Source organism: Anguilla rostrata, chromosome 5, assembly GCF_018555375.3.
Source record: "Anguilla rostrata isolate EN2019 chromosome 5, ASM1855537v3, whole genome shotgun sequence".
Lineage (NCBI taxonomy): Eukaryota > Metazoa > Chordata > Actinopteri > Anguilliformes > Anguillidae > Anguilla > Anguilla rostrata.
The window spans coordinates 30,762,860-31,004,997 of NC_057937.1; the positions used below are offsets into that span (position 1 = coordinate 30,762,860).

At 38.9% G+C, this 242,138-nt stretch overlaps 1 protein-coding gene, 1 long non-coding RNA gene and 1 pseudogene across 4 annotated transcripts; 2 read left to right on the plus strand and 1 right to left on the minus strand.

The window, feature by feature from the left end:
* Positions 1-8,713: 8,713 nt before the first annotated feature.
* On the minus strand, positions 8,714-240,622 carry mettl15 (methyltransferase 15, mitochondrial 12S rRNA N4-cytidine). Of its 3 annotated transcripts, none has more exons than XM_064335779.1 (6): positions 240,604-240,622; positions 235,347-235,632; positions 131,537-131,673; positions 63,590-63,781; positions 47,692-47,870; positions 8,714-9,341 (listed from the first exon to the last, which is right to left on the minus strand). In XM_064335779.1, exons 2-6 carry the CDS (start codon positions 235,611-235,613, stop codon positions 8,908-8,910), a joined length of 1,209 nt encoding a protein of 402 aa, XP_064191849.1. In that variant the 5' UTR covers positions 235,614-235,632; positions 240,604-240,622; the 3' UTR covers positions 8,714-8,907. The 3 variants fall into 3 exon arrangements, with proteins under 3 accessions (XP_064191849.1, XP_064191848.1, XP_064191847.1); XM_064335778.1 differs by lacking the exon at positions 240,604-240,622 and adding an exon at positions 240,095-240,203; XM_064335777.1 differs by lacking the exon at positions 240,604-240,622 and adding an exon at positions 239,588-239,805.
* On the plus strand, positions 40,652-43,662 carry LOC135256015 (uncharacterized; annotated as a pseudogene).
* On the plus strand, positions 120,946-129,805 carry LOC135255054 (uncharacterized). Its single transcript, XR_010330057.1, has 3 exons — positions 120,946-121,034; positions 129,309-129,361; positions 129,674-129,805. It is a non-coding gene; the product is annotated as an uncharacterized LOC135255054 (long non-coding RNA).
* Positions 240,623-242,138: the final 1,516 nt, after the last annotated feature.

Consider the following 242,138-nt stretch of genomic DNA (forward strand, 5'->3'; position numbering starts at 1 on the left):
TCCTCCGTCCTCATATCTCTTCCTCACATCCTTTCCTTGTGTACTTCATTGGGTGGAGCCAAGGAGCAAGGAAAGGACATGAGGAAGAGATGCAAGGATTGAAAATAAATGATTGGAATGAGCCCAGTGTATGGTGCTGGTTTTCTCTCACATCAGTTCTTCCTATGATTTCTACCAACTAAATATGACCATTCCCTGATATCTTTCTAAAATAGATTTACCTACTGTGGCTTTAAGCCCATATTGAATGTTAATTAACCACAATATTGGTTGAAAAAACACTAGCAAGACCAGAACTCTAGACGATCACTCAGCAATGATTTCATCAAGGAATCATGGTACATACTATGACATTTCACATCCATGATTGATTACATTCATACAGTGCCTTTGGAAAGTATTCGGACCCCTTAACCTTTTTCACACTTTGATACGTTACAGCTTTATTCTAAAATTGATTAAATTAATTTTTATTCTCATCAATCTACAGCCAATACCCCATAATGCCAAAGTGAAAACAGGTTTTTAGAAAATTTAAAAAAATAAAAAATGAGTATTTAGACCCTTTGCTATGACACTCAAAATTAAGCTCAGGTGTATCTGTTTCCACTGATCATACTTGAGATGTTTCTACAACTTGATTGGAGTCCACCTGTGGTAAATTCAATTGATTGGACATGATTTGGAAAGGCACACACCTGTTTATGTAAGGTCCCACAGTTGACACTGCATGTCAGAGCAAAAACCAAGCCATGAAGTCAAAGAAATTGTCCGTACACCTCCGAGACAGGATTGTGTGGAGGTACAGATCTGGGGAAGGGTACAACAAACATTTCTGCAGCATTGAAGGTCCCAAAGAACACATTCTTAAATAGAAGAAGTTAGGAACCACCAGGACTATTCCTAGAGCCGGCCATCCAGCCAAACTGAACAATTGGGAGAGAAGGGCCTTGGTTAGGGAGGTGACTACATTACATTACATTACAGGCATTTGGCAGACGCTCTTATCCAGAGCGACGTACAACATAGTGTATAACCATAACCAGGAACAAGTATGACGAAACCCCTAGAGAGAAGTACCGGTCCAAGTGCAGGGAACAACCGCATAGTTCAACTTGGACCCTGAGGTTAAACTGATTAACACTAACAACGAGAACGGCAACAACGCAATCTATGGAAAAAAAATACAAGTAGTCGTTAAGACAGTTAATGCACCTAAGTCACCTACGAAACAGCTGCCTAGTTACAACCCTAAGTTTAATCATTTACGGGGGGAAGGGAAGGATGGGGAGAGGTGCAGCCTGAAGAGGTGAGTCTTCAGTCGTCGTTTGAAATGGGTCAGAGTCTCAGCTGTTCTGACCTCCACAGGGAGGTCATTCCACCATTGTGGGGCCAGAACAGACAGGAGACGTGTTCTGGAAGTGCAGGTGCGAAGAGGGGGCGGTGCTAGGCGTCCTGAGGTAGCAGAACGGAGGGATCTGGCTGGCATGTAGGGTTTGAATATCTTGTGGAGGTATGCTGGGGCTGATCCCTTGACTGCCTGGTATGCTAGGACCAATGTTTTAAATTTGATGCGAGCTATAACAGGCAGCCAGTGGAGGGTAGTGAGCAGGGGAGTTACGTGGGAGTGTCTGGGGAGGTTGAAGACCAGACGAGCCGCAGCATTCTGAATGAGCTGCAGGGGTCTGGTGGCGGATGCCGGTAGTGACTAAGAACCTGATAGCCACTCTGACAGAGCTCCAGATTTCCTCTGTGGAGATGGGAGAATCTTTCAGAAGGACAACCATCTCTGCAGCACTCCACCAATCAGGCAGAGTGGCCAGACGGAAACCATTCCTCAGTAAAAGGCACATGACAGCCCGCTTGGAGTTTGCCAAAAGGTACCTAAAGGACTCTCAGACCATGAGAAACAAAATTCCCTGGTCAGATGAAACCAAGATTGAACTCTTGGGCCACAATGCCAAGCGTCATATCTGGAGGAAATCAGGCAACGCTCATCACCTGGCCAATACCATCCCTATGGTGAAGCATGGTGGTGGCAGCATCATGCTGTGAGGATGTTTTTCATTAATATAAAAACATAATGTCATGGTTCTGTGTTTCTGTCTCTGTTTTTCCTTGTTGGGCCGCCAGATGGCGGCACTTCTGTTTTGTGTCCTGCCCGTTCCCCTGTTAATTGTATTATTGCTTTCAATTATTTTATTATAGTTTCTGATTGTGTCTCGTTGTTCCCACCCTGTCCTGGTTTGATTAATTGTGCCCTCCTGTGTCTTGTTGGTTTTGAGTCTATTTAGGGTAAACGTCCCTATTAAGCCCACCAAATCCGCTTTTCAGACATTTTTCATGTATACTGCCCCAATTTAAGTGAGAACATTTGAGTTATAATGAAAGTCTAATCTCTCATTTGAAGTGTCAATAATTCATTTGTTTAATTTGTCAAAATATGTCAAAAGTCTGGCATGGGCTTAATGGGTACCTAACATACCCTTTAAGCCCATGGGTGTTCCAAATAAGCCCACTTCATGATTTGTTTTTTAAATAAATATATATTTAAAAAATCCTAACAATACAAACTTGTTCTATTCAAATCTGTAATCTCTTAGCTCTCAATAGCTATTTTCATTTTGTCTCCACTCCTATCCTATGGCCTGTAAATGGCATTTGAAATAGGCATGACCAGCCTTTTTGCTGTGTTGTCAACACAGAAAAAGTTAAACTTACAACATGTCTTCTTTGGAATGTAGCCAAAAAAACATTTACGAACAAAATCAAAACTATAGTGGAAATTACTCTTCAATACTTCATCTTTCAATATGTGTTGTCATTTTGTCTGTATCTCTATCCTATGGTGTGCTGTTGGCATTTGAAATTGGCCAAAATTTCTGGTTCAGTCAGCTGGTTGAAAGTGCAGGTGTTTTTATGAAGATTTCTGAAGACCGACTGACTGAATGAAAAACAATTTCAAGTTCAGTACTAATGTTCTAAGGATAGTAAATGAGCCAATTTCAGGATTTACAATTAAACAATACATTTTTAAATGTTAAACAGATTTAGGATAGTAGTTTGAAAACATTGTAAAAACACATTTTAAAACCATTCAGTTCATTGTGGAGTAACATTAAAACATACAGTTCATTATGAGGAGACATCAGTCATAACATATTGAAGCTCATGTATCATTAGCCTATAACTTAAACAAAATAAACAAGAAAGATGTCAACATTTCTGCAATTTCTACTTTCTCCTAGACTAAACGTAGGCCTATGCTCTTTGAGGTGATTGTATCGTTTTAGTAAGGCTATCATTTTCTCCATGCTCCATCTTAGTAGTGTAACATAACAGGTTATAGGGTGGTCTAAGCTTTATTTTATTTGTTTGCTTCAATCTTTAGCCCGCGTTGTGGTTGTCTTTGTCTTACGCTAGCAAGTCGTTCATGGCTTTCATCTTATTTTTGTAGATTTTCAATGACCTCATGATTGCGCAAATAGAATGGTCCAGGCCCCTACAGCCCTGCTTTGCGGAGGATGAACTTGCGCTTCTATCATGCGTCGGCATGAAACTGTAGTTATTTCGTGTTTTAGTCATCTTAAACTAAAATTCATCTGAAAAGTAAAGATTAAAAAATTATTGCTAATGTTAAGATAGAACACAGGCCTATCCAGAATGAATTGACCTATGCAATATCACTGATATTTAAATATGGGTATTAATTATCTGAATTATGGAGCTGATTCATCAGGTGAGGTCAAAATTAGGGAGGAAAATGGTTCAGAGGTCAAAAGGGAGAAAATCCCCATTGAAACACAGTAAAGTGGGCTTAATGGGAACAGGTGGGCTTAAAGGGAACATCAGTGAATTTATGGTTAAAGACAGAATATTTTATTCTACTCACATGACATTAAAAAAACAACTGTATGAAATAAATCTATATATGGTGCACTAACATAATATGAAAAGTATAAATTGATCGTGTAGAGAAGTAATTAGCTATACTCATTTACATCCACCTATATTTAATGACAGTGTGATTTTTTTGCTAGAGTCCCCTTTAAGCCCACCAGGTAAAAATGTTAATTAAAAAATAAATAAAGATAAATATACACATTTATTGTCTATTTAACAGTATAATAATATAAACTGCATACAAAAATATAAACTATACATGCTTATCATGCTTTATGTCATTGCAATGAACCATACTATGTAGCTACTGTATTGATGCAGCATGTGGTCTGTTTGCTAGTGTGCTAAAACTCATATTTTGATTTCAAAAGACACAATATTTCTAATTCAGGTAATATTCTAACATATGTCTCATTCAAAACACTAATCACTTAAATTTTAATAACAAGTGAGTACTTTCCAAAAACAGGAGTAGAAATATACAAAAAATGTTATTTTCTGAGGGTACCAAAATCACCTAAGTTTTTTTGCAACTTCTTCTGGGATCAGCAGGCACATGCCACACATATGCTTCGATAACTCAATATCGACAAATGTGATTGACTTACGATAAAAAGTGTCATTTACGTAACAAGCAGCTTCATTCGAAAAAACATCACACAGCAAAAAATGATGATGTAGTTTTTTTTGATTTGACTCAGAAGTTGCAAGTGGGCTTATATGGTACGTGGGCTTAATAGGGACGTTTACTAAATCCTTTGTCTCCCTGACTCGGGTGCTGGTTCCTTGTGTTTCTGTGTTTGTTTCTGACATCTAAATAAACTATTTAGAGTTGTTTCTGATCATTGTTTCAGATATTTTATGAAACTACAGTAGCAGTAGAAGTGGAATATCATATCTCAAAATTAACCTATCCTGCCAAAATCACCCTTTTGACCTGTGGTGCCTCCATTTAATTTTAAGACTTAATTTCAAATGAGACTGACTGTTTTAATGCTAACACCCTCATTTTTTAAAGTTTTTAAACATGTTTTTACTTTATTGGCTACAGTGTTCATAATTGTTCATAATGTAATTTTAAATGGTCTTTAATCATTTTAAAATCTTTTCTTCTTTTTAGCTTTTCACTGTTATCATAAACAGATATTTAACACCTGGTTTGTCTGTCCGCTGTAAATAACTTTGTGCTGCAATCCATGTATGAAAAGGAGCAAGATGCAAATATTTATTATTATTATTATTATTATTATTATTATTATTTTGATTGCATACATCTCTTGATGCTCCTGAACACATCATCAGTGATGGAACCTGGGGTCATTGGGTGTTTCGGGTCTTTCAACATCAGGCACCTCTGTGCAAGAGACCCAACCATAGTTGATCAGACCACGACTTGTATTCCATTGATCTCCTCTCCTGATCCAGAGCTATCTCAAGCCCTTGTCCACTGCCTCTGTGATGTTCTTTAAGGCTCTTCTCCTTCTTATTCAAGTGATGCCCAGTGCACTCAAGTCTTTGTAGAGTGATTGCCCCGCAAAATCTTATCGTAGCACTTAGCCCTCCAGCCCTGCTTATGGCGCTCGATGACAAGGTCTTCATACATGCCCTCTTCCTCTCATGGGCCTCCTCCAGGCGGTCCTCCCACGGCACTGTCAGCTCCAAAAGGACAATGTTTCTGGTCGCTTCTGAAACCAAGAGGATGTCTGGCCTCAGGGTGACTGATTCCCATGCCGATGGCTTCCGCAATAGTTTTCTGCAACAGCATCTAGTCGTGATGCCAGGTGTACTGGCCCTGCCCGAGAGCCTTTGGACAGCAGCTCAAGATGTGCTCCAAGGTCCCTCAGCCTGGGCACAGCCTGGAGACTCCATTTGCCCCAGCTGAAGAGGTTTGATTGGCTAGGCAGGACGTCGTACACTCCCTGGATCAGGAACATAATGCACTGTCGTTCTGCCTGCCAGAGATCTGTCCATGTAACTTTACGGTCCATGGCATGCTCCCACCTTGTCCAGGCCCCCTGCTGTCTCATGTCAACAGCGCTGCTGGACCTCTCCTCCTCCACCACTGCCCTCACTTCCTCCTAGACCAGCCTGCGCCTCTCTTTCTCCTTGGCCTTGTCGTACTCGGGAGTTGAGAATATTCCCAGACCAGCCCATCCCTGGGTCACTGCTCCCACCAGGACACCGTGGCAAAGCCACGACGCCGCTTGCAGCACAGCCTCCTCCGCTCTCCATTTCCTCCCGGTCTTGACCACCACCCCTGCCTGGGCCACCTTCGGATCGCTGGATTCCTGATTATTATTGTTGTTATTATTATTTAATGTTTGACACTGAATACTGAACACAAGGATATCAATAGTTAAATCTTAAAGCATATCAATAGTTAAAACAGACTTATTCAACATATAAAATATACATATTTGAATTAATTGATAGTTAATATATTTGACAATAATTACCAAATTAAATCAAATAAATATATTATTTAATCCTCACTGCCCCAACAACACATACATTTCAAGTAAGAATAAGTCAGAATTAAATGGCATATAAACCCATTTCCAGTGATACCCTGCCCAACTCTGTATCTGTCATATTGGTTGCTAAGAATCAAAAGTTAACAAAAGTGCAGAGATGTAAGTGCACTTTAGGCAAGAATTTGAGAGCAGAACTCTTGTCAGAACATCCCCCAAAGAGAAGAACATACATGAGCCTTTTGAGGTTTTAAAGAAAAAAAAAATACAGCATCCATTTTGCTGTCCATCACACGTTAAGATGTGATTCATAATCCATCTGACTTGGGGTATCTTTACAGAGTTGGCAAAACAGCAAGTGATTGTTCATGTCATGGACTATTGATGTGAATATAGAATGATTCGTATTTTCTACGAAGATATAAATGATTCAGTCACCACGTCATTGGTAACTGTTTCATTCAAAGTACTCTAACAAGGAAGCTTTGTCTGCCATTGCTGTTTGTCACCCACACTCATCTTACATATGCATTATTCACAAAAAGCAAGCATAGATCACACAAAAACCAAGCATCCATTCTGGCAATGCGCACTGAATAAAATTCTCTTCACAAATTTTTTCTATCTCATCCTCCCTTAAAATGAAACAAAAATACGTGGAATATATGAGGATTCTTTTGGCCATTTCATGAGAATGGTCGTGAATATAAGCTTTTCTTCTGTTTCAATTCAGGACTGGCAATCCAAGCCCTTAAAACTGCTGGGAACAAGTAACGTTTGTACTTGAAATTTTACTTCAGACATTCACATAAATTGCCAGATCAAACAAGTCCAAAACCTTGACATTTCAAAACTTGGATTTCATTCATAATTTATTATCAATTTGCATGTACAGTTTCTTCATTTTCTGCCATTTTTGAGGTAAGTTTCCTGCAATCTGATTAATTCAAACATGTTTTGGTCCATGTAATGGTATAAGTCAATTACTGATGATTTTGAGGTTTTTAATTGCTCAATGATCTGTGGATTACATAAACACAAATTTCATACCATTTAATCCTCTTGTGCCTCAAGTTTTATGAAGGTCCTTTGCCTAGTTTTTAGTTACATACTGTATACTGACAAATTACTTGTTTGCTCAATACTGCTAGCTATACTAGCTTATAAATCAATATATGTTTTGCTCTGTATTTATCAACAGCAGAATCAATAAGGCCTATTTATATTTTCACTGACTGGAAGTAGTAATATTCACACCACACTAAGTTTTAATGGGATGGAGGTTTACTCAGTAATAAAGTTTACCATCAATAATTTATTTAGCTGTATAATTTTATTGTATTTCCAAACAGTTCTGTATAGTTTGTAGACTTGTATAACCCCTGTACAACCTTGCCTTGTGTGGATGAAACATACAAGACCCTCCTGCTGATTTCATAATGTGCATTTCAGGACTCATAAAAATAGAAGTATTGAAAGTAGCACTAACTAGGCAAACTGAAAACAGCAGATTTGTAAGGCTTAAGAATCTGATTGACAGTGATTTAAAATCATTTAGCTAGGTCATTACTTTACACTGGATAATTAAAGAAATTGTACTGTGTTCTGATATCGTGAAAATGTGAGGTCCCTTGGTGTACTGTAATACATTACCAGAAAAGTAACCAACCAAAGCATATGATGCTCTCATTTAACATTACTCTCAATATAAACTTTAGATTCTGGCAAAGTGCCAACATTAACAGTGTTTTGCATGGTCATATTTTGTAATTGTGTCAGCTGTCATGCTTATTTTATTTTTTACCGGTTTATTGACCTTTCATGTATCCACCTCCCCTCTGGTTCCATCAAGATTGATTATGTGGGAGGGTCCTATACCATAATGAAATACTACACTGTAATGTGCTGTTGATTGCACTTCATAAATTACACCGCGCTTCCATTTGGAATACAGCATCTGTAAGTAACGGTAGATACATATAGATACAGGTTGGTACCAGTACTTCAACAACATTATCTGCATTACAGTTTTCTCAGTGACCCTGTCTGAAACCAATCAAGTATTTATGGGATACTCTAGGTTGATAGCTGAGAAAGCAATTTCTGCTTCCATGAACTAAGCTTGAGGAGTTGATTGACTTTCTTGTGGAAGAATCATGTCACATTTCTCATAATTCAGAATCCCAGGCAGTAGACTCTGGTAGTAGACTCTATGCCACCCGGGCATATAGGCTGCATTGGTCACACGTGATAGCCCAAAATCAAGTGACTTTACATTGGAGCTAACATGTTTATATTCACTACCTCCTGTATATCTTTACAATTCAATTTCACAACAATTGAAAGCATTTCCATTTATTTCACTGCTTGTGTGATCACAAGTCTAAGTCATTACACTTGTTCTGCAGACAAGAATAAAACATTTCAAAGAACAATAATTACTTGAGTCTTCATATATCTCCAGCTACACAGATCTATCCCGGTCGCTGAAATAAAAAAAGGGAAGCTAAATAAAAAAGTAAGGCTATCGTCTCTATAATTTACAGGCTGCCCTGAGTTTAGCTGATCGTCCTCGTGGGTTTTCCTGTACTTCCTCCATGTGGGGCGTGATCACCCCCTTGTGCAGATAAACCCAGTGAGCGCTGGCGGCCGCCTCCTCCTCTTCCTCCTCCAGTTCTGACGCCCTGCCCTGATGGACTCTCTTGCGGACATTGCGGCTGGGCGGGTTGAATGGGTCAGTCCCTTGCAGGAAGCGCTTGACAACGCGGTCCTCCAGAGAGTGGAAGGTAAGGACACACAGCCGCCCGCCCGGCTTGAGTAAGGTCCTGGCAGCCTGCAGGCCTGTGTACAGCTCGTTCAGCTCGTCATTAACGAAGATGCGCAGAGCCTGGAAGGTCTTGGTCGCCACGTGAGCCGGGCGCTGGAGCAGGTCTTTACGGGCATACAGGGCAGAGGCGGAAAACGCTCCTATAGAGATGGGGACAGAATCAAATCCTGCCCAAGATACCAATTGCTGTTTTTAACATTTAACAGGTTTTAATGAGGAACAAAACGTAAACACAAGCATCACATAGACTGCTATTTGTCATTTAATATAAACTGTCTCAAAGTCTAGTGAACTACAGTATAATTTGATAAAGTACATCACTAAACCTAGTATATGAGCCGATTCATGGATTTTTTTAAAGAATAAAAATCTTTTTTTGGGTTTAACATTAATGTTTTTAAAACCTTGATAAGACTTCATATCAAAGTTTTTGTAAATGCACAAAAAGACACAAAACAACAACCACTAAAGACTGACGTAGAAGGGAAATATCTTAAATTGTACAGAAAATAGGTACGACACAGATATGCAGTTGTACCCTCAGAACTTATGATTATGTTTAAATTAAATGCAATTTGTGAATGCATTGTTATTAGACTAATGGAGATGTAGGACATTAAACAAAGCAGCAAAAATAACCCAAAATGAGCCCCTTAGCGCACATGCCAAATCTGGTCAATCCTTGCCCATTTAGGGGGTACCACATTCAAAACTCCAGATGTGAGCATCACAGAGACTTGAAAATGGCTTAAACGAATTTACAATACTAATTTAGATAATTTATTTCTAAATTATGAATACAAACTAAAGTGCGTAAAATCTAAGCTTGGATACGCAGAACTACTATAGATCTATGAATCAAAAAATAAGCAGTGTATCCAGTGTCTCCAAATCCATCCAAAATGTCTAAATTATGCATTGCTGTAAATCACAACATAATCATGTGTTTCACTACAAATCAACTGTTTGACTGAAGAAACTCACTGTTGCATCATTTTCAAATGGGAATTACAAGTTTTCCGTCAGTACAGAGGTTTAAAATAACTAGGGGTCCAGAAACATATCCAAAATCTCTGCAAAACTGAATAAAATTTTTTTTTTCCATTATAAAGTATACATGTGCCCCTTATGAAGGTTTAAGGTGAAACATAATAATGGAAAAACATTATCACACTGTGGTACAGTACCTAAATGTGTAATCATTAACTCTCGTATGTTTTTCTGTACTCTACAGTATGTGATGTTTTCTTGTATGTGGATGCGATGACATCAAACCAATATTCAACCGTCCACCACGTTTTGGCAATGTTCCAGTTGAGGTCATATCCGGTATATACGTTAAACACAAACTACAAGAAAACCAACGTACGCTTATGTTACAGTGTGAAATATCCTCATTCTAAAATATCACTAACCTATTTAAAGGCACTCAATTTAAAAAAATAACCAAAATATTTTCAATAGTTACACTTTCATTTGGACAATGAAATCTTATCTGTGTTCAGTTGATAAGACAGAGACAGAATGAATCCTGTCGTTCCCCAGTTCTGACTTAGCCCAGAAAACAATATATCAGCTAGGTCTATCAGCAAACATATGCCAGAATTTCTAAAGAATAATAGTATTTTCCAAGAAATAACGAAAGTCATCGATAAAATTTTGCCCTGTGCAGTGTCTTTTACTGATACCACAGACTGAATGCGTAATACAGCTATAATGAGAAAAAACTTCTGGTTACGCTTAGCTATGAAATACCATTTCAAAAGTAAAATTAGACATATTAACATCGTTAGAAAGCTTATTTTGTCACCTATTGGATTGATTAACTGTTGATCACACCAGATTGTATTACAAAAGATGACAACTCCGAAAACAACGTGCGGTATTACGCACAGCTATTTTGGAAGGTACCCAGGCATCACAAATGAGCGTATATTTCACAAACGGACGGTCCAAGACAATATATGACCACTCCGTCCGGAAAGGGACATCTCTACGCGTAAAACCAATGATAAGGTTGTATGTTTATTCCATATTTAGTCGCAGATATTGTCAGTAGAATGACATGGTATAATTTTTGAATTCATCTTATTTATTTCAGTGTTCAGCGTTTTTCACAGCTGTACTGGCATACCTTCGGCTATTGTTGGCTTTATCTTGTTGCTATGACGGAATATGGATTTTTGGTGGAAAAAGAATGTTTTCATGTATGCCCAGATCGACACTACTGTCCAGTGTGTCATGCGTGGGGGGTGTAGTTACAGATGAGACTGCAGGGAGGGGGTGCTTGGTAAATGAATGACCAGCGTGACAATGGTAGGCTACTAAACTACTAACTACACTACTAACAAAGCTAGAACACAGAGTTGTTGTGTTTTCAACTCATAATTTGATTGCAGGAGCACATAATGTCTGAATTGAGCAATCTAGGCACGCCGGGGCTTTATGCTAAGAGGTTAATTATTCATCATTGTTAGTGCAATTTATAGCATAACACATTTCACTGGAACCAAACCATAAGAATGAATATACATGTCATGGCTACGGACAAATCAACTCAACAATGTTAACTTAGTTTCCTCTGACTTTTAAAGACACAGGAAAAAAATCATTTAACTGCCAAAGTGTTTAAGAGCCATTTTCTTTCTTCAGTCCGATTTACATAATAGTGTACAACTATCCAAACATGACCCTGAATCGATAAAGGCAAATGCAAACACATTAATTCTAATCTGCAACCATGAACACTACAACACTACATACAAAGAACATGCAACAACCACCTTCTGAAAATAAGACATTGGACCCAGAGAGGCGCCAGTATCTCAAAAAGCATTGCTCTGCCATATCTGATAACAAAGGCTTGTTAACTGTCCTGTCATGTCCTGACGGGCAGGTGCCCTCATTAAGTGTAGCTAGAGAAATAGCTAGGCAGATAGCTAATTGTCTTCTAAGAAGCATCCAGGGGTTGACGGTAAATTTTACATGTTTACTGATGATCACAGTAAACTGCATGTAAACTTCAAATACAACACAATATGAGCGATATTCCTCTCAGGAATGAAACACAGAAATACAGACAGCAAGTAAGTGCAATGATTTACACTCCTCAAAGTTGCAAATATGTACCAAAGAAATGTAAAGTTAAAGAAATAACAACTATGTTTATTGCACTAGCTAGAGATGAGGGAGAGGAGCATGCCGCCAGACCAATCAAATCAAATTTTACATTGTATCGCGCCCACTGAATGCTGGGTAGCAATGTAACATAATCAGCAGAGATTTTAGTTTAGTTATATATTTTACACAACATATCTTTCCTTATTTCTTTTATTTATAGAGATTTTTTGTTATGTCTCAGTACACTCCCATTGGGTTGTATAGATGTATTCCTCTTTGATTTCCCCTAAAAGGGGGCATGAACTGTCAAGTACCCAGATTCAAAAATTATCGATGAGGTATATCGCCCAGCTCTACTTGCATGTAAAATGTATACCTTATAAATCCTCCAAATTGATCCAAATGGTAATCTCTAAATGCAAGTTTATGAACTTCATACAAAACTATTTGTTTTTCCATTCATTGAAAGTAGTGATGTAGTCTGATTGCAAGTATATACCATATGCTCACAAGGTTTTGCTGTATATCCATCAGAATTTCCTGTACACCCACCAGGATTTGCCATAGGCTACCCACTAAGATTTCGTTTCTGTTGTTTGCATAACATTCTCAACAGTATGTCCAGCTGTCAAATAAGAAAAAAAAAAGAATCACAAGGTATCATGAAAAAAGTCAGGGGAAAATCCAATGTCATGTAGGGAAGGAGTATGGACATCACATGTGTCAACTGAAAAGATGCGTTTGGCTATGATTAATGTTTCCTCTTGGCTGGCTAGCCGGATCTGTGCGAACAATGAAGAACATACAAAAAACTATTTTTGAGTGTAAACATTATGGTTAGACACCAATGATGTCCCCACATCAGTGGGAGAACAGGTACAGGTAGTGGTAGAATCTGATAATGATGCCATGGAGGATGATCTGTTGAAACAGTGAGAGGGCATACTGAAACCAAAAAAATGTTGGCGTAGTCAGCGGTGAAGAAGGAGCCCACATCTGGTGGAGTCTCTTAAATTCTAAATTAAGCAGATGCATATTGAAATAGCATGTACTGCTACGTTTAGAGATTTCAGCTATTTAGTTAGTCTCAAATAGCTATGGTTCCCTCAGTCTAGCCCATAGTTCTAGAGTAGCTCCATTCCATCACTAGTATTGATTGCATGCCCAATGTGAGTTACAGGGTCGGAAATTGTGGTCGCACATTCAAACACCATGATAGAGAACCACCAGAATTAAAGAATGTCAAGTAAATATATGTCCACTCTGCCTGCCATAGAACCCGCAAGATACATCGAAAAGATTAATTTGATCCATCTTCAGTCATGTCCCTTCAGTCTCCCCACATCAAGCTGGTGCAATAACTCCACTCAATGATCAGAGGTGTCCTACCTGAACATCTATTTTTATCTTATTGAGTCTCCACGTAAGCAAATTACCAGTGAAATATTTTACTTTTTAAACCCTGTTTTACAAATAGTATGCTACCTAGCAATAGCACTGTGCTCTGACAACTGGACCTAGCTATAGCCTATACGTTAGCCTGGTCGGTCTAGCCTGAGCCCCAACCAGTAATTGTTAGTAGCCTACTAAAGAACCCGGGCCCCACTACAACCTATTCTTTATATAATGTAGGTTACAGGAGGCTATGCATTTTTATACAATTAGCTACCTTGATTCTGCAAAGCGGATGATCGCTCAGTGTATACAGGCTCGCTGCCACTGCAATATATGCTGTGGCTCACAAACGGAGGTTCCTCCATCCTCATTGGATTTCTTGCGGAGTTTCGTACTCTTTTTGGTTGTTGGCACTACATGTGATGCTCGCTTTCTGGCACTGTGAAAACGGCTGAGTTTTCTTGAAACAGAAAACTGTACTCTGTAGTCTGTCTTCAGTGGGGGGAAACGGAGGGAAAGTAATCAGGATGAAGTCATTTCTTTTACTTTGGAACCCTGAAATCATGATACATCAAAGTTAGCTAAGGTTAGCATTAACGTTCTAGCCTAACGTAGCGATGGCCTTTCAGTAATCTAAACACAGGGATAGTATTTATAGATAGCTATCTGGCCATAGCATATAATTGTTAATCAGATATAGCGTTAGCTAAGTTAGCTATAAGTGTGTGGAGATGCAGGGTCCCATAGCTTCCCATTGTCTTCCCTTCGTATAGCTTGGAGCCATAAAGCCCTTCTATCAGGATCTTTTTTAGGACAGGACATGGCAGGGGAACAAATCGGAGATCAGCGTTTTTGGATTTATTGTTGGTGCAACCAACTACACAGCAACTCTTCGGCATAGCGTTATTAATTTAACCCCATTTGTTTAAAGTAGAATTTTGGAGACGTTTCATTGCCGTCTGCGCGGGACGCAGTATTGCCGTCTACGCGGGACGCAGTATTGTTTTCCCCCAAAAGGGGTGTGGTAATGAGAGAGCCTACTCTGGATGACGTATTGCCAGTCTGATGTATTCCTGGCCTTTCCAGTTTATGTGGGTACTTAATAAACGAAGGCAAAGCACGACAAACTGTTTGCCGCCACGACCCGGGTAACCCTTGATCTCCTGTTAACAGGATATTTGCGCTTTTTGCACATTGCTGTTCAGCCGCTGTTCTTTGTAGTTTTAATTTCTATGCTGCTATTTCGTTTTTATATATATTGTGATACTGACGTATTTTGCTAACCAGCTGTGTGTTTTTAACAGAACCCTTTCCCTGTGGCTACCAAGGTTTCTATTGAGCTGGTTAGCCAAGTCTTTTTTTCTCCATTGTTTTTACTGTGTATTTACCCTTTTTCTGTGGATGTCCAAATACTCTGCACCAACCTATACCTTTGAGAACTGGGGTAATAGCACACTGGAGCTTTAGACTAAGATTTCATATATTTGCTGTGTTTCCACTACTTGTGTGTGTATATGGCTTGGATCTGCAGTGATCTTTAATATTTGGTGTGTAAGGCTTTCGCCCTTGTTTATCCATTCACAGTGATCTTATTCCCTTTCGGGCAGGCTCCATGTGTATTTTCCCCTAGTGGCCAGTCACGGTTACAGTTATGCATGAGGATTGGGATAGCCAGTAGGAGGTTGTTGTTTTTTTGCTATTTTTTAAAACAAATAAATGCTATGTATTGTTCTCCACTGACTGTAATAAAATACCCTTTATTTTGAAACCTCTGCTTGTTCATTCAACTGAACACTTACCCTTTGGAATGTTATTTAAAGACTCTTGATATTCCCTAACTCTTTCGAGGGTCTCCCACCGATACTTAGGGGGTGGTGTAGTCACACTATCAGGTAACCAGAGCCCTAGCGCCTCCCGGTGGTCACACTTAGTTTGCTGAACTCACAGTCTAGTGCATGTACCACTCACATATGCATTTTGTATGATTTCAACTTACAGTTTGTAATGTTTTTGTTTTGGAGAGTTTATGCTACGTGTTTACCTTAAGCATCACAGTCAATTGTAAACCAAGTCAACATAAGCAAAGTATGTGAATTAGGTGAACAATAAATATTAGACAATGGGGCATGTCAGATCTTCAAGTGTTTATATCTTTTATATTTTCTGCTCTTACAATTATGTTTCTATGCTGCCAGCATTGCAGACAACAGTAATGTAATGTATTGAAGCAGCATGTAGTAACTTGCTAATACAATATCAGAAATGTGAGCTATGGATTAGGGGTGTGCAACTCCAATCTTGGAGGGCTGGGGTGTGCTGCGTTTAGCTCCAAACAATTATTCTGGCTTCATTTTCAAAATATTTCACCATGGATGCAAATTCTGCTGTATCTCATAACAAAAATATGAGATACATTTGTGCTTATATTTCTTTAACAAAACATAAGCACAAATAAGATTTTGGCATAATTCAATAATCCAGGATAGAAGTTAGCATGATGTCCCAAAATGGATTAATAATCATGCTGCAATCCATCTGTTTAGATGCACATAAATGTAGATAGATGACAATGAGATGTTACAGATGAACAGCAATAGTATGTACAATAGCCTGTTCCTAAAGTGCAGAGCTAGCATGACAGGTTACCATGGCAACGGAGAGCTCCTAAAACTAAAAGATAGTAGAATAAGGACGGTTTTCCTTGTGATGGTTGCCTGATGTTTAGATAGGCAGTGAGGAAAACCCCAGGGATATGATTCACATGAAAGAGTCATCAGGCAAATTACCTTACTACAGTAGGGTTACCATGAATATTTTCATAGCTGGGCCTCTTATGATCCAATCAGCATGATAAACTTAAACTACCCTTTCACTAGTAAAATACAGAATTACCTTTGCAGCAACAAGGACTAAACTTCACTCTGTGTTTCAGTAACTATATGCATATTGTGATCTCAGCTCTTGCAGTAAGTAGAATACAAAACCGTAAACAAATGACACAGCTCAGCATGCTCAGATCTGTTCTCAGTTCCTAACAATGTCCAATGCAACAGAGCTGGAGTGGCATAAGGGACGTGTCTGTCTGTGATAAAGTCACAAAGACAGCCTATGACATCTATGACAACAGTGTCTGAGTATCCACAAAACCAAGGTCATTAATTTTTTTCCACATTAGCACTTCAAGAATAATCTTTTCCACTAATCTCATTTCCTGTACTTTTCAACATTAAATCCCTCAAGTTTGGATCTGCATATAAATTCATAACTGAAATGCTTAGAATTAAACCACAGTTTAAAAAATCACAAAATCACTGTCTACATATCACTTGAAAGCACCACTTCTAATTATTAGTAAAACACCTTTCTGAATCTGCTAGAGTCTGCAATATCAGATGTTTTAGACCATATATAAAATACTGCCTTTCCTTTAAGAACTGTGTGTAGCGTGATGACACTTTGAGGCCTTTATAGAATTTAAAGCAAAAAAAGTTCTACAAAGTAGTCCCATTTACAATACAATTAATAATAGGATTTAAATTTTATTATTAACTTATTACAAATAAAGCAGACCATTCATTGTATAACAATTAAATTCAGAATACACTTTCACCAAGAGCCTGTTAAAGCTACGATACAGTAGTGCACTGTATTAGGAGGAGAGTAGAGGGAGAGTGGCAGAAAGAATTCAGAACACACATGCACACACACACAAAACACAAAAACTTGTAAACGGGTATTCCAACTGTCCAGTGCGTGGTCTCACCATGAACTAATTACACAATGAAACTCGGTCCAGTTACACCTTGTGTCATGTGTGAAATTTGTTAAATTGTTAAAACACCAATACTGATTTGATACGAGCACTTGCCAACTGAATTTGTATCTTTACAACAGGATTCCAAACCACAACTCACACAGTAGTAAAACAACAACCAAACTACAAACTTAAAGTAAAGGATCAATTGTATAGATCCAGATACCAGGAATAGCTTACAACATTTCAATCTATTTGAATGCACTGACTGTATCATACCACTGTAATTTACCATTTGGTTGTTCTCAGCCATTGAATGTGAATGTGTGTGTCAGAAGGGGTGGTCTGGGAAACCACATGCTGGAACTCCTCATACTCATCAGATTCTGTACATCAAAAATTGGTTAATATTCCTACAGGCACTATGTCAGACATTCTGGGTGGGCCATACCAAAATAGAGTGGATGTCAGTGTCACTGCTGACATTGTAACTTGGTTTAATTATTGCTTGATCTAGTAGCTCACAAACATTCCCATAATAACCAAAGCTGTTCCTACAAAAAAGATTTGAAAATCCTTAACATGTAATGTAACCATAATGTTCACTAGAAGAGAGGGTTAATTTACCTATAACCTTACAAATATGTGTTGTATTGTAAATTGACCTGAACCAATAACTATATGAGGGAAGAAATCAGTATGCCTTGGATCCTGCTTGGTCATTAATCAAGTATGCATAGGCCAGAAGTCGTAAGAAGTCCGTTTTTAACAGTTAGGAGGTGGGCATGGACGTGAGTCCTGAATATATGTCTGGCGTTCTACATTTCATCTCTGGTCTTTTGGAACACCCTGCTGCTTTTTGGTTTTTGAATTTCTGTCTTGGCACATGCTTGAATTAACATGCTGTGGTTTGGCAAACTCCTTTCTTGTTTGACTGTGAACTTGTCGATAATTTGGTTGTGAGTGGTACATTTTGATAAATTCTAAACTGAGCAGCTGGGAGGGCAAGGAATAAGAAGCCAACAATGGCGAAACTTTTCCGTCGGGGATTGGAAGTGTTCATTCATTAATATCCCTTTTCCCTTAAGAAAACTGGGCTGTATGGGAAAGTTGCTAGAAGGAAGCTATCGAGTAAGATTCAGACTAACACTTGACTAAGAGTGAAAAGCATGCCTGTTTAAAAATGAAAATAAACTGCTGCAGTGAAAGTTTTTCAAATGTTCATTCTGAGAAAGTGCAGTAAACCCTCCTATTAGTTTTAAAAAGTATGACTGCAAATTTATTTTTTAGGTAAGTTGTAATCACTCCCTCCTAAAACGGCTAGTGTTTATATCAACACCTGTTCATGTCTTTGACTTACAATGAAAAGCAAATATTTTCTTTTTTTCTCAGAAACCTGGATTCAATTTTGAGTCAAAGTTTAGGGAAAATGGTGACTAAATCCTGCAGTCATTTAATTCAGTTGTCAAATCTCGCTCCTTTTTCCTGACAAAGCAGTTGCCATCCATTTTGCTTTGTTCAGAAGACTGAATGGAAACAGTGTCTGTGAGAGACAAATTTGTTTACATAAACTGTGATATTCTTTCAGAAGCAAAATGTTATCAATAAATCACTGTTGCAAAAGACGTAAGTTGATAGAAAAGGCTAAACAATGTCAAAGCAACACTTAAAAAAAAAAAAAAGAATAAAACTTTGTAAGGGCAACAATTTTCAATAGTTGTCGCAAACACTAATTACCGCTTATGGAGTACTAAAAAAATACAAATAACAGAAAATGCTGGGACTGTGGCTCCAGAGCATGCTACACATTTGGATCCTCATCTCCTTCATAGTCAACAACAGCAGGCTAGTTTATGTGCTGACTCATGTTTGATGCATAAATAAAAGCTTACATCTTTCAGTTCAAAGACTGCTCCTTTTTTTGGTATCAGGCATGAACACATAAACCTAACATGGCATAACATAAACACCTTTATGCTGCAGAGATACTAATTATACTTTAAAAACTGAAGGAACGAAGCAAGCTACAGAAGAAATGAAAGATGGAAGTGACGCAGCTGGGGAGGTACAGGGAAGAATAAATAATAGCAGGTGTCAGAACTCAACTAAAATAGAAATGCATGCTCAAGAATGTGAAAATAAATGTGAGTAAAAATATATTAAAAATCCAGTAAAATCACAGAAGTGTGATGCTTGTATAAACCATGATAATAACGAAGTCATTACACATAATATCAGCTAATAAACAGTGAATGCATTGTTTAAATTAATTAACAGTTGCATAACTTTATTTAACTTAACTTTATTTTATTAAAGTTGTGCAAGTTATAAAGTGTGCACCAAAATTGCACAGTGACCATCATGCCATTTTACTTCATAAATTATGATATTATGCAATCTTTGATGAGAAACTGCATGTACCTGTCGTTTAACCAATCAAAAGTAAGGACTAATGAACAACTGAAAAAAGAGTTCCCCTACTTCTCATAAGCTTTAAGTACACAGTGTTTTTATCGTGATCGTGAGATTACCTTTTTTCTCATTCCCACAACAGTCACTCAGAGGTTTAAGCCTCTGGTGTATTGAGCAAGCCCATGATATTTTTATACTTGGAAGTTAAAAAAAAAAAAAAAAAAATTTTTATACTGATCTTCTTTTGAGTGGGCAATGTGCAGGTTCTCTTCCCAGAACATGTTTACCAAACGCAATGAAACAGAGATACTACACTTGGTGTCCAGCAGCTATTTATGAGGGATTATGGGTGTCGTCACATTTAGGCTGATGCAAAGAGCAAAATGCGCAGCGGCCTCAGGAAGAGAGCTGGAACATCAGTCTCACTTTCCCGAGTACGCATCACACCAGCTACCGCTCTGTAGCTTCGTCTCGGCAGGACAGGTGAGTCATATTTGACATGGTGAGACAGGAATATGGTGGGAAAATCAATTATTCAAATGTACATTTTTTATTTTCTGTGGGTGCCTGTGTATGTGTGTGTGTGTAGATATATAGATATACGGTATAGATATTTATATATTAAGAAATAGAGAAAGAGAATGCAATAGATAAACAAAAGTAATTTATTACTGACCTGATATTATGACTGGCTTAACATAGAAGTGTGCATTGTATTATTTGGACTTTCATTGTTTAATCAGTCTATTCACTGTACTGAAACAAGTGTCTGCATTTTTCTGCACATAGTAACCAAAATGCATTTATTTTTTAGAATACTTAATTCAGACAGGGTATAGTGCTGACTAAGGGGGCAGAGTTTAATTGAGTTGGCCGCAACAAAACCTGCACAGTCCCAGCCCTTTTCCTTGTCTCCGTCCTCGCCACCACGTACAGTATCCCTAGCCACACCACCTTTAATGTTTGGCTCTGTCTATGAGCCGTGTGACATTTCTCATCCAGTGCACTGCGGCATTTGGCATGACTCACCGGATCAATAGTAACCTGGGCCATCCTCCTGAAGATGCACAGAACTAACTCTGTGCTCTCTCATTCATCTTTAAAAGGTTCTGAAAATAAGAAAATCTTCTTTTTCCAGGTGGTAACATTGAGCACACCCCCCCCCCCCCCACACACACGAGGGTTCATATCCCGTATTTCACTGAACGGTTATTACACAAAACAAAACAGTGCTTGTTATATATAAAGTGCACACACGCACATGCACACACACACACACGCACACACACATATACATACATACATATGTATATAAAGACACACACACACACACACACACACACACACATATATACAGTGGGGTCCAAAAGTCTGAGACCACTAGTCAAGATATTTCTATTTTGTATTTGTTTTGAATGTAATACTAATTCTTTCATTACAAATGATAATATCAGCTTAAAAATTTGAGTGAAAAGTTGAATTTTTGAAAAATGTACATGAACTTCAGAATATCTTCGTATTTGCTATGTACCCCTTTTGCTTTAATGACAGCATGCACTCAAGCTGGCATGGACTCCACACGTTTGTGCATAACCTGATGACCCATGTTATCCCAACATGATTTGACAATGTTCCAAAGAGCTTCTTGTGATGTCACAGAATGCGTGGCTTTCTCAGTCTTCAAGTGCCCCCATAAATGTTCAATGGGGTTGAGGTCAGGTGTCTGTGGAGGAAAGTCCATGACAGTCAGGACTCCTTGGACTTCTTTGGTCTTCAAGTAGTTCTTGCAAAGCTTTGAGGTGTGTTTGGGGTCATTATCCTGCTGCAGTATGAATCCTTCTCCACAAAGATGCAAACCAGAGGGTATAGCATGTCTCTGAAGAATGGAGTGGTACTTCTCCTTGGTCAGGGTGTAGTCAATTCGGTGCAGGTGTCCAACTCCAGAGTAGGCAAAACACCCCCAGACTTGAATATTCCCACCACCATGTTTCACTGTGAGTTTGATACACTGCGGTATCATTCTCTCTCCTGTTCGTCTCCTTACATACACCCTTCTGTTACTGCCATAAATCTCAAAACTTGGATTCATCAGTAAATAGGACTTTTTTCCAGTCATCCACTGTGAAATGCTGGTATTTATTAGCCCACCCCAAGCGTTTGGCCCTGTTTCCCCTCCTGAGAAGTGATTTAGAAACTGCTACTCGTCCTCTGAGACCACTACAAGACAGCCTTCTTTTGACAGTACTTTTGCTGATTGGAGTCTTGCGTTCTTTATTTAGGACGGAGTGTAGCACAGTGGGTAAGGAACTGGGCTTGTAACCGAAAGGTCGCAGGTGCGATTCCCGGGTAAGGACACTGCCGTTGTACCCTTGAGCAAGGTACTTTACCTGCATTGCTTCAGTATAAATGGATACAATGTAAAATGCTATGTAAAAAGTTGTGTAAGTCGCTCTGGATAAGAGCGTCTGCTAAATGCCTCTAATGTAATGTAATGTAATGTAATTTTGTATCTGTGATGAAGTTGCTTTTCTATCTCTCAGGGAACTAAGCTTGATGTATTGATCTTCTGATGGTGTGGTCATTTTTGGTCTTCCTGATCGTTTTTTGGATACAACTGATACAAGTTCTGCAAAGCGTTTTAGAGTTCCATGCACTGCCCTCTTAGAAACCTTTAGTCTAGCCATGATTTGACGCTGAGAAAGCCCCTCTTTGCTTAGAATAACAATTTGACTTCTGACACTTTCACTTAGTTCTGATGCCATGTTTCCCACTATCACAATGCTACTTAGTAAGCAATGATTTGCTGGAAACTTGAGGCACAGCCATATTTATAACAGGTGAACACTGGCTGCAAGTTGAGTTACTTGAACGAGCCTCTGATGAGTAGATCAAATCCACCTGTCATCTGAACGCATGCTTCAATGGAAGGGATACAACTCAAGGAAATCTGACCTTTTGTACAAAGTATAGTATAATAGTATAAGTATAAATTTGCTTAAATTTGATTGCTGACCTAGAAATAGTGCATAATTTTAAATATTTCTTCTTAATTTTACATGTAATAACTTCTTGTGTTTTTAAATGTTTCTGAATCCTCAAACTTTCTGATTATTTCCAGGTTTACGTGAAAATATTATAGATTTTCAATGTGGTCTCAGACTTTTGGACCCCACTGTATATTATAGATGGGTCACAATTTAAAGGAAAAACCACATATAAAGTGTCTTATTAAGGTGTTGGGCCACCACGAGCCACCAGAACAGCTTCAATGCGCCTTGGCATAGACTCTACTCGTCTCTGGAACTCTACTGGAGGGATGGAACACCATTCTTCCGAACAATATTCTCTCATTTGATGTTTTGATGATGGTGGACAGCGCTGTCTAACACGTCAGTCCAAAATCTCCTGTAGATGTTCAATTGGGTTGAGATCTGGTGACTGGGAAGGCCATAGCATATGATTCACATTATTTTCATACTCATCAAACCATTCAATGACCCCTCGTGCCCTGTGGATGTGGCCATTGTCATCCTGGAGAAGACCACTCCCATCAAGATAGAAATGTGTCATCATACCATGAAGGCAATCACTCAGAATAACTTTGTATTGATTTGCAGTGACCCTTTCCTCTAAGGGGACAAGTGGACCCATGCCAGGAAAATATCCCCCACAGCATAACAGATTCACTGGACCCCCTCGTTGTAGGGGTCAAGCATGCAGGCCTGTACCATTATCTTGGTGTGTTACACATGCGCTCTCCCAATTGTTGAGAATATGGTGAAGGATTACTCATCTGAACATATCACTTTTTTTTCCAGATTTCTATAGACCAGTGCCTTTGGGTTTTGCACCACTGAACTCTCAAATGTGCATTAATCTTTGCAATGAGGGGTTCATGCAGTGCAACCCTACTATAATATCCCTCTCTATGTAGTTGTCGACAGGCTGTTCTTGCTGACAGTCTGATTACATCCTGCATTGAAATTTGCTTATTTGTTTTTCCTTACATATCGCAGTATGTACAAGCATCATGGTCACTGAATGTGCAACCACAATTTCCGACCCTGCTCACAGATGTATTTCCCATAGATCTAAATGCATATGTCACTTTAGTCACTGTTCCTATTGAAACATTAGCCAGTTCAGCAGTCTTTGTGACTGAAGCTCCTGCTATCCATGTCCCAATAATGAACCCTCTTTCAAAGTCACTTAGATCTTGTCATCTTGATCCAAAATTGAGGCATTTTAATACATGCCACAGAGCATGATAGAATGTTAATTGCTTAATTGCATACAGTACACCTGTATGGAAGCATCTGCATTTGTTATTTTTCTCCACTAATTTATTCAAAGTGTATATGTATATGTATATGTATATGTATATGTATATATATATATATGTGTGTGTGTGTGTGTGTGTGTGTGTGTGTGTGTGTGTGTAACAATGTAACTATACACACAAACTTTCAGGCCTTTAGCTCCCTGACCACGGGACTGATCCTTTGCTGAGTCACGTTTCCCATTAACTTTTTCTGGTTAACCCAGGCATAATTAAGTACCTGTCCCATTCCTCTTGTGACCCTGCAATAAACTCACTGCTCGATCAATTGAAGCACCAGCTTGGGACAAGAAACGCCCCCTTTTAGGAGGAATGGGGAGCCCAATTTAGCAGGCTTAAACATTAAAGAAGTAATCAATGGTTTATCTATCCATGTTTTATTGACCTCTCCAATACCACAAGCCAATCAAATGTTTGTGCCCCAAAAATAAAGTCAAGGAAGCCATTATGAGGATTTGAAATAAAAGGGAAACAGTCTAAGACATTGGCCAAACCTTAGGCTTACCAAAAATCAACTGTTTAAAATATTTTTAAGAAGAAAGAGCGCACTTGTGGGCTCAGTAATCACAAATGCCCTAGTAGGTAAAGGAAGACCTTGTCACAAGTTCCTCCTGAAGATCACCAGACGACACTGTGTTCCCCGTGTTTCATATCTTGTCTGAATTCATTGTGAGTGATAACTGAATGAATGATTGATTCTTGTTAAGTTTCTCATGTGCGCATGCTCTGGTGAATGCCTTCAGGTGTGCTCCTGTGCCTTTACTTCCCTGTTCCCCCTGTGTTCTCTGAGTCTTTGCATGATTTTCCAGTTTCGTGTCAGCCCTTCATGCCTCAAGTTTCTTGTGCTTTTGCCAGTGTTTTGTTTCCAGTGTTTATAGTGTTTGCCTATCGTACTCTCCTGTATATATTTGTGCCTACCATGTCAAGTAAAGACCTTTTTGAATTTTGACCTCTGAGTCTCTGAGCTTCTCTGCACTTGGGTCCAAGCCACGACACCCATTGTGACTGACCTCAGCAGTTGATGACAGAAGAATTCTCACCATAATGAAGAAAAATGCGTAAACACCTGTCCAACAGATCAGAAACAGGATCTTCAGGAGGCTGGCGTGGATGTGTCAGTGACTACTGTCTGAAGAAGACTTTACAAACATAACTACAGAGGCTATACTGCAAGATAAAAAGCACTAGTTAGACACAAAAGCATGGCCAGGTTACAGTTTGCTAAACAAAAAAATCTAAAAGAGCCTGTAGATTTCTGGAAAAGATGAGTCCAAGACGCAGTTGTATCAGAGTGATGACAAAAGCAAAGTGTGGAGGCTAAATGGAACTGTCCACAGTACACCCCCCCCCCCCATGAAACATGGTGGTGGGGGTGTTATGCCTTTGGCATGTATGGCTGCCAAAGGTACTGGTTCAGCTGTCTTCATTGATGATATAACTGCTGATGGCAGCAGCATAATTAATTATGAAATGCACAGAAACAGCAAATGCCTCCAAACTCATTTGACTGCACTTCAACCTACAGCAAAACAATGACCAAAACATAGTGATAAAGAACAAATTAGCTTTTCTAAGCCAAAAACTCTTTGGAAAATTCTTGACTGGCTAAGTCATTCACCCGGTCTGAATTTAGTTGAACATATGTTTTATATTCGGAAGAGAACCTAAAGCAACTAGCCCTTTTCTGTCCCAATTCTCAACAAATAGCATTTAGACAAACTGTAAAAATGCAGAGGCACAGAAGTGCTGAATACAGCACACTTTGAATGATGCCCCAGTCTTAATCAAGGCCAAGCATATTTTGAGCAAAGACACCTGAAAGACACCGTTAGACCACTGGCAGTAGCAGCACGAGTCTGTATTGCGAAACTCAATTTATGTGCCTGTGAAGCTATTTGTCAAAAAGTAGGCTGGAAGCTCTCCAACATATTTACCACATGGCACTTTGTACAAAATAGATAGTAGCACCCTAAAATACTTTGATATAAAAAAGCTAATAAACTAAGCAGTGCAACTAAGCTAATAAACTAAGCAGTCAGATCATTCTTGCCCAGTTAATGCCAAATCTACTGCTTACATATGCAGCAAATTCACTGGGCAGGAATGATCTGTGGCAGGCAAAATTGAAATGAAATTGTGGCAGGAAAAAATTAATGGCGTGAAAATATATTAGTGATTAATACTTAGTGCAAATCAGCTTCTGAAATGCCTTGCCAATAGTTCTGATAACGGCTCACAAAACTGCCCACAAAAAAACCACTGAGGATGAATACAGGAACCACAAGTTGCTTCCTCATTCAGCATTACATTACTATGCTATGCAACCAAAATTAAATGCATGCACTAATTTATACAGTAAGCACCATAATGTTTGGGACAAACATTAACCTCTTAGTGCAAAGCCCCCAGTGGTCGGCACGCTGGCGTGCCGAGATTGCTGAACTCAGACATTCAGTGCTACTGCAACCAAAGTATGAATTAAAAACAGAAACGCGTTCTTTTAGTGTCATTAGTAGATGATACACGACAACTATGCCGAACACGAAGTTTTGCAGCGCCACCATTGTCACTCTGGTCGTTCATTTAATACTCTGTCCCTGCAGTCTCATCTGCAACTACACCCCCCACCCATGACATAATGGACAATATTGTTTATCTGGACATTCATAAAAATTTGTATTCCGTCATAGCAACAAGATAAACCTGACAATAGCCCTAAGATATGGCAATACAGCAGTGAAAATGCTGCTCACTGAATAATGAAATAAATGAGACAAAGTTTTCAAAAATGATACCATGTCATTCTACAGTCAATATCTGGGACTAAATATTGAATAAATACACAACCTTACCATTGGTTGTATGCGTAGACATGTCCCTTTTGAAACTGAGCGGTCATATATTGTCTTGGACAATTTTGTGAAATATATGCGCATTTGTGACGCCTGGGTATCTTCCAAAATAGCTATGCGTAATGCCACACGTGTTGTTTACGGCGTTGTCGCCGTTTTTAGTCCAGTCTGGCTTGATTGACAATTCATTTATTCAGTAGGTGAGAGTATAAGCTTTCTAATGATGTATAACATGTCTAATTTTGCTTTTGGAATAGTGTTTTATAGGTCAGCGTAACCAAAACTTTTCTTATCATTGCATTCACTTACACATTCACTCTGTGGTAGCAGTAAAAGCCACTGCACCTGACGAAACGTTGTCAATGACTTTTCGTAATTTCTTGGAAAATATTATTATTGAGGACTTCTGGGCATAGCTAAGCCATATGTTTGCTGATAGACCTATCTGACATCGTTTTCTGGAGTAAAACAGAAGCGGATAGAACTGTATCATTGATTTACTGTCTCTGTCTGTATCTACTGAACACTGAAAATTTCATCATTGCTATGTAATTATTACTGCTCAAAATATTTTGGTTATTTACGTTATATTTGAAATTGAGTGTCTTTAAATAGGTTAGTGGTATTTTATAAGGAGGATATTTCACACTGTCATTGGTAGTTTAGTAGTTTTTGTGATGCATGCAACAATGATGACATAAGAGTTGGAATATTGCCAAAAACGTGGTGGATGGTTGAAAATTGTTTTCATGTCGTCCCATCCCCACATAAGAAAACATACTAGAGTACTTTGAGAAATTGAGTGTCTTTAAATAGGTTAGTGGTATTTTATAAGGAGGATATTTCACACTGTCATTGGTAGTTTAGTAGTTTTTGTGATGCATGCAACAATGATGACATAAGAGTTGGAATATTGCCAAAAACGTGGTGGATGGTTGAAAATTGGGGTTGTCCCATCCCCATACAAGAAAACATACTAGAGTACAGAGTATACAGATACATACAAGAGTTAATTATTACACATTTAGGTACTGAACCACGTTGTGTGACAATATTTTTACATTATTTTTTAATCTGATATCAATATCATTTATATGCTTTATAATGGACAAAAAGCATTTTATTCATTTTTGGAGAGATTTTGGATATGTTTCTGGACCCCTAGCTATTTTAGACCACTGTACTGACGGAAAACGTGTAATTCCCACTTGAAAATGAGCCAAAACAGTTGATCTGTAGTGAAATACATGAATATGTTGTATTCATAATGCATTTGATAAGGTACCACATGAGACACTCATTATCAAACAGAAGACAATACGAGTAGTAGTAAGAGAGATCTTATCTGAGCAGGGTACTGTAGGAAATGAAGTCCCACAAGGATTGGTACAGGGACCACCGCACCTCAACAGAGACATTAAAAGTACATTTGCAGACAATACAAAACTGTGAGTTTCAGCTAACAGTTTGTAATCTACTAAAGTAATCCAAAAAGAGTTGAACAGAATCCAGAGGTGGGCGGAAACCTGGCAAATAAAATTTGATATAGAAAAATTACCTACATGTGGGAAATAAAAACATAAGGCAGGACTACTTTATGGGAGGAACAAAATTGCAATGTGCTCCTTTTGAAAAATTCTTGGGAGTAATAGTTGATCAAAGCCTTTCAGGTTCTAGGCACTGTGCTGTAGCAGTAAAACAGGCTAACAGGATGATTTTATACATAGCCAAATGTATTGAGTATGAATCCAAGGAAGTTATACTTTTCTTATACAATACCTTTGTCAGACCACACTTAGAGTATTGTGTGTAGTTCTGGGGACCGTACTACAAGTAATATATAGAGGTTCTGGAAAGGGTTCAAAGATGGGAAAACAAATTGGTTCCTGGTATGAATGATAAAAGTGAATCATGAAAGAATCATGAATTCTCAGATTACCTTAAGTTCTTTGATTGTTTTGGAAGTTGTTTCAATTTTAAATATTGCTACTTAGGCCTATAGTAAAAGGTGAATTTATATTCATAATGAAACAATACTACAATAAATAGGTCCTACAATACACAGCTTTTAAATAAAACAAATAGTTTTGGGAACTAGTTTGAAACTATTTTGAAAAGGCTTTTTTTGAGACTACCTTTATGTAGTCATATGTCTGTTATTTAAAACCTTTACCCTTGCTTTTAGCTCAATGTTAATTTGTCATGGCTTTCTTCCATAGTGGGTAACCACAAGAATAAAAGCAACCTAATGTTTTGTTTATGAAATTACAGTTTGTACAGACAATGTAGCTTATGATTTCAAATATATTTTGAGAATCAGATACTGTACATGAGTCACTGGAGGGGTGCATTTATAGTCACACTTATCCTTGTTCTAACATTCCAACAAGTACAACTGAAATGATATCACCTTCCTTCTGTTCAATTGTTTTTTTCTGTATTTATTTCATACATTACTTTAGTTTCAGGCCACTACAGCATCATATTATGTGACTGTTACATGTGTTATTGTGACTCTGATGTGACAGTTCATGATCTATGCTGCTTTACTTGAAAGACAAATAGTTGCATTTTAGCAAGAGCCCTTTGTGAAGCTCAGTAAAGTTGTGATATCAAGGCATTGGGAGCAATGTTGTCAGTTAGTATAGATGACCCTGATTACTTAAAGATGCAGTATGTAAGTTTGTTGTAACAACACTGTTGTCCATATTTGGTTAAATTTCCTTCACATCCCATTATTAATAAATCAAACGGTCTGAGAAAAAAATCCAGCCACACTGAATGGCCCAGAATGAAATCAGCCACTCCAAATTTCACCACGCTTAAATCTCTCTGCCCTGGCTGCCTGTCAATCATGTTGCATGTTCACCGCACATTCACAGAGCAAACAGAGTGGGCGGGGATACATAAGGAGAGGATACAAAAATCTGGCAACACTGCAAAGGACGCAAAACTCTGGTACGCCATTTTAATCTTACGTTTAAGACCTTTAAAAAAAACTATATTTTCACTCTGAATGTTGTATTAAGACATACAGATAATGAAAGCAAAAACTTTTATAGAGTTAAATCAGATGAAACCCAAAACATTAGCTTGTGGCCGCGAAAGCAGTTGAAGTGATGTGACTGGTGACAAGCTGGTGAGCCTCAAAACAACGTGAAACTCTAGTGCAACCTTGTCATCTCACATTTAAAAGCTTCAAAACTATACCTTACACTGAATTTGACATTGAAACATTCAGATCATGACTGCAAAAACATAAAGTAGTTGGTATGTGTGACTGGTGACAAACAGAAGTATCTATGGTCTCAGTAGTGTAATGATGTTTAACTATACACAGGAACTTTGGGGGCTCTGGCTCACAGACCACGGGGCTGACCCTCCCCTAAGTCATGTTCATTATTAACCTTTTTGGTAAACCAAGGTATAATGTGTCTGTCCCCTTCCTCTTGTGACCCTGCAATAAACTCTTTGCTTGATCAATTAAGCATCAGCTTGGGGCAAGGAACACCCCCTTTTTGGAGGAATGGGGAGCCCAATTTATCATGCTTAAACATTATCCATGTTTCATTGACCACTCCAATACCACAAGCCAATCAAATGTTTGTGCGGCCAAAATAATAAACCAATCACATTACAGAGATCACATGTGGGGTTCTGTCGTGTCAGTGACTTGTGAGCATAAAACTGATCAAAAACCTGACAGCTTTTCTCTGAGGTAAGGCATTGCCTAACCCACCAGAAGCAGCGCCTTAAGGACATTGACGGATTTTGCTGCACTTCCCAACTCGCACTTAGCTGGAGACCTGCCGGAGTTGGCGTGACATAATCCTTGGTAAATTGGACATCCGTTGGTAGGCTATATGTAGGATGAAACACTGGTATATATTCATCTATAAGGCCATTCTTGGAAAGTTACCTATATATATAAGTTCAAAGTTTTTACCCACACAAAATACACATAATTTAAGATCTAATATTGGACTGCGTTTCAAGGTACCTAAGTGCGGACAGAAGCTGGCAAGAGGAGTCTGTTTTATTATGGCCCCTGGTCTTGGAATGAGCTACAGGTTAAGCTCAAGCTTGCCACACTCATTTCCTTGGCTGCTTATAAAAAAAGATCTCAGAAATCTTAACTGTTAATTGCACCTGTTTTAATACTTAATCCGTCATGTCATGCTGGTTACATGTATGTATCTCTGTCATTCTGTTTGTGTATGTATCTTTGCATTACTCCTAATAGTCGGGTCTGCTTTGTACTGTATTGTATTTTATTTTAATGTGCTGTTTCTCCTTGTAATATCTTTTAACTGAGCCAGGTCTCCCTTGTAAAAGAGATTCTGTCTCAATGGGACTATCCTGGTAAAATAAAGGTTAAATAATAAATGAATAAATAAATAAATAATCCACAAAATAAACCAAGCTTGTTTGTTTCCCATCAACAGCTGTTTTGGGGAAAAGTATCTTTGGATTTTCCTTCATATCTCACTAGCGGCCGGACCCAAGTGGAAGATTTGTGAACATCCCCAGTCATCTTGACTGGAACCTGTCACAAGAAGAAGTTTCCCAAGTCTCTGTGCACCTGCCACAGACCCTGGGACCAGCTGACCAGCTGACACATCACCTAACAGATTTAAGGACTGCCCTCCCTTATTATCACCGTTAAGTATTGAAACACATTTTATTTAACACTGGCATCAAACTATAGAATAGCAAATTCTCTGATCATGTAGTTTTATATTGTTAAAACTTTATTTTATGAGACTGATTAGGCAAATTAACCACATAACAGAGTAGCCTGTCACTAACCCATAACACAAATTAACCTTTGTTAAATGGTCGTCCTGCAAACCTCTATTTTTAGCCGTCGCATTTCCTCTTATATGAATCATATAATATTATTCTTCATATTAGGCAAATTATTTGTTTTCAATTAGCCTATCCACATTATTCATTATTGTTACATCCCAGTCTTTTTTGGTCTTTGTGTTTTGTTGCTGCCGCATTGTTTCTGGCTCCCCTACAGACGGACATAATGTTGTCCTGTCGCAGAGCTGCGGGTCCAAGGATGCGCCTGAGAGACAACGCACGCCATCGCTTGACAACCAACGAAAAGGATGCCTGTTGTGAGAATGCTGGGGCCATCACGGAGCAGCGATATTAGAAAGATGCAGGACTATATATTTATGATGTGCATCTTTCTAAGTTAGTCTTGGTTTTAGTCTTGGTTAGCCTAATGCCTACAGTCCGCGTTGTCTGTTCTCTATAAGACATCCACTATAACGTGTTAAATTGATAATAGTAGCCTTTGTGTTACTTCTTAGTTATAGAAAGTGCATATTGTAGCGATAGTCAACGATACCCCAGTGTATAACTCAAAACATCTGTAAAGAACTGGAGTATGGACATTTAGGCCAGAGGACCATCGTGCTGGGTTACATCTACCGGCCTGGTGAGATCCCACTTATAACTAATTTAGGACAAATAGCTCTTAACTCCCTGCTCTTCTGTAAATAAACGCCGTCTTGCATTTTTACATAGCACTTTATACTTAACTGGGTTTTCTTTCAGGTTGTGGTTAATACTGAGGTGTCTTAGTGTTACGTCTGTTAGAGTACAACTAGTTATTCAACACGTGAGTCACGGGAAGTAACAATTATCATGACCAGTAAATGTATACCCTTTATTTCGGAACCATTGTCGTGTCTGTGTTATTTCAATAAGATGGGCTCTACTAATGTACCGAATTCTGATTGGTTGTTGAACTCCATTGTTATGAATAAATCTGACTAAACCTCACTACAATACTATTGACGAATCTCCAGTGATAGCTTTTCATCTTATGTTTAAAACCTTAAAAATACATTTCACACTCAATTGGACATGAAGACATACAGATCATAAAAGCCAAGACATTTGTTTGTTATTATGAAACCCATTTGCTTGTACCAGCGAAAGTAGCTGAGGTGATTGCGTGACTGGTGATAATAAGCTGGCTAATGTTAGCTTCAAAGCGATGCAAAACTCCAATGCTGTAATCTTAAAAATTTAAAAGCTTCAAAACAATATTGTTCTGCTAAAATAATATGAAACCCTAAAACAGCCAATTTTTGGCATAAACACATAAATTTATATTAAACTGGCCGTATTAACTACCAACTAATTATGATAGAATGGGTTACGTATGTCCCCCCCTCTCCGGTACTCAGATGACAGGCAGAGTGCATGCATGTATTTAGAGGGAGGGGCTTTGGAGGGAGAGCTTAGGGGAGAGGGTGGAAAGTTTTTTAAAAGTTACTGTATACACAATATGCAAACCATTCAAAAAGCATTGTTGTCATTAGAGCATTGAAAAACAATACTTTAGGTTCAACACATCTAAAAGTGCTTAACTGCATTTAACTCAAAGCCAAAGAGGTCTTGTACAGGGGTTGGACAAAATAACAGGAACACCACATGATGAAGAACTTTGCAGCAACTAAATCATAATTACAAAGGCTAATGTACACGTGAGTGACATTAAGTAGAATTACAAGTAGCAGCACTTTGATATGTTAGTTTCCAAACTAATAGCTCCAAAGAGGCTCCAAATTGTTCACACAGAGTGCAAAATTATTTACTGTGGTAAGGGAAACATTGTTGAAAATGATGATAACAAATGCCAAACATGAACAAACTGCACTGGAACAAGACCAGGTCAAAACCTATATGGCTGGACCGGCTGACCAATGGTGTAACTTCATCACTCAGTCACAGACATTCACGTTTGTAGGGCTGGCCCCGCTGTTGCAGTCCAACCAAAAAAGGAACATGAGTTGCAAGTTGAAAACACCAACATGGACAGACAGACACCGAACAGGATAGTAGCAAAACGTCACAAAAATACAACAAATCATCACAGAATCGAATACACACCTCTGGGACTCTTATTAATAAAATGCATTTAAAAATAACCTGACATCATGAATTTCACAACGCTGGTATTTATGGCAGAGTTGACAATTGGAAACCTTTTGTATCCAAGGCTAAGGTTTAATGAGCGCAAAACCTAGATTAATGAAAAAGCCATTGTCTTAGGTGCCTCTGTGCCTGGGTAGTGCAGGTGGAGGTAGTTGCTTATTTACCTAATTGCCTGATTGCCTCCACCTGCCTGTGAGCCAACATAAGCCCAGCACTATGAGGCAGGGGAGATCTTCTTTTGGGTTTCTTTTGTGTGTGGTTTGTGGTTTGATTTGTGGTTTTGGGTTTGTAGTTTTTGTGAATATCGTTTTGTTTGAACTTAATGGGTTTTCCTTTGTTTTAGTTTGTGATTAGTTTGTTATTTATTCTGATAAATGTCTGGGATTTTGTTTTTAAATCAGTTTTTGTGTTTTTGGGTACATTGGACTTGTTGTTGCGGCTTTTCGAGCCAGGCCGTAACATAGGGAACACAATTATTTATTAAAAATAGATATTAAAACAACCTAATGTAGCAGATTTGAACAAAGTGCAAAGAACAATAGGCTATAAATTAAATTGTTAAACAAGATAAACCTTCGCCGGTACCTCGGAAAACAATCGTTAATTTTAACGTTGTTAGCTAAAGTTAGCTAGCTAGCTAAGCTAACGGTATTGGTGCTGTTGTGGTTTACACAGTTTATCACGCAGTGCATTACAAATAAACGTAATACAAACAAACAAACATGCAACGCAATCCTCACCTCCTTATCCCAGATTTATTTCAGAACAGGTGGCTAATGTTAGCCACCCCCAGCTAAGATTGACAAGCTAGCTAGCTACATGTAGGGACGGGTCAATTGACCTGTCAACTTTCACCGACACCTCGGAAAACATTAGCTAGGTAGCTAGCCAGCTAGCTAAAGTTCGTAGATAACGTATTGGTGCTGTTGTCGTTTAAAAACATATAACGTTATACAACGGCTTGGCTGAATACTCGATTCTGATTGGTCCAAGGTTGGGCATTATTTCTCAGTAAAGGGACACCTCGGCCTTTTAACAGTTATACAATCTATGCGCTACAAAATCCAGCATTCTAAAGCAGTTTAAACAGCAACATTATTCTTTCGCTTTTGAATTGTTGTTACATCCCCTCCCCTTTTCAATGTCCAATTTCACAATTGATGGCAACGTTGAATCACATTTCTAGTTACTGTTGCTAGCTTTATTTACGGTTGCCAACCATCCCACAAATCAGAATCGTCCTTTATTTGGACAGTAGAATAGGCGTTCCAAAAAGCTTCGGGACGCATTTTCATCCATATGTTTGTGAATGATTGCGTTTATAGTAACCACTGTTTTGAATACAATTCAATAGTTAGCTAGCTAGCTAGCTAGCCGGGATAACAAGCATGCCGTGAGACCATTCTGACCTAAAACCAAGAATTTTAATATTGGCTTGGTGACAAGTGACAGCGAACCTATCATAAAGCTAGCTGGCATTCAAACCCCATTTCAGAGGGTCTTAGAAAGACGTTATGTCTACACTGCGCGACCACACCATTTAAAAAGCAAGACAGTGCTAGGGAGATGAATTTGATTGACTTATGGTTTCATGCAGTTTTATTAAATAATGTAATGACAAAAATGACCAAAATTGGTGCTAATTGTATGGTATAAAACAATCAACAATTTTTTCTTGATAGAATCATTGTTTTCATAGAATTAAGAACTACCAACCAGAGTTTTGCTTGACAACGGTAAAATAATATGCCCAAACGCCCGCAGAAGAATATTTCACTTTCAGCTGATTAAGTTGATAAAAATCAATAAATATAAAAGTAACCATATATAGTCATTGTTGGTAACCCATTGTATAAGTGGAATAAACCCCTCCGGGCTGTCCCGTTATTGGAAAATAATGTAGGCTACTTCGGGGGTGGTGATGCGGCCAAGGCGAAGACTTTAATACAAGTTTAATACACACTATTTCCAATAACGGGACAGCCCGTCGTGGTATATTCCTTACTTAAAGTGACAATCTCAAAGATTTCAGTTTCGTTCTCTATGGCGGTGCCAATGGCGAGGAGCGGTAATTGCAGTAATTGCATTGTTTTTGGACCTCACTTCCCATAGATCCAACCGGATCCAACCAGTGTCGCCTGTGTGACGTCAGTCAGTTGGCACGCCAACTATAACACTTACTATTTACTGAATAAAAAACGGTTGTTATAAAAGTAACGTTATGTACATACTCATTCGTTGTCTAACATTAGGCTAACTCAAGATGTCTTTACACTGCCGAGCCGGGTTAAAATGCCGTAGCAAACCTGGGGTAGAATTAGTGACAATCAATTTCTGCAAACGTTCTTTATCCACCTTTTGCCCGGTATGAACATCTTTACACTGCAGAGAAGAATTTGCGGGATTCGCTGTGGATCGTGCAATTATGTATCTCGTGCACAATAAGCAGTCTTTTTCGTGAATGATTGTTGTGTGGTATTTTTGAAACAGCTGCCTTGCAAAATGTTACCCCTGGTGTTTCTGGTTTTGCTAGCTAAACTGTTCGAGAATAAAGCTGAGCTGGGTGTTAAATTAGCAATCAGAACAAGAAGAATAAAACAAAAACAAAGGAGATTTCATCAAAAGGGGCATAAAGGCTGAAGGAACATATGAAGAAGCGTAATAAAATAATAACAATGCTAATCCATACTGCCGTATTCTTTTATTTCGTTTTCTCCTGCATGACGTCTTCAGAAATCAGACCCGGCTCTGCTCCACATACCCCGGCTCTGCTCCACATACCATACAATGGCAACGTAAATAACGGTAACGTTAAGGCCAGTTCAGATCAATGATTCACAACGAGGCGAAACGGTTTTAGAATGTTGCAGAGAAAATTGCAGCGGTGTGAACTGGCTAGTAGCAGGGCCGTTGCCTGCCCTGAGGTTTTAAAAGACCGTCCTTGTCAAATCACCAAGTGCAGTTTTAGAACGTTTACAATCAGACGTCTTGGAATTTTGCAAGTTGCACCCAGTCTCGTTGCGAATCATTGATCTGAACTGGCCTTAAGTTAGCTACACTGCAACGTTGCAACAAGGTGGCATTGCATTCGAGAGACGGTTTGCAAGGTCGGTACCGGTCGGTAGCGTTAGCTAGCGTTTTTTTCTAATTGTTAGCCGACATTAGATTGTGTTAATTACATTAGCTAGCTAGCTAACGCAACGTTACCTGAGATGGATACTGTGCGCAACGTTGTCTAAACTAATGTTGTCTTTCTTGACATGGTCCGGTAGCTAGCGTTAGCTGTGCAAATAGCTATGTAATTTAGTTACATTGTCATTAAATGTAATACGAAATCTACATCAACAAATAATATGATCTCTCATGTTACACAAAAACTTTTTAGGGTTCCATAACTCCCCCAACCCCCCCTTTCTCTGTTATTCTAACGCATGCAGACACTGGAAAAAACAGTACGCCGCTCACACACAAGTGAGTTGAAGAGTGAGCCTGTTGCGTTAGTTCCGCCTACCCTCTCTGGCGGACCAACCACTGATGGGTGACGAAAAACGCGTCACTAACTGTGCGCCACTTGTGATTTTTTCCCGGGAATGTCGCCACAGACACCAAGTTTTTAAATCATTAATTATGATAATAATAATAGTATAAATTAATATAAAAATAGGTTCAACCACCATTGTGTTACCCAATGCAGCGATAGATAGTGACTTAAAAGACATTTATTTTAATGAGAATCTTCGAGATTATTACTTTAATATACCAATATGCTTGCAGCTTACCTTTATCTCAACTTATTTCTCCTGTTTGATTTTTTTCTTTTTTCTTTTTTTCTGACCCAGATGGCTACATTTGTTTCATGGCAGCTGGACAGTGGACACCTAGCTACTGCTGGCAGTTGACAGGCAGCAACAGTAGACTGCCAGTCAGCAGTAATCTGTGCGCATCATCCGCAGCGCAGCACCCACAATTTAAAATCCTCCTTCGTAGTTCCAAAATTAGGTTTAAGAAATTTAGAAAAATATACGAAACGAAACATACTACATTTCATTGTTACAGTTGTGTGTACTGTGAAAAAATAATAAAAATAAAAATGATTATCTTGGAGGGAGGGGGCCCCGAACCAATCGTGGGGCCCTAAACAAATGTTTACTTTGTTTATTGGGTCGGGCCGGCCCTGTATAACAGCATAATATGTAGCCAATATGAAGACCAGCTGCATCCTATGGTAGAAACACTGTTCTCTCATGATGTCTCCATATTCTAAGATTATAGTGCCACCATAATCACAGATAAACTGACAACGCTGGCCATTACTTTGCCTTATAGAATATTAAACACATTTGAGATAGGGAGTACTAGAAAATTGTACTGATTTTAAAAAAATACAATGGGAAACTGGATGTTTTTCCACAAAAGAAACTTCAACCCTGCTTCCTACAAAATGGCCTCCTTCTGCTCGCCACACACCTACTTTTAAGACATGTTAATTACGATCACCAGCAGGTGTGTAACTAAGCTTAAACAGTCACAGATTGACACTATCAGCAGTTTAAGAGAGACTGAAATTAACCCCAGATGCCAAATCTGGCCAATCCTGATCCATTTAAGGCAAGGTGTTCTATTTCAGGCTTTATAACTCCGGATGTAAGCATCACAGAAACTTCATAAATGGTTTAAATGAAGCAAGACACTTGTACAATTTACAATACATACATAAATACATAGTTTACATTCATAATTTAGGTAAAAATATATAGGCACAAATGCAATTATCTTGGGGAAAATGCAAAAATAAAGTTCTCTATTAGTTTGAAATGAAATACTGAGAGGTCACATATATAAGCCAGCTGAAAATATGTCCTGGGAATTACTATCTCTTCATCATAGGGGTCTACGATATCCAGTGGTCCAAAGACCTATTCAAAACCTCCCCAAAAAGGAATAAAGCATATACATTTTCTCTTATGATTGTTTAAGATGAAACATCGATTTCACATTGAAAAATAATGCAAAAACATTGTGACAAACGGAGGTACACATACCTAAATATGTAATCATTCACTCTTGCATGTTTTTCTGTGCTCCATAGTATGTAATCTTTTGTGGCATGGGGATGGGAGGACACGTTTTGCTCACCCTTTCTGCCATTATTGATAAGTCCAACCTTGGATTTCATTGTTATGCTGATGACACACAAATACACTGCTCACTTCCCGTGAAACCAGAGATGGAAGCTGCTGCTTTGTCACAGCGTCTCAATGAAATCCAGGCATGAATGACAACAAACTGCCTTAAACTTAACTCCAAAAAGACAGAAGTATTGCTGGTTGGCTCCAGGCACAGTCTGACTAAGTCCCCATGTTTAGATGTGCCATTTGATGGCCATTCTTTTAAACCATAAAAAAACATAAAAAATCTAGGAGTCATAATGGATCCTGAGCTTTGCCTGGATGCCCACATTAACTCAGTAGTCAAGACATCTTACTTCCACCTGCGCAATATTGTGAAATTGAGACTAATCCTGTCTAAGGAAGATTCCGAAATGCTGGTTCATGCCTTTATAATGTCTAGGCTTGATTATTGCGATGCTTTGTTTACTGGCCTACCAGACTCTACGTTACAGCGACTTCAATTAGTACAAAATGCAGCAGCCAGAGTACTTACCCACACACGCCGCTCAGAGCATATCACTCCTGTCCTTAAATCATTGCATTGGCTCCCTGTTGAATCCAGGGTTGAATTGAAAGTGTTGCTAACTACCTACAAAGCATTGCATGGCTTTGGACCTTCATATTTGCAGGATTTAATTGAACCTTATGTTCCCTGTCGTACCCTGCGTTCAGCTACTGCTGAACTTTTAGTGGTGCCTCGTTGCCAATTAAAAACAGTTGGGGGAAGAGCTTTTAGCTGCACTGCACTGTGCCTCTGGAATTCAATCCCAAGCCATATCAGAGGTGCAGCTACAATTGGTTCTTTTAAATCGTATCTTAAGACTTGTTCTCATGTGCCTATTCCTCTTAGTTTTGACTTCTTAGGTTATTTATTTATTTATTTATTTTTTCTGTAAAGCGCCCTGGGATGGATGCATGAAGAGCGCTGTATAAGAGCTTATTGTATTGTATTGTATTGTATTGTATTGTTACTATTATGATCACTCTAAGGGAAATTTTATGTAGCACATATCAGCATACAGTACATTTGAATGAATATTTTCCATGCTAGGGCTTACGGTGACATGGGGATGGGATGATATTTTACAAATGTTTCTATTTATGATCACTCCAAGGGGAATTTTACATTCAAATAGCACATATCATCATATGAAAATTTGAGTATTTTCCAAGTGAAAAGTATAGCCCATGGAGATACTAATAGCACATTATCTAGGGTACAATAAGATTACAATAAAATAATATTCTACCATCAGAGAAATGTTGGCGAATGTTCTAGCTTCACTGGTGCATCAAACATAACACGACTGACCCACCTATGAATGCTTACATTACAATTCAGTACGTGAAATGCCCACATTAGAGAATAATGCAAACCTCTTGAAAAGACACTCAATTTCATTGTGAGTGGTATGAATTATAACAAAGCAGGCCACTACGAGCTACAATGCCCAGGGTACACTAACAATGCCCTTATACTAACAGCTAGGTTTACTATTAGTTAGCCCCAAATACATATACGCTGAGCATTATTAGCAAAGGTTAACAGTTGTCTCTCACAGCCAATGTGAATATAATATCAAAAGTATGACACAAAAATGTAAATAATTGAAATGTTAAAAGCAGTAATATGTACATGTTCATATGTATGCTCGCTACACTTCATGGTTCCTTCTCCGCTTCCCAGGGAAGCAGAGAATTTGCTTTAGCCATGCTGATGAGTTAGCAAAATCTTCCAAAAATCAAAAGAAAAATGCAATTACACCTAAACGAGTGCTTGTATATTATTGTGTAATGGTTTACAGGACAACGCTGTGATGAAGCAACAGTGAAAGCTGTTGTGCACAGCTCTCAGTCCTCAGAATAAATTTAAAATCAGGCATACCATACACAGTTGGAAAGCTAATACTGTCCTCTACTGGGTAACAGAGTTATCAATCAAACCAGAAAGAAATGAAAAGAATTGCTACGTCCTAAAAAACAACTGGGGTTTTTCACATGACCAGTGTAATTGCCTACCCCCACTTTCTATTTGCATGTTTATTTCTCAAATAGATTGTTCAAGACAATAAATGACCGCTGAATCTTGAAAAGGATGTCTTTAAGTGTGAAACAAATGGTAAGATTGCATATTCCATATTTAGTTTCAGATATTGATAGTAGAATGACGTGGTATAATTCCACAAAAAATGGTTGTTTATTCTGCTATTCAGTGAGTAGCATTTTCCGCTGTTGTATTGGCATACCTTTGAGTTATTGTTGGCTTTAAATATTGTTGCCAAAAACTGTTTAAAAACTGTTGGTGGTAAAATAATATCTTTATGCACTCCCAAGTAGAGGCTATTTTCCAGTGTGTCATGCTTGGGGGTGTAGTTGCAAATGAGACTGCAGAGAGGGGGTGTTTGTTAGGCTAAATGGACATAGCAATAGTTGCACATAGAAACTTGTCAAGTATTGTCTACTAATAAAGATAGAACACCGAGTTTGTTGTTTCCATTCATAGTTTGTGGCTGGACCTCGCAAATGCGTACGGATCCATACCACACAAACTCGTTGAGCTTGCCCTACATCGACAACATGTTCCCGGAAAAATCAAGGACCTTATTCTGGACTATTACGGTAACTTCAGGCTAAGAGTCGCTGCTGGGTCTGGTACATCAGACTGGCATCGGCTTGAGAAAGGCATCATAACAGGCTGCACCATTTCAGTCATCCTTTTCACCCTCGCCATGAACATGGTTGTCAAGTCAGCAGAGGTAGAATGCAGGGACCCTTTGACCAAGACTGGAGTGCGACAACCCCCAATAAGAGCTTTCATGGATGACCTGACTGTCACTACTACATCTGTCCCGGGCAGCAGGTGGATACTCCAAGGCCTAGAGAGGCTCACCACCTGGGCAAGGTCTCTAGTGCTGAAAAGGGGGAAAGTAGTGGACAAGTTCCGGTTCTCATTGACCGGAGCCACCATCCCGTCCATTACAGAGCAGCCAGTCAAGAGCCTCGGGAAGATCTTTGACTGCAGCCTCAAAGATGCTGCTTCCATCCAGAAAACCAGCAAAGAGCTTGAGGCCTAGCTGACCAAGGTGGAAAAAACAGGCCTGCTGGGAAGGTTCAAGGTCTGGATTTACCAGCATTCCATACTACCCCGGATCCTGTGGCATCTGCTGGTGTATGCAGTGCCCATAATGACAGTCGAGGCACTGGAGAGGAAGATCAGCAGCTACTTGTGAAGATGGCTAGGCCTACCCCGCAGTCTGAGCAGTGCTGCTCTGTATGGCACCAGTAACATCTTGCAGCTCCCGATCAGTGGCCTCGCTGAAGAGTTCATGGTGTCACGGACACGGGAAGCTCTCCAGTACAGAGAATCCAGGGATCCAAAAGTGGCATCTGCTGGCATCCAGGTTCGAACAGGCAGGAAATGGAGCGCAGACAAATCTCTGGAGGTGGCTGAGTCACGGCTGAGTGCAGGAGGAAGTGCAGGCAGGCGTGGAGGAGGTACGAGCTAGCAGAATGGTAGGGATGGGACAGCAAAGAGCATGGACTAGATGGGAAAGTGTACTGCAACGAAGGATCACCTGGTCCAACATCTGGCAAGCAGACTTCCATCGCATCATGTTCTTAGTCCAAGCTGTCTACGATGTCCTACCAAGTCCAGCAAACCTTCATGTCCGGGGCAAAAGTGAGACACCTTCCTGCCCTCGTTGTTCTGGAAGAGGATCCTCGGAACACCTCCTTAGCAGCTGCCCAAAAGCCCTTGGAGATGGGTGCTATCGCTGGCGCCATGACCAGGGCAGTCGTTGAGAGTGTAGCCACGGCCATCAACACCAGCAAGGGCCACCACCATCCAAAGATCATCACGTTCCTAAGAGTCGGAGAGAACCCCCACCTACAACCTGGAGCAAAGTCTGGTCTCCTCACCACTGCCACCGACTGGCAACTGGAAGTGGACCTGGGCAAGCAGCTGAAGTTTCCAGCCCGGATAACATCAACACGGCTTCGACCAGACATGATCATCGTTTTAGAGTCCACCAAGCAACTGATCATGCTGGAACTCACAGTGCCCTGGGCCCAACGAGAGGAAGGGCACTAAGTACCAGGAGCTTGTAGAAGAGTGCAGAAGGCAAGGCTGGCGAACTCGCTGTGAGCCTGCTGGCGAACTCGCTGTGAGGATTTGCAGGGTGTTCACTCTGCAAAACTTTTATGCTACTGGGCATCACCGGGGAGGCAAAGAGAAAGGCCATCAGATTCACTACTGAAGCTGTGGAGAAGGCCACTAGGTGGCTTTGGATCAAGAGGGCAGATCCGTGGGCAAATGCTGCTGGGACGCAAGCTGGGGTCTGATCAACCCCGGCTGGGTCGCCCTGGGCGAGGGTGTCTGATGTTGAAAGACCCAAAACACCCAATGACCACAGGTTCCATCACTGATGATGCTTCCCAGCGCATCTGCAGGATGTATCTTTCATCAGGAGCACTGAATGTCTGAGGTGAGCAATCTCAGCATTCCTGCATCCTGACCACGGAGGCTTTTACGAAGGGGTTAAATAATAAAACTATGTGTTAAGACATGTCCCCATATGATAATAAAATATTTAAATCATTAAACACATTTATAGTGAAGAGGCCTTCCCCCTTCACAAAAACAAATTCAAGAGTGATTTCATGAACACAAAAATGAAGTCAAATGCCTTCCATGGTCCCCAGAATATATAAACACTATTGAACCTTAGAAGTTCTGGAATGCAGAGTGTGAAGCAGATTTGCATTTATCCATCAAATAACAGGAGCATTCCCTCTTTAAGAATGGTTCAATGCCTCACTAGACACTGTTCAGAACTTTATTGTTTAAAGTGATGTGTGGCTCACCTGTATAAGATAATGTAGAAACCCCAAACCCTAAACCTGTTGCAATTTCTGATTATTCATTGGACTGTTATAAGGATGTTGTCTTTTCATATTTTAACTTTGATGGCTGCCGATATTTATTTGAACGGGAATACACATACAAACAGCTAAATTAAATTTGCATGCGGACAGAATAGTCGAAGTACGGTAGGTCAATCCTGCAAGTTGAAAAGGAATTGGTTTCATTTTTAATTTCAGATAATACATTTTCAACTTTCACATTTGTTTTCATAGAGGTTTAGATTTACTGGGCCTGTCTGAGTTAAATCGTGATTATACGATTTTAAGTTTAAGTTTTAAGTTTTCTCTTCAGCATATAAAATGTATGTTCAATTGGATTCACATTATGTGAAGTCAAGAATTAGTCAAGTGTGGTTTTTGGCTTCAAACATTCCTTTGTTGCTTTAGCAGTATGTTTGGGATCATTGTCTTGCTGTAGGATGAAGTGCCATTCAATGAGTCTGGAGGCATTTGCTTGAACTGAGCAGATGTTTCCGTACATTTCAGAATTCATTCTGCTGCTGCTATCAGCAGTTACATCATCAATGAAGACAACTGAGTCAGTACCTGTGGCAGCCATACATGTCCAAACCATCCTTTTGGCCTTTTGCTCTTTGCCATCACTCTGATGAAAGTGAATCTTGGTCTCATCTGTCCACAAAACTTTTTTCTTTCCAGGCTCTTTTAGGTACTTCTTAGCCAACTGTACCCTGGCCATCCTTTTCTTTGAGGCTAACTAGTGGTGTGCATCTTGCAGTGTAGCTGTCTGTGCCTCAGTAGTTCAGTTTGTGAAGTCTTCTGCAGACAGTAGTCATTGACTCAAGCACGCCTGCCTCCTGAAGAGTGTTGACCTGTTGGACAGCTGTTTTCAGCTGTAGAGGTCTTCCTTGGCCTACCAGGGCCCTTTACATTTAATGAGCTCACCAGTGCTCTCTTACTTCTTAATGATGTTCGAAAGAATTGATTTTGATAAGCCTAAAGTTTGGCCAATATCTCTGACTGGTTTATCTTATTTCTCAGCCTTAGAATGATTTCCTTGACTTTCATTTGCACAAGTCTGGTCCTCATGTTCACACATGCCAATAACAGACCCCAAAGACAACCAAATGCCTAGAATGAAGACTAAATATTGAAAGCTGCCTTATACGTGCACTGAAGAAGCAATTGAACACACCTGAATAATCAAATCACCCATCTGTCCCAAACATTATGGTGTCCTGAAATAGGTGGGGGTAGGGGGGCAATGTATCAAAGGTGTTGTAATTTCTACATGGTGAAACATGTCCAAATAATGTATAAAATGGCATTTAATTTAAGCAAAGAATCTGCACTCTGAATGAATTGTTTGATTACGAATCTAAAATTGTGGAGTACAGAGTCAAATCAAGAAAAATATGTCTTTGTCCCAAACATTATGGATGGCACAATATAAGACTTAAATTTATCATAAGTAATTATTGATTATTATTCTGCTTAATGGCGATTACGATCCTCTGTCTTTAATACAAGGTCAATCAATCTGATCTGCTTTAGAAAAAAATAGTGTCTACAGTAAAAGAAGAATGATAACTAGCATGACTCATAACATAACAGCTCATTGAAAGGTGGAAATCTATAAGATATATTCAACAAGTACAATGCTATGGACAAATTGTGTCCCATTTAAAACAAAAGAAAAGCAAAATAAATGTATGTTTAAAAGATGAGGTTCAGCAGGGAGCAGTAATATCAATAAAAATACAATGTACAATGATGGATGTGACTTGTCCTTCAATGTAGCGCATATACACTTATACATGCGCTACATTGATAAACAACAGTGATAAAATTGGTTCAGAAGACCTTGACTATATTTAACATATAAATATTTTTAGTGCATTTATAATTCTATTAATTTTCTATAATTATATATGAGGTACTTCGCAAGGAATGGAAATACGGCATTGTCTGGAAAAAATGTTCAATGTATGATGAACACCTCTAATTTATCTGACCTATAGTTCTTTATCATTTATTTAGCTAATAATAATAATAATAATAATAATAATGATAATGAATCTGAGGATTCACATATGATATATTCATTTACCACTCCAATCTGGAACCAATCTGGTACTGAGAAATGCTTGCACTGTTTATAGCTCAGGAACAGAATGTGCATTTGCTAACCAGGTTAAAGGATGAAAAGCTAAAGTAAATGTTCTGCTTTCATGTGGGCCCAGTTGTCAGGTGTTGGGCCTGATTAATGCCTTTGGTAACTACCTTCCATTTAGTTTGGAAGTGATGGTGCCACTGGGAACAAATACAAACAGATCCTTAATTCCACTTTTGATTGTAAATTGTTGAGTTAAAATTTGCACGCAGGAAAAAATACATTGTGCTCTCACTTTAGGCAAGCAAATATTTTGATACGTTAATTTAACAGTGAATTCCTGCCATGGCAGGAAAACTGGAAATCATGATGGGGAAATAATATTTTTGAAATAAAGCAACCAAATTATCATGCAAACCACTGATGTCTCTCCTACCGGCGTTCATTCAGTCAGAACGGGCATTTCACAGGTCTGTTTGTGACTTTTCACTGATATTGTCGTATTACCAGGGTGAGCATGCTACAAACTCCTTTCACTGCAATTGACAAACAATACATTTCAAGCAAACTGAAACACATTAATACAGTACGACACATTTCAGCACAATTCAACAGTGCCGGCTACTAGATAAAAGAACAGAAATAAGCAGAAACGGTGTCGAAGAAACATTCTGCCACGCATTGCAATAACAGACACAAATTTACCTACGGCAAAAAAAAACTAAACAAATTAATTCACACCTACATGGATCGGCAGATGCTGAAACAAGCCAAACCAAAACCAGAATGCTCCACACCATGACATGCATATATGCATGTCGATATGCAGGCACAAAGAAAACGAATCCGCCTGAGACAGACCAGCTCCCCAGATACCTATCGTTATGGCGTCTGATAGCCCTCACCATCTCCCCACCCCCGCCCCCGTCATACGCTTCCCTAGGCAACAACCAAGCCGGCAGCCCCCTAATGACCCCTTGGGACCCACGCAAGCCAAGACCTTATGGATTGATTGGAATAAGCATTGGTGTTGACTTGCACTGCTCTTAAAAAAGAACAAACAAGTGGCCTCCGTCACACCTGTCCCCTCCCGTGACGCACACGCTCACCAGCGATCAACTCGCCCCTCTCCAAAACCATCGAGCTGCCGCAATGTGTGTGTAGTCTGTGGGAAAACAGGGGAGGGAGGACTGTGGGTAGGGAAAGAACCAAAACAAAGAAAACAAGGGGGTGGGAGGGAAGAGGGGGGGATGCTGCAAATTGAGTAAAACTAAGACAAAGAACCCCACCCCATACCAACACCTTCTTCCCTTATTAATAAGAATCTCATCAGGAGGCAGACCTGAGACAACAAAACACTGACGTGAGAGGATGATGGACGGGATTAGAGGCTGCATGATTTCCTGGACAAATAGATCCCAGAGGGAGAGACGGGATTAATATTTCTCTCCTTTTCTTCGCTCTGAGATAGCGCTTGGAATTAATGAGGATACCTGCCACGATGCTGGCCAGCTGCTGGGTTCTGCTGATGGGGTAGATGCTGCGTGCCTCCACAATCGCCGAAGCTATTTTCTTGGCATGCCGCTCCTCCCCATACGTGCTCAGGATGGACGCAAGCGCCTGTTGATCTAAGGCATTCACCACGTCAGCAGCGTTGGGCATGTCGGGGTACCTACGCACAAAGAGGAGCCCAATTAGCTGCTTGACGTCACATCCTCATTGACAAGGGTGCAGCTTGACAGCTCTCAGACACAGTTGAAAACCTCCCTGCCTGCAAGTTTGAGATCTTAACACAGAAAAACAAGGTAGTTGGCGACTATTTATCCATCTGCACAGACACACATGATACATAAATAACGTGCACACAAACACACAAATAAATGATCGATGTATAAAAAAAAAAATTCAATAAAACTGGTTAGCACAGCCTTGCCAAATCAGATCTCACTAAAAATAGATCTCAGCCAAATATTTGTGTAAACACTCATAATTGTTGTTATATATTCAAAAGGGAAGATTTAATTTACATCATGGACTAATAAACATATTATAATTTATTTTAAAAAGGTTAAGAATAAGAAATTTGACAAAAATAGATTTTTTCGTAATATACAGATAAGTGACTTTCACTGCACATTAGCCATTTATTTTGTGTGACTGATAATAACTGCCAGTGTTGAGGCATTAACATTTAACACTTTGATTCTACTCCTAGATAACGGATAATAGACATGTTTTTTTTTACTTCAACAAAAACATATATTACAAGCAACAACATTTCACATAGAAGACATAGCATCAGCATTGTTGTTTACAGTCCAGTCCCACTGAGTTTCTGCATGTTAAAAACTGAGACTTTTGTTATTTCACAGATTCGTCTTTCAGAAAAACTGAAAAAAAATACTTGGTGGAAGAGCATAGGATGCAGAAATATGCATCTCCCTGACTGTATCACTCACGATGAAGAGACAACAGAGTAAATTCTAATCACATGGCTTGAAGCCACATCACTGATTAGGTTGCACATGCACATGTAGCTACCTTGTCATGCAAGCAATGTCAAACGTATACACTAACATATACATGGTTTACTGTTCTCATCATAATATTCTTCTGATAACAACCTCTCAACCAAACACTTTGTATAAATGTATAAAAGGTGCTGTAATTTCTACATGGTGAAATCTAAGTGTATAAAAATTCTTAAATAAATGCTGAGAATGTGCACTTTAACGGAAAGTGAATTGTTTGATTACAAATTACAAATAGTGTGTGTGTAAATATATATTTATATATACACACACACACATACACATTCAGTGGCCACTTTATTAGGGGCACTTATTCATACCATGGAATGGATTCAAAAAGCTGCTGGAATCATTCCTTGGGGACTTTGGTCCATGCTGACTCCATGGCATCACACAGTTCCTGCATATTTTTTGGCCACACATTCATTCTGTGAACCTCCCATTCCACCTCCTCCAAAAGGTGCTCTATTGGATCGAAATCTGGGGACTAGCAGGCCACTGGAGTAAACTGAAGTCACTGTCATGTTCTTGGAACCAGCTTGAGATGATGTGTGCATTGTGGCATGGCGCATTATCCTACTGGAAGTATTCATTTGAAAAAAGGTTCTCTGACGCCATAAAGGGATACACATGGTCAGCAACAATACTTACGTATGATGTGGCCTTCAAATGCTCAGTTGGTATTAAAGAGCCTAATGTGTGCGAAGAAACACTCTCTTTACTCTTCCACCACCACTACCAGCCAACACCACTGACACAAGGTAGGATGGATTCATGGATTCATGCTGTTTACAGAAAATGCTGACTCTGCCATTGGCTTGTTGCAGCAGAAATCTGCTGCAACAAGCCAATGGCAAATTTCCAGTTTTGGTGATCAGGTGCCCACTGTAGCCTCATCTTCCTGTTCTTAGCTTACAGGAGCATTCAGAGAGGGCCTTCTGCACACCTCTGTTATAAACACCTGTTATTTGAGCATTCACAGGCATTCTCTTACCTTGAACGAGTCCACCCATTTTAATTTTCTTCTTATTCTTTTTCTTCCCATTTTGTAACAATCTTGTCACGCAGTTTTTACACTACTCATACAAAATGCATACCATATTATTCTACTATATGTGCAGATGTATGCTATTCAAGAGCTTTATGATACTAAGTATAATTTATTAATTATTAGCAATTAAAAATGCAAAAACGGACACTGAAAATGTATTAAGCCCATTCACTTCCTATGGAAATATTAAACTCCCAACATGTCCTTCAAATCTGACCATTTTTTGGCCAATCAGGATAATTTAGATTACATGTAATGCTATTTGATCCAATAGAAAATAGAAAAAAAACCCAGAAACACTGTCATGTTTGTTGTGCATGGGAAGAGAACTACAAAGCTTATTAATAATAACCAAATACAATAATTCTGTTTTTTATTTATTTATTTACTTTAATTTTTTTACCAAAAGACATGCAACATGCATTTATAAAACAGATCTACTTAACTATGGTCCGTTAACTTAATAAATACTAGGGATGGGCACGAGAGTATTCGAGTATTCAAGAATTTGTCTGCTCAAAAGACGAGGATTGCTTGAGTACTATAGAGTACTCAGGGGAAAAAATTACTCGAAAATAAATTAAATCGAATTAATGTGTTTACTTTCATTCTTTAATTTTAAATGGCAGCTTAACTGACTGCGGTCAATTGACGATTTTATGCAACCTTGAGTGTTCAGTTGCTTTGAAAATTATATCAAAATGTGAGTAAAGTCAACAATATAAGTTTACTTTAGTCAATAATACGTTTATTTAAGGTATATTTAATATTTTAATCATGTATATTTATTTACGGAAATCTTCAAATGCCCTGTCTATTGCAACATTTTTTCTTTTTATCGCCTACCATAAAGCCCATACAATAAAACCAATAACAATATAGACTATATACTAAAGGTTGGATCTTTGTCACTGAAAATACTGGCTAAAGTCAGTTGCGTAAAGTTGTTAAAAATTATGAAAAACCGAAAAAAGTGTCAGCATTTTGAAAACATTAATTTATTACATTAATAGATGTCATGCGCGAAACAACGTAAATAACATGCACAACTGCAGCAACAGTACCAGGTGCATGAAGTTAAAAAAAAATTGTGGGCAATTGCTGCTATAAGAACAACTAACAGTAAGATGCAGGGATAGACCGGTGCAGATTTAATCACTTTGGTTCATCACAGAAAGAAAGCATGCTTTTTTGCCTTGAACAACGTGAAACAGACGCATTGGGCCTACTAAAATCATACAGTGTCCGTTTTTATTTCTTCAAAGTTTGTTGTGGTACAACATGTTGTACATTACGAGGTTTGATGTTTTTGATGAAGCATATTGTCACCGACAAGTTACCAAAATAGGGGAAGTAGAGCTCAGCAACAACTCTGTTGACAGGTGCCGTCAAACATTTCATTACAGCAGCTCACAAAGGCTGGATTTTTGATCCCAGCACAATCTAGAATCTACATTGTTGCACTTTGTTTCTCCCAGCATTTGGCAATAATATGGTGGAAGTGCAACAATAAGATTGACAGCTCCCATTTAAACTGCCGAAAAGTCACGGAAAGCAGTAAAAAAAGAGGAAATCGAGGCAATAATCACGGAAATCCCCCCACCCCCATGGAGCGAACAAGCACTCAAATACTCTATCGAAATTCCCCCCGGGTACATCTCTAATACTGCATCCCTAACCACAAAAATGCTTCGCTAGATGCAATGAGTTTCAACTATTTGCTAGACAAAAACGCTTTTAACCGCACATTTAACCTTAACTATTGGTTTTGTAAGTCAACCATTATAACTTGTTGCTATAGTTACTCAGAGGCAGCACAATTTCATTCTGATACTAGTGTTCCAAACTTCAATTCTTTAAAATGAATCGGTATGTTGAGTCAGTAATAGATTAGCAGCCTGTCCAGGATGTAATTCTGCCTCTTGCCCAATGCACGCTGGGATAGTATCCGGCAAATCCAGGATAAGCAGGTATAGATAATGGATGGATGGATGGATGTTGAGTCAGTACATCAAAATGAATCAAAATTTTGCATTTTTGAGTCTTTCAAGTTATTTTCTTTGACTTCAGTGTGCATGCTGCTTTGCCAATCATACCATTAACTTTCTCTCTCTGCTGGGTTCCAGCCACTGACTCCCTGCTTATAAAAGACGTAGGTGCATGAGAAAATGTATTGCAGCAATTATCTCTATTGGGAGACCAAGCAGATCTAGGATAACAAGCACTGTTCCTTTAGTCTAGAAAATCATCACAACAGAACACACTGGTTGACCAGTCAGAAAGGCCCAAACACCATTCTTTATGCTAAACAAGGTACCCATGGTTGCCCCCCCCCCCCCCCCCCAAATGCGGAACTAAAGCAACATACACAATTAGCCCTCTGGTGGCTAGCTAGCTAGTTTGGCTAGCCACCGTTACAGGATGAAAGGCCATTGGTGGTAGAAATCTGAGTTGCGACATCTGCGTGACTTTTCCATCGGAGCATGTTTTCTCAAAGCCAAGACCGAAAGCAGGAACAACATCAGTGCACAAAAAGTTAAACAGCTGGTCTTCTTGAATGTTAATTTGCAATAAATCACTCAGTATGTAAAATATGTAGGTTATCTAGCCTACATTTGATAGTGTAACCAACTTCAGTCCCATAGGGGTTTTTATATTTTTATTTATTTGTCTATTTATACATTTATTGAATGATTCATATTCTTTATTAAAATTATTATTCTTTATTAATATTATGCAGGCTATTCCATATTTTCAATACATTTTTCCCTGTAATTTCCCACTTGTTGATCATGGCACACACTTCCTTTCCTTTATTTATATTTTCAACTTATATTTACTTATATCCATATTTTATATTCATATATTCCTATTTCTCCTGTTTTATTGTTCCTTATTCACTTAATTTTTTTATATCAATTGAACATAAGTCAAATTTAATTGTTATGATCTGTTCGTATTCTTTAAATAAAGACAACACTATTTAAACAAAGCAAAATAATTATTTATATTTACCAAATGAGGGCAATTTGGCCTCCTAGAATGGTGTGAAAAGATTAAATCATCATCAACATTGTAATCAACATTATTAAAAACATTCCTGTAACGTTATTTTTCAAAAACCTAAACTGTTGTTTCTTCAAACATACGATTCCCGTTTCTGTCACTGCTGCTTGCAGCAAGAATTAGTACATAGATAGATTCAATAAATGTGTGAGTCGTTCCTCTTTCAGTACTTTCTGAGTTTTAGGATCTTTTTGGTTTTTTGTACCAATGAGTCTTTCAGTACATTGCAATGAATGAAAGAGTGCTTCACTCCAGTACAGTCAGGACACAAGTGGTGAAGTGAATGTTAGTAAACAAAGGATTTGCCAATGCTTCCGGAAGGATAACTAGGACCAATAACAGGGTTTCCGCCAGTGTATTGCAAGCCCGGCGGCCCGCCGGGCCTAAGTTGACCCCCCGCCGGGCCTAAGCATCGGGGAATAAATTTTTTTTTTTTTAATTCTAAATGTATTTTTAAGATGTTTTTTAAACTACAGTTACAGTGGGGCGGCTCGGTTGGAAAGCTCACCAGCGACATCTGGTGGTTAAAACGTGAACGCACTGTAGGAAAGCAGGTCTGAGATCAGTGTTCTTTACCCTCATTGTGCGTACAGTGACATTCAACACTTGACGCTTCCAACTATCACAAGCTAACGTTACCTAGCAAGCCACCATTTCTTATTTAGTAGGCTAACTAACCTCGTTACAAACTGCGTTATCACTTCATCTCGTCGGTAAGTACATTCTTTTTATATTAAATTAAGCAGTGTGTAGGTAATGTTAAAATAGTAGCATGCATGTAACGTTCAATATATTGTAACATTACATGACTTATTAATCGCCATCGAAATAACAACTTCACTTGTTTATTAATAACGTTAGCTTGATGACATTGATGTGCACGACAACGTTGTCATAAAACTTTTCCAGTTTTTTACTGTTTGGCTAGCTAGCTAAGTTAGCTACATGACCACGTTGTCAAAAATTTTTCCGACCGTGAAAACTGCCTGACTTGTTTACATTTTGGACAGATGTGGCTACAAGGTAAATCCATCGTTGTTTCCATCGCAGCACTTTTGACACAAGTAATATCGGAAAAATCCAAAAATTTCTTCTTATGGTAATGAGTGCCTGACCGGCAACCGTATAAATGTGTTAACACAGCGGCAAAATTAGGCTATATCTAGAAATACCATCTTTGGGGAAAAAACGCTACGGTTAAGGGTCAGGCACTCTTCACAATAAGAAGAAATTTCAGGATTTTTTCTATATTGCTTGTGTCTAAAGTGCTGCGACGGAAAGAACGACAGATTGACTGAGGTGCCACATCTGTCCAAAATGTAAACAAGTCAGGCAGTTTTCACGGTTGGGAAAAATTTTTGACAACGTGGTCATGTAGCTAATTTAGCTAGCTAGCCAAACAGTCAGTAACACAGATACTTACTTTGTGCCATTTAGGGATAATGTCAAGGAGGAAAGGTAGCCTACTGTAAAAGCCAAAAAACCTTAGACAGTTTTTCAAAGGTTTAAATGTGCCCAGCGTTCCAAGGCTTGTTGTAAGATTCAGTAGCCAATCAGGACTTGAATACACGTTTTTTGTAGAGTGCAAAAACCTTGATATTATTTATTTTAATTTCTTCTGTTGTTGTTGAAATGTGTCCAGCATTCCAAGGCTGTAAGAATCAGTAGCCAATCAGGACTTTTTTCAAGTTTTTTGTAGAGTGCAAAAACTTTGATATTATTTATTTAAATTTAATTTATTTTGTTGTTGTTGAAACCACAGCATTCCAAGACTGTACATTGTTGTCAGATTCTTTGTAAGACTCTGCTATGCTGTAAATAGTTGCCGATTTTTTTAAATATGTGTTGAATAAATGACACATTTATAACAACATTCACATTACGTAGTCATATTTTCAAATCTCGTCAGCTTTTAGCACTGACTTAATGTAGGGCCCTATGGAATCTGTGTTATACCTTTTTTAAATTCTTAATTCCGCGATTCCGTCCGTGATTCTGTTATCACAGAAACTGTAGGGCCCTACCTTAATGCTGCCATCAGTCTGTTGCTGGCCCGCGCCGGGGCCCCCATCAAAAAAGACACCTGGCCACCGAGCCGCGCCGCGCCGGGCCGCTGGGCCCTGTCAAAAGATACTTGCCACCGGGCCTAACAACTTTTCTGGGGGAAACCCTGAATAATGATAATGTAGGCTACACAATAATAATGTGGCTTGAGCTCTGCGAAGCTAGCCACAGTAAATAAATGAATTCCGATATTAAACGCCGTATTAATTAGAGTACATTACATAGCTAGCTACAGTGGTTTAGGGATTCATTTCATGCATTTGCCGCTGCGGCAGAGGTTCTGTCAGCCAGAGGGAAATACTTTTGAGGTTTTGACAGTAGAGGCCAGCACATTTTTCCACATAAGGATAGCTTCCATTGAGAATTTTTTGTTGACGTCATGCCGCGTTGCATTATGGGGTGGCTCACCATCTTTAGAGGAATGCTTAGCTCTGTGATTTGGAGATTCATTTGTATTTGGGAAAAATAAAGCCACATATAGCTAATATTGGGCTGGTCTCAGCTGGTATAAATTTATCCATCCATCCATGATCTTTACTGCTTATCCTGGGCAGGGTCATGGGGGGTACTGGAGTCTATCCCAGTGTGCAATGGGTAGATGTAGTCAATCAATCACAGGGCACACATACCATTCACTCACACAATCATTCCTACGGGCAATTTAGTGTCCCCAGTTAGCCTGCATGTCTTTGGACTTTGGGAAGATACCAGAGGAAACCCGTATAGACACGAGAAGAACGTTCCAAACTCCACATAGAAAGGCCCAGGCCGAGATTCAAACCCAGGACCTTCTTGCTGTGAGGCGATAGTGCCACCTGAGTGATTCATTTTTGTAATTATTTAACAAATATGAACTTAAATGTTAATCAGCCTTGATTACAAACTAGAAGCAGTGCAAATATGGAAACCTCACTGTTCGCATTTACTTCAATCAATGCTTAAGACTCACTTCAGTTGACAGTTGTAATACAGTACAAATACATTTCTGGCCTACTTAAAATGTACAGACCAAAAATTTAGTTCACAAAATACTTGCCTGCTCTACTCTTGGCTAATTTGTCATCTGTTTGACAAAGAAGTCACAACACCACGGTATTACCCAAACAAGAACTAGATATTGAATACTTTTTAAAAAACTATAAATTTGTGAATAGTTCAAAAAACACTAAAGTGCTAATTTGTTTCTAAAAAACTACTCAACTGTTCATTTTAAATGCTACAGTAAGTGGATTTTCAATCCCACACTACTGAAAAATCAACTACCAATCAGCCACTTTTGCTGAAACTGGGCATTATTTGTTTTTTTGTTCAAGCAATTTTTGCAATTATACAATGAACAAATAGCCACCAACTGTTATACAGGCAATGTAAATGGGAACTATTTTGCCAAATGCCTTTCAAACATGGTAATAATCCTTCTACTCAATATTACTTCAGATGAACTGAGTTCTGATTTTGAAAACTGCCACATCACTGAAGTGGATGAAGCACATTATTATGAAGGCATAATGCTACATTTTTAGAGAGATGAGGCCTAAAGTATGGAAAGAGAAATAACCTGCTGATACATTCCATATAGACAGATATAATTTATTTTGCATATTTTTCTATCTTTAGACCACAGGACAAAGATTACAAAAGACTGGTACTTAAAGACAAAAACAGCATGCTGAGCTTGTATGGTTGAAAGTATTATTTAAATAAGGCAGTGGTCAGGCCAAATATTCCTCCTGAATAATTGGATCACCCAAAAGTATGTGCATTTTTAAGAAGCATGTGCTAAACATGAAAAAAACATTGTCTGAGCAGGAAAATATTGTACCCAGACCCTCTGAATAACACATTTGCATATCAAGTTTATTCTTTGCTGATAAGACTTCCTACTGAGCCATGCTAAACCAGATAGTGGAAATGTATTTTTCTGCAGTGTTCTGCAGTTCAGAATACATTGGATCTTATTAAACTTTGTAAAGATAAAGTAATGTAAAGTCATAATACCCATTAAAAGTACATTACAAGTCTTTATAAGAAAAACTCACTGAATATGACAACCTCATAAAATTATACTTGGTTCACACAATCAGCTCACAAATTCACAAATGCTATCAGGAGCTTTGCCCCAAACAAAATTTCTGCCTGCTGCGACATTCGGTGTTCTTTGTGGACATTTTTTATTTATTGCCACCACACTGTCTAAAACACTACACAGAGCCATGCTTCCAATGTGCCTAGTAATTGGTAATCAAATGATTAACAGGTGCTTGAATAAATTTAATGATCGTTTGGCTCATGGCTTGAAACACAGGAGCTAAGAAATAGAGTGTCTATCAACCCCTTGGTGGCAGAAGACTGAAATGCATGCAAAATGCCAACCCGACCTGCTGTGTGTTCTTAGGGTTCTCCGGACAGTTATTGAAAATAATCACACTTCAGTGCCTAGAGTAAATCATGTCAGTTGGTTATGTGTTACTAATTAAGTCCAATTTCAAGTCAGCTTTTGAAATATTTATTAAGTAGTCATGATTATAATTTATCAACTGTTGGTTTTTAAAAGAAAAGTTATCATAAATGGCCATTCAACTAACTACATATTAAAAAAGGTTATCTTTCGTATTAAAAAATACTACAAAGTTGAATTTTACACATTCTGGACATAGGGATAGCAGGTTTGCAGTGCTATCAACTGACTAGTGAGAGAGTGCCTCAGGGACATAATTGGCTGCCTCCTGATTCATGGGATAGTCGACCGGAATTGTTCTTACCCTCTCATTGCTCCCCAGTGACTACCGGCAATGTAGTGCCTCTAAGAGTTGTGCTTAAATTTAAAAAAACTGCACTCTTGTCCAAGTGTGTATTTTAGCCTAATTATGGTCACCACAAAGCAGGTACAAAAAATAAGCCTTGGCTGACTTGGTTGACAACATTGGGAGGTGGGTACTAGACTTTGCCCTCTGGGATTGTGTTACACATAGATTAGTCCTATTAGGCTTCGGAATTGGCCACAGCTAAAATGGGGAAGATAATCTGTAAGAAAGAATTAACAGCCCTAGTAAGCTAATACATGCTGCATCTTCTTCTTTCTCCGGTTTTCAGGCTGCCTTGATGTCATTTTCCTGAGGGAAGTTTGTTTTCTGAGGGACATTTTACATGCCTAAACATGTATAGTGAGTGAGCCTGTAGGCTTGTAGATAGATAGTTACCAAAATAGTTTTATGCTTGACAATAATATGACCATGACATGATTAGGGACACCAGTTTTTGTAACCAAAAATGACTTCAACTTGCATTACCATCTACATCCCCGTGGGGCACTGTACGCATTGGGTTGCTACAATTATTTGACTTCTTATACAGTTCGATTTCAATATTGGACCTCATAAAAACAATTAGTTGCCATAAAAAACAGGCTGTGGAAAGAATGTGATTGATACAATAAGTTAAGCACAGAAAAAGTAAACTGTTATCTCGTAGCTGATACACTGCACACAGAAAAAGTCCATTTATTTTGCACATGTTTGAAACAAATCCACACAGGCACAAAAAACAACTATAGACCTGCATTTACATTAATCACAGTCTAGAATAAGAAGGTGGGAATCATCTCTGAGTGAAAGAAAAGATGACTGAGCAGGGAACAGAAGTCATATGTGATGGCAGTGCCACCTCTAATTCTTAAGTTCCAGTCAAGCACTCCGAAGATCACACCACCCTTGTTGACAGCTTCCGCCGTCTAGCTGGCAGGGAGTTTGGGAACACACCAGAAAAGTCTTGCGCTGTCAGCAAACGTTTAAGAAAATGCCTGTTCCAACATTTCAGGCAGGGCCTTCTAACCAGAAACTTCTCCACTTACCTCGTTTCTTTCCATTGTAGATGCAAATGAGTAAACGCTACAAGGCCATGAGGAACTGGCCCTTGACTGACAGCACTGAGAGGAACTGGCCCTCCCTCACTCTCCAGCACAATTCCCCAGCTAACCCTTACCTCCATCACTTGGAAACCCTGCATCACCAACAACTGCCAGTACCAAAAGCCAAAACCCAGATTACGCTACTTCTAAAATAAAATAACTTCTAAAATACGTCATAAGAAACACCCCTCTAAAGTATTGCGCCTGACACTGGTTTCTCCTGCCTACTTTGTTCCAATAACAAACTGGTGGAGAAAGCAGTCACGGTGACCCTAGTGGGCAACAAAAAAAAAATCAGTGGGCATTGTTTTTGTTTTTTTCCCTTTCCTACTAATACACAATTCATCAGATGATAGAAACCTCCCAACAAAATCAGCAGGTAACCCAACAATTCATCACCTACCTGAAGAAACACACTAAGAAGCTGGTGCAGCTAAAGGTGGCGGTGGCCCAGTGCACACCCTCTCCTGATCCAAGAATGACCTCCCACCAGCTCCTCACAAAGCTGACACCCCAAGATGATGTTGAGGCCTTCTTCCACACCTATGAGTTGAAACTTTTACTGTCCGTGCCCCTTATAACCGGCTGAGAATGGCCAGGGTTCAAAGAACTGTGTGGCAGAATAGTTTAGGCTTGGAAACCCCACACACTGACACAAGATCTGGTGTGAAACCCAAACCTGCCCTGTACTGCTGGTCGACAAGGAGGAGGATACTGATCGAGAAGGTGAGGTGCACATTCGACCTAACCCCTTGTTTCATCTCTTAAAACAGATCCCTAAGCAGTTTGTGTAGAAGGAACAAATAGAGGATGACTGACTTAAGCACTGCTGGCATCAGGTCATGGTGATAGAGAGAGAGCCACAAATGAGGGAGTGCCATTTAGCTGCTTGTGGTCCCATAGTCCAAGATCGTCCAGGTGATGGAGCTGATACACACATACTAATTAGCAAGTCACCTCGCCCACTGCAACAGCCTTGCAAGAATTCATGACCGGTTCCACTGGCCCTCCATGGATGCCAAAGTGAAGAACTTCTTTGAGCAGAGACCTGTGTGCAGGGGACCAGCCCTAGAAAGGCACCTCCTGCCTCTACAAATTATTAGAGTAGGACTGGATGGATTTTGTTGCACCACTACCAAAGTCTGCCAGGGTGAATTCTAGTTTTGGTTGACTATGTGACACACGACTGGGAGGCTATTGCCATTTGTAAGTCACATCCAAGGCTGTCTTACAAGAGAATGTTCAGCCACGTGAAGATACCAACGGGCATTCTCACAGACAAGAGCACCCCCTTTGTCTCCCAGCTGGTAGCTGAGGTATGTAAGCTCCTACAAGTGAAGGATTTACACACCTCGATGACTCAGTGGAGCACTTCAACTAAACCCTGAAGACAATGCCACGGTGGGTGGGTGAGTCTGGGACCTCCTCCCATATGTAATGTCTGCAGTTTGCGAGATTCCCCAGGCCTTCACCAGGTTTTCTCCATTCCAGATGCACTATGGCGGGTCACCCCGAGAGCTACTGAACATAGGTGAAAAGGTCTGGGAACAACAAACTGATGAACGACATCTCTACCTTCAACAGCTACCCCACCCAAGTGGATAACCTCATTAGCCTTCATTATTCCTACTCTAGCCATTTCTACTTCTACTCTACTATAAATAAACATACAAGATTTGAGATTTGACAGATGCATTTTTGAGTGAACAAAAGAGGCCTATAAGAAATGGCAGAACTGGTCAATTCAGCTGGCAGCATATCTATAGTCACAGAAGAGTCAACCAATGGCACATGTACTTGTTCTGCAAGTAAAATCAATTACATCCAATTTCAAAGTTGACATTTTCATCACTCAACCTTGTGGATGTAAACTAAAGCTCAGTCATAGATAGCAACAAACAGTGGCTATTGGACTTTCAGCCTGATATCAATGATGTAACTTCATTTTAATCACACAATACAAAAATACATGTTGAACGTATGTACTTTGCATTATGTGAGTAACAAAGTTGCATCATTGAAATCACATAATGCAAAGTACATGTTGAAAGCATAAAATGAAACCCTCACAGGCTTGGAGACAATTGCACTTCTTTTAACTTGTATGCTCACATTATAGCACTTGTAAATGACATTTGGGCTAGCACTCTCCAAAAAGTTAACAAATTTGGTAGATTAGACAACAAGGTTTTTTAAATTGTACAAGCAGAAAGTTGTGCTGCAACGATGTTCTAAAGAGTAATAGATCAAGGTTCAGACTTGACTCTAATACCATGCAAAATGAGATTGGGCAGATGGTACTCTGCTGCACTATACCAGTACTTCAATTTTCACTCCAGATTTGTGAACCTGGAAATAGACATCACACCGAATACTGCTACGCTGGCACAGTTGTGGGAGTTGTTGTGTGACAAGAAGCACCACTCAAGATGTTCATGGGACATGGCTAAAGTTGGATGTTTGTCAGGAACAATATTAGATGAAATTGCGCAGCAGTCATGGCAAAGTTGTTGAAAATCATGAAAAAGTGTGCCTTTAATTTAAACCCTTCATGCAAGCCCCCTCATGGTCAGGACACCAGCAGCCTGAGATTGCTCATCTCAGACATTCATCGCTCCTGCAACTACCTATGAATGGAAACAACCAATTCTGTGTTCTAGCTTTATTAGTTAGCAATATACAAATAGGCAAAATACGGAGTTACTAAGCACTGTTGCGAAGGCCATCCATTTAAAAAGTACCCTCTCCCTGCAGTCTGATCTGCAACTACACTCCCCAAGCATGACACATTGGACAACAGTGTCTATCTGGGAGTTCTTTCACCACCAAATAATCACATTCCATCATATAAACAAGATAAATCCAAAAATAGTCAAAACGGCACTTTTTTTGATATTGGTATATTCGCAATTGTCATAACCTTTGCTAATGATGCTCAGAACTTTTGTATTGGGGGCTAACAGGCCTAGTTGTGCATATATAGGCATTGTTAGCATACCCTGGGCGGAGTCTGCATACTGTAGTTGCCTGCTTTGTTAGAATTCATATAATTCACAATGAAATTGTGAGTCTTTTAAGAGGTTTGTGTGATTCTTTAATGAGGTCATTTCACATACTGTAGTGGAGGGGTTCATAGGTGGCTCACTCATGTGTTGTGTTTTATGCATCTATCTACCATGATGCTAGAACATAACCAACATTTTTCTGAAACTTATTGTACATAATGGGGGGTAACAGTATCTCCATTTACTGTGTGCTTATATGTGCTAGATGAATGTAAAATGTCTCTGGGAGTGATCATAAATAGTGACATTTGTAAATTGTCATCCCATTCACATGCAACAAAAGATTACATACTGTTGAGTACAGAAAAACATAAAAAAGTAAATTATTACATATTTAGGTATGTATACACAGAGTATCACATTTTTTCAATGTGATATCAATGTTTCATCTGAAACTGTCATAAGGGACAAATTTATTTGCTTTATAATGGACAAAAAGCATTTTATTCATTTTGGAGAAATTTTGGATAGGTTTTAATGCAGTCCATTTAGACCCCTAGATATCTTAAACCCCCATACTGATGAACAGATAATCATTCCTACTTGAAAATGATGCAAAAGTGAGTTTCATGAGTCAAAACAGTTAATGTATAGTGAAATATATGATTATTTTATGATTGACAGCAAAGCACAATTTAGACATTTTGGATAGATTTGGGGACACTAAGTGACACCAGGGTACACTGCTTACATTTTGCTTCATAGATCTTTAATAGTTCGACATATCACCCTTGGGTTTTGCACACTTGTGGTCAAAGTGTTTGAGGGTTTTTTTCTCTAGGACATGTATAGTTTTACCTATGTTATAGATATATGATCTCTCAATATTTCATTTCAATCTGAAGGAGAACAACTAGATTTTTGCATTTTCGGTAAGTATTACATTTGTGGCACTTTATTTCTACCTAAATTATGGAACTAATATAAGTTTAATATAATATAATGGTTCCAGTGTCCTGCTCACACAAATACTAAATTAAAAGGCATGGTGGCCCAACTCTAATTACAACAGGCTGGCACTGCAGCATGGCCCATTGGCAACAGGACAGTTTAAACAGCACTTTATGCACTCAATCCTTTGAAAGCCTTCCAACCAGCAAAGCGTTGTGCAAAATTGTCCGAAATTTCCTTCAAGTTCAACTCACAAATGATACTTTCACTATGCTGCCCTACACTGCATCTCAGGTAGGTCTTGATTAATTTAATTCAGAAAATGAGCAATCTAATGTTGCGACTGTGACAGATAAAGTCACAAGCAGCGCAGTAGCCTAAGCACCTAACGTGAAGGTAGATGTTACTGGGCAGTGTTCCACAATAAGTATATTTCACAACTTGGGAAAGTGTGTGAATAACAGCAGTTGAGCAGGGAAGACTATTGATATACTCCTAATGTAGGCTAGTAGTGGTCAGATGTTTTTGCCATGGTTGAGTTGGTGACGAGTCTTTTTAAAGCCATCTATTCATCAATTTTCTCTTTTTTGAGATTCACTATTGTGTTTATAAGACAATTTACTTATTTGTTCTGGCAAACCATGATTTTGTAAATGTGGGACTGCAGTGGTAGGTGTAGATCCAAGCCTAGTTAAGCATTGACTTATAGCATACTGGATAAAACTGTAAAACTGAATCTGACATCATTCCAAAGATACAGAGGTAATCCCAAAAACACATGCACCCACTATCCAGCAATTCTATAGCATCCCCTACCTGTTTCCATCCATCCTCATATCCAGGGGTCCATCTCTGCTGAGGGAGAAGCCTCTCTCTGGGCAGTCAAGCTGCATCGAAGAGCAGCCTGCATCCAGTAGAACACCATCCAGACTGTCAGGGCCAACTCCACGCTGGGACAGCAGTGCTCTTAGCTCACTAAACCGTCCAAGCAACGAGTTGACTTTGCTTCTGAAAAGTAAGCAGGGAGAGACACATTCATAAAAATGGTAGGTACCTTTCCAGCATCGGTAACAAATTTTTAACGTGATATAGCTACCTTAGCAGTACATTAACACAAAGCAAAATTATATAGGTACATTTAAGCCAACAAGGAAACAAGCGAGTAATTCCCGGGGAACATGGCTCCTTTCCAATTTTGACCTCATAGATCTTTCTGATGACACTCATAATTAAACATTGCAGCAACATTGAAACTTTTGAGCAAAAATAAACAAAAAAAAAACACAAACCATCTTTAAGAAAATTTGGGACAAAGGGCTCTATTTTTCAGAATCAATGTTGCATGATGCATGAGCGCAGTCAATGGCACAGCGCGTGAGCGCACCCGCAAAATCGGCTAGATTATACTGAATTAGTGACCCGGCTCACCAGTGCTATGTTGTCTAGTGTTATGTCGTTTGTTAGCGATTTGTTCTTTTTTAATTAATTTTTTTTGTGAACGATATGAACTGACTCACCTCGATATGAACTGAGCTCTGTTGGGAGCTCTGTTGGGAACTTGTCATTCGCTGAAGCTGCAGCTACTCCTGTTTAGCCATTTTAATCATTGGGCTGTGTAGTAGCAATTAGCCAACACCAGTACTGATCTGCGTAACGAGTTACGCAGTTCCTGCAGCCCTACGCTCACCCTCATGTTTTCATATTGCAATGACAAACTTGCCTGAGTGAAATTGAAAGCAATTGGCCAGCTCTTTCTTTGCATGATACAACGTAGCCTAAATAACCAACATTTCAACGGATTTTGTAAAGTGATGCATTCATTAGAAATTGTCCCACACTGCTAAATAATGTGCCCATTTAAATCATAGCCTATAGATTATATTGTTACAATCAATCATTTGTTGATTGCAAATGATTTTTTAATGTGCAAAACCTAATTTGCAAACTTTTATTTCTATTTTTAAATGCAGACTAAATGTTGTGAAAAAATCTGAGAGAAGTCTAAAAACAGTTTATGGTACTGTAGGAATTCACCTACAGTTTTTCACTGAACCAGTTTGAGAATGAGCTTGCACAACTGATTTGGGTTTTCTCTTTAGCCAGTGCATGACTCGTGTTACTAATAACAACATATGACAAGACACTAAATCATACAAATGTAAGCAACAGAAATATGTGTAATTACTATACAGTTGGGATTTTCTCATATTTGCACTGTACAGTCACGGCCAGTCAGGAAATTACCAAACGGCTCAGGCACTTCAAAATCCATTACGAAAATACCATTTTGCCTGGGCGATGGCTCGCAACACTCCATGCATTGGCTGGGAAAAATAGCCCTAAGTGTCCATTTTCACTCGACTTTTGGCCTTATACACCTCTAATTTCAAGATTGACAGTTTGACAACCGGAAATGGTAAACCCAATATCTTGGTCTCGTTGTCACCTCAAACAATTGGGCAGGGAATGTTTGTCATATGGAGCAAAGAGCCTCAGAAAGAACAGCTAAAACACAAGCATTTCATGTACTGTAGAAGTGCCATAAGAAGAATTTCCATGTAATGAGAAGCAAGAGGACTATATGAATACAGAATTGGCAAACGTCTAAGTGTCTATCTGTCAAGGGGGATTCTGCTGTCAGTAAGAAAAAATTACAAACCTTCTGAAAGTAAGGTGAAAAGAACTTGAATGCAATCCATCAGATAATCTCGAGAGGTCGTTTTCCCCAGAATTACCCAAGTGTGAAACACCCCAGGTAAATGGAACAGCCTACATCAGGTCATATCTGGGCTGTTATTATACTTGACAATGACTATTTTAGAATGATTTACATGCTTATTTTTGTTGGACACTTGATAAATCCTGTCTTATAACTTATAATTATTAGTCGATAGTTTAAATGGGTATCGGAAGACTGATATTTCAGGATTTAATCATTGCAACAATGATAGGGTTTGGCAAAGTTTCAAAGGCAGCAAGTAACAATGCAGAAAAAGTCTGACAATTTTCTTAGCAAAATATGCTCACATCACCTGATATCAGTTGCCATTGAGGTCAAGTGGCATTGGTGGTGAAAATATATAACTTCAGAAAAGATATAATTCCATCCTATAATGGGACTTTTGAAATTTAATGAGGGTGTGGTTTGACACTTTTAAATCTTCAAAAAGTTTCATTTTGGTACATGCCATATTTTAGTTTTTGTTTAAATAATAAAAATCTGTAAGTACAATGAAGTCATAGCAATGATAGCAATTAGGAAAAATAGCTGCATGGGCAACAATGAGCCAGGTTTCACTGCAATTCCAAAAAAATGGGCAAAAAATGGGTGTAACTTATGGGAAATTCCTCCTTCCTGGTGGAGAGTCTTTGTCATAATGGCAATGACAAAAATGTATGCATTATTCCATGTTGTGAGTTATTGCTTAACGCTAACTCTGCTGGAATTTCCATCGCTATACTATTTCGTCCCAATTTTTTTACAGTCAGTCTGCAAAAAAATGTTTTCTCTTTTTATTGATTTGAGTAAGACTGCCACCACCACTGAACATTAATTATTTAGTTTCTGTTATGACTGGGACATTACACTCTACAAATTAGATGAATGACCTTGTTTTTAAAAAAAAAACTATGTAGGAGAGCAGAGCATACGTGGAAAGTGGAAAAAACTTCTAGTCCACTTCCAATATATAAAGGAGCTAATGGCATTCTACAACTTAAAAGTTAAGGAGGCAAGAGCCACCAACCTAATTGATCTTGTTGCTGATCAGTTAGGTTGGTGTATAACCAATAATTCTACGTTTTTATTTAACACTTGATAAATTGGTTAACGCTGCTCCTTCTGCCTCCATGGTCCCCTCCATTGAAATTTGTAATAAATTTCATTTTTGTTGATAAAATAAATACTATCAAGTCCAATGTTATTCCTATTATTCCTGATTCACCAGTTACATCTCCTATCTTGCTCACACACTTTGCCCCTTTTAACCAGCAACAGCTGCTAGGTATGTCTTCACACATGGACATTTCCACCGTCCTCTGGATATCCTACCCTCTAGATTCCTTAAAGAAGTCCTGGGAGTTCTGGCCCCTACTTTACTCATCATTATTAATGAGTCCATCACCTCTTGATGTGTCTTTTTAAGCAAGCCACTCTTCAGCCTCTTTTAAAGAAGCTATTTTTTTTGCCTCTAAGACCCTTGAAAAGGTTACTGCTGGGCAGCTTGTGGAAGTAATAGTTGGAAACAACATCTGATAAATTCCAATATGGTTTCTACCAGCTGCATAGTGGGGGTCAAAGAATACCTCTCTTAACATGTGCTATGATTTTTATTAGTAAATAATTTTTAGAATTAGTAAAATAAATAATAATAAATTAGTTATCATGTCTTTTTGTTTAGTACTTCAAGATAAGGGGCACAACTGACACCAACTACAGGTACAAGTGACCCTGAGGAGCAGTTGATTTTGAAATTTTAATCATCACCTCAAAAGCACTGCACGGTCTGGCTCCACCTTTTAATTAAATAAATGAAATAATAATTTTTAAAAACGTGTTCCCTTTGTCTACTATTATACTTTGTCTGAACATCTGAAACCATTCAGTACATAGGAACTCTTGGTCAGTCTTTACTGTCTTTATAAAAATAATTTTTTAAGAACATGAAGTATCTGACATGCATCTGATGACATCATCTGTCTGTGCAGCATTCTAAATCTTCATCACACACCACTGGTGTGAAGATTCCAATGAACTTTATAAAAACATGGCTCTTCAATTCTATTCAATTTGATACTTCCACAAGCGGCTCCACCGCAAGATGGCTGCCACGGCCTGGAAATAGAATTATTGATGAGTCTGCCAAGTATTTCCTATGAGTGTTGTAGAAATTAATCTTGCTCCAGCACAAATTATGTGCCAAAACCTTATATAGTGTAATCAATAGAAGTAGGCAATAACATTTTCAATTTTTCCTGGATCAAAATATTTTCTAGGCTGAACAGAATAGAAAAAAAAGACAAAACCGATGAGATTTGTAACAGGGTATTGAGACAAGCATGGTAGCTTCACAGCTTCATGACATGACGGGGCCTATCTGCACTGTGGCTTCATTTTCTTCTCAGGCTATATTTGCAAAAGTGTGCATACAGCTAAATAGCTCGTTAACTACTTTTTAGCTAACAGTTTGGCTAGGATAGCTTGCTAGCAACTGTTACCTTGTTGTTTTTACCTTGTGGGTAATAATAAAAGTTTCAAATTCTTTGAAGTAAGTAATATTTCCAAAGACAGAACATTTCAAGTTATGTGTTGTCAGACTATTTACTTTAGGCTAACGGAGAACAGCATCCATAACCTGTTGACTACAAAGTAGTTTGCAAACTGCCCAGTCTAAAAAGCTCTATAGCTAGAAAATGACAGCTAAAGACTATAAAGCCAATTTCAATTATATTTTGTACATAATAATTATGGGTTCATATCTCAAGTATTGTTAGACTATAGCATATAATGATGAAAAGTATTGTATCAATATAGCTAGGCTACTTAATGTTTGGAGTAGCCTAACCTACAGTAGATTTGTTTGCTAAATTGGTTACACCATAGTTCACATAGAACTTCTGCCAACTAAACAGCTAACAAGCTAAATAGCTGTTTAACTAAAAAATTATTTTAGCAACATGCAACTCCCGGCTCATTTCCCCTGTATCATGATGGCATTTCTGAATGCAGGCTGTACTGAAATCTAATTTTATCGTCAGATTGTATATTGCCGCAGATAGCCAGGGACACCCAGACAGATCTGGCAGTTTTTGGCTAGCTATCAGGTCACTGTTTCTGCCGTGATTTAAATGGAGGTGCACCATTAAAATCAGTCTTATACCCATTTACATAACTGAAACAAAGTTTCCCAAGTGTAATGCATTTAGACAATACGTATATGGTTCCAAATATACTTGTCTTAAGTGACCTGTGCAAGGTTAGCAATAGTGTTAAAGTTTATGGTTAGCCTTACACAGACGGTGGTGGTTGTTTGGCTCATTAAAGTGACTGGCAAAAACAGCAGCTCCATGAGACAAAAAAACAAAACAAAAAAAACATCTGTGCACATCTGTGATTGACTGACTGTCAGTGTAGTTGCTGGTAATCACAGTGTTGACCGATGTTCTTCCCTATGCTACGGTGCTATATGTGAACTAACTGACTTAAGCCCTATTCGCACGGGACTAGTATTACCTGAGGACCTCATGTGATTTAGAAATTACCCCCCACGTCTGTGTTTTGTGCGGCGCATTTGCACGGGATGAGCGAAGTCTGTAATTTACTGACATTATCCCCCCGGATATGATTGAAAATGTCAAGGCTCTGCTCTGCGTAACAGTAAAATATGACCCCAAATCACCAAGATGACAATTCACAGGGGACTAATATTATCACATGACCTCTGTGTTTGGAGAAGGTAGGTAATTTTTGCGGTGGAATTTTTACTTTATAATAGGGCTGAATAGGGCTTTAGCTACCTAACAAAGCCAGCTAGAGTCATGATGGGTAGACCATAGAGATGGTTGATTTTTCCCAGTAGGAGCTTGCTTTCGGGGAATTTAATGACACCTGGAATGTCTGAGCTAATTGTCTGACTGTAAGATAAGAAGTCTCTCATTTAGAAAGACACCACTTCTTCCATTTGAAATTGTATTTACATATACAGAAATGATCATTTTCAGGTGCTCCTGAAAAAGCATTCAGCTCAATAGAAAATAATGCAATGAATTTCCCTTCCCTATGTACAAAGAGTGGATTCAGATGTTTTGGCTTGGGGAAATTTATTTACGTAAATCCCATTAGAGAAGGATTAGCAGCCATTTGTCTTGTTGCAGACATTTCGTAATAGTATCGTAATCATCAACCTGCGGTGTCAGTTTCAGCCCTCCTTTGTTATTTATTTTGTTATCTCCGGTGGTCTTTTGCATAAAAGTGAGAAGAGTCTAAGCTTTACAACGGTATATTGGTTATTGCGCTGCACCTTGAATTCATGAGCAATCAATAAAACCAACTATTTAAGACAATGTTATTGTTAGACACCGGCATCTAATTTTATGGCCACTGGGCTTTAAGGGTTTAAATGAACATCTTCCTTTGCCAAAAATCCCTGGTGAGCTGGTGATATTTTTTATTTCATTTCTTGAAAAACTATTTTGTGATGCACCTTAACAATGATGGCAGTGATGGCAAAAATACTAGGCTTCTATATAATTTCATCCATCCAAATATCATATCAGCTGAGGACAATTTTATGATTTAGAAAAGGTTATGGTCTATTCTATTTGGGCCATTTAGTTTTTTGTTCTGTCTAGCACACATTTGCAGTAACATGGGTTCAATACCAGTAATCCACAATGGCATTGTTCACATTTTTTCCCAGGTTTCTTCTTGTTGTTGTTCTTCTTCTTCAAAAAGGCCATCAGTCTGTTCTTTTAGAAAATGATTGTATGGGGTCTGTGTGAAGGTACAGACCATCAGAGCCTTCCAGGACATTAGGAACCATCAATGGCAGAGCATCTTGGGAGGACAAGGATATGGGGGGTTCAGGTGGAAGGTGCTGTACATGTCCCCACTCGCTAAGAGGTCTGGGGACTTACAGAGGAGAATTGCTCATGGAGCTCTGGCGATAGTTACCATGTGCATGTTGAGGCAGGGGTCACAAATGAATGTGCGTGAGACTGTTCCGCATGTTTTTTCTAAATGTTGTAATGTTGCAGATGTTTTGTTTTGTTGCATGTAAAATGTGCCGGCTTGGGTGTTGGTTTCACCTTTAATATGCTCATTTTGGGCTGTTCACTATAGAGCCAAATGTAGTTTGCTGAATTTTATTTTTGGCCAGGCCGAAGTGCAAATGTGGCAGGTGTGTAGGAATAAACTGAAGGGTGCAGAGGTTACTGATCCTCTGGTAATGTAGAGAGGCATGGTTTCTACATGCCTCAGGGATGAGTATGCTTATTTCATGATTAGGAATGACATGGAAGGGTTTAAGAATGTATGGGGCTTGGGAGGGGTTGTTTGCATTGCTGGGGATGCCTGTGGGAGAATTCAGATTTGAAAGTGTTTTTTTTTGGACTTGTGTAAAGTGTTTCATATTATCTGTTGTTGTCATGCTGTTATGCATTGTTTGCACAGTTCTGGCTGTTATGTGCAGTGGTGCGGGTGTGTGTTTATGTGTGTGTGTGTGTGTGTGTGTGTGTGTGGGCGTGTGCATAGTCACCTACTCCATAGGGCAAAATGGGCTCCTGCGCACAGACAAGTGGGGGCAAGAGCAAGACAGTCTTTTTGCCCCTCCCCTATACACATATTTTTACATCACTGACAACTACTACTTTGGCCCCAATAATTACGAATACAATCATAATCTAAAAAAACACAATTACATAAAAAGAAGCACATAACAAATGACACCCCTGTGGCATACGTTAATAGTATCTACCGCTTTGATGACAGGAGACAAAATGTAGGTTTTTCATTATGTGGAAGAGAGCTAGACAACAGTGTTGGCAGGGAAAGGTAGGCGTAAATTTATTAAAGTAATCAGTGTTGCTGTACCTTAATAATTGACCCACATACCTTGCCTGATTTTTTAAAACAAAACAATTAGCAAACACTAATGGTAGGTATAGATTAGGCAATGTTAGAGCCCCGTATCAGGTTCAGGTTTTTTGACACAAGGTTTTAAGAATTTCTTGTTGGTAGTGATATCGATTCATCAGCGTATGTTTGTGCTAGGCAATTCGCCAATGCAAACCAGTGATTTTTTAACCTTGATATCTCCGCTGTTTCAAAGCCAATATCGGTGCTATTTCAAAGGTGGATTACAATCACCATGGGCTGGCCAAATACTCATTTTGGTATAGCTACATTATACCATGTTGTGGACACCCGCAAAAAAATTAGTCTGAGTGGGATATAAATATCAAGTTAACAGTTTGGATGCAACAAAAACCAGCATGCAGTGGTTGCCCTTGACTGACTTTGAGCACCGCTGCTGTAAACTATATAACCCATAGGAATAAAAATCAAACTGAACAGCACTCAGGGCACAACTAAAATAAAATATTCATTTAGATATTTTGGATAGATTTGGATATAAGGGACACTGGGTACACTGCTTGCTTTTTGCTTTAGTGGTTCTACATATCACCCTCTGATTTTGAATACTTGTAGTCAAGGCATTTATGATCCAGGACATAATCCAGGACGTATAGTTTTACCTACTATATATATATATATATATATATATATATATATGTTTTCTCTCAGTATTTCTTTCAAAACTGAAGGAGAACAACTTCATTTTTGCATTTTCGCCAAGATAATGGCACTTGTGGCACTTTATTTCTACCTCAGTTATTAATATGATCTAATTGTAAAAGTTATTATTGTAAATGGTGCAACTTTCTAGCTTCATTTAGCCCATTTTCCAAGTCTCTGCGATGCTCACATCTGGAGTTACAAAGTTCTAAATTGAACACCCCCTAAATAGGTGAAGATTGGCCAGATTTGGCATCTGCGCAAAGGGGTTAAATGAGCAACTAGCTTCATTTTTTGATCCTACAGAAACTCATACTCCCCAAATCATATCTTCTCTCATTGTTAGACAAACCTCATGTATTCCGTTTATCTATATCTTCCATTTCAATGTTTATTACTTAAGTTACCAAACTCAGTTTGTGCAAAGTCCGCTCTCTAAAAATGGGTCCTCCAGGACCCATACAAGATATGAATATCCAGGTATAAACCAAATCACCTCCTAACTGATTGATGACTTCTCTGCAAATGATCACTTCATAAAAAACTGAAGGTGACTATTTGCAATCATATTGGCACATCAACCTCTCAAAATCAGTGACACTTTTAAATACCCAGGCATGACCTTAGATTCACATCTGACCAACAGATCTTGCATCGATAACTTAATCAAACACAAACGAACAACAAGCATGTACTATATTGCACTACCTCACCACAAAGTACATACATAACTGCCATATTTATATTAAATAACAAAATTGGTTCCTACCTTAGTCATGAACAACATAAGAGGCCACTGAGTCTGGAGCAAACCTTCATCACAGAGCTTATAGCATTCCTTCATAAATCCCACCTTGGACTATTTATGACCTACAAACAGCCTTAATTTTTCCATTTATGCGCTTTCACCTTTATCAAATTTATTTTCAGCCACACAAATAATCTTGTTTCAGCTCCATCAATCAACAGCAATTGCTTACCCAAACACCCTACAATAAGACCGACTTGAATCACATACCCACTTTCAGAATCTCATCCCAGGTTACAGCAGCTGTGGCAGACGATAGCTTCTTTCACACGTGCAAAGATTTGGGAAAGTCTCCCCTTACCCCACAGAACTAATGCCATGCTCTCATCCTTGAAACATTCTTATGAAAGCAGCAACAGCTGTCAACTGCTACTTAGTCATATTGCATTGAGTCATCTGCATCTGCATTATTTTTTTTTGACCCTGTCATCTACCACTAACACATCTCTGTTTTTACTTCTCCATTCATATACCTTTTTTACACAAACCATTTCTTTTTTCACAATTTTAATCTTTTCTTTCTGCAGGAGAGGAAACTGACTACAAAAGTTGGACCAAATGTATATCAGAATGTATACACCTGTTACTTTTAAACTTTTTTTGTATATGCAAAATGAAATAAAGTAAATAAAAAGGTGATTGCAAACCTGCAGCGCTCAGCAAAATATTGCACCATATATGGTGGAAGACCTGAGGCTAATTTCTTTTTATTTTATAAAATCAAGATTTTTTTTAAGCCAAAGATGACCAAAAGGCTCTCTACTGCTCTGAGCACAGTTGATGAACATTACGTCACAATACAACAGCTTATATAATACAACGAACAGGGAAATGAATGTGGCCTCAGCTGAAAATGTTGACATGCTCATTTTCATAAATAAAAACATGTAATTATCCACTTGACAACCTGAGGCTGTTTATTAGCTGCATCACTTGTGACTATTTTTGGGAGCATTTTGTCCTGGTAATTGAGAACACTCAGACTAAATGATTGACAGCCAGTTTCCATCAGGGTATTTGCATTCTCTTTTTGGCTGTCTCCACTGCTGCCTGGAAGTCATTGCAATACATCTGGCTTTGACCAGATTCCAAATATTTATGGTCAATCACAGAAAGACAGATCATGTATTACATGGCATATTGCGTTGAAGGCAACATTTCTGTTCTGGCTATCCACATGTACCAGAATAAAGAATGTTATTTTTTTATATTTCTTTACATTGTTTACAAGTGTGTGTGTGTGTGGGGGGGGGGGGGTACATATGAGTGTGTGTGTGTGTGTGTGTGAATGAATCATCCAAATCTGTACAGTTCTTCCTGTGAAATGTTTTATTACAAAAAAAAAATACCTGGTTTCTCACTGTGTGCCTGTGGGCTTTCAAGTCACTGAGAACATTTTATTGGTTGTATGAAATACGTGTTGGCTCAAAGATGTCACAATATCCGAGAGTCAGCCAAGACTATGATGTAAGTATCGTTCCGTCAAAAAATAAAAAGACTATTAGCTACACTTGCAAACTAAATGAGAACATGATTTGTGAGGTGTGGCATCTACAACTTATAGCAGTGTTTGAGACCTGTCTCCCCAGGTCTCCATACCCATCGCTGTGACGCTCCATCGCAGCACTTATATGAACCATACCTATGTTCTATCAATGTTCATAAGTGTGCTGATATAAGATGCTGCACAACTCATGTTTCTGCCAATTAACCCAGTTCTGATCGCAGCACTTTTATAATCACTATCCCTACAACCTTTCATTGATGTCCATGATCACAATGAATCTCAATCATGACCCATTAGAGATCTGATGTGTTGTTCTTATGTGGCTGATGTAATGCAAACCTTCCAAGACAGCTTCAAAACTATCAGTCATCAGTGGCGTATTGCGGTTGTGAGAAAATGTTTGAAATATGTTAAGATGAGAGTAGCAAACTAAATTAACTTGGTTATAATCTCTTTGGTTTTTTTGTGGAATTGCAAGTATGTTATTACCTTGTGCCCATTGTTCCCCATCTCAGCCAGTGTACCATTTTCAAAGTAACTTCTCAGTGGGTTCCCTAACCAGTTTTTTCTTTGTCTTTCTGCTCAGTTTTGAGGGATAGCCAGTGTCTGGGTGGGACGATACACTTGCCCACTTCATAATGATTGGTTTTTCCTTGCCCAAAGGGATATTCAGGGACTGATTTTCTCATGATCTGTGTCTTCCCACAACTTTATCAGGTGATACACTGTTATTGGACACAGAGGCCATTCAACTAATTGGCTGACCTCATTATCTTTTTCACCTGCACAAGTTTAAGTTTGTCATAAATGTCTAAATACATTTTGCAAGGCACTGTATAAATGAGCAGACATATCACTGTACACAGCTTCAATTAAATTCAGCATACATTTTCAATAAAACATCAATGAGCAACCTTTATCTCTAATTAGGAATTCATTAGCGGAAACACTTGAAAGTTAATTTAATATTGTAGAAAGGGCATAATGGACAACCAACAGTGAGAGCGGAGTAAGAGAAGAGACAGAGGGAATGTGCTGCATCACTAAGCAAAGTAAAGTAAGGATATGTGACCTGGTGCAGCCACTGATTTAAAGATAATGCAACATCCAGTGATTGGTCAGTGCACACATCTGTCATACATTTAGCTCTTTACAGATATATCTCACCCACTCTACACATGAGGCCACGTATGACTGTGCTGCTAAAACACTAAACTTATTTTGGGACATGTCTCTCTTTGATCTGTGTAAATTCTTTCCAACTGCTACTGCATACTTTAAACAGGAACTTTTGTAGTTTTAAAATTTTTTTTTTTACCTGAATCATTTTAGTGAATAGGCCCTTCAAATCCAAAATGATCAAAAATGTAAAAATCTTGTTTGCTTACATATTTCAATTAATTAAGAGGATAAGAATCAATGATCATACCCCTTTAAGTATCTAACACATTCATATTGTCACAACCTTCATTTAAGTGGTAGCAATAACGGTTGCAAATAATGAAGTGTTACACTGCTAAAAGATCATCAGGGGCAAAAACTATAAATGAAAACAATGAAATTGCACACTAACTCCTGGATGTGTGATTTTATTTATCTAAACCTAAAGGAGCGCTCATATATAATAATGGTTTATGATTGTGTTTCTTATTAAAACCAACTGTCAACGTTTAGCATACACAAGTACTAATCTTTGTAAAAAATATTATTTTTACACTTCTGACAGCTGATGCAGCAAGAGGGCCACCGATCAGAATTCATGAAGGGCATCATGACACAAGAAACAGTATGGAAGGGAATGGCTTCAACAAAGGTTAGAACTCATAGACAAGCAAAAAGCTCTGGCAAAAGCAGACATTGCGGCCGGAAAACAAGCTTTCCCCAAAGTTGATTAGACTGTTGCTAGGGGCCGGCTGGTGGGCGAACAGTAACAGCCACACAGCTCACAGAAGAAGCCAGAAGATATGCACCCCGCAGGGCATACAACAAAAACCGAGCCAAGTTAGTTATCACCTTGGAGACAGGGAAGATAAGGATGGAGATGACAGCAACCACACTCTAGATCATACATAAACATGCCATGAACAAACATGTAAGTTTCAGTGAACAATGACAAGCTTGATGAACTGACTAGAAAACAACCAGGAAGGAAAGGCTCCCGTAATTTTATAATGGATGATCATAGTTTTATTGGTGTTCTTAAAACCAATGTGATGTGTATGTTTTGGAGCAGCTTGTTTACCAGGAGCAGACAAAGACACTGATCCTAAATTCCTTCATTGCACAACAGGCTTATGCCATCCAGTGTTCAAAGATTGTGATTCTGTAAGTGGTGTGTAAAGACTGAAATATAGTACAATATGGTACAAGCTTCCTGTGTGGAAAAATGGGTGTTGAAGCTGAATCCGTGATCTTCTTGTGCAACTCAGGTTCAACTAATGAGACCCTGTCAATTTTCACTGTCCTATTTTTACATGGACAAGCTCAACATGCAACACGCTTCTTCTGGTGTTCTCTGACTTCACCCAGCATGATAATTCATTTCACCAATGAGTTTTGCACGGTGATAACTTTTCAATGCTGCCATCTGATACCACTCGCTGGTGTAGTGAACTATTGTTAGAACACCATAATCTTCAGGGTCTGGAGTTTGAATCCTACAGAAATGTTAGTCTGTTCATTAATTAAATTAATTGTTGTTATTTTTGTGCTCATTGGCTGAGCTTGAATTACACAGAGGTTACGCAGCATTGCTTTGGGTGCCTCACATGTCAGTGCCCTTTTAAAAAATGGACCGGCAGAAACATTTGTGCTTTTCCTTATCTACATGGCCATGGTACCCCCAGAGCAGACAAAAAAATGGTGGGCTAGCCCTCTTTGTGAAATAATTCAACCAGCCGGATTTTGATGTGCTGTGAGAAAATTGCAATTATTACTATAAAAAATTGAATTCTTAGCCATACCAAAAGTGAAACCACAGAGAAGGTCTGTCTCTCGTTGCAGTCCGAGCTTGGCTCTCTTTTTGCATTGTGAATGTTATTTATTGAGCACCCATTCATATCAATATTTTTGGACATCTCATTTAGTTATATTATTCAATTTAGTTATCAATTAGCCATGTGCTATTTAGCTAGTCTGCAAAACTGATAGGGAAAATAACATGCAAGTGAGAAATGACAACTCTCTTGGAAGCTATTGCTAGCTACTTACCTTTGCTCAGCTTTTTAGTCACCCTTCTTAGCTAGCATTAGTCTAAAATCCTCAAATTTAATGCCGACATGCATATAGCCCACGTTTGTACCATATCAAGCCATTGTGTAGGCCTATAGTTAAATGCAGTTAAATGCAGCTGCTCCAACTGCATAATTACGGCCTTCTGATGTAATTAAATTATAGGAAAAGCAATAAAATTTACCAATATACTTTACAAGTTATTTCTTTAAACACATAAAAGTTTTGGTACAGCATTCACGTATGTGTGTCAAGCAGCAAAACGTTGCCATAGGCCAGGGAAAGTGTATGCAGACAGTCTTGCAAGTCACAAGAGTGTCAGAGCCCAACAAAAGTCAGATCCCTTACAGACCTGACCAACATACACAACACAGCTGATGTATAAAACTTTAACTTTGGGCTGATGTCAGGGAACTCTGCAAGTTAAAGCTAGCTACCTAGCTCCTGTCAGAGCTAGTGTCAGATCAGGAGAGGCGAGGTGATGCATGTTCTGCTTGTACAATGCAGACACAAGAAAATCATTTTCAGGAAGTTTTTTTTAGATAGTGGGAAGTCCCATTTTGTGCTACTACAGTTTAAAACGTTTTTGCAGGGTGGATCAAAATGATCGCACTTTTAATTGCTAGTCACTATTTAAAACTAGCTCCTGTCAGGTTCCAGGAGACAGCAATGAAGACAGTTCATCAGTCCGGCTAGCAAGGAACTGCAAGAGGGATGGATAGCAACCTGTATTTTTGTGACTTTATTGACTTGACTTTGCAACCTACTTTGATGAAAAAGTTGCAGACATCTGCAGCTCCTTCAAAACTATGAAGGCTCCTGGATCTGCCTTTACCCCTTCCCCCATCCCTCCTCCCTATACCTGCCCTCTGCTCCTTCCCTCCCTCTTCGCCTTCCTCCCCTCACTGACATATACGCTTATGTACGTAAACTCCTGCTCGCCCACTGTTTAACCACCTGTGCCCTCAATCCAATACCATAATCTCTGCTCCAGTCTATCATGAAATCATCCCATTTATCTTCTGGATGCTCTTCCACCTCATGCAAGTTGGCTCATGTCGTCCCCCTCTAAAGAAACCTACTCTTGACCCCTCTGCCAAGATTAAATACAGACCTGTCTCTCTGTTTCCATTGTTGTCAAAAACTATTGAATGAGCTCTAACCAATCAGCCAACACTCCATGTTCCTTACAGATGATAACTTACTGGACCCACATCAGTCAGGGACCTGGCCACTCAACAAAGACATCTCTCCTTTTCCATCAGCAAGGCACTTCACTCAGCTGAAGCAGCCTCATTTGTCCTCATCCTTCTCAACCTCTCTGCATTCTTCAACGCCATTAATCATCCGATCCTGCTGTCTTCCCTGACAGCAATGGGGATCAGCCATACGTCCTGCATTAGTTTGCATCCTACCTCACCAGATGTTCCTTCCAGGTTTCCTGGGGTGGCGCTGTTTGTTTCATAACCCAGCAATATCTCCGCAGCCCCCCCCCTCCCCCCTCCCCTCCCAGGCTCTGTTCTTGGTCCCCTCCTCTTCTCCCTCTGTACCACATCTTTCCTTTTCTCCAACTGACCCATGTGTCACCAGGTGGATCTCAGCTTGCATGAATGACATCCAGAGCTGGATGGAAAATCAGCACCTAAAGCACAACCCTGCAAAGACCTCCCTGCTACATTCTTTTCTTCATCTGACCTCTGCATCACTCTGGGTGATACCTCACTATCCTCTTCCTCCGCTACCAAGGACCTCAGAGTGGTGTTAGAGAACAGACTCACGCTTAGAACATTGCAGTGGTGAACTTGATGTGCAGATTCTTTCTTCATAACATCAGGAGGATCTGCCTATTCCTCACCACCTACTTCAACCAGATTTCAGTCAAAGCGCTGGTTCTCTCCTGAATGGACTACTGCAACTCTTCTAGCCAGCATCAGGCCCCTCCACCTCATCCAGAATTCTGCAGCTTGCTTGGTCAAAAAACTTTCAAAGCATGTTACCCCCTTCTTACTTTCCTCCACTGGCTATCTGTTGTGGCTCAAATCAAATTAAAAACCATGGTGCTAGCCTGCCGGGTTGCTAAGCAGACTGCTCTGGCCTACCTTTATTAAACCTTACAGAGTAGCTAGACTCTTCCGTTCTGCAACCTTAGCATGTCTAGCTCCTTCCCCTCTGCATGCCTGCAATTCCAGGTCAACACCTGCCGTCTGTCCTGGCTTTCTGGTGGTGGAATGACCTCCCCACAGAAGTCAAAACAGCAGAGACTCTTTCCACTGCAGACTGAAGACCTACCTCTTCAAATCCCATCATGGCTCCTCCCTCCAAACCTCTCTAGCACTTCTGCCAATGGCTTGACTACATCCACCAATTACTAATGATTGCATTGCACTGTAATCTTGTTATTCTGCTAAATAGAACATATTGTGTTTTGTTAAAGGGATGTTTCATTTTGGTATAACAGAAGCAATTTTGCAGAGCCTACCCCATTGTATTTGCATAGCATGAATGCTAGCAACATTAGCTCACCCTGTTGAGGTGGATTGGCATGTTGTTCCTCCCAGTTGTTGAGGGGTTGAATTCATTCCCATTCATTTCCGAGACCTCGCCAAAATGAATAGTTTTAAAGCACAAACTAACTATAGAGGATTGATTAACTGTACTTTATAATTCATTGAGTGTAGTAACACCAAAAGGTCTCTATGTTTTAAAATATCTGATGTATTGTCTATGTTTTATTGCCCTATAGACGCTTTCAACGGTAACAACATAAACAAACGTTACTGCGCATGTGCGTTGCTCTGGCCCTAACTTAACTTCCGGCAGACTTCCGCAAACAATCAATAACAACAGAGTTCCTTTAGACTATTTCTGATAACAAGCAAAATAAATAACAAGTAAATTATGTTAGCTAGCTAGTTAAAACTATGGCAAGCCAGTATTATTTAGGGTTACCAGTCGAAGAAAAGAACCGTTACTTGGCCAAACTCAAATGCGATAACGTTACACTAACAGAAAAACAAGCGACAGAAACAGATAACTGTTGACAGTATTGCACCTTGCGGAGCATCATACATTCCTTGCATAATCCATAACTATTGTGGTTACATGCACATTCTTGTGTAAAAAGTGCACTCTTTCTATTACATTGCTTAAAAACGATGATTACATGAGACACAAAATGGGGCTAGTGCTGGGCAGCATGTGTAGCCAATGCAATTACTATATGTATTTATTTTATAGCATGCATTGATGGAAAAACATCGTGGCTATAATAGTTTGGGTCATCTTGCTAGGTTACCACAACAAAAAACGATCAGGCAATGTAACATTGTCAAGTCATTGGAAACAGGTATCATTACGTTCGTTCAAACCGTAGCTATAGCGTATCAACTATTACCATTGATCTGATGTTTCTGTGTATAATTTATACAATGTTAGCTATGTTTAGCTAGCTAGCTAGCTACAATCAATTTAGTTAGCTAATTGTTCATAACTATTGAAGGCTTGTTACTGGTCAGCTAGCTATTAGCTATCGCTTATCATAAGATTGTTACCTGAAACAAAGTCAGTGCTACAGTGAAAGCACCTATTCGACCACCTTCGTTCGACAGACAGGAAAACGTAAACTGATTTGCAACTATATACGAAATAGGTGAAATATCGGTAACAACCTGTACCTAGTTAAGTAGGAAAAAATGTCCTTGTTATCCTCCCGTGGTTATTTTTTCTACGCTCTCACGATTTTTTTTCTGTGCTGGCAAATAAGTCAGAGGTGGTCCAGCGCTAGCTTTTGGTTGCTAAGGGGACGTGTATCCACAACCCTATATAAATGAATGGAAGTTAACATAAATTTGCTAGCATACTGTGTAAGTGTCCTGTCTTACGTATTTGAGGTTAATATGAGAAAGGGTGGTCGCTATCAGCACGTCTAGGAATCCGTACATATTCACTGTTGTAACTCAAGTCGCAGGACGCAAAATAGCCGTTGGGAAAGCAGTTTGAATGTATGAAGCAACGTGTGCGTCATTGGCTTTAATGGGTCACGATGAGATAATTACGAGCGTGTTGCTTGTCTTAAAGTTGATATAGTAAATAAGGCTGTATTAGTATTACTAAATGTGTATGTATGAAGTTGGTTAATTTATTTATACAGTTTATTATGTGTATTTTTACAGAGCTTACATTTTAATAGGTAACGATGTCCTCAAAATACGAAGTAACAATGGGCAAGCACCAGCTATAATAATTGCAGAGATTCAAGCAATTCGTTTCACAATTCCCTAGTGGGGTTACAAAGATAAATAATGTATTTTTACAAATTTTCGAAATGGCATTTGTTCCAGGTTGCACCACACAGCACAACAACCTGAGCCCAACGTCAGTCTGCTCATCAGTTTAACTTTCACTCCGTTTGTAATCGGTGCCATATTAGCCAGTAAACACAAACCCAATAATAAACAAACACAGACCGGAAGTTAACTTAGGGCCAAGTGCATAACCTTGGCATCGCGCGTGCGTCCGATGAAAGGGTCTATAAAAGAAAAAGATCTGGCAAAGAAGTTATTATTATTGTGATTTTAACTAAGTGGTGCATTCTTGTGCACAATAACAGATTCACAAGGGCCTGTGCATTAAAATGATCAAACTACGGCTTGCTGTATTTCTATACAGTAGCCAATCAGAAAATAGTTCCTCTATTTATAGCCAACCTAAACCTGAAAACTACTTATCAGCTAAAAAAAACAAAAAACAAAAAAAAAAACAGAAACCTTTGCGAAACCTTTTATCGATCTAGTATCCAGGGCTGGATTAAGACTACATGGGTCCCAGGGCTATGGCAGTCTTTAGCCCCCCCTCAAAAAAATAAAATAATAATAACAGTAATAATAATAATAATAAATAAGTAATTTGATTTAAAAAGTTTAAGTGCTAGGTTTACAAGTTACAAGTGAATATAGCCAAATAAACAATAGCTTGCATATCTGAATTATTGCTGCTATCATACAATTGTGCACGACCAAGGAGCAATAGCCCACAGAACATAAATACATAATCAATATACTGCCTATATGTAAGCCTACTGCTACTCAATAAACTGCACACACATGAAGAGGACATCAACTATAGCTTACAATCAGCTGCAACTCAACAACATAATCAGCAGCACAATAATATTGTATACCATAAGAATCCGCAATTAGTCCAATCCAAATGAAAATTAACAGCAGCAATTGACGCAGGGCTACACAGCGGAGGAGCCACCTGCTTATAGGCCCAACGTAGTCTGATAGGCCTAATAATCTAACTAATAACATTAGGCAGATTTTCGGAAATCAACATAAATAACAAATATTGTAAAAAAAAATATCAGTTTACCCTTAAATAAACATTGTGGACAATAGCTGTCCTTAGTGTGGACAATGAGTGTCCTTATCTGGATTTTTTGTGTGATATATTGACAGTTTTGTGACTTTTAAACTCACATTTTCCCTTATTATTTGATTTCACATGCTCATTTATGGCAGTTGATTCAAATTCACACACTCAGAATTTTGAACGACAGCCAGGTCAATATTTTCACTGGACAACTGATAAATTCTGCCTTCTAACTTTAAAGTACCAGCTGACTGGATAATGGTTGAAACTGATTCTGAAGACTGACATTTCAGACTATAGTTAACAGTGACAAACATGCAAAAAAGTTCAGGTAGCAAATAACAATACTGAATACTCTGAAGTAATATACACAGGAAATGTATACTGAAACCGCAATAGCCTGATCGATATGGAAAGCCATCTATGCCAAAAAAAATCCTACAAAAATCACAGTAATTTTTGACCTGTTGACAGCAAAAAATGCAGTATTAACGCTTCATTATTGCTTGCCTCAACATGCTTAAAGGAACCTCAACCAATAGCAATGCAGGAATTGTGTGTAGGTTAGCATATTGTTATCACTCCAAGGGAAATTTTACATTCATCTAGCACATATCTGCACACAGTAAATTTGAATCTCATAAAAAACACCTTTTCAACGTACAAAAATGCCAAGTTACTCACACATACAAGACATACACCGTCTATAACTCATTCATTCAGACTGCCAAAATCCATGCCTGCCATTAAAAGTATTGATATCAAAATGACGCCAAGTTACGGTACTACAAACAATATAGGCTATCTTGCCTCACCGAAATTAAAAAAAGATGTATTTCAAAGCAATGCTACCCAATATTTTCCGATAATATTTCAATTATAAAGCATTAATTGTTAAAGTGGAGTGTAAAATCTATTGCACTGATGTGCTTTTCTCATGTTCAGTAGTAGTAGTTATAATTATGAGTGAGTCATAATTTGAAATGTAATGTTTTAATGGGGAGTTGCAGAACGTACATACGTAGTAATTGTTTGTATGTGGCTATATAGAGAACAGGGCGAGGTAACATGAATGTAGAAACATGGCGTTTGCTGATAAGAAGGTTTTGTAAGGTAGCCAAGTGAAGAAATATAGTTAGTAGAAATGGCACAGTGGTGAACTGGTGTAACTTTTTAATAAAAGGAATACATTTGCCATCATGAAATGCATATGGGTGGCCGTGAGTGAGTTTTGGTAAAGCAAATATAAGCGTAAGAAAACGTTAGTGTAAAAGAGGAAATTATCTGCCTGAGGGCAAGGCGGGATTCAATCCTTCAACCGGAGGTTTACCAGTCTGTGACTTTGTTTGTGCAGCACCATGACATAGCTATGCAATGCGTGAAATATCATTAGCAAACCTGTCCGTGGTTTTAAAGAAGAACACAGGCCAGTAAGCACAGAAGAGCTCTCGTTGAATCCATATGGCTTTGCAAAATTGTAGCCGGTTAATAACTGAATGTGCAGACGGTACGTCATAATGCAGTGTATACGTTCGGTGAACGGTGGGTAGATATGGTGCAAAAGCAATAATTGAGAAGTATTAGACAATTATTAGTGAGGGTAAAAGCAGGTTAAAGAAACGTGTTCCTAGCTGGGCTTGAAGCTAGGACCCCATGTTCCCAAGACTGTAACCTTGCCCACTAGGCCACAGGCAGACTAGCTGCTTAAACTGGAAATGTTTCAGAGTAAAAAGGTATGGGTATTTTGCGCGTGTATGCGAGTTTTTGATTGGGTCGTGTAGGTGAAGATTTGGCTGGTGTCAGTAAAATGTCCAATGGGGAGACATGTTGTTAGTGGGATAGGCGGCAGGAAAAATAAGAATGAGAAGAAGAAGAAGAAGAAGAAAGAGAAGAAGAAGTAGAAGAAGAAGAAGGAGAAAATGCAAAATCCCCTTAGTTTGGGGCTTTATTGTGTGGACATGTGAAATTGTTTATGAAATCTGTCTGTTGAAATGGGGTCAGAATGTACAGAATTTAATGTTTTTAAGGGCTGAGTGTCTGTGGCTGTTGTGGTTATTTCTGTGGGGAACCCTGAAAAGTGCCAAACTCTCGGTGCTGTATAGGTATGGGGCATGCCTGCCATGGCATACCTGCCATTTCCATTCCTTAATAACAGCCAGGGCTGGTAGTTAGCTCCAGTACAAATGTGCTGAGCATGATAAGCAAAGGCTAACAGTAGTCTCCTACAACAATGTGAATGTGACAATATCAAAAATATGACAACGTAAATAATTGAAATGTTACATGCAGTAATGTGTACATGTTTGTATATATCCTAGCTAAACTTCATGCTTCCTGTTCTTCTGACTCACTCCACAAAGAATTTGCTTTAGCTATGCTGATGAGTTGACAAAATTAGTAAAATCTTCCAAAAACTGAAGGAAAAAGCAATTAGGCCTCAACAAGTGGTTGTATATTACTGCAGTCATGCGGGCTCTCACTCTTTGTAATAAAATGTTAGAACAGATCATCTAGTTTAAAGTAGGCTCTTTGTAAGTGATGAATGGAAAGAGGAGCCTGTTTCATCATCATGTGAAGATATAATAATTTATAATAAAGTCTAAAGTATTTCTAACGTTATGAATTGAAAGTAAAGCTTGTTTTATCACATAAAAAGATTTATTCACACATGAATTTGTCCAAATGCACAACTGAATGCTTGATTATTCAAAGGTTTTGACTAATATCAATGCATAATGTCGCAAATCTTCTGTTAACAGTTGTTTATTTGGTCAAATAAGCTAGTTTCTGTATGAACTATTTTAGTTTATACAATGGCTTGGCTGAATATTCAATTCTGATTTGTCCAAGGGTGCGCATTAATTCTCAATAAAGGGACACCTCAGCCTTTTAACAGTTTTAAAATCAATGCGCTACAAAATCCAACATATTAAAGCAGTTAAAACGGCAACATTCTTTCAATTTTGAAATGTTGTTACATCCCCTCCCATTTTGACTGTCCAATTTCACAATTGATGGCAACATTGAATTATGTTTGTAGTTACTGTAGCTGGCTTCATTTAGGGTTGCCAACCATCCCGTAAAATACAGATATGTCCCTTATTTGGACAGTAGAATAGGCGTTCTGTATTTAACCCACGGCTAGGCAACGCATTATCTTCCGTATCTTTGTGAACGATTAGTAACCGCTGTTTTTAATATACAGTAATTCAATAATTATCTAGATAGCTAGCCAAGATGTATGCCTTGAGACCATTTTGACCTTAAACCCAACTGAATTTTAATATTGGCTAGGTGACAAGTGATGGCAAAATCATAAATCTAGCTGGCTTTATAACAGGTTTGGTTTCAGATAGTCTAAAAAGATGCTGTGTGTACACTATGTGATCACACCATTTTAAAAAGCAAGATAGGGGGAAATGAATTTGATTGAGTTATGGTTTCATGCCATTTCCGAAATAATGTAATGACAAATATACATATATAAATTTTTGCCACATAGGCCAACAATAGAAAAACCCTATATTTACTGATGTGGCACATGGTAGAATTTATTTTTTGGCTCGGCCTGTGAAAAAGTGGGTAGGCCAACTAGGTAGGCTTGGAATACATTTTCCACATGCGCCTTGCCTACACCAGTGCAATTAAGTTATTTTTGTATTTATTTATTGAAAATTATCAGGTATATTTCTGAGGGGTGGCACCCACTATGTGGGTGGGACCAGCCCCCACAGGCCCATCCATAACCACGGGTCTGATTACAGGTATCACACAATCAGAGGAGTCCTCGCAAACACAAGCAATGGAAGTGTCCCAACCAGTTTTGCACACTCAGTCAAGATAATTAACCTGGACAAACAGTTATGCACATGCAAACCAAAATGCTGCAAAAGAAAAAGAACATGCTGAAGTCATGCTATCAGCAGTAATACTGTATTAGTACCAAGTGTCTGCACTGGGAGACTACTTCATGTCCAAAAATTCACTATTTACAAACAAGATCAATCCATCTCAGCATGTAAATTAGAGAGTAAGTCTGGGACAAATGCAAAACTATGCATTTGTAAAAGGGGATCAGAGTCTAATTAGCACGTATGTCATGTTTATGGCTTGAAAAATCACTGCTGGACACAAATGGGAGAAAAACGAGGTTGTGAAAATGGGCAACAAAAATGTGTACCCCATTACAATTTGTTTAAAAAATGGTGGGTTGCACATTTAGTATTCCACCTGAATTGACTGCACATGTAAATAGTATGTAAAACAGTTAATTAAATAACACAACTGTCAATGACAGCAATGACTGAAAGTTATGAGGCTGTATTGAACTTGTGTGACACACTTTTAGGGCATACCCACCACAACTGTGATCCATTCTGGTTCTAGTCACCATTGAATTTCTGTAGAAAAGTTGGCAAAAAGATTTGGTAAAAAGGAAGGAGTTCTGTTAAGCTGTGTGGTATTTTGCATTTTGATCTGTGAATTTGATACAATTGACTCATAGTATTGTTCACATACTAAACATTATTGAGCAACACCATTGCTGTCACTTTACTATACACAAAGAAAATATGACAACATTAATATTTGAATTACATTTGGACAATTAAAAAATTCACTGAACTGAAAACATTCCAAACCCGTCCAACATTACTCTTATCCATTTAACCCCTAACTCCATCTTCGTAGTCAGGGGAAGGCCATGTCGTCCCCTTCACACTTTTCCAGGACAGCCCTACATGCAGCCGGGTTCTTTTTCCATGTAGACAATAAAGTGAGCTTCTAGTGACTGTCATGCATTTTTCATGTGACCTTTTCAAACTGCAGGTCTGGAAGGATTGGTAAGGTAAGTTGAAGGAACAGCCATAAATCAGCACACACCAGACATACCAGAGTTGCTCATCAAGGCAGAAGGGAAAAGAAACTACCCTGGTTATAACTAATTGTGACAGCTTGCATTGGATGCCTTTCCCGCAGTTGGCCTTTGAGAAGCTTTTCTTTTTTTAATTGCTGCTCAAAAAAAAAGCATATTTAAAGGTATCTCCCACCAGTAGCTTGGCTTAGGTTTACCCTCCAGACCCAAGGGTCCCTTATTTACACACCCACTGATGCTTCTAGATCAAGAGTAAGGGAACAACTTGTCTGCGTTGTCAGGGTTTCCCTACCACGCACTGTAAGTTTCCATGTCTTCGATAATTTGTGGAAAATCTATAGCTAGGCATTCTCCCCACCCACACAGCAATCCCCCACCTCCACAAATTGGCTCTTCAGACTGTGAACCGTTCAACGCTTTAGTGTTTTAGCAGAGGATGCAGTATATATTAAACCCTGTGTCAATATAGTACAGATTTAAAGCTTCAGTAGCCCATAGCAGTTGCTCTGACCTCTTGCAGATAAAACATTGCGTTACCTTAGAAATTGAAGCTTAAGACTAAAACTTTGGCCTCATCAGTCAGAGTTTGTAATGCAGAGAAAAGAGATATGTGGTAGACTAAAGCAGTAAACACCTGAATTTGTCTTTCTTTCTGTTTAATATCATACTGAAACTTTAAACTAGACGTGAATTGGAGGGAACAATGGGCAGTTCAGACAAATTAAACACTAGTTTGCCTAACAGATATCATTTACATTTATATCATTTATAATTTACCAAATACCTATTAGAATAGAATAATTAAGTGATTATTGGCACCTTTAAGATTTATAATTGCTATTTTCAACAAGGGACCTCCTACCTTTGTGATTTCTTTCTCAGAACAGTCATATTGAAGAGCAGTCAAGTAATCAAAATGATATTGCAATAAAGCACATTAGCATATACATATTTATATAATTGACAAGATTATCTTTCTCACAACCAGTGGCGTCGCTAGGGGTGGGCTTCCGGGGCTGAAGCCCCAGATGTTTCTCGTCCAGCCCCGGACCTTTTGACACAAAAAAAAATGTTTTTTTTTTTGTTTTTTTTTTAGACCCGAAAAAAAAGAGATACAGCACCAAATATCATTCCATTTAATGGAGCCCTAACGTAAACAAATCACACCCTTCAAATCGAACAGTAAGTAATCTAACCGACTAGTAGGCGCAGTAGGTTGCAATCAGACGATTCGATGGCTAGCACTGGTACAGCAAAGTTCAGTCACACCGACTGACAGTTCCGCTTGTCTGACAAACGTGCGCAGACTACGCACTACGCAGAGTTCTGTAGACAAATCCGAATATTTCTCGTTAAGTAACGTTAGTGTCAGTGAACTGTCTGAAACGATGGATAAAAGAAAATATCGAGGCAGGTTGTTGAGGAGGAGATTCAGGAGAATAATGATGAGATTGAGAATGTAACTAACGTTACAGCGGATGTTGAGAGCCAGTCAGAAGCTCAGCCAGAGAGTGCAGAGCAGCTAGCGTCAGGTTTGTGCAGGGAAGCACAGGGTTGATGATACTGGCTTTACATGCAGCTAATTGTGATTAACTAAAATGAGGCTATTAGCGAGCTAAAATCAGATATAGAAGTGTAACGTCAGCAAAATAATTATTTGTGATGCCAGCACAGTAACGTTAGCACGGCTAACGTTCGCTAACAACATTAGCTAACTAACGTAACTGGCTGGCTTAAAAAAAAAAAGCCATTGCATATCATCACTCACAGCTGCATAGGATAAGCAGCTAGGTAGTTAGCTAGCTATGAGTAGTATTTTATTTATTAATTTAGTTACAGTATATCTTATACATATTCTGGTAGTGAAGTGTGTTTGTATAGCCAGTTATATTGAATCACGTAGCTATTTACTCTGTTTCTCTACTGTAACATAACCAGTTACATTAATTATGTAACTAGCTGTCCTCATTCTGCTTTGCAATATATACATACATATTACATTCATTCAACATTATATCCCTACACTAGCCAGATTAGTATAGCACTGTCACTATTAATTTTTGTAATCTACAGTATGTTTGTATGTGTAATATTATAATAAATGGGCCCCAAATAAATTTAGCCAAACTAAAACTCCCCATGGGACTAAGCCCCTGATGTCTTTGAGTCCTAGAAACGCCCCTGCTCACAACATATCATTATAGACACACATGTTTATTTTTTTTCTTTACCTAATCTATGTTTTCAGACTGTGAGCACCATTTAACTGTTTTTATTTTATTGTTGATATACAGATGCAAACATACAACTTCTGATTTTAGTCACAATCCTTATAGAAGGTAATGATTTTGAATGAAAGCTAGACAGACTCTGTAGTGGTTAGCCACAATTGCTATGCACTGGAGAACTCTGATTGGTGATTCAGTTAGCCTCAGAAAGGCTTGGAACAAGCTTCCAGAAAAATGGGGAGAAAGTGCAAACAAGCAGCTAATTATGCGATGAAAAGCAGTAAGTTATCAACGTCTGGAATTTAAATTTAGTTTTCACTTTGATCTTTGCATTGTTACTATTGTGATCGGATTTCACCCAGATTTTTTCATTAGGCTATTTTTTGGAGTGGAGTGGGAAGTGGAGTCCCACAAGGATCGGTGCTAGGGCCACTGCTCATCCCCATTTAAATAAATGACCTTGACAGGGACACTGAAAGTACATTAGTTAAATTTGCAGATGATACAAAACTGGGAAGTTTAGCTAACAGTTTGGAATCTACTAAAGTAATCCAAGGAGATTTAAACAGAATCCAGAAGTGGGACGAAAACCTAGCAAATTAAATTAAATTAAATACAACGAAATGTAAAGTTCTGCATGTGGGAAATAAAAACATAAGGTAGGACTACTTTATGGTAAATACACAATTAAAATGTGCTCAATTTGAAAAAGACTTGGGAGTAATAGTTGATCAAAGCCTTTCGGGTTCTAGGCTCTGTGCTAAAGCAGCAAAGTAAAAAAAAAAAAAAAATTATGGGTTTCCAAGAACAGGCTTGATATAGTGCTAGATACCATCTATTTTGTAGGTAAAGGGAGCACTGGGTAGTGTTACTTTAGTAGTATTAAAATGGCAAGTACAGTTGGGCTGAAAGGCCTGTTCTTGTCATTATGTTATGTTACATTATATAAAAATGTTTTAGCAGAGACTGGTCAGGTGCATTAACTGTAACACTCATAGAAATTAATGGTAGCAAATGCTCCATTCATTGTGATGGGCTGCGCTAAGAATTTTGGGTAGTTTTGCTACAAAGGTTTTCTCAGCCTGTCACCGGCCAAAAAAATGAATGGAAGTCAATAGGGAATTTCATTAAAGGCAGTACTTAAATCCTGAAAACAACGAATAGAAATCTTTCATTCCTATATGCATGGAAAAACTAATCTGCCTCAATGCATGGGGAATCATGAGGCATGACAGATAATATTTATCCAGTTACAAAAGTGGTTTTGACATGATGTTCCACTTTTTCTGCACAAAATACGGCACTTTGTTTTTATCAAGTTAGGACCTGGACCGCAAAGTACAATGGATGTTGTAAAATGCAAAGCTAGGGCTACTGAATGGAGCTAAGCCTTCATCCATTACATCTGCTCCTGTTGACGTATCTCCTCATTATCAAAGTATCTCAGCTTCAACACTCTTGGCACCATTTCCCACAGTGCATTGTGCTTCCACTGCCAATCAAGATGGCTCAAATGAATGACAACGTCTAGCTGTTCCTCTTACTGCTGTATCCCTGGCACTGTGCCTTTGTTTACCAAATCAGGATTTAAAAAGGAGACAAAGTTCCTGCCAACGAGAAAGTTATTGTTCATTGCTTTAAAATCATTGTAGTGCTGAATATAACATATTTGGTCTGACACTGACATGAAAATCAATTCCATGCCCTACATTTTGCATAAACACAACTAAAAAGCATAGAGAACCAGAGAGGTAAAATGCACTTTCTCACAGCCTCTGACAACTCATATCTAGGTCTAAAAATACAGTTTATTAGATACATTACTCTTCATGTAATTTTTTTTTTAATTTTGTTGTATTGATAATGTAATACACATTTTATACTTAATAGTTACAGTCACATTAAGTTACATTTATTGTGTGCCACTGCAAAAAATAAACCCAGCTGTAGAACAAATACATGATTATTTTTCTATGATGGATTTACATGTAATATTGTTACAACTTAATAATAATAATTAATAATAAATAATACATGTTTATATAGCACTCATCTAAACAAAAGTTACAAAGTAACACAGAGAGAAAAAACTATTAAAACAAAAAAATTATAAAAATATAAGTAAAAATAAAGTGCAGATAGTAAAACCATAAAAAAGAAGACAACAGCAATTATAAATCTGCCAGTTTTAACAGATGGGCCTTCAATAGTTTTTTTAAATGTAAAACAGACTCAGCAGATCTGATAGATATAGGGAGGTGGTTCCAAAAGGTGAGGGTTAGGACAATAAATTTACAGCTTCTCTCTGTAGCAAGACTAGAGTGGGGAACAACTAGGAGATATTTGTTTTGTTAATACCCCACAATCCAGTACTCTAATATCACCAGAGTACAATTACAATTGCGTCATACTAATTCCAGTTTCTGACTGTGGATTCCTCTGCCCTGTTAAATCTATGTGCTTGCGCCAATCCACACCCTCAAATGACCAGTTCAGCCTCCATTCCACCCACTCAATGAAAGCACTAAAACATGAATTGAAAACAGCAACCTTGATTCTAAAGTCATTTTTGCACTTGAACAGCTCCAAAACAACCATCTTTGTACTAACCAACAGCAATTGAGCTCTTTCCTGGCTTTTATGTTGTCAAAATAAGAGGCTTGTCTCTTGGCCTATGGTCTCTTTTTATTACTTTAAACACTTATTTACTGAAACACCAGTGAATGACATTTAAAGTAAAGGTGTCTATTCCGTGATGAACAAACATCACTGACTGTCTTACTGCAAAGAGGAAGGCAGGGATGATTGAATTGCGCAGATGACTCAGGTTTGTTCGTGTGGCCCTGTGCTTGTCTGAGGCGGTGGTAGTGATATACTCTCACTGTGGCATGACGAATCTGTTCAATTTGCTATGTAGGGGGCAGCCAGCTCACAAACAACCTTTTCTTAATAAGTCAAGCTCAATTATCACTCCCCTGAAACTCCTGTCCTTGCTTTTTCAGTCATTTCTCTATCACGCATCAGGTTTTTGGTTGTATTGCAGATAAAAGCCGTCATTAGGTGTGCGTCAGGGAGTTTACCACTGACTCATTGTTTGAGCACAGCATAAGTACTGCTTAAGTGTTTTGATAAATGTATTAGAAATCTACTTAGACTTCAAACAACATTCAATTTAAACCCAAGAAAGCTTCCATTTCCCTTCCAAAAATCTGGCCTTCATTTTGAGGATTTAAAAAGCACCTCTTTAGCACAAATGCCGCTGTCACAAGGGCAGATTGATTTTCTGCAACGCCATAGAGCTATGCAAAGATTTTTGCAACAGGATTGGTATTTTCATCCTTGTTTTTATTCTCTCCCAGGATGGGTGGAAAAGTGGCTGGGTAGGTCATATGAGGAAGTGGATAGGTGCAAATGCATGACACAGGCTTTTTTAAAATTTTCTTTTACAGATTTAAGGGTTCTAATAATTCCACCACCAGAAACCTGGTCGCAGCAATACCATGGGACAGCAAGACCAGACTCAACACACCAACATATTTTAAGTGATCCTTGAACAAACAATCTTTATTCCACAACCCTTTTGAAAGTGTTTGTGAACAGGAAATGAATCCCTCACAGATCAACTGCATCAAGGCAATCCTGAAATTTGGAAAAGCTGTATAAATTCAGTATGGTGGCACAAGAATACTTAACAGTTATACGTTAAATGTATTGGCCGTAAATAAATAATAATAAAAAAGATGCCAAAGACGACCTCCAAGAGCCAGGTTATAAATCTGCAATCCAAGTATCGTCTCATTTCAGAATAATTGTGATCCCATTCAAGCTCTGTTTCTGAGATATGTTGCTTCTTGCCCTCCTTTTGCCTACCTATAAGTGTACAGTTTTACAGAAATGAGATTACTCAATTCTAGCATTTATATGAACCATAAAGGGGTCTAATCTATTAATATAGTTGGGTTGCGATACGAGATGCCACATAACTCAGATGCTCACCATTTATCCCCAGTCTGAATGATTTCTTCCGCATCAATTTCTGCAAAATATCACAGGTGACCAATATCCTAACGGATCACAGCTGTGATCTATTCAAGACATGGAGCATTGTATCCTGATGGACAAGGTGACACACAAATTCAAGACAACTGAAAAACGTCCAGTCATCGGTTGTCAGTGGCACATTGTTCTTCAACAAATGCTGGAAATGCTTATTATGCCTGTCAGAAGACTCGGCAGTTCTGCTGGTGTGCTAAAATACAAATGACACTACAAGAATAGCTGTGGTGAAAAAAAAAAAAATTAATTCAATTAAAAAGCATATCTGAAGACATTTATAAGTATAGCATTTACATATTACTAATACCAATAATAATGATTATAATTCATATTATTATTTGAAGACATCACTGTTTAACAGTATGAATCTAATTAAACTTATGTTAAACAAATAAAACATAAGGTAGGCTTTATTTGTAATTATGCAATTCTGCTCATTTTGTATCTGACCAAGCTCATATTTGACAGTCAAACATAAAATTTACAAATGTGTGAACAGTTCAAAGCATGCGCTATGTACAAACAATGGCAAAGAATCCTGACTGGCCAGAACACAGTCATATCAGCCACACTTTCAACCAGTTACATACTGAATTTGCTGCCTTGATGTGACATGTGACATGCTATTTTTGATGTTCTTGCCCTAGCCATTCACAGGAAGAACCAAAAGAACACATTCTCGTCACATTGATTGAACAGAAAGAAAAAAATGGGCATAATGCAAAAATTGAGTAATTTTAACACAACAAAGGATCTACTTTTTAAATGGCCCTACTGAGAACAATCCCAAATATAGAGTCACTTATGCACAGGAAGTTTTGTTTACTGTTGTTTTATTGTATTATTCTTTGAAAATATCTTTTGGCTATAAGGTAACAGTACGCTGGACTGGATCATTTTACTGTCTGAGGCGAGAGGAAAAAATGCACCCGAAAACCACAATAAAATGGAAAAAAACCACTAAACTAATAATCATTGTCATTAGCTACATTTGTGTTACATTATAAACACCATCATATAAACTTATTTCCAACATAACCTGAAAGAAGAACTAATAATAAAATTAACCCTATTTACTTTGGCCCACAAGTGCCTAGTTTTTACTAGTCTCATTTAAGGTTCAATGTCTCTATTCAATGCAAATCCATGGTCGAAAATATGAATTAAAGTTGCAGAAACTTTCTCAAGGGTCGCAATGTTTTGAAAACATTTATAAAGGGCCAAGTTACTTTAAATAATTTAGGAAACATTGGGTAGCATTACTTTGGAATACAGCTTGTTTAATTTTTGTGAGCTAAGATAGGCAATATTGTTTCATGTAATTTGGCGCAATTTTGATATAAATACTTTTAATGGCAGGCCTAGATTTGAATGAATTCAATGAATGAATGACTTATAGACAATGCTTATGTGTGAGTAACTTGTATTTTTGTACATTGAAAATGTACTTTTTAATCAGATATAATTTATTTTTGTACTGTTTGTTATGAGTAAGTAATAACAGTAATTCACATATAAATGTAGGCTATGACAGACATGCATGAACATAAATGTATGCAAACACACATAGCCTACATTCTGAAAGAAACACACAAGCATGGATTCAATCATTTTTTATCATAAATAAAGAATAAATGAAAGTGTATGTCATATTTTGTGTTTTAATGGCCTACTGTACACGACAAATCTACTAATTGTTTGTATAGGATTGTTGGTAGAGGATCTATAGGGCTAGCTAACATGAATTTAGAAACGTGGTGTAGCAGTCAATCCGCCTGAGAGGCGGATTGGTCTCGGCTGCACCGGCTGGTGGAGAGAGCACACGCACCTGGGCTGATTTGGCTAATCAGCCCAGGTGCTTAAAGGTGTGCTACACTCCACAGTTCGGGGCCGAGGCCGAGAGTAACCGTCACACGGCAAAAGTGACACACCGGGCAACACCGTTTCCGTCGCATGGAGAGAGAGAGAGAGCGCACCCAAACAAACACGAAATAAAATAAACAGACACCGTCACCCTTCCCCCTCACGGGTTCCGGGCAAAAACAAACTAAAACAACAAGTTAAAATAACAAAGACAAAAGAAAGTAAAACAGAGTAGCAACTTTTCAGCTCGCCTGCTCTGTAGCTGACCCGCTTTCCCAGCCAGGTCCAGCTCCTCCAGCATCCCAGCTGAGGATTACTTCTCTTCTCTTTCCTGCTTAAAATAAAACAAAACGAAAACCATAACTGCGCTCTCAGTGTTAGCTCCCGGTCTCGGCCCCGAACTGTGGAGAGCAGCACACCTTTAAGCACCTGGGCTAAATAGCTAACGCAGCCCAGGTTTGTGTGCTCTCTCCACCAGCTGGCGCAGCCAAGACCAATCCGCATCTCAGGCGGACTGACTGCTACATGTGACATTGCAGGGTAGCTACAGTAGCCTAGTTAAAAAGTAGTTATCAGTTAACAGGCGCAGTGGTGAATGTGAACCGTTTTGACTTAAAGAAAATCTATATAGGTTCTCTGGTGTGAGGAAGTCATTATCTTGCGGCAGTTTCTATACGACCTGTAACGACACCTACTGGACTGAACGCAATGTAGATGTTGCCGCTTAATTTTGGAGGCGTCTGTACTAACGTTATATACTCGGTCTGTCATGTCGGTGAAACTCTGCTGAAAGTGGAAATGTCTCAAGTTTGGGTGTATTTTATTTGGATTTCAGAAATATAAATGTGTTTCCTGCAAATAATGTACAGATGCAATAGCATAAATGCTTTATTTTTAGTTAACTGGGAGGCAAATGTAATGAGTTAGAGGTTCACTTGAATCCGAGGGGGATTTGAACCCGGGTCTGTCACTCGTCCAAAAAGTTCAAAGGTACACGCGGCACTCAGTGAGCTACGAGGTAAGTTACCATCAGGGTAAATGTATGCATATATATATACAGGATGGCCAGCTTACATTATGCCAAGTGCCTAAAAGAGAATGCAGAGTTCTGGAAAAAGATTTACTTGTATCAGAGTGATGGCACAAGCAAAGTGTGGAAGGAGCTGCCCGAGATTAAAAACACACCTCCTCATCTGTAAAACACGGTGGTGGGAGTGTTATGGTTTGGGCTTGTAGGTGTGCCACAGGTACTGACTTTTTTGTCTTCAGTGATGATGTTACTGCTGACAGCAGCAGCAGAATAAATTCTTAAGTGTACAGAAGCACAAGTTCAAGCAATTGCCTTCAAACACATTGGAAGGTACTTCATCAATCAGCAAGACAATGTTCCCTATCATACTGATATAACAACAAGGAAGGTTTTCAAACCCAAAAATGGGAAATTTCTTGACTAGCCAAGTCAATCACCCAATTTGAATCTAACTGAACACGCGTTTCATATGCTGAAGAGAAAACTTATATATAGCATATAGCCCTCACAACAAGTAGAAGCTGAAGATAGAGGTAGTACTAGCCTGGAAGAGAATCACCAGAGAAGATACTCAGCAACTGGTGATGCCTATGGTTCTCAGACATAAAGCAGTCATTGCATGCAAAAGATATGCGACGAAGTCCAAACCATGAGGACTTTCATTGACATAACATTAATATGTCCAACATTTTATGGAGCCCTGAAATGGGGAAGGATATGTATAAAAACCACTGTAATTTCTACATGGTGAAACCAAGATGTATAAAAATGCCCTTAAATAAAAGTGTGCACTTTAAACACATGTGGATTGTTTTTATTAGAAATATAAAATTGTGGAGTAGACAGCCAAATTATGGAAAAAATATGTCTTTGTCCCAAACATTTTGGAGCTCACTATATTTATTATTGAATGTATTACTATTTATGGTTCTTTGCTTTATTTCCCACACTATTTTGAAATTTTGAGTCATGATTGGGGGATTATCTAATCGCAACAATGTCCTCTGTGAATTCAGAAAAGCAGGAACCAGCATGTTCTCCTTAAAAACATGTTAATTCAGGTAACTGCTTCTTTTCATCCTGAAAGTTGGAAGTTGAGCCATCTGAGACACAATGCTGGAGGCAGATCCAACACCTGATCGACCAGGCTGTAGTGTGATGAGGTCAGGGTTACCCTGGCAACTGATGCCCTCCCTCCCTGGGTAATGCACGATACCTCACCCCTAACTGCTCTGGTGAATGAGAGGCATCAATTGTAAAGCGCTTTGGATAAAAGCGCTATATAAATGCAGTCCATTTACCATTTACCATATTCATAAATGTGTCACCCTGATGGGCTATGGCTAGAATGTGGGCTGTAACCTACGTCACACCACTTTCAGGTAAGTGTCTTAACCAGATGCAGTTCTGCGTCTAACTGCTCATATCTGGTGTAAAGATAAATAAAGCCCTAAACATATAGTTATAGAATATAGTAATTAGGTAAATTCCTTTTTTTGACAACCACACCCTAAAAACTTGAGCCTATACACCTCCCAGCGCCACTCTTTCAGAGTGTAAGAGGTTATGAGACATGCACTGCCTGAAATTTGGCGCTGACAGCACATTTACATGCTAGCACATAAAAGGAAAGAAATATATTTTGACCCTGCATTAACCTGTTGTGTTGCATTGAAATTCAGGCTCTTGGTGTAATACTACTGGATGTAATTGCTGTTGCATGTAGAATTTAAAAAAAATGTTTTCTACTGTAGATTCTACAGGGAATGTTTTTTTTTTGTGCTTGTTTTTATTAGTCAGAGAATTGAAAATATGTGAAACACTTACATAAACTTTTAAATTATTCACTTATTCATGTAGCTTAAACAGAGGTCTGAAATATAAATTTCTTATGTAAGCTATTATATTATTTAAGAAGTAGAAGTTTCAGGTTTGTGTACATCTCAATCTCCAAGTGTTGGCTTATAATTACAAAAGACAGCTGTTCTATTTATAGTCGTACAACCTATAACATTTACATTATGCCAAACATAAAACTAAATAAATAATAAGAAAAGCACATTCTTTTGGCCCACCTACACTATGTCAAATGGTACTCAGGATAGGAAAGATAACCCTGATGCTATATATGTTATAAACAGACTTCGCATTTCTCTTGTATTCAGCTATAACATAGTAGTGAAAGAAGTAGTGAAAGAATAATACATTATTTTACACAAAGTTGATGACACTGTCATAATTTATTGAACACTGAATAAGGGCATTTTATCACCAAAATCCCAGTGTTAAAGGCTTTAATATGCGTTTGTCGTCGCCATATTACAATAAAGTAGTGGCATTGTAAATCCTACTTAAAGAAGAGTCTTTACACAGATTAAACGAGTTAACACTACATGTGCATAAACAATGCAGTGTGTAGTATAAACAGAAAGTACATGTACCCCTGAGAAAGACAGGTGTCCTCATTAGTGCTCTTATTAAAGCTGTATTCAGTATGTTTTGCCAAACATTAAAAATAACCATAAAGACAGCCATACACTCATGGCAGAAAAGAAGAAAATTGCAATTATAGAAGAAAAGGGTTGCAGGTGAAGTGTTTGTATAAAACGGGATAGTGAAGCTCTAATTCATCCCAAGCCTGGTACTCTTGCATTTTCCTTGACCTATATTCATATTATTAAGGCCCTAAAGCAGCACTTTATCAATTAGAGGGCTTTGTGCAAGCTTTTTCCCCCTCATCCTTTCTGTTGAGCTTTAGTGGTGGTGTCTGATCCCATTGACCACTTACCTCAGAGGCCTGGAGGCTCCAGCCTGCCCAGCCCTCACGCAACTACTGTCTCATAAACCACCAACCTGTCACTCTGACCCAGCGATACCCCACATTATTCAGATGTTCACACATACATATTTAAGTAGAAAATTACCTTACTGAACTTACTAAAATACTAAACTTATTATTGATCATTAATAAAACCAGACACAAAATGTATTCAGAATAAATTGACTTCTTGCCTGGCACCACAGGGATTTACTGTCAAGGGTGATAACATTGACCAAAAACACTTTCTGATTTATGTTTTTTCTGTAGTACACATACACACCCATCGGGAAGAACTCAAAGCAACAGTTCACCTGACTACAGTGAGACGACAACTACGATCTGCCTGTCTAAAAGAATGTGTATCTGCAAAAAAGTCTGCTTTGTGCTGTTAACCAGAATAAAATACTCCAGTGGGCCAAGCACCATCAACACCGAAAAGATTGGGAAAAGGCAGATGCACTACAAGCCAATGGGATTAGGCTACCTGTGATTCTAAGATTTAAGCTAAATAAGATGTAACTACCCCTCCACCTCTCACCCACCCCCAATTGGCAAAATGATCCAATAATTTGTTTCATTGTAATTGAAGCCAAAGAAGGATATTTTGAGTAAAGCTGTGTCAAAGATTATTTTTAAGTAAAACTAATCTTTTTGAGTTAATGTAGGGAGAAATGTTTATTCTTTGTTTTTTTATTCAATAAATGTGCATATATTAACTGAATTCTATTCATGATGATTCAAATGTTTTTTAAAAACCCACAGGTGGCCTAATACTTTTGGCCTATACTATATACATATATATATATATATATATATATATATATATATACACACACACACGCGCGCTGTATATATTGTCTTGGACCCTCTGTCATGGTAATGTAGTAGCCAGTATCTTTCATTTTTCATGTTTTTAGAGTGGATTTTTCCATGTTACACTTGCAGTGTATTTATATTTCAACACATATTCTTAGTACCTATTGCTACTTATTATTATGAGTGAGTTAGCTAGGGTTGTGCTAATGTATAATATGCACCAGTCCACTTAAAGTCAAGAACAACCAAAGTAATTAAAAATACTGCTGATTTTGGCTAAAGAATGAGAAAGGCAGGCTTAATGTTATTACCACCACTCACGAGGCACTGCACTTTTTATCAATAACTTTTTTGTGAAGGTAGGAGTTAAGTAAGGAATATGCAAATAGAACTACCAAGTTCTATTCGCATCTATTTTGCTTGACAACGGTAAAATAATATGCCCAAACGGCCACGGAAGAATATTTAACTTTCAGCTGATTAAGTCGATAAAAATAAATATTAAAGTAACCATATATAGTCATTGTTGGTAACCTGTTGTATAAGTGAAATAAACCCCTCCAGGCTGTCCCGTTATTGGAAAATAATGTACGGGGGTGGTGATGGGGCCGAGGTGAAGCCGACAGCTTGCTGTCACTAGCGTGTACATTATTCCCTATTAATTTAAATTACGTAACATTATTATTTATCCGTGTCGTATGAGCTTAAGCCGGTGATAATACCTTCTTTAAATGCATAATCGCTAATCATAATATGTGCAGATACACTAAGATGTTCAGCTATTGAATCCTTCCTATTCACAGATATCTCGTGTATCACATCACACACAAATTCTGTGGCATTGTATTGATTGCATTGTCATTTTCATTATTAATTATATATATTAATTAACTTCTGGACAAAACAACTGAGTTAACTTCCACTGCAACCATTTTACGTCATCTAGCCAAAGTGCATTGCACGTCTACCATAATGCCGATCTCCATTGGTAAAAATTTCTATTAAAGGCTTTGTTTTTTTCAATAACTGAAATCTTTTATATGGTTTTTACAACATATTTCCACAGTTGAAGACATTTACAACATATTAATCCCTACAAGTCTTAACAGTCAGGGTTCCCTTTAAAGCAACTTAATTTAGCTTTAATAGTTACCACAATTTACTAGCCTTTGTAGAATTGCTGCTTGTAACTACTTAACTTCATACATTTGGGTTCTATCTAATCTGTCAAACTTTGCTTCATCAATAACAGATGGCCCCTGCAAGTATTTTTGGATAGTGATTAACTGGTCTGTAGAACTGATAAAAAAGCTTATTTGGCTGTCTATACCAATGAGTGAAAAATAGTTTTATCCAAATTAGATTTGTGTGCCAGTTTTTCATTGGGAAAACTCAAAATAAATGGAAGAAACACTTCTCCCAGATCTGCTTCCAATCCAACTTCATCTGAGGTAAAGGCACGGGCACGGAGGATGTCAGAAGTCATCACTTACAAGTTGCTCTTCTGGACTGTGTGTGTTCGTGTGCGTGTGTGTGTGCGTGTGCGTCTGTGTGAGTGTGCGGTGTGATGAGCGGCCTGTGTGTTCAGAATGCAAGTCAAGCTTGAAATATTCCCTAGCGCTGACCTGCTCTGTTCTTCTACCTGCGTCACTGGTGCTCAAGACGAGTTGCTGATTGATTGCTTTCAGCAGGGGAGCAGAGATGAAAATATCTACAGGACATGTGCAAAGCAAAAAAAAAAAACAAAAAAAAAAACACACACACAGATACTACCTGAGGCAAAGCCTTTGAGGAATTCTACTTTATTTAGAATATTGTGTGCTAAGGTTGCTGCACCTCATGTGCTTACATTTGATTAAAAATTGTTGGAAAAAATGTGAGCAATATAAAAACAGAAGCTAAACCGTGTATATCTACAAAAAAAAAAACGTGAAAGCTATTCTTATATTTCAATTCACTCTCTGTGTCTCCAGTCCTGTAGATCAGCATTGCAAAAATAATAAATAAAAAATGTAATAGCTTGTAAATGCTAATCACACTCATATGAATAAATGGCAGGCAATCATCACTTTTCTTTCGGTCACTTTTCTTTTAGAAGTAAAAGACTTCCAGATGTTATGCAATAGATAACCAAAAGCACACAACCTTAGTGGTAGCAACATGTTCTCATTTGGAAAGATTATGCAGAGTATTGGAACAAGCATTCCATAAAATGTAAATTCAAATAGGTTGCACGAAAGGCATTATGAAGCATGCAAATAAAAAATAAAAAAAAACAACTGAATGCAATTTGTTTTACATTTAACACCCTACATATAACATTTTCACAGCAGATGGGGTTTCATTAAAATAGCAAACTCATTGATCCCTGGGGTACCTGTATTCAGAATTTAGCTTCATGCCAATTTTGCTTGGAGTAGGCAGTGCCCTTAAAAGGTGGGTAAAACAAGTGCAGCCACTGACCTACAACTGATTATATGGAATGACACCAGGAAAGTCCTGTTTCTCTTGATAAGAAGAGTTGTACTGTGCCCTAATGGCTCAAAATGTGGGTCACAAGTTATGCTGTGAGGAAACAGCTTCACAGTCATTTGGCCAGCGGTCCAGTGCTCACCTGCATTCATGGATGCAATGGAGTCCTTTTGCTGGATTCTCATGTACGTGAAAAGTGAAAAGTGGCAGCTCAGTCAGTGTTAAAAGCAATAAGAACCCTTCACAAGGCTACACACAGGCTTACACATACACGCACAAAAGTTACATACTGTATATATAATGTATATACAGTGTATATATATATATATATATATATATATATATATATATATATATATATATATACACTGTATATATATAACATACTGTATATTATTCTCAGTTGAACACCACTCACTCTCTTATCTTCACCCCCGACACTATAACACTTCAGCTCTCTCTATTTTTCATGTGGACATGTTACCACAGCCAGGACTGTTGAAAAACCAAAGTAATTTCTTTGGTTGCCAAAGGAGTAGACTGTTGCTTTTCTCCAGGCCCTTTACTACTTATTCATTAGTTTGCCAAAGGCTAATTATTGTTCCTAATGATCTTTACTATTGTTCCACATATTCTCATGAGCAAACAATTACACAGCCTCTTTCTTCAAAAGACGTGTTTCACATGCCAATGAAATCCAAAAATTATATTTTAAAAATGTAATCCTCAGAATTACAATATTGTTAAATAACTACACAACAGACACTTACATCTTCAAGCTCTTTCTAGCCAACAATGGAGCATGCCGCAGAGAGCATGTAGCTTTTTAACGATATTGAAATCCTGAGGATATAATTTTTTAAATATAATTTCTTTACAATAAATTGATATGCAAAACATAGCAAACCCATTTGTGATAATAGCAGTATTGTACACTCAGAATTGTGTATGGTCACATAAATGTGCAATATGTCAACAAGATAAATCTGGCCCATTTCAAGCAGGGAATTTCGGTTTCAATATCCGACTGATAATGGTATTTTAAATATGAAGCTGGGGTTATTCTTTACCCAGCTATTGTACTGGTCAAATAATTTAACTTTTATTCCAATACAGGCAAAATTTGGAAATAGTTAAGCTACATACACAGCACGAGAAAATCTAGTTAAGCTAGTAGCTCTGCTACTTGCAAACAGTGGATATATCGAACACAAGTTACTGGATACGACACGATAAAAAGCATTCGGTCAACTTTCTATTTATCTATTCTACTTTAGTTAGCGAGCTATGGGCTACTGTTGCTAAGCAGGCTGCCATAACAAGTCAGAGCTAACAAATGAGTTAGCAAGCTAGTGCTGACTAGCCAAACTAGTGGCAAATATAATATGTCTAACTAAATTCTCAGCTAGAGCTAGTCAGCTAACTACTCGCCTTATAATTAGGATTGGTAGATGTCCGGTTTTCAACAGGAATGGCCAGTTTTCAAACTATTTGTGCAGGTCCGGTTTGTGATACTAACAGGACAATATAATGTCCGAGAAATTAGCGCTTTTTCCAGATTTACAATTCGCTAGAAATTCATGTGCATTAGAAAGTTACTGCAACAAGACTGGTGTTACATAGACGTAGAAAGAAATGTAACATTCTATATTTAATTGCTCACTAAGGGGGAATCCAACGATTCGAAGGTAGATGATGGAAAAATGTTGAAGAGATATAAGAATATCACACTTGCTCAGAACCCACACCACAGAGTTCAAGTGTAGCTGGCCAGTTTACGTAGTGCAATCGCTATGCGCTTTTATACCCACACTTTTTTGGCTTGCGATTTACTATTAGTTTCTTCATAGTTTCCCCCGGGATGCGGAAGTGGATGTGAAGTGCTGTCTGACATCTTCTCACCACACACTGGAACGGTAGCACGGCCAGGTGAGTCACACTGAGGTAAACGCAGAGATTCTTCCCAGAGCACCAGAGCCATCCCATTCACCGTTGAATCCTAAGGTTTATTATAATTGCCGCGTGACGAGATGGCACAGCAAAACAAACAAGCGCCCAAGGGTGATGATTTGATGGCTTACACCCATTTGGTGATTTCTCAAACCGCTGTCGACAGGCAATTTTTCAAATTTTCTGTCAGAATGTGAAGCTCCGGCTTATGAGCGGGAAGAGTTCACCTTATATCATGCGCTTGAAGATTTAAATCAATTCATTGTTGACAGAAAATGATCTAACGAGTTAAGTAAACGTCCATCAACTCAGGCCACTATGACATGTCAGAGCGATAGAATGATTCAATTTTTGGAAAATCATTTTGGAGTTTCTTATACCACTCAAAGATACATACATTCAAGTGTTGATTCACACAAAAATTATGTTATGGAAAAGGGGCGATAGGTAGAAAATTTTTACCATGAGTAAAATACCTAATGGAACGGTTCTTTATCCGTTCCAATTGGTACTCCCCGCCCCCGATCCACAGAATGTTCAGATGGCGACAGCAACCATAATCACCCAAAATGACTTGTGTGATATGCTATGGTATATTGTTAATTCTGATTATTATTAATTATTCATGATCCATTATTATTATTAAGTAGTGGTTACTGTAGTAACAGATATATCTTTAAGCTTTTTATTTTATGCAGATACTATACACATATCTGCATACCTTCCAATTCTGACTGAAAGTAATTTTATGACAGAAGTTCACATATTTAAATTCTGGATTATGGCTGAATTATGTAAACAAGTACAAGAGCAGTGTATGGCACCAATAAAAGCACAATTTTTTCGGAAATGCTCATTTTTCAATATTACTGCCACAACATTCAATTCATGGTTACTAAAGCTAAAAAAAAAATAAAGGTTACTAATAAAGCTCACAAGTAATCTGTTTCAAGAGTGCAATTGAAAGTGAAAATGAATACAGTTTTAGGTGAGGTTACAGGCTGTAACCACTTTACTACAGGCTATGAGATAAAAGATGCTCAAAATGACCTGTACTGCAAGTCCTCATTTCACTCCCAAACATGTTCTAAAGTACAAGCTATGCAGCCACACTGGTTAGGTGGTGTCTAATTAGTTTCATACCAACAATACAATCTCATCGTCTTTCTTTTGGCTGAATGAACTGTCAGAAAAGCAATCATGCATAAAGGGAAGGCGATTTCGATCTGCACAGCAATTTGCTTCTGAATATGCAGGACATCTCTACTAATGTATTATATGGGAAGCTGGGACTGCCAGGCCATTTGCATGGGCTGAATTAGGATATTGTGGTTCAATCTGACCATGCAGAGTGCTGCCCCCTCTACATTATCATTTGAATTTTTTGTAAATGCAATCTGCTATCATTATAATGCCTATCTTCTCAAAACATAAAGGACAGACCTGCTAGTGAATGGAGAAATTGACTCATTTGCAACATCAGGGTCACATTGCCAAGGTCAAAATTTTTGGCGTTTTGCTCAAATACATCCAGGTCAGTGTTTGGGACAATACAGAAAGGGAGAAGGTGTGTGTGTGTGTGCGTGTGTGTGTGTGTGCGCGCGCGTGTGTAAACTACTATATGTGAGACACAATTTTTGTTGTTTTGGCTCTGTACTCCGGAGCACTGGATTTTAAATAAATCAATGAATGTGAGGTTAAAGTGCAGACTCTCAGCTTTGATTTGAAGGTATTCACATCTATAGCGGGTGATCTGTGTAGGAACCACAGTCCATTTTATACATAATCCCCCCATTTTAGGGGAGAAAAATTAATGGGACAAATTAATATGATCTAATATAATGAAATAAAGTCAGATTAGGCTCCAGCACATTATTATCCAATGCACTGGAGTGCAGAGTCAAAACAATAAAAATTGTGTCACTGACCCAATTTGCATTTAACTGTACATGTGATTAACACAACTCACACCTACTTTATAAAGTTAAAAAAGGAACAAAATTCATCTGAATAGTCAGTACCATCACAAGAACTTTGGCCTAATGTTAGTAGTTTTGATCTGATGAGCAGTTCAGTACGTAAGAGAATACTGGTTTTACTGCTAGCAAATGAGATTACATGCTGAATACACTTTTACTTTAGGGACTGGCAACATAAAAACCCTCCACTTGCTTTCAGTATACCTGAAAATAAACAAATTAGCTAACAGCATCCATTTAATTCATTTTCTGATATGGGGGAATCTTCTAACCTTGTATTAACTAAAAATGTTGAGGTGGAATGAAAACAACTGTAAAGTTTAGTTTGTTCTGTAAACTGTCCTGAAAAAAGAAAACTACGAAAGATCAGTCAATCGAACAGACAAAACATTCAAATAAATTGTAAATTGACAAAATTACTACATTACTTGCCCCAATTAAAAATACCATATTTAAAGCCAAGATACATGCTGCTTTCTGCTTTCATTAAGTCTACTTACATGGATTACATCATATGATACCCAAGACTCTTTTTCCAGTCAATTTATATTTTTAAAAAAATCTAGGCTAGCAGAAACAATTTGAACTGAAAACGCAGAGAATGGTAAATTAAGTTAGAATATCTCATTTGGTCGCCAGTTAAAAATGGCCTTTTAAAAACTTGAACCATATGTTTACAAACACAATGGAGCAGTGTACTTTGTGACAGCTGTCTAACTCCAGCTGAAAGAGGTTGACAGTTAATCTGTATCTAGGAAAGATAATCTGTCTCCAGGAGGGAGAGAGTTGCACATCAATGTAGATTCACAGAGGGTGTCTGGATTCTCAAGGAGCACCAGGAACATTAAGCAGTTTTGGACTGTCTTACTGCTTAGTGTGGAGGGAAATATATTTTTTAGTACTGTCGCCCAACGCTTAACGGAGTACCTCCTGAAGAATCAGGAGTGGTCACTCAGTTGATCAGGGAAGCACACAAGGGGGAAAGAGATCCATGCAGTGGCTGGACCTTACCACCCAGAAGAAAGCCAAGTATCAGTACTTGGTGGACGGGTGCCGTAGAAAGGGGTGGTGGCCACAGTGTTTGCCCATAGAAATGGGCTGCAGGTGGTTTACTGGTTATTCACTCTGTAAAGCTTACAATTTATTGGACATCACAGGTGCCCGCAAAAGGAAGGCCATCAGGACCACCACAGAGGCTGTAGAGAGGGTCTCAATAGGGCTGTGGATCAAACGAAGTGATCCATGGCTGAATTATTATTCTTATGATGATGATGATGACGATGATTAATATTATTGTTATTATTATTTGTGGTATTATTATTGAGTTCACCTACATTAAACCCAGGAAACCTGACCTGGTATGAAACTGCACTCACGACACCCAGGGTACCACTACATTCTTACACAAGAGCTTAACATATAATGCACTTCTAATGACATTTCTAGTAACCTATAGGCTTAACTTGTAGTGTGTGCAATTAGATTTTTTGGATCATATGCAACATATTGCAGTGACAATGACACAACTGCTAGAAGACTCAGATTTATTTATTGACAGGGCAGTTAACCCAGGGCTTGAAATATCCACAAAAAACCATAAACACAGGGTGGCAGTCCCTTACTTAGATATCAGGAAAAGGAAAATAGCTTCCTAATATCTCGCCAAGTACATAATCAGTGACAACATTAGCAGTACATGTCGTTCAGGCTAGTAACAGCAAATGCATTAGCTAGTCTGTTTATTCAGTAATGACTGTTTCGTATGTCTCAAACTGATATTATTTGCAGCTACAGTAGCTAAACTAAAGGATAGTGTTACTGCTAGAAAATATGGTAGATAAACTTAATAGATTGTCACTAATTTGTGTAACTACTAATTTCATTAGCTAGCTAGCTAATTAACGTGATAGCTAATGTTGAGGGGAAAAACGGGCTTATTTCCTCCTCAAAGCAACACACTCTACGCATTGAGCCATGCCTAAACCCTGTGAGCAGGCTGCCCCTCCTTACAGCCAAGTTTAAATGTTTAATAATGATTAAATTATATGTAAGAAAGTTGTATTTTGCATGGTGTAATACAGATTTTGTAATGTGTAAAACTGAATTTAGTAAAATCTCATGTTATAATTAGGCTATGCTACACCATATTTATGCTTCTGGATGAACTCGGAGCTGTAGGTCCCTGGCCAGCCCTTGTCATACATTGTAGATAATCATGAGCCTGTGCGTTGAAGTTCTTTCACTGTTCTAAAACTCACTGAGTTTTAATAAAACTAAGGGCTGGTGTAGCACCCCACCATACATGTAAACAATGAGCTAGCTAGCAGAAAACAGGTTACAGCCTATACATAAATTGAGCCTTGACATGCTAATAGGAGTCAAAGCTAGGCCATACTCAAAATGAGAAATCTATGGAGATACTATCCAGTATGTCACATTGTTGTGTAGAAAAGAGAAAGATCTGTAATTAAAGTTGTTTCATTTGTGTAATAATTCAATGTTTTTTGTTAACAATGTATTTTCATCGTCACTGGTGTCCCTTGTCCGCTCATGGGACTATGCCCCACCAGCCAATTACTGAAAATTACCATTGGAAGTCACTTTTTTGCATTAATGTCACATTCACCCTTATTACAAACATGAATATTTATATGGGTATCATGGGTCACATTTTCGCTTATTACAAACATGAATATTCATATGTGTATTATGGCTTTTCTTACATTGCAAGCCACTGTAAACTGACTGCTCTGAGCAAAGGAAGTGGTCATTTTTGCTGCTGATGTACTAGACTTCCTCTGTGTCCACCCACTGAGTGATTTTTCATCCTTGGCAACTCAGGGCTAGTTCAAAAACACTCTTCCAAAGATGAGAAAGACTACTTCCTCTTATTTTTTACCAACTCATATCAGATGTGACATTGAGTAATCAAAGGAATCACACATTCATCCAGGCATGCAAATCATATTTTCATTTGCCTCCCAACTGGTCAACAGTTATTCAACAGAAGGTACTGATATCATAATTGACGTGGTCCACTGTATGGGGAAGTACCAAAGATAGCATTTCAAATCAACAACAAAAAAGGAAGAGAAGTGGCTTACCATACCAGAGGCAACTTTTATTTCTACAGTGTACTTTAATACTACAGCTCTGTTCCAGAAGGGCTTATTGTCCTTACTTTATTTCTTTTGTCAACAATAAATGCTCAATGTATCAGATTCACAGCCTGATTTTAGTATTAAAAGAGATTCATTGAAATTAATTGCAAATAATATGATAAGCCTATCACATTTAGCATTAGCTTATTCATATATTATAGAAACCTTTCTAAACTATATTGTTTTCATTGATGTAAATCACTGCAATATAACATTGACTAGTGCCTAAATAATGTTACTATCAATCAACAGGAAGTATATTCCTCTACATGAACCACCTTGCACTCATATACATTTACAACATGATAAACTGGACCATTCATGCTCAAATTATTTGAAACTTGATAAATACTTTCTAGAAATTGCTTCCAGGTATTTTCTTCTGGAAATGTATTGTGAAACATATCTGAATTTTAAGTCTTGCACTGATCTTTATCTGCTCATTTGCCACTCTCTTACACATGTAGACAGTATTTATTTGAATGAATGCTGATTAACAGATTTAATATCTGGGCCCTGAGGGCAGGTGAAGAACAGTGAATGTCTCTTACTTAGGAGCTGGCTGACTCGCTGACTCCCCATTGTTGAAATGTGCATGAGTGGTGATGTTCAGTTGGTGGCAGTATTAATCCATTGTAGAAACGAGCACGAGTGGTGGTGGTGGCAGTATTAATCGTAAACGACTAGCGACAGCAGGTTAGTATGATCATTTTTAAGGACAGAAAAACAGCGCAACTGTGCATGTGAAATGGAATGGTGTATGTGTCATAGGTGGCTAGCAAGTAAGTATTATGTTAATAGCCTACAGCATGTTCTCCATTTGTTGGACAAGTTCAAATCAGCAACGAGGCTGAGTGGGGAAGTTCAACACAGAAGTGTGACATTAATATCTGAGTAAAACGTGGCTTGGACGGGCAGCATATTTGCAAAACCTTGGATTGTTCGGTGCAATATGAATGTCATCAATATTTCATAGCCTATGTGAATGTTATATTGAACGTGATTTTGCAATAGCTAACTATTGCTAAACATTTGTGGTGATATTGTACAGTTGGTGGCAGTATCTTAATGGTCAAGACTGTAAGTTTGTTGTAGAACACTTCTGTTAATATTTGATTAAATTTCCTTCACATCCCAACAGATAAAAAAAGAAAATCTGGAAATCAGAAATCAGCCACTCCAAATTTCACCACACCTGAATCTTAACCAATCAGGACAGTTCTCTTTGCGCCTGTCTGTCAAACCTGTAGCAGAGCCATGGCAGAGCAGAGGTAACATTATGCAGAGATAGCTAGTGCTAAACCTGGACCTCCAAACGACATGAAAGTCTTGTACTACCATGTCGTCTTACATTTAAAATCTTCAAAACTATATTTTACACCGAACTTGACATTGAGACATACAGATCGTGAAAGCCAAAACATGAAGTAGGTGCTACATGTGACTGGTGACAAACAGCAGTAGAATGATCTCAGTAGTTTAATGGAACTCCAGTGCTAACTAGTCATCTTATGTTTAAAACCTTTAAAACTATATTTTATACTGAATTTCACTTGAAGACAGGCAGATCATGAAAGCAAAGACATTTGAGTAAAAGGAGATAAAACCCATCAACTTGTACCTGCTAATGCAGTTGAGCTGATTTAGTGACTGGTGTCAATAAGCTGGCTAGAGTTAGCTAGCTTCCGAATGATGCGAAACTCCAGTGTTGTCACCTTAAAAGCTGTCACCATTTAAAAGCCAAAATATTGTTCTGCTAAAATAAAATGAAACCCTAAACAGCCAAAAATTAACATTTTTAACATAAACATTGATTGGAATTGGCCATAGTGACTTACTGATTATGACAGAACGGGTCCTTGCTCTCTAGTACTCAGATGTCAGGCAGCGTGCATGTGTTTGGAGGGAGGCGCTTTGGAAGGAGAGCTGTGGGGAGGGGGTGGATTGTTTTTTTGTTGATTTTTTTCTCTTAAAATCTAGCTCTCGCTTGCTTGTTTCTCCAAACATACATACTGCACCTTTAACAAGCAGCATCAGGTGAGAGAAACAAATTAAGGACAAAAAAAAACAGCGCTAATATGGACGTCAACATTTGCTAGTTTGCTTGCTAGCTGACTAGTTTCTATATAGGTCAATGGCTAGTTACAAGTAGCTAACATTTAATGATGCTAACAGCTTAACAATGGCTAACAAGCAACTTAAGCCGCGTTTCCACCAAAATTACCCGGAACTTTTAGTCCCAGGAACTACTTTTCAAGGAACTAAAAGGTTCCTTCAGCCCATGGTTGTCTGCGTTTCCACCGCGGTCTAAAGTCCCGTGAAGATTAGGCAAATTAGCCCACTGACGTATGAAAAAGCGACGTTGTCGTCCGTCCATCTGTCCTATGATTTCTTCTGTAACCCCATACTACCACCGAAGTAGCCTACATTATTTTCTAATAACCGGAACAGCCCGGAGGGGTTTATTCCACTTATATACAACGGGCTACCAACAATGACTGTATATGGTTACTTTTGTATTTATTGATTTTTATCGATTTAATCACCTGGAATTGAAATATTCTTCTGCAGCCGTTTGGGCATATTTTACCGTTGTCAAGCAAAAATGTCGTTGGTAGTTGAACTTGGACCGTTGTTATGCAACAAATAGGATATAACAGGCCAATAGTCAGATTGTAACTGTTTTATATATCCTCTCAAACATATTCATTATGTTTTTATGCGAACATTCGCTTTCATGTCTTGACATCTGAAGCGACAGAATGCATTCACATTTCCAATATAACTGGCAACAACAGCAGAAAACATGCACACGTTGTAAACAATTTGCTGTTTGATTACTTTCTCATCGTCAATTCCATATAGGCTAATCGCAAAATGACAAGAATAGAACGAAAACTCGGACTTGCGTGAACATTTAAATTAGTAGTGGTACAGCCACCGTTTGCTTTCCTTCGAAGTTACTGCTAGCCGAGCAGCGAAGTGTGCCCTCCAGATGCGAACCATGCACCATAAATTAGTCCATAGTCTTCCTGGTCTTTTCGTGGAATTGAAGAATGGCAGTAAAATGGAGTAAAATTACGGCAGTCTGAAAAAGCTAAAGGGACGATTACTAGAATTAACCTGTTATTTTACCCTGACAAAAAGTGCGGAAGGTGATTTCCAGTTTGCTTTTACTGTATGTTACGTGCCATGTTTTTCTTTTGTGTGGACTTCCCTGCCTTCACCTGTCAGTCACCATCCACCAAGTCCCACCTTCACCAAGCCCCACCCTCCGTGTCAATTCTGGACAGCCAATCATAACTCGCCACATCTACTATAAAAACCCCACCTGTTTGTAACAATGGATGTCTGACTGTTTGCTCTGTGTTATGTCTTTGACTATGTATGTTAACCACTCATTTGAACTTGTCTTGTTTTATGTACACTTCCAAGGCTTGGGACAGGTAAGACTGGGGGCTCCTGTACATATGCCCGTAGGCTATGTTTTGTATAGATTCACTAGTCCTTAGGGGTGATTGCCAACCAATTGTATTTCAGTCTGCTAGTTAGAGTAGATAGGCCTTTTGTTTGTGTACTTGATACACTAGATTAGTTTACTCTCTGGTTTAGCTAGCTTGTTTGTTTGTTCTTTTGGCAACATCCAGCGTCCGTTGACCCTGGTAGTGTGTGTCTGGGTTGTTATATGTCTGGTAGTTTGTTGCACCGTTTTGTTTATCACAGTAAACACCCGTGCACTGAGTTGCTGCTTTGTGTTTTTTTTGTTGTTACCATACCTACAGTATTAACATCTCCCGGCCATTTAACATCAAGTTACATACCCCATGCACCCCTAGACCCATGGGGTCGTAACATATTTGGGGGCTCGTCCGGGATTGCTGAATTGTAATGACAAAGGAATTAACTATAAAGATAACATTGTGTGGTTTGTACAGTGGTGCAGTATTAGGACAATGACTTCGTTTGATGTCAATGACTTTCTGAGCAATCTGTCAGATGAGGCACTGGATCTGTGCCGTAAGATTGACCTGCTGAAAATTGCAGAGCACGTGGGTCTTGTGGTGTCTGCTGCTCTCCGGAAGAGAGAGATTAAGTCGCGGGTAAGGGAGAGGCTGGTGGAACTCAAAATTCTTGCCTCGCCTGTTGCTGTTTGTCAGCTTGTCCAGCCTGACGTGTCGCCTACTGGGCCTGTTGCGAGTCCACAGTCGCCTCGGGGCGCTGGTGGTTCTGCTGTGGTGGGAGTGAAGGAGGAGATTCCTCCAACTACCCCTCCACCTACATTGCCCAGGTTTGAGGCGTACTCGCCGAGTTCTTGTGGGTCGGGTAGTAATGCCCGGCTAAAGATCCGTCTCGCCCGGTTGAAGTTCGAGGCTGAGGAGAAGGCTCGTAAGGCAGATACTGAGGCACGAGAGAGGGCACGAAAACAGGAACAGGAATTTCAGTTAGCTATGCGTAAGCTGGAATTAGAGACAGAGATTAAGATGCGGCAGCTGGAGTTACAAAATGCTACAGAGCAAAATGCCACTGTGGTTACCCCAGGTACGTCCCCACCGCTTGGTTTTGCTGGCTATGATGTCAGGAGACATGTGGCATTACCCTCTTTCAGGGAGACTGAGGTAGATGCCTATTTTAGCACTTTTGAACGTTTGGCAGCAGCTCTTAACTGGCCCAAAGAAATTTGGACAACCTTGCTGCAGTGTAAACTAATTGGAAAAGCACAAGATGTAATGGCTACACTAACTCTTGAGGATAGCATGAACTATGATGTGGTAAAAGCGGCTATTCTTCGTGTATATGAGTTGGTCCCGGAGGCCTATCGACAGAAATTTAGAAATCAAAAGAAAACCTCCGCCCAATCGTTCGTAGAGTTCGCCAGAGAAAAGGGAACTCTGTTTGACAAATGGTGTGCTGCGAGTAAAGTTGATAATTATGACTCTCTTCGTGAATTAATTTTGATCGAAGAGTTTAAAAATTGTGTTCCGGAACGTGTTGTAGTTTACTTAAACGAACAAAAAGTGATGTCTTTGTCTGAAGCTGCGATATTTGCGGATGAGTTTGCACTCACTCATAAGACTGTGTTTGGTTCCACCCAAGGAGCGAAGTCTGTTGCTTCCCGCAGTTCTAAAGACAATTCCAAAATGTCACCCCCACGGTCTAAAGAGGAACGTGAATGTTTCTACTGCCATAAGGTAGGGCATGTTATTGCTAACTGTTTTACTTTGAAAAAGAAAACCGCTGCCCAAGCTAAGCCTACAGGCTTTGTTAGAATTGTTCCTCGAACTGATCAGTGTTTAAACGGTCCTGAAAGCAAACCTGAAGAAGGTTTTGAGCCGTTTATTTTTGAAGGTTTTGTTTCCCTTTCCGGTGATCCGACTGAGCAAAAACCGGTGCGGATTTTAAGAGACACGGGAGCTTCGCAATCCTTCGTGTTAGCCGACGTGATAGCCGTATCGGACGTGACATATAGTGGTGCTAATGTGGTAATTCAGGGCATTGATATGGCCTTGGTTACCGTTCCCTTACACAAAGTACATGTTCAGACTGATTTAGTCACGGGTTATTTTAATGTGGCTGTACGGTCCGCTTTACCTGTACCAGGCGTGGACTTCATTATGGGCAATGATCTTGCCGGAGGTAAAGTGCGTCCAGTACTCGAAGTTTTAAATAACCCCGTATCATGTCCCATCTCTGACATGTCTAGATCACTTCCCGGTGTTTTCCCTGCTTGCGTGCTCACTCGAGCTCAATCAAAGAAGTGGGGTGAGGAAGTTGATTTATCAGAATCTGTTTTAGCGTCCACTTTTACTGAGGATAGTCATCTCACCAAACCGGAAGTACCACGTGTAAAGCCGGAGGTAGGTACAGAGGTTGAACCTCAAGATTTTTGTGAAAAAGAGGAATCTCTTACCTTATCTCTAGAGTTTGCCTCAGATAAATTGCCTGTCACTCGCGAACAACTTGTTGCTGCTCAGGAAAATGATCCGTCTTTGCGTAAGTATTTTGAGATGGTGGTTAAACCTGTTGCAATGAAAGAAAAGTCGACTGCTTATTTTGTAGATAATGGTTTGTTAATGAGGAAGTGGTCGTCTTCATTAATTAAGGGAGCCGAATGGGGTGTGGTTTTTCAAATTGTTGTACCTGGCATGTATCGACCACAGGTATTAGCGTTGGCACATGAAAATCCATGGTCTGGTCATTTGGGAATTTCCAAGACGTACAATCGCGTGTTAAAGAATTTCTTTTGGCCAGGACTTAAAAGTGCTGTGGTAAAACACTGTCGGTCTTGTCACATTTGTCAGGTAACGGGAAAACCTAATCAGGTTGTTCCACCAGCCCCGCTCTGTCCAATTCCAGTACTTGGTGAACCATTTCACCATGTAATTGTTGATTGCGTGGGTCCGCTTCCTAAGGCAAAGTCTGGTCAACAGTTTCTGCTCACTATAATGTGCATCGCGACTAGATTTCCGGAAGCTATTCCATTGCGCACCATCACTACCAAGAACGTCATTAAAGCACTGACTAAGTTCTTTTCTATATTTGGATTCCCTAAAATTATCCAAACGGATCAGGGTTCTAACTTTGTCTCGAAACAGTTTCAACAATTTGTGCAGTCTCTAGCTATTAAGCATCAGATCGCAAGTGCTTACCACCCTGAGAGCCAGGGGGCACTAGAGCGTTGGCATCAGACTCTCAAATCGGCTCTCCGCAAATATTGTTTGGAGACTGGAAATTGTTGGGAAGAAGGGTTGCCATACATTCTGTTCGCTTTACGAGAAGCGGTACAGGAATCGTTAGGGTTCAGCCCTGCTGAACTAGTGTTTGGGCATACTGTTCGGGGTCCTTTAAAAGTTTTAAAGGATCAGTTCACGTATGACTCGGATATAAAGCCTAATGTGTTGGATTACGTTAGTCAGGTCCGAGAGAAATTGCATCATGCCTGTTCCATTGCTAAAGAGTCGCTATCTTTGTCTCAGAGAAAAATGAAGCGTCGTTTTGATTGGAAGGCTGTTGATCGCAATTTCAAACCTGGTGATCAGGTCCTAGTTTTGCTACCGATTGCCGGATCTGCCTTGTCTGCTCGTTTTTCTGGTCCCTATACTGTGGAAGAAAAACTGAGTGAAAGCAATTACGTAATTCAAACACCCGATCGTAAGCGTCAGTCACGCGTGTGCCATATTAATATGCTTAAGGCATATAATTCTAGGACGACACTTCAGTCGAAGGATGTGAAGAAAGTTCTGCCTGTGTCACGAGTTTCTAGCATTAGCCCTGTACCTAGTAACCCCAGTTTTAATTGTACAGAGGATGAGGATGGCCTCGTGCTTCGGAACGCCCCTCAGCAGTGTGCTAGACTCACCAATTCGGAGACTTTGTTAGAATTGTCGTCCCACCTTGCTCACTTATCAGATGTTCAAAGGTCTGATATTGTTAATTTAATACATGAGTTTCCAAATCTTTTTGGTGATACTCCCTCGCAGACTACCGTAACACATCATGACATTGATGTGAACGGTGCCGCCCCTATTAGACAACACCCATATCGGGTTAATAGTACAAAACGTGAGGCTATGAGACGGGAAGTGCAATACCTGCTAGAAAATAATTTGGCTAAGCCCAGTGCTAGTCCATGGAGCTCGCCTTGTATTCTTGTACCGAAACCTGATGGAACGTCACGTTTCTGCACTGACTTTCGAAAAGTCAATGCGGTTACGGTGCCAGACTCCTATCCCCTACCGAGAATGGAGGACTGCATCGATAACATTGGTGCCGCTAAATTTGTCACTAAACTTGACTTGTTGAAAGGGTATTGGCAAGTGCCGTTGACTCCTCGCGCGTCTGAGATTTCAGCGTTTGTTACCCCCGATAACTTCCTCCAATATAATGTTTTAGCCTTCGGCCTTAGAAACGCTCCCGCCACGTTTCAGCGTCTAGTGAATACCGTACTTATGGGTATTTCCGATTGTTATGCATATTTAGATGACTTGGTTATTAGGTCAGATAATTGGGCCGACCATGTTTCCGTACTGCGTTGTGTGTTTGAGAGGTTGGCCAAAGCAACGCTAACTCTGAATCTCGCCAAATGTGAGTTTGGCAAAGCGACAGTAACATACCTGGGAAAGCAAGTGGGTCATGGCCAAGTTCGGCCATTGGAAGCAAAGGTTGCTGCCATTGCTGGTTTCCCTGCGCCTACTAGTAGGCGTGAGTTACGCCGTTTCCTCGGGATGGCAGGATACTATCGGAGTTTTTGTAGGAACTTCTCGGTTGTTGTGGCACCCTTAACGAGTGCGCTTAGTATTAGGAAACCTTTTGTGTGGACCTCAGACTGCCAAATAGCTTTTGAGGCTGTTAAGCTTTTGCTATGCAGTGCGCCTGTACTCGCGGCTCCAGACCTTGCGCAACCGTTTAAGTTAGAGGTTGATGCAAGCGCTCTAGGAGCTGGTGCGGTACTGCTACAAGAAGATAAAGATGGGATTGATCACCCCGTCTGTTTCTTCTCCCGAAAATTTAACAAACACCAAATAAACTATAGCACCATCGAAAAGGAAGCACTAGCGTTGTTATTAGCCTTGCAGTTCTTCGAGGTGTACATTGGCTCGAGTTCTACCCCTGTCGAGGTCTTCACGGACCATAATCCATTAGTGTTTTTATCGCGAATGTACAATCAGAACCAGCGCCTTATGCGTTGGTCGCTGATTCTACAGGCATATAATTTAAATATTCGCCATATTAAAGGGACTGACAATGTACTGGCTGATACATTGTCTCGTAGTTTTGAATAATTAAAACATTTGAATGAATTGTGTGTAATAGTGCGGTAACACCACTATGTGTTAAAAATAAAAATATGTCAGGTATTGAATTGTGTATAGGTAAGGGGGAATTGGCACAATGTGTGTACGCCTGTAATTATGTAGGCTACTTTGGTATTTTAGAATGAAGTGGTGTATAAGATTACCATGTGTGTTAACTAACTTAAAAATAAATAAATGTGTTAAGTTGGTTCTTAAGGGGGGAAGTGTTACGTGCCATGTTTTTTTTGTGTGGACTTCCCTGCCTTCACCTGTCAGTCACCATCCACCAAGTCCCACCTTCACCAAGCCCCACCCTCCGTGTCAATTCTGGACAGCCAATCATAACTCGCCACATCTACTATAAAAACCCCACCTGTTTGTAACAATGGATGTCTGACTGTTTGCTCTGTGTTATGTCTTTGACTATGTATGTTAACCACTCATTTGAACTTGTCTTGTTTTATGTACACTTCCAAGGCTTGGGACAGGTAAGACTGGGGGCTCCTGTACATATGCCCGTAGGCTATGTTTTGTATAGATTCACTAGTCCTTAGGGGTGATTGCCAACCAATTGTATTTCAGTCTGCTAGTTAGAGTAGATAGGCCTTTTGTTTGTGTACTTGATACACTAGATTAGTTTACTCTCTGGTTTAGCTAGCTTGTTTGTTTGTTCTTTTGGCAACATCCAGCGTCCGTTGACCCTGGTAGTGTGTGTCTGGGTTGTTATATGTCTGGTAGTTTGTTGCACCGTTTTGTTTATCACAGTAAACACCCGTGCACTGAGTTGCTGCTTTGTCTGTGTTTTTTTTGTTGTTACCATACCTACAGTATTAACATCTCCCGGCCATTTAACATCAAGTTACATACCCCATGCACCCCTAGACCCATGGGGTCGTAACACTGTATCACCAATGTGAATTACGCAGAACTACCGCATACCTCACATAACTGTATCAAACGTTTTGAGTCAATTACAACGGGCTAACAAAGAAAATCCGGAAGAAAATATTCAGCAACCGAATGAATCCATTTGAATGTTTTGGTAGCCTACGTAATATGCTGTCCCAGCACGAATGCTTAGCATTTTATAAAACGAATACTAAAGCAAGAAATGAACAGAAGAGCACACGTTATAATTCCAAGACGTTGGCAGGCTATAACCAAAACTAGGCTACTGCGCCGCATAACATACAAGTTTGATTTGAAGTTATTATGAAAATAAATTGGTTTGCGGCTGCATATTTTCAAACATGGCGGTTAATGGCGGAAAATAAATACAAAAAAATGCTGCGAGTACTCGACCAATCAGAAATGTTCAGCGCTGCAAGCTCCACCCAAAAGGTTCCTGTACTTTCGGAAAGTACTACCCCCCGAGCAGGAACTTTTTGGGGGGTAAAATAAAGCCCCAGGAACTAAATTTAGACCCTAGTTCCTGCGGTGGAAACGCACTGAGTTCCTCAAAAGGTTCCTAGTTCCGGGGTAAAGTTCCTGCGGTGGAAACGCGGCTTTAGCTAACGTCCGTATTATCAATAGCCCGAGACCACGTTTAGGTAACACAATCGCAAGGTATGATGCTCACCATACCTTAGACTCATAAACTTTGTTTTTGTTAAAAATATGAATAAAAAGTGATATAACTTTGACTTTAAATAAAGAGGAAGTACCTTTTGGAACCTATGTAAAAAGAGGGTCCACTATCATTTATGGACAAAAAGTCATGGGTCAAAGGTTCCACTTTCTGACAGACTGTATCCAGGATCCAGCTGCACTAGGCTTGCCAAGTCTTGTTTTCTTACAATTTATTTTAGTGTCTAAAGACAATTAATTATACTATGCAGAAAATATGCTTAACATGTAAATGCTCTTTTGGATGAAAATATCCTTAGTTATGTATTTTGCTGTATAGGTGCTGAGGGGGGGGGGGGGGCCCTCAGCACCTTTTCATTAATATGCAGTACCTTCTACATACCCTTGTCCACAGATGACTTCTTTTCCAATTTTTAAAGGTAGACTCAGTTCCACTGAATAGTCAATTACATTTTCAAACCCCTCTTTTTCAGCAAATTGTTGTTCTTCTACCACCACCCCCCCTCCACCCCCAAATATATTCATGATATATTTTTAAAAGGCTATGAGCTCTATTTTGAAAGGGCAAAAATCCCTGTCTTGCACAAATGCAGCTGTTTCAAGGGCATATTGATATTTTGGGGTGGCACAGAGGGCGAAAGTATATTTGCATCTATGTTGATATTTTAATGACGTTTTTTCTAGCACATACAGATTCCACCACCAGAAATTTGATCTTAGCACAGGGCAACCATGTTCTGATAATACTTGATAGGGGACGGCTTCACAGAATGGGAGTCATTCCACCATAGATGCTACAACAATCCTACCATCATATTTAAATCTATGGTAAGAAAGCAGAAAATCGTGGTATATTTATTCATTACCATTATTCTCACATCTTATATTTGCAAATAAATGGTATATCAGGAAGCTTATGATCAAAAATACAGCAAGTAAACAAGGGATGTTAATGAAGTAATTTAGGTCCCTCACAACTCAAATGTGTCAATGTAGTCTTGAAGTTCACACAAGCAAGGCAAACCATATTGCGTATGTGCACCAGCAGAGTCAGTTTGTAGAAAGGTACATTTTCTGTACAGTACAACGTGGTGACACTGGAGCAAAAAAAATCTATAATCTTTAACACCCCCTACCGCACGCACACACACGTATACACTCTCTATAGAATGTTGCAAGCCCATACATGTTGCACCTGCCTCAACTGCAGATCTGTGAGAATGCCACTTGTGCCTTGTCACATTCACTTACCTGTCAGTGAAAGGATGACAGAAATTGTATCACTCAATAATGCCATTTATGTGAACCGTAAAAGGGTCCATTCTATGAAAGTACAGTGGGATAGAGCTCTCGTTATGCAAAAATGCCACATATCTCACATTTGCCAATTATTGCTAGTCTACACAACTCGTTTATTATCACCAACATTTATCATTCCACAGAATTGGAAAGGTAACCATAACCCGATTAGATCACAATCTTTATATTTTCGCAATCTGGTCTGTTGTATCCTGCTAAATGATTTTGATCAACTTCAAGACAGCTTCATAATTTCCCATCATTGGTTGTCACTGGTGCTTTGTGTTACTAAAGGAATGTGTGAAATGCCTCACATTCCTGTCGGATATCTGGACAGTTTGGTAGTACGTTAAATACAACCCTCACCTTAAAAAATAACTGTATGTGCCTGCAATGAGAGAAAAGACATATTGAGGACCTTGTTAAAGTACAAGAGTGTACCATCTGCAAAACATTGTCAATTCTTAGTAAATAAAATATCAATTAACAATATTTGTCTGTAATTTTGTCACAGAAACAATAAAATTTGATATCCTATTTAATGGACAATCAAGTGCAAGAGTAGCTAATAAGAGTCAGAGCAGAGAGCATACAGTGTTACAGGCTATACCTCCCATAGAGGCCTTCAAATAATTACCTATCAATGCTACTTCATCCTCTTTGCTGTCCACACTTTCAGGAAACCTTGATACATTCTGCCCCCTCATTTCCCAACCTGCAAAACCATCCTCTTTATGCCCAATGTCGGTTTGATACTCTAAATGTAGACAGGTCCAAACTACAATCCATGCAAACAAAATGTAAGAAAATCAAACCAGCCCACTGACCTGGCTGCTTACCAGTGGCTTCTCTCTGTTTTCCTCAGCTGTCTCATCTACTTCATATTTTGAATCCAACATCAAAGCTGCCACAAACAACCTATGCATTGTATTTGCTATCTCCTCTCTACTTACCCCACCTTCACCTCCCTATACTTTCATAGCCAAAGACTTTGCATCCTATTTTAACTCTAATATAACTGACATCCATAACTCTGTACCCATGCCCACAAGGCCACTACTCCTGCCAATCTTTCAAGTATCTCAGCATTTCTGGCATATTTCAAAGCAGATCTCCTCCTGCAAGCATTAAGCTACTTGCTTGCTTGTCTCCATCCCCTGTCCCCTTCTGCAGTCCTCTGCTCCTGCACTTCTGCTATTCATCGCTAGATTCAACTCCTCCCTGAACACTTTCACTCAAACAGGCTTAAGTAACACCCTTACTCAAAAACCAACCACGGGCCTATCCACAGCCCAAAACCCTCAACTAGTATCCCTCCTCATTTTCCTCTCCAAAACCCTTGAATGGGTTGTATCCACTTGACAAACATGTTATCTGAATCAGACCTCCTTGACCCTTATTAGTCAAACACTCAACAGACTGCTCTTCTCTGTGTAAAACAAATGCCCAAATCAGCTAAAGCAGGATCCCAGTCCTCTGTCTTAATTCTGCTTGATCTCCCCACTGTGTACAGTTGGTCATCAGGTCATCTAGGCAGCCCTGACAGAAATAGGCTTCACAGGCAATGCCCACAATTGGTTCTCTTCATACCATTGAACTTTCACCTCGCATGACTCCACTTTACATCAAAGTCCCACTGTATTTCCATGGAAGATCCCCAGGGATCAGTTCTCAGCCCCCTCATGTTTTTTTGTACAATCAGGCTCAATAGTATGCTCCCATTGCCTACCAATGTTATGTTGATGACACACTGTTTCTCTCCTTTCCACCCACAGATGTACATATAGCCTCATGCATCAAAGCTTGTCTAGATGCCATTTTGATGATCAGTCAGTATCTCAAAATCAATACTGTCGAATCTGAAATTACTCTATACCAACCAGCATCCCTCCACACCCCCATTGCCCTTGGTAACACAATGTTTTCTGTATCCTAGGCTGCTAAGAATCTTGGTACAGTCCTTACATGTAGAATTACTACAAAAAAGGCCCCAGCAGCAGGCCCCAATGGGCTTATTACCAAATATAAGAGCTAAGCATACAGACTCCAAGAAGGTGCAAGGTGCAGAGTCAAAAAATTTCAATAGGAAATAGCAAAAGAGGACCAGAACAACTGCGCTCCAGAGATTAAGTAATAATTACATTTTACATATACCATGTGGAGGTTAACATTTTGACCCATAGGCTATCATTGTCAAAACAAGATTATTTACACAGGTCCATTCAAAAACTTCACCCAAGGGTTGCCATAATTGTATGCCCAAAAGTATTCAAGTATTTATCTAAAATCACTAACTTATGGACATGTTCTAAGGCTGATATGCATGGTACTTATGTAGGCTAGGATTCAGGAAATATTTGTCTAACACTGACTGACACAGTCGGTGCAGTTTGGCAGCTTCAGACAACCAAGCTAAAACTCAGTATTACTTATATTACATTACAAACCCTTAGTAGATACTCTCGTCCAGAGTCCCTTACTAAAGTGGAGAACATCAGTGTTTGACTCAAGAACACATTAGTGCTTTGTTCCTGGAGCACACAGAAGGCTTATTTATAATCAATAATTGTAAAGTGTAAATACCACTTTGTAGCTAACCCATCTTTACGCAGCAATGGTGGAAGGGGGGACTATGTGGTGTGCATAGTCTGATGATCTTTTGAAGACACACTGGAGCAGTCACGTTAGCTGTCTGATAGACTAGTACCAGGGTTTTGAGTTTGATGTGAGCTGACACAGGTAGCCAGCGGAGGATGATGACATAGGCGAAAGCCTGGGGAGATTGTAGATTAGGTAAGCAGCAACATTCTGGATAAGTGGCCTGATATTGTAGTTATGGTTACCGACGAGGAGAAAGTTGCAGTACTCCAGACTGCGAATGAGCAGTGACTGGACTAAGGACTGGGTTGAGTAGGTGATGAAGAAGGAGAAGATTATCTGGATTTTGCTGAAGAATCTGCAACCCTGACATTCCCTCATGGTTTTTAGCATAGCTGTCCACACCATCAAAGATGAAGAGGGAAACACAGCGATGTCATCCAGAGTGAAAGATCAAGGCTGTGAAGTACAAAATCTCAGTTTTAGCCAAGATAACCTTCAGATGATGATTTACCATTCAGCTCATCTTCTAGCAATAGTTGTGTCATCAGCATAGTAGTGATAAAACTGGCCGAGACTGAATATAGAGAGAGAGAGAAAAGGAGAGGACGAAGGACTGAACCATGGGGAACACCTTGATAAGTGAAGAGTTCTTAAAATTGCACCCCCATGCAGCCTGAAAGGTGCAACCAGTTGAAAGATGTGGCTTTTTGCCTTCAGTCTTGTCTTCAAGAAGTGAAACGCATGTTCAGGTCAGGAGATTAACTTAGTCAGCCAAGAACATTCCACATTTTGGCCTTGGTTGTATTAGTAGTATGTTTGGGCTCATTGTCCTGTCCTCAAATCCAATTAGTTTTGAGGCATTGTTGTATCTTATCATGAGCAGTTGCTTTCTTTTTCCACACTTTCCTCGACCCATCACTTTTGTACAGGTTAACACTTGTCTCATCTTGCCATAACGCTTTGTTCCAGAACTCTAGCTTTTTCATGTACTTCTATTTCTAACACACTCTAACCTGACCGTTTTGTTCTTGAAGCCTAGCATAATCTCTTTATGGTAGTCAATGACACATCTATGCATACATTCTGTAGAGGGTTCTTGAACTGTTTGATGGTTGAAAATGGGTTTTTCTTCACAATTGAAAGTATTTTTTAGTCATACACTACAGTGGTCTTCTGAGAGCTACCAGGTTGTTTGCTATTGCTGAGCTCACCACTTCATTCTTGCTTCTTAACAAGGTACCAAACAGTTGATGTAACAGGCTCCCTCCTTTTTCTCCTGATATAGTCAATGATAAGACTACGCCCTATGTCTCAAATCAATTTACTCTAATCAGCCTCACAATGGTCTAGCATTGACACTTCTTTGGACCTCATGTTCAGACAGAACAGCAACAGGCTCCAAATGCAAATTCCAAAACTAGAATACATTCAAGACTCTAGAATAAACTCTGCATCATTAGGTTATGCTTTCTTCTGCATAAACTAATGATGCAATGACACAAAGACGACCAAGTACTGCACTGTACTTCAGAGGAGAGAACATGCTTGTCTGCATTCTCTTGAATTGATAGCTGAGGCTGCAGCAATGAGCACTGATGACAAGACTGAGCATTCTGAAGTGGGTGGAGAAGAGGAAAAGCATTCAATTAATAAATAATAAAATATACAGTTGAGGCCAAAGGTTTATATACACCTAGGCTAAAGATATTCAAACTCAATTTTTCAGAACTCCACATATTTCATGTTACCATACGTTTTCTGTGTTAAGTCAATTAGGGTATTGGCTTTATTTCCATAAGAGGTCATTTCAAAATAATAGCTAAGAGACAGATTTATTGCAGCTTTTATGTACTATATCAGATTTTCAGAGCGTCAAAAGTTTATATACACTTTGTTAGTATTTGGTGGCATTGCCTTTTAATTGCTGAACTTGAATGAAACGCTTGGGGTAGCCTAGAACAAGCTTCTCACAATACTTTTTTTGCCCATTCCTCCTGACAGAACTGGTGTAACTCAGCCATTATGTTACAACTTTGGAGGTATGCTTAGGATCATTGTCCTGCTGGAAGACCCAGTTGCGACCAAGTTTTAACTTTCTAGCTGATGTCTTGAGGTGTTGCTTCAGTATTTTTAGATAATCCTCCTTCCTCATGATGCCATCTATTTTTTGTAGTGCGCCAGTCCCTTTTCCAGCAAAACACCCCCACAACATGATGCTGCCACCCCCATGCTTCACAGTTGGGATGGTGTTCTTCGGATTAAAAGCCTCACCCTTTTCCCTCCAGACATAGCACTGATCATTTTGGCTAAGCAATTACATTTTTGTTTCATCTGACCAGAGAACACTCCTCCAAAAGGCTAGGATCACCTGCAAACTTCTTTCTGGCTTTTTTTGTCAGTCTTGGAGTAGGGGCTTCTTCCTTGCGCAATAGCCTTTCAGGCCATGGTGATGTAGGATTCTCTTAATGGTGGATGTAGATACTTTGGTACCTGATGCCTCCAACTCCTTCACCAGTTCCTTTGTTGTTGTCTTGGGGTTCAGTTGAACCTTCCGGACCAAAGCTTGTTCAGGCCTGGGAGTTAATTTGTGCCTCATTCCTGAACGATGCAGTGTCTGTGCGCTCCCAAGATTTTCATATTTGTATACAATTGTTTCTACAGATGCTCATGGTACCTTCATTTGTTTGGAAATTGCTCCTATAAAGCAACCGGCCTTGTGGAGGTCCATACTTCTTTGGCTGAGTTTCTTGGATTTCCCCATGGTATCAAGGACAAAAAGGCAGTGGCTCTAAAGGTAGGCCCTTACATACATACACTGGTGCCAGTGAACTCCCAATTAACTCCTAATTATGACAATTGGCCAATCAGAAGCTTCTAAAAAGTAATTACATCAGTTTCTGGAATCTTCCAGACTGTTAAAATAGACAGTCAACTTAGTGCATGTAAACATTTGACCCTCTGGAATTCTGAAATAGTGAATTAAAGCTGAAATAAATCTGTCTCTAATCAATTGTTTTAAAATTACCTCTGATGTGAATAAAGTAGATGCCCTAATTGACTTGCCAAAAGAAATGTATGGTAACATTAAATGTGCGGAGTTGTGAAAAACTGAGTTTGAATATCTTTAGCCTAGGTGTATGTAAACTTTTGGCCTCAACTGTATATATGGCGTCATACCCCAACTCCCCTGATGTTTTACGGGACCCATGCTCTGTAGATTTCAATATTACACTAACCTTTCCATAGCACATTTAAATGTCAAAATCTGCCAGTTCTTTTAAGAGTTAGCTAGTACAATATCTCATAATTACCGCAGTATAGGATGTTCTGTATAGTTTGTGGTTTACATATTCAAATGTCACACTTGGGTATCTTACTACCCTACTCTGAGTGGCAACAGTACCCAGTGCCTTTTTATGAATTAAATAAAGCTCAGCTCTCTATCTTAAGTTAAAGAAAAAAATCTTTAATTTCTCTTTAACAAGTGTAAGTGCCACATCTAATCATATTTATCCCTGATAAATAAAACTCGGAATATATAGGTAGACGCCATACAAATTCTCAACTTTTTTGTAACTTGTAGTTCCCTTCTCCTAACACTATGTGAAGTCTCTAAAATCTCACAAACCTCTTGTTTAACAATCATCCCATTGTGGAACATTGATTGTCTTATTTAATCATTTGATCACCCAAGTGAAGCTTGAAGCTTCTAAGCTTGTGGATTGACTTCAGAGTAAATGTGCATGAACACCTGAAGAGATTTGTGATCTGATTTCTTTTTTGAATGATCAGGATTATAGTACGCAGTGAGTTCTTAAACAAATTCATTAGAAGTTTTTACACATAAATGATTTTGTACTGTTATGCTTATTTATTAATTGCATTATTAATCCAGAAACATATTTGCAAGGTGCTTTTTTATTGTTCATTTTTTTCCACACCAAAACAAGACAAAACATGATTTTTTGTAAAAAATAAATAAATAAGTTGATTGTGCATCGCTATATGACTGTATTTAAAAAATATAAACAACACTGTCTTATGGAAGTGAATATACAATTAAAAGGGAAAATAATATTTTAAAAAATATATTCATTCATTGCACCAAGGAAATATAATTCTCTTTTGTTGACAGAGGATGCCAAAATCTTTTTTTGTCTCCAGTGGTTGTCTATTGTTGTGCTTTGGACATGGTTTTACGGTAAATTGCACTTTTCATTAAACCATTTATATATTTTTTTGCAGTGAACCAGGTACTGCTGAGCTTTTCCACTAATAATCTTCTCCAGATGTGATTACAGCATCCATGTTTCACTGTTGAAACTTCCCTTTAATGCATCAAAATACTGATTTTTTCTAGTACTTGGTGGTATGATTGATTGCTCTTCAGTCTAATAATATCTGAGATTAGAGTGTCTAGTGTGCCTTGAAATGCTGGTTGCATGCCTCTCAAATGGTCAGGAATTCTTAAAGGCCCTATATATAGCTCAAAAGTATCTGTTCTTGATACAAAAATAGAAACACTTGACTCTAGGCAAGGTATTTAGAATGTATGTAATAAAACATAAACCATGGGTAAATACAATATGTTTTGCAATGTGCTTTGCTAGGTTAATTTGGTTTGTTGCTAGGGCTCTAAAAAACCTGCATAAACAATGGCACAACAACTTAAAATCAAGCTTTCTGAATGTTCAGTCCAGTTTTTTGTCTTATTATTGAAGCAGATATGATGCTTGCCGCTTGTATTGATGTCATACCTTTAACAGCTATATGTGAAAATCTATTAATTCTAGAGGCAAGTGACCACCTCCACAATTCCCCCACAGAGCTGCAGTTGAACAATTATGTAAGTTTAAATTAATATAATTTAAGTACTGTTCTTGTATTTTATACTTCTATGGTACAGGAGTATTAAAAAAGTGATGTGAGAAAATGGAGAAAATACACACCAACTCCTGAATGTGGAGGCACAACGTAGGCTGCTAGACCTTTTATACAAGCTCCCAATCATACTGGCTAATTGCTAGATTTCTGTAGCTTCTCTCACTTCTCATTTTGAGTGGGCGTCAAAGGGTTTATTGCTGGGGTATATTGCTGCTGACGGAATTGTATGTACTGATTTTTTTTCTTCTCTCTCCTACGTGTGCTTCTGTTACAGCGATTCCCAGGAGAGAGGTTTCCCCAGAATCGACGTCAAAGGATTCCTACCCACGCTTTGGAATTAGGAACATCTCATTTTCATCCTCCCTCATGCACACACACACTCTCTTATTAAACGATATGAGCTTGAGGCACCTTTCTCTCCTCTTTAACTCTTCAGGGCACTCATGAATCCCTCCTGCACTGAGCAAGTAACTCAAAGAGGCAGTGTTCCCTCTTGGTAAAGTCGTGGGCTGCCCTGAAAAATGAGATTCAGGCCTACCAGCCAGACGTGGGCGTCCGGAGTTCCTTTCTCTATGACTAAGACTAAATGTGGATGGATGGTGAGATAAGGGGCTGTGGCAGTTTTTATGTGACGAACGTTTGTCAGAAAGAGGGGATGCAGGGTACATTTTATCGTTTAGGATAAAGGAAGATTGATATTTTTTCATTGAACCTTCTTGCTGTTTATATATTTTTTTAAAGTAACACAGTACAACAGAACTACAAAAAACATAAAAATATAGAATAACTTGTGCATTTGCAGCTGCATGCAGTAAGTAACTCCTGAGCTGAACACCTGCATTTTGAAGGGAATACTGATATACTATGATTTCCTGACAAACCCATCCTCTGTGTATGACTAGAAAACAGGCATTGATAAACTGGGCTCTACTTTCACACATGGTGTGTTGTGAGCCGCACTGGCGAAATGGTATTTTCTTCACAGATAAATACGTGCCAGAGCTGTTTGGTAATTCCCTGACTTGCCATGTGCAAAAGTGGAAGGAGAGTCGCTGCTGGGGGTGTGTCAGTCAAGATCGAGAAGTGGACTGAAATTCTGGTGCATCTCATTGCAATTTTTTGGTCCGTCTGGTGTGTGCTTTGCGCCATCGCCTCCCACTGTCTACGGCCATCCTTTTACTGGATTGCAAATTTCCCATGCAATTCAAGCATTATCATAGCCTATTGAAAAGCCAATAAACTGTTTTCGTGGATCATATATTGTCCAATTTTACTTCAATATAAATCCCAGAAGCGGGGCAAATGCATACTTTGCATTTATTTCTCATAGTCTTTTTATTATTTAAATTCCTGTACTAATTTCTATTTTTAATTGTTTATGGCTGTCCTAATACTGCACTGTGGTCCCTGGGGTACTGTATTTTGTTCTTGTTCTTATACCCATCTAATGAGAAGAATGACAATAAATGTAACTTGAGCAATCTTTTCATTACAATTGACTATTGTTAAAATGATAGCTACAGCACTGGTACAAATTATGGACAGACTACATTTATAAGTTTGACAGTTAAGCCAATATTTTGCAACAATCTATTTTTGGTATAATACATGCAATATGTAATAAATGTTATAACAACAAAACACAAAAAAGTAGAAATAATTATCATCTGAGTTACAAGTAATAATCATTACAAATTCCTTATGTGTTTGTTCATGGTCTACATAACTGAGCAGTCTAAGGTGGAACTTTTACAATCAGCTTGAACATGTCTTGCTTTGTCCAGTATTTCTCTACACATAATGATAATATTAATGCAAAGAAAAATAAATAAAACAATAATTAGATTTTGTTATACTTTAGTATACTTTATTTCAAATTACTGATGGTTACAGAATGTCATTACCAATCGCAGTCAAGAAGATATTCCAAATAGGGGAAAACCCGCACCGTTGACTGCGCCCATGGGCTATGCCACATTTATTCCAAAAGATAGAGCCCATTAGGTTCTCATAGATTAGTAAATATAAAACAAAGCATTGAGTTAGAGATGTCAGATCCATCTGTCATTTAAAATGACAGCTAACTGTTTTTGTAAAATGACATGAGACTCAAGAATTAATAAAAGATCATACTCACGGGTGCTCTTCAGATAGCTGCTGGATCATTTGAAAAGCCATAGGATCACGGTCCAAAGCATACACGGTTACATCTGGTGTAGCATTCATAATTGCCTTGGTATGACCCCCTGCTCCAAAGGTCATGTCCAGGAAAACCTAAAAAATTAAAATATTTGTAATCTATTAAGATGCAAATAAAAACAGCAAAATATGGCAACTTTGTGGTTGCACGGAGATGGTAGACATGTGCATTTCTGGCTCCCAGACATTTCACTTTACCTTTGCTTTAAACCCAATGTGTTTCAAGCCAAAACCCAGTAACTGAATCTGTTAATACGTCCTAACATCAAAAACATCCGTGGTGAAAGCAAAGAACCCTCCAGCAACTAAGACAGAGGAGTTTTTCTCTTCCTCTCAGGTTTCTGACCAGATGCAGCTGAGCATGGCATACATTATGCGGGAGAAACATCAAATGGTCGTCGCTGCTGATACAAATACACATTTTCATCATTGAGTTCAAAGCTCAATGTCATCCAGTCTACTAAAACTTCATATGGCCAGCACATTATGTAATGAGGTAACTCAGCTGAAGATAGCACAGAATGTATCCAAACTCTGAAAGAAACATCTGCTACATTTCTCTTTTTTTATCTGTGGGTCAATAATAGAAATCCAATGGCACAATAGAAAAGTACTTTCTTACAAAATTGAACATTAAATGGATATAAGACACGCCTTCCAATCATAAAACTAGAAGCAGTTTACGTTCAGCCGTGTTGTCAGAAGCTGCCTTCACAACCAAACTGTTGCTCACCTCTGTGTCCCCTCACTGATGCTATGTCTTTTATGTTTTTATGGTATTGCAATAACCATCTCTAACTGACTTCTAATTGAATTCGTAGTTCATTTCCTATATCCTGACAGCACTTTTTTTGGTTAATAGCTTTCAGTTTCGCTGTAATCAACACACGGAGCACACTGTTTGGCATTAACAAAGCCAACTGTTTGGAATGGATTCATTTTTGACAATTAATGAATTTTGTGTTTTCAGTTGTGTACTATAGACAGGTTATTTTTGTGTCGTGTCTTCTTATGCTGCCTCTTTCGAAAAGCTGAAATGTAAAAAAAAAAATAATGCTCTTATGAATTCCCACTTATACCTTTGAATACACCTTGAAAGTTATAAACATTTCACAGTTGTGAACAACCCCCATTCCCAAATGTTTTTATCTCTGAGGTTCTATTGTAGTAGAGGGCAAAAGGGAGGATCTCCTGCAGAGACACATGAAACCAGAAAAAATCAGAGGGAGAAAGATGCTGCGCAAATCTGCAAGCTCAGTTCTACTTACATATGTTTGACTTTTTGATTGCTACCAAAAATAACATTTTGGATTTAGCGACTCCAACTAAACTCGGTAGTGTTTTGCTAGCCACTTTTAGTTATCTGTAGACTTGTCTTAAAACATCCACATTCAGCATCAACATTATTTGTGGGAGACTGAGAGAGACTGGATATGCTGGAGGAATGCATGCACATCCAAAATATTCCAACAGGTGCAGGATAAAAAAATAGTTATTAAGAAGAGAGAGTATACCCGCACACTGTTTTTTCTACTCCCAAAGTGATTTAATACTACAAAGTTTCGACCTCAAAGGTAGGGATCAGGGCCGTCTCAAGGGGTGGGCGGGGCCTGGGGTGAGTAAACCCACGCGGGGCCCAGCTGTTAACTATCATAGCAAACCCCAATGTTTTGTTATTTTGTTGGTCACAGTAACACTACTACAGAACAGCCTCAGAATTCTGTCTCATATCAATGTTTTGATCACAAGAGTAAACAATTTACAAAATAGCATTTTTTTTTTGTTCAGTCTTTCAGTGAACACATGCAGTCATCACGTCACTAGGCCTACATAAATACAGAAATAAGACAACAAATAGCCTTGTGATAGCCTCTGCATTTATTTCTTCTCTTTTCTTGGTTATTTTTTTCGCCCCCGACTCATACTTTCTAAATTTGTCTCGATCTCTGCTGTTGCTTGCCATTTTACCACGCAGTCAGGCTTGGCTACGGGTTGCACCTGCAGACTGTCCACACGTGAGCAGCATAGGAATGGCTACTTCCTACTTCCTATAACGTCATCACGTCAACTCTCAAAAACGCCATTTAAGCTATGTATTCCCTGTGTCACAAACATACATATATTTTACATATATAATTTTATATATAAAAATTATAATAACAATAAAATAAATTAATTAATTTACCCTCTTGCGGGGCCATGTGAAGGGCGGGGCCTGGTGGGGCCGCACCAGTTGCCGCCCCCTAAAGACGGCCCTGGTAGGGATTTACCTGACGAAGACCTTTGAGGTCAAAACTATTAAATCACTTTGGGAGCAGAAAAAACAGTGTGCGGATATACTCTATCTTCAGACTGAGAGAGACTAACAATAATAGATAGCAGCTGACCAACATTGACTGTTAGCAATGGATGAAAAATAATAAATTGAGGTTGTTTGCAATTTTATAGAGCTTCCTGCTCCTGTAACACCTGCAGTGTCTGGTGTAGCTAAAGCAAGCACTAGCACACTGATCAGAAAGACAAAAAAAGACTAATTTAAACCGTGCCCACTTCTGGTTTTCTATCTGAATACTGTCAGTGATCATTTTGTTGGGTGAACTGACAAGCATACAGATACAATTAGTGTAATCTCTGCACACCCATACATGTCATAGAGCTTTTTTATAATGTTACTGTTGAAAACAAAAAGAGACTCAAACCAACAAAGCTCAGCAGGGTTAACCACAACTTCGCATGGAAGCCTGAACCTGACCAATAACTAATGTGCAAATTTCATTGTTTCAAGACAAAGAAGTATAGAATGATATTTGTGAGAGATTGTAAACCTCTCAGACATGAGGGACAAAAAAAAGGAAATCTTCATGATTTCAGTGCATATATGTTCTAAGCCAACCTTGGTCCTGGAGAGCTGCAGGGTCTAATGGTTCTTGTTTGGACTCTGCACTTCATTGATAAATTAAAGCAGTCGATTACAAAGTTAGTTCACCACACCTGGTTTCTTGGGTCTAAAGTTGTCATTGTATTTAAAGTGAAAAGAAAAACTAGCAGAACCTGTGACTCTCCAGTACCAGAGTTAGCTCTACAAGCAATGAGTTTGTCTTTTTTTTTTTTTTTTTACATTTTTAAGCATTTAGCAGATGCTAACTACTGTGTTTTAACTGGCTGGCTAGCTCATGGGTAATCTCGCATGTGTCTTGGCAAAACAAGGTATTTAGAGTATATGTTCAATGTACTACATTGTAGAGAAAACATTGACTTCTACAAACCATATATAGTACTTGTTTCATCTTGTTTATTTTGTGGATTTGCTGTATTATATTCTCCAGAACCAAACTGCACTTCAACATGAGTCAATTGTTCCTGATAATGACCATATATATCAACATTTCAGTGAAAGGCCTTTTAAAACAGTACCACAAATCACATATCGTAGAATATCTCTAACATGAGCATACACTAACAATTTTCACCATCACTTCTCAATTTACTTGGATGCTCAGATCAAACATGATTTAACAAGATGTTCAAGTATGCCCCTACTATGGCTACTTTGATGCTCAAATGCTGTTATCCAGAGTGACTTACAATGCAAACACAAGTGCAAAGATCAGAGATTGAAGTGCAGTAATTCCCGAGAGGAGGAAAGTATAGTCCCGAGAGAGACAGCAAGTGCATGAAGTGCAGACTCAATCGGCAACTTGTCAGTTACCCTTTTGAACCTTAAACAAACAAGAACAAAACAACCCTAATGAGCATTAAAGTACTTTATATGTGCAAGAGCAACGAACCATAGTCTCTGAAACAGAAAGATATGTTTACTCTAATCAGGTGTTAAGGTAAAAGGCATGTTAACTCAGTTAAAATTAATATATACCTTTAATTCCACTACCTTTTCAACTATTCATTCCGAAATGTCTTTTTAGCACTCTTGGCAGTTTTATTTGGGCATGCATGTTCAGTGGGGAATACCTTTGTAGACGCAAACCTTTCCTTCAGCTGCCAGGAAGGTAGGGAGAGAAAGGTTGGCTCTGTCTGATGTCCAGCATTATTAGTCAGCCAACATTTCATATCGGAAAAAAAATCCTTTACAGCACACAGGACATTCATGGGTAATACTGATTAACATCTAAATGTGGCCTCATTTGTTAGTCTTTGCCCTCACCATTCCTTTTGGCACCAGAGAAAGTACAGCCCTAGCAGGACCAGATTTCCTGCTTGGATGGTGGATCTGAATCAATAGTGGGGTCACCTTAGAGACTACTGCTTAGGATGGACATCGGGTCTCAGGTGAAGGAACATTCAGTGCTGCTGCCAGTGGATCAGTAACCCTGTTCAGGCAGATTTGCAGCACCATGGCCTTGACCTGGTGGTGCTGAGAACATTTCAAGTTTGTTGGACTTAGGAATAGGACAGCCCTTTTACACAAAACAATGGGGCAGGTTCTACCATTAATGCCACAACAGAATGATGGCTTATAGCAGTTCAGCCAAGCCTTCTCCTCTAGGGATTGTGGCCTACTCTACTAGAGATATGCTACCTTCTTAGCCTTCTACTGGTGTTCCCATCCCAGTGGATAATACAATAGCCTGTAGTGAATAATATTGTACCATCACACTGTTATGGTGTCCTTATCTGTGACATCTTCTTGAGTCTTAACAGTCTCTTGGCAATGATTCTATTGTTTGAAACTTCAAGACCACTTGGTTGGGATTTTGAGTGCAGAATGCTCAGTGGGTAGGACGGCTTGTTTCCCAATGTACGAATTATGCCATATTGCAGTTTTCCATGATGTACTTATTTACTCTGTCTTGGGATTTTCCCCAAAGACAGTTGATATTACATGATATTAAGACATCAAACCATTGTTGGTACTATTTCATCTATAAATGATTAATCCTTACACATTTATGTAGGGACGCATTGGATGAGAAAGACTGTACACGTATATGGGAGAGGCCAGGTAGTTAACACAATTGGTCTACTGGCTCTGGTGGGACAACTGTCAACAGTTTCTGTTATAAGGATATTCTTATCATGCCTTAACCATCAAAAACCATGTATATTCTTTCTCAAAGAGTTATTATTAAACATAACTTTGGCATGTTTTACCTGCAATTTCCTCTTTTAAATTGCTCAACTTCCTATTTGCAAATACCCTTGTGGATTACACATACTTTTGACGCTTATTTCCAAAAGTGCATTCTACTGGCCTAGCTAACCATGACAGCCCATACCAATAATGACATTGCTGTACACCCCAATACAAAATACTCAACTGCCTATATCCAGAATCAAGATCCACAAGCTGAGCAGTTGCTGCTATTGTGCAGGATAACAGTGCAGATGGCACAAATTCTAGGCACTGACCATTGGTGGGGGTTACCCTGCCTATTTAAACTCACCTTCCCATTAGGTCAGAATAGATATTGATTTGGTGCCCTACAGAACATCCAGACACAGTATTCACTGGTAGTTTCTGGATTCTGCAGGGAGCACAAGATATGCCTCCGTATTCCGCACAAGTAGGCTACTTTAAGTGAATATATCACGTGTACATCTTTAAAAGTAATGCTGGATTGTGGAAATCATACAAAATTCAAGCAGTTCCAACAAAGCATTCCTAAAATTACATAAAATAATCTGAACAAGAAAAGGTAATGAGTAGATAAATTGTATTGCTTTCTTGAACACAATTACCACAATTATCCTCCTTTCATTTGTATTTGTAAGCGAGGTGCATCTGTGCAACTTTGGGAGATTAAATCCTTTTTCCTGAAATGTGCTTTAGTTGACAACCAGTTTTTGCTCTGCAAAGCCCTAGTTGAGCTTTCACAATCATTGAATCCAATGAGTACACGTCATGTACAGCTTGTGCAGAAACAGTACAGGTGTTCAGGTCGGCTGGGCTGCCAGCCATAATTGTCTTTTGACATAGTGTGGAATCAATACTGTGGGGCCTATCTATACTCTGTGACACTGTCTTAACACAGCAATTGATAATGTATGGCCCATGGGTCAGTTGAAGTTTAAATATACAGAGATGTGAAAAAGTAGGCTACTTCTTTCTATCTGTTGCATTACATGACATACTTGACCCTCATCAAGTACTCACCAAATCTTACTAGTAGATAAATCTAACCTCATGTGACAAATAACACATTTTACTTTGTCATGTATTCACCCCAAAACAAGCCAACATACATAAGCCTATTTTTCGTGCAAACAAAAAGCTTCCTGTATGAGTTATGGTCTATGAATTTGATTCATCTCACACAGCTTCGTAAGGTCTGACAAATCTCAATGCTTAGGACTTCCAGAACCATCATTCTTTTCATACATTTACTGGTGTCCTTTGGATCATCACTCTGTTGCATAATCTGCTTTTGATCAAACCTTTGCTATTAGACAGATACAGTCGTCTCACATTTCCCTCTAGAATAAGCTGGTATCGAGACAAATTCATAGTCAACTCAATGATTGCAAAGTATCCATGTCCTGTGACTGCAAAACAACCCCAAATCCTCACCCCTCTGCCACCATGTTTGATGACTCACATGAGGTTCTTGCAGTGGTATCTGGCATTTGGGTTCCACCAAATATGCCGTTGTGCATTACGAAATAAACAATGTCATGCCTGTGAAGCTGTGGGACAGCTGTAAAAACTGAAGGTTTGGCTGTACAATTTCTGCCTAAACAGCTAGCAATATCACTTGTATTTATTCATCAGAAGAACATTCGGTAGACTGGATGTGAATTACAAGCCTGAACTACAGCTCAACCAGCTGAAGTACTCTGTGGTGGAAACAATAATCAGATGTCATGGAACACTAGCATGTTCCACCGAGCAAGCAAAGGTTTGGAAACATTTTTATGTTGACATGTTGTGTGTTTCTAGCTGGCTATGTAGGTAACATCTGCTTTAAAATTAGACTGAGCAATCAGCTCAGATTTTTAGCGATAACTATAGCCTACTTTACCATGCCATAGTTATCCACATAGCATCGATAGTAAAAACAGATCTAATTATCAACAAGGGCAGGGACATTTTGGAGGTGAATTGTATGGGGGTGGTCCAGGGGTTTCCAATTCTAAAACGGCTAAATAAATGTTATAAATAGAATTACAACAACTATCACAGCTCTTGCATGTGTTTTCACTATTGTGTACTGGGATAGCCGGTTACAGTGCCATTGTTACAGGAAGACCAGAAAACATTTTTGAAATTTTTGTCAACAAACTTGTGTCATTAACACTGTTGTGTATTATATATGCAGCTGAGCAATATCACAACCAAATTTATCACATATTTTCATGGACATTTTACATTTTCCATGCCTTAAAAATAACTCATGAAAAATCAAGTGTTTCCAAGTTGTTCAGGATGCGTGGGAATCCTGGTTGTGGGTGCACAGGGATGAATCATTGAGCCTAACATTAGTTTACTCATTTACTGTGGTTACTGCACCTAAAATCTCCTCTTCAATTCACACACTTCTTGCAATATGCATGTGAGTACTCTGTGTTTAATATGCGTTAAACTGTACTGTGTTCATATTACCCACCTGTCCTAATCCATGTCATTCAATAACAACCATCAGTCCCAGTAGATGTAAGAGAGAACACTGATGTTTAGTAGTTACTTGGGATCCCATGATTCTCACAGCTGTCAGAATGTATAAATGTACATAACATCCTTTTCCATTTGAAATTATATTGCATGATGACTGAAAATATCTAGCAAAGTTAAATTTGCCTAAAGCCCAGGGACTCCACTAGCTATTTCAGTCAACAATACGAGAACTACTAAAGGGTCACTATTTAGCTTGCTAGTAAACAAACATGGAGTCATTACCAGAGTGTATCAAATAATATCAGGTATGGTTTGAAACTAACAGTTGTGCTATTTTAATAAAAAAAAGAAAAGTGTGGATTCAGCAAATCACTGTGTTGTAGTAAAAAGTGGCTGGCTTCAGCAAATCACTATGTTGCTGTGTCACTCACTCTCACTCACACACCCAGAAAACACCAGAAAATGTACCTGAGGTTAACTAAATTGGCTAGGTAACCTTAGCTAGCAAGCAAATGCATCATATGTTTTCAATAACATTAAACCACAAAGTGTGTAGGCTACTATATGCTGTCCGTGAAACTAGCCAGAGCAGTCAATTCACCACAAACAGAGCATGTAGCCAATGTACATTAATATTAATACAGTAATAAATGATATTTGGTAGGTAGCAAGCAAATGCATTGTATACAAATGTGCAGTTTGCTGTTTACTCTCGAGTTAGCGGTGCACTTGGTGCTGTTTGCTCAGTAGTTTTTTTTTACAAACATTATCGCTGTTCTCCCTTAAATACTACAACTATTCAAAGATATACTAGTTATTTTTCTTTGATTCTTCAATATTGTGGATTCAGTGTCCATTATCAAACTCAACTCACCCAGATCTAAGAAGACTATAGCAGTTTGGAACATCTTTACAGCTTATTCCAGAATTTCATCTATGTAAATAAATGAAATCATGCTCATGTTCCTATGCTCACTTTCCTATCTTCCTGTCTTTAGCTGTGAGTGCAATATGCTCAGTTATGTCCCTTCCACCATTAGTGGTACATTTACTTGCAATAAATGTATGTCTAATACTAGACCGACGAAAAAGATTATTCTTCTACAAATTGGAAGTAAAGAAGAGTTCCTAGACTCTTTTTTTGGCCCGTACGGGTGCTAGTTCTAGTTCTCTTAAGATAGTTTATCAGCCCCAGTGGCATCCTCGCAACAAGAGTTTGTCACTGTAAAAAGGAGCCATAGAAGCAAGAAGCCTACAGTATCTACTGAACCCTCTCCTCTCAAACTTTCTTACCCGTTCGCCCCCCTCAGTGACAAACCAGTCGAGAAAGCTTTGATAATTGGCGATTCTATAGTTTGAGATGGGAGAGTTTTTTAACCAGTGACTGTAGTCAATTGTATTCCTGCTGCTAGAGGAACCAACATGAAGGCAAATTTAAGTGCTGGCTAAAGGTAAACATAAATTTGCCCAAACTGTTATTCACGCCGACAGTAGCAAAGTCCATTTGAGGCAATCGGAGGTCACAAAGAGTAATTTCATGACAGTGTGCCTAATGGCAAAGATAATGTCTCAGTCGGTAACATGCTCTGGTCCTTACCCTATTTGGTGTAGTGATGAAATCTTCAGCAGATTGTCATTGCTGGTTAACTGAGTGGTGTGCATTAAACAACATGGGTTTTATAGACAATTGGCAAAGTATTTGGGGCAAGCCTGGTCTTTTTTAAAGAGATGGTCCCATGAGGGCACCACTCTTTTATCAAGAAACATTACCTATGGTCTGCATTCTTGAAATCGACTATTCAGAGCTTGCGATGAACTGGCAAACTATCCAGGGTGCCTGGGATAGGCTCCAGCAGCTCCTGCGACCCTGACCAGGAATAAGCGGGTATAGATAATGGATGGATGGATGGACTATTCAGAGCCAAGGCTAGGTCGCAGACATATTGTCCTACACAGATATATGTAAGCTTCCCAAAACTGCAAACTAGACTTCACCCTATTCAGACTGTGTTCGTTGGCATATGGGGGACGAACACAGTCTGAATAGGGTGAAGTCTAGTTTGCCACAAAGACTTGATCAGTATCGAGACAAAACATACTGCTATTAATTACAGCAATAATACTATTATAAAATTTGGATTACTAAACTTAAGATCCTTTAACTCTAAGGCAGCTCATGTGAACAAACTCATTTCTGATTACTGTCTTGATGTGTCGGCTGAAATTGGATGAGAACTTGTGTGGCACAGTGGGTAAGGAACTGCGCTTGTAACCGAAAGGTCGCAGGTTCGATTCCCGGGTAAGGACACTGCCGTTGTACCCTTGAGCAAGGTACTTAACCTGCATTGCTTCAGTATATATATCCAGCTGTATAAATGGATACAATGTAAAGTGCTATGTAAAAAGTTGTGTAAGTCGCTCTGGATAAGAGCGTCTGCTAAATGCCTGTAATGTAATGTAATGTAATGTAATGTCTTTAAATGAGTCCTTTTCACCTAGTTTCATATACAGTCAAATCCCCAAGGTTTGTCAAAGAGATGGTGGTGTTGATACTATTGACAACTACCTTATTCACACAATCCCAAAACCAGAGTATAAATTTGATTCCTCTGAAGTACCAGCTTTAGACTGTCTGGCCCATACTCTGGCTTTATTCTTGAATTTTGAATTTATTTCTCACTTAGCTATAAGCTATGCCAAAGTGATGATATTAGATGACTTTAACCAACACTTTGAATATGCAGATGATCCTCTTCCATCTACATTCATGAATATTTTATAATCAATTGGCTTTACTCAAAACATTGTCGGTCCCACACATTATTGCGGTCATAATTTGATAACCTTTATTTATACAGGGGAATCTCATCGAGACCAGGGTCTCTTTCACAAGGGAGCTCTGAATGCAGCATTGAGCCAAACATAAAAACAATAAACAATTCCACAAAATACACAATAAAAAAATTCCAAAAATACACAATAAAACAATTTATCAGAACACAGGTTATTCAATAAAAACATGTACAAGAGAAGGATAAAACTTCTTTGATGAAGATTCAAAATTGCCCCAGGGAAACCAGAGTGGAGAGCTGAATGTTTTTTGCAGCTTGTTCCATGCATATGCTTCGGAGAAACTAAAAGCAGTCCTTCACAGCTCGAAATGGAAGTGTGGCACTTCCTACGACTTTGTGACCTGGCATTGCTATGTTTCCATTTCAGGAGGATTGAGAGTAATTTGGGCGCTGACTAATTGTTGCTTTATACAAGAAAATGAGCTGATGCTCTTTCCTTCTAATTTCCAAAGGGGTCCATTTAACAGCCTAATAAAGATGGCAGTGATGGGTACAATACCCAGCCTGTTATAAAATGTAAAGCTGTGTGACACAAAGTACCTAATCGTTTTAGTGTGGAAGATACAGCATGCATGCATATAATATCTCCATAATCCCAAACAGGTAAAAACAAAGATTGAACTATTTCCTTTGTGTCCTTCATATTAAAACACACCTTATTTCTATATAAAAATCCAAGTTTAATTCTCTGCTTTTTTGTTAATGCGTCTATATTATATGTTTAAGCACTTGTAGCAATTTACTCTCTCAATTTGGACACCACGGAATGTACATATTTTCAAATTACTAGCTTCATTTTCACAAGCTCTTGAGAAGATCATATATTTAGTTTTAGATGCATTAAGAACTAATTTAAGGTCAAATAAAGACTGCTGGAGAACGTCAAACGCAATTTGAATATTTTGTGTTCCCTCCTCAATAGAAGGGGAAGCAGATTAAAGTACTGTATTGTCAGCATAGAAATGAATCTTGCAATTTTGTACATGGAAGCCAATATTATTGAAATATAAAGTGAAAAGTAGGGGATCAAGCATAGAACCTTGTGGTACACCCTTAGCAATGCTTTTACATTATCTGCCACCACAGTGTTCTGTCTTCAAAACAATTACTGAACCAACTGACTGCACTTTGATCCAATCCTATATTTATCTGCTTACTTATTAAAAGGTCATGGTCCACTATGTCAAAAGCCTTCAAGCAACCTAGATATAAAAAGCCCAGTGTTGCCTTTTATTCAAGGTGCCCACAATGTCAGTGAGGACTAATGAGGTAGCTGAGATTGTACTGTGTACAGGCCTAAACCCAAACTGGTAGGTATTCAATATATAATAAGTACAAAGTTGACAATTTACCAGTGACTCCAAGATTTTTGTTTAGGTCACTGGTACAGTATCACCCCCTTTGTGTAGAGGGAGGACATGAGCTGCTTTCCATATTTTAGGAATCATTCCAGCAGTTAATGAGATATAAAAAAATGTGAGTAAGTAGCATAGCAATAAGAGATTCTGGAATCTTAAGGAAACTTGGATCCAAGGAATCAGGTCCAGTACATTTTCTAGCATGAAGATTCATTAAACTTTAAGGGAAAACAGCAATTTGAATTAAAACAATAATTGTTTAGTTCAGACATAAAATGATCAGCCAACCTGATTCTAACTTTTCAAAAAGATGGCCCACAGACATAAAATTCATCAGTGATAGCCTCCTTCTCCAACAATAAACCTGAATCTGGCATAACTTGTTAAGGCATGGCGGGAATTGATGAACCATTTAGAGACTTTATAGTTTTCCAAAATTTTGCTGAATTTCCACCACACGGAAGAATAAGGATTTTAAATAATTTACACCTGGTCTTACGTTTTGGTGTTGATATTAGTGATGTTGTAATTCACCCACAATCCTATTCTGTCTGACCATTTTCTTATAACGTTGCATCTACAATTGGCCCACCTAATAACATCTGAACCTAAAATGTACACAGGTCGCACTGTCACTACAGAATCATAGTACAGAGATAGCCCTTTCCCAAATATTGAATGATTCTTTCTATTAATTAATTGTGGCTATGCCTCCATTCTATTTCTACTTTACCTAAGTGCTGCCTTTGATACCATAGACCACCATATTCTCCTGCGTAGGCTAGAAAAATCTGTTGGTATCACTGGGCATGCCCTTATGTGGTTTCATCTCTGACAGATCTGTTTGTTAGGGTAAACAGTAAGTCCTCTGAGTATTCCAGGGAACACTTTAGAGTACCGTAAGGATCTGTTTTGGATTATTTGCGCTGTTCCCTGTACATACCCCCCCTTGGGGACATCATAAGCAGACATGGAGCTGAATACCATTGGTACAGAGATTATACGCTACTTTGTATATCTCAAACCATGCAAAGTCGATCAATTAGTCAAATTAGAGGCCCGTCTTTAAGACGTAAATGTTTAGATGACCCAAAATTTTATCTTGTTTAATTCTCATAAGAGTATTTCCCAAATCTCTTCTTCGCCAAAGCAGTTGTTAAATACCATGGCGTAACTATTGATTCAGATCTCCTTCTCTCCCACATTAATAATATCATTAGTGGCCTTCTTCCAGTTGAAGAACATATCAAAATTAAGGAAGATGCTGTCCCTCCAGGATGCTGAAAAAATGGTCCATGCTTTTATATACACTCGGCTTGATAATGTAATGTGTTATTGTCCGGTTGCAACAATTTAGCCCTGAAACGTATCCAACTTGTACAGAATGAAGCTGCTAGGCTTCTAAATAGAATTAAGAAATGTGGACGTACCGGTCCAGAGCTTAAATATATTCATTGGCTGCCTGTCAAATTTAGAACTGACTATAAGATTAAATAATAAAGCTTTAAACAGTTTGGCTCCAGAATATCTTAGTGAGTTACTTATTCCTTACTCTTCTCCAAGATCACTTTGTTCTCAAGATGCTGGATATATGAAGTATATCTAAAATTACAATGGGAGCCTTCTCTTACAGAGCTCCTGTCTCATGGAACAATCTCCCTGTGCATGTGCGGGCTTTAGACACACTCTCTGTCTTTAAGTGCAGGCTCAAAACTTACCTCTTCAGTCAATCCTATAGTTAAAGATATCTGGGAGGGGTAAATCAGGACCATAGAGCTGTTATGTGAGCTGAGCTGACAGTTCTGTTCAGTCTGGGAGAGTGGTTAAAGACGGACGTGGTTCTGAGACGCTGGACACTGATAAATTGTTAGGTTGCATCATGAATTTTAGGAAGTTAGATAAGGATGTCTGGACAGCTATGCGGGCGGGGGTATCTTAGCAGTGCTGCCCCTCAAGCCAGCAGGACAAGATGTTCACTTAGCAGCATAGGCCAGCTCATTGTTCTGGGCTATGGCACAGCAGGAAGGAGGTAGCTTATCCTAGTCCATGAACATGTGGTCAGAATTAGCCACTGCAGGGAGCAAGGAACTGAAATCAGGTTGGGGCTCCAGTAAGAGGGCTCTCAGTAGCGGCTGCCATAGCAGTTATAGGTTATATATTGGGAGCTGAGGACTGTATATGGTTATATAGTAGCTGGATGGAGCTACCATACAAGTTTTTTCACTAGTTTTTATTTTTATTTTTTGGCACAGAGACTACACTTGAAAATCTGTACAGTGCCTAACCAACTCTGTTTCTCTGTTACTTTTGCCCTGGGTTGGGCTCCTGCCCTTCTCTCAGACCACTCCAGCCTTTTTCCGCACCCATAAACCGCTCCAACCCTAGCCCTCGCTCCTTGGTCACAGGCCGCTGTAGCCTGTTCCTACCCTGGTTCAGGCCCATGCTTGATGCAGCCAGGAGCTCCCGTCGGGGAGGTCTTTCTTGCCACCTGTTTTGGATGGAATTTTGAAAAGGCACAGGAGCCTGAAGTTGTTCACTACACACTGATGACATCAGAGAGCAATGATTGGTTAAAAGAAATGCTGTTCCAGGAACAACAAAAGATGTTGAGCCCGGAACGTCCTACTTGGGTAAACCACGTTATCTGTGGTGGGTGCAATAAAATGCTTGTTATTAAAGGGAAGCATAATGCATGATAATGATCTGATTACCCTATGGAATTAAATGTAATAATTTCATTCTTCACAATACAGACAGTGGAATATATACTATATTGGACTATCATTTGACATGCTGAAAGACAGTTTAATTTAAACTAAACTTCAAATACAGATATGGGTTACTTGTATAACCTTTCAATTCCACTGTGTTAGTACCCCTTTAAGCTGTTGTGAGTCCCCCCCACACACATGCATGTACGCACGTACACACACACACATACACACCACCAAGGCTGTCCGCTATTCTCACCAAAAAGTCAATGTGTGAGTCATCCCTGCTCCCCTTGAAAGATCTGTACTCTTCTCCAGTCTATTGTCCGAGTTACACCCCTGTCTCAATTCCCTGAGCACCCCACTCCCACACAACACACAATATGTGTACTGAGTAATAAATGCCACTGAACAATAAAGGAAAATCCTCAAAAGAAGTCTGTATAAATATTTACAATTAGCCATCTGCCAATTTCTGTATGGACTGTAAAACAGCAGCATGATCTACACCAGTGTACATACGCTCTGCAAGTACACAGAATCTAACAATGATCAAAATATTATTTTGGGAGATTGGACATCATATAAATTGAAAACTACCAAAAGCAGGTAAATGACTAAATACTGAAAACAATGAGTCCATCTATCAGACATTTCCAGTAAAGAAATATTCACCTCATTGGTAAATTAATTCAAATTAAAATAGCATTACTTAATAGATTACATTATTGTGTAAATGGGACAGCAAAAATCTTCAAAACATTTGATTTAATGTTAGCATAAATACAGAAGAAAATCCCTATAGCTTTGAATTATGCCTCTTTTAGAGGAGATGATGCCACACATATAGCCTATGTCCTGAGTGTTAAAAGATCCTCAACCTTAGAGTTCATTTCTTGCTGGTACTGTAGTTCCATTTTCATCACTAGGCCACATGGCATAAATCAGGGTAATTAACAGATTTCAATGGATATGTGTCATTATCACCATACTATGTATCAGTGATGGCCACAGAAAAAAAAAATTGTCATGAGACACTGTTTTAATTTGATCCTGCTTCAGAGCTTTTCATTTCTGTGTTCTCACCTCGTGGGAAATGTTCTGAGTGTGTGAGTCACTTTCCTTTTGATTTGTTACTGTTAAACAAAAGTTTATGTCCAACTTTCTCCACAGACTTTTTAATTAAGGTGGGAACCAAGATCCCTCACCAAACATTTTGCAGTTAGTATTTAAAATGAATAAAAATGCAAATTAATAATCAAACAAAAGTTACTGTAATCATTTAAAATATCATAAACCTACTATATTCAGTATTAAGTTATCAATCCTATAACAAACATTTAAAATTGGACATTCATGTTCATGTAGGTAATTTTACATAAAATTTTATATTTTACATTGGACATACATGTTCATGTAGCTGGACTGCTTATTTGACTATCTGCATGGACCATCCCTCTCCTGCCCCCTGCCTTCCCCTAAGCATTTTCTCCACTTCCCTCTTTTACCCAGATATCACATGATAGTTTGGCAGGCCGCCAGTGAGATTTCAGTATCACTATCAGTTTTCCTCAGTCAGGGATGTCTTGTGTATAAAGGGCTCTGGTGAAAGCATCCTGTACTGCCTGAGTTCACATTTATTTCAATTAAAAATTCAGCAATGCAATGCTCAATGTGATGTACCATATGTATTAGGTACATGATGTTGTTTAAAAGGAAGCACTCTTTTGACATTGCCTCTTCTAGCTACTGTAGCCAATGGCTTATGTTTCATATTGTTGAATTCTGTTTCTAAAAGGTCACCACTGCATTCATTTTATCATTCATTAATTTTTATTCATTTTGGTAAGGACTATTCACCTATACCTTCATTACCAAAATAATTCAAATATGTTAAGGCTAGCTAAGCTTTATTCAGTCAGAATGTAGCCTAAACATTAGCTGACACTGTTTTCAGTGCAAATGACAAATACTTGCCCGGACATTGAGCAAATGACCATCAGTGTTGCTTGGTACTGAATGTCTGTATTTATTCAAGAGAGTTTATAATGAAAAAGATTAATGTTCTTTAAATTAAGATGAAAGTATACCATCAATATATTGTGGTAAAGTAAGGTTGATTATTCTACTGTTTCTCTCACAGCATTAACTGTATAGCATTCATGTCACATTGCAAATTGTAACATACAGGAGGTCAAATGCAATAGAAAAAAACTACACTCAAGAATCAATCTGAACAAATATGCAAAACATGTTAATTTTAGTTCTTATCTCTAGAGAAAATAAGCAAGCCAAGATATACAAGATCGGACAGTATTAATGCCACCACAATCAATCCTACTTACAATGATGTGATAGATAACCTGATCCTCTGCGCATATTTTAGTGCTCTAAACTTAAGCAGTGAGCTAAAAGCATCTACTACTGCTATGGCTCTTCTTTGTTTATGTGCCTGTGCCAGTACTACTTATGTGCCTGTGCCAGCCTGTACTATCTATTAATATACGTCTTATAAAATTTCAACAAGAGGAAGAAGGAGAAGTTGGGGGGTTAGTGAATATACAATGGTCTGCAGCACCATTCATCTGATCGTGTCTGGAGAGAAAGTTCTTCTTATTGAACATCTTATTGAACTTATTGTAAGGTACCTTATTGAATTATGAAATATATCTTTCAGTTTTAATATCAGACATATGATATATAATTAATTTGTCAAAAATACATCAAACCATTTTAACAAATCCCCTTCTATTCTACTAATAAAATATCAAACAAAATGTAGTGCATTTCCACAGAAGCTGAATTCCCCCCCAAAAAATTCTGAAATGGTTATTTGTGTGTTAAGGTATACCTGACCACCGAAGGGAAAGCAAAGTGGAAAAGTACAGATTATTTACCACTCAGCACAAAAAGATTCAACACAGCAATCAATAGAAAAGTTTGGGGGTGGGGTATGTGTAAGAGTGAGAAAAGAAAGAACAGGGATCAATAACAAAAGACATACATTTCCTTCTCTCATTTAAAACACAGCAGCAGCAGAGAGGGTGGGGGAGGGGGGATGAGTCATAGGTCTAATGAACTTGCCTTACTTGCCTGTTGTGCCATTCAGTTCTAACTGCAACACAAATAAGAACAGTCCTACCTGCCAGTCTCTAACAGAACGATAAGTATCACCATTGATTTGTAAGACTGTTGGCCAGATAGGTGGTCTAATTCATTAGATTCATCAGTATAATCAGACTAATTAAGACTGTGTTTTCTCATTTTGCAAAAAAAGATTTTTCTTGTGGCACCGTGATGTGAAGGTCTATGCCACCCACACCTTGACAGCTCTGAGTTTGGCAGTTTTAAGAGAATCCACAGAAATAACTACAATGACCCCAAACTCACTTGTAACAAACATGTTGAAAAAACAACAACAGTTGAATCAATCACAACCTCTGTTCATTGCCCAGTTGCCAATTGCAGCATACTCACATAAATAACGAAAGAAAAGACTCAATGAATAGATGCTCTCTGGATGTCTCTAGTTTTATTACTGGCCACTGGGTGACCATTATCAGAAAGAGTATCCACAAATTTGATTCCACCGTCGACATGATCCTGACATTTCTTTTTCTCAATCACACCAATTAAATAGCCTGATGTATCTAAGATATAATTGATTTTAAAAATCATGAGTAGCCAGTAGGTGTGGATATTCATAGTAACCCTACATTTTTTGTGCGATAAATAAAAATTACTCAGCTAAATTAATCTGAATTGCAGTAGGACTCCACAAAATCAACTTTATACGGTTGACTGGCATTCTACAGGAATATCTCATGAAAGACTAGTGCCGAATGGCCATGTTTCTTAAATGGGTGTTTAAGAGGAAATAGGTATCACTTCTTTAGGATAAGTTTTGTCTACTTTTGAAAGTAACTTGGCAACATTTTGATATGAATAATACGATATCAATATATGCACACTAAGAACATTTCTCTCTGTCACTTTAAGTCAACTTTCAGTGAATGATACTCGGAGAAGAAACTACTTACTACATATTATAACAAGCAATAAGAACATGTAATAAACTAAAAACTGTTTGGTCAAGGCAAGGTTTGGTATCTTGTCATTTATTATCAGATCTTCTTTCTTCTATACATGTCAGTTTGCAAAACTGAGAAATGTCTCTTGTTCAATCTTGCTAATCAAACTGCTGTCTATATTCATGATGATTGGCAGGAAGATCACTCTTACTGTCCTCAAGAGATCGTCCCGGGTGCATCAATCAAACCTCTTAGAAAGTGTGTTTATCTCTATCTGACAATGAAATGGACAACCCAAGTGATGGTTAGGCACTCCATATCCTTTAAGGTAAAGCGGGGGATTTTAAATTGTGATATCTGATGTTTATATCATGTGGGTGGAACTACAAAAGGGATCTCAGCCAGGACATTGGAGAGATAAAACACATAAACAATAGAGACAAGAGCAAACCCCATTCTGTGATTCTCTACATATCAGTGGAGGATGTGATAAAAATCTGAGGGGGTTAAAGTCTCTTTTAGACAAACACTGTGGAAAATAAACCACTTTACACAGTGCAATAGTTTCATTGTACTTAGGCCATAAAAGATACCAATAATGTCCCGCAAAACCCTGTCTTTAGAATGCAGTTTTGATGTATGACGTAATAGCAGATATCACAACCATTTGTAATGCTGGCTAATAACATTGTCTGATGGGACAAAATCTCGTCCAGAACTGACTGTAGCCCAAACATCATAAGAAGTGATGGTTAACTGGCTGTGGCATTGTCCAGTGAGAGAGGATTTTGGTTGGTAGGGATAAACAGCCTCATTGCTCAACAACAACTGATTGGTCACCTGTAATTCACCTGGGCAACCCTCTAGCATGGTCGCTGTGGGAGGTAGCAGGCAGAATGTGGAGAAGGAGTGGTAAAGTGACTTCACAGGCTTCACCGGATTCATGAATTGGAGGACATAGTAGTGACATAGTGGGCCTGCAGCAGAGATTGAGGATTCCAAATTGGGGAAACATAAAACAATACTCTAAAAGTTTTATCAGGTTTTTATAGCTTTACATTAATGAACATGACTCACACAACTAAACAGGAAACTTCAGCACTTTGGAGGGTAGCAAAGTAGCTGCTTACCAGAGCTTTATGACAAAAAAATGTAACAGCATTACAGAACTATTCGTAAATTGGGGACCAAATTCAGATGTTTATTCCTCAGTGAAAATGTGTGATACCTGGTACTTCTTGTTCATTCAGTGTGTGTCCAAATAATTCTAACTAGTGGACTTGCAGTACGAATATGAAATACAGTGCGTTATAATTCTGTAATGGTCCCAAGAAATTAAGAGATGCCTGAGAAATCTTGAAACTTATACAAGAATTAAAATGTGGGCACAACAAATGAAAGATTAATTCCATGTTGCAACACCTGTTCTACCTTTCGTCCTTATGGCTAATGCCTAGCCAATAAGCTTGTCTCAGTGGTTTGTTTTTTAGATCGACTGTAGCATTCCACAAAGACTCAGTTTGTTTCTGTTCACAATACAGTTGTTTCCTTTATCAGCTTAGTAGGCAACACCAAGCATGGTTAATTAGGATTGTGAGACAGTGAGATCTGACAGGTGTGGGCTGTGAACACGCAATGGCCAAAGCAATATTACTTTACCAGGGTACAGTTTTGATGTTAAGCTCAGTTCAGTTTTTAAGTCTAATACTGTCAGTTCAAAAAAGAGACAGAAGGCACATAAACACAGATTTTATCTGATCTCTGACTAATTTAATTATCAGTGTTCTGGATACACATCTTTTTAATGGCCTAATCACCATCCCTGGGCTGAACCATCTTTACAGAGAACATCTTGCTGATCTGCTTCCAGAAAGCATAGAACCTTGGAGTTCATCTAACTCACATCAGTCCTAAGTTTCAGAATGAGCAAAAGTTGAAGTCTGCTGTACTTTTATAGCACCCCTAATGTTCGGATTATGTTTGGATTTGTATTTGATACAAATGTTGCCTTTTAGGTACTTATATGACAGCAGTTGGAATATACTTGCTTATCTTACACTCGACTCATGATACAATTCGTGACATGATACTGATATGATACTGTTATGATACAAAACAATCACAAATACAATCACAATATTGTTGAAGTTGGGTCACTTATGCATTCAATTAATTATAATTAATTTACTTAAAAAATAATGTGATTTGTCTCCTCTAATCAGTACTTCCAATATCAAGAACTAAAAAAAACGTTATTTATGCCTCATTCAATGTCAGTACATTTGAACCCACCATTTCATTATATAGCAACGTTTAATCACTTTGCGCAGATGCCAAACCTGGCCAATCCTCGCCAGGATATATACAATATATATATATATATATATATATATACACACACAGTGAGCTCTATAATGTTTGGGAAAAAGCCACATTTTATGTATAAATTTTTTCTTGATTTGGTTCCGTAGTCCATAATTTATTATTTGTAATCAAACAATTCATATGTGGTGAAAGTGCAAATAGATTTTCTTAAAGGGAATTTTTATATATTTTACTTTCACCATGTTGAAACAACAGCAGTTTTTATAACACCCCCCCCCAAAAAAAAAAAAAAAATAATAATAATAATAATAATAATAACAATAACAATAATACAAAGGTTTGTCTTACCAAAATCAACTGCAACATCATTATGAAGAAAGAAAGCACTGAGCTCAGTAAAAACAACAGATATGAGGTTAAAGAACAGACTGTCAGATTTTTAGGGTATTTTCATTTTTTTATCCATAGCCCAACCATTTTTGGGAAGCAACAGTAGTGGGTCAAAGTAATATAATCTGAAATTATGTCATTGTATCTAATACTTGGTTGAAAATCATTTGAATTTGATGACTGCCTGAAGTCTGTGACCCATAGACATTACTAGATGCAGGATTTGATCCCTGGTGATGCATGCTCTGGCAGGCCTGAACTACAGCCATCATCAGTTCCTGTTTGTTTTGCCTTCAGTTTTGTCTTCAGCAATTGAAATGCATGTTCAATTGTATTCAGGACAGGTGATAGACTTGGCTAGTCAAGAACATTCCAGTTTTTGGCCCAGAAAAAACACGGTTGCTTTAGCAGTATGTTTGGGGGTCACTGTCCTGCTGCAAGATGAAGCACCATCCACTAAGTTTTGAGCCATTTTGTTCGGATTTGATCATGAGCAGTTGCTTTCTTCCTCCACACTTTCATTTTGCCATCACTTTGGTACAGGTTAATACTCATCCGATCTGCCCATAAGACTTTGTTCCAGTGCTCTACAGTTTTTTTAAATGTACTTTTTTTATAAAGCAAACTCCAACCTGGCCATTCTGTTCTTGAGGTCTTCCAGTGGTATGCATCTTGTGGTGAACCATCTGAGGTTATGCTGGTGTAGTCCTGGAAAGTGTTCTTGATTTGCTTCACAGATGAAAGTGATTTTTCTTCACAATTGATGGTACTCTTCGATCATCTACTACAGCAGTCATCCCAGGTCTACCGGGTTCTGTTGCTGAACTCACCAGTGCACTTGCTTCCTCGCGATTTATCACACAGTTGATTTTGACACAACAAATGTTTTGGATATTTATCTGATTGATTTATTCACATTTTTAAGCCTCATGATGGCTGACCCTTACTGGCATTGATACTTATTTGGTCCTTGTGTTGAGAGGGAACAGTAAGACTTCAAATGCAAATTCCACACCTAGAATCAACTCAAGCTAACTTTATTGTGCATGAACTAATGATACAAAGACACACAGCTGGCCAAGAAAGAGAGAGAGAGATCATTTATTCAGACTTACTGCAGCTTTTTTTCTGCTTAGAATGCCCAGATGTAAATAAGAACTCATAACCGAACCCTAGCCATCAGTTTGGGAGAGTGCAGACAAGCACATGCTCTCCTCCACAACATGTGATGTCAAGAAGCACTTCTTATCATGCCGGGGCTGCCTGCCACATTTGGCACTGGCCCAATTGGGATTTTGATACTAAATATCGAATATCCGGTTGGGATACTAAAATACTAAAATATAGGTGTTTTTGGCCATGACAGGTTAAAAAAAGATTTTTTTTTATTATGCAGCACCATAAGGCATGAACACTTGAGTCACAATGAATAACGCAAGACAAAAACAACTTGCATTCAGTGTCGTACAGTAGCCTATGCATGCCTGACTACATTCCTGTCTGAAATAAACCACAAAGGAACATTTGCTAGTGTGCAGGTATTCTTTATTCATTCATAGTCTATGTAGCAATGAGTTCTGACAAGTGCAGATTTCTTCAGGACAACTTCTTCTGTAATGGCTGTTTTAACCAGACACAAGCTACAGTACATTTATGTACGACATCTGGTATAAATTCTGAAACCCTAGAACTCTAAAACATCAGAATACATAATACAAACAAATGCCTGAACTATTAACAAATTGTGCGTGATACCCAGCCAAATAAAATTTCAATGTTAAATCCCACAGGTAGTAGCCTATTTCAAATAGGCTAGCTTTTACTATGAACAACTTATTAATCATTATATAAAAATAATGTCTGTAAACCATGTGCCTCAAACAAAAGTGGAAAATTGCTACATTATTTAATTGCTTTATTTGTAGCATTTTGCAGAAATCAAATATGATATTCCTCAATTCACCAAATTATTTTTAAACTTCTTTGTCTTATTATGTCATATTTTATTAGTACTATCACTTCAGTTGAGATTGTTAAATTGCCCCTGCCTCCAGCTGGGCACCACAATGTTCAGTTGTTCATTTTTCTGTTTCTTGTTTTTGCTGTCTCTATGAGCTTTAAGGCTGTTCAATGTTGTTGTGAAAATATTTTTAAAACTACAACACCCAATGGTCTTCCCCAGTTGTTTGTCTACCACTGGTGAAACACTTTCTCAACATTTGCAACTAGCTATGTGCACGTATACACTATATGACCAAAAGTACCTGGACACACCTCGGTCTAGGGCTGTCCAACACCTTTGGGATAAATTGAAAAGCCAACTGCGAGCCAATCACTGCCCGACCTCAGTAATGCTCTTCTCGCTGAATCAAAGTGAATCCCTGCAGCAACACACCAACATCTAGTATAAAACCTCCCAGAAGAGTGGAGGTTGGATGAGATGTTGGATGTCACGTGTCCACATACCTTTGGCCAAGTAGTGTATGAACACGTTGATTGGTTTACAACAAGAAAACTGGCAATTTCTTTCATTGATTCACATTGTGAGCCACTTTTGTTTTTGAAAACAAGAATCCCTTCTTTTAGAAAGCAGAATCTGCGGGTATAAACCAGAGACTGTAAAAAATATGGACAAAGCTACTGTGACATCACCCATTGACTCTCCGTGGGTCTCTAAAATACGTTTTGAAGCTCAATGGCGGGCGTGGCCATGTTGTGGATTTGGAGCCAAAACCACAGAGTTAACCGGTTCTGTGATTTTTACAATGTGATTGACAGTCCGGTGCAGAAAAGCCCATCAACCTGAACGAACGATTGCAGAACGAACTCGAGGCTAGGTGACTGTCTGCCGTTATGTTTTAAACTATATTATCAAATGTTCACAAAGTTTAATTTCCATCCGTGACTGTACTGTGTCATGTAATGTAATCACGTTATATGTATGACATTATGTTATCTTCAATTTATGTTTCTCAGCAAAACGAATGCTTAGCTAGCATATCAGCTTGCCAGTGAGTTAGGTAGGCTATCCGTGGTTAGCTCACGCATTAGCAATATGAACCACAGGGGAAGAACATCGACTACACTGATGGTCAATCAATCAGAGATGTGTAGGCTACTGGTGATTTCACTAGGCTAATTTTCATATAACTGTCTGGTAGACCTGCTGTTAACCGAGCAAGTTATCGTCGTAGGCTTTCGCCACAGTCAGTTAACGAGCCAGTAACTGCTACTACTCCATCGCCGTTTGTGGTGTTCACTTTGGTAACGCTAGCTGACCGATCGTTCACAAGTCACTTTTTACCGAATAAAAATTAACACTGTCAGCGGTGATTAACAAATCTACCAAGTATTTTAATAACTGATCTGCAGGCGTGCAAATATGACAACGCACTTTGTACAGTTTTCCACCTGGTGCATAAAGACAAAAATAATGTACATTGAATTTCTAATTATTATTAGGCTATTTTTTTTTTCTTTCTTGTAGATCATCAAAACCAATGGAAAAAAGCCAATATACGCAAGGAGCCCCCAGGACCGATTCTGAGAACCACTGTCTTAAATGCTCTTGTCGGTCTCTTAAATGCTAAAAACATGTTCCTTTCTAAATGCCAGTCTTACAAAGATGGTTAATTTCGTTAAATTCTGTGTGTGTGATTTCATCATGTGTTGCATGTTATCCAGCAAATAAACCTTAAGACTCTTAATTCGCTTCGTGAAACTGAAAATTTTGCAGTGTTCATCCCAAAATCAGGATTATAGTAGCTTTGTCACATGCGTGAAGCATGGCCCAGGTAGACATTTACGGAATGTACACGACTGACAAGCCGTCAGACATGTTTGACAGATTGCATATTTGCCGGTTTGGGATAGCTAGTTAGTCAAATGGCTTGGTAGACGAAGTTGCAAACTGTTTTAGCATAGGCTACTGGACTACCAAATATAGAAAGCTGATTACGCTTTCTGCCAACTAATTATTTGGTTAAGTAGGCTAAAGGAAATAGTAAAAATGACTCTGCTACCGAAAAACTTCAGAGGAGGATTATTTTATGGTCGTCTAGTGCAGCTGTAAATAGCACACGCCATAATGAAATCACTACGAAATGGGATGCCTGCATTTTCTGACTTCGCACAGATGGACAGTGGTCTGAGCCGCAATGTCAAGGTCAAGAGGCACCACCTCCCACCCCAGTGACCATAGACTGTAGCCCCTACTGTAGATTAGTTCTCCGCAGTAATCAGGAAGTGATGCAAACTGTACCTCATTGGTCCACAACAAATATTATAACAGTGCCCAAATGACACAATAAATCATGAAATCGAACCATGGACAGTCATAAGACGAATAAAATACACATATTGTGACTCATGAGAAAAAATTATTGACTTTGTATTTTGAACGCATTTGTACCGTAGACTTACATGGAAACCGGATATGAAAACACCTATACTGGAGCCAACCCTAGTGGCGCTAGTGAGAAACCAGGAACAACAAGAACAGGAAATGAGCTTCAAAAACAAAGTCTGGTTTTGGCCACTTGGTATAAACACAGGATATGGTGCTGGATTTCTCTCACAGCAGCTCTTTCTGTGATTGTATAGAATTAGGAATGTCTATTCCCCAATATCTTTCTAAAAACAAATTAATTACTGCTACTTTAAGGTTATGGGGGCAGTGTATATCCAATATGAAACCACTTCATCTTTAATGGAGCCACTGGATGTTCATTTGGCACTGGGAAGCTTGCAAGAAAGAAGCTAAAAAGAGAGAGACAGAAGTGGGCAGAAAATCACCAGTCTACCCCCACAACCTGGTCCAACAACACCTGTCACATGCACAAGAAATTACGGTCAGTCCCTTAGCAGGACTGAAGAACAGGTCACAGTTCATCAAGTGCAGACGGCATAGTTCAGCATTTGGAATGGATGCTCCCTTAACATTTGAATGATCATCCAACATAATCAGCATGCTATATGGGGTTTTCTTTGATTCGATGTTTTCTGAGACCAACACAACAGTCTTTAAACTAGAAATACCGCCTTGCGGTTGTATGCCTCCGCCAACCAGTAGCCAGTGCTCTGTTTTTCGCGGTGATGTGCTGGGGTGGTGGTATCAAGGGTTGGAGGTCAGCAGTGTCAACAAGCTGTTAAGGAAGGCCAGCTAGGTGATCAGGTTGGAACTGGACAGTGTGGAGGCAGTGGCGGAGAGGAGGACGAGTGTGTATTTGAGTTATGGCCAAAAATGTATTTTGTGAGGTCACAGTGTCCTTGACCACCAAAATCTAATCAGTTCATGGAAGTTTGTGCCAAATTTGAAGAAATTCCCTCAAGGCGTTCCTGAGATATCGCATTCACGAGAGAATGGGACGGACGTGAGGTCACAGTGACCTTGACCTTTGACCACCAAAATCTAACCAGTTCATCCCTGAGTCCAAGTGGACGTTTGTGCCAAATTTGAAGAAATTCCCTCATGGCAAAAATGTGTTTTGTGAGGTCACAGTGACCTTGACCTTTGACCACCAAAATCTAATCAGTTCATCCTAGAGTCCATGTGTACGTTTGTGCCAAGGCGTTCCTGAGATATCGCGTTCACAAGAATGGGACAGACGGATGGACAGACGGACAACCCGAAAACATAATGCCTTCGGCCATGGCTGTGCCGTCGCGGAGGCATAAAATGTCAAGTATAAGACAATGCAAGGCTAGTCACGGATAACAATTAACCACGAGGACCTGCACAAATAGCAGTCTAGATTTTTAGATTTAGAGACCTTCTTGCATGTGGTTTTAACAGCTTTTCAATAAGATTGTTTATATAATTCAGGAAGTTTATAAGGTTTATGCCTCACACACAAATTCACAGTAGTTAATACAAGGAACCTTTAAACAAAAGAGCCTGTTTTTTGATGGAAAAGGATTTGTCTACATGCAACTCGCCATAAAAGAACCACAATTGGATCATTTCAAGTTTACATAGCAGCCAGGTGCAGACAATTTAAACAACAGCAATAAAATACACACTAATTCCCTGTTTGAATTTGTGAAAGAAAGCCAGTGCTTAGAGAAAGAGCCCAATAACAAGTAGGAACAAAGCATTGCACCATCCTGCAGCAGTTTCCACTGGTTTTTTGGATATAATCAACAATTCATAGTTGAGGGCTTCCATCAGGCAAGTACATTTTTAGATGGTTACCTGTATGATGTTACTGCTAATGCAACACAGCTGAATATCAGTAATATGGGAAAGAATGTGAAGGGAAGAATGGCATATTGAAAAATAGAAGTCCATCACAAATGATACCCCCCCCCCCCCAATATCAGTCCGGAGTTTATTCAAAATACACAGTCAATATTCAATAACATGCAATATCCATAACACTAGGAATTTGTAAAATTATGCAATCATAAACATCTAATTACTTACAGTGAAAATGGAAAGAACAGACCAAAAATGTTTTATTATGCAGAGAACAACATCATCCAAACATGAGCAAATGAAACATGATGCAGAGTTTACGCAAAAAAATACTTTAAAAAGACATAAATCAGCCCAAAATAGGCCTAGTTAATCCCCAAGGACTGCCCTTGGCTTAATTCTTTCCAGCCTTATGTCCCTGCAGTATTTTTATCCAGGTTATCATCCCTGTTTATGTGTAGAGAGTCCATTTTTAGAAAATGCATAAAATATTAACACATTCTGTAATGTCTATGCAGGCATCCTTAATAGGACACTTCCCCTTTAAAACCCTGTACCAGAGACGGCCGTAACATCTCCCTAAAGGATTTAGCTATAATGGGCTTGGCATTTGCGATGGTGATTGACACTAAAATCGAAGTGAGTCATCCGCATTGATATTTCATACAGAGCTGTGTTGGTGCAGCTCTCACTCGGTCTGCCAGGACCAAGAAATCAAGATCAAGTAAAGGAATCATCACAATAAATTTCTGAATTTCTTAAAGTGAGCAAGCCCCACCCCTGCAACTTTCATCCAAAACATATGCACTGACAATGTTCAGGCCCTACAAAGTATGGAACTCAAAAATCATCAACTAATTAAGCCTGCATTGCCAGTGATAACAGAGTTAGTTGTAAATGGTTTCATTTTAGCAATCGGAAAATGAATAATGCTGGGGTCAGGGCAATGAATCATTACCAGAATTTGGAAAAAACTAAGATCTAATAAGCCCATGTTGGCATCCTCATACTAAATTCTGAACACAAAAACTTTAATTTAACCAGAAACCAAAAAGGTATTTTATGTGCAAATGATCAAAGTGTATATATTGGGATGCATGCACAGGATGTTCTTTATGCGCATCCCAGTTTTATTACTTTTTCTGTTAAGCAGACATTTTAATCAATTCTAAAACAAAATCATTTTGGAAGGTACATCAGATGTGTAATAACTGCCTGCCCCAGCAGAGGGAACAGGAGGGTCAAAAGTAGTCTAGTGTAGTTGTTTAATTAAAGATGACTGTGTGAAGGAGGTATCAGGCCAGAATTACGTATATACATTATCTTTTAAACTAACAGTTTCTTTCCAAACCACTCCACCATTTCTTGGACTGTTAAAAAAGTCACATCTAACTTTTACATGAACCTTTCCTCTCAAATTTATCAGTGAAACAAGTTTTTCTTTTTCAAATTCATCTGTGCACATGTGAGTAATTCTGCAGCTGATGAAAATTATGAAAAGCCACCTGATGCAGTTCCTTCCACTTTTCATTAACAGAAGAACAGGAACTTGAGAGATGGAGAACACTTGCAAATTCTTCCTCCGGCTCCTCCATGCAGTTCAGTTACAGCAGGTGATCTAAAATGTCAGCAGGGAGTTTTAAATATCTTCTTACAATAACAGACAGACCATTAAGGAGAGAGACTGACTGGAACAGGATCGCTTTCTTCGTTGTGCGTTGCCAGGGTCTATTTCCCTGTCACCCTGAGTTCAGCACAAGATTCAGTTTACATCTAATTTGTAAATCTTGTAATCAAGTGCATGCTCTTGCATCACCCACATGCCTTATGATGGTAAAACATGTAAACACACAATGCAAATTTCAAGGTTTTGTCTGTAGGCTCTTATGGTTGAACAACAGTAGTATCTCAAAGTCTACAGATAGAATCATGTGAATCTACAGGGATGAAGAGATAAGGTGGTGCAGTCAGGTGCACACGTGATACATCTCACTGACAACCACTTGGACACTGAGCCGAGGAATGAATGTAAGATTAGTTTTTCTTTTTGTAAAAATGAAATTTAAAATTGGGAAAACAGTAGATGAAATCATTTTTACCATATTTAACTTTGCATGATGGACAATTCATGGTAAATCAACAACAACTGCAGACTGAGCAAAAGATTATAAGACAAATGACAGTTCTAACAATCTATCAGGGCAGGCTTGAAGAGGATGAAAAAAGAATCAAGAAATAAGACTATAAAGAGATTGCTATGATAGTGATTGATAAACAGATTTGTTATCAAATTCAGTTAAAAATCAGCTTGTATTTTCTTGTTCATTGGTTTGCATTGAAATGCCATACCAACTTAACAACTTTTCCAGGTGGATATTGAGTTAAACAGTAAAAGAAGGCAAGCACCTTTTAATGCCTTTAACCATAACCACTCCATTGAAGAATATCATGTAATGGACTTATGATAACCCAAACAACAACAACAACAAAAAAAAAAGATATCAACCATTTTTAACTGTCAGGGAAGCAAGGGTTGAGTAAAATATGTTTATATTCTGAATCCAGTGGTTTTAACAGCTAACAACCTCATTTAACATTTGGCACTCTGAATACTGAACACTAGTGGATAAAGAGTTAAAACTCTGGATTCAGAACACATATTTTACTCAATCCTCACTTTTCTGAAATATTGGAAGTTCCACCAAGATAGCATTTTGTGCAGACTGCAGTAAACTATATCAGTTATACTGTTCTTGAAGTTAAATTAAGTTAGAACCAGAGATGGACCAATTGCAAAAGAGATAAATAAGGGAGAGGCCAGCCTATGCTGCTAATCACAAATGTAAAGGGGAGGTTTTCACAGAATGCATTGCTCTTCAGAAGCATCAGGAGTTATTACTCCAGCTATACCCAAACCTTAATGGAATACAGGAGTCCATAAATTACTTCAACAGGTCACAGTTTTAAATGCTGTTTTTCCCTGCCATTGTGTATAATTCACCTGCTAACTCAACACTGAGGTTGCTTGTTGCCTTTGCCCTGAGGAACTGCCTCAACAATCACCCCCATCACCATGGACTGCACTGCTTGCAAGCCCAAAAATTGACAGACCAGCACAATCCCCTGTTCTTTCCATGGGATTCTGCTAATGAAATGACACAACTGTTTTTTCAGCTTGGAGGTCTGTGAAACTGCCAAAATTAGTCTAACACTGGTCTCTAAGGTCCCCATCGATGTGCATCCCCTGGGGGACAACACCCAGCTAGGAGAAACCTGTGCATCCCAGGAGGTGAAGTCAGCCCCATGGAAACCACCCTATTCCTATAGCTCTGAGGACACAGGAGGAGTGGGATTCATGGCCATCCACATTTATCTGCATCTTGACCATCAATGAAGAGAGAGGGAGCACAGAGGAGTTGACAAGTTGGGATATTGTCAGGGACACTACCCCTGACAACAGTGGTCCTCACACTGCATAAGCACAGCAGGGCTCCAATGGAAAGCAGGCTCCTGAGAAGGCCTCACCCCTCTGACAGAACTTCAAAGGGATACCGTGGGAAATGGACCAGGAAGCCAACCCCGAGCCATTTTATGACCCCTCAGGCCCTCACTCTCCCAGCCAGCATTTTGTCTCACCCTCTAAGGCAAGAAAAGTCCAGTTCGAGCCCCAGCTTCCCACACCCCTCTGTAATCACATTTACAAACATCACCCATGCACATCATCCAGGGAACCTATGAGAGCTACTTCCCAACGTCTGAATTGGAGGGACAGTAATGGACTGAGCACCTTCCAAGGACCCCAGTCTATTACTGGCTTTGACCCTGGGAAAGAACACCTTCTTTCCTCTTTCAGGTCCGCTGAACTCAATTATTCTCCACTGCCCCAGGACCACCAGTACCACCTTACCATCACTTTTAAACATTGAACGTGCATACATAATTTCTGGCCAGCAGGTCACAAAGGGACTATTCAAATCTGATATGGACAAGATGTTTAAATATGGATGGTGAATCATTTTGACAGTTGTTTCTGTAGTCGTTACTATTTTACGGCATTACAAATGTTAAAATGAGTAGTTTTCTTATAACAATGTCCTAATGTTTATAGCCTGTGATTTTTTGTGGTTATGGAACAATTTGCTTTCAGCAGGTACATTCACTTACTCTTCCAAGAGACAGAATGTTTGATATTTAGTTTTTAGATGATCGTCTTTGAGAGAGAGACAGTATTGGCAAACCCGCGAATAGTCCACATTGTGATTCAGTAGCTTGTTCTTTTTGACCATAGGAAAGCCCTTGCTCTCCATCCCTGTTCATTCCTCCACAAACATCAAAAGACACATCCTTGGGGAAATTAAAAGTCACGCTGCAGGCCTTATCTCTGTACACAAACCTGGGATGTCCTGGAGGTTTCTCTTCTTTGAAAGTTTTATTGCTTGCTTTGGAGATACAGCAGACCACAGCCATTGGGGATAAGGGGCCTAGCATGGCAATAGAATGCCACAAGGATCAGGGTTTCCTTTTTTGATTCCATGTTTGAATGCTAATGTGTGACATTCAATTAAAAGCATCAATTTAAAGTCTTACGTCCACATAGATAATGGTTGTTGAGGCCTGCTAGTTGGAATTAACATTTTTAGAAGCAGCTCCAATTTCAAGTGGAAACCAACATGGTGCAATCTTTTTACATGGAACATATTTTGCCTGAAGGTGGAGATTACAATCGGCTGGATTTAACTATTATTTGTCTACAACTATCACCTCTGTTGTTAGAAGCAGCAGTTAATTTCCATTCTTATACAGGTATTCAACTGCTGAGAGGGATTACCTTCAAACATATTCATGTTTAATCTTGTTAGAAAGAAGCTAAAACCTTCAGATAATAATATCATAGTACTTAGCCCTGCTTCCAACCACATAAGGCAACTTTAAGCAAATTTGTCAGCTTTTAGATAAATTTTTAGCTTTTAGCCAGTCCTTGTCAGACCTTCTTCCACATCACACCCAATAAGTACAAACATCCCTCCCCTCATTCATTAACTATGCCCTGATTGCAGCCAGTCCTCTTGAATCTAAACCACATTTACATTTAACCATCAGAGCTGGCACATTATGACACGATCAAATGAAATTCCAGAAGAAAAAAGTAATCTAAATAAATAAGTCTGAAAAGGGTCACAAAGCTATTTGTCAGAAAGGGCAGAGATGGAACTCATGGGAGTGTAGCAAGACAGAAATATCATTGCTCATCTCACATTTGCAAAAAGTACCTGGATGACCCCAAAGACTTCTCATTTCAATGATCCCAAAAATGTTTTATGGACAGATTAGTCAAAAGCTTTTTGGACAACAAGACCCATTACATTCGGCATAAAGCAAATACAGCTTTTCACAGTAAGAACATCATAGCAACAGTCATGATAGTGGTGATAGTGTGATAGTCTGGGGATGCTTTGCTGCCTCAGGGCCTGGACAATTTGGCATTATTGAAGGTACCATGAATTCTGCTCTGTACCAAAAAATTATTAAGGAGAATGTCCAGTCATCTACTCTGAGCTGAAGCAGAAGCGTAATTGAGTTATGCAGAAAGACAATGAACCAAAACACAAAGGCAAGTCCAAATGTGAATGGGTGAAAAGAAACAAAATTAAAGTTTTAGAGCAGCCTAGCCAAAGTCCTTGAACCCAACAGAGATGCTGTGGCAGGACCTGAAACGAGCAGGTCATACTCCAATTTTTCTGAATTGAAGCAGTTCTGCAAAGAAGAGTGGGCTAAAATTCCTCCACAACTGATTATAGGAAGCGTTTGGTCGTAGTTATTGTGGCAAAAAGTGGGAAATTATTTTTTCACCTGGGTGATATGGGTCTTTGATCATCCTCAATCCTCACTTCCTGGACATAACTTACCATTTAATTTGTCAGAGGACACTTTTTTTGCAGCATTCCCCAGAATTTGACCTTGAAAAGAAATCTGTATTTCTACAGATTTCTAGCCATCACATAGTGGCAAAATATGTGGTTTTAAAAAGACCATGACTTTTACACCCACATTTGGGATTTGTTGCTAAAATGGATTTTGGTTTCTATTTTACCTTCTGATGACTAATTCCATCCAATTACTACCAACAGTAGTTTATAGAAATTGGCTCCTGAGCACTTCATCAAGCTGAGAGACTTATAAAATTCATAGTGGATAAACCCATACTAATTCAAACTATTCCAGTGTCAACTGGGGCCAGTGGTGCTGCAGCTGGCAGGATAATCCTGATCTCACTTGGAAGTGGCAGATGAAAAGCTGCATGTGGTTTGCCTGCAACAGCTGTACCAGCTGCACAGTTTTTCAGCACAGTAACTAAGATTGCAGTTACTACTGGATAACAGAGTGAAAAGAAGTGGCAGCTGGCAGACATAGACATGGCTTAAAATTTTTGGTTTGAGAGAGACTTTCCCCCCTTATGAGCAACATTTTGGGGGGATTTCAAAGGTTTGGGGGGGAATTCGAATGAGGGAGGGGTGGTGGCAGAATCGGTGGGATAAAAGACATGCAGGGGCGCAGATGGCGGGGGGATACGTCCCCCCCGGTTTCATAGGGACCCCGATCCGTCCCCCCCACTTTTGAGAAAAAAAAAAGAAAACTTCCGATGAGCAGCATCACATCCATAGTTACGGTTGGATAACTAAATGTTTGACCTCATCATTTAGCCTACTGTGATGATCATCACGAACTAGGCAACTCGCTGCAAGTGATTGCTGTAGTCCACTCAAACACCAAACACACGCATTTCCTGCTGTCTCCCGTTCACTCCGTTTGCTAGCTAGACATTGTAGAGTGTATGCACTGCTATTAACCTCAACATTTTTTTCACTATCACAATGCCCTAATGATTTAATGAAGGATAAATAACTCATACACCAATTTTTGTTTCCTTTATTAAAAACATGTAAATCTGCCACTTGGGTTACCTTCGTGCATATGTCCCTTCTGTTAGTGTTCCGCTGTTTCGGGGGTCCTAAAAATCCAATCATTGATGGTGTTCTGTGTTTTCACTGCTCCAAGTACTTTAAGCCAGGGAAACCAACACATGCGAAGAGTACAGAGACAGCTTTTGTCAGTGCCGGTTTTAAAAACTGGAAAAAAGCGCTAGAAAAATTTATCAAACATGAAAAGTTGGAGGGCCACAAAGTTGCTCTCACAACTGCAGCGTACGAAAACAGATCAGTCAGTGCACAGCTGAGCAGTGCACACATTGAACAACAGAAAGAAAACAGAGCTAATCTGTTAAAATTTATTGGTGGTGAGATGTTTCTAGTGAGCCAGGGTTTGGCCTTTAGGGGGTATGATCATCGAAAAGGGAACCTAGACCAGTTTTTAAGATACAAAGCTGAGGACGATCCATCTTTAACCAGGTGGTTGTCTGCCAAGAGGGAGGTGTACACTTCTTGGGACTGTCAGAATGAACTAATCAATTTGATGAGCTCATCAATTGTCAAGGCAATCACATGAAATTTGGGCCATGCCTGTGTTGTAGTTTTCAGTAATAATGGACGGGACACAGGACGTGTCAGGTGCTGAGCAGGAGGCTCTGTGCCTACGCTATGTTGACCTTGATTTGGTGGTGCACGAAAAGTTCATTGGGTTGTATGAGACAACATCGACAACAGGTGAAAATCTTGCCAAGATCATCTTGGATGTACTGTTGAGGCTGAATTTGTCTGTATCAGGCCTTAGAGGTCAGGTCTACAATGGTGAGGCGAATATGGCTGGGAAATACTCGGGTGCACAGGCAGTCATTTGCCAAACACAGCCACTAGCACCATATGTACATTGTGGAGCCCATTGTGTGAACTTAGTAATACAACGGGCATGCTCAGCCTCCCCTGTTGTGCAAAACGCACTTCAGTCGATACACGAGCTTGGCACATTCTTTGCACAGTCTGGTAAACTAAAGAATACCTTTAAATCTATTGCTGCAGCTGCTGGGGAAGGGCCATTCCTGTCAACCAGGCCTTTATGTCCCACCAGGTGGACTGTGCGGTCATCTTCCATTCGTGCTGTGCTGACCCAATATGAAATGGTGCTAAATGCGCTGGAGGAGATGGCTGCAAGTAACTGCAGCTCTGAATCTGCAAGCCGGGCACAGGGCTTACATGATCGACTGCAACACGGTAATGTTGTACTGGGCCTTATGCTTGCCCTAGATATTATAAGTGAACTAGAGATTAAATGTATCTCTCCAGAAAAAACAGCCAGACAGTGGAGGGCATGCTTTCTGCAGTCTCCCTCGTCCGAGACAGCTTGGGGGCAAAAAGAGACACTGAACACTTTCAGACGATCTTTTGGGAGGCAGAAGACAGGTGTGACAATCTGCCTCTACAGCGTATTGTTTTACCACATAGGCCTACTCATAGGCCCCCAAAAAGATATTCTGGGCAGGCCACTGCTTACACCCCTGAATCGGCCTTGGATTTCTACAGAACAGAGTTCTACCGTGTCTTAGACACAGTAGATACACAAATGAGTGACAGGTTTATGCAACAAGGCATAGAAATGATAAAACAATTGGAAAACATACTCCTGACTGGCATTACAAATGATGCTGTTCGTAAATATCCCGAACTGAATGAAGAAAACTTGAAAGTCCAAATAGCTATGTTTAAAAACAAGTACAATATCAAGACAACTGCAGATGCTTTGCAAGCTTTAAAAGAAATGGTCCCTGAAGTTCGTAGCCTATTCGATCAGGCAGAGACACTAGGTAGATTGTTGCTGGTGGTGCCCATATCATCTGCTGAGGCAGAGCGCAGCTTTAGCAGATTGCGTAGATTGAAAACATGGTTGCGATCTACCATGAGTCAAAAAAGACCCAATGGCGTTACTGTGTGACGTGTCAAAAAGAGAGCCTCGACAGACTGGACAAAAGACAAATTGCCCAACAATTTGTGCAGGGTAATGGAAGGAGGAGAAGAGTTTTTGGGTCCTTCGAGGAGCCTACTTCTGGACAGTAAATTTGCTTGGCTGCACTATGTATATAGAAGTCATTTCTGATACTTTTGTGATTTGAAAAGTCAAAGGTTAAAATTAATCTGTAGTAGACTATTTCATTTTACTATTTAAAATCTGAGCAGGCTATTTTATTTTTTATTATTTATTCATTATATGTTTTGTTAAAATATTTGTTTTTTTATGTTAATGCTAATAGTTCACTAAGGGCACCCTAAGTGGGTTCCAAATCATTGTATAAGTTTTTTTGTACATAGGTTCTTTGCTGTTTTCCTGTAATATACTGTTAGAATAAAGCAATAAATCTATCAGTGTCTCCTCACATAATTTGTAACATTACAGTATACTGGGAATCAGTAAATGTAAACTTAAAACATATTGTGGAGAAGGCTTGCTGTTGATTAGGTGGGTGATTGGCAACTCCATACCAGACAACGAAGTAAGAGTTTGATCATGTATGTTGACCAGTGTTGATCATGTAGGCCTATGTTGATCTGTGTTGACTCTTGTTCGTCCATGGCTTCATAAAAAGTCAGTATCCCATCATGCCTTTTAGAGTGTTAAACCATTAGCCCAAATTATACAAAATGCCTCATCAAGCATAGTTGTATAAGCTTAGAAGTTTATTGCTGCTAAAACATCTCCACTCTTCTGGGAAGACTTTATACTAGCTGTTGGAGCTGCAGGGATTTGTTTCCATTCAGCCAGAAGAGCATTAGTGAGGTCAGGCCCTGATTGGGCAATTAGGCCTGGCTCCCAACTGGCTTTCCAATTGATCCCAATGGTGTTGGTTGTGGTTGAGGCAGGCCAGTCAAGTTCTTCCTCACCGTTCTCGACAAAACCATTTCTAAATGGACCTTGCTGTGTACCAATCATCTAGAATGTGATTGCATGCTGTAGTATTAAAAGTCCCCTTCACTTGAATTAAGGGTCCTAGCAGAAACCATGAAAAGCAGCCTCAGACTAAGGGGTGTCCAGATACTTTTGGTCAAATAGTATAGATATGAGATTCATAAAATATATGAGCAATTTGTGCAACCCCGCTCTGAAATTTCAGTCCTGATAGAGACGATAATGTAACGATTAGACAAGTCTACAAATACAATTGGGCATTCCAAATATGCGGTGAGAAAAAGGCATTCAACTCATCTTTTTAAGCAAATTAACTCCAAAAGGTCCGTTGAGCTAATTATGATTTATTTTAACCACCTTCATATTCAAAACAAATCTATTACTCTACAGAAGCATATTGTTTGTGTGGTTCTTTGTCCTCCTAAGCACAGATCCCATTTTCACAGAAATTTTACACAGAGAAGATGCAGGGACAACTTGAGGTTCATAAGAAAACGGAGACATTCATGTATTAGGGGAAAGGACCAACAATCTAAAGAACAAAGGAGCGAAGTAAAAAATATTCCACATCTCAAAATACAGATGAAATGAAAAAATAAAATGAAAAACATAGTTTCTATTGTCATAGAAGGACTATGCATCTCTTTGAATTCCATTGCTACTGTTAAGGGGATACAAGCAAAACCCAGCTGGGTTGGGATTCTGCAGGTCTTCCTGTTTCTCTATGGTTTTCTAAATCTTAGCAAAGATACACAAGCCCCACTGTGAGCTGCACTACCAGGCAGTCCTTCCTGCATACTAACCTGGGTCATCAAGTCTCATGCTTGCAACGCTTCCCCTTCATGCAGCTTTTATTAACCACCAAATATATGCGTACGCCGGATGTCAGCAGTGGCACTGGGCCATCCATGCAGACACATTAGAATGCATGCCATTACACAGGCCACACAGCACTGGCATTTCAGCATCTCTAGTTACGTATTTATTTATTTGTTTGGCAACAACTAAGTCTGGCTTAACTGTTTCCATGCATAAATTTCCCGCGCAGCATCGAAACGTAGTGTCACTGGGTATGCTTCTCTTTCTGATAAAAAGAGAGATAAAATTTCACAAACTGAAATGCATCTGACCACAACAATAAATAACACTGTAAGCTGCTCAGAGGAGGAGGCATCTGCATTGATGACACCAGCTCCTTCAAAGGATTACTTTGGCCATAGGAAATCACAGGCCTGGCTTGAGGCATGTGGAAATGGACAATTTGTTCAGATTTCACTCTCACAGTCTCATTCGAAGTTCTTTGGGGGAAATTTACTAATGGTACCCAAAAATATAATTAATGTTGTGAGTGGAGTATTTACTTAAAGTAATGGTGAGGGCCATCTCTAACTTTGCATGATCTGTAGGTGGATAAGCGGGTATAGATAATGGATGGATGCAACTGCCTGTGGGTCGGCTGAACAAGACAAAAAAGTTTGGAAAGGATTTTAACCAACAGACTTATGCAGCGTTATTAATATCGCTTAGGGTTAATGTCATGGCTGTCAGTACCCCAAAAATATATCATTGAAAATTCATGAATTTTGGTTACCCTTAGCTTTATACAATATTCCTAGGTCAGCCAGGGAAAATCAATTTGTATTGAGTGCACTTCAGATGTGTACCACGATTGGGAGACATCTTGGAAACACAACTGTCTTTCACTATGCGAAGGGAGTTTAAAATCTGACTAATTCAAATCGAGTCCAAAAGCCTTCAACTTTTAGAAGCTTGCAGAGATGATGCAGAATTAAAATCAATGATTTGCTTGATAAACATCAAAGCAACATACAAGGTCTGATCTAGAAATGATTTAAAATATTTACAGGTTTGACTCTCTTTTCCAACAGTAATAGCCTCCAAAATTAGAATACGTCTAGAAATCATGGCTCAAAATGCTATCAGATGTTTTAATCTGTTGTATTTAAGAATGAATAATACAGACCCAACCAAAAAAAGCATGGGGTAAGGATTTTGGATGAGAGATAGTAGATTATATCTGGAGGAAAATTCTGGCTGCTCCAATGAGAATATCTATTTACAGTAGAAACAAAGAAGTACAGCTTAAGAGTTCCTGTATATCATTATTTAGATACAGTAGGTTAACACAGGAAGCCTCCCCATATGCAAAAATGTACTTCTGTCCCTCCAAAGATCCAATTTTTTCAATACCTCAAGAAAGTAATTTTATAAGTTAGGACACTTTGTTGTATCTGCCGGGATCATTGCTTTCAAGAAGAAAAAAAAAAACAGGCACTTTTTACGGTTGCTCATATTATTTTGCAGTAAGGGCATTGTACAAAAATGTATTTCAAAGTTCTGAAAGGAGATACTGTACCTTAAAATAAGATGACCAGCAAGAATGTGAAATGCATGCAGTTTGTTTTTAAATGGCAAAGAGTTATTTGGTCCAGGGTACCTACACAAGTACAATAGCTAGTACAAATATGTGCCAACAGCCAGACAGATCAGCTGCAAATAAACTGTCCATTATCATTGAGCTACACACACACCAAGTAAAAGTGACAATTGACAATATGAAGATTTGCCTGCAGACACACACACACACACGTATAACTTAGTAGCAAAGTGGGTGGCTGAAAAAGAACAAATAATAAAATGCTGTAGCTACAGTAATGTTAGCTAACATGATTTTCATTGAAATATGAGCCAAACAAGTACTATCTTTCCATCTAACATTAACTAGCAATCGCTAGCTATCAAATACATTGTCCGTTACTTGTTGACAATGATGTTAAGGTTGTTCATTTACGCAAACCATGTCAAACTGTGATGACAAATAGCTATGTCAACCATGTCAGTCAAATTATGACAACTTTAGTTGCAGTATGAGAATGCTAGCTTACTCTGTCTGCTGTGGAGTCAGTTTGTTTTCTTGATGTGGCGACTGCTGCCATCAAAAAACAGCAACTGCTATCTTAGAAGCTTTGGTGATATCAAATTAGGCTAGCAATTACAATTAATTTTTTTTTTGTTGACAATTTTAAGTTACATTGGAGCAGATAAAATCATATAAAATTACAAAATGTATTTCAGACTGATTTCACATTTCAAATTTGGCTATGAAGCAAAGGTATGGCAAGTGCCATACCAGAACCAACACTCATGTATGTAAGAGAAAATTATCTGAAAGGTTAGAAGGGTCAGATTCTATATTAACCTTGGGAATTGTCTTCACCTGGCTTAATTGAAGGCCAAAACTTCAGTCAATCAAGTTTTGAGGACTTCTTTATATAAGTATTAATGGATTAACTACAAGTGTTTCAAAACTTCTGCATGCCATTGCAAATTAACTGTTTTAATTTTTAACTTTTAAATATGCTAAATAAGTCATGTCTAAGTTTGTACCCTGCAGAGGCTGTGCTTCTTTTCACTCAGATATTTTTAAAAAACATGCAATTTGACCAGGGGCGCACAAAACTTTGCATACAAGATCACATCATTGAAGCAGATATAGATAATTGAATTACCAAGAAAAGTTCAATATTGAACATAATTACCCTAATACCGTAACAAATTATCTCAAAGTTTAGCAGCTAGAGTCTAAGAGTGGTTGCCAGGTAAGTGCATCCCCATCTCTTTAACGTCTCATTCAATGCCATCTGACATTCTTTTTTGACTTGTAATAAATGATGAGGCTGCACAGGGAGAACAGCCTTGGGATCACTTCTGTTTCATTTTGGCACCAGAGGAAGCGGGAGCAGAGGGGAAAAATGTGGAAGAGGAAGAGAATTCTGCCGAAAAGAAGAAGGGAAAAAAATCCAACCAATCGATTCTCGCTACATTTTCACGGTTGGTTAAAGGTCTCATCAGGGTGATAAAGTCTTTAATGAAGACATTTCTGGGGCCCACTTGCACGCTCGCTGAAAGAATAGAGAATGCTATGACAAGTCCCTAGCAGATTTTTGCCAGACAACGAGACTCAAATTTTTATTGGCGGTATCCCATCCAGTCTGCCAAACCAAGGAAGGAGGTGGGAGTCCTGGAGTGAGGGTTTATTCCCTAACTGAAACAAGGACATGTTGTAACACATTACCAATGTCACTGTCCCTTCAGATCAACACCACCCCTTAATTTAAATCTCATCAACCAGCATCCACTCGTGTTAACTTCCAAAGACTTTGTCTTGGGAATCATTCACAGAAAAAAGGGTTTGGGAAAGTAGAAATGTATAATATGCAGATGAGATAAAAACAAACAAGTTGTGAAAGCTACTATTATATTCAGATCCATAACTGTACAGGAATGATGCAGTTATCAGAATGCACAGGTGATGAACATTTCTGCACAATGTCCCCTAAGATTATGACTATATGATACAAAACAATTTAAAATACTGAAATTTTGCCTCGATGGGGTGGTCAAGATAGAGCACATTGTTAGCTCTTGCAGGAGTGTTAAACAGTTCTTTTTGGAAACCACCATGTACAATATGAGCCAAATGTTCACTATCATATCAGTACATAGAAAGTAAGAACTATAACATTTTATCTCAGTAGCATTTTGCTTCTTTATGAAACCTATTCCTAGTTGAATCTACTTTTTAGCCAACTGTCTTCATTTGAAATATTCTTTTGATTGGATAAAGTGCTGTTTTTCAGCTTTGTGATCATTATCTTGTCTCATATTTGACTAATTTTAAAAGATTAATGCACAGTAGACCTTTCTTAACAAAAGCATGCCCAACCTTGTCGCATTTTTACCATTTAAGGGAGAGAATGAAATTAAGATCAAATACCAATCAGATACACAAATGCTCAGTGATCTCACTTGATTTATTTTAAATATTGGCATTTCTGTATTTATGGTATTATGGCTTATTATAACTTTCAGGCACCTGACCACACCTTTTGGGCAACTGCCTTTTAAATCAGAATGTCAGTCCCTATATGATATTAATCTCCCAATCAACGGCACAACCAACAAACAATTTAACAATAAAAGCTAGGTATCCCGTACTGTTGCTCATCTCAAGCTTTGACCAAATGAAGTGCCTAGAAGCAAACTGAAAAGGCACAGGACTTCGTTCATACTTATTAGCAGCAAATAGGCTATGTCAATTCCTCCATAGAGAATGTTCTTGTTTTATGGTTTGGCTCATTTGGTTCAGAGCGTGAGATGCATAGAATGCATAGAGCACATCCAGTGGGTTTCAAATTGTACGCAAGCCAGTGAGATGTATTATAATTAAACAGATAAAACCTGTCATTTTCACCCACTCGTGTACTTCAGTAGTACAATACATTTTTTCACACTTTGCAAAAACCATTTTTCCCCTCTTAACTACAATTGGGTGGGCTCATTTCAGACTCAGACTGGGTGGTACTCCATGAAGTTTTTGTTGAGCCAAGTGTGAACTAAGCGTGTCAGCACAGCCACCATTACCAGTTCTGCCGCTGGCCTACTTTCAAGCTGAATGTGAGCACGCTGCATGACAACCATCATATCTGCCCGTGCAAAATCGAGGACGTAAGCAGAGGAGCACGCCGCCACATGATAGCAAACAATCCACAAAATGTAGTGAGGATGAATATGCATAAAAGAGTTTTAAAAACGTAATCACAGACAAGATTATCAGAAGGCCTTCTGAGCATATCTATAAGCATATATATAAGTCCAGGTAAATGCAAGAATTCGTGCAAAATTTATAATTGACAAGCCCTGATGAAAAGCTTTGCCACCAAATCAGCACAGAAATGACTGGTTTTAACCAAAGCATGACAGTTTCTGGAAAATAAAAGAGGCAAAACAGTACAATTCTGCAATACAGAAGACATTGTGTGCTACTGATGTGATGTCAGCAAGCACAAAGGAAGGAAAATTGTACCAGCTAGGCCTCACTTGGATCCACCTGGAGCCAACCTAGTACAAGCTCTGCAAAAGGAAAGGGGATTTCATATGACGGTGCCCAGTGGGTTATGAACTGAAACACACAGAATGTCCAATTACAGGTCCATTGCACCAGAGGCAAGGTGAAGTGAGAAGGGACAAATGTCCTACATTGTTACCTTCACATAACCTGGAAGTAAACATTAACTAAAATGTTGAGGGGAAACTGTTTGCATGCAATATGTCAAAACACTTGTCAAATGGCAGAACACAATATTGACATAATATTCATTTTTCCAGGGGTGGTGCAGTGGTGACAACTGGCCCATTCCCCCCATTTTCCCCCCATTATATTTAAAATAAATCAAGTGAGATCACTGAGCATTTGTGTATCTGATTGGTATTTGATCTTAATTTCATTTTTATGTAACTGAAAAAAATGAACAGTTAGACATTACATATTTTAACATCATTTAAACATCAATAAACATTTGAATTTCCAAATGACTGAAGAAAAGTCATTAAATAACCATGTTGATTTTCATAATATAGAAACATTTTATAAGAATCTTCGTTATTCTGCTGGTCTAGACTTGGAGCCTGAATGACAGCTCGTAATGAGATGTTTTGATACTGCAGGTGAGGGAGAAAACGGTAAGAGATTTGAGTGTATGAGTCATCCTTTGCCAAATGTGACATCCCATCCTATGAATTATAACTCTGTTTTCCTGTAGGCTGGGTACGCTTAACACCATTTCTGATTTAGAATAGCTTTTTTAACAAGCAGCATCTTCATAATCATTATCACATCATGCCAACATTGTATTTATTTTGCAAAAATGTACCAAATGTACCACATTTTATACAACCTTAATGCACACACTGTTCTTGAAGGTGGAAAACAGAAATGCAACCCTTCATGATGCATTTTTGTTTAAATTATTGCAAAAACCTTTCAAATTAATTTAACTGCATGCCGGCATTAAGCAGTTTTTAATCAATTAATCCATAAGTAGTATTCAGTCACATTCAGCTAGATTTGTACTGAAAGGTAACAATATTCTTTCATCAGGGATTTCAATGCAAAGCCTTCAGCTAGGCTTTGACCAGATGTAGCTGCCATTAATTTCATATGAACGTATACGAACTGTAAGCACTGGGTAGAGTATTTTACGATTTCATCCACCAGATCCACAGCTTTAATATGAATGTGCCAAGTAATCTGTATGATAAGCACGCAGGGCAATCTATTATGTTCTTGGAGTGTCCATGTTTTTTCAACATAAGGGTCTTGATTCTATGCAGTTGTAATATAGACAGGGATGGCTCTAAAATGCATTGACAGGGTGGGAATTTCAAAATATCAGCTGGGCTTCCTTTTCAAATGTAATGAGCGTGCTCCATGCATCAATTTCAATTTCAGCATCGTTGTGAGCAAACAATGAAACAAATCAACAAACTGATTCAAAAAGCTTGTTTCAAAATGATGTTGTGACTATAACATAGAGAAACATAAGCCCAAATCTTGAGCTCAAACACATTTTCAATTTATGCACATACTTTGTCTTCAACAATGTCCTTCAAATAGCTAGGGAAAAAACCTGGGACGTTGGTGGACTGGTAGTGATCTTGGAGTGACGGAGAGGGGACAATTATTTGTAGTAGACACTGTTGGCTATATATGTGCTATTTTTATCCCACTTCAAGGCTATGTATACAGATGGTCGCCGAAACAAACAATGTATGAACTAGCTAGCCCTACAGCTTGCTAAGGCAACACATCAGACCAAAAAGCGCTGAAAAAAGAGTTTGCCATCACTGTGTTTCACAGTGTATTAGGCTAGCAGGTTATGAATACAATGCATATGCTATGCTAATAATTTACACATTTCCAGGCTCAATCACTGGGATAGGAGTTTGCTAGTCAGCTAGCTAGGAAACAAGTATTGCTACAGCCAAAAACTTCACAGCTGCACCATACTAGTTAGCTAATCACCTTACAATAAAATCGACCCATTACCACCATGACATGAAAGAGAGCAATGCAGTCAATATCCCCCAATCCACAATACCAAGATAATAAAAAACACATAATTCCCAAAACTGCTACAATGTGGGGATCATAAAACAAGCGCGAATCCGCAATAGCTGCGACCGCACACATGGATGCATGCCCCCTCACATAAACACCTCTTCTTTGGCTCATGACCAACCTTTCCACAAAATCTTGTACAAATCTGTGAATCTATTCAGGAATTATGCACCTTTTTGTGATAGGCCATCGCCACGCCCCCTCACACACCCTCACACAAACACGTGACCTCTTCTTTGGCTCATGACCAACCTTTCCACAAAATCTTGTGCAAATCTGTGAATCCATTCGGGAGTTATGCACCTTTTTGTGATAGGCCACGCTCATCGCCACGCCCCCTTTCGGTCAATCGGCCTTGAAAGTTCCTCGACCTTCGGTCATGACCAATGTCCATGCCAAATTTCAGCCTCCTGGGGTGAAAACTGTGGCTGCTACAGGGTGGGACACTTTTTGTGGACCAACCGACTAACCGACTAACCGAAAGACAAAGGTATACAGCTGCAGTCGCAGCTAAAAATTACTATACAACTCATATTGCTGGTATTGTTTACATCCCGCCGAGTGCTGTGGCGGTGCACGCGAGTGACGTCATCCACTCCATTGTCACAGGATTATAGACAAAGCACCCCAGCGCATTCATCACAGTCAATGGAGATTTTAAACATGTTAAAATCTCCAAAACCCTGACAAACTTGTATGTGACCTGTAATACAAGAGAGACTAAGATCCTGGACCTGCTGTTTGCCAATGTTAAGGAGGCATACAGTTCCACTGTCCTCCCCCCTCTCGGTGGATCAGACCACAACCTAATAAGGCTTGTACCAACATACAAGCCTGCTGTCAGGAGGCAGCCCGCGACCACCTAGACTGTTAAACTGTGGTCTGAGGTAGCTGAGGAAGAACGGAGGGAGTGCTACAGGTCAACAGACTGGGGCTTATTTGGGAGGGTCCACGGCGAGGACATTGATGGACTCTCCCATTGCATGACGGACCACATCTGGTTCTGTGAGGAGAACATTGTACCCACCAAAAAGGTACGCTGCTTTCCCAACAATAAGCCCTGGATAAATGGGGACATTAAAGCCCTGCTGAACAGGAAGAAGAGGGCTTTCATGGCAGGGGACACTGAGCGGGCCAAGGCTGTTCAGAAGGAACTGAAGAAAGAACTGGGGGTGGCCAAGGACAGTTACAAGGACAGACTGGAGGGTAGGCTACAGGCTAACAGCTCCAGAGAGGTGTGGGGGGGTTTAGAAAGATAACTGGCTACAAACAGTCAAGCACTGCTGTTGAGGGGACCCTGGATTGTGCAAATGAGCTGAACCTGTTTTTCAACAGGTTTGACCACCCAACCCCCATGAGCTCAGCAGGGCAGCCTCGGTCCCCACTCACCAGTACCAGTGCCCCCATTCACACCTCTCCTCCCCCCTCCCCCAGCACCAGTGCCCCCATTCACACCTCTCCCCCCCTCCCCTCCCCCAGCCCCATTCCCTAGGAGGCAGCAGCTTGTCCCCCCCACCCCTCCCCCCGGATTACAGCCCCAGCATGTCTTCTACACCTGGAGACTGCCCAACACCCACCCCCTCACCCTTGATCATCACAACCAGCCAGATGTGGAAGCAGCTCTCCAAGATCAGCACGAACAAGGCCAGAGGACCAGACAACACCAACCCCAGGGTGCATGTGCAGAGTAGCTGGCAGCAGCGTTCCAGCACCTCTTCAACCTCTCCCTGAGTCTGAAGAAGGTGCCCCAGCTCTGGACACCTTCTTCAGGTGCATTGTCCCGGTGCCTAAGAAGGGACGCCCCAGCATTCTCAATGACTACAGGCCAGTTGCTCTGACGTCACACGTCATGAAGATCTTCGAGAGACTGGTCCTGCAGCACCTCAAGCCCCTGGTGAGTGACTCCCTGGACCCCCTGCAGTTTGAATATCAGGCAAACATCGGTGTGGATGATGCCATCATCTACCTGCTACACACACCTGGAGAGGCCTCGCAGCACCGTGAGAGTCATGTTCTTCGACTTCTCCAGTGCCTTCAACACCATCCAGCCACTCCAGCTAGCTGAGAAGCTCTCAGTGATGCAGGTGGACCACGGCCTGGTGGCCTGGATTATGGACTACCTCACCAGCAGACCACAGTACGTCAGACTGCAGGGCAGCCTGTCAGTTGTACTGGTGAGCAACACCAGTGCTCCCCAAGGAACCGTGCTGTCACCCTTCCTGTTCTCTACACCTCCGACTTCCGCTTCAACTCAGGTACCTGCCACCGACAGAAGTTCTCCAATGACTCCTCCATTGCCAGCTGCATCACAGATGACAATGAGGAGGAGTACAGAGCCCTGGTTGAGAGCTTCGTAGGGTGGTGTGACAACAATCACCTCCAGCTCAATATTGGAAAGATCAAGGAGCTGGTGGTGGACTACCGGCGGAGCAAGAAGAGGCCCCCAACTCCCATCACCATCCGAGGGGAGGAGGTGGAGGTAGTGGACACCTACAAGTTCCTGGGAGTACACATGAACAATAAACCTGACAGCACTCTACAGGAAGGGACAGAGCAAGCTGTTTTTCCTGAGGAGGCTCAGGTCCTTTAACGTGTGCAACAGGCTGCTGCAGATGTTCTACCAGTCTGTAGTAGCCAGTGTCCTCTTCTTTGCCGTAGTATGCTGGGGGGGTAACATCAACACAAGGGTTGCCAACAAACTGAACAAGCTGGTGAGGAAGGCTAGCTCCATAGTTGAAATGAAACTGGACAATCTGGAGGTGGTTGCGGAGGGGAGGACGAGGAGGAAGCTGGACGCTATCCCGGTGAACCCCTCCCATCCCCTCTATGATGAGCTAGCGAGAATGAGGAGCATGTTCAGCCACAGACTCATCCCTCCTCCACACACCAGTCCTTTGTGCCAGTCGCCATCAGGCTCCACAACCAAGCGTGACCCCCATATGACTTTGACTACTGATTCCTGCATGGACTCTGGCGCACTTGCACACGGACATTCATTGTACATTTATTTATATTTATTGGGCCATTCACTGTGCATTTATTTATATTTATTGGGCCAGCAGCTTAGTATTTTATTTTATCTTTATTTTTTTAATTTATTATTCTTAATCATTTATCTTGGTTTGGTTGTTTCTTACTCTTCCCTGTACCTTTCCTGTGTTTCATCTCACTGCTGTTGCTGCTAAGACACCTGAATTTCCCTCCGGGGATCAATAAAGGTTTATCTTATCTTATATCCATAGTAAGCTACACAATGACCAGTAGTATCCCTTGACCCTCCGCTTCTCCACACAACTCGTTGTGAACATGCTGTTTCTAGCTATGACTCCTTCTCAGCAAGCAGGATTGCAGGATTACAGACTGACATAGCAATACTACAAATGTCGGCAGCAAGAGTTCAGGTCAGTGGCGTCGCTAGGGGTGGGCCTTTTGACACGAAAAAAAAAAAAAAAAATTTGACAACCGAAAAAGAAGAGATACAACACCAAATATCATCCCATTTAATGGAGCCCTAACGTAAACAAATCACCCCCTTCAAATCGAGCAGTAAGTAACCTAACCTACTAGTAGGCGCAGTAGGTTGCAATCAGATGATTCGATGGCTAGCACTGGTACAGAGTAAAGTTCAGTCACAGAGTTCTGAGTGACAGACTGACAGTTCCGCTTGTCTGACAAACGTACGCAGACTACACACTACGCAGAGTTCTGTAGACAAATATTTCTCGTTCAGTAACGTTAGTGTCAGTGAATCGTCTGAAATGATGGATATCCGCAGATCTTTAAAGAAAATATCGAGGCAGGTTGTTGAGGAGAAGATTCAGGAGAATAATGATGAGATTGAGAATGTAACTAACGTTACAGCAGATGTTGAGAGCCAGTCAGCAGCTCAGCCGAGAGTGCAGAGCAGCTAGCTTCAGGTTTGTGCAGGGCTGTACAGGGTTGATGATACTGGCTATACTTGCAGCTAATTGTGATGGACTAAAATTTGGCTATTAGTGAGCTAAAATCAGATTTAGAAGCGTAACGTCAACAAAATAATTATTTGTGATGCCAGCTCAGTAACATTAGTACGGCTGATGTTAGCTAACAATGTTAGCTAGCTAGCTAATGTAACTGGCTGGCTAAGCCAGCTAACGTTGTTAGCTATGTATTCTTTTTAGCTTGCCTGCCCAGTGCCTTGCCAGTTTACATGCTAGTATGAAAGATTAAAAAAAGAAAAGCCAATACATATCGCCACTCACAGCTGCATATTATAAGCAGCTAGGTAGTTAGTTAGCTATTTATGGCTATTTATTACATATTCTGGTAACTAAGTGTATTTGTATAGCCAGTTATATTGAACCACGTAGCTATTTACTCTGTTAGTCTGTTTCTCTACTGTAACATAACCAGTTACATTAATTTTGTAACTACATCTAGCTGTCTTCATTCTGCTTTGCAATATTGCCACATACATACATTACATTACATTACAGGCATTTGACAGACGCTCTTATCCAGAGCGACGTACAACAAAGTGTATAACCATAACCAGGAACAAGTATGACGAAACCCCTAGAGAGAAGTACCGGTCCAAGTACAGGGAACAACCGCATAGTTCAACTTCGACCCTGATGGTTAAACTGATTAACACTAACAACGAGAACAGCAACAACGCAATCTATGGAAAAATAAAAAAAAATAAAAATAAAAATACAAGTAGTCGTTAAGACAGTTGATGCGCCTAAGTCACCTATGAAACAGCTGCCTAGTTACAACCCTAAGTTTAGTCATTTACAGGGGGGAAGGGAGGGATGGGGAGAGGTGCAGCCTGAAGAGGTGGGTCTTCAGTCGTCGTTTGAAATGGGTCACAGTCTCAGCTGTTCTGACCTCCACAGGGAGGTCATTCCACCATCGTGGGGCCAGAACAGACAGGAGACGTGTTCTGGAAGTGCAGGTGCGAAGAGGGGGAGGTGCTAGGCGTCCTGAGGTAGCAGAACGGAGGGATCTGGCTGGCAAGTAGGGTTTGATATACATATTACATTCATTCAACATTATATCCTCATACTAGCCAGATTAGTAGAGCACTGTCACTATTATTTTTTGTAATCTACAGTAATGTTTGTATGTGTAATAATATAATAAATGGGCCCCAAAAAAATTTGCAGGTCCCAAATACTTCTGCGCGCGCACCAAACTAAAACTCCCCTTGGGAGTCTTTGAATCCTAGAAACGCTCCTGGTTCAGGTAAAACAACAGAATCTTTTTTCACTGTTGCAGAGTTTACTAATAATGCAATGAAACATTTTTCATTTAGTCACAAAGTTTGCTAAAGAAGTGATGGTTTTGCCAAGTTCACTAGTCTGAAGTCATCTATCTACCTGATAGTTCACGACAGGTAACGTTAGAAAAATATTTTTTTTATGTAAACTGCGGCGATGCAAGAGTGGGTTGTTTGTCCACCACTTGCAAAACTCTCAACATTTGCACCTAGCTATGTGCACAAAGTTACACTGTATGACCAAAAGTATCTGGACACCACTCTGGGGCTGTTTTTCATGGTTTGGGAGAGGCCCCATAGTTCCAGTGAAGGCAAATCTTAATGCTACAGCATACAATCACATACAAGATAATTCTGTGCTTCCCCAAGGGAAGGCTTTAGGGAAGGCTTTTTCCTGCTTCAGCATGACAGTGGCCTCGGGCACACAGTGAGGTCCATATAGAAATGGTTTTGTTGAGAACGGTGCAGAAGAATCTGACTGGCCTGCACAGCGCCCTGACTTCAACCCCATCTAATACCATTGGCTTAATTAGAAAGCCAACTGCGAACCCCTGTAGACAAAACATAAATCGCTAATGATACATGAATCAGTCAAAATGTGACAGTAGCTTGTTAGAATTCCATACAAACAAGCGGAATGGACCCTATAGCATCAGATTTTTCCACTTCACCGTAATAGAAATAGCTTGGTGGGCTATATAAACGGCAACATTTGCGTAAAAAACCACCTCCCAACCGTACATGGTACAAAATCATGAATTATATGAAACGCACACACATCACCCCTTTGTGATATCACAGATAAAATCTTTTAAAATAAGTTTTAATTCTATATTACACTGTAGTCAGTGTACTTATTAGAATATTGGCAAGTTCATAAACCAGGTAGTGATCTTCAAATGCAAAGCCTGACTTTACACAGACTTTATTAAGAATTGCATTACGCTACCAAGTTGTAAAGCACCGGGTCAAAAAAATGTAAAAGGGCCAAACTCAAATCAAATCAAATAATTAAACTCTTATCTAAGCAATATTTGCTAAGAGCAAAGACAACAGCTAAACTATTCACAATATAATTAGCCAAACCTGTAGCTAAGCGAATAGCCAAACAGATAGCCATTCATGTAGCTAAACGAGTAGCCAAACTAATAGCCAAACATGTAGCTAAGAGGGTAGCCACACCAATAGCCAAGCATGTAGCTAAGTAAGAAACCAAACAGCCAAGCATGTAGCTAAGCAAGGAGGCAAACAAACAGCCATGTATGTAGCTAAGCAAGGAGGCAAACAAACAGCCATGTATGTAGCTAAGCGAGTAGCCAAACAAATAGCTAAGTATGTAGCTAAGTGTGTTGCCAAACAAATACCCATGCATGTAGCTAGCCGAGTAGCAAAACCAATAGCCAAGCATGTATTACATTACATTACATTACAGGCATTTAGCAGATGCTCTTATCCAGAGCGACTTACACAATTTTTTTTTTTTAACATAGCACTTTACCATTTTATCCATTTATACAGCTGGATATATACTGAAGCAATGCAGGTTAAGTACCTTGCTCAAGGGTACAACGGCAGTGTCCTTACCCGGGAATCGAACCTGCGACCTTTCGGTTACAAGCGCAGTTCCTTACCCACTGTGCCACACTCCGTCCTGGCAAAGCGAGTAGCCAAACTAATAGCCATGCTAGTGGCCAAGCGAATAGCAGAACCATTAGTAAAACAAGTCACTATGTAATTCGCAACTAGCTACGCAGCTAGTTCAGCGAGTAGCTCAGCATTACACAAAACCAAGTGCTTTGCACAACACAAGTAGCTGAGTAAGTAGCAAAGCTAATCGCATTGCACACTGCAAATGGTGCGTAGGCAGCAAAATCAAAAGCAGCACAGTGCAGGTAGCAAAAGCAATATAGTATGTAAAGGTTTTGACCATAACCACCGCCCACCATTGAGTACACAAATTGAGCACGCTGGATGCAAAAGCTGCCAAGTAGGCAAAATGTCCTCAAAATATTGTGTACTTAAAATCCTAGGATGGTATACTGATTTCTGGGGTTTTGTTGAATGTATTCACAAGCATACTTTCCAGAACGTAAACAATCATTTGGTCCCATAAATGTGACACACAGCTTTGTTTAAAAAATGAGGCGTAGCTTTGCTGACACTTTCCTTCAACAACGATGACGTGAGCATGGCCGCACAAGGGCAGAACTTATTAGGACACTTCCACTGTACGGTTATAAAATAGAGAAATGGAGGATATTTAAATTTATTTTCAAATGTAATTTCTATTTAATTTATTTTAATTTGTTATTTATTTTGTATTATTAATTTTTGCATTCTTCCCATCGTGTTGGCCTACTAAAAATACGTACTAAACAGTACGCAGTATGCTTAAACACTGCATGTATTGAGGACAGCAGAAGTTAGGAGTCTGATTCAGACACAGAGTCTAGAGATAAAGGCGTGCCCTCATTGCAAAATTCAAATAACCTAAGAGAGACGCAAATTAGTTTGGTATTGCTCTTGGATCCCACTGACATAAAGGGGGCCTTATGTCACTGATGCGAGAGAGTTCTGTTTATGGGCAGGGAAGCTTGCATAAGGTTACTATTTACATAATACCTAGGAAATTCAATGGAGGTAGTAGGCCCTAAGTCTCTGCATTTAGCCAGGTATACCTTTTTGAGTGTGGCAATGCATCGAGCAGGTGGCGATCCGGGAAACTACTAATCTACTACCAAGAACAGGAACTGTTCTAGTTTTTAACCATTTTTACACAATTTTCAAGTTAACATAGAAGATATATTGAATTCCAGGAGACACAAGCTGTAAATAGAAAAGTATAGGCCAATCTTCAAACATTCTTTCATTACATTGAGGTTGGACCAATGACTCAAATATTTAACGCTATATGTTTAATTTACAACTTATTATGAAGGAAAAATGTCTACAGTTTTCATCTCGGTTTTATGTTGGATTCAGAAGTGAATATTAGGGCTGAGAGGGATCGTGTTCATGAGCCTGCACCCAAAAATACTGTTCCACAACAAAGCCTGTGATTCAAATCAGGTACAAAATTACTTCAGACTGTCATTACTGGAGAGTAATCCAGTGGATTGGTAAATCAATCCAGATCGCATTCCAAGGCTGAAAAACTGGCAACATCTGTTTCTGCTAAACAGGGCCTCTGCTGCCAATTCCAGTTAACAGGGTGTTCAGATGACCTGAACTGGTTCACTTTTCTAAATAACAATATTTATCCTTAATAAAAACCAGTATCTAGGTTCTTTGCCCTGTATTGGGAGCTAAATAAAATCAGGCATTATATTTATTGGTATTTGCTTCACCTCTGGCTGCAGTTAACTGACATTGTCTGTTTTGAATCAGTCTATGAAGAGCAGACAGGCTCACAAAAAAACAGCTTTTTGATAGCACAGATTACTACAATGCTTTCCTTTCAAATTAATAACAGGGGCAATCTTTCCTTTGAAGAATTCTTTTTTCATTCCTTTAATGCATACAGTATGCAAGGCAGTTCTTCAAAAGGTTAATCATTGTTAAGCCATGATGGAAAATTGCAGGGACCACTGCAACAAAAATGCAATTTTGATGTTTTTGTGGTGTTTTATGAGATACATTTCTGAAAGAGATAAACCAACAATATCATCATCAAACATTACATAGTATTTTGGAGATTAGAGTGCAGTACTGCATGTAAATTTGATATTTAGACATTTTATTCCTCCAAACCGTGCTTGTGAATCCAGTCTTATGAAAATAAGCCTATAATTAAAATACACCTTGATATAGAACTAATGTGTACACATGTTAGAGAGACAAAGTGTATACAACAGAATATACATGTGTTTATATGTACATATTTTAGCTCTATTCTCTGCATTTATTCTGTTTGGTTCAAATTAAATGGCATGTAGTGTTTGTCCACTGTCACATCACAGAGTATTATATTGTTGTCAAAGGGATATGCAAAAGAAACAATGCATACTAAATATAGCTCTCAAAAACTTATTGCAAAAAGCAGTAAGAGAAGAAATCTCCAAGTATATTCAATAAATTTTAAAGAAGCCAGAGAAATTGCTTCCGTCCTGAAGGTGAATTTCACGGTACTCAAGAAGACAAAAGAGACAGAGAAGATGTCCATTAGGATGTGCAAAGAAAAGTCCTGCCAAATGAAGACCTCCCGGGAAAAAATGAACCCAGAAGCAAAAGAGAAGAGCTGCTTCCGGTTGTTGAAGGCCAATTTTACAATAGCTGTGAAAGAAAGGAAAGTGGAGGGAAGTGGAGGGAGAGATTGTGTGAGCCTTTAGACTGTGTATGTAGATTGTTAACTGCGCACAGCATCTTTTTTTTTTGTTGCAATATTGGCGGGTGCACAGTATTAGCCTCAGGGTAGGCCAATATAAGATGGAATTATTATCAGTTCACAGCAATTCTACACTGCATCCGCTAAAAGAAGAGAACTCAAGCAACTCCATATTTCAACCTAGTTCTTTAAATCAATGGCAAAATGTAATGCCAAACATACAGCTACTCCTAATATAAAACTATAAGTGTTGCTTGGGCATGGAGAACTGCATAATTTAGCTTTTGTGAATTTATAGTAGAGCTAGTTTATGACATTTTGGTCTGACTGCCCATATGTAGGCTAATTAAACACCAATGAGTAGAAATGCTGAAATGCACACTTTCTGGATGGCTTTTCCTCATTTTTCTACAGGTAGCACAACTATTTAATTCTCTTGGTTTTAATATTTTTATCAACGTTGGTTTTTGTGTACTTTTAGAAAACCGTGATTGGGACGCAAAGCAAAGAGCATGTGCATCATTCTGCACATATACTGGCGCACAGCTAGCCGTCCCAGTTTAGCATTACAAAGTAAGCACTGATCCACAATAATTGGCCCTCATTGTAAGCTGTTGAGAATAAAGGATGGGATGTTGAGCCAGACAGTTTTCGACAGCATGCTTTGTTTATAGGCTAAGCACTATCTTCAATATCACCTTCCTCCATTTACTTAGTCAAGGAAGGTTATGGCAGAAATGGATGAATGGCACAGCCAGTTATCACAGAGCACTTATCCCCAGTTCCTACAGCATGCAGTGTGATTAAAGTAATTTAACAAGATTCTAAACTAAATGTAGGAGAGAGCAGGGAAAGAATGCTTTTTGTATCTGGCTCAATTCTGAAAATATTACTAAAGATAGATGAATAATTATTTTTTAACAACCTACATCGCTTGGCTATTATTACACACTACGAAATGAAATTTCTGGGACATGCCCTTCACTAGCAATCTGACCGAAAGTACTGAGTGAAATGTTACATTTACATTTAATTAACATGGTGCGCGGTACACCTAAAGGCTGTTTTATACGTCTGCACAGTACACGTAAAAATGGGTCTGCGTAGGGGTTGGCGGAATGCCGTGTACCTCCTCAAGAATTTAAAAGCGAGTAGATAGCAACTAGTGCCTGCATATGCGTTAAGAAGATGATTGGTTGACTGCTGACATGAGGTCATTGGCATACGGCTCTGGTTGATTCACAAAACCGATAGGAAACGTTAAATATGCGGCTAAAAGTGCTTTTGTCAGGTGAATGTCTTCGTTGTAACAAGTTACATCTAGCTAAGCATTGTTGTGGTCATTGGTGCAGTATTTAGTAGGTTTGGTAATATTAATTGAGGTATTTTCTTTACAACTATAGCGGTCAGTAACAAAATCTAATTACGTGGCCTGCGCAACCTGTGCAACATGCCGCACAAAATGATCTGCCCGTTCGCGAGTGCCGCACATAACGCAAACTACGCAGAAGTATAAACCTTAACAGTCTATATCTTTAGTCAATAGCTTTAAAAAGTAAGGCAATTCAATACAAATCCAATGTTATATGCTACTAACAGTCTTTAATTTATTTTTTGATTACCTTTATATGTTTTCTGTGGCCAACCTCTATTGGTGAAAATCTATCACAAGACTGTACATTATTCTCTAGTTCCCATCCAATGCCTATTTGATCCAAACAGCTGTATCAGTCCATGTCAATGGTCACCACGTAGCCTAAAGTTAAAGTTGAGTAAAATATATTTACAAAGATCAGGTCTGAGTTGAACAAATCCAATCAATTGGTTAATAAATAGTCTACTGAAAACTGGCTAACACCGCTCGGTTTAATGCTGCAGGGGGGGTGTCTGCACTTTTGCCTGGTAAATGGTAAATGGTAAATGGACTGCATTTATATAGCGCTTTTATCCAAAGCGCTTTACAATTGATGCCTCTCATTCGCCAGAGCAGTTAGGGGTTAGGGGTTAGGTGTCTTGCTCAAGGACACTTCGACATGCCCAGGGCGGGGTTTGAACCAGCAACCCTCCGACTGCCAGACAATCGGTCTTACCTCCTGAGCTATGTCGCCTGGCTTGCAATCCCAGAATGCTACATCAAAACAGTGCGATAGTCACTAAAATACTGTTTACAATTACATACATTTTGATTACCTGACATACGTTGTTCAAGCTTGATGCATCTACCTAAAAAGTCTGTTACATTTTACCCCATGTTAAATTTTGCCCTGCTCTCCCCTACTGGCTATGGTATTGAGAGAGGGGTTTGGGAGCCTGACAAAAATTGGTTGTCAAGAGATCAAAAGAGTGATTACTCTGAAATTAGGCAGAGAAAGGGATTTCTCAAAGGCTTTGGTGTTATGACTGATTGATACATCAAAACAATTTTGAGAAAAAAACCTTAGCAATCACAATATGTATATTGAATGTATACGAATGACAAGTTCTAAAAGTATTTTACAATTATAGTGCTGAAATCAAAGACAATCAAACAAAATACCTCATGAAATACTTTTACATATGTGTAAATATGCGTATTAGGGCTGGGCAATATATCGATATTATATTGATACCATGATGTGAGACTATCGTCTGGGATTGATATAGCATAAGTGTTGTCTTTTCCTGGTTTTAAAGGCAGCATTACAGTAAAGTGATGTAATTTTCTGAACTTACTTGACTGTTCTAGCTGTTCTATTATTTGCCTTTACACACTTAGTTATTACATAGGCATTACTGATGATTATTTATCAAAAATCTCATTGTGTAATTTTGTGAAAGTACCAATAGTCATCCCCACAATATCATCACAATATCGATATCGAGGTATTTGGTCAAAAATATTGTGATATTTGATTTTGTCCATATCGCCCAGCCCTAATGCGTATGTATACATATTTGTGTACAACCTCAAATTGAGCAACTAGTCAACTAGTTCCATAGGCAGAAAGGAGTTTTTGAGCTGTGAAGCATATGTTGTGTTGTCTGTCCCAGCCTGGACAGGCAACAAGGATTGTAGACGAACAGGTGGGTGAACCCTGAACATTTCAAATTATATCTTGTCTAGCACAAGTGTTAAATCTGAAATTTTGTACATTGTAACTTAAAGCATCGCATTTACACTCTTCCTCATTATACCTACTACATGTTGAAGGCTTTAACTTTATGCTGTAAGCTTATGTATTTATGTGAAAGTTTTGTGTAAATTATGTATTACTGGCTACTATTGACTGTTACCCTAATGACTTGGCATCAGCTCTTCTTTGCCTATTTTGTACACAGATACACTATATGACCAAAAGTATCTGGACACCCTTTGGTCTGGGGCATGGTTTGGGCTAGGCCCCTGAGTTCCAGTGAAGGCAAATCTTAATGCAATGACACTAGATGATTCTGTGCTTCCTAATTTGTGGCAACAGCTTGGGGAAGGGCCTTTCCTGTTTCAGCAAGTTCCATGTAGAAATGGTTTTGTCAAGATTGGACTGGAAGAACTTGACTAGTATGCACAGAGCCCTGACCTCAGCCCTATCCAACACCTTTGGAATCAATTGGAAAACCAACGATGAGCCAGGCCTAATCACTCGATCAGTGCTCAACCTCATTAATGCTCTTCTGGCTGAATGGAAGCAAATCCCTGCAGCAATGCTCCAACATCTTTTGAATTGAATTGGATCTAGTATAAAGACTTCCCAGAAGAGTGGAGGTTGTTATAGCAGCAAAGGATGTTAATGTCCATAATTTTGGATGAGATGTTGGATGTCAGGAGTTGACATACTTTCGGCCATGTAGTGTATGAAAGCCTAGATATTGGGGCGAGCAGAAATTCACGTCTAAACAAATGGTAGTGTATTAAGAGATGCAGATTTCCCCTGATAAAATTGGCTGTAAACTGCTTATTTCTCAACCAATTTTCATGAAATTGTACTTAATTGTTTCAATTGTTTACATTGTAGTCTACTTAATACATATCATTCACATCATTTCATTTTTGGCATTTTGACCAAGTTTAACATTAGCAAGCTTGCTAACGCTACTTGCTGTAACTGAGCCACAGACCTAGTGTAAAGTTAGTTAGTGTGACACTGAAATCTGTGTTGCAGTTCAGTCTGGTAGATACCGGTCATACGTGAACTGGTGCCACAGTGGTACCAGGTTTTGGTACCCAATCTAGGTATGACTGTGAGAAATTTCTGCATAAGGTTACTTTATTTACAAATTTCACAGAATTGGTACATGAACAAAACAAAGGAACAAACTACTGGTGAAAAACTGGGGGCTTATAAATGCATCTCACTTGGAAAAAAGAATAAAATCTGTCAAATGTACAAAAATAAAATAAATATTGTTTGGGTGTTTTCAGACTTATGTCATTGAATTTGAATAAATCATGTTCCGTGGGCTATCACACAAGTTATGATGTAACATGTAAATTAGGATCATACAGGTTGAATATCAGAGGACACTTCCTCATCTGTTTTGCATAGTATAGAACAAGAAAAATTGTAATGCAAAACAGATGAGGAAGTGTATTATGTATTGTGTACACCATAATGTACAATTTAATGATGAATATAATGCTGTTACTAGAGCTGGCAATGCAAATGCCAGCATTTTTGGTAAATTATGCATTACATTTCATTGTATTAAAACCAAATAATAATAGTAATAATAATAATAATAATACACCCAAGATATGTAGCTATAACCTAATAAGGTTATAATAAGAATTATCAATCTAATAAGTTTGTAAGAACCACCCCTCAACTGCTTTCTAAGCTTTGACCAATAAAATCATAAAAAGCTCTGACAACACTAGTATAATGGTTAAAAGAGCATTTTAAATAGGCATTCCGTGACATCTGGAAATCAAGTAACCTTTGTTTTTTTTAAAAAATCTCTCAGGTTTATAACAAGCCAAATTTAATGAAAACTGGTTAAGAATTAAATGAGTTGTAGCATATTTTAAATTAAGTCTGCATCTCTCAATACACATCCGCTTGTTCAGACGTAGATCTTGCCCCAACATGGCAGCTGTACAGACATACTGTATCACTGCAACACACAACAGTGTCAAATGCGGCATCAATGTTTTCATATATGTGAATAAAAATAACAAGGTTTTGTTCTACATGTACAACAGGTCAGAGGTTCTTTTTAAAAGCACTCTCTGCTGCACCTGAGTATTTGCCCTTGGGCAATTTCAAAGAAAAACTACCAATGGACAAAATCTAAATCAGAGAGTGCGCGCTAAACAACTACCATTTAAATACTGTACATGACTGAATCGCACCCCATGACGTGTGATGACTACTTCAAAAGAAAAGCAGCCATGCCTCATCTGATTCAGCATCAGATTTGCATGCTGGACTTGGTTAGTGTGAAAGAAAGACACATTTTGAAAATCACACTGTATTGGTAACTGTGATAACTGTGGCTAGGTCCCACAGCCCTTATCGCAAAACAAGGCTCAAAAACGTAATAATGTGCTGTAATACATGTTTTGAAGAGTTATGGAATAATTGTGTGTTGGAGACGGCCACTCTGTCATATTTTCAGATATTAGTAAATACAATCATTGCCGGGACTGTTCTAGAACGGGACCGAGAGCCAAGGTTTTGCTATGAAAAAAGGAATGTAAAGAACCGCATTAGATATTTGATAAGTTGGATGCCAACAAGTTAGTGAAAAGTTAATAAAGCTTTTCCTTTGCAGCATAAATGGCTAAATGACTTTCCACAAAATAAATGCAATCAAAATGCAATCTGACTATCTACTGTATACGGACTACTATTGCGATCTTCACAAAGTGCATCTGCCTATCCAGATATGTTGCTTTGGGAAGTAATTTGTTTAGACTATTTTCATCAAATTTCCACACAGCATGCCCAAGCCAACAGAACTACTGAACAGTAAAATGCATAACTTCTTTCATTTGACTTCCTTTGTCAATGAACATCCTGAAATGGATACCCCATCCCACAAGTTGAATGTATGTGCTTCACTTGATGCAATATTTACACTGAAATCATGTAAGCTGAGATGTATGAAATGGCTATGACACAGATACAATACAAACAGAAGCTTTCACAGATGCAGTCATCAACACCACTGCAGGCTTGTCCAAGCCACAGAGTTGTTTTGTTTGCCGCTGATGTCCTGCATGCGCTGATGCCCTGCACGAATCGATGAAAAAAGTATTTTAAAAAAGGATGACACCCTCACGCGTGCCAAGTGAAATCATTTGAATGTCATGCTCACACATCAAATGTTTTCTGATCTTTATCACAGATGGACTTGACATTTTCAATAATATTAGTTTTCCGTGGCCTCTTTACCTTCAGCTCACCAATATACAACCGCACTGTGTGCAATTCAAGTGACTCTGGCTTTCCATTATAAGGCCTAAATCCTCATTGCTCTGCTCAATTATCAAAGTTTCACTATTTCACCAAATTCAAATTCAAATCCTGTACAGCTGTAATGTATGTGATAACATTTAGTCTGCGTATTATGTTTTTGGATCAGGTAAAATAAAATCTATCCTAAAATATAAATTTCACATCCCTGGAATGTTGGAAGTAGCAGAAAGAAACATCTATGGCAATTTACCTCTACTGGTCAGAGTCAGCCACTTCTTGTGAATGATGCAAGTTTGGACTTACTCATTGTACTACCCCCAATCAGTGTGCTTATGTCATGACTGCCCAGCAGTCAGTCTGGCGCAAGTGAGGGACACTGAACACTGAGGTCAGAACTGTCTGGAAACAGTCACAGCGTGTTCCAGAACATCACAGTCAGTCAGCTAGGGAACAGTCACTACATGACTAGTGTTGGGGGAACATGACAATATTGAAAGGGAAAATTAAAGTTAACATGAAGCCGAAGAAGATATAAATGAAATGATATTCAGTAAAACGATACGCAAGAGCCGGCTAGCAGGCAATGCAGCTAAAGCATTTAAGGGCTTTAAGGTGACATTCGTATACTGTTTAGGTCAATTCCAGTGACGCTATCCTTCAGGGTCTAGTGTATCAAGCTGATGACTTCTGACATCCGAGTCGTCTCCTACTGTCCGGTCAATGCACAAGGGTAGTTGGAAGTGAACAGGAGATGACTGGACCCATATTGGATAGATTTCTCATGCAGAATCCTGATCCTGATCCTCAAACCAATCAGAGACTTGTGAGACATGGGGCTTCCAATCACATGCATGTTATCAGAGGGAAGGTACTGTTTGACCTCCTGCGCTGGGAAGTAAATAGAAGGAAGCAGAATGTCCCAGAGAATAACAAAGGCCTAGGCCTTTTTTCAATGAGCTAAAAATGTAAGAATTCCCCTGGATTCATTTTTTAAATCAGTCCTTCTGTTTTGGAGCTATATTTTCTCTTCTTGTACAGAATGAGAAAACATGTCAGGATTTTGTGGGAAGATATAAGGTATCCGTCCAGAATTATACTAAAATGCTCATTTTTACTGATAAACAGGCAGAATCTAATAGCCAGCGTGATGTAGTGTGCTCTTCTCAAGTTCTCTATCACCAAGAACATACTGTGAATGTGTATCAATTAGCTTGCATTCAAATGTGCTGTCCTGAGTGCTTTGCAACATGTTTTGCACATGTGAAACAGAATGGACACCAAGGCTACATTTGCACTGCCTGGTAAAAGTGACCCAGTTCCGTTTTTTTACTCACATGTGGCACAGATCAGATATGTACTATGAACATGTAAACAGGAAAAAAGCGCATAAAATCGGATGTTTTCAGCTCTGTTTTGGGCCACATTCATAAAACATACAACGTAAGACATAAAACATAACAAAAGAAAAATGAATTTACAGGATATTTTTGTTAGTTCTATATTCAAATCTAAATTTAAATCGAGAACTAATAAAAAAACAGTAAAATTATTTTAGCCTATTATAAAACCATGGTATATTTTTACATTTGAATCTTGGTAATAATAATAATAATAATAATAATAATAATAATAATAATGATGATGATGATGATGATGAATAATAAAAGAATATATATCCAAAAAGTCACAGATGACATAAAGTCTGTGAACTTCTGGAAAGCCCATGAAGTGGCCTCACTTAAAAGTCAAATGCAGATTCCTGAAACAAAACATAGGCTCTATGGCAAAAGACACAAAACTGCCCATTAGATCTCATGAAATTGCAATTTAATTATACAATTATGCAAAACACAGGTAGTACTCACTTTTATTACACTTGTTGGTCTGGCCTTTCAGCTGGGTACATGATAACATCTACGTCTACAACATATACGTCAAGCACAGAAAAAACACACATACATTGTATGCGTGCACACACACACACACACGCACACACACACGCATACGCGCACACACACACACAAAATGCACAGGTATAAATACACTCAAAGCCACAAGGAATTTGCTCCCTTTTCATTGCATCTTCTGTTCACTTAGTTTCCTATTAAAGGAGCATTGCACTTGTCTATACATTTTTACTAATTCAGTTACGCTCATTTAGATGCACCATTGTCCCTTTATGTACTGGTTGCAAAGTATTCCACATTGTTGTACTGTGCCTAACTTGCACTTATGTTGAAATTGCTGAGGAACAACGATGGTAAGGTAATAAGTAAGGAATATATATATATATATATATATATATACTCCTTACTTATTCCTGTGTGCCTGTGAGAAACCCACAGCAATGCAGAACAAATAGGGATAAAAATGTAATCTTCATTACAATACTGACAAAAGGAAACATTATCACTATGTATCATAAACATACCATGTTCTGTTGTTACTGACCAGTCACTGATTTCCCTTTGACATTTTGTAGGTTCATGCTCTAAGAATTTTTTTTTTTTTTTTTTTTGTCTTCACAACAAAAGCCAATCCGTGCACACAGTACAGATAGTGCTTTTGTTAAGTTCACAAGGACCAAAGCTGCAGGCCATGTTTGAAGTATACACAATCAGTAACAGAATATTACTGATGATTATGAGGTCATGCAGTTGACTTTACACATACTCAGTACTATTGCTGCAGGTGACACATTTCGAGCAAGCGGCGTGTCGCATGATATATGCTTGAGACTCCAGTTTGAATGTTTGTAAATGCCTTTTTCACTTATAAAGTGAAGGTATCCCATGCAAAGTTTTGAGTCAAAGCTGGCCCTTTGGAAGGTTTAAAGGCAGATAAATAAATTCAGCCAGTAAGCCCCACCCCAACTGAACCCTGGACCACAAAGAAGCTCCAGGGAAGATTTGATTTCAGGCACAGTAGTAGCAAAGCACACACACCTGCGAATCCCGGTAATCCTATCCCATTCAGCTCAGTTATCATACATGACATGCAAAGACAATTGTACATGAAAGCTTGTGTTCTATCGAATGCATTTAGGTGTGCGTGTGTGTACGTCTGTCTGTCTTGTCTTTTTGTGCAATGCACTGACTGAGACACGGATTGTTAAATCAATGGTTCTCGGTAATCATTATACAGTACTGTACATTGTCAATTTGTGAAACACAAACTGACAATGAATCTTTATTACTTGGCCACGCAAAGTTAATTCTCACACAGATTCATAAGGCAATTTTATATATAGCAAAAGAGTAAACCCAGCATTGATAAATTTGAAGGCATTTCCAATTTTACTTGCAATTAACGTGGCCCACTCAGGTGAAATATTTGTGGCATTTGTGCAAATGACCAAAATTCAGGCGTCTATAATAAGAAGCATGCATAGAAAAGCACTGATAAATGAGCTTTTATATTAGGTTTATGAGAGTGGCAAGGACTCGAGAAGACTGCCTATGTCTGTGGTTACACTGCCCAAAAGAACATGGGCCCTGACAACAGTCACTGAGAATGTATTTGCAGAAAAATTGGATCCAATTCCACCATACTAATGAGCCCATCAACACAAAGGCCAAGAGTAACCATCATGCGACCCAGGTGCCTGTGAAAAGCAGAAGACAGTGTGGGGGGTCCAGAAAGCATGCCATTGATGAAATAAATAAATAACATGGGAGATACTTCAGGGAGTTGTCAATCAGGTGTGCGAAGCTAACAACGGCACTTTAATTAAATCGGAGGCTGTTTCCAATTAGTTAGTCGAGGGCACTGCTGGCCATAGAGGCTGTGAGTCAGTGGGGCTGACTCATCCGCCAAAACTTTTTTCTTTTTTTTTTTCTTTCGGAAGAGGAAATGTCTGCTGAGAACATTGGCCAAAGACCTAGAAAATCATGGGGAAAAAAAAGAAAAGGGGAAAGTATTCTAAAGCGATCCTGACCTTCTGTGTACCACGGCACTTACGGCTACTGGGCTTCAACCACTGCTTATTGACACCTGGCGCCCCGGTGCGGGACTGAGGCCAGAATACCAGAGTAGCAATTTGCATCAGCTTTTAAAAAATTTAAATTTAGAGATTTTTTTTTTTTTTTTTTTTGTAGGGTGGTGGGAGGAGGGCTGGTTTTTTGAAGCAATTCCCTTTGCAGTGCTAAGCGTGAATGCTTCTCATTAAGCCGTGTTCCGAAGACGAAACACTCTGCATTTAATTAGAGTCTGAAAGTAATAATCTGAAAACATGCAATCTGAAGCAGATGATGAAACAGAACAACTTAAAAACACAGCAAAACAATGAAAACTCATACAAATGTGCTGTCGTTGGCTTCTGGAACACAAGTACACAGTTTCACCATAGCTCTCAGACGAGTCTACACTTGAAGCCAGAGCCACAGTACAGAATTGTGACAATCCTAATGGCTCTGCGACTGTGTCAAATGCCATGTTGAAGTGGATTGGCTGTCTTGCAAATAACAAACTACATACTCAGGTCAAGTTTGATAGCAGAAATAGTGATGGTAAAAGATAAACAAAAAGGCCAATAATGTAGTCCGCCAAACAACATATTTAAAAATAATTGGTCATAGGACATGTACTGGGGTGCCCTTAAAAAACTGTCTTACTAACAGATTAGTTAGTTAATACTGCAACCATATCCAAAAGGTTGGCAAGGCAGCTATTTTCTAACATTTGACTTTTTTGCCTTAAATTCATTTATTGGTTTGCCAATATATAATGTTGACAGTGCAAATGTATGTTTCAGTCCTTTACATTTGTGTTTGAGCTTTTGGGTTTTTTAGTAGGCTATTTATTAATCAGGAATAACAAGCCAGAGGTTGCATTAATGTAGATGTTTCTAAACATGTACGCTGTTTTCTGAAAATATAGGTATATTGATTACAAATTTAAATTCCCCTTCCAGCTAAGAAATTTCAGCATTGATTCATAAAAACTGCGTAGATTTGTAGCCTATTAACAGCTCCAAAACAGGCGGATTTCCATGGCTCTCTTTAACTTATCCTACGTTCAAAATGCACACAAAACATGGTCTCTTTAGCCAACCACAGCAACAATAATGATGATGACTGACAAGTTAATTTGAAGTTGTATGCAACGTACTTCAGTTTTGACTGTGACTGTGTATACAATACAAACACACAGATCATATGAAAGCTGAATATTTTGGCAGCACCAGTAGGGAACATGATCTGATGCAGTACCTGTATAAGAGACTCCTGGCCATCGCATTACAGGATGCTTGGCAACTTAACTATCCAAAATATAGGCACTGTTGTCTCATATTACTAATATATGATGAAGAAGATGGGTGCTGCTCACACCCATTCCATAAATTGTCTCGCTAACTGCTAACTAGCAAGGAGTGACAACAAGTTAACTTACCTAGCTTAGCTTGTTCATAAACTCACATTTAAAGTTAACCAGTTTGGTCACTGTTTAATGTAATAATATTAAGTACAGAATAACATGCATGCAGAACTAGAATTTAAGATACAACATACCAGACATTAGGTTTGTTTTTTTTCTCTTTTTTTCATGTTTGGCTACTTCTACATTAAGAAGTAATGGAGTGAAATGCATAGCAGAAACAGCACTTAGCACTATTTATGTTTAGCACATCAGTATGTCACATTTTGTTATTTAATCCATGTCTCAAGGCTTCAAAGCTTTCAAAATAACTGGCATCAGAGAAAATATCTCTTTTTAATGGAGCAAACCATGTGATGTAGTGACAACATTTCAACACTGTCCTATGTTGACACAGTTTGCTGTACACCTGCAATGAGAGAGAAAAATATGAACATTTTTAATTATGCCACCATTTATAAGTGAATAGATGGAATCACCGTAGATTTATGAGTTACTTACACTGAGTCATTTGCCGTATTTAATGCATACTGAATGAGTTTCTGAGTTATAGTAGGAAATTACTTCTGGCCCCCACACCTGACAAAGCCATTCGCTGTTACATCTTAGACATGTAGACAGCTTGAGTTTCATCAAGGTATACAGTCCTATCATTTATTAAAGCTTTTAAAAGTGAAAACAAGCTGACGGTTCATCTGGAAAAACCTCCGCTTCTGGTCTGGCGAGTTTTCAAACAACCATGTTAGTTTACAAAAATCTCTGAGCCTGCTGAGCCAAAGAGTAATACTAACAAACTCAAGAACAATGAGGAGGTTTTAGTGTCAGCACCTTCCGTGCTCAACCCACAAATAATTGGAGGGATAATGTGGTACCAGCACCCTGTAGCAAAACAACACATATTAAGTCAAGGGTGTTAGCAACTTCAATACTTGACCTCCAAACACCAACAGAAAAACAATAAAAGGGTTAAAGTATCTTTAGTGCTTGACCTGATAATAAATAATAATAATAATAATAATAATAATAATAATAATAATAATAATAAAGTGATAATGATGTTCTACACCCTTCAGATGTCTGTAACTACACTTTGAGTGAGGCTTCATTATGGAAATCTATTGAAATAAATTAAGGAGTATAATAATTCCAATAATAATGTGCCTGAGGTTTTGCTTTCGTACAAATCCCAATCAAGGACATGTTGCAGAAATGAGTCATCCTTTCATTCCAGCTGTCCACAGGGCATTCATCTGATTACCATGCCCACGCTCACACATGAGCCGCAAATGTAAATATTGTAATAAAACCCTTCGTAATAAATTCACTTGAACATCTTGCCAAGGCTTCACTTTGTTTGTTTTTCCATTTTCAGCAATATTGTATTACTGCTATGTTTCAAATAACCATTATTAAACTAGATCTCAGGTACATCTTCTCGAGACAATTCTTTTCCTTCTTCCCCACCCCATCTTCTTCCTTGTGTTTTCACATCACCAAATAATTTTTTTGCGTATGAACTGCAGTAGATGTTCAATGATGCTGCTGTATTAGATCTTAAATGGCCTACCCTGCGTTTATTCACGTATAGGAGAATCCGCAAAATAATGAAGAGCAATAAATCCTGGAACACAAAATTAAATTTATGGGCACATAAAATATGCCACATACATGTATGCATTCACTTTTTAAATTTAATCGTTAGCCAAAGTTTGAGGGTAGATTTCAGTTTCTTTCAGTACTTCTTTTGAACACTGACCTTTAGCTAATCAAAGAAATCCAGCTCTATGTTCACCAAATCTAAAGTGTGACTTTTGTACTTCAGGAAGTGTCAGAAGCCAGCAGTGTAGTACAATTGGTTTTCACCTCCTTGAGTTACTGAAATTATGTTACATTTCAAAGGCAGTGTCACATTTACAATATAAAACAGATCACTGCAATTCATTTTGCTTTGCTTTAAGGGTAAAATAAGTTACTCAACAAAAAATAATAATAAAAATTCACGGTGATCTTTATAAATTTCTGTACATGTTATTTAATGTTACATAATTATAGCGTAACATAATTACAGTAAAAGCAATAATCCAAAATAAGAATATTTGTACAGATAATCATGATACTGATAATACCAGAATTATAATCATCATCATATGCATTATACCTTCTGGTTTATGCATATTTATTAATTATCCTATTCTGGTTACCAATTGCCTGAAGTGATTGTAAATTCATGCTGAAGAGGATATCTTCTATGCAAGTTTCTCCATTTGTAGGCTGATAATGCATTTCTATTGCAAGTTCAAATGTAGGTATTTGTACTTATTCACATATCCTGTTACCACAATGAGACCAATACAACACACTAATTAACAAATTTTCACAATACTTTCTAGAACTTGGATTCACATAAACTTTGTCAGCAATATTAAAAGTACTAATAGTCCGAGCTTCCCTTTGTTCTTGTTTCCCATGCACAAACTTTCAAACAAATATTTAAAAAAAATTTTTTAATACATATTACAGCCTTTTTTCAGACTTAGACCTAGACATCCCCTACCGAATCTTACATTTTTTTCCCCCAATCATGGATCTGAAGCATGGACTAACTGAAAACAAGATATCTTTTCAGGCATTAAATGAAAGACTGATATTAGGACATTTTGTCTCTCTCTATATATATATATATATATATATATATAGGCTATATATTTATCATTGGGCTAACACATAATTACTTGTTTCCACAAGCTTCAAATGCAATATGCATTTGCAATAAAATGCAATAAAAGTACTTGGTAAGTATGCGCGCAGTGGTGTTTGTTTCTGCTGACCTTGTCGTATCCAGTTCAGCCTGTAGCAAGCTACGTATCACAATTACAAAACCAACATAACTACAGAGACACCAATACCAAATCCAAGAGGTTTAGGTTTGATAAGATAGGAAAGGAGCACTATTTCTATTATCAATTATTTGATCTTATTCCACCATTTAAGTTATTCATAACCACTGGTGTGCTGCACTTACACCTATTGTTAGATGCTGCTATAGTTTACTTTGCATTGTTTCTCATTCATAATTGAATAGATAAAATCGGAATCAACAGTATAACAGTAATAACAGTAATTCAATGATTGTTTTGTGATGCATTCGATAAATACCGTTTATCTTCTTAGTTCCTACTATTCAAAATGCTTTTAAATGTAGCGTTGCTGCATCTATCTTTTAGTTCATTTGTATGACAAGCAATAAGTGAAAACGGCCATACTATGAATTTTCAAAGGTATGTATATATATACATACCTTTAAAAAAAAAAAAACAATTTACATTTTTTTTTATTGGACAAGGAAGATGTGGTGTAAATTTAACGGAAGGGTGAATGACAAGAAAAGCGAAAATCGAGAAGAAAAAAATCATTACACTTTTGAAGAGAATAGAACCCTCTTGCCATCAGTTCAATGCAGACAGGACTATAATAAAACATCATCAGTCGCTGCCTGAGATATTCTCCATTGGCAATGTCTAACCTGCAAGGCATTACAGGCAAGCAGTCCATCAATCAGATTGGGGGAACCGGACGTTACAACATTTCTCACATAGCTAATTCCACTGCATCAGAAATAACCTTACCACCAGCAATATTCCCGACAAGCACATCTGCTATTAATGAGGCGATATAGTTCTATTGCAACAAGGACTTGAGCGTGTTGTAGCCAGTCATGAAAGACTAATTAATTAAAATGACAACCAACACATAGAGCAAATAGAGTGAAATTTACAGAAATGGTAAGGATATCATGCTGCCTGTCCTGTTTCAATCTGCCATTTATTATCATCTTTGTTCAATCGTCCATCAGTTATAATTGTACCCTTTTTAATTATCTGCCTACTGCTGCACTCCATTCTGGTACAAGTTGACTCAATGAACAAAAAAAATTGGATCAAGCAAGGTCATGTGTACATTAGTAAAAGCACTAACAAAACATTGCCAGTTTCTGAATTTGAATATGAGTAGCTAAAATAAGTAGTATTTCCTGGTTCATGCAGCTAGTTGTTGAACTAAAAACCACCAAAATCATAAAAATGCGTAAACTTATGCGGACAGAGTTTTTTAAAACACATTCTGAGCACAAATATATAGCTAGTTGAAGTTCAAGTGTGTACTGTATAATGTAAGATTGGATCGTACTGTTCCTCCTATGGTCACAGAACAGATGGATCTTGAAATTATTATATGTGGCAACTTCCATATAAAAACAATATAAGAAACACTTGAACATTAGATTGTGGCTAAAAACAACCTGGCCTCAAAGACAAGTCACTGTGTCAAATGTAATTACATAAATGGTCCATCTAATTTTCCAAAAATGAAGAGGCTCACCCCATGTAGTGTGACTTGTCAGCCTCACAATTCTCTAATGAACTCCCAGAGTCTTTTACACCCTGCCCCCCCTAGGAATTGTCTATTCATGAGAGTAATGAGAAGTTGGGAGAGACTTTCTGGTCACTGATAACCTTATACTAAACCTGCAACCTTATGATGTGAGGGCTTAATATCTCGCTGTCAATCAGTCTAGCGTCCCCAAGCTGGAGTGTTTAATTACAAAAATCAATTATTTATCACCTCCTTTTCAGTGCACCGGGGACTAAAACAAAGGCAGGTAGGAGAAAACATAAAATAACAATGGTAAGGTCTACGGGGAGCTCCATGTCATTATTACAGTAAGGGTGTGCCTCAAAACTTGACTAAAGCTGGCCAAAAAGTGCTCCTTTATATACATTAAAGTCTTGTCCGTCATGGCATACAAAACAAGAACAGAATAAAATAAAATGACCTGAATACTACAGTCCAGCTCAGATGAATTTATTAAAACCTTACAAAATTTCATTTGTGAAGCTCCAACTGAAAGTATTTGCCATGTCAATGTTTTATCAAAACAACCCTGAAATGTCTTTTTAATCACTTTTACACAAAACTGGCAAATCTAATCAAGTAGCCAAAGAGACTAAATATATTTAATCAAAATGTCAATGGTCTCAATAAATGCTTTCACAAATAATGTACAAACAAAGCTAATTATAGAGAGTACTTCAATATTTCCCATAATATGGAGCATTTCCTAATAACTAAGTCTAACATTCTGTAAATTATATGGTTTCCTTTAAATGCTATTTTTCTGCCACCTCTTAAAGGCACTTTACCTCATGTTCTAATCTAAAAAAAAGAAGTACACAAGTTAGCATCCCCATAAAAATTAAATAAAAAATATAAGTACTGCATGTCAATTTCTTCCCTTTAATGCAGTATGAATTTAATTATAAAAGGTCCAAATGTCATCTATACCAAAACCTATTGATTATGATGATCTTACAGGGTTGGTTGTCATGGCAAACAGAAACAATGGGCCTTGTTCAGAAAACCTTGTAAGAAAAATTATTCTTACTGTCATTGTTTGAAATGTTCCTCCAGAAAATCAACATGGGTTTCAGGAAACATACGCAGATCTTTGCTTCTGTAAATATCCCAGGTGTAACACCCGATCAATGCCATAAAAGGCATGCCGACTTCTGGATCATGTGCAAACTTCAGTCATTTATCACTTTCTGCCAACATAATGAAATGAACTGCGTGTTCCCAACAAGGTTACTATCGCAAACTCCAGCTAAGATGAAAACTAATTCGAAAGAAAACATTCGTAACATTCATAAACTGAAATAAAAATGAGTTTTCGGGAAAACAAAAACTAAACTAAAACAAGCAAACCCGCTCTTAAAACTAACTAAAACTAAACTGAAATCGAAATCAGAAACTTGAATAAATAAAATAAAAACCTGTGAAAATTTTTAGGTTATTCAGATAGGTCAGTTAATGCACTTAAAATTAATAGCCTATTTTGACCTATAACAAACTTTCATATACAGCTTAAGATCAAACCTGATTGTACGCATGTTTAGTGAATGGCCCAATTTGTTTAGATAGTATGTTATAGATTTAAAGCTATTGATGGGCTTCTTTGCTAACAAATAAAACATTTGTCCAAATTAGATTCAGTCATCAACAGAGATGACAACAAAAGTACATTTGTAGCTGTTTGCACAATGCGCACTTGTATAATCATTCTGAATGAACAAATGAAAAGTGTTCAAAAACGTTATGAAAATTCCATGAAGGACTGATACCTCAAGAAGTGGTGGACTGTTATATTATCTACTCAAGGTTTGTAGGTGGTCCTGCTTAAAACACTGTCAATTGTGTTTGTAGGAACGTCTGACCAAGCCGGAAGTACCGCTGCCGGGGATTGAACAGTTGTAGGCGAGTGCTTATACCTCTACACTACCCAGACGGCCATAGCTCAGTGATCTTAATTCCTGGTCCGGGCAGGTCTGCTGGTTTTTGTTGTTACTCTGCACTTAATTCACCAATTAAAGCAGTATATTACAAAGTAAATTCACCTCACCTGGTGGTCTCTTGGGTCTGAATTGGTTGCTGATATTAAAGCAAAAACAAAAACTAGCAGACCCTATGGCCTTCCAGGATCAAGAATGAAGTTCACTGGCACAGCTGAAAAATTCTGATGTCATGGGCAGGTGTCCATGATTAAGGGACAGGGTTCCTGCAGGTTTCAACAAGTTACATTTAAGACTATTTAAGACCTTTTTAAGACCACTTTGGATAGAATTTAATACCTATTTCACAGCCATACTGGCAAAAATGTATGAAGGAAAATTACTAAGAAAGAAGAAAACCCACAAAACGATGTGGGTCAAGGCATATCCACCAATGTCTAACCGAGCTGAGGATGTAGCATAATCCATTGTGGAATTTTTCTATAGGATTGGAGCTCTTAAAAGAATTCTCACCAACTGAGGAGGGGAATTTGGGAATAAGGTGCTGTCCTATCATCCTACTACTTGAATAAAGAAACTTTCACAAGTTGGACCTCAAAGTTTTATAAGCACACTAATATAGCATTCTTTCTTAAAATAAGAAAGCCTACTTCATTCACTTTTGAACAAGTATAGGCCTACACATCAGGAAAATATACTTAAAGTAATAATCTCGAAGATTTTCATTAAAATAAATGTCTGTTAAGTCACTATCTATAGCCAAATTAGGTAAAACCATGGTGATTAAGCGTATTATTATATTAATTTATATAATTATTATAATAATAATTTATGATTAAAGAACTGTGTGTCTGGGGCGACATTCCCGGGAAAAAATTACAAACGGCGCATAGTTAGTGACGTGTTTTCCATCACCCATCAGTGGTTGGTCCGCCAGAGAGGGTAGGCGGAGCTAACCTAACAGGCTCACTCTTCAACTCACTGTTTTTTCCGGTGTCTGCCAGCGTTACAATAACAGAGAAGGGGGGGGGGGGAGTTATGGAACCCTAAAAAGTTTTTGTGTAACATGTGGTCATATTATTTGTTGATGTAGATTTCGTATTACATTTGATGACAATGTAACGTTACTAAATTACATAGCTATTTGCACGGCTAACGCTAGCTACCGGACCATGTCTAGAAAGGCAACATTAGTTTAGACAACGTTGTGCACAGTATCCATCTCTCATATCAGGTAACGTTGCGTTAGCTAGCTAGCTAATGTAAATAACACAATCTAATGTCAGCTAACAATTATAAAAAACGTTAGCTACCGCTACCGACCAGTACCGACCTCGCAAACCGTCTCTCGAATGTAATATGCTACCTTGTTGCAATTAACCTTACAGTGTAGCTAACTAAAGGCCAGTTCAGATCAATGATTCGCAATGAGACTGGATGCAACTTGCAAAATTCCAAGACGTCTGATTGTAAACGTTCTAAAACTGCACTTGGCGATTTGACAAGGTGGGTCTTTTGAAACCAGTCTCTGCTTCAGACGCTCTGCAACTAACCAGTTCACACCGCTGCAATTTTCTCCGCAACATTCTAAAACAGTTTAGTCTCGTTGCGAATCATTGATCCGAACTGGCCTTAACGTTACCGTTATTTACATTGCAATCAAGTTTAATGATCGGAATAAACTCGAGGTATAGGTGGAGCAGAGCCGGGTCTGATTTCTGTGTAAAGATGTCAAGCCGGAGAAAACTAAATAAAAGAATACAGCAGTATGGATTAGCATTGTTATTATTTTATTACGCTTCCTCATATGTTCCTTCAGCCCGGATGCCCTTTTTTGATTAAATCTCCTTTGTTTTTGTTTTATTCTTCTTGTTCTGATTGCTAATTTAACACCCAGCTCAGCTTTATCCTCGAACAGTTTAGCTAGCAAAACCAGAAACACCAAGGGTAACATTTTGCAAGGCAGTTGTTTCAAAAAATATCACGCAACAATCATTCACGAAAAAGACTGTTTATTGTGCATGAGATACATAATTGCACGAGCCACAGCGAATCCCGAAAATTCTTCTCTGCAGCGTAAAGATGTTCATACCGGGCAAAAGGTGGATAAAGAACGTTTGTGAAAATTGATCATCACTAATTCTACCCCAGGTCTGCTACAGCATTTTAACCCGGCTCAGCAGTGTAAAGACAGCCTAAAGTTAGCCTAATGTTAGACAATGAATGAGTACGTACATAACGTTACTTTTACAACAACCATTTTTTATTCAGTAAATAGTAACTGTTATAGTTTGCGTGGCCCAGGTGCCAACTGACTGACGCCACACAGGCGACACTGGTTGGATCCGGGGAAGTGAGGTCCAAAAACACACCTGCAATTACTGCTTTTCGCCATTTGTACCGCCAAAGAGAACGAAACGGAAATCTTTGAGATTGTAACTTTAAGGTTATACTTCTTTGCAACATTTAGTACACCAAATATTCTCAAGCAGGCTGCAGAATTTATACTAAAATGCTTAACTAGTATTAAGACACGTGCTCTGTGGATGTTAAGTTACTTCTGAGTTTTATAAACTAAAACATGAACCAGTTAAATCACAAAGTTGTCAAAATCAGACTAGTTGGTCTATATTTAAAGTTAACAAGTAGCCTAAAGTTTTTATTTTATTTTATTAAGGGGGTAGTTTTATGGTTTTAAACACCCCACGCTATGACATATTTACACAGATTGACAAGCGTTTTTATATTATTGTGCATGGTAGGTTTGATCTAAATTCAGTTACAGAATATAGCGCTTTTTCCCAAAAATAGTATTTCTCGATGTAGTAATTGTGTTGCCGTGTTAACACATTTCTACAGTTGCAGGTCAGGCACTTTTCACGGTGAGAAGAAATTTTAGGATAGCGATTCCGATATTGCTTGTGACAGATTTACCCAGGAGCCACATCTGTTCAAAATGTAAACAAGTAAGGCATTCTTCACAGTTGGGAAAAATTTTATGACAACGCTACATTGGACACACTTGATGCTCCCGAAGCAGGGGCGAACACGGAAGAGATGGCAGGCATTTGTTGTTGGTTTTTCACTTGGGTCTTGTGTTTCTCTGACTGACCATGCGATTCTAAAGCCTTTACCCGCAATGTTCCTAGTTTAACTGTTTTCTTGTATAAGGTGCAGCGGGCTTCAAAAACGTTCCCCTCCACTAGTTTCAACCAAGCACTAAACATGCTTTTCTCCAACCACGTATTGTTAAACTTACACTTTCCCATAGTTCCCCATAAAATTACAAAAGTAAGGATTTTAAGACGTATGATCGCGACACGCTAGCAGAATTTCTCTTTACCTCAGGCCCTGACTGACGCTAGTTCAAGCTTGGTTGCTAGGTGCAGTTGCTAGCTGGGTGTTCTCCGATAAGTTCTCACCAGGGGCTGCAAAGTTAGTGATTATTTGGTTCCATGTTGATTTATTTCCATACAAATTGTTGGGGGGGAACTGATTACCGTACTGCTTACTTTGCAGTCCGGACATTTCCCCCAACACATTTAAACGCGATACAGAGAAGTTATCACAACAAAGAAGTAACTTCCTAATCCAATAAATTTTTAAGAGCTATCAAAATCATATTTAAGATCTTTTTAAGACTTTTTAAGGCCTAAAATTCTAATTATTAAATTTAAGACTTTTTAAGACCCCGTGGGAACCCTGAAGGGAAAATATAATGAGCGAAATGTGATGATTTACTGCCATGACACACTATATGACCAAACGTATCTGGACACCCCTTGATCTGTGGCAGTTTTTCATGGAATGGGCTAGGCCCCTTAGTTCCAGTGTAGGAAAATCTTCTAATGCTACACCATACGATCCCATTCTAGACGATTATGTGCTTCCCCAACAGTTTAGGGAAGGCCTTTCCTGTTTCAACATGACAATGGCCCTGTGCACACAGCAAGGTCCATATAGAAATGTTTTTTGTTGAGAACGATCCCATGTTGACGTTGGAATCCCATCCAACACCTTTGGGATCAACTGGAATGCCAACTGTGAGCAAGGCCTAACCGTCCGATCAGTGCCCAACCTCACAAATGCTCTTCTAGCTGAATGGAAGAAAATCCCTGCAGCAATGCTCCAACATCTAGTATAAAGCCTTCCCAGAAGAGTGGAGGTTGTTATAGCAGCAAAGGGTGGACCAACTCCAACTCCAGCTCATAATTTTGAATGAGATGTTGGATGTAAGGTGTCCACATACTTTTGACCATGTATTGTATGAATTATGCGCACAAACATACACCCACACACACACACACACACAGTGCAAGTACATATTTACCTAATTTCAGCCTCATTTTACTGTTTTGCCCATTTTAGTTTAACTTATAATACATTAGGAACATCTTACTGTACATCTTGATAACAGAATGGCTTGAGGTTTAATTTTAGTTAATCTCCCTTACTTCACACTAATCAATATGCATAAATTACAAACCATCAATTTTTTCACATGGCTCTGGCCAAATTAATGAATCATTTTAGGATCATCCACATTTAGAGGATATTTGAACCAGGTGAGTAAAACAAATTTATTTAAAGAACTAAACAAGTAAAAACTGCAGGGACATTTTCCTGTGACTTATACTGGATGGCGGACCGTGTGCTCCTGAATCGGTCTGCCCGAGTCTCCATTAATCTACCCTGGCTGTGGTTACACTCCAAAAACAAAGCAAGGCTTCCCCACGCCTTGTCCCTGCAGGTCCCCTGACTAGCCCATCAGTAGGGGGAGGATTGAGGGATTTCAAATGACATTAAAACAAAACAAAAGACTTCCTGTCTGGGGAGCAATCATAAAGCCCTTGGTGTGTCCTTTGTGACTAGGTATACCTGCGCAGGCAAGAGATGCTGAGCTGCCACTGACAGAAGCAAAAGCGGACACCCACTCTCTCTGCGTGGGCTGTCATTGAAGGGGGAATATGTCGAAGGGGGAAAATCTATTACTGGAAACTGGCAGGGATGGGGGTGGGCTGACACAAAGATTTTGTAAGTAATATTGGTATTAGGAGTCAGCTTTCTTTCAGTAAATCTATGGAACTTCTTTCAAAACCTTTAAAAGAGTTACTGAAAATGGGCTGGAGGGACATATACATTATTATTTTGTTTTGAATTACTTTGTTTTCTTAACACATTAAAACCTACTCTGGTGTTCAATGTGTATGGTACTGCCAGAATTAATGTGTAGAAAAGACTGATAAGATTTTACCTCAGCCTCTCTATTAATATATGTTAAGCAAAACATAAGAATATCATCAAGATCTATGGCTGTGCTTTGCAAAAAAAAAGGTGTAAAGATTCTTAAGTGATGCATGGACCTTTATGTCATTCCCAAAAAGGACTTTCTGTTTGCACTGTGATGATTCATATAATGCGGCACTGTTTCTCTATCGTAAGACCTAGTAGGCCTGCATAAATCCAGCGCAACATTCTGTGCATCACAGCCTTCTACTGATGTGAGAACAAATTGCCAGAATTCTCTTAGACACGTGACTGCCCGCGTGTGCTCTTACGCAAATGCGTGTATGAATGAGATGACCCCCTGTGTACCTCTGAATATACACTGCAGGTATAAAAATCCATTGGTTTAAGCCATTCAGTGGAAAAATGGCTGTTTGGAAAATTTTTGAAGCAATATATCTGTGTCATCTGTACACTGCTGTGAATAGTTAAGTGTATGTACAGTATGAGTGTGAGTGTTGTGTGTGTGTGTGTGTGGGGGGGGGGGGGTGGCTGAGACAGAGAGAGGGAGAGCAAGCATACTGGCGTTTAGGCCACTTTTGTGGGGGCAAATCTGTGGGAGAAAATTGTGTGTGAGGGCTGTAGGCTTCATTTCCAGTATGTGTGGGGTAGTGAGGAGAAACTTGAGACATTAGTTCTTTTAACTTGAGCAGTGTGTATGCTGTATTGTCTCTTCAGTCACATTTTTGTTCAACTGGCAGCCAGTTTCATGTGTTACTTAATGTCCAAGTTGCTTATGCATCCCCCATAATTCATAAACGTTACCATCATCCCATTTAATAATGTCCATGCTCAAAGAAGTCGTCATTTATACATTTAGGCATTCATGTCTGTTTGTTCCTAATTGATGCAGTTGAAAGAGGTGTCGTATCATGCCACAGTTGGTTGCAACATTGTCCCCACAGAGGTTGTGTGCTTTCCCTTTTGCACTGAGGCAACTTTGCTCCCTGCTGACTGCATACAGTCTGCGTTAAGTTTTGGTTTGACTGCATCCGGTGAGAAGTAAGTGGTTCTGGCCAACTCCTTGGCACAGCGTGAGCCATAGAGCGCTGCACTCTCTGCGAGGCGCTAATTACACTGCGGTCTCCTCCGTGAGTTTTTAGCTATATCGAGGGACTGGGCTGCCTTCAGCATTGCATGCTTTTGATCGATACACGCTGGGTAATTGCAATGTGGTAAACAGACTTTTTTCAGAGGAGCAGGAAATCTGCCTCTTTCAGTTGACTCTGTCTGTGCTGCATCATTTAAGGTTCCAGCTTTATATGGAATTTAACCAAAGAAACCTATTAACATTTGCAGTATGAATGGTGTCCTCAGGTTGAGGAGCCATGTTTACAGTGCCAAGCTGGAAGAATGATGTACCATCCTGCCAGTACAGTTCCAGCGACGTGTAGAATTTATGCCAAGGCACATTAAAGCTGTTCTGGTGGCTTGTGGTACCCAAACACGTAACTAATACCTCATGTTTTCCCTTACTTTGTCACCCATCTGAATGTGTGTGTGTATGTATATATATATATATATATATATATATATATATACACACACACATACACTGAATGGCCAAAAGTATGTGGACACCTGACATCCAACATCTCATTCAAAATTATAGGCATTAATATGGAGTTGGTCCACTCTTTACTGCTATAACAACCTCCACTCTTCTGGGAAGGTTTTATACAAGATGTTCAAGCATTGCTGCAGGGATTTGCTTCCATTCATCCACAAGAGGTGAGGTCAGGCAATGATGGGGTTGAGATCAGGGCTCCGTGCAGGCCAATGAAGTTCTTCTACACCGATCTTGACAAGACCATTTCTACATGGACCTCACCGAGTGCCCGGGGGCACTGTCATGTGGAGACAGGAAGGGGCCTTCCCCAGTCTGTTGCCACAAAGTTGAAAGCACGGAATCGTCTACAATGTCATTGCATTAAGATTTTCCTTCACTGGAACTAAGGGGCCAAGCCCAAACCATAAAAAACAGCCCCAGACCGAGAGGTGTCCAGATACTTTTGGTCATATAATGTATAAGGGAATGGTACAAGAAATTGATTGATCAATTACTCATCAGTATCCATGGCTATGCATGTATACCTATGTGTTGACACTTGGCTCCATTTATTCATTTATAATACAGAATGTAAAAAAAGAAAGACACATTAAAATAGAGGATATTTCTCCATCTAATATGACAAAAAGAAAGCAAATATATATATATTTGTAAAGCATGTTTTGTTTTCCGGTATGCTTTTTGTTCGTAAGCCGTTGGGGGAAATGTCAGAGGGCCTGAGTTTGAATGTCCTATGCTGAGGGAAATTGCCAGAGGCAATTTACTACCTCTGTCAATTGTAATGAAAACATGCTTTTCAAAATATGTGATTCCATTGCAATGGAAATGCTACCTAAGTAGGCTATATTATGTAACAAATACATAATATTATATTAAACATAACATTAAAATTCAGTTTGGTTTTAAGTAAAAATGATCTCACAGCATTTTGTTGTCATAAATAGCTAGCTAGCCAACTACTGAATTACATTCAAAACAGAGGCTACACTGTAATCTATAAACTAACTGAATTACCTATAAATGTAGTCAAACTACAAATATACTATCTTCTCTATACAGCCATTCAAGGACCTCAAGCAGACACTGTTGCAAGTATGAAATATAAACTGTAGGCTTGCTTTCTCTTAAAAATCTCCACTTATCGAGACAGACTGATGCACATTAATTCAGAATGGTGAACTTCTGCAGGTGCTACTGCATAGCTGGACATATATTTAAAAATGTGCACGTCCCAGCCAATCAGAATCGAGTATTCAGCGAAGTCGTTGCAGGCAATGATTTTGAGGGCAATAAAATTGTTTGTATCATATCTCACACTGACTGTGTGTATTGACACTAAGGATAAACACTAAGACTTTATTATGATAGAAAAACCTGGGTATTGAAGTGTGATGTTGTGCGTATATGCATTTTCTACACAACGAGTGGTGTCACCAGGCCAAGATGCATTCTAAAAATAGATTCTTCCCTATGCTAGGAATCAATTATCAATTTAGAACAAGCACATTATGTGATAACTTGATAAATGTGAAATAATTGAAAATCGCCATCCCTAATATTTATAAATACACACACACATACACACACACACACACACACACACATATATATATATATATATATATATATATATATATGGACACACACACAAACACAGTATATACCAAATTTTAAGTATTAATCCATCCAAAATATAACAAAGCACAGATCAAACTTATTAAACAATACTTTCAGGTATTCATATGCTAGTATACGTTCAAGTGTGAAGATTTCTGCAACTTATTTATTACATAAAGTTTACAGATGACTGAAATCACTGGGTGTGGAGGAGGTAATATTTGTCAATTTTCCACTTGTTGCTATAGTATTAGAGACAATATTACAAAAACCTGCACTTTAAAAAGTCACTGTTGTAAGGTACATGACTGCTGGAATGTGTAGGCAATATATAGCCTATGTATTCATATATGCATTCCAGTTGTATGTTCCCCTCAAATGTCAATAAATGCATAATTACATTTAATTCACTCCTCATACCACAAAGACCTCCACAGACCTTGCTACTTTTTCGGTGTGCTGCATTCAATGCTACATCCTATGGCTGGTAAATAATGGCAGATTAATTATTATGATACTCGTACACCTAAATAGATCTGCCCCTCTGCATCACGCTAGTATTCAACTATAATTGAAATACTGACATTTTTAATTTCCCATAATTCTGTAATTTACCATTAATCTGTGGCATCTCATTTATTATGTGCTTCTATCTTTGGTAACATGTAGTTACCCTTTTTATTATTCCGAAAAAATTGATTGATTGATAAACTTCAGCCTACGCTAGGACCAGCTGCCAGCTCCTGCCGAGTGTATTTCGCCACGTGCCATGCGAACTGTGCTGTTGCTAGGCAACAGCTTCATTTTTGTGTCTCTCCCTGACACTGGGAAGCGTGCCTTGGCTTCATTGCAGCCTTCAGCTCTGAGTTATTCCCCTCTGGGAATGGTGCACTGTGCCCCTCTTATCCACGGCACAGCCAGTATTGCTGATTGGATGACAACAGGTTGTGGTTGTGTTTTAATAAATTTGGGGTGTGCTGGCCACCTCCGACTGTGCTCAGCTGTTCCGAGGCAAGTCATCACAAGGAGCGCCTAGTGCTGGTATAGTTTCCTCACATGATACTCCCTTGGGGGTAGTCTCCTGCACTGGGTGACCTCAATCCCCCAGCCAATCCCAAACTAGCCCCAGATGTCCTGGTAGAATGTCCTTGGAGCTCTGGAAAGGTGAGACCTTGTCACCCAGGGTACAGTGCACTCTTCCAGTTGCTCCTCTTGGAATGTATGTGTGTGTCTGTGTGATTGTTGGGGGGGGGGGGTGTTCATTATCATCAAAGTTTATCAAAATATAGGAACTTAATGTGAACTAGTAGCTGGTAGGGCAATGTACAGTAGCATAATGGTTAGGGAACTGCGCTTGCAACTCCAAGGTTGTAAATCTGATTCCCAGGGGGTTACTATTGTTGTACCCTTGAGAAAGGTACTTAGCCTAACTTGTTTCAGAAAATAGCCAGCGGTATGAATGGACTGTATGTAAAAGCAATGTAAGCTTTACAAATTATGTTGAATAAGAATGTCTGCTGAATGCCTTAAAAGTAAAATTTAAGTATCTAGCAAACACCTCACTAGTATTAAACTTAATGCTTTCACAACGTTCAAGAACATATAAAAGGCCCACTCATTACTTTTGGTTGCTAATAAAATGCTAATACCTGACAAGCAAAAAGATAAAAATGCTAGTATAGGATTATTCTTTTTTTTAAAAAAAGATAAGGACCCTCATGAACAGCACTTTAAAATAAAAGAAAATAATTTAAAATAAGTGTTGGGGCAACACTTGTTCCTCGTTAATCTTCCATCTTCTGTGTTTCATTCTCCTTTGTTTTTGATAGCATTTTTGTAGTCCTTGTGCAACTCATCACCGTGGAAATAAACTCATCACTCGTAATTTTTACTTGGTGCTCACTTGTCAAGTACGATACTGGAAATTGTTTTATTGTATTGTATTGTGACTGGTTACTGTACAAAAAAAGTATGACTACCATGATCGACCGAGGTACTTAGTTGCCATGTGGTAATTTCCGTCAGTTAACAACCAACATTACCGAGGGAGCCTTTTAACCGGAATTTAAAATTAAAGACTGTTGAGAAGCTCCCAATGAGGGAGTTATACTACGCTTTTGGGTACTGCTCAGGTTCCTTCTGGATAATGTTCAGATTCCTTTTGAATATTTCCTCTGTTTCACATTGTGTTCTTTCTGGTTTTATTAGATCCTTCAGCAAGTATGGGATGGTAAAAAAAACAGGGGGATATGAGATGTAAGAGTGTCACTAAGGGGAAGCAAGAACACTTCACAATTTGAAATGAAAAACTGAATTGAATTACAATGTTTTTGTACTGCAATATTTTTCAAGCCACAATGCAAATCATGTGCATGTTTTGACACAGTTTGTGTGTTTTCACATGAAAATCATACATTATGAATAGTTGCATAATAATTTGAGTTAGGATCCTGTTGTAAGTTTAAGTGTAACAGTTTAAGAGTTTTCTTAATTCGGCAAATATTCCACCTTTGAGTGCAGGTAGTTATGTTTTACATACCATAGTTTGCAAGGACAAAGGTCTACCTGCATCACTGTGCTAGTTGGGGCTATTACACACATATGCAACCTCATCATGAGTTTGGCTCTGCTGTTGCCAGCTGTGATTTGTCTTTTCATTCTTTTATGTCATTCGATGAGCTTTCCTAAATATTCACTGGTCTGTTCCCAAACAGGTTTCCTTTTCAATCAATCAATCAAATTTTATTTATATAGCATATTTTACAACAGTTGTCACAATACGCTTTACAGACAGCCCTAGCCTAAACCCCCACAGGAGCAAGCCTAAGGCAACAGTGGCAAGGAAAAACTCCCTGTGGCAGATGGGGAGAAACCTTGGAAGGAACCAGGCTCAAGGGGGAAACCCATCCTCCTCTGGTCGGCTCAGGGTGCCGACTGGTGACCAGCATGTCAGCCAGTTTATGCAGAAGATATGATAAGTGATGTGGCTCAGATGATGGGTGGGGCCAGGTGGCGGTGATGGGGAACAGCAGGTGGCGGCAGATGTGGGCAGGGTGGAGGCAATGACGAAGGAGGGGCTGGACCGCAGAGGTGGGGGAGACCAGACGACTCTCGAAGCACTCTCGAGGGTTGGGGCAAGAGCCCCGCCGGCAGCGTGGATTTTTCTTTTCTGTGGTTTGTTTTCTATTTTTTTATTTACCAAAGCTGGATCATCTGTAGTGGATAATAACTTTAATCTTTGCACATTCCCAATCAATATCACCCTATGGGGGGACACCAGGTTGGCCCCATGTTGCAGCATGTGATGGTAAACAGAGTTTAGGCAGCTTCTGACCACCACAGGCACTCAAAACTCCTCAATCCTTTGGTTTAAGCTCTCAGCTTGAGCAGCCTCTATAGTTGGTACTGCAGGGAACACATGCGGATATGGGAGAGTGCTTAGTCGCCTCCATGAAACTATTCGAATAAATTGTACTTTTATTTTTTCCTGATGTAACAACAGAATATCTGTTGTCCTCAGCTTCCTACAATGTCTGATGACATTCCGTGCCTGCAGACCTTGAGGGTTTTCTGACAGAAATTGTCTCCTGTTTACAAGCAAGTACATCTAACACGGCTAGAAGAACAATGTAAAATCAAAAAAAAAAAAAATCAATTAAGTCACAGATCTGTTTCTACTCACTTTATGTGCTTAGACCACTTAATTGCTGCTTGCAGCTGTATTTTTATTTTAGGTTTGCAAAGAACAAGGTTTCCCAAGCAGAAAATGATGCTACACTCAATTCTAATTATTCTGCTTGATAACCAGAATAATGGGAAAAAACTATTTCTTTTAACGGTCATTATTTTATTCAATGTAACCTGAGAAGAATGAGCCTGTACCCAAGTCAAAGCCTGCTGGCTTCATATTGGCATGCAAGCCAATGTGGCGCAACTGTTTGTTTTCGAACTACTTGTTTAGTATGTGTATTCAAATTACATCCTATTATGCTGACATTTTATGATGCCTTTTATGTTTGGGGTCAAATTGACCCCAACAGTTTGCACAGAAATAAAATAGAAAAATGCTGACACTTCTTTTTTTACCTTCTTAATTTCTCCCAAATGACTAGCCTTTTATAGCTAATATTCAGATCTGTTAGAAACATCTCATTTTAGAGCCTGAAGTGAAAGTTTTGAAGTTTGTATGAGAAAATGCCAAGAAAATAAAAAATAATAATGTAATAAATATATATATACAAAATAAATGTATATATATTTATTACATTTCAACAGAGCCTGGGGTCAAAATTAATTGGCACAACCCCTTTGTATACAAAATTGTTACAAGACTTTTGAAACACAGCATTATTTTTATTTTCATGTTTCCCCACCAAATTAGAAATTGTCATTACAGTTAAACTGACTGCTGAACTGCATAACTCCAGAGGGGGTCGTCCACCCATGGATTTCTGCATTAACTGGTCAGAATTATACCCCTTATACTGCAGATGGCACCAGTCTGCCACAATCATTCACTGAATACAGTAGTCATTAGTAGACTATGGCTGGGTGTTTGTCTCAGAAGTTGTGGGTGTCAAGGATTCCATGGTTTTTCTTATGGCAGTTTTGTGACTTTCCCTCTTTTTTGCCATTTCCTTAATTTCCCCATTCTTAGTATTTTCCATGATGCTTACCAGCCTGCTGTGTGTAGCATATAGGCCTAAATCATTTAAATCATTCAAATTATATATTAGTATACTTCCAGATTCTGGAAGGTACTGACCAAGATTCCTATCCTTGTCGTCCTTATTAGACAAGTCCTGTCGACAGGGAGCTGGTGGTGTTTGCACTGGGGACAACATGCATTTTTTAAAATTCACTGAGGTAATTAAAGAGTGCACGGTAAGTAGTCCCATCAAAAAAAGCAACAGTGACACCAGCTCACCGAAAAGATGGGTGAAATTAAGAAACAATGGTAAAAGGTTCTTGCACAAGTGTGCATACGCTCCATGTAGCCTACTGGGCATTTCAGCATCCATGGCCGCCTCCTGGGACTGGATCTTCGGCTCTTGCCTTGATTGTATTAGCACTAGGCTACTGCTGCTACAGGAAGCACCTCACTATCACTAATTCTTTGTTCGATTATCGCTATATTGACCTGGATATTTGCCAGATGAGTATTGAAAACAAAAAGGAAGTAACTGTAAACAAGGAAGTGGATAGAATTGTTTCTATGGTACCCATAAGCAACATCTCATCTAGTCGCTTTCATATGAACAAGTCAATTTTAGAATGTTGCAAACCATGAGTTTTGCAAAGAGTTTCCAGTTGCAGCTTGACGCATCGAGAATCATTGGTATGAACTAGCCGGTTAATTGCATCGAATGTAAGATGTAATAACTTTTCTCATGTATTAAAATTGTTCCCAGTCATAGGTCTAGGCTAAAGTGTTCAAAAACAATTTGATGCGAGTGGAAAAAAATCATGCAATAACCACATTAGTTGATAGTCAGGAATGCAAATACATACAGTAGGTGCACTACAGACTGAGCTTTTCCTAGAGTAAGCTACTGTACGGCATTCAAGGGTCAAATTATTTTTGACTTAATTTGTGATGATACACTACATTTCCAAAGGACACCCCTTCTAATTAGTGGAAGTAGAATGGATCGTACTGAAGAGCTCAGTGACTTTCAATGTGGCACTGTCATAGGATGCCACCTTTCCAACAAGTCAGTTTGTTAAATGCCCAGTTTGTTCTGCCCTGCTAGCGCTGCCCCAGTGAACTGTAAGCATTGTTATTGTGAAGTGGAAATGTATAGGAGCAACAACATCTCAGCCATGAAGCAGCAGGCCACAAAAGCTCACAGAATGGGACCACTGAGTGCTGTAGTGTGTAGAATGCAAAAATTATCTGTCATCCGTTGCAACACTCACTACACAGTTCCAAACTACCTCTAGAAACAGCGTCAGCACAAGAACTGTTTGTCAAGCGCTTCATGAAATGGGTTTCCATGGCCGAGCAGCCGTACACGAGCCAATGATAACCATGCGCAATGCCAAGCGTCGGCTGGAGTGGTGTAAAGCACACCGCCATAGGACCGTTGGAAACGCGTTCTATGGAGTGATGAATCACGCTTCACTATCTGGCAGTCTGATGGACGAAACTGGGTTTGGCAGGTGCTAACTGTACTGGCCCAAATAGTGCCAACTGAAAAGTTTGATGGTGGAGGAATAATGGTCTGGGGCTGCTTCTTGGTTTGGGCAAGGCTCCTTTGTTCCAGTGAAGGGAAATCGTACTGCTAAAACATACAATGACATTCCAGAAATTCAATGCAATGTCACAGTTTACAGTTTACACAGATGAATAGAAAGCTCTCTTGGAGCTCACCCTCACAGGCTCACATCACTGCTCTGCGATTATCGGTTTACCATGATCCTTCACGTTTAGGTACCCAGTGTGCATGCTCTGGTGCCAAAAAGCCCCATAGTTAAATATAGCAGCCTCCATAAATTGGCTTCATGCGCCAATGAGCAGCTCCCATAGGATTACATGGAACCGGCAAGCAGAAGCTGCCTCCAGTTCTTGTATATCTCGATGACCTCAACCCTTTTCAGAGTCGATGAGTCAATCCCAGCCTCATACTCGTTCATGTGCGGGTGTGCCCGTGTATGCAGGCGTGTGGAGTGTGATGTAAAACCATGCAGACCATATTGGAATGAAATAAATATTGTATCTTCTTCTGTGGGGCTCTGAAAAAAATTGGTGCCTGGAGAGTAATTAGTTTTGTGTGAAGAAATTTTAGTTTAAAAGTATTTAAAATTATTTAATTTGGCCAGCATAAATTCATAGCTTTGAATAGACTTCAATGGGGAAATTAGTTTTTTGGCACCAGAGGCTTACTAAACTGCAATACCTTGAATAACCACTGGAGTTTGTGAGCTTCACGAAGAATGGCAATCCCAGATCCCTAGGTGGCATACTATTCTAGCTGCTGGGGATTCAGAATCCAGAAGGTGGCACGTCTCCTTTCCACCATAATAAAAATATACCCATTTGTAAAACTAAAATGCTTTATACCACACTGCCCTACAAAGCCTAACTGCAGTAACTATGTAAAGGGTAAAACTGAGAAAAATTGCTTTAAAGTGTTTTAACTGGCCAGCCAAATGGGTTATAGGTATATACGTGATATTGCACTAATTGTGCATATATTCATGAGGTAATTTTTATGCCCAAAAACCATGACGGCTGGCCAGGTTTATGCCTTGGAGTAGAGGCTTCTTCCGTGCGTGATAGTCTTTCAGTCCATGGCGATGTAGGATCAGTTCCTTTGTTGTTGTCTTGGGGTTCAGTAGAACTTTTCGGACCAATGTTCGTTCAGCCCTGGGAGTTAATTTGTGCCTCCTTCCTGAACGATGCAGTGTCTCTGTGGTCCCATGATTTTTATATTTTCATACAATTGTGTGTACAGATGCTTGTGGTACCTTCAGTTGTTTGGAAATTGCTCCTAAGAAGGAACCAGGCTTGTGGAGGTCAACAATTTTTTTTCTGAGGTCTTGGCTGAGTTGCTTGGATTTTCCCATGGTATCAAGGGCAAAAAGGCAGTGGCTCTAAAGGTAGGCCCTTAAATACAGCCACAGGTGCCAATTAACTCCTATTAAATACAATTGGCCAATCAGAAGCTTCTAAAATGTAATTACATCAATTTCCAGAATCTTCCAGACTGTTTAAAGAGACAGTCAACTTGGTGTATGTAAATTTTTGACCCACTGGAATTCTGATATAGTGAATCAAAGCTGAAATAAATCTGTCTCTAATTGATTGTTTTAAAATTACCTCTGATGTGAACAAAGTAGATGCCCTAATTGACTTACAAAAAGAAATGTATGGTAACATTAAATGTGCAGAGTTGAGAAAATTTTTAATATCTTTAGCCTAGGTGTATGTAAACTTTTGGTCTCAACTGTAGCTATATAAGTTGTGGAAAAAATGAGTTTGAGTATCTTTAGCCTAGGTGTAAGTAAACTTTTGGCCTCAACTGTAAAGTGACGTCACAATCTGAGGTAAATAATGTTACCTCAGATTAACCCTTGTCCCAACTTGCCAAACACCTACTATTTCACATAATTACTTAAAAGGGACCTTGCCATCATTGGTTTGAAGCACCAGTTAAATAAGCCCCTTTGCCAGGGTTGCTAGATTTTCGTTGTATTATGTAGTATGTGAAGCAATTTATTGAATGAGAAAAGTTGAATTAGTCATTTTTAGCGGCCTATTTATGTAATTTATACATAGATACACAAGTGTTTTTGATTTTGTGTGCGTTATTTTAACAGACCTAAGTGTACCAGTTTGCCAGTGAAGGTGTCCCAGTTTACCAGTATTAACTAACAAAACTTGAGGTCGGGACACTTTGTGTTTGAAGCAGAGTCTGAATTTGTTATTTGTTACAAGGAAAAGGGCGAGGAGCGGGGGAGCGGTGTGCAAACAGATGCGCATGAGCAAGGAGCAAAATTTCCTACCACTCCACTCTGCTCCCATGCTCTGCCTCTATGGGCCTTTTTTGACAAGGATCCACTGTCCTTGGATGAGGTGGGGAACACAAACGGCATGCATAGTACGAATACAGGAGCACATTAGCAGGGTAAACCAGAGACGGTGGTCAAATCAATGCTCACTGAAAAATGCCAGCCAAACCCAACACTAGACACATCGAAGCTACTAAAAAAATGTGTAGGCCTACTATTGTTAATTATATTGTAGGGGGCAAGCTTCACGTTTGATTCTACTTTTTAATTAAACAGGCTCAAGTTGGCTAATGTTAGCTTAATGCTACTTGCATTTTTTGCTACTGAGGCAATATAGTGCAGCCACTGAAAACATTATTAGTCCTTGCTTGCAGTAGAATGACGAATTGCGAATTGCGAACTAAACGCCTACGGTGAAAAAATTTATATTTTAATTGGTAGTAGAACTGGTAATACTGCAAATTCACTTCTCAGGCCCACATAGGCTACTTCTGTCTTTATTCGAATGACAAGTCAAGCAGGTTGTTTCGATGTTAATGCATTATTTAGAAAAGAAATGGCAAACAGCAATGCATGAACAAGAGATAAGCGTGACATTTTTGTCAGATAATTTATTGAAATGTGTAGTTGTGGAGAATATCCATATCAGCTGTCATATGAGGGAATGTCAACTATGCATTTCACTTTGCTTGGCTTACACCATCTATCCCCCAATCTCTCTCACCAACAGTATTCTATAAAATGTGTGTTCTTGCCAGATTTATTATGAAAACCAAATATTGCACACAAGTTCTAACATTGCCTGAAATCACTTTTAACAGTTATTGAAATGGTAGTTATGTTAATGCAATGCAATGTGCTCCACTTAAGCTGCATTTTCTTTTTATTAGAACTTCAAAAGTAAAATAAACTAGACTCGTAAACCTAGATTTTCTTTCTTTAGTGGCAAGCTTACCAGCGAGTAACGTTAGGGTAAAGTCACACATCCTACGACAAGATCGTCTGGCACTGTTCAAATCAGCTCCCATTGAAATGAATGGAGGCGATTACAAAGTTGCTTCTCGTCAGAGGATGTGTGGCTTTACCCTTACTCTTTCTCCAGCCAAGTAGTAACACCCAGCCCCTCCGTTTGTTTTCAGTAGGCAAGCTGTGGCTGGCGTTGTCTGACACCTGCCCTAGTAAAGAGGGCACCTGGAGCATGCACAGTAGTTTGTGGCCATATCACTGCACGTGCTACTGGTAGACAGCTGACTGGGAGCTCATTATAACCAGGAAGACACCTGCTCTTCAACAAGTAAAGCTTCATTTTACAGTGGAATTCCCCTTTAACTCCGCCTACCGATGGGGATGATGCATAAGTACAACGATCTCTCTCCGATGCCATGTTAAATGACCCAATATTCCCCAGTTCAGAAAAAAACAACTTAATCCTGTGGTGAAGCAGAGGGGGTGGGAGCGGTTCCTTGTTCCCAGGCAGCTGCATGAGTCTTGCCAGCCTCTCAGATCACCATCAGTAATCACAGTGCAGGCCTCACATTGGCCATTATTCAATTAGCCAAATGCTTCAATTGCATCTTGATGGCTAAAATAATTAGAGTAAAATGGTTATCTGCCTGGCGGAGCGGATCTGCATCAAGGTGAATAGAATACTATCCAATTGTGTAAAATGTAATCTTTTAGAGGCTAATTTGTTGGTTAATGAGGTCTATCTAGTTTGTGTAATTTATGGACAAGGCAAGGTGGAGGAGGCCAGGGCAAGAGCAGATGGGAAAATGTTAGAACTGCAGTGTTCCTTCATGACACAACCATAATGAAAGAAATGATGATGACAAATACTATGACAAATGACTATAATAATAATAATAATAATAATTATTATTATTATTATTATTATTATTATTATTAACCTACAGAATGCACCTATTTCAAAGACAGCCTGCAACTGAATGCAACTGACTGTACTACAAAACATTTTGATGTTGCATAACAAAAATAGCTTTTAAAATAGCACTAAAACATCTCATCAACCATCTCACCAACGTGCAATATGCATGCAATTTCAAATGTATTAATTGTTCATTTTGAGTTGGTTTGTAGAGAGATATAGCCATATACAGCCACCAATACTGTAAGGGCAGCTGAAAGGCCATGTTTTCTTTACATTTGCTTTGCACTGCTTGACAATTCAAAAATTTGTTCACATTACATTCATTTAGCAGCTGTCCTCATCCAGAGTGACTTATAATGTAAGAGAACATTACATCCATTACATCCATCGGAGTTGTTTGAGCAACACTTCCCAACAGTGAGTGCATGTGCAGCATTATTAAAGAACTAAATGTAAGGGGAAAATATGCAAACATAGAAGCATACTTCAAATTTAAATAAGAAAAGCAATAAATAGGATTTGTCAGATGTAGGCCTAATCACTTCCATAGTTCATATATGAATGCAATCAAAATGTATTTACGCATAAAGACTGTAAAGCCCAGACCACTTTATCACACAAAACTTTGAAAAGCAAAGATGTTGAGGTTTAAGGCCTATACGCACTCCCCAATTTTTCTGATTCAAATGGCTTTGTACCCAAATCACAGCATGTATGCATCATATGTTAACACACATCTCGATCCCCAATCACACTTAAAATTTTGGGGGTAAAACTTTTTATTTTCAGAACATAAAACACTTCCAGTTTGTAAGCCCGCTGTTTTGTACTGATGACCATCCTTTGAGCTGTTTAACCACCTTTAAATTTATGTACTGAACTGATGGATATAGCCTACAAGTAATGGCCAAAAAGGTGAAAACATTTAAATTAGGGATACAAAGTAAATTTAAAGCAAGTGTTTCACAATTGTGATTTGTAATTATGCATTTAACATCCTAGCATGAACAGGGCAAAAACACTGGGCAGGTCTGGTTGCCTGTAATTATAATTAGCATGGTTAGAAAATAACACCGCAGTGACATTGAATGCGGGGTGATTGTTGGGGCACATTTGGCAGGAGCTTCAGTGATTAAATTTTGCGAGGAACAGTGTCAGATATGATATTGGCATGGCACTCTAAGGGAAACACATCATCAATAAAGGGCAACTGTGGTCAGGAGCACATACTCCTGAATTGTGATGCCCATGCATTAGTTTGAGGTGCAAGGCTAAACAGGCGAGTAACTCAAAATCAATTGACTGCAAGTTTCAATCTAGGGCGTAAGCAGGCAGTTTCATCAAGAACGGTCTGTTGAAAACTCAGGACACCACAGTCAGGTTGCAGTGCACAGACGACTTATTACACCTGGCAATGTAAGTACAGTGTTGCAAAGACCACACCCAATGAGCAACCATGCAGTGGACAAATGTGATATACTCAGATGAATCATACTTCACCATGTTCAAAACAAAATGGAGGAGTGCACATGTGGCACATACCTAATGAGGCCAACGGGCTTCAGAACATGGTTCCAACAGTGAGAAACAGGCTGCTAGTTTGGTTTCTAAGTCAGTCACCTGATATAAATTCAACTGAGCATGCATTTCACTCGCTGAAAAACAGACTGAAGACAGACTTCCCCCGAAACAAAGATCAACTGAAAGTGGCTGCAGTGTATGCCTGGAAAAGCATTTCCAAAGAAGAAACCAAATGATTAGTGATGTCAATGGGTCGAAGACTTGACTGCAATCATTTCATTTAAGGGCAATGCAACAAAATATTACAACTTACAGCTCTGATTTACTTTTAAGTTAATCCATTAACTTAATTTTGCACATCTGAAAATGGAGGTACTCAAAATAAAAATTTCTGTAAAATGGTAAAACATATATTCATGTAAATACCATGAAATGAAAGCTTATTGTCTGTACTTTTGTCTCACATTCATCTTTTGATCTCTTTTGAGTTCACTCTACGCTTCCCACAATTTTGGAGGGCACTATATAGTTTGACTGATTGATTGTACTTGACCCCCAGGATTCCTGCTTGAAGATATTCCTTATTTAGGTTTTATTCATCGGGGGTCTACGACAAAAATCCTAAGCATAGAATGCATTTCACCTGGCATTATTTCAGCAGTGGCCTCTTAAGAATCTTTCCATCCTTTTTCTCATTAAAAGCCTGTGCATATGAACATGGCCAAATGCTTTGTCACTTATGAGCAATAAGAACCCCACCTCCACTCCTTCTGGACATGACTAACTTAGGAGTTTCATCTTTTAGGTGGTAGTAGCGCTTCAATTCAAGGAAAAATGTTGTGAAGATCTCAGACATATAAAGAGCTGAAGTGTGACAGTACTTCCACTGAGTTCAGTTCCAGAAGTAAATTTCCCTAATGAGTTTCCCCATTGGGATTCAAACAACCTGTGATAAGGAGCTGGCTTTCAGTAGAATTACAGGACTTCAATATGTTGTACATCTATGCCCCTTCTCTCAATAGTGGCATTCCCTGGGCAGTTTGGTTTGAATTAGCAGAAATCACATTCAGGTATTCTACGACATCAAACTACATTTCCCAACAGTATGGAGTGAGTGACAGTGCATCATCAATTATATGTCACTGCCCCTCGCTTTGGAATGCAAGACTGGAAGGTGTGCTTTTAGAGCTAGAACAGCAAACTTCCATTACCAAACAAGAATTAGCAACATTTTATGTAACATGACAGCATCAATATCATGTTTGTATTGCCTACATATATTACATTTAACAGATGTTACATTGATCATGATAACACAAAGCTATATACATTATTAGTTTAAAAAGTGATCCACATGCTGTGCAGTGTACATGTTGAATTGCATCCTGGGTTGGGATATAGTTCAACATGAACATCCTGTCATAATTTCTTTCCCTTAGGCCACACACAGAAGCATTAACTATAAAATTTTCAATTTTAGCATTTGGCTGACTGAAATCAGTAAAGTATTATTCTTGCTCTCAACTGGAGGGATGGAACACCATTCTTTCAAGATATTCTCTCATTTGGTGTTTTGATCATGGTGGTGGATAGCACTAACAAGTCTAACAAGTCGGTCCAAAATCTCCAATAGGTGTTCAATGGGTTTGAAATCTGGTGACTGTGAAGCCCACAGCATATGATTCACATCATTTCCATACTCATCAAACCATTCACTGATCCCTCATGCCCTGTGGATGGGGGCATTGTTATCCTGGAAGAGACCACTCCCATTCAGAGAGAAATGTTTCAAATATTGATTTACAGTGACCGTTCCCTCTAAGGGGACTAAAGTGGACCCAACCCATGCCAGAAAATTGCCCCCCACATCATAACAGAGGCACCGGACCCTCGCCGACTTGCTCAGACTTTTGTAGAATATGCTGAAGGATGACTCATCTAACCATCACTTTTTTCCACATCCCTGTAGATGTTGTATCATGCAGTACAGCTGTATAGATGCAGCTGCAGTATATGTTTCTTCACTCATGTATTCATATTTTTCATTTATTACCCATCTGTGTGTGTGTGTATGTATATATATATATATATATATATATATATATATATATATAGATATATATAATAAAATTAACTGACTCTGAATATTATTAGCTAACATTAGCTACCATAGACAGACAAATTAGGCTATCTAATGTTGGCCATTACAACCGCCAGCTAACAAAGAAAATGGCACTACAGTAGTGTTAAATCTATTTACAGTCTGCTTTTTTATATGATAGCAAAAAGAATGTGAATGCAATATGAAATGAGTGATGTGTTTAGTCAGAGTGGTTCGGATTACGGCACAAATTTAGTTTTTATCACTTTTGCTTATTTGGGATGACAGTGGGCCTAACCTAATGTATTAATTTAATCCACAGTAGCAATAGATGCAAATGCATAAAAATAACAGAAATGTACACCCGAGTGGACAATCTGACACAAAATACTGCAACATCTCTGCTACCTAGCGAATACATATTAATAATTAGAATAATATACAAAAGTATAAAGAATGTAATGGGCAAACTGCCAAATTAAATTAAACTGGAAGCAATATAGGCCTCTTTTGTTGACATCCTTCACGGACTAGCATTGTCCAATCAGTGACGCAAACGCAACATTTGTGCAGTTCGTTTGGTAGTACAGTATTGTACTTTTATTTAAATACATACATTTTGGGATAATTTCACTAAGTAGATGTTAGGTAGTAAAGTTATGGGGAGGAGAATCTGGTAGGATACCTTGTTGTGTAATATAGCACAAAACTCAATGGGAAAATGGAAGGGCAAATTTCTCTGGAAAGGAGTGACGTGGCAACTTCAGCTCTCCATTGCGCTTCTGCAGCAAGACACTGTAGCATATGGGCTTCAGTCATAAGGCAAATAAAATAAAGATGCAGACAGAGAAAAGTGTCTGCATAGAAAAAGCAGGATTTAGCCTAACCATATTCATGCAATTGCACTCAGGTAACGGAGAGGATACTAGTACAATGAATATCCACCTGTGCACTTATCACTGGCTTGCTTCGGGTTGCTTCCTGTGTGGGAGGTTGCTCAGTACTTAATGGCCAGATTTACCCACTTGCAGTAATTGCAGCATTTGCACTCCGGCTCCCATCATCTCTAAAGTGCTCCATTCATACACTCTATCTCGTGAAAAGAGGGTTGTACAGTTGATTGGTTAACAACTTCCCAGATCAAAATATTACTCTTATTCATTTTAGTGATTTTGAGTGAGTGCCTGATTAACATTGAGTATTTCCACTGACTTTTCATAAAAAAAACACTTCACGGGGCCCACTGAATACGCAAAATACCCGCAATCATGTACTTCATTATGCGTGAGTGTACATTTAAAAATACTCTACATAGCCATAATGAAAATTAAATAAATGTTTGAATGAGTAAAAACAGTTTCCCAGTCAGCTGAGCCAAACTGTGAAGCATGCTCATTAAACACAATGAATGGACAGTCTGAAGCCATCCCTGATCTTCAACCCTGCGAGAACGTTACTGGCCAGCCTACAGGTATTAACGGAAATAATTTATATTCATAGATAAGCAACAAAAATGTATTATTCATCTGTATGGTTCTTATTTCAACAAACTGAAATAGAGCCACAGAGCAAAGTGGGGGAAAGGTAAAAAGAATAAAATATGGAAACCATCTTCTGATTTATGTAACCAAAAAGACCACCACAACAAAACCTGTTTTCATGGAAACACACAACAAAACATACAGGGCTGAATTCAGATTCCAAGCATCTCACACTTCATAGAATAAAGCCTTCTGCCATGAACTGCAACAAAAAAAAATCTATTTACAGTAGGCTGCCACTACCAAAGCTATAAAACAGCAGACAATTCAAACATGATGTGTCCTTCTCAACTTATCCTGAGAAGCCTCAGCTAGAAAACAATCATTCCACAGAAAATCTCGGAGCCCCAAAGAATAATATGTACCTTCACAATGAATCAACATTTCATGTAAAGCTAGGAAGACATCCAAAATGCTGTTAACCATGGAAACATGCTATAATGCAACTACAGTTTGTTATACCTTAACCAGATTCAAATTAAGCAACCCCTCCTCAATGAAGAGACACATATCAACATATTCTGCCTCAGAGAAACAGACCAGAAGGATTTGGACTTTCTGTTAAATACACAACGTAAATCTGAAACCTATTTTAAATTTTATAGACCTCAACAGCAAGATGTAAATGTAATTGTGCATCCGCTAACACACATTGCAGAATTGCATACATGCTTTCATATTACTACATAAGGCATTGTAATTACAGAAATCTGTAATGAATGTGTGATTTGGAATAAATGTAACCACAATTAAAGCCGCAAGTGGCGTTGGGAGGGGTCCAAGCATTGGCACTATCGCGCTCCCTATGGAGCAATTTTAAAATGGCTTTGTCCTCATGATCATATACCTTCACCCAACATATCTACTGAATATCATGATGAACAATGGATTGGAATATGTGTCTGACGTAGTAAAATATTGATGACTTATGGCCAAATTTGTGCTAAGACATGCTGTCTGATGACTTAGTTGCGTCACCATGGATGTGTCCTGGCCGCTTCCTGTGAAGGCCTTTACTATGTCGTAACACTTAGATGGCCCGGCGTGTATGTACAGCTGCAGTGTTTCTACGAACTGCGTGCTGCTCGCAGAGTAGCCTACCGTATTATTTATTCAGACACTGGCATATAAGAAAATTTTCGGTTACGATGACCGATAAAACGCTATTCCAAAAGCAAAATCAGACATGAAATCATCAGAATCATGTTATACATCGTTAGAAAGCTTATACTCTCACCTACTGAATAAATGAATTGTCAATCAAGCCAAATTGTACTAAAAAGGGCGACAACGCCGTAAGCAACTGGTGTGGTATTACGCACAGATATTTTTGAAGGTAGCCGACCCATGCGTCACATATGCACGTATATTTCACAAACGGATTGTCCAAGACAATATATGACCACTCATTCGCAAAAGGGACATCTCTATGCGTAAAACCAATGGTAAGATTGTATATTTATTAAATGCTTAGTCCCAGATATTGACTGTATAATGACATGGTATAATTTAAAAGAACGTTGTCTCGTTTATTTCGTTATTCAGTGAGCAGCGTTTTCACTGCTGTATTGGCATATTTTAGGGCTAATGTCTGGTTTATCTTGTTGCTACGGAATATCACATTACATTACATTACAGGCATTTGGCAGACGCTCTTATCCAGAGCGACGTACAACAAAGTGTATAACCATAACCAGGAACAAGTGTGTCGAAAACCCTAGAGAGAAGTACCGTTCCAAGTGCAGGGAACAAGCGCATAGTTCAACTTGGACCCTGTAGGTTAAACTGATTAACACCAACACAAACAAGAACAGCAACAACGCAGTCCATGCAAAAATACAAGCAATAGTTAAGACAAGTGCATTAACTAAGTCACCCACGAAACAGCTACCTAGTTACAACCCTAAGCTTACAGTCAATTTAGAATACGATTTCTCTCAGCATAATGACGGATTTAAAGACTAAACAAACTCACCTGATATTGTCTTCAAATGGATCCATGCCAAAGAAAAGTAATGATTCATCCTCGCAAAGCTTTTACTAACAAACTTTTAGTAGCAAAAAACAAAATATCAACTCGCCATCCATGCTAACTGCTTCCTACGCTCAGAGTACTGTATTATGTATTTAGACAGTGGCAGAGTACAGCATAAATTGCGTCTTTTGTTTATATTCAATATTAGTCATTGCAGCGAGAAACTGCAGCTGTAGACACAAGATAATCTGTTATGTTATGTTATGGTAGCAACGGAACGAAGCAAACTATATATGTATTACCGTCATTGTTTCATTATACCAGCGTGTTTTAGCGCGTTTGCACAGAAACTCAGAACCTATCAATAAAATGGTTTAGCTATTTCTCAGCATAATGACAGATGCAAAGACTAAACAAACTCACCTGATACTGTCTTCAAATGGATCCATGCCAAAGAAAAGTAATTATTCATCCTCTCAAAAAGCTTTTACTAACAAACTTTTGGTAGCCTAGCATGCACTTTGGGTGGCACTGTCTTCCATTGCTTCCCCGACGTTCAGACCCTCCCCTCACTGATAAAAACTAGACCCTACGGTGTCAGATTACTTGCGTCGCCATGGATGTCACTTGCCGTAAAGAAGTTTACTAGATGTCGTAACACTTAGATTTGGAGCTCCAGCTCTTCCGCAACCCCAACTAATAAAAAAGTCCAAATGGCGGGCAAACAATATGGCGGATATAGGTGCTCCCAAAAGCAAAGTTGTAGAGCACATTCAGATGCATAGGTCGATGAAGTTTTGTGTTGATCTAACTTATGGTGTGGGAGTTATGGCCTTTTATGCATGACCCTTTGTTATAGCGCCACCATTTGGCAGACATAGGTGATTTTTAGTGCCTGAGTAGTGGGGGGCCATAGGAACCCACCTGCCAAATTTGGTTGCTCTAGGACTTATGGTTGCTGAGCCTCAGACACTTTTAGCGGAGAAAAATAATAAGAATAATAATCCTAACAAAAACAATAGGGTTCCACCAGCTTCGCTGCTTGGACTCCTAATAATAATCCTAACAGATACAATAGGGTTCCACCAGCTTCGCTGCTTGGACCCCTAATTAGAAACAATAAGAATGAATACTCAAGTAGGGAGAACCTGCACTTCCTTACATTTTTGACAGAATAAATTTGTGATGTCAATGAACAGGTCACATTCATTTTCTCACAATCATCAGCGAGTAAACTTGAACCCATTCAGATTATGCGCCATTATGTTTTATTCGGACAAATAAAACCCGATGCTAGAGTTAATATTGAAATGACTACTGTCTGCCTCTTTGAGTTGTATTTATTGTACATCATACAAGTTACTGTGGATCTGTTTATTGGTTTATTTTTGGTTCTTGCATACATATGAAAAGCCTTAAAAGCTGTACTTGGTTGGCATAAAATCCATATTGCCATTTATATATAAACTGTCTCTTCTATGTAGCAAAGATTTCAATTAAAGTGTGCCGTTTACCTTGGCATGCATTTATGCATGTTTATCGGTGGACTCTGACTAAATGAAAACCAGGGGAGATCTGATGAGCCTTTGGCAGCCTCCCACGCACCAGTTGGCCCTTGGGCGGATGGCGAAGAAGTTAAGAGGTGCTAAACACAGGACCAGAGTGAGGAGACACAGCGCTGGGTCCTGCCAGCAGCACTGCAGCAGAACAAGGCCTGACTCAGCCAATGACCCTTGTGCTCCACCTGCCTGCGCTCGCTTCGTGCCGCAGTCGCCCAAGGGCCAGGCACACCCTCCCGAGCTGCCCACCAGAGCAGAAGGCCCTGACTCATGCCCATCTGTCCTGATAGCGCATTAGCAAAGTGGGCCCTTGTAGCGCAATCATTTCACAGACCTACATCTTGAACTGTGCAAACTGAAGTTGGCGATAATTGACGTTAAAATGCGTGCGTCTCTTGCTGAAGGAAAAAAATAATAAATCCGGTTTAGATGAGCATGCCCAACAGGGTCATCAGAAAAACACTCTATGCGGTGGGGCAGAATGAATGCCGTGTCAAAGAATTATCATGATGAGTTGATATGAACCATGATAATGTTGTTTTTTATTAACTGATTGAGAATTTTAGGGTTGATCTGAACAATATATGTGGTATCCCCAGTGACAAAAATGCATTATCATGTGCCTAGATGCATCTTCTAATTACAGCAGCTTATTGTGAAATCAGCATAATGTGAAATCTGTGTTTACAGAAGCTCATGCGAAAAAAATCCTGACAATCCAGAACCAGCTGAAGCAAACAAAATCAATGAAGACACAGAGAATTTCATGATTCTCCACACCCAGTCCCACCTTAGCACAACAAAAATTAGCCTTCATAGTCTTCATGAAAAAGGTTTTACACAGCATATAATCTAATAAGGAACTGACTCCAAGACCAATACAACAGACAATAAGACATGATATAATTATCTTATATTCTTCTCTCTGGCACACTTCACTTTTGGAGTGCAGTTTAAGTTTATTATGACAAATATTTGATGGAGGGAAGGCTGCATGCAAAGTTTGAGCACACCATGGTCTGCCTATATGTTGCATTTTGACCAGACCCAAAGTGGATTTGTTTTTGTCATGACAGGTTTAGTTGTGACTATAATTCTGTTTTTAGTGTGTTGGAAACAAGCTGGGGTATTCCAAACAGGTGGCAGTGCCTTCCTGCCTGTATTATTCTGTGAAACAATAAGTCAAAAGTAATGGAAATCTAAACATTTGCCACCAAGGACAGTTTTCTTCAAAAACGTAAATTCACAGAAATCCCAATAACCAAGTTAAAATAAACAAAAATATAATTTGGATGAAAACAAGCAACAAGAACCCATGAGACTTCACATAAATCAGTACTGAATTTTTACATTGATATAACACAAAATACTGAAGAAGAAATTCACCAACGACCTAAAAACTGCTGGAGGAAAGGGTAATGTCTAAGGAACATCACTTATAAGATTGTGAAATGAGGCAGTGACCATTTCCAAGTCCAAGTATTTTAAGTGGACTTTTGTGTGACTATATGACTGAAGACCTAAACTGCTTTGGTTATTTGCTTCTTGTCTTTTGCAATAAAGGCCCAAACATACCAAATGTGGCCTAATAAATATGTTGCCTTAAAAAAGGTTTCAATTGTGAGATTGACAAGACAAGATAAATTTTGCCAAAGCATTTTATATCGGGCAGAGCAGTCATAGTGGTGACACAATAAATCTTGTCCGTTTTAGACAGTGAATTTCACTTTCAATATCCTACGGATAATGGTGTAAATCTAAAGCTGGAATTTTGTGCAAATATGATATTGATCTAATGATTTTACTTTTATGCCAATGCAGGTTTCTATACAAGTTGGCTGATATTTTTGCATGATAGTAGCAAACGTTGCCAATGCATTTTACAGGGAACACAGCAGTGGTGCCAATATCCAACAGGGCAATGGTATTTCAAATCTAAAGCTGTGATTTTTCTTTGTTCAGATACTGTATGATACTGGCCTAACAATTTTACTTTAATGCCAATACAGGTAGCCTACAATTCTACTTGATTTTGGAAATCGATTACGGACAGTATTTGCACGTAATAAGTATATGTGAAGTCTTCAAGTTAATCAAGCTTGAACTAGCCAAATTAATAATATTGCAGGCATCACCTGTCCAACGATTATATTTTTTGAGTGAAAATACGACATAGTGAAAAGCTATGGGAGAAATCTTCCGGCAGTTTCATTTGCAAGTCAATTGATTCCCTGGCCTGACGTCGGTTCTAATGGGGGACCAGAGAAGTAGTGACAGTCACACATTGACTTGATACATTGCATACGTAAAAAATTTTTTTTTAAATTTTCAAAGACAAGCTATATGTGTTAGATAATAGCCTCCATTCAGTTCCATCAGGCTACATTGTCTTTTTTTATAAATAAAACCTGTCAGGTTTAAAAGCTAAAATAAATGTATAAATAAAATAAAGATAAATGCAAAATTTACTGATGAGAGGAAAATTAAATCAGCATTACCATGATAAGAAATATTAATAAATAACTGATAGTCAATGTATCACACTTTCAAATGAAGACGCATGCAGGTGCCAAAAGATGGTCAAACAAAAATGTCCAATGCAAATGACAGATTTTACAATCTGATACCTAGCTTTCCAGCATCATAAAGGGCATCTCTGCATGCCATACTTCTGAAACACTGTCAGAACACTGTTCTTCACAACATAAGAAAATTTTCTGGATTCAGGCAAGAACCACCCGCTGCCATGAACAGGACATATAGACCAGATATATGCATTCTTGAACAAGCCAAACCACATTAATCTATAAAAATGGCAAAGATTTTTATAGATGACGACAGGAGATCTGTTCTACTCATACCATATCACTATCATATATCAACTATCATAATTAAAATGAAGTAAAACCCTGTGCATACCTGTGAAACTATTTATGTTTTGCTGGAAAAAAAAACCGAATTAAATGCTTGTAATAATTTAAATATTACTGAATACCAAACGTAATATTGAAATTGGCTCCACAGCAAATAACAGAGTTGCAGGAAATATATATATATATATATATATATATATAATATAACTTTGAGAAATGACATTTTCTTGGGGAACAAGAGATTTAAAACTAGATGTGGCATTTTCCGGCTTTCAATTGTCAGCAACACTGAGCAAGGGAAACCTTTCTCATGGGAGAGGAGGAGGAGATTAACTGACCTGTCCTGGCTTGAGGCCCAAACAGTGCAGCACCTCTTTTATCATGACAGGTGTGTGCAACGCTCCTCCCGTAGGGATGGTGCTCCCCTGCTTGCTATCCTGATGTACACAGCTCTTTCTTGTGAAAGTGTGGAGACTCATTGATAACTGTGACATCTTCCAACACCAGCACGGAGGCTCCTTGGCTCTGGGCTTCGCAAAAACAGCTTTCCATGGGCTAATGAAAGGCCTTGCAGTGGCATGGTGGGAAGTAACAGCCCAATACATGAGGTCCAATCCAGAGAATCTGCAAAGAAAAATATTTGCATAAAACTGATCACTGAAAATGATCATTTCTATCTATATAACATGTTTACCTAAATTATGGATTTGTTGATTGAGAGTAATTCTCTACTAATGACAAGGAAGAAAAAATTTAATTAGCACGAGCTAACAACAGTACAACATGAAAAAACAGCTTTCCATGGGCTAATACATGTAAACATACCAAAAAAGTATAAAAAAGGATATAAAATATAAAGTGGTTAAAGGTGAGTGAGCAGGGTTGGAATGGAGGACACTTTGATTGTAAACACAGAACCACAGCAAAACTAAAAATGCCACAGTAAATTCCAGAAGGCTAGCTCATTGCTCTGGTCCTCCATGTCTACCAAACAGATACATCTATCACGTGTTGCCTGGTTCTGCAGAAGACTGACTGGGTCATCAAGAAACTAATTTGACACATAAAAAACTTTCAGTATAATCACAACGCAATAGCATCGATGTCGCTTCATTTTGTATCCCATACAAAATTATATCAAATATTAGAATAATATTCAATGTATCACCCAGCCCGGGGCGGCACGGTGGTGCAGTGGGTAGCACTGTCGCCTCACAACACGAAGGTCGTGGGTTTGAATCTTGGCTTGGAGCCTTTCTGTGTGGAGTTTGCATGCTCTCCCTGTGTCCGCGTGGGTTTCCTCCGGGTACTCCGGTTTCCTCCCACGGTCCAAAGACATAAATTGCCCATAAGTATGAGTGTGTGAATGAATGGTGTGTGTGCCCTGCGATAGATTGGCAGCCTGCCCGGGTCCTGCCTCTCGTACAATGCACGCTGGGATAGGCTCCAGCACCCTCCGCGACCCTGCTCAGGATAAGCGGGTATAGATAATAGATGGATGGATGGTATCGCCCAGCCCTACTCTGAATAGAGTACAGGATGGCAAAATCACACAAGTGAATGGGACCAGAGGAAGCACTGTAATTACTGATGAATTACTACCTCATGGACCTCACATGCGTGAAAATTACATGAAGTCAAAGACAGAAGCAGCAGTCGCCCAAGCAGCTATGGTTGCAGCATCACCTCACACACCCATCACCCCTGGGAAGAAAACGCAGTGCCAGGTCGGAATAAGGCTAAAGACAACTCCATAAAATGCAATCAATTTGTGTGTGGTCCCTGCTCACACAAACAACCAAAGCTATGCATTCCCTGTGGAACTGATGAGTAAGAGGAGGGAGACGGTACATATGTAGCTCAAAAGCTCAATTGAAATAGTGGTAGCAAAGGGAAGGGAGAAGCAAGCAGAATTTTTTATGACTGAATAACTTTTTTTAAAATATTGCACTTAGTATTTCACTACGTTCTCCATTTTGTGTCTTGCTCGATTCACGTATTTTAGTGCTGTTCTCAATACGCCTTGGTGCATTTTCCTATATAATATTTATATTAATATTTTATTATAATATTTATATTTCCAATATGAATTAGAAATAAAAATGTTGAAATTGATAGTCGGGTCTATTATTTCAATATAGTTTTGTAACATAATGTTTCATAATCTTTATGAAATTCGGTGGGGCTAGGCCCTTTAATTTCCGTGAAGGACTCTTAATGCTAAAGCATGCAATTACATTCTAGAGAATTGCGTGCTTCCAATTTGTGGGAAGTTTGGGGAAGGCCCTTTCCTGTTTTAGCATGACAATGAGCCCCCATGCATAAAGAGAGGTCCAAAAAGAAATGGTTTGCCAAATTTGGTGCAGAAGAACTTGACTGGCCTGCACAGAGCCCTGACTTCAACCCCATCAAACACTTTTGGAATTAATTGGAATGCCGACTGCGAGCCAGACCTTATCGCCCAACATCAGTGGCCGACCACACTAATGCTCTTGTGGCTGAATGGAAATTATTCCCTGCAGTCATTTTTCAAAATATAGTGGAAAGCTTTCCCAGAAGAGTGGACCATAGCACCAAAGGGGCCCATGGTTTCGGAATGAGATGTACAACAAGCACATATGTGTGATGTTCGAGAGTCCACAAACTTTTGGGCATGCAGTGTACAAGAGCCAATAACATCAGATCTTGAAACTGGCCAGTTGCTTGCAGAACGCTTGGATACAAACATAAAATAATCAAGAAATGCACACATTTTTAAAAATTTTGCGGTCACCAAAATTGGTCTGTGTGGAAGCTAGATTGCTTGCTAACTAATAGGCTAATTGTCAAAAATGTAACTATTTTCTTTCTCACAGCTGTGTAATCTTTGTGGTAATCTCATTTATATTTCTGAAATGCATTCTCTATCATTTCACATAGAAATCACACATAATATCGTTTCATGACTAGGAATGGATGTCATTTAGATTTTGATGCCCATGCTCAATCAATAACTTCTGAAATCATACAGTGCCTGAAGGTATTCCAGCTACCTTCTTTAAAATAACGAGCAAACGACAACAATAAAGAGCATATTTTTATTGCAAAGGCACATCCTATTGTTGAATCCTTTTGGGAAAAATACAACCACACTTTCGAAAGTTGCACTTATGGCATTTTGACCGAGTTTAACGTTTGCTAGCTTGCTAACGGCACCTGCTGTCAGGGGTACCTAACTGTAGACTAGAACCCTTGGACCAGGGATTCATTGACATGCAAATACAGTACAAACTACTGGTAAATTTCTCCTGTCAAATAATCGGACCGGATATTACAAGCCTATAGCTTGCTACCTAAAATAGCATCTATAAATAGCTAAATACATTTTTTAGGTGAAACACAGCAGAACTGCAAATTATTTCCACTAAATAATAGACATTGGATACTGATGTGACATAAAGTTTGAATGACCACATTCTCTTCAGATGGTAGGATGAAAAAACACAGGGCCAAGTTAAATGGGGTATCACTGCTTTGGAATAGAGCTTGTTTAATTTGTATGAGCCAAGATAGCCATATTGTTTGTTGTAACATGGCCTCATTTTGATGACTTTTAATAGCAGGCCTAGATTTTACTAGTTTTAATTAATGACTTATAAAGAGTGCTTTGTATGAGTGAGTAAACTTGATATTTTTGTATGCTGAAAACCTGTTTTTGTTGAGAGTTCAATATAGGCAAGGCAAGGCAGCTTTATTTGTATAGCACATTTCATACACGGGGCAATTCAAGTGCTTTACAGAGTAAAACAAATTTGCCAATTTGTAGTTTAGAGGACTACTACGTGGAGTCATAATATCAACCCCCTGCAAAATCTCCTTCGTAAACCTTGTTTGTAGTACTTGAATGTAGGCCCTTGTTTGAACAGGTAAATTATGTGTGTGAATCAGTTAAATTAAACAAGGCCAGGTTAAAACCTAGTATATGACTGGACCTAACACACGTGATCCGGGCGACCAATGGTGTGACTTCATAACTCGGCCGACCAATGGTGTAACTTCATCACTCACTCAGTCACAGACATTCGCGTTTGTAAGGCTGGCCGTTGCGGTCCAGTCAAACATCACAGGGAATAAAATGTAAGCACCAATGTGAACACCAATGTCATTAGCGTAAAGTAAGCCGACGTTTGATACCACCTCACTACCCTGATGGTTTTACATTTCATTTTCAAACCAGCTTTTAGTCTGCTAGTAGCACTTATTTTGTTTCAATAATACAAACAGCTAGCTAACAGCAACGCACATAACGGTTTACTCTACGGTCTAGCTTTACAGGCGGTAGTCTTAGATTCGTTTCCAGTATTTAAGTAGTTATCATTAGGCTAGGCGTTGGATCTAGTGCTACTGCTAGGGTTGCTTTAAATGAGACGCACCTCAATTAAGACTAACGACGTTATGGGACTGCATAAGGTGGTCTCCTTAGCTTTTATACTTAGTGGCTAGCTAACTCCAATCTGAACAGACCCAGAACGCATGGCTACTGTGTGTAGCTTGCAAGCTACTTCGATTTGAAAACAAAAAACAACGTTAGCTAACTTACATTGTTGCGAGCAGTGTGGCTGGATTTCTGACTGATTATCAAGCAGTGTAAATAATAAATTGGGGACAACACACCGTTTCTGTGCATTGACCCACTGCACGGTAGTAGACGAAAGTTACCGCTCTTCCTGTGTTTAGCACTATGGATAGCTGCTCTGGTACTTCCCCTTAAAGTTTCTACTCTGCAACAAAACGGATTACATGCGTTCCGCCTGACTAATGCAGTTTGCTAACCATACCAAACTACTAGCTATTGAGCGCTACGTAGCAAGCTGCAATTTGCCCAATAACGCGTAGACTATTCGTGGTTTACCCGTTGCGGTTATGCACCTAGAAAACCTAGCTACAGACTATTCGTCGTCTAATATTGTATAGCTAGCAAGCAACCCATTTTATTCTGATAAGACCAATGCTGAAGAGTACAACTCTGTACACATTGGCGCTGGTTTAACATGTTTTACTTTGTTGTGTGGTTTCACTGAGGTCAGTTAGTTAAAATGGAACTCACATTTTACGTTTGTGTGGATTTCTTTTTCAGGTTTCCCTTGGCTTCGCGTCCCTCAGCCCTGTGATCTGAGCAAGCTAGCTAGTGTAACGTAATGCTGGACAGACAGATCATTTTCCGGCACCATTATATCAGTACGTTAACATGATACAAGACAAATATATTGTTATTATTATTATTTTGGACACAACGAAGCTAACAAAGTTTGCTTGTGTTCACGTTGTGGAATTAGCTATCTTACGTACTTCTATGCACAATTCTTCTGCACTAACCTAACCTACCAATTACAATCATGCTTTATTTCATGTCTAGTTGTATGTAAATGATAATTGTAATGCTTCCAATAATAAGCTAAATAATAATGTTCACTCCAAAATGTGTTACACTGTAGCCATACTAATACAGCAAACAGCAAGATATTGCACTTCGGGTACTTCCTCTATTTTTGTTACCAATTACATTGCCTGCCAGCTATCACAAAAATAGTACAATTCATTGTAGCACGTAGTTACCATAGACAAGTAGATCTGGGAAAGCACGCCCTCGGCTGAAGAACTGAAGCTCTAGTAAGCCTGCATATGTCTCCTCTATGAGGGCAAAATTGAGCTGCTCCCCTGCAAATTCCATTAGGAGTTTTTTATTTTATTTTAATTAATTAATTAAATAATAATAATAATAATAGACCATGTTATTTGGTTAATAATCATTTAATCAAGATTCAAACATATCTCCTAGTGACAAACAATAGATGAATGCATGCTTTCATAAATTATCCCAAAACATAGCTCGGTTAGTACCCTTTGCACTCAAAATTATACTGAAGTGCAACTTTCAGGTTATATTTTTTAAGGGAGTTCCAAAGCCTCACAGCAAGAAGGTCACTGGTTGGAGTCTCTAAATTGCCTATAGATATGAGTGTGCGAATGAGTGGTCTGTGTGCCCAGTGATGAACTGGCGACCAGGGTGTATTCCTGCCTCTCGCCCTATGCATACTGGAATAGGCTCCAACTCTACTGCGACCATGGCCAGGAATAAGCGAGTTAGATAATGGAAAGTGCTAGCCTAAACACTACTTGCAAGTATCACAATGTGAGCATTATATGTTAAATGAACTGCATTTGGCAACAAGCGTTTGTATGCATTCAACATGTGACTTGAATTTTCTGAAATCAGCCTCAAAGTTCAGTTGGCATTGTTGCTGCTATCTGCGAGTGAGTTGTAACTTACGGTATAAAGGTACACAGGGTTGGCAAGAATAACTTTTAAAATGGATGGAATTGATTTTCCTTGGAGAACAAATAAAAGTGAAAAAAGTAATTGTATGCGCCATCTGAGTCATCAGTGGCCATCTTTTATTTATGTGAGTCACCAGCCTGTGGAAAATACTTCTACCAAAGTTACAAAGTTGTTTTTAGGGAATTTCCCCATCATTTTTACATGCCTTTTAAAAATGCACCCAATTTAGGATTTTCAGCTTTTTCAAGTGGAATGTTTGCACTCTGAAATGAATCCTTCAAACCCTCGATGACATCTGTCTGCTGCTTAGTTTTGCTTTTTGTTTTTTTTTTTTTTGTTGTTTTTTTTCCACTGACAGAGGATTCCCCCTCCTTGATTATTTCTGTCTGTGATTGATGTTTTTCATCTGAAAATGCCTATGCCTATAAAGTTCTATTGTTGTTTTTTTACCTGTATGGACTCATCATCAACTGTGCAAAATAAATGTATTCCATTGGTGCACAGACAAAAGAATAACAATAAAATATATAAAAATATGAAGATAAATGATAGGGGAGTAGATTACTGTCACACCCAGTCATTCAAAGAATATTTATGTTTGACATTCCTTGCTCTCAGCCAGTGGCCTATTACATCAACTAATTGCTTTTATAAGGGTTATAACTTTTCTCTACTCCTATAATTAGTCAAGTGATTGCAACTATCCAATGGCTACAGTTAACCCATGTGACCATAACAGAGTATATTCAGCCTCATCTGTCTCCACTAGGATTCATCCTTCAAATTTTATTCTGGTCTGTTGCTATATCAC

Excerpts from the sequence above, each read along its gene's own strand:
- mettl15 (XM_064335779.1), bottom strand. The coding sequence starts at position 235,613 with ATGTATTGGGCTGTTACTTCCCACCATGCCACTGCAAGGCCTTTCATT. Across the intron at positions 131,674-235,346 it reads TGGGCCTCAAGCCAGGACAG|GTTTTCCTGGACATGACCTT; the intron begins GTCAGTTAATCT and ends TTAATTTTTTAG. Across the intron at positions 63,782-131,536 it reads CAGCTATCTGAAGAGCACCC|AAGCAAAGTCAACTCGTTGC; the intron begins GTGAGTATGATC and ends CTTACTTTTCAG.